Genomic DNA, 288,358 nt, shown 5'->3' with positions numbered 1-288,358 from the left:
AATGTGGGATTAAAATTGAAGAACAAACGTAAGAGTGCTGGATATAAGGACGTGAGCCAAAAGAAAAATATTAGAATGTTATAAAGCAGGCTGAAAAACGACCAATACCATACCATTCAAATAAGTTGTGGTGATACGAGCACTTGGACATGATATAGAATCAGAATCTGTAAGAAATATATAGAGAGGTACATACAGATCGATATAGAACAACATTCACAATCTAAGGGTATTTGTTCTAGATCAGCATGATTGCTCCATAGATCGAGTCCCCAATTTTATGAAAAAGTGCTGACTAAAGCGTTGTGAACATTCCATGAGCAGGGGAGAACCAGGACATTTTCAAATAAAGTACTTAACAGGTACGCGACAGAAAATTTTTGTGGGTTCAAATTGTAACTATATGTTGAAGGGAAAGAAAATGGTTGAAAACATACCGGTCAAGAAAGGGGAAGGGTGGTCACAACTTTTTGGTAACTGGATTGTATGACACTGCTTTCCAATGTCTTTTGTTACCCACGTATTTGGATGAACCATTGGTGAACCATACATGCTTCCTATCCTCAGGGGACAATGATTCAAATGGCGCACCCCATCTCACTGGTGAGTCTTTTACCTGTAATACCTCCTGCACCCTCTCCTCATCCTGTACAGGGGCTTTTGACACCTGTTCATGTAGGGCTGCAGTGCCTGCTGATCCTACTCGAGCCCTGTCTTGCATGTACCATTTCCAGCGTATGATACTAGCCTCTTGTGCATTTCCTATACAGTGAGATTTAGGTGAACGCATCACCCACTGCATAATTGGTATTTCAGGTCTCAGAATTACATTATGACCTAAGTGTGATTTGTTCAGTATCCACTAGAGCCCAATAAAAGGCCAAATGCTGTTTTTCAAAGGGAGTATAGCGCTTCCCAAAGTCAGATAGTTTTCTAGTCCAAAACCCCAGGGGCACCCTCATCCTCCCTTATTTTTGCCACTTACTCCAATTTGCATATTGTCCCTGAACAGTTACATGTAACTCAATGTCTCCCTCCTGCACTGGCCACAAGTCTAAAGCCTGTTGAATTATTTCATTTGTCAAATCAAAAGCATACTGCTGCTCTTCACCCCATTCAAACTCATGTTTTTTTCTTGTCACTTTGTACCAAAGAGATAAGATTTTACTCAGATGAGGGTCATGCTATTTCCAAAAATCAAACAATCCCATGAACCTCTGTGTCTCTTGCTTAGCGCAAGGAGTAGCAAACTCCAAACTCTCTTGTTTTACCTGTAACAACATCTCCCTATGTTCTGGATTCCAGTGAATTTCTAGAAATTGCACATTTTGTGATAGTCCCTATGTCTTGTCTGAATTAGATGTACACATCATACTCTGCAAAAGTTCTGTGAATAAATCGTTAACATCTTTAACTTCTTGCTGGGTGTAATCTTTTAAAGAATACATTTCAACTCCTGCCAAAAACTGTGGGCTTACCTGTATTTTTCGTCCAAATATTGGCTGCACACAAACTACGTTCTGCTCATGCAGCTCACAAAATGTGTCTGCAGGCCTGTCATTGCAGTCTGCGTGAAAAGGTGCACACACCCTTTCACCATAGATCACTGTAAGTCACCCCTATGGTAGGCCCTTACAGTCCAAAGGGCTGGGTGCAGGTTCCTGTGTGTGAGGGCACTCTTGCATGAGGAAAGGTGTCTCTATGAACCCCAGTTCCAACGCACTGGACTTCTTAAGTGCAGAGAAGCCATTTTACCTGTGTACTTGCCACAGGTCACTTCCTGTGGTCCAGCTATATAATGGTAACTCAGAACTTGGGCATGTTTGGTGTCAAACATGTTGGAATCATATCCCAATAGTAATGCCAGTATTGGTGGCATGATTCTATGCACTCTGGGGGTTCCTTAGAGGACCCCATCAGTATTGCTACTACCAGTCTTCCAGGGTTTTGTGAGCAGCCCACGCTGCTGCCACCCCTCAGGCAGGTTTCTGCTCTCCTGCTGCTTGACCAGCTCAGGCTGGAGAAGGCAGAACAAAGGATTTCCTCTGGGAGGGGGAGGCAATACCCTCTCCTTTGGAAATAGGTGTTACAAGGCTGGGGAGGGGTAGCTTTGAAGGGCACATTTGGTGCCCTTCTTGCATAAACCGGTTTGCACCAGTCCAGGGACCTTGCTCTCGCACAAAAGTGGACAAAGGAAAGGGGAGAGACCATTTCCCTGTCCATCACCACCCCCGGTGGCAACTTGGGTCTGCCATCTTGAAAACAAGATGTGCAGAGGCTCCTGTGAGCATCTGAGTGGCCAGGACAGGCAGGTGACGTCAGTGAGCCCCCTTACCTCCAAAAGGTGGTCACCATGCAACCAATATCCCTGGTAGGGCTATTTAGGGACTCCCTTGCGGGTGGGTCCTCAGATTCAGTGTGCAAGGCTCCACCAGGACTTCTCTGCATCGACCTCTTCTGCTCCTGGCCACAGGAACGTGTCAAGACCCCCCTAATCTGTAGTGCCCAGACTTCAGTGAGGAGAAGGAAAAGAGCAAGTTATCTGTATTTTCGCAAATGTCCACAATGGCAGAGACGTCGTCCCCATGTGAATCTGTTGTGTCGAGTTGTTTTACAGGTTTTGCAGCTAAAGAGGAATCCAAGATGGCCGTCAGGTTGTGCCGGCATCTGTTGTCGTTCTAGTGTTGCTCTGCCAAGCTCAAGAGTAGAATAGGAGTGCGCTGCTCGAGCGCTGCGCACTTTAACTGAGCCCTGACTGGAGTTTGGCAGCAGTATTGTGGAGCACTTATACCCTGAGGTAAAACGTGTTGATGAAGACATCATCGTTCAAGATTTGAAACAAGTTTTTAAGTAAGTTTTGAATGAATATTACAGTGTGACGACAGCAAGATGATTTGTAAGTGTTTCACAGAAAAAATAAGAAATGTGCTTAGAAATTTGGTGTAATCTTGAGGAGGGCAAGCCGAAAGCTTTAAAGCGAGTCAAGAAACTAAATTTGTGATATTTCAAGAGTTGGAGCAAATAGCAGAAGTCTGAAAAAAGATTTATTGGTTGTATTCCGAGGAGTGTACAGTATAAAGAATATTTTACAAATTTGTAAAGGATGTGCTCAAATGTTTTAATGAAAACTTGAATAGACAGTAATAAGATTTTCAGTTTTTCAAATGTAATGACAGACTCAATACTCTCTCTCTCTCTCTCTCTCTCTATATATATATATATATATATATATATATATATATATATATATATATATATATATATATATAGCAACACTATCTCACAAAAGGAAATTAAGGCAAGATATGAACTAATATTATTTGCCTACAGAGACAATATTTCAAGACCCAACATCAAACTGACTATATATATATCAAAAGGATATCAGTAGCCTTACAAGTAATTTTACCATAAATTCAATCGCATGTAAGTTGAGAGAAAGAAAGAGGCAAAATCCTCAGGAAATACAGGTAAAGAGTGTTAGGTTTAAAAGAAGAAAGACATTAATAATTGTTGAAAATTATAGTTGTTAAAGAAAGAATACGTGTCCCTAGTAACTGGGATTGTAATTTCTTTAGGTTTTACCTTAAGAACAATATAGAAGAGTCATGTAGTCCAAAATGAAAGAAGAAGCGAACCTGCTGAGGCAGTGTCTCTTGTCCCATTCCCCTTCCAGGGTGCTCTAAACGAGATTCTAATTTGTTGCAAGTAGCTTGGGTTGGGAATTGAGGATTAGTCTTCTGCTCCTGAGGGAATCGAATTAAGGTACTCTGACAGAACGGCAACTAAACACTTCAGGAACCGACAAGGCTGCAAATCCAGAGACAACCTTGCCTTGCAACATGGTTTCCCTGGCTGATTCCAGGAACTGCCACATTTCCATGGCTGTGCATCCTCTGGGGTTGGCAAGACTTCAGCTGCACCAAAAAACAAGAAGGGATGTCCCTTGGAGTGAAGGAGTCACTCCCCTGCATCTGCAGGCACCTAAAGCAATGACATCCACCTGCGTGGATCTGCCCTCCTCAGGAACTGCGTTGATTCTTCAACACAGGTGGTGGCCGGAGTGGTACTCTTAGTCCCTTCTGCCCTCTGTCTATTTTGGGAGACGGTGAGCCCTTGCCTCTCCTTGCAGGAAAGTACGCCTGAGCACCGCAACTCTTGCGGCAACCAAGGCTTGTTGACTCCTGCTCCAAAGGATCTTCAGGCTCCAAGTATCCCCGGCCTCCAGCACTTCATCCTTCCAAGGACAGTCTCCTCTCTGCTGCTCCAACGACGTGGGAGTCCTCTCCAGGTGTGCTGATTGGACCTCACTGAAACTTGCTATGCCTGCTGCCAGTGGGTTGAGGGGCTGTGACTGCTCCTGCTGGCTTTCCAAACTGCTGAGGGTCAGCCCGGACTCCCCTCCAAGGGTTGAGTTCCCTGGACCTTGCTGGCCCTCTTCAGCCTTGCAGCTCTTCTTTTGCTCCAACTTGCATTGGCCAAGGCTTGTTAGGGGTTCTCCTGACCACTGACCAACTGCAACCCGGCGACCGACATGTGACATCATCTTCACAGCTCCAAGGACCTCTCTGCAGCTCCTGGGCTCCAGAGCTGATGTCCCTCCCTGGTCAACACAAATCTTCATCAACAGAAGGGTGGGTAGTGCCTCCTGCCCCGTCTTGACACTCCATCATGGACTGGACTCTGTCTCCTTCTTTTGCAGGTCCTCTCCTTCCAGAATCCACCTTTGGGTTCCTCTGGTCTGGTCCTGTTCTTGCACAATCCATTTTCTAAGTCCTCCTGTTAGTCCTTGGGAAGACCAGGTTTGCCTCTGCTCTCTTGCTTGCTAAGGTACTCACCTCTTGGGACCGAGTTCTCCCAACTCCTCTCTAACTACTCCACATCACTGGGTGGGGGGTGCTTCACTTCACATTCCACTATGTTAGTATATGGTCTGGCCCTCCCCTAGTGCCCTAGCTGTTTTCTATAAGTCTTACCAATGCTTGTTGTTTCCTATAAGAGCGAGAGATAGAGAGAGAGAGAGAGAGAGAGAGAGAGAGAGAGAGAGAGAGAGAGAGAGAGAGAGAGAGAGAGAGAGAGTATGTGTGTGTGTGTGTGTGTGTGTGTGTGTGTGTGTGTGTGTGTGTGTGTGTGTGTGTGTGTGTGTGTGTGTGTGTGTGTGTGTGTGTGTGTGTGTGTGTATATTTAAATATATATAGTAATTGTATTTATATAGCGCTTACTACTCCTGACGAGGCGTTGAATCGTTTTTTGGTGAGTAGCACGCTACTCAGGAATCCAAGAGGAATTAGTGGTGGATTAGTATAGGAAAATAGGAGTACAGTATTATTAGGAGTTATTTTGAGCAGAGGATATGTGAGTTTGGTAGTTGTATTGACTAGAGTAATAGAGGGATAGAGACAGGAAGAATCCAGAAGTGTTAATTCGGAGTTTATAGCAATAGGATGAGGCTTGGGATGAGTAAAGGAGAGATGGAGGAGGGAAGAGTTTGTGGAAAGGGGTTAGGGAGATCATAGTAGCTGGAGGAGTTTTGGATGAGGCAAAGGTGAGATAAATGAGGGAGAATTTAGTAGGGTTGTTTGGGAGATCATGGAAGTAAACTGAGGTTTGGGGTGAGTTAGATGCAGTAGAGGAGGAAAGAGCTTCGGCAGGGTTATCTTGGAGGTGAAAGTAGTAGAATGGGTTTGGGATGTGTCAGAGTGGGGATGGAGGATAGATTGATAGAGACATAGGGTGATGGGGAGACAGAGTAAAGCTTACGAGAAAGTAATATGTATATTATTTTATTTATATACATTATTTTATTTTTTAGTTTTTTTAATGTATTTATTCATTTTATTAAATGTATTTATAGATTTAATTTTATTTATTTTCATTTATTTTTCTCTAGTACAGTAGGACTAGGGAAATAGACATTTAAATACATAACAAGGGAATATATGTGCAAGGAATATAATAACGGGTATAATAATATTAGAAGAAAAGTAGTATTGTATAAGCACAGACTTTCAAGATCTGTAATATTTGAAGATAATTATTAAGTGTAGTTTTCTATCATTCATTTATCTTTCCTCAATTTTTGAATAGCAAAATGCTTGCTGTTAAATAGTTAAAATAACATTTACTCATTGTGATATAAAAAAGAAAGCAGGGGTTCATATCTAATATAACAAATTATCTAGGAGCTATGTAATGACATATGAACATGTTAACCATAGAATAATATACACACACATTTTATATATATATATATATATATATATATATATATATATATAAACACGTATACACCCACACATACAAACATATATATTTAACCGTGAGTAAATATACCTTTGTTAAACAGGCTTAAAGAGTATCTGTATAATTTATTATTATGAAATAGTAACAATACATATTTCTTAAAGAACTATACATATCTAGAATATACACATAATCAGATTATAAATATTTATAAACACAGGCATATGCAGTCCATTGTTGTCTGAATATGGCGATTATGAAGGAAAGAGCCATCTCTTGAGTAGTCTTCTGAAGGCAAGCTAGTTATCCGTGGATCTTATATTTGGGGTAATGAATTCTGTAGTTTGGCTGCTTGAACAGACAAGGATGTACCACTGTAGGAAGTTGGCTCTGTATGTGCTATTTCAAAGTAAGGAATAGCATGCACAGAGTCCAAGGGTTCCCCTTAGAGGTAAAATAGTGGTAAAAAGAGATAATACTAATGCTCTATTTTGTGGTAGTGTGGTCGAGCAGTAGGCTTATCCAAGGAGTAGTGTTAAGCATTTGTTGTACATACACATAGACAATAAATGAGGTACACACACTCAGAGACAAATCCAGCCAATAGGTTTTGTTATAGAAAAATATCTTTTCTTAGTTTATTTTAAGAACCACAGGTTCAAATTCTACATGTAATATCTCATTCGAAAGGTATTGCAGGTAAGTACTTTAGGAGCTTTAAATCATAAAAATTGCATGTATACTTTACAAGTTATTGACAAATAGCTGTTTTAAAAGTGGACACAGTGCAATTTTCACAGTTCCTGGGGGAGGTAAGTTTTTGTTAGTTTTACCAGGTAAGTAAGACACTTACAGGGTTCAGTTCTTGGTCCAAGGTAGCCCACCGTTGGGGGTTCAGAGCAACCCCAAAGTCACCACACCAGCAGCTCAGGGCCGGTCAGGTGCAGAGTTTAAAGTGATGCCCAAAACACATAGGCTAGAATGGAGAGAAGGGGGTGCCCCGGTTCCGGTCTGCTTGCAGGTAAGTACCCGCGTCTTCGGAGGGCAGACCAGGGGGGTTTTGTAGGGCACCGGGGGGGACACAAGCCCACACAGGAATTTCACCCTCAGCAGCGCGGGGGCGGCCGGGTGCAGTGTAGAAACAAGCGTCGGGTTTGTAGTGTTAGTCTATGGGAGATCTCGGGATCTCTTCAGCGCTGCAGGCAGGCAAGGGGGGGGTTCCTCGGGGAAACCTCCACTTGGGCAAGGGAGAGGGACTCCTGGGGGTCACTTCTCCAACAAAAGTCCGGTCCTTCAGGTCCTGGGGGCTGCGGGTGCAGGGTCTCTCCCAGGCGTCGGGACTTAGGATTCAAAGAGTCGCGGTCAGGGGAAGCCTCGGGATTCCCTCTGCAGGCGGCGCTGTGGGGGCTCAGGGGGGACAGGTTTTTGTACTCACAGTATCAGAGTAGTCCTGGGGTCCCTCCTGAGGGGTTGGATCTCCACCAGCCGAGTCGGGGTCGCCGGGTGCCGTGTTGCAAGTCTCACGCTTCTTGCGGGGAGCTTGCAGGGTTCTTTCAAGGCTGCTGGAAACAAAGTTGCAGCCTTTCTTGGAGCAGGTCCGCTGTCCTCGGGAGTTTCTTGTCTTTTCGAAGCAGGGGCAGTCCTCAGAGGATGTCGAGGTCGCTGGTCCCTTTGGAAGGCGTCGCTGGAGCAGGATCTTTGGAAGGCAGGAGACAGGCCGGTGAGTTTCTGGAGCCAAGGCAGTAGTCGTCTTCTGGTCTTCCTCTGCAGGGGTTTTCAGCTAGGCAGTCCTTCTTCTTGTAGTTGCAGGAATCTAATTTTCTAGGGTTCAGGGTAGCCCTTAAATACTAAATTTAAGGGCGTGTTTAGGTCTGGGGGGTTAGTAGCCAATGGCTACTAGCCCTGAGGGTGGGTACACCCTCTTTGTGCCTCCTCCCAAGGGGAGGGAGTCACAATCCTAACCCTATTGGGGGAATCCTCCATCTGCAAGATGGAGGATTTCTAAAAGTTAGAGTCACCTCAGCTCAGGACACCTTAGGGGCTGTCCTGACTGGCCAGTGACTCCTCCTTGTTGCTTTCTTTGTTCCCTCCAGCCCTGCCGCCAAAAGTGGGGGCCGTGGCCGGAGGGGGCGGGCAACTCCACTAAGCTGGAGTGCCCTGCTGGGCTGTGACAAAGGGGTGAGCCTTTGAGGCTCACCGCCAGGTGTTACAGCTCCTGCCTGGGGGAGGTGTTAGCATCTCCACCCAGTGCAGGCTTTGTTACTGGCCTCAGAGTGACAAAGGCACTCTCCCCATGGGGCCAGCAACATGTCTCTGGTGTGGCAGGCTGCTGGAACTAGTCAGCCTACACAGACAGTCGGTTAAGTTTCAGGGGGCACCTCTAAGGTGCCCTCTGGGGTGTATTTTGCAATAAAATGTACACTGGCATCAGTGTGCATTTATTGTGCTGAGAAGTTTGATACCAAACTTCCCAGTTTTCAGTGTAGCCATTATGGTGCTGTGGAGTTCGTGTTTGACAGACTCCCAGACCATATACTCTTATGGCTACCCTGCACTTACAATGTCTAAGGTTTTGTTTAGACACTGTAGGGGTACCATGCTCATGCACTGGTACCCTCACCTATGGTATAGTGCACCCTGCCTTAGGGCTGTAAGGCCTGCTAGAGGGGTGTCTTACCTATACTGCATAGGCAGTGAGAGGCTGGCATGGCACCCTGAGGGGAGTGCCATGTCGACTTACTCGTTTTGTCCTCACTAGCACACACAAGCTGGCAAGCAGTGTGTCTGTGCTGAGTGAGAGGTCTCGAGGGTGGCATAAGACATGCTGCAGCCCTTAGAGACCTTCCTTGGCATCAGGGCCCTTGGTACTAGAAGTACCAGTTACAAGGGACTTATCTGAATGTCAGGGTGTGCCAATTGTGGATACAATGGTACATTTTAGGTGAAGGAACACTGGTGCTGGGGCCTGGTTAGCAGGGTCCCAGCACACTTCTCAGTCAAGTCAGCATCAGTATCAGGCAAAAAGTGGGGGGTAACTGCAACAGGGAGCCATTTCTTTACACAAGCCCCCCCCAGCCCACAGGCCAGGAGACTCAGCCCAAGCTGGGAGAGTCTTCCTAGTCTGTCAGGCGAGGAAGAGTAGGAGAAATAGGCTGGTTAGTTGCAGGGCCTACTCTGCCTTACATCCTTCTGTTCAGGTCATTCCCTTTGGGGAACTGACCTACTTCCACAGTGATAGGACCTAGTCTGAATTGTCTCTTGTCTGCCTCTTCAATGTCTCCACCCATTCTTTCTATTTTGGTCTTAGAGGTATCCACCTCTGCTAACCTTATCTTGGCCAGGGTTACCCCTAGCTTACCCAGAGAGGTTACCCAGAGCTGGAGTAACCCCACCATGACCAATAGGGTCAGGGGGCCTAACTTGCTATTTGGCATGGGGTCAGACCACCATGCTAAGGATAGTGCAGCCATAAAGGCTAACACCCAGCAGAGGCCACTGACAGCTGTCAGTGCCCAGAACCACACCTTTAGCTCTTCACCTAAAAGGGAAGGGGCTAAGTTATAGGCCTCTTTGGGTTCAGGTTGCCTGTCTGCTGTATTAGAGTGGGGGGTTACCACATCGTGTAGTAAACACCCTTCTTCCACTCTTTCTTCTGTTAGCTGAGGAGCCACCCACTCAGGTTTAACAGTTGCCTGACTAGCCAGGACTTCTTGTGGGTCAGGTTGGACTTTATCAGGGCCATTTTTGGAGTTCTCCCCTACTGGAGCAGAATCTCCTTGGCTTGCTGTAACCTTGGCTAAAGGTTGTCCACCCTTCCTACTCTGTTTTCTTTTCTTCTTCTTCTGGGGCCTGCTTGCATTTACTGCAGAGGCAGGACTTCCAGAATCCTTGGGAGAGGACTGGCACTGGACCAGTTCCTCTCTTGGGCTCTGACTAACCTCTGGGTAGTCATTTCCAAGGAGACAATCAAGGGGGAGGTCTGTACTGACTACTACCCTTCTCCAGTTAAGAGTGCCACCCACTTCTATGGGCACTAAAGCCACAGGCCTCTTAGTGACCCTGTCTAGGCTAACTCTTACCCTGGCAGTCTCACCTGGGATGTACTGGTTTGAGAGCACCAGCCTGTCATGCACAATAGTGTGACTGGCACAAGTGTCTCTCAGGGCAGTGGTTGGGATTCCATTCACCAGTAGGTGGTGGAAGTGTCTACTTCCCTCTGGAATCTCCAACTCACCTGTTGGGCCCTGTTTCCAGTTGAAGGCTATGAAGACCTCCTCATCTGAGGAGTCATCTCCCATGGCTACACTGGTTACCCCTGGAATTTTGTTCTGGGGTTTGTTTTTGGGACAAGAAGTGTCCTTGGTGTGGTGCCCAGACTGTTTACAGTTGTGGCACCATGCCTTAGTGGCATCCCAGTTCTTACCCTGGTACCCACCTTTGTTTTGGGTTGTGTCTTGGGGCCCACCCACCTGTTCTGGTTTTTGGGGGCCTACAGAGGACTCTTTTTCTTTGTTTCTAGTGTCACCCACTTTCTCCTGGGGAGTTTTTGTAACCCCTTTCTTTTGGTCACCCCCAGTGGAAGTTTTGGTTACCCTAGTCTTGACCCAGTGGTCTGCCTTCTTTCCCAATTCTTGGGGAGAAATTGGACCTAGGTCTACCAGATACTGATGCAACTTTTCATTGAAGCAGTTACTTAAAATGTGTTCTTTCATAAACAAATTATAAAGCCCAACATAGTCACACACTTCATTTCCAGTTAACCAACCATCTAGTGTTTTTACTGAGTAGTCTACAAAATCAACCCAGGTCTGGCTCGAGGATTTTTGAGCCCCCCTGAATCTAATTCTATACTCCTCAGTGGAGAATCCAAAGCCCTCAATCAGGGTACCCTTCATGAGGTCATAAGATTCTGCATCTTGTCCAGAGAGTGTGAGGAGTCTATCCCTACACTTTCCTGTGAACATTTCCCAAAGGAGAGCACCCCAGTGAGATCTGTTCACTTTTCTGGTTACACAAGCCCTCTCAAAAGCTGTGAACCATTTGGTGATGTCATCACCATCTTCATATTTAGTTACAATCCCTTTAGGGATTTTCAACATGTCAGGAGAATCTCTGACCCCATTTATGTTGCTGCCACCATTGATGGGTCCTAGGCCCATCTCTTGTCTTTCCCTCTCTATGGCTAGGATCTGTCTTTCCAAAGCCAATCTTTTGGCCATCCTGGCTAACTGGATGTCCTCTTCACTGGGGTTATCCTCAGTAATTTCAGAGGTGTTGGTCTCTCCTGTGAGGGAACCAGCATCTCTGACTATTATTTTTGGAGTCAGGGTTTGAGGGACCCTGTTCTCCCTAGATAGGACTGGTAGGGGGGAATTTTCCTCCAAGTCACTATCCTCTTCCTCTGAGTTGCCACCCTCAGAGGGGTTGGCCTTTTCAAACTCTGCCAAAAGCTCCTGGAGCTGTATTTTGGTAGGTTTGGGGCCCATTGTTATTTTCTTTATTTTACAGAGTGACCTTAGCTCCCTCATCTTAAGATGGAGGTAAGGTGTGGTGTCGAGTTCCACCACAGTCACATCTGTGCTAGACATTTTGCTTCTAAAAGTTGGAATACTTTTTAAGAATCTACAACTGGTTCTAGAATCTAATTCAAACTTTTAACAAACTTTTAAACTCTAAAAGAAATGCTAAACAGGATCTAACACAAGGCCCTAGCAGGTCTTTTAAGAATTTAGAAAACTTTTCAAATTGCAAAAATCAATTTCTAATGACAATTTTGGAATTTGTCGTGTGATCAGGTATTGGCTGAGTAGTCCAGCAAATGCAAAGTCTTGTATCCCACCGCTGCCACCAATGTAGGAAGTTGGCTCTGTATGTGCTATTTCAAAGTAAGGAATAGCATGCACAGAGTCCAAGGGTTCCCCTTAGAGGTAAAATAGTGGTAAAAAGAGATAATACTAATGCTCTATTTTGTGGTAGTGTGGTCGAGCAGTAGGCTTATCCAAGGAGTAGTGTTAAGCATTTGTTGTACATACACATAGACAATAAATGAGGTACACACACTCAGAGACAAATCCAGCCAATAGGTTTTCTTATAGAAAAATATATTTTCTTAGTTTATTTTAAGAACCACAGGTTCAAATTCTACATGTAATATCTCATTCGAAAGGTATTGCAGGTAAGTACTTTAGGAGCTTTAAATCATAAAAATTGCATGTATACTTTACAAGTTATTGACAAATAGCTGTTTTAAAAGTGGACACAGTGCAATTTTCACAGTTCCTGGGGAGGTAAGTTTTTGTTAGTTTTACCAGGTAAGTAAGACACTTACAGGGTTCAGTTCTTGGTCCAAGGTAGCCCACCGTTGGGGGTTCAGAGCAACCCCAAAGTCACCACACCAGCAGCTCAGGGCCGGTCAGGTGCAGAGTTTAAAGTGGTGCCCAAAACACATAGGCTAGAATGGAGAGAAGGGGGTGCCCCGGTCCCGGTCTGCTTGCAGGTAAGTACCCGCGTCTTCGGAGGGCAGACCAGGGGGGTTTTGTAGGGCACCGGGGGGGACACAAGCCCACACAGGAATTTCACCCTCAGCAGCGCGGGGGCGGCCGGGTGCAGTGTAGAAACAAGCGTCGGGTTTGTAATGTTAGTCTATGGGAGATCTCGGGATCTCTTCAGCGCTGCAGGCAGGCAAGGGGGGGGTTCCTCGGGGAAACCTCCACTTGGGCAAGGGAGAGGGACTCCTGGGGGTCACTTCTCCAACGAAAGTCCGGTCCTTCAGGTCCTGGGGGCTGCGGGTGCAGGGTCTCTCCCAGGCGTCGGGACTTAGGATTCAAAGAGTCGCGGTCAGGGGAAGCCTCGGGATTCCCTCTGCAGGCGGCACTGTGGGGGCTCAGGGGGGACAGGTTTTTGTACTCACAGTATCAGAGTAGTCCTGGGGTCCCTCCTGAGGGGTTGGATCTCCACCAGCCGAGTCGGGGTCGCCGGGTGCCGTGTTGCAAGTCTCACGCTTCTTGCGGGGAGCTTGCAGGGTTCTTTCAAGGCTGCTGGAAACAAAGTTGCAGCCTTTCTTGGAGCAGGTCCGCTGTCCTCGGGAGTTTCTTGTCTTTTCGAAGCAGGGGCAGTCCTCAGAGGATGTCGAGGTCGCTGGTCCCTTTGGAAGGCGTCGCTGGAGCAGGATCTTTGGAAGGCAGGAGACAGGCCGGTGAGTTTCTGGAGCCAAGGCAGTAGTCGTCTTCTGGTCTTCCTCTGCAGGGGTTTTCAGCTAGGCAGTCCTTCTTCTTGTAGTTGCAGGAATCTAATTTTCTAGGGTTCAGGGTAGCCCTTAAATACTAAATTTAAGGGCGTGTTTAGGTCTGGGGGGTTAGTAGCCAATGGCTACTAGCCCTGAGGGTGGGTACACCCTCTTTGTGCCTCCTCCCAAGGGGAGGGGGTCACAATCCTAACCCTATTGGGGGAATCCTCCATCTGCAAGATGGAGGATTTCTAAAAGTTAGAGTCACCTCAGCTCAGGACACCTTAGGGGCTGTCCTGACTGGCCAGTGACTCCTCCTTGTTGCTTTCTTTGTTCCCTCCAGCTCTGCCGCCAAAAGTGGGGGCCGTGGCCGGAGGGGGCGGGCAACTCCACTAAGCTGGAGTGCCCTGCTGGGCTGTGACAAAGGGGTGAGCCTTTGAGGCTCACCGCCAGGTGTTACAGCTCCTGCCTGGGGGAGGTGTTAGCATCTCCACCCAGTGCAGGCTTTGTTACTGGCCTCAGAGTGACAAAGGCACTCTCCCCATGGGGCCAGCAACATGTCTCTGGTGTGGCAGGCTGCTGGAACTAGTCAGCCTACACAGACAGTCGGTTAAGTTTCAGGGGGCACCTCTAAGGTGCCCTCTGGGGTGTATTTTGCAATAAAATGTACACTGGCATCAGTGTGCATTTATTGTGCTGAGAAGTTTGATACCAAACTTCCCAGTTTTCAGTGTAGCCATTATGGTGCTGTGGAGTTCGTGTTTGACAGACTCCCAGACCATATACTCTTATGGCTACCCTGCACTTACAATGTCTAAGGTTTTGTTTTGACACTGTAGGGGTACCATGCTCATGCACTGGTACCCTCACCTATGGTATAGTGCACCCTGCCTTAGGGCTGTAAGGCCTGCTAGAGGGGTGTCTTACCTATACTTGCATAGGCAGTGAGAGGCTGGCATGGCACCCTGAGGGGAGTGCCATGTCGACTTACTCGTTTTGTCCTCACTAGCACACACAAGCTGGCAAGCAGTGTGTCTGTGCTGAGTGAGAGGTCTCCAGGGTGGCATAAGACATGCTGCAGCCCTTAGAGACCTTCCTTGGCATCAGGGCCCTTGGTACTAGAAGCACCAGTTACAAGGGACTTATCTGAATGTCAGGGTGTGCCAATTGTGGATACAATGGTACATTTTAGGTGAAGGAACACTGGTGCTGGGGCCTGGTTAGCAGGGTCCCAGCACACTTCTCCGTCAAGTCAGCATCAGTATCAGGCAAAAAGTGGGGGGTAACTGCAACAGGGAGCCATTTCTTTACAACCACCTATTATCTTTTTCTTGTATGGTGGTATTTTAGGGGTGGGGGGCAATCTTGAGTGGAGGTTTCTTTGTTGAATGTATTTGGTTATTTTGTTTCTGATGAAAAGCGATCCTGTTCCATGTATAGCTTTGTGGGTAATACAAAGCAGCTTGAAGCTCTCAAGGAAGGGGGATGTGGGCTTGTGGCTTTGCATGTAATAGTAGCCTAGCAGCTGAGTTCGGAATACGTTGTAGTTTTTTCATAATAGATAGAGATGATCCATGGATATATATATATAGTATGTACTTGCCTCCAGTTGGGGGACTGCCTATAAGAAATCTAATTGAGTGCTACTGTAATAAAGAACCTTTATTTTTGTAACTCTGTGTGGTTCCTTTCAGGTGTGATAACTTACTGTGTGACTTCTGTGGTATTGCAAGTGCTTTACACTCCTCCTATATAAGTCTTTGCTGCTCATCCATAGCTACTTCTAGAGAGCCCTTGCTTCCTAGACACTGTCTTCATTCACTAATAGGGGATACCTGGACCTTATATAAGGTGATAACACCATAGGTGCTCACCACACACCAGGCCAGCCTCCTACATTGGTGGGACAGCGGTGGGATAAGACACTTTCAATTGCATTACCACTCTGTCACTAGGTACTTTACACACAAAAAAACATTTACTAATTGTAGGTACTCTATACACTTAGTGTTAGGGTTCTAGTCTCCTGAGTTTGGGTAAGCTAGAGTCTGACATAGCCTTGCTCCAAACTTTGCTGGGAGCCTAGTTTTGGAGTAGTTAGGGACTCCTACACCACTCTAGCTAGACATGTCATCAGCAGAGCACACCAAGAGTCTACAATGCTCGTAGCCAAGAGGAGGAAGAAGTAGAAGCTGACTCTCCAGTCCTATAAAGGGTAGACTTGGGTTACACTGGGGAAGGTCAGGAATAACCTGGGGAACACCACAGCCCTGTTGGGAGCATTGCGGGTACTGAGAAGGTTGGTCACGCCAATAGATTTGTTCAGAGAGTTCCCAAGAGGAGGAATAAATCCTCCGCTGTCCATTCACATTTCTCCTCAGTTGCTGAGGGGACCCACTACTCCACTTCAGGAGAAGATTCCCTAGACATGGAGCTGGGGTTGGAGGAAGCGAAGCTGAGGCTGCAGCAACAGCAGCTAGCCATGGATAGGGAAGCAGTGGAGAGGGAAAGGTAGGGTTTGGGGTTAACCCCCATGGTGGAAGCAGTTTCTATTTCAGGGACACCAGAGTTGAGGACGACTCTTGACTCTAGAAACTTGAACAAGGTAGTCCCACCTTACAAGGTGAGAGATATCTATAAGTGGTTCACTGCTTGGAGAGGGCCTGTAAGGTACAGAGGGTCGCCCAGAAGCAGTGGGCAGCAATTGTATGGCTCTCCTTCACTGACAAAGGTAGAGAGAGACTCCTCACTGTCAGAGAAGCGGATTGAGACAATTACACAAGTGTGAAAGGAGCGCTGTTAGATGGGGTTGGTCTGACTACTGAACAGTATATGATCAAGTTCTGAGAGACCAGGAAAGGGTTCTCCCAAGATTGGAAAGATATTATGGACTGTTCTGTGAAAGCTCTGGAAGCCTGGTTGCACGGGAGCATAGTGAGTGACTATCAGGGCTTGTATAACTTAATTCTAAGAGAGCACTCTTATCACCTCTCCCCAAGAATTGGGAAAGAAGGCAGACAAGTGGGTTCGCACCAGGGTGAGTAGGAAGGCTCACACAGGTGGTGACCACAAAAAGAAGGAAGCAGGTAAGTCTCAAGACAAGGGTGGTGACAACGATAAACACAAAGTCTTCGTCAGGCCCACAAAACTCCTCTGAGAGTGGGAACAAATCCTCTTCCAACTACAAAAAGCCTTGGTGCTATGTTTGCTGAAACAAAGGCCATTAGGCAGGTGTAGGAAGTTGGCTCTGTATGTGCTATTTCAAAGTAAGGAATAGCATGCACAGAGTCCAAGGGTTCCCCTTAGAGGTAAAATAGTGGTAAAAAGAGATAATACTAATGCTCTATTTTGTGGTAGTGTGGTCGAGCAGTAGGCTTATCCAAGGAGTAGTGTTAAGCATTTGTTGTACATACACATAGACAATAAATGAGGTACACACACTCAGGGACAAATCCAGCCAATAGGTTTTGTTATAGAAAAATATCTTTTCTTAGTTTATTTTAAGAACCACAGGTTCAAATTTAACATGTAATATCTTGTTTGAAAGGTATTGCAGGTAAGTACATTAGGAACTTTGAATCATTTCAATTGCATGTATACTTTTCAAGTTATTCACAAATAGCTATTTTAAAAGTGGACACAGTGCAATTTTCACAGTTCCTGGGGGAGGTAAGTTTTTGTTAGTTTTACCAGGTAAGTAAGACACTTACAGGGTTCAGTTCTTGGTCCAAGGTAGCCCACCGTTGGGGGTTCAGAGCAACCCCAAAGTTACCACACCAGCAGCTCAGGGCCGGTCAGGTGCAGAGTTCAAAGTGGTGCCCAAAACGCATAGGCTTCAATGGAGAGAAGGGGGTGCCCCGGTTCCAGTCTGCCAGCAGGTAAGTACCCGCGTCTTCGGAGGGCAGACCAGGGGGGTTTTGTAGGGCACCGGGGGGGACACAAGCCCACACAGAAATTTCACCCTAAGCGGCGCGGGGGCGGCCGGGTGCAGTGTTAGAACAAGCGTCGGGTTCGCAATGGAAGTCAATGAGAGATCAAGGGATCTCTTCAGCGCTGCAGGCAGGCAAGGGGGGGCTTCTTCGGGGAAACCTCCACTTGGGCAAGGGAGAGGGACTCCTGGGGGTCACTTCTGCAGTGAAAGTCCGGTCCTTCAGGTCCTGGGGGCTGCGGGTGCAGGGTCTTTTCCAGGCGTCGGGACTTAGGTTTCAGAGAGTCGCGGTCAGGGGATGCCTCGGGATTCCCTCTGCAGGCGGCGCTGTGGGGGCTCAGGGGGGACAGGTTTTGGTACTCACAGTCATAGAGTAGTCCGGGGGTCCTCCCTGAGGTGTTGGTTCTCCACCAGCCGAGTCGGGGTCGCCGGGTGCAGTGTTGCAAGTCTCACGCTTCTTGCGGGGAGATTGCAGGGTTCTTTAAAGCTGCTCCTTTGGATAAAGTTGCAGTCTTTTTGGAGCAGGTCCGCTGTCCTCAGGAGTTTCTTGTCGTCGTCAAAGCAGGGCAGTCCTCAGAGGATGCAGAGGTCGCTGGTCCCTTTGGAAGGCGTCGCTGGAGCAGAGTTCTTTGGAAGGCAGGAGACAGGCCGGTGAGTTTCTGGAGCCAAGGCAGTTGTTGTCTTCTGGTCTTCCTCTGCAGGGGTTTTCAGCTAGGCAGTCCTTCTTCTTGTTGTTGCAGGAATCTAATTTTCTAGGGTTCAGGGTAGCCCTTAAATACTAAATTTAAGGGCGTGTTTAGGTCTGGGGGGTTAGTAGCCAATGGCTACTAGCCCTGAGGGTGGGTACACCCTCTTTGTGCCTCCTCCCAAGGGGAGGGGGTCACAATCCTAACCCTATTGGGGGAATCCTCCATCTGCAAGATGGAGGATTTCTAAAAGTTAGAGTCACCTCAGCTCAGGACACCTTAGGGGCTGTCCTGACTGGCCAGTGACTCCTCCTTGTTATTCTCATTATTTCCTCCGGCCTTGCCGCCAAAAGTGGGGGCCGGGGCCGGAGGGGGCGGGCAACTCCACTAGCTGGAGTGTCCTGCGGTGCTGTGACATAGGGGTGAGCCTTTGAGGCTCACCGCCAGGTGTTACAGCTCCTGCCTGGGGGAGGTGTTAGCATCTCCACCCAGTGCAGGCTTTGTTACTGGCCTCAGAGTGACAAAGGCACTCTCCCCATGGGGCCAGCAACATGTCTCTAGTGTGGCAGGCTGCTGGAACTAGTCAGCCTACACAGACAGTCGGTTAAGTTTCAGGGGGCACCTCTAAGGTGCCCTCTGGGGTGTATTTTGCAATAAAATGTACACTGGCATCAGTGTGCATTTATTGTGCTGAGAAGTTTGATACCAAACTTCCCAGTTTTCAGTGTAGCCATTATGGTGCTGTGGAGTTCGTGCAAAACAGACTCCCAGACCATATACTCTTATGGCTACCCTGCACTTACAATGTCTAAGGTTTTGCTTAGACACTGTAGGGGCACAGTGCTCATGCACTGGTACCCTCACCTATGGTATAGTGCACCCTGCCTTAGGGCTGTAAGGCCTGCTAGAGGGGTGTCTTACCTATACTGCATAGGCAGTGAGAGGCTGGCATGGCACCCTGAGGGGAGTGCCATGTCGACTTACTCATTTTGTTCTCACTAGCACACACAAGCTGGTAAGCAGTGTGTCTGTGCTGGGTGAGGGGTCTCTAGGGTGGCATAATACATGCTGCAGCCCTTAGAGACCTTCCCTGGCATCCGGGCCCTGGGTACCAGAGGTACCAGTTACAAGGGACTTATCTGGATGCCAGGGTGTGCCAATTGTGGAATCAAAAGTACAGGTTAGGGAAAGAACACTGGTGCTGGGGCCTGGTTAGCAGGCCTCAGCACACTTTCAATTCAAAACATAGCATCAGCAAAGGCAAAAAGTCAGGGGGTAACCATGCCAAGGAGGCATTTCCTTACACAACCCCCCCCCCCCAAACGAAAGAGGATGAGACTAACCTTTCCCAAGAGAGTCTTCATTTTCTAAGTGGAAGAACCTGGAAAGGCCATCTGCATTGGCATGGGCAGTCCCAGGTCTGTGTTCCACTATAAAGTCCATTCCCTGTAGGGAGATGGACCACCTCAACAGTTTTGGATTTTCACCTTTCATTTGCATCAGCCATTTGAGAGGTCTGTGGTTAGTTTGAACCAGGAAGTGAGTCCCAAAGAGGTATGGTCTCAGCTTCTTCAGGGACCAAACCACAGCAAAGGCCTCCCTCTCAATGGCACTCCAACGCTGCTCCCTGGGGAGTAACCTCCTGCTAATGAAAGCAACAGGCTGGTCAAGGCCATCATCATTTGTTTGGGACAAAACTGCCCCTATCCCATGTTCAGAGGCATCTGTCTGCACAATGAACTGCTTAGAATAATCTGGAGCTTTTAGAACTGGTGCTGAGCACATTGCTTGTTTCAGGGTGTCAAAGGCCTGTTGGCATTCTACAGTCCAGTTCACTTTCTTGGGCATTTTCTTGGAGGTGAGTTCAGTGAGGGCTGTCACAATGGATCCATATCCCTTCACAAACCTCCTGTAATACCCAGTCAAGCCAAGGAATGCCCTGACTTGAGTCTGGGTTTTTGGAGCTACCCAGTCCAGAATAGTCTGGATCTTGGGTTGGAGTGGCTGAACTTGGCCTCCACCTACAAGGTGGCGCAAGTAAACCACAGTTCCCTGCCCTATCTGGCATTTGGATGCCTTGATAGAGAGGCCTGCAGATTGCAGAGCCTTCAAAACCTTCTTCAGGTGGACCAGGTGATCCTGCCAGGTGGAGCTAAAGACAGCAATATCATCAAGATAAGCTGTGCTAAAGGACTCCAAACCAGCAAGGACTTGATTCACCAACCTTTGGAAGGTGGCAGGGGCATTCTTTAAACCAAAGGGCATAACAGTAAACTGATAATGCCCATCAGGTGTGGAGAATGCTGTTTTCTCTTTTGCTCCAGGTGCCATTTTTATTTGCCAGTACCCTGCTGTCAAGTCAAAGGTACTTAAGAATTTGGCAGCACCTAATTTGTCTATGAGCTCATCAGCTCTAGGAATTGGATGGGCGTCTGTCTTGGTGACAGAGTTGAGCCCTCTGTAGTCCACACAAAACCTTATCTCTTTCTTTCCATCTTTGGTGTGAGGTTTGGGGACTAAGACCACTGGGCTAGCCCAGGGGCTGTCAGAGCGCTCAATTACTCCCAATTCCAGCATCTTGTGGACTTCCACCTTGATGCTTTCCTTAACATGGTCAGACTGTCTAAAAATTTTGTTTTTGACAGGCATGCTGTCTCCTGTGTCCACATCATGGGTACACAGGTGTGTCTGACCAGGGGTTAGGGAGAAGAGTTCAGGAAACTGTTGTAGGACTCTCCTACAATCAGCTTGCTGTTGGCCAGAGAGGGTGTCTGAGTAGATCACTCCATCTACTGAGCCATGTTTTGGGTCTGATGACAGAAGATCAGGGAGAGGTTCACTCTCTGCCTCCTGATCCTCATCTGTTACCATCAACAGATTTACATCAGCCCTGTCATGGAAGAGCTTAAGGCGGTTCACATGGATCACCCTCTTGGGGCTCCTGCTTGTGCCCAGGTCCACCAGGTAGGTGACCTGACTCTTCCTTTCTAGCACTGGGTAAGGGCCACTCCATTTGTCCTGAAGTGCCCTGGGAGCCACAGGCTCCAGAACCCAGACTTTCTGCCCTGGTTGGAACTCAACCATTGCAGCCTTTTGGTCATACCAAAACTTCTGGAGCTGTTGGCTGGCCTCAAGGTTTTTGCTTGCCTTTTCCATGTACTCTGCCATTCTAGAGCGAAGGCCAAGTACATAGTCCACTATGTCCTGTTTGGGCTCATGAAGAGGTCTCTCCCAGCCTTCTTTAACAAGAGCAAGTGGTCCCCTTACAGGGTGACCAAACAGAAGTTCAAAGGGTGAGAATCCTACTCCCTTCTGTGGCACCTCTCTGTAAGCGAAAAGCAGACATGGCAAGAGGACATCCCATCTCCTTTTGAGCTTTTCTGGGAGCCCCATGATCATGCCTTTTAATGTCTTGTTGAATCTCTCAACTAAGCCATTAGTTTGTGGATGGTATGGTGTAGTGAATTTGTAAGTCACTCCACACTCATTCCACATGTGTTTTAGGTATGCTGACATGAAGTTGGTACCTCTGTCAGACACCACCTCCTTAGGGAAACCCACTCTGGTAAAGATACCAATGAGGGCCTTGGCTACTGCAGGGGCAGTAGTCGACCTAAGGGGAATAGCTTCAGGATACCTAGTAGCATGATCCACTACTACTAGGATATACATATTTCCTGAGGCTGTGGGAGGTTCTAGTGGACCAACTATGTCCACACCCACTCTTTCAAAGGGGACCCCCACCACTGGAAGTGGAATGAGGGGGGCCTTTGGATGCCCACCTGTCTTACCACTGGCTTGACAGGTGGGGCAGGAGAGGCAAAACTCCTTAACCTTGTGGGACATATTGGGCCAGTAGAAGTGGTTGACTAACCTCTCCCACATCTTGGTTTGTCCCAAATGCCCAGCAAGGGGAATATCATGGGCTAAGGTCAGAATAAACTCTCTGAACGACTGAGGCACTACCACTCTCCTAGTGGCACCAGGTTTGGGGTCTCTGGCCTCAGTGTACAGGAGTCCATCTTCCCAATAGACCCTATGTGTTCCATTTTTCTTGCCCTTGGACTCTTCAGCAGCTTGCTGCCTAAGGCCTTCAAGAGAGGGACAGGTTTCTTGTCCCTTACACAGCTCCTCCCTTGAGGGTCCCCCTGGGCCTAAGAGCTCAACCTGATAAGGTTCAAGCTCCAAAGGCTCAGTTCCCTCAGAGGGCAGAACTTCTTCCTGAGAAGAGAGGTTCTCTTTTTCTGACTGTGTTGCAGTTGGTTTCCCAACTGACTTTCCTTTTCTCTTGGTAGGCTGGGCCTTTCTTCCAGACTCCAGCTCTACTTTTTCACCCTGTGCCTTGCATTGTGCTCTTGTTTTTACACACACCAGTTCAGGGATACCCAGCATGGCTGCATGGGTTTTTAGTTCTACCTCAGCCCATGCTGAGGACTCCAGGTCATTTCCAAGCAGACAGTCTACTGGGATGTTTGAGGAGACCACCACCTGTTTCAGGCCATTGACCCCTCCCCATTCTAAAGTTACCATTGCCATGGGATGTGCTTTAGTCTGATTGTCAGCGTTGGTGACTGTATAGGTTTTTCCAGTCAGGTATTGGCCAGGGGAAACCAGTTTCTCTGTCACCATGGTGACACTGGCACCTGTATCCCTCAGGCCCTCTACACTTGTCCCATTGATAAAGAGCTGCTGCCTGTATTTTTGCATGTTAGGCGGCCAGGCAGCTAGTGTGGCTAAATCCACCCCACCCTCAGAGACTAGAGTAGCTTCAGTGTGGACCCTGATTTGCTCTGGGCACACTGTTGATCCCACTTGGAGACTAGCCATTCCAGTGTTACCTGGATTGGAGTTTGGAGTGGAACCTTTCTTGGGACAGGCCTTGTCTCCAGTTTGGTGTCCAGGCTGATTACAGCTACGACACCAGGCCTTTTTGGGATCAAAGTTTTTACCCTTGCACCCAGGATTGGTTTGTGAAGAGGCTCTGGGCCCACCCTCCTGTGCAGGTTTTTGGGGGCCTGTAGAAGACTCTTTACTATTTTTATTTTTGGCTGTCTCACCACCCTTCCCCTGGGGAGGTTTTGTGACCCCTTTCTTTTGGTCACCCCCTGTGGAAGTTTTGGACACCCTAGTCTTGACCCAATGGTCCGCCTTCTTTCCCAATTCTTGGGGAGAAATTGGTCCTAGGTCCACCAGATGCTGATGCAGTTTGTCATTGAAACAATTACTTAACAGGTGTTCTTTCACAAATAAATTGTACAGCCCATCATAATTACTTACACCACTGCCTTGAATCCAACCATCTAGTGTTTTTACTGAGTAGTCTACAAAGTCAACCCAGGTCTGGCTCGAGGATTTTTGAGCCCCCCTGAATCTAATCCTATACTCCTCAGTGGAGAATCCAAAGCCCTCAATCAGGGTACCCTTCATGAGGTCATAAGATTCTGTATCTTTTCCAGAGAGTGTGAGGAGTCTATCCCTACACTTTCCTGTGAACATTTCCCAAAGGAGAGCACCCCAGTGAGATCTGTTCACTTTTCTGGTTACACAAGCCCTCTCAAAAGCTGTGAACCATTTGGTGATGTCATCACCATCTTCATATTTAGTTACAATCCCTTTAGGGATTTTCAACATGTCAGGAGAATCTCTGACCCTATTTATGTTGCTGCCACCATTGATGGGTCCTAGGCCCATCTCTTGCCTTTCCCTTTCTATGGCTAGGATCTGTCTTTCCAAAGCCAATCTTTTGGCCATCCTGGCTAGCTGGATGTCCTCTTCACTGGAGTTATCCTCAGTGATTTCAGAGTTGTTGGCCCCTCCTGTGAGGGGACCAGCATCTCTGACTATTATTTGTGGAGTCAGGGCTTGAGAGGCCCTGTTCTCCCTAAATAGGACTGGTAGGGGGGAATTTTCCTCCAAGTCACTATCTTCATCCTCTGTGTTGCCATCCTCAGAGGGGTTGGCCTTTTCAAACTCTGCCAACAGCTCCTGGAGCTGTAGTTTGGAAGGTCTGGGGCCCATTACTATTTTCTTTATTTTACAGAGTGACCTTAGCTCCCTCATCTTAAGATGGAGGTAAGGTGTGGTGTCGAGTTCCACCACATTCACATCTGTGCTAGACATTATGCTTCTAAAAGTTGGAATACTTTTTAAGAAACTAAACTGGTTCTAGAATCTAATTCAAACTTTTAACAAACTTTTAAACTCGAAAAGAAATGCTATCAGGGACTAACACAAGGCCCTAGCAGGACTTTTAAGAATTTAGAAAACTTTTCAAATTGCAAAAATCAATTTCTAATGACAATTTTGGAATTTGTCGTGTGATCAGGTATTGGCTGAGTAGTCCAGCAAATGCAAAGTCTTGTACCCCACCGCTGATCCACCAATGTAGGAAGTTGGCTCTGTATGTGCTATTTCAAAGTAAGGAATAGCATGCACAGAGTCCAAGGGTTCCCCTTAGAGGTAAAATAGTGGTAAAAAGAGATAATACTAATGCTCTATTTTGTGGTAGTGTGGTCGAGCAGTAGGCTTATCCAAGGAGTAGTGTTAAGCATTTGTTGTACATACACATAGACAATAAATGAGGTACACACACTCAGAGACAAATCCAGCCAATAGGTTTTGTTATAGAAAAATATATTTTCTTAGTTTATTTTAAGAACCACAGGTTCAAATTTAACATGTAATATCTTGTTTGAAAGGTATTGCAGGTAAGTACATTAGGAACTTTGAATCATTTCAATTGCATGTATACTTTTCAAGTTATTCACAAATAGCTATTTTAAAAGTGGACACAGTGCAATTTTCACAGTTCCTGGGGGAGGTAAGTTTTTGTTAGTTTTACCAGGTAAGTAAGACACTTACAGGGTTCAGTTCTTGGTCCAAGGTAGCCCACCGTTGGGGGTTCAGAGCAACCCCAAAGTTACCACACCAGCAGCTCAGGGCCGGTCAGGTGCAGAGTTCAAAGTGGTGCCCAAAACGCATAGGCTTCAATGGAGAAAAGGGGGTGCCCCGGTTCCAGTCTGCCAGCAGGTAAGTACCCGCGTCTTCGGAGGGCAGACCAGGGGGGTTTTGTAGGGCACCGGGGGGGACACAAGCCCACACAGAAATTTCACCCTCAGCGGCGCGGGGGCGGCCGGGTGCAGTGTTAGAACAAGCGTCGGGTTCGCAATGGAAGTCAATGAGAGATCAAGGGATCTCTTCAGCGCTGCAGGCAGGCAAGGGGGGGCTTCCTCGGGGAAACCTCCACTTGGGCAAGGGAGAGGGACTCCTGGGGGTCACTTCTGCAGTGAAAGTCCGGTCCTTCAGGTCCTGGGGGCTGCGGGTGCAGGGTCTTTTCCAGGCGTCGGGACTTAGGTTTCAGAGAGTCGCGGTCAGGGGAAGCCTCGGGATTCCCTCTGCAGGCAGCGCTGTGGGGGCTCAGGGGGGACAGGTTTTGGTACTCACAGTCGTAGAGTAGTCCGGGGGTCCTCCCTGAGGTGTTGGTTCTCCACCAGCCGAGTCGGGGTCGCCGGGTGCAGTGTTGCAAGTCTCACGCTTCTTGCGGGGAGATTGCAGGGTTCTTTAAAGCTGCTCCTTTGGATAAAGTTGCAGTCTTTTTGGAGCAGGTCCGCTGTCCTCTGGAGTTTCTTGTCGTCGTCGAAGCAGGGCAGTCCTCAGAGGATGCAGAGGTCGCTGGTCCCTTTGGAAGGCGTTGCTGGAGCAGAGTTCTTTGGAAGGCAGGAGACAGGCCGGTGAGTTTCTGGAGCCAAGGCAGTTGTTGTCTTCTGGTCTTCCTCTGCAGGGGTTTTCAGCTAGGCAGTCCTTCTTCTTGTTGTTGCAGGAATCTAATTTTCTAGGGTTCAGGGTAGCCCTTAAATACTAAATTTAAGGGCGTGTTTAGGTCTGGGGGGTTAGTAGCCAATGGCTACTAGCCCTGAGGGTGGGTACACCCTCTTTGTGCCTCCTCCCAAGGGGAGGGGGTCACAATCCTAACCCTATTGGGGGAATCCTCCATCTGCAAGATGGAGGATTTCTAAAAGTTAGAGTCACCTCAGCTCAGGACACCTTAGGGGCTGTCCTGACTGGCCAGTGACTCCTCCTTGTTATTCTCATTATTTCCTCCGGCCTTGCCGCCAAAAGTGGGGGCCGGGGCACGGGGGCGGGCAACTCCACTAGCTGGAGTGTCCTGCGGTGCTGTGACAAAGGGGTGAGCCTTTGAGGCTCACCGCCAGGTGTTACAGCTCCTGCCTGGGGGAGGTGTTAGCATCTCCACCCAGTGCAGGCTTTGTTACTGGCCTCAGAGTGACAAAGGCACTCTCCCCATGGGGCCAGCAACATGTCTCTAGTGTGGCAGGCTGCTGGAACTAGTCAGCCTACACAGACAGTCGGTTAAGTTTCAGGGGGCACCTCTAAGGTGCCCTCTGGGGTGTATTTTGCAATAAAATGTACACTGGCATCAGTGTGCATTTATTGTGCTGAGAAGTTTGATACCAAACTTCCCAGTTTTCAGTGTAGCCATTATGGTGCTGTGGAGTTCGTGCAAAACAGACTCCCAGACCATATACTCTTATGGCTACCCTGCACTTACAATGTCTAAGGTTTTGCTTAGACACTGTAGGGGCACAGTGCTCATGCACTGGTACCCTCACCTATGGTATAGTGCACCCTGCCTTAGGGCTGTAAGGCCTGCTAGAGGGGTGTCTTACCTATACTGCATAGGCAGTGAGAGGCTGGCATGGCACCCTGAGGGGAGTGCCATGTCGACTTACTCATTTTGTTCTCACTAGCACACACAAGCTGGTAAGCAGTGTGTCTGTGCTGGGTGAGGGGTCTCCAGGGTGGCATAATACATGCTGCAGCCCTTAGAGACCTTCCCTGGCATCCGGGCCCTGGGTACCAGAGGTACCAGTTACAAGGGACTTATCTGGATGCCAGGGTGTGCCAATTGTGGAATCAAGAGTACAGGTTAGGGAAAGAACACTGGTGCTGGGGCCTGGTTAGCAGGCCTCAGCACACTTTCAATTCAAAACATAGCATCAGCAAAGGCAAAAAGTCAGGGGGTAACCATGCCAAGGAGGCATTTCCTTACAGCAGGGGACAGCTCCTGTCCTAAGAAAAGCACCAAGCCTTCCACCACTATTAACTCCACTTCTATTCTGAGTGCCCCTAGCAACAGCAGTAGTGGTGGGACTACTAACAGTAGTCTGTGCAAGAGTGTAGCTGGGCTCACCTTAGGGCCTATAGTGGGGTCTGGGCCAATTAAAAAAACCACTGAGGCTGTGCCGGTATCTGATGGGGGAATTGATTTTGCCACCCTTGTTGCCTGTTCCCTTAACATGGGTAAGTACAGGCAGCATCCCCTAATCAATGGTGTTGATGCTAAGGTCTACAGTGACACAGGTGCTAGTGTCACTATGGGAACTGAAAACCTGGTGACCACTGAGCATCAGCTACTTGGTCACGTATACCAAGTGACTGATGCTCATAGTAACACTTTGTACCACCCTATGGCAGTTATTGATTTCAGCTGGGAGGAAGGGTTGGGTTACTGGCTCTACAAAAGTTGTGGTATCCTCAGACCTACCTGTAGAATGTTTACTTGCAAATGATTTGAAGACTTCAGCTTGGGCTGAAGTGGAATTGGAAACCCATTCCAATTGCTGGGCATCCCAGGGCATATCTTTGCCCTAACTAGCGCACAGGCAAAGAAGCAAAAAATGCAAGGAACCTTGGAGCCTGGAACAATAGCCCAAGAGATTCCTAAAACAAAGAGCAGAAGGGATAAAAAGGTACCCCCTGCTCCAGCCTCCGGTGAGGATTCAAATCCTGAGGGAGAAGAATCCACTCCTTGGGTGGAACCTACACCAGAAGACCTGCAAGCTGACACAGCTGAGCTCTTGGGTGCTGGGGGACCCACCAGGGAGGAGCTCAGTAGGGAACAATGGATTTGTCCCACACTGGAGGGCTTCAGGCAGCAAGCTGCAACACAAGAGGCAGGGGATGTCAGTGGCACCCATAAGGTGTACTGGGAAAACAGTCTCCTATATTCAGAGTCAAGGGATCCCAAACCTGGTGTCACCAGGAGGTTGGTAATCCCTCTGAAGTTTAGGGAGTTCCTGTTGACCTGGCACATGACATTCCCCTGGCAGGTCACTTGGGGCAAAGCAAGACTTGGGACAGGCTTGTCCCTCACTTTCACTGGCCCCACATGTCTGAAAACACAAATGAGTTGTGTAGCTCCTGTGTCACCTGCCAATCCAGTGGCATTCCAAAGGACCCCTTAATCCCCTGTGGTTGGGGTTCCCTTTGAGAAGGTTGGGGTGGACATTGTTGGCCCCTTGGACCCTCCAACAGCTTCTGGGAACAGATTCATACTGGTGGTAGTGGACCATGCCACCAAGTACCCAGAGACTATTCCTCTTAGGACCACTACAGCTCCTGTAGTGGCAAAATCCCTCCTTCAAGGGTGGGTTCTCCTAAAGAGGTGGTATCAGACAGGGGTGCAAACTTCATGTCTGCTTATCTGAAAGCCATGTGGAAGGAATGTGGTGTTACTTACAAGTTCACAACTCCTTACCACCTCCAAACAAATGGCTTCGTTGAGAGGTTTAATAAAACTCCCAAGGGTATGATAATGAGACTCTCTGAAAAACTCAGAAGGAGGTGGGATGTCCTGTTACCATGCCTCCTCTTTGCCTAAAGGAAGGTCCCTCAGACGGGTGTGGGCTAAGGCCCATTTGAACATCTGTTTGGGCACCCTGTTAGGGGTCCCCTAGCTCTTGTTAGAGAAGCCTGGAAGCAACCTCTCAAGTCTCCCAAACAAGACATTGTGGATTATGTGCTTGGCTTCAGATCAAGGATGGCTGAGTACATGAAGACGGCTACTAAAAACCTTCAGGACAGCCAAGAGTTGCAGAAACAATGGAATGACCAGAAGGCTGTCCTAACTGTCTACCAGCCAGGACAGAAAGTGTGGGTCTTGGAGCCTGCGACTCCCAGGGCACTCCAAGACAAGTGGAGTGGTCCCCACACCATTGTGTAGTTGAAACAAATGAAAGATGAAAATCCCAAACTTTTGAGGTGGTCCATATCCCTACCAGGAATGGACTATACAGTGAATCATAGACCTGGAAGTAACCACTCCAATGCAGATGGACTCTCCAGATATTTCCTTTTAGACAACAAAGACTCAACTGGACAGGTTTAGCCTTATTGTCCTCTGTTTGAAGGGGGGGGGCTATGTAGGAAAGTACCCTCTTTTTGGCATGGCTACAGCCCCTTTTTGCCTGCTGTCAGTGTGTTTTAACTGTGTTCACTGGGATCCTGCTAACCAGGATCCCAGTGACTGTGCTCTCTCCCTGTAACTTTGGTTGTTCCTCACTTAGTAAACACCCACATATGGCATACTCGTGCCCCCATTTAAGTCCCTAATATGGTACCAAGGGCATTGGGGCACCAGGGGTTCCCCATGGGATGGAGCATGTATTTTGCCACCCATGGTAGCCCATGCAAAATGTGCCTGCAGTGCCTGCCATTGCAGCCTGTGTTAATGTAGGAAAGTAGTCTCTTTCTAGCTTGGTTACCTCCACTTTTGGCCTGTTTGTCAGTGTGTTTCACTATGTTCCCTGGGATCCTGCTAACCAGGACCCCAGTGATTATGCTCTCTCGTTCTAACTTGGTTGCTAAAACCTTTTTTACCTCACATTTGGCATACTGGTACGTCCATAGTACATAGGTACCCAGGGCATTGGAGTACCAGGGGATCCCTATGGGCTGCAGCATGTATTATGCCACCCATAGGGAGCCCATGCAAAGTGTTCTGCAGACCTGACATTGCAGCCTGCACGAAAGGGTGCATGCACCCTTTCACTACCAGGTCACTGCACCAGGTCACTGTAAGTCACCCCTGTGGCAGGCCATCCTATCCCAGAGGGCAGGGATGGGAGGGCACCCCCGCACTAGCAGAGGTGCCTCCACAAACTCCAGCTCCATTTTCCTGGACTTCGTGAGTAGGGGGACGCCACTTTATGCGTGTACTGGACATAGGACACTACCCATGTCCAGCTACATAATGGTAACTTCGAACCTTGACATGTTTGGTATCAAGCATGTTGGAATCATACCCCAAAATCTTTGCAAGTATTGGTTGTATGATTCCATGCACTCTGGGGGCTCCTTAGAGGACCCCCAGCATTGCTGCCAACAGAGTTTTCTGGGCAGCCCCAGCTGCTGCCACCCCTCAGACAGGTTTCTGCCCCCCTCCTCCTGCTGCTTTATCTGCTCAAGTCCAGGAAGGCAGAACAAATGATTTTGTTTGAGAGAGGGGTGTTACACCCTCTCCCTTTCGAAATAGGTGTGACTGGCGGGGGGTAGCCTCCCCAAGCCACTGGTTTTGCTTTGAAGGGCACATTGGGTGCCCTCTGAGCATAAACCAGTCCACACCAGTTCATGGACCCCCCCAGTCCCTGCTCTGGTGCGAAACTGGACAATGGAAAGGGGAGTGACCACTCCCCTGCACATCACCAACCCGGGGGTGGTGCTCAGAGCTCCTCTAGAGGGTCCCTGGGTTCTGCCATCTTGTTTCTAAGGTTGGCAGGGAATTCTGGGAGAATCTGAGTGGCCAGGTAGGTGACATCAGAGCCCCCTCCTGATAGGTGCTTAACTGGCTAGGTGACCAGTTCCCCTTTAAGGGCTGTTTAGGGTCTTCCTCTGGGGTGTGTCCTCAGATTCGGCTTGCAAGATTCCAGGAGGACTCCTCTGCAACCTCTGCCTTGACTTCTGGACCCCGGATCCGCAACTGGACCCTCCAGGAACCAACAAGCTGCAGATCCACAAGGAAGACTTCTGCAACATTGCATCCAGCGTTCATGCCAGCTTTGCAACAGTTCCCTCGCGATGCATCCTCAGACGACTGCAACTCTTCAGTCTGCACAAGAAGAAGGAATCTCCCTTGGAGTGAAGGACTCACTCCCCTGCAACCGCAGGCACCTACAACAAGCGATGACCAGCTGCATGGATCCCCTCTCTTGTTGAGCTGCGTGGATCCTGCATCACTGGTGGTGGTCCGGAGTAGTCCTCTTGGTCCTCTCTACCAGCTGTCCAACTATGGTGGAGGTAAGCCTTTGCCTTCCCACGCAGGACAGTGCCCCCCGTGCATTGCGTCTCTCGAAGCTGCGAAGGCTTATTTGTGTCTCCCTCCTTCCTGCAAATCCTAGCCTCCTGCGTGGTTCTCCTGCGGCATGGGTTCCTCTTTTGTAGTGCTGTGTGGGTTCTTCCTTGCACCTTCTGTGTCCTCGTCCTGTGGGTGCTGCCCCTGCTCCTGCGGATTCTCTGTGACGCTGAGGGCTCCCTGTGGGTCCCTCTCCTGGGTTGAGTCCTCCTGGGCCTTGTTGATCCCTGGCAGCACCTCTTTTCCACCAACCGCAAGTTTGCCTTTGCCAAGGCTTGAAGGTGGAATTCCTGCGCCAACACCCGTCTGCAATCTTCATTCCACCATGGGACATCATCTGCATCCATCAGGAACTCTTGTCCAGCTTTGGGCTGCAGTGCTGATCTTTTCCACAATTGATCAACTCCTGCATCTTCAGTGTGGTGGCTAAGGGCTCCTGCATCCACTGGACTCTGTTGTGCCTTCTGGACTTGGTCCCCCCCACAGGTCTTTTTTCTTCAGGAATCCACTGCTGGTTTCCTTGCAGTCTTCTCTGGGTGCCTTCTTTTGCTTCTTCTCCTTCTGGGTGGTTTGGGGAAAATCCAGTGTTTTACTCCTGCATTGCCGGTCGCTGGGGGGGTGCTGTGTTACTTACCTTTGTGGTGTGATACCTCTAGCTCCCCTCTACACCGTTTACTTACCTAGGTGGGGGTACCTTGTTTGCATTCCATTTTTTTTTAGTATATTATTTTTACTCCCCTTTTGGTCACTATTGATTATTACTATTTGCACCGTTTTCTAACCTTTTCTATGCCTATTTCTGATAGCTAGTGTAAATATTTAGTGTATTACTTATCTCTTAACCCCTTCTGTGCCGCGGACGTAGTGGTTACGTCCCGCGGCACAGTGCTGCTGTGCCGAGGACGTAACCACTACGTCCTCGGCACACAGCCCAGAGGGAGCGCTCTCGCTCCCTCTGTGTGCTTCCCTCCCACCCCCCAAAGTCGGGGATGGAAGGGGAAGCCCTTCCCCTTCCACCCCCGACCCCCCCACCCCCCCATAATGACGTCAGCGCGCGATCGCGCGCTGACTTCATTATGGGGATATCGACGCACAGGAAGCCATTTGCTTCCTGTGCGGCGACGAGAGAAGAGGTGAGTTCCTCTTCCCGGTGGGTGGGGGGTTGGGGCTAAAGAGGCACCGGGGAAAAGGAAAGGCTTTTCCTTTTCCCCGGTATCTCTTTGAGCATTCCTGCTGCCCGATCGCATTGCGATCGGGCAGCAGGAATGCCCACTAGACACCAGGGATTTGTTTTTTTTGTTTTACTTCTGTGTTTCTGGCATGCGGGGAGCAGCCCCTTGGGCAAGGGTCGCTCCCCTTTTGGGGGCAATTACTTACGGCCATTTCTGCCCCCCTTGGGGGCAGATTGGCCTACTTTTTAGGCAGATCTGCCCCCAAGGGGGGCAGAAAACACTAGATCACCAGGGTTTTATATTTTTATGTGCATTTATGTGGAGGGGGGTGCCCCCTTGGGCAAGGGGCGCCCCCCCCAAGGGGGCAGAGAACTGTTGGCCTTTTCTGCCCCCCTTGGGGGCAGATCGGCCTATTTTTTTTAGGTCCATCTGCCCCCAAGGGGGGCAGAAGCCACTTAGGCACCAGGGATTGTGTGTGTAGTGGATGGGGGGGCGCCCCCTTGGGCAAGGGTCGCTCCCCTTTGGGGGGCATGTCTTTTAGGGCCATTTCTGCCCCCCTTGAGGGCAGATCAGCCTATTATTTTTAGGCTGATCTGCCCCAAGGGGGGCAGAAATCACTGGAACGCCAGGGATTTTTTTTTATGTGTTTATTTTTGTGGGGGGGCGTCCCCTTGGGCACGGGGCGCCCCCCCCCAAGGGAAGCATTGACCTGTTGGCCATTTCTGCCCCCCCTGGGGGCAGATGGGCCTATTTTTGTAGGCCCACCTGCCCCCAAGGGGGGCAGAAGCCACTTAGACACCAGGGATAGTGTGTGTGTGTGTGTGTGTTAGTGGATGGGGGGGGGCCTTGGGCAAGGGTCGCCCCCCCTCTTTGGGGCACATGTACCCAGGCCATTTCTGCACCCCTTGGAGACAGATCAGCCTATTATTTTTAGGCTGGTCTGCCCCCAAGGGGGGCAGAAACTACTAGAACGCCAGGGATTTTTTTAAATTTGTTTATTTTTGTGGGGGGGCGTCCCCTTGGGCACGGGGCGCCCCCCCAAGGGAAGCATTGACCTGTTGGCCATTTCTGCCCCCCCTGGGGGCAGATGGGCCTATTTTTGTAGGCCCACCTGCCCCCAAGGGGGGCAGAAGCCACTTAGACACCAGGGATAGTGTGTGTGTGTGTGTGTGTGTGTTAGTGGATGGGGGGGGCCTTGGGCAAGGGTCGCCCCCCACTTTGGGGCACATGTACCCAGGCCATTTCTGCACCCCTTGGAGACAGATCAGCCTATTATTTTTAGGCTGGTCTGCCCCCAAGGGGGGCAGAAACTACTAGAACGCCAGGGATTTTTTTTTATTTGTTTATTTTTGTGGGGGGGCGTCCCCTTGGTCACGGGGCGCCCCCCCAAGGGGGGCATTGACCTGTTGCCCATTTCTACACCCCCTGGGGGCAGATGGGCCTATTTTCTTAGGCCCACCGCCACTTAGACACCAGGGATAGTGTGTGTGTGTGTGTGTGTGTGTGTGTGTGTGTGTGTGTGTTAGTGGATGGGTGGGGCCTTGGGCAAGGGTCGCCCCCCACTTTGGGGGCACATGTACCCAGGCCATTTCTGCACCCCTTGGAGACAGATCAGCCTATTATTTTTAGGCTGGTATGCCCCCAAGGGGGGCAGAAACTACTAGAACGCCAGGGATTTTTTTAAATTTGTTTATTTATGTGGGGGGGCGTCCCCTTGGTCACGGGGCGCCCCCCCAAGGGGGGCATTGACCTGTTGCCCATTTCTACACCCCCTGGGGGCAGATGGGCCTATTTTCTTAGGCCCACCTGCCCCCAAGGGGGGCAGAAGCCACTTAGACACCAGGGATAGTGTGTGTGTGTGTGTGTGTGTGTGTGTGTGTGTGTGTGTGTGTGTGTGTGTGTGTGTGTGTGTGTGTGTGTGTGTGTGTGTGTGTGTGTGTGTGTGTGTGTGTGTGTGTGTGTGTGTGTGTGTGTGTGTGTGTGTGTGTGTGTGTGTGTGTGTGTGTGTGTGTGTGTGTGTGTGTGTGTGTGTGTGTGTGTGTGTGTGTGTGTGTGTGTGTGTGTGTGTGTGTGTGTGTGTGTGTGTGTGTGTGTGTGTGTGTGTGTGTGTGTGTGTGTGTGTGTGTGTGTGTGTGTGTGTGTGTGTGTGTGTGTGTGTGTGTGTGTGTGTGTGTGTGTGTGTGTGTGTTAGTGGATGGGTGGGGCCTTGGGCAAGGGCCGCCCCCCACTTTGGGGGCACATGTACCCAGGCCATTTCTGCACCCCTTGGAGACAGATCAGCCTATTATTTTTAGGCTGGTCTGCCCCCAAGGGGGGCAGAAACTACTAGAACGCCAGGGATTTTTTTTTATTTGTTTATTTTTGTGGGGGGGCGTCCCCTTGGTCACGGGGCGCCCCCCCAAGGGGGGCATTGACCTGTTGCCCATTTCTACACCCCCTGGGGGTAGATGGGCCTATTTTCTTAGGCCCACCTGCCCCCAAGGGGGGCAGAAGCCACTTAGACACCAGGGATAGTGTGTGTGTGTGTGTGTGTGTGTGTGTGTGTGTGTTAGTGGATGGGTGGGGCCTTGGGCAAGGGTCGCCCCCCACTTTGGGGGCACATGTACCCAGGCCATTTCTGCACCCCTTGGAGACAGATCAGCCTATTATTTTTAGGCTGGTCTGCCCCCAAGGGGGGCAGAAACTACTAGAACGCCAGGGATTTTTTTTTATTTGTTTATTTTTGTGGGGGGGCGTCACCTTGGTCACGGGGCGCCCCCCCAAGGGGGGCATTGACCTTTTGCCCATTTCTACACCCCCTGGGGGCAGATGGGCCTATTTTCTTAGGCCCACCTGCCCCCAAGGGGGGCAGAAGCCACTTAGACACCAGGGATAGTGTGTGTGTGTGTGTGTGTGTGTGTGTGTTAGTGGATGGGTGGGGCCTTGGGCAAGGGTCACCCCCCACTTTGGGGGCACATGTACCCAGGCCATTTCTGCACCCCTTGGAGACAGATCAGCCTATTATTTTTAGGCTGGTCTGCCCCCAAGGGGGGCAGAAACTACTAGAACGCCAGGGATTTTTTTTTATTTGTTTATTTTTGTGGGGGGTCGTCCCCTTGGTCACGGGGCGCCCCCCCAAGGGGGGCATTGACCTGTTGCCCATTTCTACACCCCCTGGGGGCAGATGGGCCTATTTTCTTAGGCCCACCTGCCCCCAAGGGGGGCAGAAGCCACTTAGGCACCAGGGATAGTGTTGTGTGTGTTTTTTTTTTTTTTTTTTGCTTTTTTTTTTTTTAGGGCTGTCCCCTTTGGCAAGGGTCGCTCTCCATGGGGACACACTACTAAAGGTATTTTCTGGCTTCCTTGGGGTAGACAGGTCTATTTTATTAGTAGGCCCATCTGCCCCATGGCAGAATCCACTTAGGCACCAATTTCTAAATGTTTGATGGTGGGGTGTTTGTCAACTGAAGAAGTCTTTGCATTTGTGATAAAAAATGTTTTCCTCCTTTTTGTTCTAGTTCAAAGCTTTTGCTTTATTTGCTGTGGCTCCTTGCGGTTTTGGCAGTGGTTGACCTGCAGTTTGCACAGTTGCATGTTTTAGGTAAGTAAAAACAATTTACTCCAAAGGAGTATTGTTGCCATGCATGAATGACATGTTTGTAGGGGGTGTACTAAATGCAGGATTGTGTGTGAAATTGTCCTTAGGTTTGTGCACAATGATATTTGTTTTGTCTTATTTCTAATTTGCCTTTCTTTCTTTATTTTTAGTGGGATATCATTGGTGATTGCTGTGTAGTTGCTGGTGAATCAAGCTTTTTCAGGCAAGTGAGCGGTATAGTTTTTGAGTTTATAACTCTTACTAACAAAGCTACACTTTGTCACTTGTCTTACACAGTGCTGGTTGTTGGTGGTGAATTTGTCCAGTTAATTTTAGCAGGAGATATCATGGCTAGCCGCAGGATGACCGCTCAGCAGGTGGTTGGTATGCTTTTTGAGTCACAGTCTGATCAGGACTATGAGACAGACTCTGCATCTGAGGCAGAGGAGGAAGTCAGAGATTCTGGCAGTGATGTTTCTCTTGGAGGGGAATCTTCTGATGATGAAGCCACACTCAGTGCAGATGAAGGGCCTGTTGTAGAGGAGGACATTGATGTGCCAATAGTGCAGCAACCTGGGGCTGAAAGGTTTCCCGTTATAAGACCTGATGTCTGGGTTGCCCCAAACATGCAGCAGCCAGAGTTGCCTGCCTTTACTGGTCTCCCGGGGTGTAACGCCAATACAGAGAACTTTATGCCTATCAATTTCTTTGAGTTATTCATGGATGATGTGTTTTTGGAAGAGATTGTTGAGCAGACTAATTTGTATGCGGAGCAGCATTTGAGGGACAACGCTGCTAGACTTAGGCCACACTCTAGAGCTGCCCAGTGGATTCCCACTAATTTGGAGGAGTTAAAAAAGTTTTGGGGTTTGACTTTTTTGATGGGGTTGATAAGGAAGCCGTCACTGGCTTCTTATTGGTCTACTAGTCCCTTGATGGCAACAGCTATATTTCCAGCGACCATGAGTCGTAATCGGTATTTGCTTCTTCTTAGGATGCTGCATTTTGTTGACAATGCATTAGCCTTGCCACGAGATCACCCAGATTCTGACCGTCTTTTTAAGATTAGGCCTGTCCTTGATCATTTTGTAGATCGGTTTTCGGAGGTCTATGTTCCAGGCAAAGAGTTAAGTGTGGACGAGTCTTTGGTCCTCTTCAAGGGTCGTTTGGTTTTTAGGCAGTACATTCCTAGCAAAAGGGCACGATATGGAATTAAATTGTATATGCTGTCTGAAAGTAGGACAGGATATGTGTATAGTTTCCGTGTGTACACTGGTAGGGATTCCAATATTGACCCCCCTGGTTGTCCTCCCACTTTTGGAGTTACTGAGAAAATTGTGTGGGATCTTGGTAGACGACTGTTCAACAAAGGTCACCATTTGTATGTAGATAACTTCTACACTGGTGTGCAATTGTTCAAGGAATTGTTTAGAGTGGACACAGTTGCTTGTGGCACAATCCGTTCTAACCGGAAAGGCTATCCAAGGGAGCTTGTCTGTAAAAAACGTGAGAGAGGACAGTGCTGTGCCTTGCGGAACGAGGAGCTGCTAGCTTTGAAATTTTCAAATAAGAGGGATGTCTACATGCTAAGTACCATCCATGATGAGAGTACTTCCCCTGTGACTGTTTGGGGCCAGGTTGCTGAAGTGCGCAAACCTGTGTGCATTTTAGATTATAATAAGCACATGGGAGGTGTAGATAGAGTTGACCAGAGGTTGGAACCTTATACTGCTATTCGTAAGTCTTACGTTTGGTATAAGAAGTTAGCACTTCACCTCTTCCACTTAGCAACCTTCAATGCTTTTATTGTGTTTAGGGATAGGTCTCCAGAGTCAAAGATGACATTTGTGAAATTTCAGGAGTCAGTGATAGAGCGCCTTATTGTGGTGGAACAGGCCAGAGTTCCTAGAGAAGCAGTGGTGGAGGATGTGGCTAGATTGAAAGATCGCCACTTTGCTGAGCACATTCCTCCCACACCCAAAAAAGACTTTCCAGCTAAGAAATGTAGAGTGTGTTTTCGAAGAGGTATCCGGAGGGAGTCTCGAATGTACTGCCCGGATTGTCCTTCAAAGCCTGGGCTGTGTGTCTGTGCTTGTTTTAAGAATTACCACACCCAGAAGAATTTCTGGGAACAACCATGAGTGTAAACTCATGTCTGTTTTGTATTTTCATGTGTTTAGTTTCATGGTTAGCATTTCTGTCATGTTCTTAGTTAGAGCTTTTGTGTTTGTAGTTTTGTAATTCTTTCTACTTAGTTAGGGGTTCCTCTGTTAAAAAAAAAAAAAAAAAAAAAATGATGCCATTGTGGGTGGAGTGGGGCTTGGCTGAGAGTGTACATATTGACTTGCTGTTGGCTACTGCAACACACTGCCAGCCAAACACCAGTCCACACACTCCCATCAGCTGGTGTGATTGTTGTATCAGGCACGTGGGCGTATGTAAGTGATGGGCCCTTGAGTGGCGCTGTCTGTCGATGTGAGTGTTGTAATGTGCTGGGCCCATGGCTGGCGGTGTGAATGGCCTTGTGTGTGTCATGTATGAAAGTTGTGTGAATGGACTGTAAAGCGGTTGGTGCCTTGTCGCGGCTTTACAGCTCACGAGCTGTGAGTCATTGGTTCAGTTTTTTGCCTTTCAGTTACTAACAGTGCATTTCATTTTTGTGAAAGCTCTTGTTAGTAAAATTTGATCCACTGAACCATCACTCAACCTCGTGCCAAATCCAACCAGTATGTGTGGTAAAAATGACAAAACCTGCTCCGCTGTAATCAGGCGTCGCAGCACACCTGTGACACGCTAGGTGCCTCAGGTGGGACCCCGATGACGAAGCATGCCACCAACTTGGTTGGTGGGTGAGGGGTCTTTTTCACATAACCTAACTGTGTTTCTTTTCAAAATTTTAGTGTTTGGCACATCACGGACGTATGTGGGCACATCAAAACGATATATTACAAAACTACCTGTGTTTGGGGGGGAGAGGGCACCTATGTTTTTGGTCCTGTGTGCGGCCTTCATCTAGGGAAACCTACCAAACCCAGACATTTTATAAAACTAGACACCCCAAGGAGTCCAGGGAGGTGTGGCTTGCGTGGATCCCCCAACATTTTCTTACCCAGACTCCTCTGTAAACCTCAATGTGCTTAAAAAAGCATATTTTCCTGACTTTTCTTCGTAGGATCACCACTCCAGCACAAAATTCCTACTCCCCAGTGTTCCCCTCAGCCTCCCAAGTAAAATGACACCTCACTTATGTGGGTCCCCAAAGCAGAGTCAGTCTAAAGATGTATAAAAGAATATGTCCTTATAAACTTGCTGTGCTATCCCCTCTATCTCTACAAGTTTTGGACCTTATTCTGTTGCAGGCACCTGGCCCACCCACACAAGTGAGGTATCATTTTTATCGGGAGACTTGGGGGAACGCTGGGTGGAAGGAAATTTGTGGCTCCACTCAGATTCCAGAACTTTCTGTCACCGAAATGTGTGGAGAATGTGTTTTTTTAGACAGAATTTGAGGTTTGCAAAGGATTCTGGGTAACATAACCTGGTCCGAGCCACACAAGTCACCCCATCTTGGATTCCACTAGGTCTCTAGTTTTCAGAAATGCACAGGTTTGGTAGGTTACCCTAGGTGCCGGCTGAGCTAGAGGCCAAAATCTACAGATAGGCACTGTTTTCAATGAAAAAATGTGATGTGTCCACGTTGCGCTTTGGGGCGTTTCCTGTCGCGGGCGCTAGGCCTACCCACACAAGTGAGGTATCATTTTTATCGGGAGACGTGGGGGAACGCTGGGTGGAAAGAAATTCGTGGCTCCTCTCAGATTCCAGAACTTTCTGCCACAGAAATGTGAGGAACATGTGTTTTTTTAGCCAAATTTTGAGGTTTGCAAAGGATTCTGGGTAACAGAACCTGGTCCGAGCCACACAAGTAACCCCATCTTGGATTCCCCTAGGTCTCTAGTTTTCAGAAATGCACAGGTTTGGTAGGTTTCCCTAGGTGGCGGCTGAGCTACAGGCCAAAATCTACAGGTAGGAACTTTGCAAAAAACACCTCTGTTTTCCTTCACCAATTTGGCTGTGTCCACGTTGCGCTTTGGGGCGTTTCCTGTCGCGGGCGCTAGGCCTACCCACACAAGTAAGGTATCATTTTTATCGGGAGACGTGGGGGAACGTTGGGTGGAAGGAAATTTGTGGCTCCTCTCAGATTCCAGAACTTTCTGCCACAGAAATGTGAGGAACATGTGTTTTTTTAGCCACATTTTGAGGTTTGCAAAGGATTCTGGGTAACAGAACCTGGTCCGAGCCACACAAGTCACCCCATCTTGGATTCCCCTAGGTCTCTAGTTTTCAGAAATGCACAGGTTTGGTAGGTTTTCCTAGGTGGCGGCTGAGCTACAGGCAAAATCTACAGGTAGGCACTTTGCAAAAAACACCTCTGTTTTCCTTCACCAATTTGGCTGTGTCCACGTTGCGCTTTGGGGCGTTTCCTGTCGCGGGCGCTAGGCCTACCCACACAAGTGAGGTATCATTTTTATCGGGAGACGTGGGGGAACGCTGGGTGGAAGGAAATTCGTGGCTCCTCTCAGATTCCAGAACTTTCTGCCACAGAAATGTGAGGAACATGTGTTTTTTTAGCCAAATTTTGAGGTTTGCAAAGGATTCTGGGTAACAGAACCTGGTCTGAGCCACACAAGTCACCCCATCTTGGATTCCCCTAGGTCTCTAGTTTTCAGAAATGCACAGGTTTGGTAGGTTTCCCTAGGTGGCGGCTGAGCTACAGGCCAAAATCTACAGGTAGGCACTTTGCAAAAAACACCTCTGTTTTCCTTCACCAATTTGGCTGTGTCCACGTTGCGCTTTGGGGCGTTTCTTGTCGCGGGCGCTAGGCCTACCCACACAAGTGAGGTATCATTTTTATCGGGAGACGTGGGGGAACGCTGGGTGGAAGGAAATTCGTGGCTCCTCTCAGATTCCAGAACTTTCTGCCACAGAAATGTGAGGAACATGTGTTTTTTTAGCCACATTTTGAGGTTTGCAAAGGATTCTGGGTAACAGAACCTGGTCCGAGCCACACAAGTCACCCCATCTTGGATTCCCCTAGGTCTCTAGTTTTCAGAAATGCACAGGTTTGGTAGGTTTCCCTAGGTGGCGGCTGAGCTACAGGCCAAAATCTACAGGTAGGCACTTTGCAAAAAACACCTCTGTTTTCCTTCACCAATTTGGCTGTGTCCACGTTGCGCTTTGGGGCGTTTCCTGTCGCGGGCGCTAGGCCTACCCACACAAGTGAGGTATCATTTTTATCGGGAGACGTGGGGGAACGCTGGGTGGAAGGAAATTTGTGGCTCCTCTCAGATTCCAGAACTTTCTGCCACAGAAATGTGAGGAACATGTGTTTTTTTAGCCACATTTTGAGGTTTGCAAAGGATTCTGGGTAACAGAACCTGGTCCGAGCCACACAAGTCACCCCATCTTGGATTCCCCTAGGTCTCTAGTTTTCAGAAATGCACAGGTTTGGTAGGTTTTCCTAGGTGGCGGCTGAGCTACAGGCCAAAATCTACAGGTAGGCACTTTGCAAAAAACACCTCTGTTTTCCTTCACCAATTTGGCTGTGTCCACGTTGCGCTTTGGGGCGTTTCCTGTCGCGGGCGCTAGGCCTACCCACACAAGTGAGGTATCATTTTTATCGGGAGACATGGGGGAACGCTGGGTGGAAGGAAATTCGTGGCTCCTCTCAGATTCCAGAACTTTCTGCCACAGAAATGTGAGGAACATGTGTTGTTTTAGCCAAATTTTGAGGTTTGCAAAGGATTCTGGGTAACAGAACCTGGTCCGAGCCACACAAGTCACCCCATCTTGGATTCCCCTAGGTCTCTAGTTTTCAGAAATGCACAGGTTTGGTAGGTTTCCCTAGGTGGCGGCTGAGCTACAGGCCAAAATCTACAGGTAGGCACTTTGCAAAAAACACCTCTGTTTTCCTTCACCAATTTGGCTGTGTCCACATTGCGCTTTGGGGCGTTTCTTGTCGCGGGCCCTAGGCCTACCCACACAAGTGAGGTATCATTTTTATCGGGAGACGTGGGGGAACGCTGGGTGGAAGGAAATTCGTGGCTCCTCTCAGATTCCAGAACTTTCTGCCACAGAAATGTGAGGAACATGTGTTTTTTTAGCCACATTTTGAGGTTTGCAAAGGATTCTGGGTAACAGAACCTGGTCCGAGCCACACAAGTCACCCCATCTTGGATTCCCCTAGGTCTCTAGTTTTCAGAAATGCACAGGTTTGGTAGGTTTCCCTAGGTGGCGGCTGAGCTACAGGCCAAAATCTACAGGTAGGCACTTTGCAAAAAACACCTCTGTTTTCCTTCACCAATTTGGCTGTGTCCACGTTGCGCTTTGGGGCGTTTCCTGTCGCGGGCGCTAGGCCTACCCACACAAGTGAGGTATCATTTTTATCGGGAGACGTGGGGGAACGCTGGGTGGAAGGAAATTTGTGGCTCCTCTCAGATTCCAGAACTTTCTGCCACAGAAATGTGAGGAACATGTGTTTTTTTAGCCACATTTTGAGGTTTGCAAAGGATTCTGGGTAACAGAACCTGGTCCGAGCCACACAAGTCACCCCATCTTGGATTCCCCTAGGTCTCTAGTTTTCAGAAATGCACAGGTTTGGTAGGTTTTCCTAGGTGGCGGCTGAGCTACAGGCCAAAATCTACAGGTAGGCACTTTGCAAAAAACACCTCTGTTTTCCTTCACCAATTTGGCTGTGTCCACGTTGCGCTTTGGGGCGTTTCCTGTCGCGGGCGCTAGGCCTACCCACACAAGTGAGGTATCATTTTTATCGGGAGACGTGGGGGAACGCTGGGTGGAAGGAAATTCGTGGCTCCTCTCAGATTCCAGAACTTTCTGCCACAGAAATGTGAGGAACATATGTTTTTTTAGCCAAATTTTGAGGTTTGCAAAGGATTCTGGGTAACAGAACCTGGTCCGAGCCACACAAGTCACCCCATCTTGGATTCCCCTAGGTCTCTAGTTTTCAGAAATGCACAGGTTTGGTAGGTTTCCCTAGGTGGCGGCTGAGCTACAGGCCAAAATCTACAGGTAGGCACTTTGCAAAAAACACCTCTGTTTTCCTTCACCAATTTGGCTGTGTCCACGTTGCGCTTTGGGGCGTTTCTTGTCGCGGGCGCTAGGCCTACCCACACAAGTGAGGTATCATTTTTATCGGGAGACGTGGGGGAACGCTGGGTGGAAGGAAATTCGTGGCTCCTCTCAGATTCCAGAACTTTCTGCCACAGAAATGTGAGGAACATGTGTTTTTTTAGCCACATTTTGAGGTTTGCAAAGGATTCTGGGTAACAGAACCTGGTCCGAGCCACACAAGTCACCCCATCTTGGATTCCCCTAGGTCTCTAATTTTCAGAAATGCACAGGTTTGGTAGGTTTCCCTAGGTGGCGGCTGAGCTACAGGCCAAAATCTACAGGTAGGCACTTTGCAAAAAACACCTCTGTTTTCCTTCACCAATTTGGCTGTGTCCACGTTGCGCTTTGGGGCGTTTCCTGTCGCGGGCGCTAGGCCTACCCACACAAGTGAGGTATCATTTTTATCGGGAGACGTGGGGAAACGCTGGGTGGAAGGAAATTCGTGGCTCCTCTCAGATTCCAGAACTTTCTGCCACAGAAATGTGAGGAACATGTGTTTTTTTAGCCAAATTTTGAGGTTTGCAAAGGATTCTGGGTAACAGAACCTGGTCCGAGCCACACAAGTCACCCCATCTTGGATTCCCCTAGGTCTCTAGTTTTCAGAAATGCACAGGTTTGGTAGGTTTCCCTAGGTGGCGGCTGAGGTACAGGCCAAAATCTACAGGTAGGCACTTTGCAAAAAACACCTCTGTTTTCCTTCACCAATTTGGCTGTGTCCACGTTGCGCTTTGGGGCGTTTCTTGTCGCGGGCGCTAGGCCTACCCACACAAGTGAGGTATCATTTTTATCGGGAGACGTGGGGGAACGCTGGGTGGAAGGAAATTCGTGGCTCCTCTCAGATTCCAGAACTTTCTGCCACAGAAATGTGAGGAACATGTGTTTTTTTAGCCACATTTTGAGGTTTGCAAAGGATTCTGGGTAACAGAACCTGGTCCGAGCCACACAAGTCACCCCATCTTGGATTCCCCTAGGTCTCTAATTTTCAGAAATGCACAGGTTTGGTAGGTTTCCCTAGGTGGCGGCTGAGCTACAGGCCAAAATCTACAGGTAGGCACTTTGCAAAAAACACCTCTGTTTTCCTTCACCAATTTGGCTGTGTCCACGTTGCGCTTTGGGGCGTTTCCTGTCGCGGGCGCTAGGCCTACCCACACAAGTGAGGTATCATTTTTATCGGGAGACGTGGGGAAACGCTGGGTGGAAGGAAATTTGTGGCTCCTCTCAGATTCCAGAACTTTCTGCCACAGAAATGTGAGGAACATGTGTTTTTTTAGCCAAATTTTGAGGTTTGCAAAGGATTCTGGGTAACAGAACCTGGTCCGAGCCACACAAGTCACCCCATCTTGGATTCCCCTAGGTCTCTAGTTTTCAGAAATGCACAGGTTTGGTAGGTTTCCCTAGGTGGCGGCTGAGGTACAGGCCAAAATCTACAGGTAGGCACTTTGCAAAAAACACCTCTGTTTTCCTTCACCAATTTGGCTGTGTCCACGTTGCGCTTTGGGGCGTTTCCTGTCGCGGGCGCTAGGCCTACCCACACAAGTGAGGTATCATTTTGATCGGGAGACGTGGGGGAACGCTGGGTGGAAGGAAATTCGTGGCTCCTCTCAGATTCCAGAACTTTCTGCCACAGAAATGTGAGGAACATGTGTTTTTTTTGCCAAATTTTGAGGTTTGCAAAGGATTCTGGGTAACAGAACCTGGTCCGAGCCACACAAGTCACCCCCATCTTGGATTCCCCTAGGTCTCTAGTTTTCAGAAATGCACAGGTTTGGTAGGTTTCCCTAGGTGGCGGCTGAGCTACAGGCCAAAATCTACAGGTAGGCACTTTGCAAAAAACACCTCTGTTTTCCTTCACCAATTTGGCTGTGTCCACGTTGCGCTTTGGGGCGTTTCCTGTCGCGGGCACTAGGCCTACCCACACAAGTGAGGTATCATTTTTATCGGGAGACGTGGGGGAACGCTGGGTGGAAGGAAATTCGTGGCTCCTCTCAGATTCCAGAACTTTCTGCCACAGAAATGTGAGGAACATGTGTTTTTTTAGCCACATTTTGAGGTTTGCAAAGGATTCTGGGTAACAGAACCTGGTCCGAGCCACACAAGTCACCCCATCTTGGATTCCCCTAGGTCTCTAGTTTTCAGAAATGCACAGGTTTGGTAGGTTTCCCTAGGTGGCGGCTGAGCTACAGGCCAAAATCTACAGGTAGGCACTTTGCAAAAAACACCTCTGTTTTCCTTCACCAATTTGGCTGTGTCCACGTTGCGCTTTGGGGCGTTTCATATCGCGGGCGCTAGGCCTACCCACACAAGTAAGGTATCATTTTTATCGGGAGACGTGGGGGAACGCTGGGTGGAAGGAAATTCGTGGCTCCTCTCAGATTCCAGAACTTTCTGCCACAGAAATGTGAGGAACATGTGTTTTTTTAGCCAAATTTTGAGGTTTGCAAAGGATTCTGGGTAACAGAACCTGGTCCGAGCCACACAAGTCACCCCATCTTGGATTCCCCTAGGTCTCTAGTTTTCAGAAATGCACAGGTTTGGTAGGTTTCCCTAGGTGGCGGCTGAGCTACAGGCCAAAATCTACAGGTAGGCACTTTGCAAAAAACACCTCTGTTTTCCTTCACCAATTTGGCTGTGTCCACGTTGCGCTTTGGGGCGTTTCCTGTCGCGGGCACTAGGCCTACCCACACAAGTGAGGTATCATTTTTATCAGGAGACGTGGGGGAACGCTGGGTGGAAGGAAATTCGTGGCTCCTCTCAGATTCCAGAACTTTCTGCCACAGAAATGTGAGGAACATGTGTTTTTTTAGCCACATTTTGAGGTTTGCAAAGGATTCTGGGTAACAGAACCTGGTCCGAGCCACACAAGTCACCCCATCTTGGATTCCCCTAGGTCTCTAGTTTTCAGAAATGCACAGGTTTGGTAGGTTTCCCTAGGTGGCGGCTGAGCTACAGGCCAAAATCTACAGGTAGGCACTTTGCAAAAAACACCTCTGTTTTCCTTCACCAATTTGGCTGTGTCCACGTTGCGCTTTGGGGCGTTTCATATCGCGGGCGCTAGGCCTACCCACACAAGTAAGGTATCATTTTTATCGGGAGACGTGGGGGAACGCTGGGTGGAAGGAAATTCGTGGCTCCTCTCAGATTCCAGAACTTTCTGCCACAGAAATGTGAGGAACATGTGTTTTTTTAGCCAAATTTTGAGGTTTGCAAAGGATTCTGGGTAACAGAACCTGGTCCGAGCCACACAAGTCACCCCATCTTGGATTCCCCTAGGTCTCTAGTTTTCAGAAATGCACAGGTTTGGTAGGTGTCCCTAGGTGGCGGCTGAGCTACAGGCCAAAATCTACAGGTAGGCACTTTGCAAAAAACACCTCTGTTTTCCTTCACCAATTTGGCTGTGTCCACGTTGCGCTTTGGGGCGTTTCCTGTCGCGGGCGCTAGGCCTACCCACACAAGTGAGGTATCATTTTGATCGGGAGACGTGGGGGAACGCTGGGTGGAAGGAAATTCGTGGCTCCTCTCAGATTCCAGAACTTTCTGCCACAGAAATGTGAGGAACATGTGTTTTTTTAGCCACATTTTGAGGTTTGCAAAGGATTCTGGGTAACAGAACCTGGTCCGAGCCACACAAGTCACCCCATCTTGGATTCCCCTAGGTCTCTAGTTTTCAGAAATGCACAGGTTTGGTAGGTTTCCTTAGGTGGCGGCTGAGCTACAGGCCAAAATCTACAGGTAGGCACTTTGCAAAAAACACCTCTGTTTTCCTTCACCAATTTGGCTGTGTCCACGTTGCGCTTTGGGGCCTTTCCTGTCGCGGGCGCTAGGCCTACCCACACAAGTGAGGTATCATTTTTATCGGGAGACATGGGGGAACGCTGGGTGGAAGGAAATTCGTGGCTCCTCTCAGATTCCAGAACTTTCTGCCACAGAAATGTGAGGAACATGTGTTTTTTTAGCCACATTTTGAGGTTTGCAAAGGATTCTGGGTAACAGAACCTGGTCCGAGCCACACAAGTCACCCCATCTTGGATTCCCCTAGGTCTCTAGTTTTCAGAAATGCACAGGTTTGGTAGGTTTCCCTAGGTGGCGGCTGAGCTACAGGCCAAAATCTACAGGTAGGCACTTTGCAAAAAACACCTCTGTTTTCCTTCACCAATTTGGCTGTGTCCACGTTGCGCTTTGGGGCCTTTCCTGTCGCGGGCGCTAGTCCTACCCACACAAGTGAGGTATCATTTTTATCGGGAGACGTGGGGGATCGCTGGGTGGAAGGAAATTCGTGGCTCCTCTCAGATTCCAGAACTTTCTGCCACAGAAATGTGAGGAACATGTGTTTTTTTAGCCAAATTTTGAGGTTTGCAAAGGATTCTGGGTAACAGAACCTGGTCCGGGCCACACAAGTCACCCCATCTTGGATTCCCCTAGGTCTCTAGTTTTCAGAAATGCACAGGTTTGGTAGGTTTCCCTAGGTGGCGGCTGAGGTACAGGCCAAAATCTACAGGTAGGCACTTTGCAAAAAAACACCTCTGTTTTCCTTCACCAATTTGGCTGTGTCCACGTTGCGCTTTGGGGCCTTTCCTGTCGCGGGCGCTAGTCCTACCCACACAAGTGAGGTATCATTTTTATCGGGAGACGTGGGGGAACGCTGGGTGGAAGGAAATTCGTGGCTCCTCTCAGATTCCAGAACTTTCTGCCACAGAAATGTGAGGAACATGTGTTTTTTTAGCCAAATTTTGAGGTTTGCAAAGGATTCTGGGTAACAGAACCTGGTCCGAGCCACACAAGTCACCCCATCTTGGATTCCCCTAGGTCTCTAGTTTTCAGAAATGCACAGGTTTGGTAGGTTTCCCTAGGTGGCGGCTGAGCTACAGGCCAAAATCTACAGGTAGGCACTTTGCAAAAAACACCTCTGTTTTCCTTCACCAATTTGGCTGTGTCCACGTTGCGCTTTGGGGCCTTTCCTGTCGCGGGCGCTAGTCCTACCCACACAAGTGAGGTATCATTTTTATCGGGAGACGTGGGGGAACGCTGGGTGGAAGGAAATTCGTGGCTCCTCTCAGATTCCAGAACTTTCTGTCACAGAAATGTGAGGAACATGTGTTTTTTTAGCCATATTTTGAGGTTTGCAAAGGATTCTGGGTAACAGAACCTGGTCCGGGCCACACAAGTCACCCCATCTTGGATTCCCCTAGGTCTCTAGTTTTCAGAAATGCACAGGTTTGGTAGGTTTCCCTAGGTGGCGGCTGAGCTACAGGCCAAAATCTACAGGTAGGCACTTTGCAAAAAACACCTCTGTTTTCCTTCACCAATTTGGCTGTGTCCACGTTGCGCTTTGGGGCGTTTCCAGTCGCGGGCGCTAGGCCTACCCACACAAGTGAGGTATCATTTTTATCGGGAGACATGGGGGAACGCTGGGTGGAAGGAAATTCGTGGCTCCTCTCAGATTCCAGAACTTTCTGCCACAGAAATGTGAGGAACATGTGTTTTTTTAGCCACATTTTGAGGTTTGCAAAGGATTCTGGGTAACAGAACCTGGTCCGAGCCACACAAGTCACCCCATCTTGGATTCCCCTAGGTCTCTAGTTTTCAGAAATGCACAGGTTTGGTAGGTTTCCTTAGGTGGCGGCTGAGCTACAGGCCAAAATCTACAGGTAGGCACTTTGCAAAAAACACCTCTGTTTTCCTTCACCAATTTGGCTGTGTCCACGTTGCGCTTTGGGGCCTTTCCTGTCGCGGGCGCTAGGCCTACCCACACAAGTGAGGTATCATTTTTATCGGGAGACATGGGGGAACGCTGGGTGGAAGGAAATTCGTGGCTCCTCTCAGATTCCAGAACTTTCTGCCACAGAAATGTGAGGAACATGTGTTTTTTTAGCCACATTTTGAGGTTTGCAAAGGATTCTGGGTAACAGAACCTGGTCCGAGCCACACAAGTCACCCCATCTTGGATTCCCCTAGGTCTCTAGTTTTCAGAAATGCACAGGTTTGGTAGGTTTCCCTAGGTGGCGGCTGAGCTACAGGCCAAAATCTACAGGTAGGCACTTTGCAAAAAACACCTCTGTTTTCCTTCACCAATTTGGCTGTGTCCACGTTGCGCTTTGGGGCCTTTCCTGTCGCGGGCGCTAGTCCTACCCACACAAGTGAGGTATCATTTTTATCGGGAGACGTGGGGGATCGCTGGGTGGAAGGAAATTCGTGGCTCCTCTCAGATTCCAGAACTTTCTGCCACAGAAATGTGAGGAACATGTGTTTTTTTAGCCAAATTTTGAGGTTTGCAAAGGATTCTGGGTAACAGAACCTGGTCCGGGCCACACAAGTCACCCCATCTTGGATTCCCCTAGGTCTCTAGTTTTCAGAAATGCACAGGTTTGGTAGGTTTCCCTAGGTGGCGGCTGAGGTACAGGCCAAAATCTACAGGTAGGCACTTTGCAAAAAACACCTCTGTTTTCCTTCACCAATTTGGCTGTGTCCACGTTGCGCTTTGGGGCCTTTCCTGTCGCGGGCGCTAGTCCTACCCACACAAGTGAGGTATCATTTTTATCGGGAGACGTGGGGGAACGCTGGGTGGAAGGAAATTCGTGGCTCCTCTCAGATTCCAGAACTTTCTGCCACAGAAATGTGAGGAACATGTGTTTTTTTAGCCAAATTTTGAGGTTTGCAAAGGATTCTGGGTAACAGAACCTGGTCCGAGCCACACAAGTCACCCCATCTTGGATTCCCCTAGGTCTCTAGTTTTCAGAAATGCACAGGTTTGGTAGGTTTCCCTAGGTGGCGGCTGAGCTACAGGCCAAAATCTACAGGTAGGCACTTTGCAAAAAACACCTCTGTTTTCCTTCACCAATTTGGCTGTGTCCACGTTGCGCTTTGGGGCCTTTCCTGTCGCGGGCGCTAGTCCTACCCACACAAGTGAGGTATCATTTTTATCGGGAGACGTGGGGGAACGCTGGGTGGAAGGAAATTCGTGGCTCCTCTCAGATTCCAGAACTTTCTGTCACAGAAATGTGAGGAACATGTGTTTTTTTAGCCATATTTTGAGGTTTGCAAAGGATTCTGGGTAACAGAACCTGGTCCGGGCCACACAAGTCACCCCATCTTGGATTCCCCTAGGTCTCTAGTTTTCAGAAATGCACAGGTTTGGTAGGTTTCCCTAGGTGGCGGCTGAGCTACAGGCCAAAATCTACAGGTAGGCACTTTGCAAAAAACACCTCTGTTTTCCTTCACCAATTTGGCTGTGTCCACGTTGCGCTTTGGGGCGTTTCCAGTCGCGGGCGCTAGGCCTACCCACACAAGTGAGGTATCATTTTTATCGGGAGACATGGGGGAACGCTGGGTGGAAGGAAATTCGTGGCTCCTCTCAGATTCCAGAACTTTCTGCCACAGAAATGTGAGGAACATGTGTTTTTTTAGCCACATTTTGAGGTTTGCAAAGGATTCTGGGTAACAGAACCTGGTCCGAGCCACACAAGTCACCCCATCTTGGATTCCCCTAGGTCTCTAGTTTTCAGAAATGCACAGGTTTGGTAGGTTTCCCTAGGTGGCGGCTGAGCTACAGGCCAAAATCTACAGGTAGGCACTTTGCAAAAAAACACCTCTGTTTTCCTTCACCAATTTGGCTGTGTCCACGTTGCGCTTTGGGGCCTTTCCTGTCGCGGGCGCTAGGCCTACCCACACAAGTGAGGTATCATTTTTATCGGGAGACGTGGGGGAACGCTGGGTGGAAGGAAATTTGTGGCTCCTCTCAGATTCCAGAACTTTCTGCCACAGAAATGTGAGGAACATGTGTTTTTTTAGCCAAATTTTGAGGTTTGCAAAGGATTCTGGGTAACAGAACCTGGTCCGAGCCACACAAGTCACCCCATCTTGGATTCCCCTAGGTCTCTAGTTTTCAGAAATGCACAGGTTTGGTAGGTTTCCCTATGTGGCGGCTGAGCTACAGGCCAAAATCTACAGGTAGGCACTTTGCAAAAAACACCTCTGTTTTCCTTCACCAATTTGGCTGTGTCCACGTTGCGCTTTGGGGCCTTTCCTGTCGCGGGCGCTAGGCCTACCCACACAAGTGAGGTATCATTTTTATCGGGAGACATGGGGGAACGCTGGGTGGAAGGAAATTCGTGGCTCCTCTCAGATTCCAGAACTTTCTGCCACAGAAATGTGAGGAACATGTGTTTTTTTAGCCACATTTTGAGGTTTGCAAAGGATTCTGGGTAACAGAACCTTGTCCGAGCCACACAAGTCACCCCATCTTGGATTCCGCTAGGTCTCTAGTTTTCAGAAATGCACAGGTTTGGTAGGTTTCCCTAGGTGGCGGCTGAGCTACAGGCCAAAATCTACAGGTAGGCACTTTGCAAAAAAAACACCTCTGTTTTCCTTCACCAATTTGGCTGTGTCCACGTTGCGCTTTGGGGCCTTTCCTGTCGCGGGCGCTAGGCCTACCCACACAAGTGAGGTATCATTTTTATCGGGAGACATGGGGGAACGCTGGGTGGAAGGAAATTCGTGGCTCCTCTCAGATTCCAGAACTTTCTGCCACAGAAATGTGAGGAACATGTGTTTTTTTAGCCAAATTTTGAGGTTTGCAAAGGATTCTGGGTAACAGAACCTGGTCCGAGCCACACAAGTCACCCCATCTTGGATTCCCCTAGGTCTCTAGTTTTCAGAAATGCACAGGTTTGGTAGGTTTCCCTAGGTGGCGGCTGAGCTACAGGCCAAAATCTACAGGTAGGCACTTTGCAAAAAACACCTCTGTTTTCCTTCACCAATTTGGCTGTGTCCACGTTGCGCTTTGGGGCCTTTCCTGTCGCGGGCGCTAGTCCTACCCACACAAGTGAGGTATCATTTTTATCGGGAGACGTGGGGGATCGCTGGGTGGAAGGAAATTCGTGGCTCCTCTCAGATTCCAGAACTTTCTGCCACAGAAATGTGAGGAACATGTGTTTTTTTAGCCAAATTTTGAGGTTTGCAAAGGATTCTGGGTAACAGAACCTGGTCCGGGCCACACAAGTCACCCCATCTTGGATTCCCCTAGGTCTCTAGTTTTCAGAAATGCACAGGTTTCGTAGGTTTCCCTAGGTGGCGGCTGAGGTACAGGCCAAAATCTACAGGTAGGCACTTTGCAAAAAACACCTCTGTTTTCCTTCACCAATTTGGCTGTGTCCACGTTGCGCTTTGGGGCCTTTCCTGTCGCGGGCGCTAGTCCTACCCACACAAGTGAGGTATCATTTTTATCGGGAGACATGGGGGAACGCTGGGTGGAAGGAAATTCGTGGCTCCTCTCAGATTCCAGAACTTTCTGCCACAGAAATGTGAGGAACATGTGTTTTTTTAGCCAAATTTTGAGGTTTGCAAAGGATTCTGGGTAACAGAACCTGGTCCGAGCCACACAAGTCACCCCATCTTGGATTCCCCTAGGTCTCTAGTTTTCAGAAATGCACAGGTTTGGTAGGTTTCCCTATGTGGCGGCTGAGCTACAGGCCAAAATCTACAGGTAGGCACTTTGCAAAAAACACCTCTGTTTTCCTTCACCAATTTGGCTGTGTCCACGTTGCGCTTTGGGGCCTTTCCTGTCGCGGGCGATAGGCCTACCCACACAAGTGAGGTATCATTTTTATCGGGAGACGTGGGGGAACGCTGGGTGGAAGGAAATTCGTGGCTCCTCTCAGATTCCAGAACTTTCTGCCACAGAAATGTGAGGAACATGTGTTTTTTTAGCCACATTTTGAGGTTTGCAAAGGATTCTGGGTAACAGAACCTGGTCCGAGCCACACAAGTCACCCCATCTTGGATTCCCCTAGGTCTCTAGTTTTCAGAAATGCACAGGTTTGGTAGGTTTCCCTAGGTGGCGGCTGAGCTACAGGCCAAAATCCACAGGTAGGCACTTTGCAAAAAACACCTCTGTTTTCCTTCACCAATTTGGCTGTGTCCACGTTGCGCTTTGGGGCGTTTCATATCGCGGGCGCTAGGCCTACCCACACAAGTAAGGTATCATTTTTATCGGGAGACGTGGGGGAACGCTGGGTGGAAGGAAATTCGTGGCTCCTCTCAGATTCCAGAACTTTCTGCCACAGAAATGTGAGGAACATGTGTTTTTTTAGCCAAATTTTGAGGTTTGCAAAGGATTCTGGGTAACAGAACCTGGTCCGAGCCACACAAGTCACCCCATCTTGGATTCCCCTAGGTCTCTAGTTTTCAGAAATGCACAGGTTTGGTAGGTGTCCCTAGGTGGCGGCTGAGCTACAGGCCAAAATCTACAGGTAGGCACTTTGCAAAAAACACCTCTGTTTTCCTTCACCAATTTGGCTGTGTCCACATTGCGCTTTGGGGCGTTTCCTGTCGCGGGCGCTAGGCCTACCCACACAAGTGAGGTATCATTTTGATCGGGAGACGTGGGGGAACGCTGGGTGGAAGGAAATTCGTGGCTCCTCTCAGATTCCAGAACTTTCTGCCACAGAAATGTGAGGAACATGTGTTTTTTTTAGCCACATTTTGAGGTTTGCAAAGGATTCTGGGTAACAGAACCTGGTCCGAGCCACACAAGTCACCCCATCTTGGATTCCCCTAGGTCTCTAGTTTTCAGAAATGCACAGGTTTGGTAGGTTTCCTTAGGTGGCGGCTGAGCTACAGGCCAAAATCTACAGGTAGGCACTTTGCAAAAAACACCTCTGTTTTCCTTCACCAATTTGGCTGTGTCCACGTTGCGCTTTGGGGCCTTTCCTGTCGCGGGCGCTAGGCCTACCCACACAAGTGAGGTATCATTTTTATCGGGAGACGTGGGGGAACGCTGGGTGGAAGGAAATTCGTGGCTCCTCTCAGATTCCAGAACTTTCTGCCACAGAAATGTGAGGAACATGTGTTTTTGTAGCCAAATTTTGAGGTTTGCAAAGGATTCTGGGTAACAGAACCTGGTCCGAGCCACACAAGTCACCCCATCTTGGATTCCCCTAGGTCTCTAGTTTTCAGAAATGCACAGGTTTGGTAGGTTTCCCTAGGTGGCGGCTGAGCTACAGGCCAAAATCTACAGGTAGGCACTTTGCAAAAAACACCTCTGTTTTCCTTCACCAATTTGGCTGTGTCCACGTTGCGCTTTGGGGCCTTTCCTGTCGCGGGCGCTAGTCCTACCCACACAAGTGAGGTATCATTTTTATCGGGAGACGTGGGGGAACGCTGGGTGGAAGGAAATTCGTGGCTCCTCTCAGATTCCAGAACTTTCTGCCACAGAAATGTGAGGAACATGTGTTTTTTTAGCCATATTTTGAGGTTTGCAAAGGATTCTGGGTAACAGAACCTGGTCCGGGCCACACAAGTCACCCCATCTTGGATTCCCCTAGGTCTCTAGTTTTCAGAAATGCACAGGTTTGGTAGGTTTCCCTAGGTGGCGGCTGAGCTACAGGCCAAAATCTACAGGTAGGCACTTTGCAAAAAACACCTCTGTTTTCCTTCACCAATTTGGCTGTGTCCACGTTGCGCTTTGGGGCGTTTCCAGTCGCGGGCGCTAGGCCTACCCACACAAGTGAGGTATCATTTTTATCGGGAGACATGGGGGAACGCTGGGTGGAAGGAAATTCGTGGCTCCTCTCAGATTCCAGAACTTTCTGCCACAGAAATGTGAGGAACATGTGTTTTTTTAGCCACATTTTGAGGTTTGCAAAGGATTCTGGGTAACAGAACCTGGTCCGAGCCACACAAGTCACCCCATCTTGGATTCCCCTAGGTCTCTAGTTTTCAGAAATGCACAGGTTTGGTAGGTTTCCCTATGTGGCGGCTGAGCTACAGGCCAAAATCTACAGGTAGGCACTTTGCAAAAAACACCTCTGTTTTCCTTCACCAATTTGGCTGTGTCCACGTTGCGCTTTGGGGCCTTTCCTGTCGCGGGCGCTAGGCCTACCCACACAAGTGAGGTATCATTTTTATCGGGAGACATGGGGGAACGCTGGGTGGAAGGAAATTCGTGGCTCCTCTCAGATTCCAGAACTTTCTGCCACAGAAATGTGAGGAACATGTGTTTTTTTAGCCACATTTTGAGGTTTGCAAAGGATTCTGGGTAACAGAACCTTGTCCGAGCCACACAAGTCACCCCATCTTGGATTCCGCTAGGTCTCTAGTTTTCAGAAATGCACAGGTTTGGTAGGTTTCCCTAGGTGGCGGCTGAGCTACAGGCCAAAATCTACAGGTAGGCACTTTGCAAAAAAAACACCTCTGTTTTCCTTCACCAATTTGGCTGTGTCCACGTTGCGCTTTGGGGCCTTTCCTGTCGCGGGCGCTAGGCCTACCCACACAAGTGAGGTATCATTTTTATCGGGAGACATGGGGGAACGCTGGGTGGAAGGAAATTCGTGGCTCCTCTCAGATTCCAGAACTTTCTGCCACAGAAATGTGAGGAACATGTGTTTTTTTAGCCAAATTTTGAGGTTTGCAAAGGATTCTGGGTAACAGAACCTGGTCCGAGCCACACAAGTCACCCCATCTTGGATTCCCCTAGGTCTCTAGTTTTCAGAAATGCACAGGTTTGGTAGGTTTCCCTAGGTGGCGGCTGAGCTACAGGCCAAAATCTACAGGTAGGCACTTTGCAAAAAACACCTCTGTTTTCCTTCACCAATTTGGCTGTGTCCACGTTGCGCTTTGGGGCCTTTCCTGTCGCGGGCGCTAGTCCTACCCACACAAGTGAGGTATCATTTTTATCGGGAGACGTGGGGGATCGCTGGGTGGAAGGAAATTCGTGGCTCCTCTCAGATTCCAGAACTTTCTGCCACAGAAATGTGAGGAACATGTGTTTTTTTAGCCAAATTTTGAGGTTTGCAAAGGATTCTGGGTAACAGAACCTGGTCCGGGCCACACAAGTCACCCCATCTTGGATTCCCCTAGGTCTCTAGTTTTCAGAAATGCACAGGTTTCGTAGGTTTCCCTAGGTGGCGGCTGAGGTACAGGCCAAAATCTACAGGTAGGCACTTTGCAAAAAACACCTCTGTTTTCCTTCACCAATTTGGCTGTGTCCACGTTGCGCTTTGGGGCCTTTCCTGTCGCGGGCGCTAGTCCTACCCACACAAGTGAGGTATCATTTTTATCGGGAGACATGGGGGAACGCTGGGTGGAAGGAAATTCGTGGCTCCTCTCAGATTCCAGAACTTTCTGCCACAGAAATGTGAGGAACATGTGTTTTTTTAGCCAAATTTTGAGGTTTGCAAAGGATTCTGGGTAACAGAACCTGGTCCGAGCCACACAAGTCACCCCATCTTGGATTCCCCTAGGTCTCTAGTTTTCAGAAATGCACAGGTTTGGTAGGTTTCCCTATGTGGCGGCTGAGCTACAGGCCAAAATCTACAGGTAGGCACTTTGCAAAAAACACCTCTGTTTTCCTTCACCAATTTGGCTGTGTCCACGTTGCGCTTTGGGGCCTTTCCTGTCGCGGGCGATAGGCCTACCCACACAAGTGAGGTATCATTTTTATCGGGAGACGTGGGGGAACGCTGGGTGGAAGGAAATTCGTGGCTCCTCTCAGATTCCAGAACTTTCTGCCACAGAAATGTGAGGAACATGTGTTTTTTTAGCCACATTTTGAGGTTTGCAAAGGATTCTGGGTAACAGAACCTGGTCCGAGCCACACAAGTCACCCCATCTTGGATTCCCCTAGGTCTCTAGTTTTCAGAAATGCACAGGTTTGGTAGGTTTCCCTAGGTGGCGGCTGAGCTACAGGCCAAAATCCACAGGTAGGCACTTTGCAAAAAACACCTCTGTTTTCCTTCACCAATTTGGCTGTGTCCACGTTGCGCTTTGGGGCGTTTCATATCGCGGGCGCTAGGCCTACCCACACAAGTAAGGTATCATTTTTATCGGGAGACGTGGGGGAACGCTGGGTGGAAGGAAATTCGTGGCTCCTCTCAGATTCCAGAACTTTCTGCCACAGAAATGTGAGGAACATGTGTTTTTTTAGCCAAATTTTGAGGTTTGCAAAGGATTCTGGGTAACAGAACCTGGTCCGAGCCACACAAGTCACCCCATCTTGGATTCCCCTAGGTCTCTAGTTTTCAGAAATGCACAGGTTTGGTAGGTGTCCCTAGGTGGCGGCTGAGCTACAGGCCAAAATCTACAGGTAGGCACTTTGCAAAAAACACCTCTGTTTTCCTTCACCAATTTGGCTGTGTCCACATTGCGCTTTGGGGCGTTTCCTGTCGCGGGCGCTAGGCCTACCCACACAAGTGAGGTATCATTTTGATCGGGAGACGTGGGGGAACGCTGGGTGGAAGGAAATTCGTGGCTCCTCTCAGATTCCAGAACTTTCTGCCACAGAAATGTGAGGAACATGTGTTTTTTTTAGCCACATTTTGAGGTTTGCAATGGATTCTGGGTAACAGAACCTGGTCCGAGCCACACAAGTCACCCCATCTTGGATTCCCCTAGGTCTCTAGTTTTCAGAAATGCACAGGTTTGGTAGGTTTCCTTAGGTGGCGGCTGAGCTACAGGCCAAAATCTACAGGTAGGCACTTTGCAAAAAACACCTCTGTTTTCCTTCACCAATTTGGCTGTGTCCACGTTGCGCTTTGGGGCCTTTCCTGTCGCGGGCGCTAGGCCTACCCACACAAGTGAGGTATCATTTTTATCGGGAGACGTGGGGGAACGCTGGGTGGAAGGAAATTCGTGGCTCCTCTCAGATTCCAGAACTTTCTGCCACAGAAATGTGAGGAACATGTGTTTTTGTAGCCAAATTTTGAGGTTTGCAAAGGATTCTGGGTAACAGAACCTGGTCCGAGCCACACAAGTCACCCCATCTTGGATTCCCCTAGGTCTCTAGTTTTCAGAAATGCACAGGTTTGGTAGGTTTCCCTAGGTGGCGGCTGAGCTACAGGCCAAAATCTACAGGTAGGCACTTTGCAAAAAACACCTCTGTTTTCCTTCACCAATTTGGCTGTGTCCACGTTGCGCTTTGGGGCCTTTCCTGTCGCGGGCGCTAGTCCTACCCACACAAGTGAGGTATCATTTTTATCGGGAGACGTGGGGGAACGCTGGGTGGAAGGAAATTCGTGGCTCCTCTCAGATTCCAGAACTTTCTGCCACAGAAATGTGAGGAACATGTGTTTTTTTAGCCATATTTTGAGGTTTGCAAAGGATTCTGGGTAACAGAACCTGGTCCGGGCCACACAAGTCACCCCATCTTGGATTCCCCTAGGTCTCTAGTTTTCAGAAATGCACAGGTTTGGTAGGTTTCCCTAGGTGGCGGCTGAGCTACAGGCCAAAATCTACAGGTAGGCACTTTGCAAAAAACACCTCTGTTTTCCTTCACCAATTTGGCTGTGTCCACGTTGCGCTTTGGGGCGTTTCCAGTCGCGGGCGCTAGGCCTACCCACACAAGTGAGGTATCATTTTTATCGGGAGACATGGGGGAACGCTGGGTGGAAGGAAATTCGTGGCTCCTCTCAGATTCCAGAACTTTCTGCCACAGAAATGTGAGGAACATGTGTTTTTTTAGCCACATTTTGAGGTTTGCAAAGGATTCTGGGTAACAGAACCTGGTCCGAGCCACACAAGTCACCCCATCTTGGATTCCCCTAGGTCTCTAGTTTTCAGAAATGCACAGGTTTGGTAGGTTTCCCTATGTGGCGGCTGAGCTACAGGCCAAAATCTACAGGTAGGCACTTTGCAAAAAACACCTCTGTTTTCCTTCACCAATTTGGCTGTGTCCACGTTGCGCTTTGGGGCCTTTCCTGTCGCGGGCGCTAGGCCTACCCACACAAGTGAGGTATCATTTTTATCGGGAGACATGGGGGAACGCTGGGTGGAAGGAAATTCGTGGCTCCTCTCAGATTCCAGAACTTTCTGCCACAGAAATGTGAGGAACATGTGTTTTTTTAGCCACATTTTGAGGTTTGCAAAGGATTCTGGGTAACAGAACCTTGTCCGAGCCACACAAGTCACCCCATCTTGGATTCCGCTAGGTCTCTAGTTTTCAGAAATGCACAGGTTTGGTAGGTTTCCCTAGGTGGCGGCTGAGCTACAGGCCAAAATCTACAGGTAGGCACTTTGCAAAAAAAACACCTCTGTTTTCCTTCACCAATTTGGCTGTGTCCACGTTGCGCTTTGGGGCCTTTCCTGTCGCGGGCGCTAGGCCTACCCACACAAGTGAGGTATCATTTTTATCGGGAGACATGGGGGAACGCTGGGTGGAAGGAAATTCGTGGCTCCTCTCAGATTCCAGAACTTTCTGCCACAGAAATGTGAGGAACATGTGTTTTTTTAGCCAAATTTTGAGGTTTGCAAAGGATTCTGGGTAACAGAACCTGGTCCGAGCCACACAAGTCACCCCATCTTGGATTCCCCTAGGTCTCTAGTTTTCAGAAATGCACAGGTTTGGTAGGTTTCCCTAGGTGGCGGCTGAGCTACAGGCCAAAATCTACAGGTAGGCACTTTGCAAAAAACACCTCTGTTTTCCTTCACCAATTTGGCTGTGTCCACGTTGCGCTTTGGGGCCTTTCCTGTCGCGGGCGCTAGTCCTACCCACACAAGTGAGGTATCATTTTTATCGGGAGACGTGGGGGATCGCTGGGTGGAAGGAAATTCGTGGCTCCTCTCAGATTCCAGAACTTTCTGCCACAGAAATGTGAGGAACATGTGTTTTTTTAGCCAAATTTTGAGGTTTGCAAAGGATTCTGGGTAACAGAACCTGGTCCGGGCCACACAAGTCACCCTATCTTGGATTCCCCTAGGTCTCTAGTTTTCAGAAATGCACAGGTTTCGTAGGTTTCCCTAGGTGGCGGCTGAGGTACAGGCCAAAATCTACAGGTAGGCACTTTGCAAAAAACACCTCTGTTTTCCTTCACCAATTTGGCTGTGTCCACGTTGCGCTTTGGGGCCTTTCCTGTCGCGGGCGCTAGTCCTACCCACACAAGTGAGGTATCATTTTTATCGGGAGACATGGGGGAACGCTGGGTGGAAGGAAATTCGTGGCTCCTCTCAGATTCCAGAACTTTCTGCCACAGAAATGTGAGGAACATGTGTTTTTTTAGCCAAATTTTGAGGTTTGCAAAGGATTCTGGGTAACAGAACCTGGTCCGAGCCACACAAGTCACCCCATCTTGGATTCCCCTAGGTCTCTAGTTTTCAGAAATGCACAGGTTTGGTAGGTTTCCCTATGTGGCGGCTGAGCTACAGGCCAAAATCTACAGGTAGGCACTTTGCAAAAAACACCTCTGTTTTCCTTCACCAATTTGGCTGTGTCCACGTTGCGCTTTGGGGCCTTTCCTGTCGCGGGCGATAGGCCTACCCACACAAGTGAGGTATCATTTTTATCGGGAGACGTGGGGGAACGCTGGGTGGAAGGAAATTCGTGGCTCCTCTCAGATTCCAGAACTTTCTGCCACAGAAATGTGAGGAACATGTGTTTTTTTAGCCACATTTTGAGGTTTGCAAAGGATTCTGGGTAACAGAACCTGGTCCGAGCCACACAAGTCACCCCATCTTGGATTCCCCTAGGTCTCTAGTTTTCAGAAATGCACAGGTTTGGTAGGTTTCCCTAGGTGGCGGCTGAGCTACAGGCCAAAATCTACAGATAGGCACTTTGCAAAAAACACCTCTGTTTTCTGTGATGTGTCCACGTTGTGTTTTGGGGCATATCCTGTCGCGGGCGCTATGCCTACCCACACAAGTGAGGTATCATTTTTATCGGGAGACTTGGGGGAACATAGAATAGCAAAACAAGTGTTATTGCCCCTTGTCTTTCTCTACATTTTTTCCTTCCAAATGTAAGACAGTGTGTAAAAAAGACGTCTATTTGAGAAATGCCCTGTAATTCACATGCTAGTATGGGCACCCCGGAATTCAGAGATGTGCAAATAACCACTGCTTCTCAACACCTTATCTTGTGCCCATTTTGGAAATACAAAGGTTTTCTTGATAGCTATTTCTTACTCTTTATATTTCAGCAAATGAATTGCTGTATACCCGGCATAGATTGAAAACCCACTGCAGGGTGCAGGTCATTTATTGGCTCTGGGTAGCTAGAGTTCTTGATGAACCTATAAGCCCTATATATCCCCGCAACCAGAAGAGTCCAGCAGACGTAACGGTATATTGCTTTAGAAAATCTGACATTGCTGGAAAAAGTTACAGAGTAAAACGTAGAGAAAAAATTATGTTATTTTCACCTCAATTTCAATATTTTTCTTTTTCAGTTGTTATTTTCTGTAGGAAACCCTTGTAGGATCTACACAAATGACCCCTTGCTGAATTCAGATTTTTGTCTACTTTTCAAAAAGGTTGCGGTTTCTGGGATCCAGCGTTGGTTTCATGCCCATTTCTGTCACTGACTGGAAGGAGGCTGAAAGCACAAAAAATCGTAAAAATGGGGTATGTCCCAGTAAAATGCCAAAATTGTGTTGAAAAATTGGGTTTTCTGATTCAAGGCTGCCTGTTCCTGAAAGCTGGGAAGCTGGTGATTTTATCACCGCAAACCCTTTGTTGATGCCCTTTTCAGGGAAAAAACCACAAGCCTTCTTCTGCAGCCCATTTTCCCAATTTTTTTGAAAAAAACGAAATTTTCACTGTTTTTTGGCTAATTTCTTGGCCTCCTTCTGGGGAACCCACAAAGTCTGGGTACCTCTAGAATCCCTAGGATGTTGGAAAAAAAGGACGCAAATTTGGCGTGGGTAGCTTATGTGAACAAAAAGTTATGAGGGCCTAAGCGCGAACTGCTCCAAATAGCCAAAAAAAGGCTCGGCACAGGAGGGGGAAAAGGCCTGGCAGCGAAGGGGTTAAGGGTGGGTCACCTGCCTAGTATTTAGATAAGCCTTGGCTGCTCATCCACAGCTAACTCTAGAGAGCCTGGCTTCTAGATACTGTCCACACTTCACTAAGAGGGGATACCTCGACCTGGTATAAGGTGTACGTACCATAGGTACCCACCACACAGCAGGCTAGCTTCCTACAGTGAAAAGGTGCATGCACCCTTTCACTACAAGTCACTGCACCAGGTCACTGTAAGTCACGCCTATGGCAGGCCCTCCTAGCCCAGACAGCAGAGTGCAAGTACCCTGCATGAACAGAGGTGCACCTACGAATTCCAGCACCATTTTCCTGGACTTCATGAGAGCAGCGAAGCCATTTTACCCATGTACTGGACACTACCTGTGTCCAGCTACATAATGGTAACTCCGAGCCTGGGCATGTTTGGTATCCAATATGTCAGAATCATACCCCAATACTGCTGCCAGTATTGGTTGTATGATTCCATGCACTGAGGGCTTCTTAGAGGACCCCCAGCTTTGCTCTTACCAGTTTGCAGGGTTTTCCGGGGTGCCAGAACAGCTCAAGCCCAGGAAAGCAGAACAAAGGATTTCCTTTGGGAAAGGGAGGCAACACCCTCTCCCTTTGGAAATAGGTGTTACATGGCTTGGGAGGGGTAGCCTCCCCCATGCAACCAGTATGCTTTGAAGGGCACATTTGGTGCCCACCTTGCATAAACCGGTTTGCAGTAGTCCAGGGACCCCAGGTCCCTGCTCTGGCACGAAACTGGACAATGGAAAGGGGAGTGACTACTCCCCTGTCCATCACCACCCCAGGGGTGGTGCCCAGAACTCCTCCATGTGGCCACTTGATTTTGCCATCTTGAACCCAAGATGGGCAGTGGACCTTGGAAGCAGCTGAGTGGCCAGGCCAGGTATGACACGTCACAGCCCCCTCCTGACAGATTGAATACCCTGCTAGGTGACCAATTCGCTTCCTGGGCTATTTAAGGTCTCCCTCTTGGGTGGATCCTTAGATTCAATGTGCAAGATTCCAGAAGGACTTCTCTGCATCGTTTACTTCATCTTCTGGCCACCTGGACTGGACCCTCCAGGAACCAGAAATCTGCAACTCCAGCGACCACTGCGCTATGCAACATTGTTTCTCCGGCTCCATTCAGCAACTGCAACATTTCCCTGGTTGTGCATCCTCTGAGGGCTTTGAGTCTTCAGCCTGCAAAAGAAGCAAGAGGGAAATTCCCTTGGAGTGAAGTTCCCTGCAGCCGCAGGCACCAACTGCAATGACGACCGTCTGCGTGGATCTCCCTCCTGCAAAACTGCATGGATCCTGCAACAGAGGTGGTGGTCTGGAATGGTCCCCTTGGTCCCCTCAACCAGCAAGGATGGTAAGTTCCTGCCTTTCCTTGTAGGACAGTACTCCTGTGCAATGCGACTTTTGCAGCTACCAAGGCTTGTTGACTCTTCTTCCAAGAGATCTTCTGGCTTTGTGTAGCCCTGGCCTCCAGCACTCTTTCCTGCAAAGCACAGTCTCCTACCTGCTGCTCCAGTGACGCAAGACTCTTATCCATGTGTGCTGAGTGGGCCTCACTGCGACTCCTGTGCCTGCTGCCTGGGAGTTGCCTGTGGGGGCTGCAACCTCAACGTCCAACTCTCCCCTCCTTGGGTTCAGTCCCCCAGGCCTTCCTGGTCCCCAGCAGCTCTGCAACTCTTCTTTTGCAACTCTTGCCTTTGCCAAGGCTTATTGGTATTTTTCCACACCACTAACTGATTGCAACTCTCCTTCCGATGTGGGACATCGACTATCACTTCTGGAACTCATCTGTGCTGCATAGCTGAATCCTGGTCTTCACTGTTGACGTGGTCCTGCATCTCCAGAAGGGTGTGTAGTGGCTCTTGCGCCAACCAGACACGCCAACTGGAACAGAAATTGGTCCCCTTCATTTGCAGGTCCTCTTCTGTCAGGATCCATCTTGTATTTTTTCCAGTCTTGTAGTCCTTATATAAAGTTTACCTGTGGGTTGGGGGAAAACCAGGTACTTACCTCTTCTCTCCTGGTCGCTGGGGGGCACTCTGGTACTTACCTTTTGGGGTTCCTAGATCCTCCAGCTTCCCTCTACAGATTCTACTTCCTTGTGTTGGGAACTGACTTTCGCATTTCACTTACTTAGATTATGGTTTGGTCTTCCCCTAGGGTCTCCAGTATCTTCTCTTATTTCACTGTTTTCCATTGCTTCCTATGCCGATTCCTAACTTCTAAGGTGTATATAATAGTGTTTTAATTAACCTGCTAGTAGAGTATTGCCTATACAGTATTTTAGTACTTGTATTACCATATTAAATTACCTTTGTTTTTGTAACACTATGGTTCTTTCATGTGTGTAAGTGCTGTGTGACAACAGTGGTATTGCATAAGCTTTTCACGTCTCCTGGATAAGTCTTGGCTGCTCATCCACAGCTGCCTCTAAAGAGCCTGGCTTCCTAGACACTGCCTATATGTCACTAATAGAGGATACCTGGACCTGGTATAAGGTGATCACACCAAAGGTGCTCATCACACACACAGGCCAGCTTCCTACAGAGTGGGTCGAAGTCCTCTTACTAATCCCACAAGAAACCTCGGTGCTACATCTGTAGACAGAAAGGCCATAGGGCAGGTGACAGCACCTGTCCTAAAAAAGAGCACCAAGCCTACTTCCACTTCTACCTCTATCAGTAGCAACAATAGTGGTAGCAGTAGTCAGTCCAGAAGTGTAGCTGGGCCCACCTTGGGGACTCTGGTGGGCATTGGGCTAGTCAGGGAGACCACTGAGTCAGTTTTGTCTCAGAGGGTGGCCTTGACCTTGCCATCCTAGCTGCTTGCCCCCTTAATATGGATTAGTTCAGGCATCATCCCTTAATAAATGGTGTTGAGGCTGAACCCTACAGGGACACAGGTACTAGTATCACAATGGAGACTGAAAAACTGGTGTCATCTGAACAACACCTACTTTGTCACATGTACCAAGTGACTGATGCTCAACACTCAGTGCCACCCCATGGCAGTTGTTGACTTAAGCTGGGGAGGGGAATTGGGTTACTGGCCCAAAGAAAGTTGTAGTGCCCACTGATCTACCTGTAGAGTGTCTGTCAGTAACGATTTGGAGATTTTAGCATGGGCAGAAGTGGAATTGGAGGCCTATGCAGCAATGCTGGGCATCCCTGTGCATATCTTAGCTTCAACCAGGCACAGGCTAAAAGCCACAGAGAGATAAAGGAGCAGCTCAGCCTGGAACAATGGCCCAGGAAGCCCCTAAAAAGAGAGGCGGGCAAGGTAAGACATTATCCTCTTCAAACTTTCATTGAGGATCCCACTCCTGAGGGAGACGAACCTTCCCCCTGGTTGGAACCTACACCAGAGGAGCTTAAAGCAGATAACAGCTGAGTTCTTAGGTGCAGGAGGACCCACTCGGGAGGAACTTAGTTTAGAACACCAATCAGGTCCTGTTGTAGTTGGACTCTCGCTCCTAGGAGAGACTGCTGGTTTAGGGATGACAGCAGTTTTGTTTGCAGGCGACTAAGCCAGTCCTACAACAAGTCATAACTGTCAGCCCAACCCTCCCAGCTCACAAGCAGTACCAAACCAAAACCCAATCTGTAAAAGGTGATATCTGGCAGCCTTACACATGGACTCTGAAGCAAGAAGTCTTAGTCACACAGACAATAAAGGAGACGCAGGAGAGTTTTCAATATATTTTTAAAAATTCTGCAATCTACAATAAAATGCATGAGCTGCAATGATTAGGATAATGCATATCGAAAGAAGCATGATTGTAAAGATGAGTCATGAATACAAAGACCCCCCACATATTGAAATAAACAAGAAATGTAAAACCCATAGTATAAAGAACCTAATCCCTAACGAGCGCTAGGTGTGAAACCTAATCTGCCAGTACCATGTCCATGAGAAGCATCCCCCAAACCCTTGTTACCTTTGAATGAGGTCTCTAGGTCAGACTCTGTGGTGACACGAAGGCTAGGTCTGCATCAAGGCGACGTGCAGCATAGATGGCGTCAATAACATCTGGTAGGAATCCCTCTGATAACCTTGAATGTGTGAGATGTATACAGATCTTGTAGGACCATTGACACAGTCCCAAACAATAGATAAGGGGGCAGGCTTGTGGCAGCAATAATGTAAACAATTCCCACCAAAAGTACATTAAGCTCCTGTCTCACATAAGTGGGAAAGGGACATGATGTGAATACCTATGTACATCACTTATTTTTGACGCAGATAGTGATAACTTCACTGAGTAGCACTGATAACGTGAATAAAAACAATGCTCTAACACTAAACAAAGGCAGCCATCTTAAAATAAATAATAAAATAAATAGGCTAAGACAGAGCGAGCACAGTAGGTTAAAAGTCACTAGGTGACGGGGGCACAGGCCTGCAAGCCAGAAGGCTAAGCTAAACTCCTGAGACCCATTAAAACTAAACAGGATCCACTAGAGTCCTACTCTGGAAAGTGAGACAGCAAGCTGCAGCTCAGGAAACAGGGGATGTCAGTGGGACCCATAGGGTTTACTGAGAAAACTGCTGGATACTAGCAGATTAAATTATCAGAGGATGCCAAAACAGCATTCTCAACACCTAGTGGGCATTATCAATTCACAGTGATGCCCTTTGGTTTGAAGAATGCCCCTGCAACATTTCAAAGGTTGGTGAACAAAGTTCTTCAAGGGCTGGAAAGCTTTAGTGTAGCTTATCTTGATAACATAGCTGGTTTTAGTTCCACCTCGGAGGCTCAACTGGTCAATCTTGGAAATGTAATGGAGGCTCTGCAAAAAACAAGTCTCACTATCAAGGCATTAAAATGCCAGATAGGGCAGGGTAAATTGGTTTATTTGGGCCACATGGCAGGTGGAGGCCAAATTCAGCTACTCCAGGGCAAAATCCAAACAATCGTGGACTGGGCTGCCCCTACCACTCAGACCCAAGTCAGAGCCTTCTTAGGCCTGACTAGGTACTACAAGAGGTTCATCAAGAGCTATGACTCCATTGTAGCATCCTTAGATGGCCTCATATCCAAAAGGATGCCAAAGAAAGTTATCTGGACAGCTAGCTGCTAGAAGGTCTTTGATAATCTCAAACAGGCCATGTGCTCTTCTCCCATACTAAGAAGCCCAGATTACTCCAAACAATTAATTGTACAAACAGATGCTTTGAGGTAGGAATAGGGGCAGTACTTTTCCAACTAAATGATGGCCAGGATCAAGCAGTTGCTTTTATAGGCAGAAGGTTGAACCCCAGAGAAAAGTGTTGGTCAGCCATTCTGAGTGGCCAGGTCAGGCAGGTGATGTCAGTGACCTCCTCTGACAGGTGGTCACCGTGCAAAGTGACCAATCACCCTGGTAGGGCTATTTGGGGACTCCCTTGCAGATGAGTCCTCAGATTTGGCATGCAAGACTCCACCAGGAGTCCTCTGCATCTACCTCCACTGCTCCTGCTTACTGGAACCACAACTGAACACTTCAGGAACCGACAAGACTGCAACTCCAGAGATGACCTCACCTTGCAAAACCTTTTTTTCCGGCTCCTTCCAGCAACTGCAACATTTCCACGGCTGTGCATCCTCTGGGTTCGGCAAGACTTCAGCTGCATCAGGAAGAAAGAAGTAATCGCCCTTGGAGTGAAGGAGTCACTTCCCTGCATTTGCAGGCACCTACTGCAACAACATTCGGCTGCGTGGATCTGCCCTCTAACTGCATGGATCCTGCAACACAGGTGGTGGTCCGGAGTGGTCCCCTTGGTCCTCTCTGCCCTCTGTCCATTTTGGGAGACGGTGAGCCCCTGTCTCGCCTTGCAGGACAATACTCCTGTGCACTGCAACTCTTGTAGCAACCAAGGCTTGTGGACTCCTGCACCAGGGGATCTTCAGGCTCCAAGTAGCCCTGGCTTCCAGCACTTTATCCTTCTAAGGGCAGTCTCCTCTGTTGCTCCAGCGACGTGGGACTCCTCTCCAGGTGTGCTAATAGGACTTCACTGCAACTTACTGTGCTTGCTGCCAAAGGGTTGCCTATTGGGGCTGCAACTGCTGGCTCTCCTGACTGCTGAGGGTCAACCCGGACACCCCTCCAGGGTAGGGTCCCCTGGACCTTGTTGGTCCTCTTCAGCCTTGCAACTCTTCTTTTGCTCCAGATTGCATTGGCCAAGTCTTGTTGGTGGGTCACCTGACCATTGACCGACTGCAACCTGGCGACCGACGTGGGACATCTGCACAGCTCCAAGGACTTCTCTGCAGCTCCTAGGCTCCACAACTGATCCTTCTCCCCCATCGATCAGGAGCTTCATCCACAGAAGGGTGGGTAGTGGTTCCTGCCCCATCTGGACACTCCATCATGGACTGGACTCTGTCCCTTTCTTTTGCAGGTCCTCTTCTTCCAGAATCCACCTTTGGGTTCTTATAGTCTGGTCCTGTCCTGTTCTTGCACAATTTATTTGCTAAGTCCTCCTGTAAGCACCTGGGAAGACCAAGTACTTACCTCTGATCTCCTGGTCGCTGGGGATCGCTAAGGTACTCACCTCGTGGGGTCATGAGTTTTCCCAGCTGCCGTCTAACTACTCCACATCCTTAGGTGAGGGCTTCACTTCACATTCCACTATTTTAGTATATGGCCTGGTTCTCCCCTAGGGCCCTATCTATTTTCTATAGTTCTATCCACTTCTTGTTTCCTATGCTAATTCCTAGTTATTACATGCTTTGCATAAGTCCACCATCTAAAGTTGGGCTCAGAGCGTTAAGGTGTTTTTCTTCAGAGAAGGGTTTTGAGTCACAGGATCGAGTGCCTCCTGTCGGCGAAGCTGAGCATGGGCATAGAGTGCTTTGTTAGATTGTTTTCCTACAGGAGGATGAAGTAAAGAGTGTGTAGGTGTTTACCTGATATATAGTAAAGAAAATGAGATGTCCATGCAATGTATATACATATTTACAATATATAGTACTACAACAGCCACAGGCTTCCAGGAAGGAGGGAGGGCATGCATGAATCTATAGCACTACATGCCACAAACAGATGTCTACTGGGTAAGTAACATTTTCTGTTTGATGGCATGTGTAGCTGTAGATACACATGCTTTGCATAGACTATAAAGTAGGCCCCTCCCAAACATAAGCGGTGGCTAGCATTTTGGAGTAGTTTGAAATAATGTTCTAAGCACTGCCTGTAAGGAAATGGCTCCCTGTTGCAGTTACCCCCCACTTTTTGCCTGATGCTGATGCTGACTTGACTGAGAAGTGTGCTGGGACCCTGCTAACCAGGCCCCAGCACCAGTGTTCTTTCACCTAAAATGTACCATTGTCTCCACAATTGGCACAACCCTGGCACCCAGGTAAGTCCCTTGTAACTGGTACCCCTGGTACCAAGGGCCCTGATGCCAGGGAAGGTCTCTAAGGGATGCAGCATGTCTTGTGCCACCCTGGGGACCCCTCACTCAGCACAGACACACTGCTTGCCAGCTTGTGTGTGCTAGTGAGCACAAAACGAGTAAGTCGACATGGCACTCCCCTCAGGGTGCCATGCCAACCTCACACTGCCTATGCAGTATAGATAAGTCACCCCTCTAGCAGGCCTTACAGCCCTAAGGCAGGGTGCACTATACCATAGGTGAGGGCACAAGTGCATGAGCACTGTGCCCCTACAGTGTCTAAGCCAAACCTTAGACATTGTAAGTGCAGGGTAGCCATAAGAGTATATGGTCTGGGAGTCTGTCATGCACGAACTCCACAGCACCATAATAGCTACAGTGAAAACTGGGAAGTTTGGTATCAAACTTCTCAGCACAATAAATGCACACTGATGCCAGTGTACATTTTATTGTAACATACACCCCAGAGGGCACCTTAGAGGTGCCCCCTGAAACCTTAACCGACTATCCGTGTAGGCTGACTAGTTCTAGCAGCCTGCCACACACCAGTCATGTTGCTGGCCACATGGGGGGAGTGCCTTTGTCACTCTGTGGCTAGTAACAAAGCCTCTACTGGGTGGAGATGCTTATCACCTCCGCCTGCAGGAACTGTAACACCTGGCGGTGAGCCTCAAAGGCTCTCCCCCTTTGTTACAGCACCCCAGGGCACTCCAGCTAGTGGAGTTGCCCGCCCCCTCCGGCCACGGCCCCACTTTTGGCGGCAAGGCCGGAGGAGATAATGAGAAAAACAAGGAGTCACTGGCCAGTCAGGACAGCCCCTAAGGTGTCCTGAGCTGAGGTGACTGACTTTTAGAAATCCTCCATCTTCCAGATGGAGGATTCCCCCAATAGGGATAGGAATGTGCCCCCCTCCCCTCGGGAGGAGGCACAAAGAGGGTGTACCCATCCTCAGGGCTAGTAGCCATTGGCTACTAACCCCCCCAGACCTAAACACGCCCTTAAATTTAGTATTTAAGGGCTCCCCAGAACCTAGGAACTCAGATTCCTGCAACCTAAGAAGAAGAGGACTGCTAAGCTGAAAAACCCTGCAGAGAAGACGGAGACACCAACTGCTTTGGCCCCAGCTCTACCGGCCTGTCTCCCCACTTCTAAAGACACTGCTCCAGCGACGCTCTCCCCAGGGACCAGCGACCTCTGAATCCCCAGAGGACTGCCCTGCATCTAGAAGGACCAAGAACTCCAGAGGACAGCGGCCCTGTTCACCAAAGACTGCAACTTTGAAACAAAGAAGCAACTTTGAAACAACTTGCGTTTCCCGCCGGAAACGTGAGACTTGACACTCTGCACCTGACGCCCCCGGCTCGACTTGTGGAGAACAATCACTTCAGGGAGGACTCCCTGACAACTGCGAGACCGTGAGTAGCCAGAGTTGCCCCCCCTGAGCCCCCACAGCGACGCCTGCAGAGGGAATCCCGAGGCTCCCCCTGACCGCGACTGCCTGCTTCTCGGATCCCGACGCCTGGTAAAGACTCTGCACCCGCAGCCCCCAGGACCTGAAGGATCCGGACTCCAGTGCAGGAGTGACCCCCAGGAGGCCCTCTCCCTTGCCCAGGTTGTGGCTACCCAGAGGAGCCCCCCCTTTGCCTGCATCGCTGAAGTGACCCCTTGGTCTCCCATTGATTTCAATTACAAACCTGATGCGTGTTTGCACTGCACCCGGCCGCCCCGTGCTGCTGAGGGTGTACTTTCTGTGTGGACTTGTGTCCCCCCCGGTGCCCTACAAACCCCCCCTGGTCTGCCCTCCGAAGACGCGGGTACTTACCTGCTGGCAGACTGGAACCAGGGCACCCCCTTCTCCATTGCAGCCTATGCGTTTTGGGCACCACTTTGACCTCTGCACCTGACCGGCCCTGACCTGCTGGTGTGGTAACTTTGGGGTTGCTCTGAACCCCCAACGGTGGGCTACCTTGGACCCAAACTTGAACCCCGTAGGTGGTTTACTTACCTGCAAAAACTAAAACTCTTACTCCCCCCCAGGAACTGTTGAAAATTGCAGTGTCTAGTTTTAAAATAGCTATATGTGATTTATGTGAAAAGTGTATATGCTATTTTGCTAATTCAAAGTTCCTAAAGTACCTACCTGCAATACCTTTCATATTAAGTATTACATGTAAATCTTGAACCTGTGGTTCTTAAAATAAACTAAGAAAATATATTTTTCTATACAAAAACCAATTGGCCTGGAATTGTCTTTGAGTGTGTGTTCCTCATTTATTGCTTGTGTATGTACAACAAATGCTTAACACTACTCCTTTAATAAGCCTACTGCTCGACCACACTACCACAAAATAGAGCATTAGAATTATCTCTTTTTGCCACTATCTTACCTCTAAGGGGAACCCTTGGACTCTGTGCATACTATTCCTTACTTTGAAATAGTGCATACAGAGCCAACTTCCTACAGTAGGTATATGGAACTACGCATCCTTGAGGTCTAGTGTTGTCATGTAGTCTTGTTGTTTGAGCAATGGGATCACGTCTTGCAGTGTCACCATGTGAAAGTGATCTGATTTGATGTATATGTTTAATGTTCTGAGATCTAGTATAGGTCTTAGAGTTTTGTCTTTTTTGGGTATGAGAAAGTACAGGGAGTAAACTCCTGTTCCTTTCTGATGAATTGGTACTAGCTCTATTGCATCTTTTTGCAACAATGCTTGGACCTCCAGTTGTAAGAGATCCATGTGTTGTTTGGACATGTGCGTTTTCGGTGGCACATTTGGATGGAACTGAAGAAATTCTATGCAATAACCATGCTGGATAATGGCTAGGACCCACATGTCTTATTTCTCCCCAGTTGTTGTAGAAATTGGTTAGTCTCCCCCCCTCCCCCCACTGGTGTCCTGTGTTGGGGATTTGTGACGTTGAAGTCACTGTTTATTTTGTGGAGTTTTGGGGCTCTGGAACTTCCCTCTACTCTTTGGGAACTGTCCTCCTCTGTATTGGCCCTGAAAAACTTCCCCGCTGATATTGACTTTGATAAGTGGGTCTTGTTTGTGAGGGTTCTGTGCTCTGTCCCTGAAACCCCCATCGAAAATGTGATTTCTGAAATGTGCCTCTGCTCTGTGGGGAGTAGAGTGCGCCCATGGCTTTGGCCGTATCTGTGTCCTTTTTAAGTTTCTCTATGGCATTTCGTCCCAATGAGACCTATCATATCTCGCCAGCAATGCCTGTGAGTTGGCAATGCGCCATTGGTTGGCTGCCTGTGCCACAACCCTTTTCCCTGCTGCGAACTTGGGACTTTCTTTGTCTGGAGGTGGGGCATCTCCTGAGGTGTGTGAGTTCACCCTTATACGAGCTGCCCCTACTACCACTGAGTCTGGTGTTAATTGCTGCGTGATATACACAGGGTCTGTTGGTGGCGCTTTGTACTTTTTCTCCACCCTTGGAGTTATGGCCCTGCCCTTCACAGGCTCCTGAAACACTTGTTTGGAGTGTTTGAGCATCCCTGGTAACATAGGGAGACTCTGGTACTGGCTGTGTGTGGACGACAGTGTATTAAAGAGAAAGTCATCCTCTATAGGTTCTGCGTGCAGGGTAACATTATGAAACGCAGCTGCTCTTGACACCACCTGTGTGTAGGCAGTGCTGTCCTCAGGTGGTGACGGTCTCGCTGGATAACAATCAGGAGTTATCTGATACAGGTGCATCATAAAGATCCCATGCGTCAGGATCATCCTGACTCATCCCTGTGTGAGTTGGGGACTGCATCATTGGTGGAGTGGTTACTGGTGATAATTGTGGTGAGCGTGGTGGAGATGGTGGCGGAGTCACTTGTCTTGCCACCTTTGCCTGTGGCTGCTTGTCTTTCTCTTGGAAGGCAAGTTTTCTTTTCATTCGTATTGGAGGGAGAGTACTGATCTTCCCTGTGTCCTTTTGAATGTGGAGCTTTCTTTGAGTGTAATCTGGCTTCCCTGCTTCTAGTTCCTGTCCGAATCTGTGTCCTTGCATCTGTGAGGACAGGCCCTGTTCCTCGGTGTAGGAACTCGATTTCGGTTACGAGGCCGGATGTTTCGGTATGGAAACTTTTTCGGCAGTCTTTTTCGGCTCCGAAGACACTTTTTTAATTTTCGGCGTACTGATCTCTCGATGCCGACTCATTTCGGTGCCGCCCTCTCGGTGTCGAGATTGCTCTGACCCGGTGTAGAGTCTGCTCTGTGCCGGTATCTCGACCGGAGTCGGATGACTTCGACACATGCATGCCCTTTTTCGGTGCCGATGGTCGGTCACCTATTTTTTGGGTTAAGCCATGGCCTGCTGGCGGTGGCGTCCCCTGGGCTTTAGCGGTTTTTCCATGAGTTCTGTGTTGTGACGTCTTACTCACGGTTTTTGGCGTCTGATCGGGATCGACCTCGTCCGAGTCCGAATCCGCGATGGAGAAGGTTTCTTCCTCTTCCTCAAAGTGTCGTCCTGTCGGCGCCGACGCCATTTGCAGTCTTCTTGCTCTTCGGTCTCTTAACGTCTTCCTCAACCGAAACGCTCGACATGCCTCACAGGTATCCTCTGTGTTCTGGAGACAAACACAAATTACAGACCAGATGCTGATCTGTATAAGGATACTTGTTGTGACATTCGGGGCAGAAGCGGAATGGGGTCCGTTCCATTAGCCTTGAAGACGCACGTGGTCGGGCTGCCCAGGCCCCGCCAGGGAATCGAAAACCCCGAAGGGCCACCGGAGCTATTAAAATTCGGTGTCAATCTGTTGTAACTAACCCGATACCGAACGCAAACAATACTGTCTAATTTTCCGAGATTTTAACTAACTTTCTGGACCGAAACACGGAGTGAAAAGGAACACGTCCGAACCCGATGGCGGAAAGAAAACAATCTAAGATGGAGTCAACGCCCATGCGCAATGGAGCCGAAAGGGGAGGAGTCCCTCGATCTCGTGACTCGAAAAAGACTTCGAAGAAAAACAACTTGTAACACTCCGAGCCCAACACTAGATGGCGGGATGTGCACAGCATGTGTATCTGCAGCTACATATGCCATCGAACATATATATATATTTTCACCATTTGCCTTGCTGCGTGCATCTTCAAAGCACTGTACATACTCTAACCGACAAGTTTCAACCATAGCTTTCAGGCAGCAATAAAACAGTTAAGCTAACTCTTGCGATGATGTTTCTGCTAGAGAAGGATCAGGCTTGTCTAGTGGCAGTTTTGATGCCATAAAGTAACGCAGGTCAAATCTGTATTTTATGTGAAAGCCAAGTGGATTAGTGAAGCCAGCCATTACCTGTGCTATAATACAAATGAAATGTATGTGTGTGGGGGGTGGGGGAGGGGGGCTATGGAGAGATGAAGGGCACCTTTGCTGGGTGGTAGTGATGGAATCCGAAGAGGTGGTCGTGGGAGCACCAATAATGATTATCTGACTGGGCACCACAGGCGCTAAAGACTGACAATGGGTATTGTGAAGCAATGTATCTTTAAGTGTCTTGAGAGAACGTGTGTATTGAGGGAAGAAGTGAAGGTAAGGTGACTGACCTTTGCTGTTGCACAAATCACACACCCACCAGCAATTTTGTGACTGTCTACGTAGGCTGGTGTTTTAGAGGGACAGTTTAGCTAGTATCTGAGATGGTGTCTCGGATGACTGCTGCTCAAGCCCTAACTCTGGTTATGGAGGACAGCTCTGATGTAGGATCAGATACTGAGACAGCATCTGAAGGGTAGGACAATGGATCAGACAGTGATTTTTTCAGTCAGAGGAGTCCCACAACTCCTCTTCCAGTGATTGAGGGAGGTGATGAGGACAGTCATACTATCCCTTCACAAGCAGTCTAGTGCAGCGGGACAATAGCAGGTTAGCCCAACCCAGAGAGAAGGTGCATGCGGCAGCAAGCACAGAGTGCGCTCTTGGGAGCTCCCCAATTTAATTTCAGCCCCAAATTCCACCGCCCAAATCGTATTGTGGAGACAAAATTATCTATCACAAAACAACCTGGTTTTGTAAGGCAGGCACCTGTGTTTTTGGTCCTGGGCTCGGCGGCCATACAGGGAAACCTACAAAACTCAACCATTTCTGAAAACTAGACACCCAGGGGGAGTCCGTGGAGGTGTGGACTCTCCAAAGTTCTCTAACCCAGAATACCCTGCAGAGGTGAAATGTTGAATAAAAACTATTTTGTCTTGCATTTCTGTCACACAAACTACAGGAATATGCAGGGATTCACAAAATGCCTGCCACCCGGCGTTTCGCCACATGTCCTGATAAAAATGCTACCCACCCCACTCGAGTGCCTGTATCAGGAATGATCACCCCAGGGTCAACAGTTGCCCTCATGTAAGGACTAACATTGACCGTTGTGTGATCTGTTCTTGTCATGGGCACTGGGCCTACCCACAAGTGAGGTACCATTTTTATCAGGAGACTGGAGACTGCTGGGTGGAAGGCAGTTTGTGGCTCCCCTCAGATTCCAGAACTTTCCATCAAAATGTGCAGCAAATGTGTTTTTTTTTTTGGCCAAATTGAGGTTTGAAAAGAATTCTGGGTGGCAGAACCTGGCGAGAGCCCCACATTCTGGATTCCCCTAGGTGTCTACTTTCCAGAAATGTATAGGTTTGGTATGTTTCCCTAGGTACCGGCTGAGCTACAGCCCAAAATCCACAGCTATGCACACATCACATTTTTCAACAGAAAAATGTTGTGTGTGTCCATGTTGCATTTTGGGGCATTGCCTGTCTCGGGCACTAGGCCCATCCACACAAGTGAGGTACCATTTCTATCAGGACGCTTTGGGGGGGGACACATAGAACAAGTGTTATTGCCAATTGTCTTTCTCTACATGTCTGCCTTCCAAATGTAAGGCAGTGTGTAAGAAAAGTCATTTTGAGACATGCCCTGTAATTCACATGCTAGTGTGAGGACCCCCCCAAATTTAGAGATGTGCAAATACCCACTATTTCTAAACTCCTTATCTTGTGCCCATTTTGGAAATACATAGGTTTCCTTGATACCTATTTTTCACTCTATATTTTACCAAATGAATTGTATACCCGGTGTACAATGAAAACCCATTGCAAGGTCCAGCTCATTTATTGGCTCGGAGTAGCTTGGGTTCTTGATGAACCTACAAAAGACCTATATATCCCGCAGCCAGGAGGGACCAGCAAACATAACCGTATATTGCTTTCAAAAATCTATCAGTTGGAAAAAGTTATGGAAGAAAACAATCAGAAAGGGCTGTTTTTTCAACTCGATTTCAATACTGTTTTATTTCAACTGTTACTTTCTGTAGGAAATTCTTGAAGGTTCTACACAAATGACCCCTTGCTGAATTCAGAATTTTGTCTACTTTTCAGAAACATTTAGCTGTCCAGGATCCACCATTGGTTCCACACCAATTTGTCACTAACTGGAAGGAGGCTGAAAGCACAAAATAAAAAATTTCGTTTTCTGATGCCTGTTCCTGAAAGCTGGGAATATGGTGATTTTAGTACCCCAAACGCCTTGCAGATGCCATTTGCAGGGGAAAAAACATGTGCGGTCTTCTGCAGCACTTTTGTCCTATTTTTTTGAAAAAAACAAATTTTAGCTTTATCTTGGCAAATTTCTTGGTCTCCTCCAGGGGAACCCACAAACTCTGGGTACCTTTACAATCCCCAGAATGTAGAGAACAAAAGGATGCAAATTTGGCGTGGATAGCTTGTGCACAAAACGTTATTGGGAGGCAGCAGCTATGGGGTTAAGGTGCTGTACAGGGGCTAAAGGAACCCTAGGTGGAATAATCCTTTTAAGACCTACTATAAAAGCCTTAACAGGAATCATAACAGGAAAGTATGTTGTCTATTTTGGAGGTAAGCAGCTATTGCTGTTAAAATGCATCCCAATAGAGGAATGTGCCAAATTTGTTTTTTTTAAGTGTAACAAACAATATCCTGTACTGAAGCTTTACGTGGATCAATATTTTTGGGTTTACAATAGAGGACAAAACGCTTTAATTTAGCTTCATAACATTGAACAGTTGTGGGTTTGCATGCTTCTTTAGAATATTCTCATATTCAGATGGAAGTTGTAAATAGCCAAACTGACTTCAAGAGCCAAATCGACAGGTTGAGTATGCTGGGATTTGGATGTCTTATTTGGCCACTGAGTTAATAAATCTGGTCTGTTTGGCAGTTTTTGATGTGTTACTACGGACAGGTCCAATAATGTGTACCAATGTTGACGTGCCCATGTGGGAGCTGATAATCATGGTGAGTGAGGTTTGTTTCATTCTTTTTTTTTATTTTTATTTTTTAAATCAGAAATGGAATTAGTGAGAGGTGGCAAAACGGAACATATCCCTGACCAATTGATCCATAGAGCATTGCCCTTTGATTGAGGGGTGTGGGTACCTGGACGCGAAGCTTGGCATTTTGCATTTTATTTTTTGGCAAAAAGACCTATGTCTGGGGTTCCCCAGATTTGGAAGTATTGTTAAATCACTTGCGGGTGAATTTCCCCATTTGTGGACTTGTTGCTGCGTCCAGCTTAAGAGGTCCGCTAGCTGATTGCGTATCCCCGAAAGATACTCTGCCAATAATTTAATCGGATTCTGAATTGCCCATTTCCAAATTGTTTGTGCTAAGAGGGACAGTTGAGATGAGTCTTTCCCTCTCCCTGACCGGTTTTTGCAAATAATACATTGTGGCCATATTGTCTGCCCTTATTAACACTATCTTGTGTGTGATTTGTGCCTGAAAAGCTTTGAGTGCTAGGAATACTGCTAGTAATTCCAAGTAGTTTAAATGATAATTCTCTTGAATTGAGCCCATTCCCCTTGTATAGTGAGGTTATTGAGGTGGGTTCCCCAATCTGTCATTGATGCATCTGTTGTAATCGCTGTCTGAGGCACAGGGTCCTGAAATTGCCGCCCTTTTGATAGGTTTGTGTAATTCCACCATTGCAGAGAGCAGCGAGTCTGGCAGTCCAACAACACTAGTTCCTGAATCGGACCCTGTGCCTGAGACCACATGTAAGGAAATGCCTCCTTGGCATGGTTACCCCCTGACTTTTTGCCTTTGCTGATGCTATGTTTTGAATTGAAAGTGTGCTGAGGCCTGCTAACCAGGCCCCAGCACCAGTGTTCTTTCCCTAACCTGTACTTTTGTTTTCACAATTGGCACACCCTGGCATCCAGGTAAGTCCCTTGCAACTGGTACCCCTGGTACCAAGGGCCCTGATGCCAGGGAAGGTCTCTAAGGGCTGCAGCATATCTTATGCCACCCTGGGGACCCCTCACTCAGCACAGACACACTGCTTGCCAGCTTGTGTGTGCTGGTGAGGACAAAACGAGTAAGTCGACATGGCACTCCCCTCAGGGTGCCATGCCAACCTCACACTGCCTATGCAGTATAGATAAGTCACCCCTCTAGCAGGCCTTACAGCCCTAAGGCAGGGTGCACTATACCATAGGTGAGGCACCAGTGCATGAGCACTGTGCCCCTCCAGTGTCTAAGCAAAACCTTAGACATTGTAAGCGCAGGGTAGCCATAAGAGTATATGGTCTGGGAGTCTGTCAAACACGGACTCCACAGCACCATAATGGCTACACTGAAAATTGGGAAGTTTGGTATCAAACTTCTCAGCACAATAAATGCACACTGATGCCAGTGTACATTTTATTGTAAAATACACCCCAGAGGGCACCTTAGAGGTGCCCCCTGAAACCTTAACCAACTACCCGTGTAGGCTGACTGGTTTTAGCAGCCTGCCACACTCGAGACATGTTGCTGGCCACATGGGGAGAGTGCCTTTGTCACTCTGTGGCTAGTAAAGCCTGCACTGGGTGGAGATGCTATCACCTCCCCCAGGCAGGAGCTGTAACACCTGGCGGTGAGCCAGAAAGGCTTACCCCCTTTGTTCCAGCACCACAGGGCACTCCAGCTAGTGGAGTTGCCCCCCCCCTCCGGCCACGGCCTCACTTTTGGCGGCAAGGCCGGAGGAAATAATGAGAATAACAAGGAGGAGTCACTGGCCAGTCAGGACAGCCCCTAAGGTGTCCTGAGCTGAGGTGACTAACTTTTAGAAATCCTCCATCTTGCAGATGGAGGATTCCCCCAATAGAGATAGGAATGCGACTCCCTCCCCTTGGGAGGAGGCACACAGAGGGTGTACCCACCTTCAGGGCTAGTAGCCATTGGCTACTAACCCCCCAGACCTAAACACGCCCTTAAATTTAGTATTTAAGGGCTCCCCTGAACCTAGGAACTCAGATTCCTGCAACCTAAAGAAGAGGACTGCTGAGCTGAAAAACCCTGCAGAGAAGACGGAGACACCAACTGCCTTGGCCCCAGCTCTACCGGCCTGTCTCCCTCCTTCGGAAGAAAACTGCTCCAGCGACGCTTTCCCCAGGACCAGCGACCTCTGAATCCTCAGAGGACTGACCTGCTCTAAAAAGACCAAGAAACTCCCGAGAACAGCGGCCCTGTTCAAACAAAGACTGCAACTTTGTTTCCAGAGGAGCAGCTTTAAAGACCCCTGCAAATCCCCGCCAGAAGCGTGAGACTTGCAACACTGCACCCGGCGACCCCAACTCGACTGGTGAAGAAACAACGATACAGGGAGGAGCCCCAGGCGACTCCAAGACTGTGAGTAACCAAAGTTGTCCCCCCTGAGCCCCCACAGCGACGCCTGCAGAGGGAATCCAGAGGCTCCCCCTGACCGCGACTCCAAGATCCCGACGCCTGGAAAAGACCCTGCACCCGCAGCCCCCAGGACCTGAAGGATCGGAACTCCAGTGCAGGAGTGACCCCCAGGACGCCCTCTCCCTTGCCCAGGTGGTGGCTACCCCGAGGAGGCCCCTCCCCCCCCCTTGCCTGCCTGCACCACTGAAGAGACCCCTTGGTCTCCCATTGATTCCTATTACAAACCCGACGCTTGTTTGCACACTGCACCCGGCCACCCCCGGCGCTGCTGAGGGTGTACTTTCTGTGTGGACTTGTGTGTCCCCCGGTGCCCTACAAAACCCCCCTGGTCTGCCCTCCGAAGACGCGGGTACTTACCTGCTGGCAGACTGGAACCAGGGCACCCCCTTCTCCATTGAAGCCTATGTGTTTTGGGCACCACTTTGAACTCTGCACCTGACCGGCCCTGAGCTGCTGGTGTGGTGACTTTGGGGTTGCTCTGAACCCCCAATGGTGGGCTACCTTGGACCCCAATTTGAACCCCGTAGGTGGTTTACTTACCTGCAAAAACTAACAATAACTTACCTCCCCTAGGAACTGTGAAAATTGCACTGTGTCCACTTTTAAAATAGCTATATGTGTTTTATGTAAAAATTATATATGCTATAGTGATTATTCAAAGTTCCTAAAGTACTTACCTGGAATACCTTTCAAATGAGATATTACATGTAGAATTTGAACCTGTGGTTCTTAAAATAAACTAAGAAAATATATTTTTCTATACAAAAACCTATTGGCCTGGAATTGTCCGAGTGTGTTCCTCATTTATTGGCTGTGTGTATGTACAACAAATGCTTAACACTACTCCTTTGATAAGCCTACTGCTCGACCACACTACCACAAAATAGAGCATTAGTATTCTCTTTTTGCCACTATCTTACCTCTAAGGGGAACCCTTGGACTCTGTGCATACTATTCCTTACTTTGAAATAGTGCATACAGAGCCAACTTCCTACACCAGTGTTAAGAAAGACTGCTGTAGTAGTCACATGTGTAGTCTTGCATTGGGTACTATTGCTATGCATAAAGCCATCATTTTTAATAGTTATCACCAACTTTACTGTACTAGTGTGGTTATATTGTAGTTGAGATGAGTGTGAAATGCTTGAATCCTCACTGGGTTTGGGTGTTCAGAATTGCTCCCAGATACAAATGTACCTGTGATGGCTGTAGGTGAGATTTGTGGTAATGGATCATAAATCCTAGATTGTGTAGGATGTCTATGGTATATTGAGTATGTTGACAAATCTGAATTGTACTGGCTTTTATAAGCCAGCCGCCCAGATATGGGAAGACATGTATGTGTTGTTTTCTGAGGAATGCTGCAGCCACCGCTAAGCATTTGGTGAAAATCCTTGGTTCAGTTACCCCGAATGGTAGCACCTTCAATTGTAGTGCTTTCCTGCTGCAACAAATCTTAGATACTTTCGATGTGCTGGATATATGGGAATGTGGAAATAAGCATCCTTGCTGTCTAATGCGGTCATGTAATCCTGTTTTTGTAGTAGCGGATGTCTTGTAGAGTGACCATCTGAAAGTGCTCTGAAAGGATGCACAGATTGAGGGGTCTGAGATCTAAAATTGGTCTCAAAGTACCATCTTTCTTTGGTATGAGGAAGTATAGTGAACATACTCTAGATCCAGGTTGGGATATTGGCACTCTATGGCTACTATGAGTAGTAGTGATTGTACCTCCTGAATAATAATGTGAGATGTTCCTGATTAAGTCTGTGACCGAGGGGGATCAGCAGCACATCTAATTGCATTAATAGAAATAGCCTGTCCTTCTGCCACTATTTGTTGCTCCCCTTTTTGATGTTCCTGTGGAAGATATTGTAACTGGTACCAATAAGCCCCATCATACCTTGCTAGGAGTGCTTGTGAATTTGCAATCCTTCAGTGGTAACTCTTACCTGCTGAATCAAATGTTCACCTCTTTGTATAGAGAACAAGCATCTCCTGTAAACTGACAGTTAAATCATCCTTATGCAGTGATGTAGATGAAGCCCCTGGAGACATCTGTGTTGAATGTGTAGGTGATGGTGGGGCAGGAAGAAGAAAATGTGGTGAAGGCTGAGATTGTTGAGTCTCCTTTGGTTTTTCCTTCTAAGGACTTTGAAAGGTGGAGGCCCAGAGTCTAAAGTCTCTTGAAAAGTAAGTTTTCTTTAAATTGTTGGAGGAGAGGCTATGATACATCCTGTTTCTTTGTGAATATGAAGTTTGCTGTTTAGTGTCCATAACCTCCAAAATAGGTTGAATCTCCGATGACTCAGTAGCTGGAGAGTGTTTACTACAGACAGCTTTTGATTCTGAAGGTTTGGATACGGAATACTTGGCTGGGACCAAAAATGTCAGCTCCAAAAGTGCTAATTTTTTCTGCTCTGAGGTGAAAAAGTCTGATTTTCGGCTTGGTATCAGAACAGATTTGGCAGGTTGTTTGGTATATGCCGAATCCACTTTCATCTCTTGTTTCAGTGCTGGACCCAAGGGTTGTTCATCCGAAGGTAGTTTTCGGGTCAGACCAGGGCCCGAAGATCAATGCAGGAGTCTTAAATAGTCTGTTTGGTGTGACAGGGCTGGTGTACTCCCGTACTGCACCAGTTGGATGGATTGGCTGTCGACATCGGAATCTGGATCCGAATCTGCAATTGAGACAGCTTTACGTTGTCCTTCTTACACGTGTTCATTTCCAAAGATGTCTGGTGTGTGTTCTGATGACTTTTACACCATCCCCATTTGACCTGCCCTTCGGTCCCGAAGTGACCTTCTGAATCGAAACGATCTAAAAGCGTTGCAGTTTTCTTCAGTGTTCTAGAGATTGCATACCAAGGGTTGATCAGTGTAGGGAAATTTGGGGTGACAGGACAGAACCGAAATGGAGTCCGTTCCATCAGCCTAACATTGTGTGACAGTGTCGAAGTAGGCCACGAAAGGGTGAGGTTGCCCCTAAGGGCCTGTAATCAACCCAGACAACTGCAATTGGCTTGATTATAAGAGAGGGAAAATGCGATTGAAACGATAGACGTTCATAGAAAAGTAACAGGAAAGTTCAGAAGATACCGAGATGTACCAGAGCAAGGGAGCACGTCCAAACCCAACAGCGTAAAGAAAACAATCTAACAAAGGACTTTATGCCCATGCACAGTATCACCAAGGAGTCGCTCAATCCCATGACTTGAAAGCCTTATTTGAAGAACAACTATTAACACTCCGAGCCCAACACTAGATGGTAGACTTATGCAAAGCATGTGTATCTACAGCTACACATGCCATTGACTATATCAGGGACTGCCTATAAGTAATCTAGTTCAGTGCTACTGTCAAAGTACCTTTATTTTTATAAAACTGGTTCAATTCAGATGTGACTGATGTGGTACTGCAAGTGCTTTACACTCCTAGATAAGTCTTGGCAGCTCATCCACAGCTACCTCTAGAGAGACCTGGCTCCCCAGACACGGTCTTCATTTACTAATAGGGGGTTACCAGGACCTGGTATAAGATGACAACACCATAGGTGTCTACCACACCACAAGCCAGCTTACTACAGACTGCACCAAATGTCCCCATCAAAGCAGTCCAGTGGCATGGGGAGGCTACCCCTCCCCAGCAACACCTATTTCCAAAGGAGAGGCAGTTGCAGCCGTCGCCCACTGTAAATCCTTTTTTCTACTGTCCCATGCTTAAGCTGGTCAAGCAGGAGGACGACAGAATCGAACCTGGGGGCTACGGAAGTGTGGGCTGCCTGCAGACCCCAAGAGACTGGTAGGAGCAGAACTGGAGATCCTCGAAGGAAACCCCAGGGTTTGCAAAACATGCGAATCTACAGCGACTGATGCCACGAACAGATGTACACTGGGTAAGTGACATTTTCAGTTCGATGGCATCTGTCGCTGTAGATACGCATGTTTTGCATAGACTAGTAAGCAGTTATCTCCCCAAAGCGGTGGCTCAGCCTGTAGGAGTGGGAGTAGTCTGAAAGAATGTTCTTAATACGGCTTGACCTACTGTGGCTTGTTGTGCGGATAACACGTCTACACGGTAGTGCTTGGTGAATGTGTGAGGCGTAGACCATGTGGCTGCCTTACATATTTCTTGCATTGGGATGTTTCCTAGAAAGGCCATGGTAGCACCTTTCTTTCTGGTTGAGTGTGCCCTTGGTGTAATGGGCAGTTGTCGTTTAGCTTTAAGATTGCAGATTTGGATGCATTTAACTATCCATCTGGCTATACCTAGTTTTGATATTGGGTTTCCTGCATGAGGTTTTTGGAATGCAATAAATAGCTGTTTAGTTTTCCTGATGCTCTTTGTTCTGTCAATGTAATACATTAATGCTCTTTTGACATCTAAAGTATGTAGTGCCCTCTCAGCTACGGAATCTGGCTGTGGGAAGAACACTGGAAGTTCCACTGTTTGATTTAGATGGAACGGTGAAATAACCTTTGGCAAAAATTTAGGATTAGTCCTTAGGACGACCTTATTTTTGTGTAGTTGTATAAAAGGTTCTTGTATTGTAAACGCCTGAATCTCGCTTACTCTTCTTAGAGAGGTAATGGCGATGAGAAATGCAACCTTCCATGTTAGGAACTGTATTTCGCAGGAGTGCATGGGTTCAAAAGGTGGACCCATAAGTCTAGTTAAGACAACATTTAGGTTCCATGAAGGAACAGGTGGTGTTCTTGGTGGAATAATTCTTTTAAGGCCCTCCATGAATGCTTTAATGACTGGTATCCTATATAGGGAAGTTGAATAGGTAGGCTGCAGGTATGCAGATATTGCTGCAAGGTGTATTTTAATGGAAGAGAAAGCTAGGTTAGATTTTTGTAAGTGAAGCAAGTAACCCACTACATGTTTTGGGGTTGCGTGTAATGGTTGGATTTGATTAATATGGCAGTAGCAAACAAACCTCTTCCATTTACTGGCATAGCAGTGCCTGGTGGATGGCCTTCTGGCTTGCTTTATGACTTCCATACATTCTTGGGTAAGTTGTAAGTGTCCGAATTCTAGGATTTCAGCAGCCAGATTGCTAGATTCAGCGACGCTGGATCTGGGTGTCTGATCTTTTTGTTGTGTTGTGTTAACAGATCCGGCCTGTTGGGCAGTTTGATGTGGGGGTACTACTGATGGGTCTAGCAGCGTTGTGTACCAGGGTTGCCTTGCCCAAGTTGGTGCTATTAATATGAGTTTGAGTTTGTTTTGACGGAGTTTGTTTACCAGATAAGGAAGGAGAGGGAGAGGAGGAAAAGCGTAGGCAAATATCCCTGAGCAGTTCATCCATAGGGCATTGCCGTGGGACTGCCTGTGTGGGTATCTGGATGCGAAGTTTTGGCATTTTGCGTTCTCTTTTGTCGCAAACAAGTCTATTTGAGGTGTTGCCCAGAGCGTGAAGTAAGTGTTCAGAATTTGGGGGTGAATTTCCCATTCGTGGACCGGTTGGTGATCTCGAGAGAGATTGTCTGCGAGTTGATTCTGAATCCCTGGGATAAATTGTGCTATTAGGCGAATTTTGTTGTGAAATGCCCAACGCCATATCTTTTGTGCCAGCAGGCTCAATTGCGTTGAGTGCGTTCCCCCTTGTTTGTTTAGATAATACATTGTTGTCATGTTGTCTGTTTTGACGAGAATGTATTTGTGAACTATTATTGGTTGAAAAGCCTTTAGTGCTTGAAAAACTGCTAGCAGTTCTAGGTGATTGATATGCAGTTTTGTTTGATGTACGTTCCATTGTCCTTGTATGCTGGGTTGATCGAGGTGTGCTCCCCACCCTGTCATGGAAGCATCTGTTATTACGTATTGTGGCACTGGGTCTTGGAAAGGCCGCCCTTTGTTTAAATTTATATTGTTCCACCATAGAAGCGAGCGGTAAGTTTGGCGGTCTATTAACACCAGATCTATAAGGTGACCCTGTGCTTGTGACCACTGTGATGCTAGGCACTGTTGTAAGGGCCTCATGTGCAGTCTTGCGTTTGGGACAATGGCTATGCATGAAGACATCATGCCTATGAGTTGTAATATCATCTTTGCTTGTATTCTTTGTGTTGGATACATGCGTTGTATGATGTTGAAATTTTGAATTCTTTGTGGACTTTGAGTGGCCACTCCTATTGTTGTGTTTATTATGGCTCCTAGGTATTGTTGTACCTTGCATGGCAGAATGTTGGATTTTGCGAAGTTGACTGTGAACCCTAGTTTGTAGAGGGTTTGTATGATTTGATTTGTGTGGTGTGAGCACGTTATTAACGAATGGGTCTTGATTAGCCAGTCGTCTAGATACGGGAATACATGTATTTGCTGCCTTCTGATGTGTGCAGCGACTACTGCTAGACATTTGGTAAAGACTCTTGGTGCGGTTGTTAAACCGAAAGGCAGTACCTTGAATTGGTAGTGTATTCCTTTGAATACAAACCTTAGGTATTTACTGTGCGATGGATGTATTGGTATATGGAAATACGCGTCTTTGAGGTCTAATGTGGTCATGTAGTCGTGTAGTTTCAGCAATGGTAACACTTCTTGTAGTGTGACCATGTGAAAGTGGTCTGATTTGATGTATGTGTTTAGTATTCTTAGATCTAGGATTGGTCTTAGCGTTTTGTCCTTCTTTGGTATTAAGAAGTACAGTGAATAAACTCTTGTGTTTATTTGTGTGTTTGGTACTAACTCGATTGCATTCTTTTGCAATAGTGCTTGAACTTCTATCTCCAGGAGCTCGGAATGATGTTTTGATAAATTTTGTGCTCTCGGTGGTATGTTTGGAGGGAATTGTAGAAATTCTATGCAATAACCATTTTGGATAATTGCTAGAACCCAAGTGTCTGTAGTGATTTCCTCCCATGCTTTGTAATAATGACCTATTCTTCCCCCCACTGGTGTTGTGTGGAGGGGGTGAGTGACATGTGAGTCACTGCTTAGTTGTAGGGGTTTTGGGGCTTTGAAATTTTCCCCTATTTCTAGGGAAATGCCCTCCTCTATATTGGCCCCGAAAGCCTCCCCTGTACTGTCCCTGGTAACTGGATGTTGTTGCCTGTGAGGTACTGGCTTGTGTGGCCTGACCCCGAAACCCCCCGCTAAAGGGTGTTTTGCGGAAGATGCTGTAATTTCCTCTGCTCTGCGGGGAGTAGAGTGCGCCCATGGCTTTAGCAGTGTCCGTGTCTTTTTTAAGTTTCTCAATGGCCGTGTCCACTTCTGGACCGAACAGTTCTTTTTCGTTGAATGGCATATTGAGAACTGCCTGCTGAATCTCTGGTTTAAACCCAGACGTTCGTAGCCATGCATGCCTTCTGATGGTCACAGATGTATTTATTGTTCTTGCAGCTGTCTGCTGCATCCATGGAGGAGCGTATCTGGTTGTTTGAAATGTTCTGTCCTTCCTCAACCACTTGCTTTGCCCTCTTTTGTAGGTCTTTGGGTAGATGTTCAATGAGATGTTGCATCTCATCCCAATGGGCTCTGTCATAGCGCGCAAGTAGTGCCTGAGAGTTAGCGATGCGCCACTGGTTTGCAGCTTGTGCTGCGACTCTTTCCAGCTGCATCGAACTTGCGGCTTTCCTTATCTGGGGGTGGTGCATCCCCAGATGTGTGGGAGTTGGCCCTTTTCCTAGCTGCTCCTACAACGACAGAATCTGGTGGCAGCTGTGTAGTGATGAAAATAGGGTCTGTAGGAGGCGCTTTATACTTTTTTCCCACCCTTGGTGTGATTGCCCTACTTTTGACCGGCTCCTTAAAGATGTCTTTTGCGTGCCGAAGCATACCAGGGAGCATAGGCAGGCTTTGGTAGGAGCTGTGGGTGGCGGAGAGGGTGTTGAATAGAAAGTCATCCTCGACTTGTTCTGAGTGGAGGCTTACATTGTGGAATTGTGCTGCTCTAGCCACCACCTGAGAATATGCAGTACGGTCTTCTGGTGGTGATGGCTTTGTAGGGTATGCCTCCGGACTGTTATCTGACACAGGGGCGTCGTATAAGTCCCATGCGTCCTGATCCTGGTCACCTTGGCTCATTGTGGTGTGAGCCGGGGAATGTGATGGAGTTTGTGCTGGTGAGACGTGAATTATAGGTGGAGGAGAGGGTGGCGGAGTAACCTTTTTCACCATTTTTGTTTGTGGTGTTTGGTCAGTTTGAAATTCCAGTCTTCTCTTTCTCCTAATAGGGGGAAGGGTGCTTATCTTTCCTGTCCCCTGCTGTATAATGAAAATGTCACTTACCCAGTGTACATCTGTTCGTGGCATCAGTCGCTGTAGATTCGCATGTTTTGCAATAGCTCGCCATCTGGTGTTGGGCCGGAGTGTTACAAGTTGTTTTTCTTCGAAGAAGTATTTCGAGTCACGGGACCGAGTGACTCCTCCTTTTGTCTCCATTGCGCATGGGCGTCGACTCCATCTTCGATTGTTTTTCCCCCGCAGAGGGTGAGGTAGGAGTTGAATTGTAGTAATAGTGCCCATGCAATGGAGTGACTAAGTATGTACCTATTTAAGGTTGAGATGATACATATACAAATAGTTGAAGGTAACTTCCAAACTGCTACAGGCTCCCGGGGAGGCGGGTGGGCACATGCGAATCTACAGCGACTGATGCCACGAACAGATGTACACTGGGTAAGTGACATTTTCAGTTCGATGGCATCGGTCGCTGTAGATACGCATGTTTTGCATAGACTAGTAAGCAGTTATCTCCCCAAAAGCGGTGGCTCAGCCTGTAGGAGTGGAAGTAGTTTGAAATAATGTTCTTAATACGGCTTGACCTACTGTGGCTTGTTGTGCGGATAACACATCTACACAGTAGTGCTTGGTGAATGTGTGAGGCGTAGACCATGTGGCTGCCTTACATATTTCTTGCATTGGGATGTTTCCTAGAAAGGCCATGGTAGCACCCTTCTTTCTGGTTGAGTGTGCCCTTGGTGTAATGGGCAGCTGTCGTTTAGCTTTAAGGTAGCAGATTTGGATGCATTTAACTATCCATCTGGCTATACCTTGTTTTGATATTGGGTTTCCTGCATGAGGTTTTTGAAATGCAATAAATAGTTGTTTAGTCTTTCTGATGTTCTTTGTTCTGTCAATGTAATACATTAATGCTCTTTTGACATCTAATGTATGTAGTGCCCTTTCAGCTACGGTATCTGGCTGTGGAAAGAACACTGGAAGTTCCACTGTTTGATTTAGATGGAACGGTGAAATAACCTTTGGCAAAAATTTAGGATTAGTCCTTAGGACGACCTTATTCTTGTGTAGTTGTATAAAAGGTTCTCGTATTGTAAACGCCTGAATCTCGCTTACTCTTCTTAGGGAAGTAATGGCGATGAGAAATGCAACCTTCCAGGTTAGGAACTGTATTTCGCAGGAGTGCATGGGTTCAAAAGGTGGACCCATAAGTCTAGTTAGAACAACATTTAGGTTCCATGAAGGAACAGGTGGTGTTCTTGGTGGTATAATTCTCCTAAGGCCCTCCATGAATGCTTTAATGACTGGTATCTTATATAGGGAAGTTGAATAGGTAGTCTGCAGGTATTGCTGCAAGGTGTATTTTAATGGAAGAGAAAGCCAGGTTAGATTTTTGTAAGTGAAGCAAGTAGCCCACTACATGTTCTGGAGTTGTGTGTAAAGGTTGTATTTGATTAATATGGCAGTAGCAAACAAACCTCTTCCATTTACTTGCATAGCAGTGCCTGGTGGATGGCCTTCTGGCTTGCTTTATGACTTCCATACATTCTTGGGTAAGTTGTAAGTGCCCGAATTCTAGGATCTCAGGAGCCAGATTGCTAGATTCAGCGATGCTGGATCTGGGTGTCTGATCTTTTGGTTGTGTTGTGTCAACAGATCTGGCCTGTTGGGCAATTTGATGTAGGGTACTACTGATAGGTCTAGCAGCGTTGTGTACCAGGGTTGCCTTGCCCAAGTTGGTGCTATCAATATGAGTTTGTTTTGACTGAGTTTGTTTACCAGGTAAGGAAGGAGAGGGAGAGGAGGAAAAGCGTAAGCAAATATCCCTGACCAGTTCATCCATAGGGCATTGCCGTGGGACTGCCTGTGTGGGTATCTGGATGCGAAGTTTTGGCATTTTGCGTTCTCTTTTGTCGCAAACAAGTCTATTTGAGGTGTTCCCCAGAGTTTGAAATAGTTGTTCAGAATTTGGGGGTGAATTTCCCATTCGTGGACCTGTTGGTGATCTCGAGAGAGGTTGTCTGCGAATTGATTTTGGATCCCTGGTATAAATTGTGCTATTAGGCGAATTTGGTTGTGAATTGCCCAACGCCAAATTTTTTGTGCTAGCAGGCTTAACTGCGTGGAGTGTGTCCCCCCTTGCTTGTTTAGATAATACATTATTGTCATGTTGTCTGTCTTGACGAGAATGTATTTGTGAACTATTATTGGTTGGAAAGCTTTTAGTGCTTGAAAAACTGCTAGTAGTTCTAGGTGATTTATATGCAGTTTTGTTTTGATGTACGTTCCATTGTCCTTGTATGCTATGTTGATCGAGGTGTGCTCCCCACCCTGTCATGGAAGCATCTGTTATTACGTATTGTGGCACTGGGTCTTGGAAAGGCCGCCCCTTGTTTAAATTTATGTTGTTCCACCACAGAAGCGAGAGGTAAGTTTGGCGGTCTAGCAACACCAGATCTAGAAGATGACCCTGTGCTTGAGACCACTGTGATGCTAGGCACTGTTGTAAGGGCCTCATGTGCAGTCTTGCGTTTGGGACAATGGCTATGCATGAAGACATCATGCCTAGGAGTTGTAATATCTTTGCTTGTATCTTTTGTGTTGGATACATGCGTTGTATGATGGTGTTGAAATTTTGAATTCTTTGGGGACTTGGAGTGGCTACTCCTTTTGTTGTGTCTATTATGGCTCCTAGGTATTGTTGTACCTTGCACGGCAGAATGTTGGATTTCGTGAAGTTGACGGTGAACCCTAGTTTGAAGAGGGTTTGTATGATCTGATTTGTGTGATTTGAGCACTCTATTAACGAATGGGCTTGGATTAGCCAGTCGTCTAGATATGGGAACACATGTATTTGCTGCCTTCGGATGTGTGCAGCGACTACCGCTAGACATTTGGTAAAGACTCTTGGTGCGGTTGTTAATCCGAAAGGCAGTACCTTGAATTGGTAATGTATTCCTTTGAATACAAACCTTAGGTATTTCCTGTGCGATGGGTGTATTGGTATATGGAAATACGCGTCCTTGAGGTCTAAAGTTGACATGTAGTCGTGTAGTTTTAGCAATGGTAATACTTCTTGTAGTGTGACCATGTGAAAGTGGTCTGATTTGATGAATGTGTTCACTATTCTGAGGTCTAGGATTGGTCTCAGCGTTTTGTCCTTCTTTGGTATCAGAAAGTACAGTGAGTAAACTCCTGTGTTTATTTGTGTGTTTGGCACTAATTCGATTGCATTCTTTTGCAATAGTGCCTGCACTTCTATCTCCAGGAGATTGGAATGATGTCTTGTCAAATTTTGTGCTTTTGGTGGTATGTTTGGAGGGAATTGTAGAAATTCTATGCAATAACCATGTTGGATAATTGCTAGAACCCAAGTGTCTGTAGTGATTTCCTCCCATGCTTTGTAATAATGACTTATTCTTCCCCCCACTGGTGTTGTGTGGAGGGGGTGAGTGACATGTGAGTCACTGCTTAGTAGTAGGGGTTTTGGGGCTTTGAAATTTTCCTCTATTCCTAGGGAATTGCCCTCCTCTATATTGTCCCCGAAAACCTCCTCTGTACTGTCCCTGGTAACTGGACGGTGTTGCCTGTGAGGTGCTGGCTTGTGTGCTTTGACCCCGAAACCCCCCTCTAAAGGGTGTTTTACGGAATGTGCTGTAATTCCCTCTGCTCTGCGGGGAGTAGAGTGCGCCCATGGCTTTAGCAGTGTCTGTGTCTTTTTTGAGTTTCTCAATCGCTGTGTCCACTTCTGGACCGAACAGTTCTTTTTCGTTAAAAGGCATATTGAGAACTGCTTGCTGAATCTCTGGTTTAAATCCAGACGTTCGGAGCCATGCATGCCTTCTGATAGTTACGGATGTATTAATTGTCCGTGCAGCTGTATCTGCAGCGTCCATGGAGGAGCGGATTTGGTTGTTGGAAATGGTCTGTCCTTCCTCAACCACTTGTTTTGCCCTATTTTGTAGGTCCTTGGGCAGATGGTCAATGAGATGTTGCATCTCATCCCAATGGGCTCTGTCATAGCGCGCAAGTAGTGCCTGGGAGTTAGCGATGCGCCACTGGTTTGCAGCTTGTGCTGCGACTCTTACCAGCTGCATCGAACTTGCGGCTTTCTTTATCTGGGGGTGGTGCATCTCCAGATGTGTGGGAGTTGGCCCTTTTCCTAGCTGCTCCTACAACGACAGAGTCTGGTGGCAGCTGTGTAGTGATGAAAGCCGGGTCTGTAGGAGGCGCCTTATACTTTTTTTCCACTCTTGGTGTGATTGCCCTACTTTTGACCGGCTCCTTAAAGATTTCTTTTGCGTGCCGGAGCATACCAGGGAGCATAGGCAGGCTTTGGTAGGAGCTGTGGGTGGAGGAGAGTGTTGAATAAAAAGTCATCCTCGACCTGTTCTGAGTGGAGGCTTACATTGTGAAATTGTGCTGCTCTAGCCACCACTTGAGAATACGCAGTGCTGTCCTCTGGTGGAGATGGCTTCGTAGGGTATGCCTCCGGACTGTTATCCGACACTGGGGCGTCGTATAGGTCCCATGCGTCTTGATCTTGGTCACCCTGGCTCATGGTGGTGTGAGCTGGGGAATGTGATGGAGTTTGTGCTGGTGAGACGTTAATCACAGGTGGAGGAGAGGGTGGTGGGGTAACTTTTTTCACCACTTTTGTTTGTGGTGTTTGTTCAGTTTGGAACTCCAATCTTCTCTTTCTTCTAATGGGGGAAGGGTGCTTATTTTTCCTGTCCCCTGCTGTATGAAAATACGCTTTTGCGTATGGTCTACATCCGTTGAGTGTAGTTCTTCCCCAAACCTATGCTTTTGCGAGGTTAGCGAGTGCTCTTCTGTATAAGAGCCTGAAACTGGGTCGGTTGCAGTTTGTTTCGGCACCGAAACCCTGTCTGCATCTTTTTTCGGCTCCGAGGTGACTTTTTCTTTTTCGGGGCCGAAACCTCTCGGCGTCGAGCTTCTTCGGTGCCGCTGTCTCGGCGTCGAGCCGTGTCTACACCGGTATCTCGGTGTCGATGCTTGTCTCCAGCACTTTCTCGGTCCCGAGAAGGCTGCGTGCCGGTGTCTCGACCGGAGTCGGACGATCTCGGCACTGTTTGGGCCTTTTTCGGTGCAGACGGTCGGTCACCGAATTTATGGGTCGAGCCATGGCCTGATGGCAGTGGCGTCCCCTGGGCCTTGTAAATCTTCTTTTGAGTGGTTTTCGACGTCCTACTCACGGTTTGTGTATCGTCGAATCCTTCGGAGTCCGATTCTTGGATCGAAAAGGATCCCTCCTCTTCTTGTTCCTCGAACTCCCGGTGGGCTGTCGGCGCGGACGCCATCTGAAGTCTTCTGGCTCGACGGTCTCGGAGAGTTTTTCGGGACCGGAACGCACGACCAGCCTCGCAGGTGTCTTCGCTGTGCTCAGGTGACAGGCACAGGTTGCAGACCAAGTGTTGGTCTGTATAGGGGTATTTATTGTGGCATTTGGGACAGAAACGGAACGGGGTCCGTTCTATCGGCGTTCTTCTGCACGCGGTCGGGCCGACCAGGCCCCGACGGGGGATCGAAAAAATTACCCCGAAGGGCACCGGAGCTCTTCGATCTTAGACGCGGTGTTGAATCTAACTACGCCGACCCTGAACGCAACAATACCGACGAAAATCTTCTGAAATTAGCTATTTTTCCGTTCCGAAACTCGGAGCGACAGGAACACGTCCGAACCCGATGGCGGAAAAAAAACAATCGAAGATGGAGTCGACGCCCATGCGCAATGGAGACAAAAGGAGGAGTCACTCGGTCCCGTGACTCGAAAGACTTCTTCGAAGAAAAACAACTTGTAACACTCCGGCCCAACACCAGATGGCGAGCTATTGCAAAACATGCATATCTACAGCGACAGATGCCATCGAACAAATACGTTTCTGCGTATGGTCTACATCGGTGGATTGCAGGTCTTCCTCAAACCTATGCTTTCGCATTTGGGAGGTCATTGATTGCTCTTCTGTATAAGAGCCTGAAACTGGGTCGGTTGCAGGTTGTTTTGGCACCGAAACCCTGTCTGCATCTTTTTTCGGCTCCGAGGTGACTTTTTTCTTTTTCGGAGTCGAAACATCTCGGCGTCGATCTTAGTCGGTGCCGCTGTCTCGGCGTCGAGCCGTGTCTACACCGCTATCTCGGTGTCGATGTATGTCTCCAGCACTTTCTCGGTCCCGAGAAGGCTGCGTGCCGGTGTCTCGACCGGAGTCGGACGGTCTCTGCACTGTTTGGGCCTTTTTCGGTGCCGACGGTCGGTCACCGAATTTATGGGTGGAGCCATGGCCTGGTGGCAGTGGCGTCCCCTGGGCCTTGACAATCTTCTTATGAGTGGTTTTCGACGTCTTACTCACGGTTCGTGGATCGTCGAATTCCTCGGAGTCCGATTCGTGTATCGAAAAGGTTTCTTCCTCTTCTTGTATCTCGAACTCTCGGTGGGCTGTCGGCGTGGACGCCATTTGAAGTCTTCTGGCTCGACGGTCTCGGAGTGTTTTTCGGGACCGGAACGCACGACAGGCCTCGCAAGTGTCTTCACTGTGCTCAGGTGACAGGCACAGGTTACAGACCAAGTGTTGGTCTGTATAGGGGTATTTGTTGTGGCATTTGGGACAGAAACGGAACGGGGTCCGTTCCATCGGCATTCTTCTACACGCGGTCGGGCCGAGCAGGCCCCGACGGGGGATCGAAAACTACCCCGAAGGGCTCCGGAGCTCTTCGATCTTCGATGCGGTGTTGATTCTAACTACGCCGATCCCGAACGCAACAATACCGACGAAAATCTTCTGAAATTTAGCTGTTTTTCCGTTCCGAAACTCGGAGCGACAGGAACACGTCCGAACCCGATGGCGGAAAAAAAACAATCGAAGATGGAGTCGACGCCCATGCGCAATGGAGACAAAAGGAGGAGTCACTCGGTCCCGTGACTCGAAAGACTTCTTCGAAGAAAAACAACTTGTAACACTCCGACCCAACACCAGATGGCGAGCTATGCAAAACATGCGTATCTACAGCGACAGATGCCATCGAACATATATTTTCTTAGTTTATTTTAAGAACCACAGGTTCAAATTCTACATGTAATACTTTGCATGAAAGGTATTGCAGGTAAGTACTTTAGGAACTTTGAATAATCACAATAGCATATATACTTTTCAAAAAAAACATATAGCTATTTTAAAACTAGACAGTGCAATTTTCAACAGTTCCTGGGGGAGGTAAGTATTTGTTAGTTTTTGCAGGTAAGTTAACCACCTACGGGGTTCAAGTTTGGGTCCAAGGTAGCCCACCGTTGGGGGTTCAGTGCAACCCCAAAGTTACCACACCAGCAGCTCAGGTGCAGAGTTCAAAGTGGTGCCCAAAACGCATAGGCTTCAATGGAGAAGGGGGTGCCCCGGTTCCAGTCTGCCAGCAGGTAAGTACCCGTGTCATCGGAGGGCAGACCAGGGGGGTTTCGTAGGGCACCGGGGGGGGAGGGAGTTAGCACAGGAGGTACACCCTCCGCAGCACGGGGGCGGCCGGGTGCAGTGTGCAAACACGTCGGGTTTGTAATAGGAATCAATGGGAGACCAAGGGGTCTCTTCAGCGCTGCAGGCAGGCAAGGGGGGGTGGGCTCCTCGGGGTAGCCACCACCTGGGCAAGGGAGAGTGCCTCCTGGGGGTCACTCCTGCACTGGAGTTCCGATCCTTCAGGTCCTGGGGGCTGCGGGTGCAGGGTCTTTACCAGGCGTCGGGATCTTAGAGTCAGGCAGTCGCGGTCAGGGGGAGCCTCGGGATTCCCTCTGCAGGCGTCGCTGTGGGGGCTCAGGGAGGACAACTTTGGTTACTCACAGTCTTGGAGTCGCCGGAAGGTCCTCCCTGAAGTGTTTCTCCACCAGTCGAGTCGGGGTCACCGGGTGCAGGGTTGCAAGTCTCACGCTTCTGGCAGGAAACGCTGTTGCCTTTAAGTTGCTCCTTTAGAAACAAAGTTGCAGTCTTGGGTGAACAGGGCCGCTGTTCTCAGGAGTTTCTTGGTCCTTTTAGAGCAGGGCAGTCCTCTGAGGATTATTCAGAGGTCGCTGGTCCTGGGGAAAGTGTCGCTGGAGCAGTTTTCTTCCGAAGGGGGGGGAGACAGGCCGGTAGAGCTGGGGCCAAGGCAGTTGGTGTCTTCGTCTTCTCTGCAGGGTTTTTCAGCTCAGCAGTCCTCTTCTTTAGGTTGCAGGAATCTGAGTTCCTAGGTTCTGGGGAGCCCCTAAATACTGAATTTAGGGGTGTGTTTAGGTCTGGGAGGGCAGTAGCCAATGGCTACTGTCCTTTAGGGTGGCTACACCCTCTTTGTGCCTCCTCCCTGAGGGGAGGGGGGGCACATCCCTAATCCTATTGGGGGAATCCTCCATCTGTAAGATGGAGGATTTCTAAAAGTCAGTCACTTCAGCTCAGGACACCTTAGAGGCTGTCCTGACTGGCCAGTGACTCCTTGTTTTTCTTATTATCTCTCCTAGACTTGCCGCCAAAAGTGGGGGCTGTGTCCAGGGGGCGGGCATCTCCACTAGCTGGAGTGCCCTTGGGCATTGTAACACGAAGCCTGAGCCTTTGAGGCTCACTGCTAGGTGTTACACTTCCTGCAGGGGGGGAGGTGTGAAGCACCTCCACCCAGAGCAGGCTTTTGTTTCTGTCCTCAGAGAGCACAAAGGCCCTCACCACATGGGGTAAGAAACTCGCGTCTCAGCAGCAGGCTGGCACAGACCAGTCAGTCCTGCACTGAACAATTGGGTAATATACAGGGGGTATCTCTAAGATGCCCCCTGTGTGCATTTTTTAATAAATCCAACACTGGCATCAGTGTGGGTTTATTATTCTGAGAAGTTTGGTACCAAACTTCCCAGTATTCAGTGTAGCCATTATGGAGCTGTGGAGTTCGTTTTTGGACAGACTCCCAGACCATATTCTCTTACGGCTACCCTGCACTTACAATGTCTAAGGTTTTGCTTAGACACTGTAGGGGCATAGAGCTCATGCACCTATGCCCTCACCTGTGGTATAGTGCACCCTGCCTTAGGGCTGTAAGGCCTGTTAGAGGGGTGACTTACCTATGCCATAGGCAGTGTGAGGTTGGTATGGCACCCTGAGGGGAGTGCCATGTCAACTTAGTCATTTTCTCCCCACCAGCACACACAAGCTGGCAAGCAGTGTGTCTGTGCTGAGTGAGGGGTCCCTAGGGTGGCATAAGACATGCTGCAGCCCTTAGAAACCTTCCCTGGCATCAGGGCCCTTGGTACCAGGGGTACCAGTTACAAGGGACTTAACTGGGTGCCAGGGTTGTGCCAATTGTGGAGACAATGGTACATTTTAGGTGAAAGAACACTAGTGCTGGGGCCTGGTTAGCAGAGTCCCAGCACACTTCTCAGTCAAGTCAGCATCAGTATCAGGCAAAAAAGTGGGGGGTAACTGTAACAGGGAGCCATTTCTTTACAAATATGAAAATGTTACTGCTAAATACCAAACTAAAAGCAACAAACTAAAAAAAGAAAAAAACAGCCATAAACTAGGGTTAATACAGCCCATTAGGTTTGCAGACTCCGAGCAACATGAACTTAAGAGTTAAAATGTGAAACGCCAAATGAAAACAAGATCATATATACAAATGGTAATTTACCAGTTTTATTGTTTCCCCTACAAAGTTCAAAAACAAGTTAAATAGGCACTGTACAGAAGCTCAAAGAAAACAAAAAATGACAATATGCAAGTACTTCATAGCGGCTTCAAACATTTAGACTAGACAGGCATTCATCTTCAGAAAAATGCAAGAATGAATTCTAAAATGTACGCAGTTTATTCAAAAGCTTGTTATCACAAACCCATTAAGATCTGTTTACAAGTAGCGATCTAAAGGCTGAAGAGATTAAGTGTGGTTACCAAAATACATCTGCCTACAACACTGCATTAAGTATCAAAACAAAATCTTGATCTCAATGGTGTAGAGAGCAGGGCTAGACTTGTCAACGATACAAAACCAGAGATAGTACAACATAACCATTAAAATGCCTCTGAAACAAAGAGGAAAAATGATCATCATGTTAAAATATTAAAAAAGCAAAAACAAAAAAGGCAAAGCAGGATTTCCATTCAATTCCTGATGCAGGCATGGAGAGGTGACTAGATTCCAATAAATTATCTTGAAACCCAAGCACAGCTTCTGCTTAGCCTTTTAAAATCTTCGTTGAAGCCCACTCTTAAATGAAGGTTTGAATCCTGAGCCACCTGCTCGCTGCAGTGAGTTTGCAACTTGTACAACTCTATTAATCGAAGTGCTAAAAGGAAGAAAAAAAAGCACACAAATGTTATGAAACTTACTGTAGCACGCACATATGAAATATGTCATCCCTATTTACCAAGCACAAATCTTTATGTTGAATACTGACCAAGTGCTGGATCTAAAACATTTGTTATCAATGTGACTTGCACTCAATTACACACGACCATGTTCAAGAATGACTAATGCACAATCATGAATAGGAGTAGTAAGGAGTGTCTAAATAAGGCACTTCTAAACTAGGCATCCAAAGTTTGTGCTTTCGCATATTTTCAAATTCATTACATGCAGTAACATTCTAACTTACATGTAACAATAGTTTTGATACTTGAGGCGGTTCTAGGTTTCACATGCTATGCATCATTCACCCAGAGTGGCTGGATTTGCAAACATTTCTTTTAAATTAATGTTTTCTACAGGGGTCTACCATGAGCGAAGTATGTAGAATCATAAATCTCCAAAAATGTCTGTATGTGAAAACATTTTACTCTTTCTGCAATGTGTGAATTTTGTACTTGCCATACTAGCTTAAATATACTGCTTATTTGCACCACAGGAACAGTCAAGTGAATCACGAAAAGCCATGGAAGCAGGGTGAGAAAATGGTAGCAGCAAATAAAATGTAAAGTACCTGTCCCACTGCTGCTTTCTGCTGTGACTGAGTATCTACACAGTGGTGTTTTGTAGACTTGTGCATCCAGTTTAGAGGAGTCTAATTTGGCTAAGGTCAATACAAGTCTTAAATGTATTACTAGACCTTATAGCTGCCTTTAAGTCTACACAAGGCAGGCTACTCATGGCAATATATAGGCCTTTGAGGAAAGATTCTAAAATAGTTTACCACTGTCTGATTAGGATGGATGCAAAGATAAGAAATTACACCTTAACAGCTAAGGCATTTTGCATCCCCACAGGAATCATTCTTGCAATTACCTTATTCCCGCTCCTATCAAAACTCACAACAAATCAGACATCCAGTCTCAATGCACCAAAGCTTTAAGGCTCATCTCCAAAACTCACTGAAAGATTGCAGTTCCTCCCCCTCCTAAATAGTGGCTCAGCAGGGCAGGGCAGTTCCTCCCCCTCCAAAAATAGTGGCTCGGCAGGGCATCTCCACCCATTTTTAATATACCTTTAGGACAGAAGACTAAGTCCCCCAGTCCTATAATGGCTGCCACCAACATTTTTCTGATGTTTCTGGCAGCCAACCAGAGCACTTGCTATGGCAGCAGTGAGATGGCCTGAGGGAAATAAAGCTTCCTGGGTCAATCAGAATGTTCTGAATGTCGTAGTCCTCCCCGCAGAAAAGATCATATCTAACATTGGAAGACTAAGGGACAATCAGGTCACTGTATCCATGGTTTACAGGAAGGAAAAATCCCTAAGGCGAGTTAGCCAATAGCCATTTAGGGGATGTAACCGAAAAAACTGACATTCCCATTTAAAAGGATTCAGGAAATATGGGGAAGTAAAGCTTCTAAAATTAGTAACAGAACATTTAGTGTGCATGTTTTAAAACTCCTGTGCTTTTTAAGCTGAAGGCAGCACCATATTTCAAAGGGGGATTAGAACACTTGAGTCCAACAATGATCTTGGTTATTCAGCTGCTGACAGTTGCCATTACAAGAATGCAGACTTATTCAGTTTTCTGGCATTGACAGGGTACTTCCTAATGGCAGACGATATACTAGGGAGAAAATACTAAGAATGGAGTCAAGGTACATTATAGAGCTGGGACCTAAACATCCAAATGGACTCAATAGTAATGAACTATATTATATAAATATTTATAGTGGTAGATATTTATAAATGTTAACATTTTAATATGATAATTTGTTACTATCCCTTGCATTTGATTACAAAAACTGCATTGTATCTGCAACTCATGTTCTGACAAGCTGCATGGCTAAGAGGTAAAAGGGTTATACATATAAGATTTGCCACGTCTAATTGTAGAGGAAAGCTGATATACATGCGCATGGGCTCTGTTAATGTGCATATTAACCCACTGGGGCAATATTACGTCCGTAGTAAGATTTTTCAGCTTAAAAGATATGCCCGTTGGTAATACACATCTTCCATCTTGAACGAGGTAGATAGTTAAGACCAGTCCCATTTATATGTGTATATTATGCTGTTGAGGCAATGGGCCAACACCACAGGCCGCAAGTCAAGATATGTGCACTAATGAATTAAAAACAATGTATTTTGAATTGAAATTTAGATATCAGCATAGGATTTGTAAATTTAAGACCAACTAGTGAAAATCCCTTGACATTGTGATGTTTAATGATGCTCTTTTTTTTTCTTTTTTTTTTTAAAATGGAAAATGGGCTCTGCATCCTCAGTTTTACAAACGTTTGGGGGAGCAAAACCAGTCACATTTTAATGATGAAATAGATTGGAATTCCTGGAGTGCCTGTATCTTTTTGTTTGGGCAAGACTGACACATTAACAGGACTGAGTGTTGCCACGCACTGGAGTAACAAAGTGTAAGAGACCACCACTACAGGATTCTCTTGGATATTGATATATATTTTTAATAAATGTTACTGAATCTTAAACCCTAGAAGTTCACAAAAAAAAAAAAAAAAAAAAAAAAAAAAAAGGTTATAGGGACGTTCTAGTTGGGAAATAGATTAAAAACCTAGAAATTCACTATTAAAAAAAAAAAAAAACAGAACATAGGTTACAGAGACGTTGGTTGGGTTCAGACTTTACAGGCATCTAACTAACAGCTCAATTTCTATGGTTATTTCAAGTAACTCATGCCTTCACCATGCACATTCTCATCAATTTTACTGCATATGTTAGTGAGCTTATCAATGGAGTCAAAGATGTCACGATTAATGTAATCTCTTGGGTAATTAGTAGAGCATGGCGATAGCGCAAGTTATAGTCACTTGAGCTACAACAGCTGAATTTCTATGGTTTTTTGCGTGTAAAATCTGAACCTAACTATAAGGTCTCTGTAACCTTTGGTTTGTTTAATGAATTCCAAAGGTTTAAATAAATTCTATTCCTTAACTGTAACATCCCTGAAACTTTTGTTTTTTCAGTGAAATTCTAGGGGTTTTAACGTTAAGTAAGAAGTACTTTGCAATGCATTATTTGGCGCGGGGGGGAGGAGTGTTTCAGACAGGGCCTGGCTCCCTAATATCCTTACATCTTGCAGTACCCTCAGAGAATCCTTAGTTTTCAACTTAGATTCCATCAAGCTGGCTTTCAGATAAAGGCACACTTTTGGCATGAATTCAGAATGTTTGCATTCTAGTTACTCAATAGAACAGTGTAAGCTGCGGGTCACAAGGGACTTAACTGGCGTGCTGGTGCTGAAAGTGCATGTTTGTCTGCATGTCAGAATGTTCTAATGAAAGAGCAATATTTGATAATTCACTAAAACCCTGCTAATTTTTATTTCTACAGCACAAACCATAATTTCTATGACAAAATGAAGCCCCTCATTTTGGTCCTTTCTAAATAAAAAAAAGTTAAGTTTGATTCAAGCGAGATGGATTCAGGTGTCACACACTTGTCAGAAATAAGACTTAGTGCTCTAGTTCTTTAAAACTAGAAGGCTGCATTAGAACACCAGGAAAGCAACTGAAAGGCTGCGCCTCTTGGAAGTGCATATTTTACTGTGAATGCCTGACTCCATTCTCGTATGGCTCAGGAAGATAGTGTGAATTTATAGAAAATATGCTGTCATTTTTGCTTCTGGTGCACCATCCATAATCTCTATGGGAAAATCATGAGAAAACCGTTCTATCGAACATGATTCATGAAATTCTAGCAGTGTTAAATCACATTAAAACAAAACACACCTCCTAAAATGAGTATGGTACCATCAACAAATGATTTATATTGTATCTAAAATAGACTATCACCCTCCATACGTTCTCCTTTGTGTCCCTTCACTAAAATGTATTTCAATGGGGAACTATCATGTATATTGGTCCCAAGACGGCTGCCATTACTTCCTGGTTGAAGTGCTGACCATCAATCAGATCTCACCATGAGATGTGAGTTTAGACTTCACCCAGATATACAAATTTGTTTTTCTTTAAATCTCAAACTACTGAACGGAGTTGCACCGCGCTTTCTGAGCCAAGAGCTACCTTTCTGCCTAATTTGGTGCACTTCCTTCCAGCAGTTCCGGCTGCAGTCATTTTCCCATGTTAATTTCCTATGGATTTTGAGCGTAAGTTTTGTAACACACAACCCCCCTTGCCCCTTTCTCCCCTCAGGCCCAGCTTGACAGCAGCTGATGCAAGTGTTGAATTTTTTGGGAAGATTGTGAAGATTCATCAACGGGCACCAAAGATGTAGGCAAATGAAAATGTCACTTACCCAGTGTACATCTGTTCGTGGCATCAGTCGCAGTAGATTCGCATGTTCTGCAATAGCTCGCCATCTGGTGTTGGGCCGGAGTGTTACAAGTTGTTTTTCTTCGAAGAAGTCTTTCGAGTCACGGGACCGAGTGACTCCTCCTTTTGTCTCCATTGCGCATGGGCGTTGACTCTATCCTCGATTGTTTTTCCCCGCAGAGGGTGAGGTAGGAGTTGAATTGTAGTAATAGTGCCCATGCAATGGAGTGACTAAGTATGCACCTATTTAAGGTTGAGATGATACATATATAAATAATTGAAGGTAACTTCCAAACTGCTACAGGCTCCCGGGGAGGCGGGTGGGCACATGCGAATCTACTGCGACTGATGCCACGAACAGATGTACACTGGGTAAGTGACATTTTCAGTTCGATGGCATCTGTCGCTGTAGATACGCATGTTCTGCATAGACTAGTAAGCAGTTATTTCCCCAAAAGCGGTGGATCAGCCTGTAGGAGTGGAAGTAGTTTGAAATAATGTCCTTAATACGGCTTGACCTACGGTGGCTTGTTGTGCGGATAACACGTCTACACAGTAGTGCTTGGTGAATGTGTGAGGCGTAGACCATGTGGCTGCCTTACATATTTCTTGCATTGGGATGTTTCCTAGAAAGGCCATGGTAGCACCTTTCTTTCTGGTTGAGTGTGCCCTTGGTGTAATGGGCAGCTGTCGTTTAGCTTTAAGGTAGCAGATTTGGATGCATTTAACTATCCATCTGGCTATACCTTGTTTTGAAATTGGGTTTCCTGCGTGAGGTTTTTGAAATGCAATAAAGAGTTGTTTAGTCTTTCTGATGTTTTTTGTTCTGTCAATGTAATACATTAATGCTCTTTTGACATCTAATGTATGTAGTGCCCTTTCAGCTACGGTATCTGGCTGTGGAAAGAACACTGGAAGTTCCACTGTTTGATTTAGATGGAACGGTGAAATAACCTTTGGCAAAAATTTAGGATTGGTTCTTAGGACGACTTTATTTTTGTGTAGTTGTATAAAAGGTTCCTGTATAGTAAACGCCTGAATCTCGCTTACTCTTCTTAGGGAAGTAATGGCGATGAGAAATGCCACCTTCCAGGTTAGGAACTGTATGTCGCAGGAGTGCATGGGTTCAAAAGGTGGACCCATAAGTCTAGTTAGGACAACATTTAGGTTCCATGAAGGAACAGGTGGTGTTCTTGGTGGTATAATTCTCCTAAGGCCCTCCATGAATGCTTTAATGACTGGTATCCTATATAGGGAAGTTGAATAGGTAGTTTGCAGGTATGCAGATATTGCTGCAAGGTGAATCTTAATGGAAGAGAAAGCTAGGTTAGATTTTTGTAAGTGAAGCAAGTAACCCACTACCTGTTCTGGAGTTGTGTGTAATGGTTGTATTTGATTAATATGGCAGTAGCAAACAAACCTCTTCCATTTACTTGCATAGCAGTGCCTGGTGGATGGCCTTCTGGCTTGTTTTATGACTTCCATACATTCTTGGGTAAGTTGTAAGTGCCCGAATTCTAAGATTTCAGGAGCCAGATTGCTAGATTCAGCGATGCTGGATCTGGGTGTCTGATCTTTTGGTTGTGCTGTGTCAACAGATCTGGCCTGTTGGGCAATTTGATGCAGGGTACCACTGATAGGTCTAGCAGCGTTGTGTACTAGGGTTGCGTTGCCCAAGTTGGTGCTATCAATATGAGTTTGAGTTTGCTTTGACTGAGTTTGTTTACCAGGTAAGGAAGGAGAGGGAGAGGAGGAAAAGCGTAAGCAAATATCCCTGACCAGTTCATCCATAGGGCATTGCCTTGGGATTGTTTGTGTGGGTATCTGGATGCGAAGTTTTGGCATTTTGCGTTCTCCCTTGTCGCAAACAAGTCTATCTGAGGTGTTCCCCAGAGTTTGAAATAAGTGTTCAGAATTTGGGGGTGAATTTCCCATTCGTGGACCTGTTGGTGATCTCGAGAGAGATTGTCTGCGAGTTGATTTTGTATCCCTGGTATAAACTGTGCAATTAGGCGAATTTGGTTGTGAATTGCCCAATGCCAAATTTTTTGTGCTAGCAGGCTTAACTGCGTGGAGTGCGTCCCCCCCTGCTTGTTTAGATAATACATTGTTGTCATGTTGTCTGTTTTGACGAGAATGTATTTGTGAACTATTATTGGTTGGAAAGCTTTTAGTGCTTGAAAAACTGCTAGAAGTTCTAGGTGATTGATATGCAGTTTTGTTTGATGTACGTTCCATTGTCCTTGTATGCTGTGTTGATCGAGGTGTGCTCCCCACCCTGTCATGGAAGCATCTGTTGTTATTACGTATTGTGGCACTGGGTCTTGGAAAGGCCGCCCCTTGTTTAAATTTATGTTGTTCCACCACAGAAGCGAGAGGTAAGTTTGGCGGTCTATTAACACCAGATCTAGAAGGTGACCCTGTGCTTGAGACCACTGTGATGCTAGGCATTGTTGTAAGGGCCTCATGTGCAGTCTTGCGTTTGGGACAATGGCTATGCATGATGACATCATGCCTAGGAGTTGTAATACCATCTTTGCTTGTATCTTTTGTGTTGGATACATGCGTTGTATGATGGTGTTGAAATTTTGAATTCTTTGTGGACTTGGAGTGGCTACTCCTTTTGATGTGTCTATTATGGCTCCCAGGTATTGTTGTACCTTGCGTGGCAGAATTTTGGATTTTGTGAAATTGACGGTGAACCCTAGTTTGAAGAGGGTTTGTATGATATGATTTGTGTGATTTGAGCACTCTATTAACGAATGGGCCTTGATTAGCCAGTCGTCTAGATATGGGAACACATGTATCTGCTGCCTTCTTATGTGTGCTGCGACTACCGCTAGACATTTGGTAAAGACTCTTGGTGCGGTTGTTAATCCGAAAGGCAGTACCTTGAATTGGTAATGTATTCCTTTGAATACAAACCTTAGGTATTTCCTGTGCGATGGGTGTATTGGTATATGGAAATAAGCATCCTTGAGGTCTAAAGTTGCCATGTAGTCGTGCAGCTTTAGCAATGGCAATACTTCTTGTAGTGTGACCATGTGGAAGTGGTCTGATTTGATGAAAGTGTTCACTACTCTGAGGTCTAGGATTGGTCTCAGTGTTTTGTCCTTCTTTGGTATCAGAAAGTACAGTGAGTAAACTCCTGTGTTTATTTGTGTGTTTGGCACTAATTCGATTGCATTCTTTTGCAATAGTGCCTGCACTTCTATCTCCAGGAGATTGGAATGGTGTGTTGTTAAATTTTGTGCTTTTGGTGGTATGTTTGGAGGGAACTGTAGAAATTCTATGCAATAACCATGTTGGATAATTGCTAGAACCCAAGTGTCTGTAGTGATTTTCTCCCATGCTCTGTAATAATGACCTATTCGTCCCCCCACTGGTGTTGTGTGGAGGGGGTGAGTGACATGTGAGTCACTGTTTAGTAGTAGGGGTTTTGGGGCTTTGGAATCTTCCTCTATTTCTAGGGAATTGCCCTCCTCTATATTGTCCCCGAAAACCTCCTCTATACTGTCCTTGGTAACTGGACGGTGTGGCTTGTGAGGTGCTGGCTTGTGTGCTTTGACCCCGAAACCCCCCTCGAAAGGGCGTTTTACGGAATGAGCTGTAATTCCCTCTGCTCTGCGGGGAGTAGAGTGCGCCCATGGCTTTGGCAGTGTCCGTATCTTTTTTGAGTTTCTCAATCGCTGTGTCCACTTCTGGACCGAACAGTTCTTTTTCATTAAAAGGCATATTGAGAACTGCTTGTTGAATCTCTGGTTTAAATCCAGACGTTCGGAGCCATGCATGCCTTCTGATAGTTACAGATGTATTAATTGTCCGTGCAGCTGTATCTGCAGCGTCCATGGAGGAGCGGATCTGGTTGTTGGAGATGGCCTGTCCCTCCTCAACCACTTGTTTTGCCCTATTTTGTAAGTCCTTGGGCAGATGTTCAATGAGATGTTGCATCTCGTCCCAGTGGGCTCTGTCATAGCGCGCAAGTAGTGCCTGGGAGTTCGCGATGCGCCACTGGTTTGCAGCTTGTGCTGCGACTCTTTTACCAGCTGCATCAAACTTGCGGCTTTCTTTATCTGGGGGTGGTGCATCTCCAGATGTGTGAGAGTTGGCCCTTTTCCTAGCTGCTCCTACAACGACAGAGTCTGGTGGCAGCTGTGTAGTGATGAAAACCGGGTCCGTAGGAGGCGGCTTATACTTTTTTTCTACCCTTGGTGTGATTGCCCTACTTTTAACCGGCTCCTTAAAGATGTCTTTTGCGTGGCGGAGCATACCAGGGAGCATAGGCAGGCTTTGGTATGAGCTGTGGGTGGAGGAGAGTGTGTTGAATAAGAAATCATCCTCGACCTGTTCTGAGTGGAGGCTTACGTGGTGAAATTGTGCTGCTCTAGCCACCACTTGAGAGTACGCGGTGCTGTCTTCTGGTGGAGATGGCTTCGCAGGGTATGCCTCCGGACTGTTATCTGACACTGGGGCGTCGTATAGGTCCCATGCGTCCTGATCTTGGTCACCCTGGCTCATGGTGGTGTGAGCTGGGGAGTGTGATGGAGTTTGTGCTGGTGAAACGTCAATCACGGGCGGAGGTGAGGGTGGTGGTGTAACTCTTTTCACCACTTTTGGTTTTGGTGTTTGTTCCGTCTGGAACTCCAACCTCCTCTTTCTCCTAATGGGGGGAAGGGTGCTTATTTTTCCTGTCCCCTGCTGAATGAAGATACGCTTTTGCGTATGGTCCACATCAGTTGCTTGTAGCTCTTCCTCAAACCTATGCTTCTGCATTTGGGAGGTTAGCGAGTGCTCTTCTGTATAAGAGCCTGAAGCTGGGTCGCTTGCAGTTTGTTTCGGCATCGAAACTTTGTCTGCGTGTTTTTTCGGCTCCGAGGTGACTTTTTTCCTTTTCGGGGCCGAAACCTCTCGGCGTCGATCTGTTTCTGTGCCGCTGTCTCGGCGTCGAGCCGTGTCCACACCGGCATCACGGTGTCGAGGCTTGTCTCCAGCACTTTCTCGGTCCCGAGAAGGCTGCGTGCCGGTGTCTCGACCGGAGTCGGACGATCTCGGCACTGTTTGGGCCTTTTTCGGTGCCGATGGTCGGTCACCGAATTTATGGGTCGAGCCATGGCCTGGTGGCAGTGGCGTCCCCTGGGCCTTGTAAATGTTTCTCTGTGTGGTTTTCGACGTCTTACTCACGGTTTGTGTATCGTCGAATCCTTCGGAGTCGGAGTCTTGGATCGAGAAGGTACCTTCCTCTTCCTGTTCCTCGAACTCCCGTTGGGCTGTCGGTGCGGACGCCATCTGAAGTCTTCTGGCTCGACGGTCTCGGAGTGTTTTTCGGGACCGGAACGCACGACAGGCCTCGCAGGTGTCTTCGCTGTGCTCAGGTGACAGGCACAGGTTGCAGACCAAGTGTTGGTCTGTGTAGGGGTATTTATTGTGGCATTTGGGGCAGAAACGAAACGGGGTCCGTTCCATCGGCGTTCTTCAGCACGCGGTCGGGCCGACCAGGCCCCGACGGAGGATCGAAAAAACTACCCCGAAGGGCACCGGAGCTCTTCGATCTTCGATGCGGTGTTGAATGTAAGTACGCCGATCCCGAACGCAACAATACCGACGAAAATCTTCCGAAATTAGCTAATTTTCCGTTCCGAAACTCGGAGCGACAGGAACACGTCCGAACCCGATGGCGGAAAAAAAACAATCGAGGATAGAGTCGACGCCCATGCGCAATGGAGACAAAAGGAGGAGTCACTCGGTCCCGTGACTCGAAAGACTTCTTCGAAGAAAAACAACTTGTAACACTCCGGCCCAACACCAGATGGCGAGCTATTGCAGAACATGCGTATCTACAGCGACAGATGCCATCGAACATATGTTTTCTAGGTCCTAACTATAACTACCTAGCGGTGACCCCCATTTGGGGAAATATATACACACTCACTGTAAGAAAATGGCTCCCTGTTGCAGTTACCACCCCACTTTGTGCCTGATATTGAGGCTGACTTGACTAAGAAGTGTGCTGGGACCCTGCTAACCAGGCACCAGCGTTTTTTCCACTACAGATGTATTATTGTTCCCACAATTGGCACACCAGTGGTACCAAGGGCCCTGTGACCAGGGAAGGTCCCTAAGGGCTGCAGCATGTGTTGTGCCACCTTAAGGGACCCCTCACCTAACACATGCACACTGCCATTGCAGATTTGTGTTAGTGGGGAGAAAAAGGCAAAGTCGACAAGGCATCCCCTCAGGATGCCATGCACACCAAATACTGCCTGTGGCATAGTTAAGTCACCCCTCTAGCAGGCCTTACAGCCCTAAGGCAGGGTGCACTATACCACAGTTGAGAGCAGTGCTGCATGAGCAATATGCCTCTACAGTGTTTAAGTCTATTCTTATACTTTATATGGCCACACTGTACTTATGTACATGGTCTGGGAGTTTGTCAAAACTAACTCTACAGCTCCATAATGGCTACACTGAATACTGGGAAGTTTGGTATCCAACTTCTCAGAATAATAAACCCACACTGATGCCTGTGCTGGATTAAAAAATGCACTCAGAGGGCATCTTAGAAGATGCCCCTTGTATTTTACCCAATCCTTCAGTGCAGGACTGACTGGTGTGTGCCAGCCAGCCACTACGATGAGTTTCCGACCCCCTGGGGTGAGGTGCCATGAGGATTTTGCCAGTGTCTTTGTGGATTTGTATTCTGGCCTGTTTCTCATCAAAATCCTCCATTTTTGTCAATTCCTCAACAAATCTTTGGCTTTCTTTTAATTGCTTTGAAAGTCCATGCTCCTCAGTGTATGAATGCTTTTTCGGCTCCGAAGGGCCTGGAGTACTTGTTGGCCTGGGCTCTGAAAGTGACTTTCAGGGTTTGGACTTGATGGGTCGGTGCCTTATTTCAGAGCCTGTGCCTCGGCTCGAGTTCGAAGGCTTTGTTGTTGGTGTGGCCTTTTTCAGTGCCGAAGATGTTGCTTGGTCACCGGTAGCTTTTTTACGGGTGGAGCCATGGCCTTCTGGCAGTGGCGTCCCCGAGGCCTTGTATTTGGGCTTGGATTGGATCAGGGCAAGCGTACTCACGTGCTGACCTGCTGTTATTGGTCAGTCGATGTCGAACTCTTGTTCGGAATCGGACCCCTGAACAGGTATGGCGGTGTGGATCCTCTCTTTTGCATTGAAGCGTTTGGTGCTTCTGGACGCCATTTCTAATCTTCGTGCTCTTCGGTCTCTTGAAGTCTTTTTCGAGCGGAAGGATCTACAGGCCTCGCAGGTATCCTCTCGATGATATGGAGATAAACAGGTTACAAACCAAGTGTTGACCCATGTAGGGATACTAGCGTGGCACTGAGGGCTGAATCTAAACAGGGTCCGGTCCATGAGGCTTTCACAATACTTTTGGTCGGGCCGACCAGGCCCAAGTTGGGCGCGGGTGCCCCGAAGGGCAAGTAGAGATCTGTATCCGCCGGTACAGAGGTGTCTATGATGGATGATACGTGATCGAAAACAATACCGACAAATTTAGAGGGTTTGTAATATTTTTCCGACTCGAACAACCGGAGTGAAGAGAAACACGTCTGAACCTGATGGAAAGAAAACAATCTAAGATGGAGTCGATGCCCATGCGAAAAGGAGGAGTCACACGGTCCAGTGACTCGAAAAGACTTCTTCGAAGAAAAACTTGTAACACTCCGGGCCCAACACCAGGTGCCAGGACCTGTGCATAGCATGTGTATCTGCAGCTACACATGCCATCGAACATAGATATACCCCTTCCCCCCCCCCCCCCCCCACACCCCCACACACACAGTGCTGGTACACGGCACAAGTGCAGTCCTATTTTAAAATCTCTCACCCCACCCTACACATGTACAGCTCAGCACAAAGTCTAAGTGACCAAATTTTTATGTATTCAGTATTTTAGAAGAAGCAAACAGAAAAAAAAAATAGTCACTAAATAGAAAAATTAACCATAGATATATATTTTTTTAAAATTAAGGGAATGAAGAGCAGTGTTCGCAAACAGGCTGCAACGCAGAGCATACAACAGTGGCACTGTGCCCTTAAGGGTCTCAGTACACCCTGATTCATAGCATCCCTACAGGCGATTGGTCTGATCATTTCAATGTGAAAGATTGTGTGTGAAAGGCCGAATAAAACCATGCCTTCGTTCCTGGGGAGGATGGAGTGATGCTTATGACGGAGGATTTCATGGGAAAAGAACAAGGAATACAGATATTTTCCTTCTCTTCCCCAATCATCCCACAAAAGATGAAGAAAGAAAAATGTTCCAATCACCCTAAGAGGTTCTTCAGGGAAGCTGGCCCTACTTTAGTATGTGCCCTGGAGTCCAAATCAGACAGTAATATCTAGTGACTGTGTAAAAATCCCTAAGTGGTAGCTTTACAAATCTCAGAAATGAAAATGTCACTTACCCAGTGTACATCTGTTCGTGGCATCAGTCGCTGAGATTCACATGGTATGCATTAGCTCGCCATCTGGTGTTGGGTCGGAGTGTTACAAGTTGTTTTTCTTCGAAGAAGTGTTTGAGTCACTGGACCGAGTGGCTCCTCCTTCTGTGCTCATTGCGCATGGGCGTCGACTCCATCTTCGATTGTTTTCCCCGCAGAGGGTGAGGTAGGAGTTGTACTATAGTAATAGTGCCCGCGCAATGAAGTGTGTAAGTATGTACCTATTAAAGGTTTAAATAATATATATACAAATGTACAAAATTGAAGGTAACTTCTGAACTGCTACAGGCTTCCGGGAAGGTGGGTGGGCCCATGTGAATCTCAGCGACTGATGCCACGAACAGATGTACACTGGGTAAGTGACATTTTCAGTTCGATGGCATCTGTCGCTGTAGATACACATGGTATGCATAGACTAGTAAGCAGTTATTCCCCCATAAGCGGTGGATTAGCCTGTAGGAGTAGAAGTTGTCTGAAATAGAGTTCTTAATACAGCTTGACCTACTGCGGCTTGTTGTGCGGATAGCACATCTATACAGTAGTGTTTGGTGAATGTCTGAGGCGTAGACCATGTGGCTGCCTTACAAATTTCATGCATTGGGATGTTTCCTAAAAAGGCCATTGAAGCACCTTTTTTCCTGGTTGAATGTGCCCTGGGAGTAATGGTGTAAGGAAATGCCTCCTTGGCATGGTTGCCCCCTGACTTTTTGCCTTTGCTGATGCTATGTTTACAATTGAAAGTGTGCTGAGGCCTGCTAACCAGGCCCCAGCACCAGTGTTCTTTCCCTAACCTGTACTTTTGTATCCACAATTGGCAGACCCTGGCATCCAGATAAGTCCCTTGTAACTGGTACTTCTAGTACCAAGGGCCCTGATGCCAAGGAAGGTCTCTAAGGGATGCAGCATGTCTTATGCCACCCTGGAGACCTCTCACTCAGCACAGACACACTGCTTGCCAGCTTGTGTGTGCTAGTGAGGACAAAACGAGTAAGTCGACATGGCACTCCCCTCAGGGTGCCATGCCAGCCTCTCACTGCCTATGCAGTATAGGTAAGACACCCCTCTAGCAGGCCTTACAGCCCTAAGGCAGGGTGCACTATACCATAGGTGAGGGTACCAGTGCATGAGCATGGTACCCCTACAGTGTCTAAACAAAACCCTAGACATTGTAAGTGCAGGGTAGCCATAAGAGTATATGGTCTGGGAGTCTGTCAACCACGAACTCCACAGCACCATAATGGCTACACTGAAAACTGGGAAGTTTGGTATCAAACTTCTCAGCACAATAAATGCACACTGATGCCAGTGTACATTTTATTGTAAAATACACCACAGAGGGCACCTTAGAGGTGCCCCCTGAAACTTAACCGACTATCTGTGTAGGCTGACTAGTTTTAGCAGCCTGCCACAAACCGAGACATGTTGCTGGCCCCATGGGGAGAGTGCCTTTGTCACTCTGAGGCCAGTAACAAAGCCTGCACTGGGTGGAGATGCTAACACCTCTCCCAGGCAGGAATTGTCACACCTGGCGGTGAGCCTCAAAGGCTCACCTCCTTTGTGCCAACCCAGCAGGACACTCCAGCTAGTGGAGTTGCCCGCCCCCTCCGGCCAGGCCCCACTTTTGGCGGCAAGGCCGGAGAAAATAATGAGAATAACAAGGAGGAGTCACTGGCCAGTCAGGACAGCCCCTAAGGTGTCCTGAGCTGAGGTGACTCTAACTTTTAGAAATCCTCCATCTTGCAGATGGAGGATTCCCCCAATAGGGTTAGGATTGTGACCCCCTCCCCTTGGGAGGAGGCACAAAGAGGGTGTACCCACCCTCAGGGCTAGTAGCCATTGGCTACTAACCCCCCAGACCTAAACACGCCCTTAAATTTAGTATTTAAGGGCTACCCTGAACCCTAGGAAGTTAGATTCCTGCAACTACAAGAAGAAGGACTGCCCAGCTGAAAACCCCTGCAGCGGAAGACCAGAAGACGACAACTGCCTTGGCTCCAGAAACTCACCGGCCTGTCTCCTGCCTTCCAAAGATCCTGCTCCAGCGACGCCTTCCAAAGGGACCAGCGACCTCGACATCCTCTGAGGACTGCCCCTGCTTCGAAAAGACAAGAAACTCCCGAGGACAGCGGACCTGATCCAAGAAAAGCTGCAACTTTGTTTCCAGCAGCTTTAAAGAACCCTGCAAGCTCCCCGCAAGAAGCGTGAGACTTGCAACACTGCACCCGGCGACCCCGACTCGGCTGGTGGAGATCCGACACCTCAGGAGGGACCCCAGGACTACTCTGATACTGTGAGTACCAAAACCTGTCCCCCCTGAGCCCCCACAGCGCCGCCTGCAGAGGGAATCCCGAGGCTTCCCCTGACCGCGACTCTTTGAATCTAAAGTCCCGACGCCTGGGAGAGACCCTGCACCCGCAGCCCCCAGGACCTGAAGGACCGGACTTTCACTGGAGGAGTGACCCCCAGGAGTCCCTCTCCCTTGCCCAAGTGGAGGTTTCCCCGAGGAACCCCCCCCTTGCCTGCCTGCAGCGCTGAAGAGATCCCTAGATCTCCCATTGACTTCCATTACAAACCCGACGCCTGTTTCTACACTGCACCCGGCCGCCCCCGCGCCGCTGAGGGTGAAATTTCTGTGTGGACTTGTGTCCCCCCCGGTGCCCTACAAAACCCCCCTGGTCTGCCCTCCGAAGACGCGGGTACTTACCTGCAAGCAGACCGGAACCGGGGCACCCCCTTCTCTCCATTCTAGCCTATGCGTTTTGGGCACCACTTTGAACTCTGCACCTGACCGGCCCTGAGCTGCTGGTGTGGTGACTTTGGGGTTGCTCTGAACCCCCAACGGTGGGCTACCTTGGACCAAGAACTGAACCCTGTAAGTGTCTTACTTACCTGGTAAAACTAATCAAAACTTACCTCCCCTAGGAACTGTGAAAATTGCACTAAGTGTCCACTTTTAAAACAGCTATTTGTCAATAACTTGAAAAGTATACATGCAATTTTGATGATTTGAAGTTCCTAAAGTACTTACCTGCAATACCTTTCGAATGAGCTATTACATGTAGAATTTGAACCTGTGGTTCTTAAAATAAACTAAGAAAAGATATTTTTCTATATAAAAACCTATTGGCTGGATTTGTCTCTGAGTGTGTGTACCTCATTTATTGTCTTGTGTATGTACAACAAATGCTTAACACTACTCCTTGGATAAGCCTACTGCTCGACCACACTACCACAAAATAGAGCATTAGTATTATCTATTTTTACCACTATTTTACCTCTAAGGGGAACCCTTGGACTCTGTGCATGCTATTCCTTACTTTGAAATAGCACATACAGAGCCAACTTCCTACATTGGTGGATCAGCGGTGGGGTACAAGACTTTGCATTTGCTGGACTACTCAGCCAATACCTGATCACACGACAAATTCCAAAATTGTCATTAGAAATTGATTTTTGCAATTTGAAAAGTTTTCTAAATTCTTAAAAGACCTGCTAGGGCCTTGTGTTAGATCCTGCTTAGCATTTCTTTTAGAGTTTAAAAGTTTGTAAAAGTTTGAATTAGATTCTAGAACCAGTTTTAGTTTCTTAAAAAGTATTCCAACTTTTAGAAGCATAATGTCTAGCACAGATGTGAATGTGGTGGAACTCGACACCACACCTTACCTCCATCTACAGATGAGAGAGCTAAGGTCACTCTGTAAACTAAAGAAAATAGCAATGGGCCCCAAACCTACCAAAGTACAGCTCCAGGAGCTTTTGGCAGAGTTTGAAAAGGCCAACCCCTCTGAGGATGGCAACTCAGAGGATGAAGATAGTGACTTGGAGGGAAATTCCCCCCCTCCAGTCCTACTTAGGGAGAGCAGGGCTTCTCAAGCCCTGACTCCACAAATAATAGTCAGAGATGCTGGTTCCCTCACAGGAGGGACCAACAACTCTGAAATCACTGAGGATAACTCCAGTGAAGAGGACATCCAGTTAGCCAGGATGGCCAAAAGATTGGCTTTGGAAAGACAGATCCTAGCCATAGAGAGGGAAAGACAAGAGATGGGCCTAGGACCCATCAATGGTGGCAGCAATATAAATAGGGTCAGAGATTCTCCTGACATGTTGAAAATCCCCAAAGGGATTGTAACTAAATATGAAGATGGTGATGACATCACCAAATGGTTCACAGCTTTTGAGAGGGCTTGTGTAACCAGAAAAGTGAACAAATCTCACTGGGGTGCTCTCCTTTGGGAAATGTTCACAGGAAAGTGTAGGGATAGACTCCTCACACTCTCTGGACAAGATGCAGAATCTTATGACCTCATGAAGGGTACCCTGATTGAGGGCTTTGGATTCTCCACTGAGGAGTACAGGATTAGGTTCAGGGGGGCTCAAAAATCCTCGAGCCAGACCTGGGTTGACTTTGTTGACTACTCAGTGAAAACACTAGATGGTTGGATTCAAGGCAGTGGTGTAAGTAATTATGATGGGCTGTACAATTTATTTGTGAAAGAACACCTGTTAAGTAATTGTTTCAATGATAAACTGCATCAGCATCTGGTAGACCTAGGACCAATTTCTCCCCAAGAATTGGGAAAGAAGGCGGACCATTGGGTCAAGACAAGGGTGTCCAAGACTTCAACAGGGGGTGACCAAAAGAAAGGGGTCACAAAGACTCCCCAGCAGAAGGGTGATGAGACAACCAAAACTAAAAATAGTAAAGAGTCTTCTACAGGCCCCCAAAAACCTGCACAGGAGGGTGGGCCCAGAGCCTCTTCACAAAACAATGGGTACAAGGGTAAAAACTTTGATCCCAAAAAGGCCTGGTGTCATAGCTGTAAACAGCATGGACACCAAACTGGAGACAAGGCCTGTCCCAAGAAAGGTTCCACTCCAAACTCCCATCCAGGTAACACTGGTATGGCTAGTCTCCAAGTGGGATCAACAGTGTGCCCAGAGCAGATCAGGGTCCACACTGAAGCTACTCTAGTTTCTGAGGGTGGGGTGGATTTAGCCACACTAGCTGTCTGGCCGCCTAACATGCAAAAATACAGACAGCAACTCTTAATTAATGGGACTAGAATAGAGGGCCTGAGGGATACAGGTGCCAGTGTCACCATGGTGACAGAGAAACTGGTTTCCCCTGGCCAATACCTGACTGGAAAAACTTACACAGTCACCAACGCTGACAATCAGAGAAAAGTACATCCCATGGCAATGGTTACTTTAGAATGGGGAGGGGTCAATGGCCTGAAACAGGTGGTGGTCTCCTCAAATATCCCAGTGGACTGTCTGCTTGGAAATGACCTGGAGTCCTCAGCATGGGCTGAGGTAGAACTAAAAACCCATGCAGCAATGCTGGGTATCCCTGAACTGGTGTGTGTGAAAACAAGAGCACAGTGCAAGGCACAGGGTGAAAAAGTAGAGCTGGAGTCTGGAAAAATGGCCCAGCCTACCAAGAGAACAGGAAAGTCAGTTGGGAAACCAACTGCAACACAGCCAAAGAAAGGGAACCTCTCTTCTCAGGAAGAAGTTCTGCCCTCTGAGGGAACTGAGCCTTTGGAGCTTGAACCTTATCAGGTTGAGCTCTTAGGCCCAGGGGGACCCTCAAGGGAAGAGCTGTGTAAGGGACAAGAAACCTGTCCCTCTCTTGAAGGCCTTAGGCAGCAAGCTGCTGAAGAGTCCAAAGGCAAGAAAAATGGAACACATAGGGTCTATTGGGAAGATGGGCTCCTGTACACTGAGGCCAGAGACCCCAAACCTGGTGCCACTAGGAGAGTGGTAGTGCCTCAGCTGTTCAGAGAGTTCATCCTAACATTGGCCCATGACATTCCCCTTGCTGGACATTTGGGACAAACCAAGACGTGGGAGAGGTTAGTCAACCACTTCTACTGGCCCAATATGTCCAACATGGTTAAGGAGTTTTGCCTCTCCTGCCCCACCTGTCAAGCCAGTGGTAAGACAGGTGGGCATCCAAAGGCCCCCCTCATTCCACTTCCAGTGGTGGGGGTGCCCTTTGAAAGAGTGGGTGTGGACATAGTTGGTCCACTGGAACCTCCCACAGCCTCAGGAAATATGTATATCCTGGTAGTAGTGGATCATGCTACCAGGTATCCTGAAGCTATTCCCCTTAGGTCGACTACTGCCCCTGCAGTAGCCAAGGCCCTCATTGGTATCTTTACCAGAGTGGGTTTCCCTAAGGAGGTGGTGTCTGACAGAGGTACCAACTTCATGTCAGCATACCTAAAGCACATGTGGAATGAGTGTGGAGTGACTTATAAATTCACTACACCTTACCATCCACAAACTAATGGCTTAGTTGAGAGATTCAACAAGACATTAAAAGGCATGATCATGGGGCTCCCAGAAAAACTCAAAAGGAGATGGGATGTCCTCCTGCCATGTCTGCTTTTCGCTTACAGGGAGGTACCACAGAAGGGAGTAGGGTTCTCACCCTTTGAACTTCTGTTTGGTCATCCTGTAAGGGGACCACTTGCCCTTGTTAAAGAAGGCTGGGAGAGACCTCTCCATGAGCCTAAACGGGACATAGTGGACTATGTACTTGGCCTTCGCTCTAGAATGGCAGAGTACATGGAAAAGGCAACCAAAAACCTTGAGGCCAGCCAACAGCTCCAGAAGTTTTGGTATGACCAAAAGGCTGCACTGGTTGAGTTCCAACCAGGGCAGAAAGTCTGGGTTCTGGAGCCTGTGGCTCCCAGAGCACTCCAGGACAAATGGAGTGGCCCTCACCCAGTACTAGAGAGGAAGAGTCAGGTCACCTACTTGGTGGACCTGGGCACAAGCAGGAGCCCCAAAAGGGTGATCCATGTAAACCGCCTTAAGCTCTTCCACGACAGGGCTGATGTCAATCTGTTGATGGTAACAGATGAGGATCAGGAGGCAGAGAGTGAACCTCTCCCTGATCTTCTGTCATCAGACCCAAAAGATGGTACAGTAGATGGAGTGATCTACTCAGACACCCTCTCTGGCCAACAGCAAGCTGATTGTAGGAGAGTCCTACAACAGTTTCCTGAACTCTTCTCCTTAACCCCTGGTCAGACACACCTGTGTACCCATGATGTGGACACAGGAGACAGCATGCCTGTCAAGAACAAAATCTTTAGACAGTCTGACCATGTTAAGGAAAGCATCAAGGTGGAAGTCCACAAGATGCTGGAATTGGGAGTCATTGAGCGCTCTGACAGCCCCTGGGCTAGCCCAGTGGTCTTAGTCCCCAAACCTCACACCACAGATGGAAAGAAAGAGATGAGGTTTTGTGTGGACTACAGAGGGCTCAATTCTGTCACCAAGACAGATGCTCATCCAATTCCAAGAGCTGATGAGCTCATTGATAAATTAGGTGCTGCCAAATTTCTAAGTACCTTTGACTTGACAGCAGGGTACTGGCAAATAAAAATGGCACCTGGAGCAAAAGAAAAGACAGCATTCTCCACACCTGATGGGCATTATCAGTTTACTGTTATGCCCTTTGGTTTAAAGAATGCCCCTGCCACCTTCCAAAGGTTGGTGAATCAAGTCCTTGCTGGCTTGGAGTCCTTTAGCACAGCTTATCTTGATGATATTGCTGTCTTTAGCTCCACCTGGCAGGATCACCTGGTCCACCTGAGGAAGGTTTTGAAGGCCCTGCAATCTGCAGGCCTCTCTATCAAGGCATCCAAATGCCAGATAGGGCAGGGAACTGTGGTTTACTTGGGACACCTTGTAGGTGGAGGCCAAGTTCAGCCACTCCAACCCAAGATCCAGACTATTCTGGACTGGGTAGCTCCAAAAACCCAGACTCAAGTCAGGGCATTCCTTGGCTTGACTGGGTATTACAGGAGGTTTGTGAAGGGATATGGATCCATTGTGACAGCCCTCACTGAACTCACCTCCAAGAAAATGCCCAAGAAAGTAAACTGGACTGTGGACTGCCAACAGGCCTTTGACACCCTGAAACAGGCAATGTGCTCAGCACCAGTTCTCAAAGCTCCAGATTATTCTAAGCAGTTCATTGTGCAGACTGATGCCTCTGAACATGGGATAGGGGCAGTTTTGTCCCAAACAAATGATGATGGCCTTGACCAGCCTGTTGCTTTCATTAGCAGGAGGTTACTCCCCAGGGAGCAGCGTTGGAGTGCCATTGAGAGGGAGGCCTTTGCTGTGGTTTGGTCCCTGAAGAAGCTGAGACCATACCTCTTTGGGACTCACTTCCTAGTTCAAACTGACCACAGACCTCTCAAATGGCTGATGCAAATGAAAGGTGAAAATCCTAAACTGTTGAGGTGGTCCATCTCCCTACAGGGAATGGACTTTATAGTGGAACACAGACCTGGGACTGCCCATGCCAATGCAGATGGCCTTTCCAGGTTCTTCCACTTAGAAAATGAAGACTCTCTTGGGAAAGGTTAGTCTCATCCTCTTTCGTTTGGGGGGGGGTTGTGTAAGGAAATGCCTCCTTGGCATGGTTGCCCCCTGACTTTTTGCCTTTGCTGATGCTATGTTTACAATTGAAAGTGTGCTGAGGCCTGCTAACCAGGCCCCAGCACCAGTGTTCTTTCCCTAACCTGTACTTTTGTATCCACAATTGGCAGACCCTGGCATCCAGATAAGTCCCTTGTAACTGGTACTTCTAGTACCAAGGGCCCTGATGCCAAGGAAGGTCTCTAAGGGATGCAGCATGTCTTATGCCACCCTGGAGACCTCTCACTCAGCACAGACACACTGCTTGCCAGCTTGTGTGTGCTAGTGAGGACAAAACGAGTAAGTCGACATGGCACTCCCCTCAGGGTGCCATGCCAGCCTCTCACTGCCTATGCAGTATAGGTAAGACACCCCTCTAGCAGGCCTTACAGCCCTAAGGCAGGGTGCACTATACCATAGGTGAGGGTACCAGTGCATGAGCATGGTACCCCTACAGTGTCTAAACAAAACCCTAGACATTGTAAGTGCAGGGTAGCCATAAGAGTATATGGTCTGGGAGTCTGTCAACCACGAACTCCACAGCACCATAATGGCTACACTGAAAACTGGGAAGTTTGGTATCAAACTTCTCAGCACAATAAATGCACACTGATGCCAGTGTACATTTTATTGTAAAATACACCACAGAGGGCACCTTAGAGGTGCCCCCTGAAACTTAACCGACTATCTGTGTAGGCTGACTAGTTTTAGCAGCCTGCCACAAACCGAGACATGTTGCTGGCCCCATGGGGAGAGTGCCTTTGTCACTCTGAGGCCAGTAACAAAGCCTGCACTGGGTGGAGATGCTAACACCTCTCCCAGGCAGGAATTGTCACACCTGGCGGTGAGCCTCAAAGGCTCACCTCCTTTGTGCCAACCCAGCAGGACACTCCAGCTAGTGGAGTTGCCCGCCCCCTCCGGCCAGGCCCCACTTTTGGCGGCAAGGCCGGAGAAAATAATGAGAATAACAAGGAGGAGTCACTGGCCAGTCAGGACAGCCCCTAAGGTGTCCTGAGCTGAGGTGACTCTAACTTTTAGAAATCCTCCATCTTGCAGATGGAGGATTCCCCCAATAGGGTTAGGATTGTGACCCCCTCCCCTTGGGAGGAGGCACAAAGAGGGTGTACCCACCCTCAGGGCTAGTAGCCATTGGCTACTAACCCCCCAGACCTAAACACGCCCTTAAATTTAGTATTTAAGGGCTACCCTGAACCCTAGGAAGTTAGATTCCTGCAACTACAAGAAGAAGGACTGCCCAGCTGAAAACCCCTGCAGCGGAAGACCAGAAGACGACAACTGCCTTGGCTCCAGAAACTCACCGGCCTGTCTCCTGCCTTCCAAAGATCCTGCTCCAGCGACGCCTTCCAAAGGGACCAGCGACCTCGACATCCTCTGAGGACTGCCCCTGCTTCGAAAAGACAAGAAACTCCCGAGGACAGCGGACCTGCTCCAAGAAAAGCTGCAACTTTGTTTCCAGCAGCTTTAAAGAACCCTGCAAGCTCCCCGCAAGAAGCGTGAGACTTGCAACACTGCACCCGGCGACCCCGACTCGGCTGGTGGAGATCCGACACCTCAGGAGGGACCCCAGGACTACTCTGATACTGTGAGTACCAAAACCTGTCCCCCCTGAGCCCCCACAGCGCCGCCTGCAGAGGGAATCCCGAGGCTTCCCCTGACCGCGACTCTTTGAATCTAAAGTCCCGACGCCTGGGAGAGACCCTGCACCCGCAGCCCCCAGGACCTGAAGGACCGGACTTTCACTGGAGGAGTGACCCCCAGGAGTCCCTCTCCCTTGCCCAAGTGGAGGTTTCCCCGAGGAACCCCCCCCTTGCCTGCCTGCAGCGCTGAAGAGATCCCTAGATCTCCCATTGACTTCCATTACAAACCCGACGCCTGTTTCTACACTGCACCCGGCCGCCCCCGCGCCGCTGAGGGTGAAATTTCTGTGTGGACTTGTGTCCCCCCCGGTGCCCTACAAAACCCCCCTGGTCTGCCCTCCGAAGACGCGGGTACTTACCTGCAAGCAGACCGGAACCGGGGCACCCCCTTCTCTCCATTCTAGCCTATGCGTTTTGGGCACCACTTTGAACTCTGCACCTGACCGGCCCTGAGCTGCTGGTGTGGTGACTTTGGGGTTGCTCTGAACCCCCAACGGTGGGCTACCTTGGACCAAGAACTGAACCCTGTAAGTGTCTTACTTACCTGGTAAAACTAATCAAAACTTACCTCCCCTAGGAACTGTGAAAATTGCACTAAGTGTCCACTTTTAAAACAGCTATTTGTCAATAACTTGAAAAGTATACATGCAATTTTGATGATTTGAAGTTCCTAAAGTACTTACCTGCAATACCTTTCGAATGAGCTATTACATGTAGAATTTGAACCTGTGGTTCTTAAAATAAACTAAGAAAAGATATTTTTCTATATAAAAACCTATTGGCTGGATTTGTCTCTGAGTGTGTGTACCTCATTTATTGTCTTGTGTATGTACAACAAATGCTTAACACTACTCCTTGGATAAGCCTACTGCTCGACCACACTACCACAAAATAGAGCATTAGTATTATCTATTTTTACCACTATTTTACCTCTAAGGGGAACCCTTGGACTCTGTGCATGCTATTCCTTACTTTGAAATAGCACATACAGAGCCAACTTCCTACAAATGGGCAGTTGTCTTTTTGCTTTAAGGTAGCAGATTTGGATGCATTTAACAATCCATCTGGCTATACCTTGTTTTGATATTGGGTTACCTGCATGAGGTTTTTGGAATGCAATAAATAGCTGTTTAGTCTTTCTGATGTTCTTTGTTCTGTCAATGTAGTACATTAATGCTCTTTTGACATCTAATGTATGTAGTGCTCTTTCAGCCACAGAATCTGGCTGTGGGAAAAAAACAGGTAGTTCTACCGTTTGATTTAGATGGAACGGTGAAATAACTTTTGGTAAAAATTTTGGATTAGGTCGTAGGACGACCTTATTTTTATGTATTTGTATAAAAGGTTCCTGTGTTGTGAACGCTTGAATTTCACTTACTCTTCTCAGAGATGTAATGGCGATGAGAAAGGCAACTTTCCAGGTTAGGAATTGTATTCCGCAAGAGTGCATGGGTTCGAAAGGTGGGCCCATGAGTCTTGTTAGGACCACGTTTAGGTTCCATGAAGGAACAGGTGGTGTTCTTGGTGGTATAATTCTTTTAAGACCTTCTATGAATGCTTTGATGACTGGTATCCTATACAAGGAAGTTGAATAGGTAGTCTGCAGGTATGCAGATATTGCTGCAAGGTGTATTTTAATAGAAGAGAAGGCTAGCCTTGCTTTTTGTAAATGGAGCAAGTAATTTATTATATGTTTTGGAGTTGCGTCTAGTGGTTGTATCTGATTATGATGGCAGTAACAAACAAATCTTTTCCACTTACTTGCGTAGCAGTGTCTAGTGGATGGCCTTCTGGCCTGCTTTATGACCTCCATACACTCTTGGCTAAGTTGTAAGTGTCCGAATTCTAGGATTTCAGGAGCCAGATTGCTAGATTCAGCGATGCTGGATCTGGGTGTCTGATCTGTTGGTTGTGTTGTGTTAACAGATCTGGTTTGATCGGCAGTTTGATGTGGGGTACTACAGAAAGATCTAGCAGTGTTGTGTACCAGGGTTGTCTTGCCCACGTTGGTGCTATTAAAATGAGTTTGAGTTTGTTTTGACTCCATTTGTTCACTAGATAAGGGAGGAGAGGGAGAGGAGGAAAAGCGTAAGCAAATATTCCTGACCAGTTCATCCATAGGGCATTGCCTTGGGATTGCTTGTGTGGGTATCTGGACGCGAAGTTTTGGCATTTTGCGTTCTCTTTTGTTGCAAATAAGTCTATCTGAGGTGTTCCCCAGAGTGTGAAGTAGGTGTTCAGAATTTGTGGGTGGATTTCCCATTCGTGGACTTGTTGGTGATCTCGAGAGAGATTGTCTGCCAGTTGATTCTGGATCCCTGGAATAAACTGTGCTATGAGGCGAATTTGATGGTGGATTGCCCACTTCCATATGTTTTGAGCTAATAAGCTTAACTGCGTTGAATGTGTTCCTCCTTGTTTGTTTAGATAATACATCGTTGTCATGTTGTCTGTTTTGACAAGGATGTATTTGTGGGTTATGATTGGTTGGAAAGCTTTTAGTGCTTGAAAAACTGCTAATAATTCTAGATGATTTATATGCAGTTTTGTTTGATGTATGTTCCATTGTCCTCTTATGGTGTGTTGATTGAGATGTGCTCCCCACCCTGTCATGGAAGCATCTGTTGTTATTACGTACTGTGGCACTGGGTCTTGGAAAGGCCGCCCTTTGTTTAAATTTATACTGTTCCACCATAGAAGCGAGAGGTAAGTTTGGCGGTCTATTAACACCAGATCTAGAAGGTGACCCTGTGCTTGAGACCACTGTGAGGCTAGGCATTGTTGTAAGGGCCTCATGTGCAGTCTTGCGTTTGGGACAATGGCTATGCATGAGGACATCATGCCTAGGAGCTGTAGTATTGTTCTTGCTTGTATTGTTTGATTTGGAGACATGTGTTGAATGACTGTTGAAATTGTGAATTCTTTGTGGAGTTGGCGTTGCTACTCCTTTTGTCGTGTCTATTATGGCCCCTAGATATTGCTGTACTTTGCTTGGCTGAATGTTGGATTTTGCAAAGTTGACGGTGAACCCTAGTTTGTAGAGGGTTTGTATAACTTGATTTGTGTGGTTTGAGCATTGTGTGAGCGAACTGGTTTTGATTAGCCAGTCGTCTAGATACGGGAATACATGTATTTGCTGCCTTCTGATGTGTGCAGCGACTACTGCTAGGCATTTTGTGAATACCCTTGGAGCGGTTGTTAAACCGAAAGGCAATACTTTGAATTGGTAATGTATTCCTTTGAATACAAACCTTAAATATTTTCTGTGTGATTGATGTATTGGTATATGGAAATATGCGTCTTTGAGGTCTAGGGTTGTCATGTAGTTGTGTTTTTTGAGCAATGGTAACACTTCTTGTAGTGTGACCATGTGAAAGTGGTCTGATTTGATGAATGTGTTTACTACTTTAAGGTCCAGAATTGGTCTCAGTGTTTTGTCCTTTTTTGGTATCAAGAAGTACAGTGAATAAACTCCTGTGTTTATTTGTGTGCTTGGTACTAATTCTATTGCATTTTTTTGCAGTAATGCTTGAACTTCTATCTCTAGAAGCTGTGAATGGTGTTTTGATAAATTTTGTGATTTTGGTGGTATGTCTGGAGGGAATTGCAGGAATTCTATGCAATAACCATGTTGGATAATTGCTAGGACCCATGTGTCTGTAGTTATTTCATCCCATGCTTCGTAATATTGACCTATCCTTCCCCCCACTGGTGTTGTGTGTGTGTGTGTGTGTGGGGGGGGGGGGGGGGGGGGGGGGGGAATGGGGGTGAGTGACGTGTGAGTCACTGCTTGTTGGTAGTGGTTTTGGGGCTTTGAAATCTTCCTCTATTCCTAGGGAATTGCCCTCCTCTATACTGGCCCCGAAAGCCTCCCCTGTACTGTCCCTGGTAGGTGGACGGTGCGGACTGTGAGGTACTGGCTTGTGTGGCCTGACCCCGAAACCCTCCTCTAAAAGGTGTTTTGCGGAAGGTGGTATAAGATCCTCTGCTCTGCGGGGAGTAGAGTGCGCCCATGGCCTTGGCAGTGTCAGTGTCCTTTTTGAGCTTTTCTATGGCGGTGTCGACCTCCGGACCGAACAGCATTTTTTCGTTTACTGGCATGTTAAGTACTGCCTGCTGAATTTCCGGCTTGAATCCAGACGTTCTGAGCCATGCGTGCCTACGGATGGTAACCGACGTATTAATGGTCCTTGCGGCTGTGTCTGCTGCATCCATAGAGGAGCGTATTTGATTGTTGGAAATGTTTTGACCTTCTTCAACAACCTGTTTTGCTCTTTTTTGTAGATCTTTTGGGAGATGTTCAATGAGATGCTGCATCTCATCCCAGTGGGCTCTGTCGTATCGCGCTAGCAGCGCTTGTGAGTTTGCGATGCGCCACTGGTTTGCTGCCTGGACAGCGACCCTCTTCCCGGCTGCATCAAACTTTCTGCTTTCTTTATCTGGGGGAGGTGCATCCCCAGAAGTGTGTGAATTTGCCCGTTTTCTGGCAGCCCCTACCACCACAGAATCTGGTGGCAGCTGAGAGGTGATGAATACAGGGTCTGTAGGAGGCGCCTTATATTTTTTGTCCACTCTAGGCGTTACTGCCCTGCTTTTGACTGGCTCTTTGAAGATCTCCTTTGCATGGCGAAGCATGCCTGGGAGCATAGGCAGGCTCTGGTAGGAGCTGTGGGTGGAGGAGAGGGTGTTAAATAAAAAGTCATCCTCTACTTGTTCAGAGTGTAGTTCCACATTATGGAACTGAGCTGCTCTAGCCACCACTTGTGAATAGGCTGTGCTGTCCTCAGGTGGTGATGGCCTAGTTGGGTATGTGTCTGGGCTGTTATCAGACACTGGTGCATCGTACAAGTCCCACGCGTCCTGATCTTGGTCATCGTGGCTCATGGCGGTGTGAGCTGGCGAATGTGACGGGGTGTAAGTTGGTGAAGCCGGAGTTACAGGTGGAGGCGAGGGAGGAGGTGTTACCGTCTTTTCTGTTTGTTGCTGAGGAGCCTCTTGTGCTACAAACTGAAGTGTTCTCTTTCTTTTGACAGGTGGAAGGGTACTGATCTTCCCTGTCCCCTGCTGAATAAAGATACGCTTCTGCGTGTGATCCACTTCAGTGGATTGCAGTTCCTGTTCGAATCTGTGTCTTTTCATTTGTGAAGACATAGAAAGTTCTTCAGTATAGGAGCCTGAAACTGGGTCTGTTGGTGCTTTTTTCGGCTCCGAAAACCCTGTTGTTTGTTTTTTCGGCTCCGAGGTAACCTTCCTCTTCTTTTGTGCCGAAAAATCTTGGCCTCTATGATCTTCGGCGCCACTGTCTCGGCGTCGATCCGTGTCGACACCGAACTCTCGGTGTCGATGCTTCTCTTTAGCACTCTCTCGGTCCCGAGGAGGCTGCGTGCCGGTGTCTCGACCGGAGTCGGACGATCTCGACACTGAATGGGCCTTTTTCGGTGCAGATTGTTGGTCACCCCATGGCCGGTTGGCAGTGGCGTCCCCTGGGCCTTTTTGCCTTTTTTAATTTCTGATCTCAACGTCTTACTCACTGTTTTTGGATGGTCGAGTTCGTCGGAGTCTGAATCCTGGATGGAAAAGGATTCCTCCTGTTCCTCTTCTGTCTCGAACTGTCGATGCTCTTTTGGCGTGGACGCCATCTGCAGTCTTCTCGCTCGACGGTCGCGCAGAGTTTTTCGGGACCGGAACGCCCGACAGGCCTCACAGGATTCTTCGCTGTGCTCGGGTGACAGGCACAGGTTACAGACCGAGTGTTGGTCCGTATAAGGATATTTGTTGTGGCATTCAGGGCAGAATCGAAACGGGGTCCGTTCCATCGGCGTTGTTCTCCACGCAGTCGGGCCGACTAGGCCCCGACGGTGTGCCGAAATCTACCCCGAAGGGCACCGAAGCGCTTCGATGTTCAATGCGTTGTCGTATGTGTTTATCTCGAACCGGATCGCAACGATACCGTCGAAAATCTTCCGTTTTCAGCTATCTTTCCGTTCCGAAACTCGGAGCGACAGGAACACGTCCGAACCCGATGGCGGTAAGAAAACAATCGAAGATGGAGTCGACGCCCATGCGCAATGAGCACAGAAGGAGGAGCCACTCGTTCCAGTGACTCGAAAACACTTCTTCGAAGAAAAACAACTTGTAACACTCCGACCCAACACCAGATGGCGAGCTAATGCATACCATGTGTATCTACAGCGACAGATGCCATCGAACATATATTTTTCTATAACAAAAACCTATTGGCCTGGAATTGTTTCTGAGTGTGTGTTCCTCATTTATTGCCTGTGTGTATGTACAACAAATGCTTAACACTACTTCTTTGATAAGCCTACTGCTCGACCACACTACCACAAAATAGAGCATTAGTATTATCTCTTTTTGCCACTATCTTACCTCTAAGGGGAACCCTTGGACTCTGTGCATACTATTCCTTACTTTGAAATAGTGCATACAGAGCCAACTTCCTACACCAAACTTCCCAGATTTCAGTGTAGCCATTATGGTGCTGTGGAGTTCGTGTCTGACAGACTCCCAGACTGTAAGGAAATGCCTCCTTGGCATGGTTGCCCCCTGACTTTTTGCCTTTGCTGATGCTATGTTTACAATTGAAAGTGTGCTGAGGCCTGCTAACCAGGCCCCAGCACCAGTGTTCTTTCCCTAACCTGTACTTTTGTATCCACAATTGGCAGACCCTGGCATCCAGATAAGTCCCTTGTAACTGGTACTTCTAGTACCAAGGGCCCTGATGCCAAGGAAGGTCTCTAAGGGCTGCAGCATGTCTTATGCCACCCTGGAGACCTCTCACTCAGCACAGACACACTGCTTGCCAGCTTGTGTGTGCTAGTGAGGACAAAACGAGTAAGTCGACATGGCACTCCCCTCAGGGTGCCATGCCAGCCTCTCACTGCCTATGCAGTATAGGTAAGACACCCCTCTAGCAGGCCTTACAGCCCTAAGGCAGGGTGCACTATACCATAGGTGAGGGTACCAGTGCATGAGCATGGTACCCCTACAGTGTCTAAATAAAACCTTAGACATTGTAAGTGCAGGGTAGCCATAAGAGTATATGGTCTGGGAGTCTGTCAAACACGAACTCCACAGCACCATAATGGCTACACTGAAAACTGGGAAGTTTGGTATCAAACTTCTCAGCACAATAAATGCACACTGATGCCAGTGTACATTATATTGTAAAATACACCACAGAGGGCACCTTAGAGGTGCCCCCTGAAACTTAACCGACTATCTGTGTAGGCTGACTAGTTTTAGCAGCCTGCCACAAACCGAGACATGTTGCTGGCCCCATGGGGAGAGTGCCTTTGTCACTCTGAGGCCAGTAACAAAGCCTGCACTGGGTGGAGATGCTAACACCTCTCCCAGGCAGGAATTGTCACACCTGGCGGTGAGCCTCAAAGGCTCACCTCCTTTGTGCCAACCCAGCAGGACACTCCAGCTAGTGGAGTTGCCCGCCCCCTCCGGCCAGGCCCCACTTTTGGCGGCAAGGCCGGAGAAAATAATGAGAATAACAAGGAGGAGTCACTGGCCAGTCAGGACAGCCCCTAAGGTGTCCTGAGCTGAGGTGACTAACTTTTAGAAATCCTCCATCTTGCAGATGGAGGATTCCCCCAATAGGGTTAGGATTGTGACCCCCTCCCCTTGGGAGGAGGCACAAAGAGGGTGTACCCACCCTCAGGGCTAGTAGCCATTGGCTACTAACCCCCCAGACCTAAACACGCCCTTAAATTTAGTATTTAAGGGCTACCCTGAACCCTAGAAAATTAGATTCCTGCAACTACAAGAAGAAGGACTGCCTAGCTGAAAACCCCTGCAGCGGAAGACCAGAAGACGACAACTGCCTTGGCTCCAGAAACTCACCGGCCTGTCTCCTGCCTTCCAAAGATCCTGCTCCAGCGACGCCTTCCAAAGGGACCAGCGACCTCGACATCCTCTGAGGACTGCCCCTGCTTCAAAAAGACAAGAAACTCCCGAGGACAGCGGACCTGCTCCAAGAAAAGCTGCAACTTTGTTTCCAGCAGCTTTAAAGAACCCTGCAAGCTCCCCGCAAGAAGCGTGAGACTTGCAACACTGCACCCGGCGACCCCGACTCGGCTGGTGGAGATCCGACACCTCAGGAGGGACCCCAGGACTACTCTGATACTGTGAGTACCAAAACCTGCCCCCCCTGAGCCCCCACAGCGCCGCCTGCAGAGGGAATCCCGAGGCTTCCCCTGACCGCGACTCTTTGAACCTAAAATCCCGACGCCTGGGAGAGACCCTGCACCCGCAGCCCCCAGGACCTGAAGGACCGGACTTTCACTGGAGAAGTGACCCCCAGGAGTCCCTCTCCCTTGCCCAAGTGGAGGTTTCCCCGAGGAATCCCCCCCTTGCCTGCCTGCAGCGCTAAAGAGATCCCGAGATCTCTCATAGACTAACATTGAAAACCCGACGCTTGTTTCTACACTGCACCCGGCCGCCCCCGCGCTGCTGAGGGTGAAATTTCTGTGTGGACTTGTGTCCCCCGCGGTGCCCTACAAAACCCCCCCTGGTCTGCCCTCCGAAGACGCGGGTACTTACCTGCAAGCAGACTGGAACCGGGGCACCCCCTTCTCTCCATTCTAGCCTATGTGTTTTGGGCACCACTTTGAACTCTGCACCTGACCGGCCCTGAGCTGCTGGTGTGGTGACTTTGGGGTTGCTCTGAACCCCCAACGGTGGGCTACCTTGGACCAAGAACTGAACCCTGTAAGTGTCTTACTTACCTGGTAAAACTAACAAAAACTTACCTCCCCTAGGAACTGTGAAAATTGCACTAAGTGTCCACTTTTAAAACAGCTATTTGTGAATAACTTGAAAAGTATACATGCAATTTTGATGATTTGAAGTTCCTAAAGTACTTACCTGCAATACCTTTCGAATGAGATATTACATGTAGAATTTGAACCTGTGGTTCTTAAAATAAACTAAGAAAAGATATTTTTCTATATAAAAACCTATTGGCTGGATTTGTCTCTGAGTGTGTGTACCTCATTTATTGTCTATGTGTATGTACAACAAATGCTTAACACTACTCCTTGGATAAGCCTACTGCTCGACCACACTACCACAAAATAGAGCATTAGTATTATCTATTTTTACCACTATTTTACCTCTAAGGGGAACCCTTGGACTCTGTGCATGCTATTCCTTACTTTGAAATAGCACATACAGAGCCAACTTCCTACATTGGTGGATCAGCGGTGGGGTACAAGACTTTGCATTTGCTGGACTACTCAGCCAATACCTGATCACACGACAAATTCCAAAATTGTCATTAGAAATTGATTTTTGCAATTTGAAAAGTTTTCTAAATTCTTAAAAGACCTGCTAGGGCCTTGTGTTAGATCCTGTTTAGCATTTCTTTTAGAGTTTAAAAGTTTGTTAAAAGTTTGAATTAGATTCTAGAACCAGTTTTAGTTTCTTAAAAAGTATTCCAACTTTTAGAAGCATAATGTCTAGCACAGATGTGAATGTAGTGGAACTCGACACCACACCTTACCTCCATCTACAGATGAGAGAGCTAAGGTCACTCTGTAAACTAAAGAAAATAGCAATGGGCCCCAAACCTACCAAAGTACAGCTCCAGGAGCTTTTGGCAGAGTTTGAAAAGGCCAACCCCTCTGAGGATGGCAACTCAGAGGATGAAGATAGTGACTTGGAGGGAAATTCCCCCCCTCCAGTCCTACTTAGGGAGAGCAGGGCTTCTCAAGCCCTGACTCCACAAATAATAGTCAGAGATGCTGGTTCCCTCACAGGAGGGACCAACAACTCTGAAATCACTGAGGATAGCCCCAGTGAAGAGGACATCCAGTTAGCCAGGATGGCCAAAAGATTGGCTTTGGAAAGACAGATCCTAGCCATAGAGAGGGAAAGACAAGAGATGGGCCTAGGACCCATCAATGGTGGCAGCAACATAAATAGGGTCAGAGACTCTCCTGACATGTTGAAAATCCCCAAAGGGATTGTAACTAAATATGAAGATGGTGATGACATCACCAAATGGTTCACAGCTTTTGAGAGGGCTTGTGTAACCAGAAAAGTGAACAGATCTCACTGGGGTGCTCTCCTTTGGGAAATGTTCACAGGAAAGTGTAGGGATAGACTCCTCACACTCTCTGGACAAGATGCAGAATCTTATGACCTCATGAAGGGTACCCTGATTGAGGGCTTTGGATTCTCCACTGAGGAGTACAGGATTAGGTTCAGGGGGGCTCAAAAATCCTCGAGCCAGACCTGGGTTGACTTTGTTGACTACTCAGTGAAAACACTAGATGGTTGGATTCAAGGCAGTGGTGTAAGTAATTATGATGGGCTGTACAATTTATTTGTGAAAGAACACCTGTTAAGTAATTGTTTCAATGATAAACTGCATCAGCATCTGGTAGACCTAGGACCAATTTCTCCCCAAGAATTGGGAAAGAAGGCGGACCATTGGGTCAAGACAAGGGTGTCCAAGACTTCAACAGGGGGTGACCAAAAGAAAGGGGTCACAAAGACTCCCCAGCAGAAGGGTGATGAGACAACCAAAACTAAAAATAGTAAAGAGTCTTCTACAGGCCCCCAAAAACCTGCACAGGAGGGTGGGCCCAGAGCCTCTTCACAAAACAATGGGTACAAGGGTAAAAACTTTGATCCCAAAAAGGCCTGGTGTCATAGCTGTAAACAGCATGGACACCAAACTGGAGACAAGGCCTGTCCCAAGAAAGGTTCCACTCCAAACTCCCATCCAGGTAACACTGGTATGGCCAGTCTCCAAGTGGGATCAACAGTGTGCCCAGAGCAAATCAGGGTCCACACTGAAGCTACTCTAGTTTCTGAGGGTGGGGTGGATTTAGCCACACTAGCTGTCTGGCCGCCTAACATGCAAAAATACAGACAGCAACTCTTAATTAATGGGACTAGAATAGAGGGCCTGAGGGATACAGGTGCCAGTGTCACCATGGTGACAGAGAAACTGGTTTCCCCTGGCCAATACCTGACTGGAAAAACTTACACAGTCACCAACGCTGACAATCAGAGAAAAGTACATCCCATGGCAATGGTTACTTTAGAATGGGGAGGGGTCAATGGCCTGAAACAGGTGGTGGTCTCCTCAAATATCCCAGTGGACTGTCTGCTTGGAAATGACCTGGAGTCCTCAGCATGGGCTGAGGTAGAGCTAAAAACCCATGCAGCAATGCTGGGTATCCCTGAACTGGTGTGTGTGAAAACAAGAGCACAATGCAAGGCACAGGGTGAACAAGTAGAGCTGGAGTCTGGAAGAATGGCCCAGCCTACCAAGAGAACAGGAAAGTCAGTTGGGAAACCAACTGCAACCCAGCAAAAGAAAGGGAACCTCTCTTCTCAGGAAGAAGTTCTGCCCTCTGAGGGAACTGAGCCTTTGGAGCTTGAACCTTATCAGGTTGAGCTCTTAGGCCCAGGGGGACCCTCAAGGGAGGAGCTGTGTAAGGGACAAGAAACCTGTCCCTCTCTTGAAGGCCTTAGGCAGCAAGCTGCTGAAGAGTCCAAAGGCAAGAAAAATGGAACGCATAGGGTCTATTGGGAAGATGGACTCCTGTACACTGAGGCCAGAGACCCCAAACCTGGTGCCACTAGGAGAGTGGTAGTGCCTCAGCTGTTCAGGAAGTTCATCCTAACATTGGCCCATGACATTCCCCTTGCTGGACATTTGGGACAAACCAAGACGTGGGAGAGGTTAGTCAACCACTTCTACTGGCCCAATATGTCCAACATGGTTAAGGAGTTTTGCCTCTCCTGCCCCACCTGTCAAGCCAGTGGTAAGACAGGTGGGCATCCCAAGGCCCCCCTCATTCCACTTCCAGTGGTGGGGGTGCCCTTTGAAAGAGTGGGTGTGGACATAGTTGGTCCACTAGAACCTCCCACAGCCTCAGGAAATATGTATATCCTGGTAGTAGTGGATCATGCTACCAGGTATCCTGAAGCTATTCCCCTTAGGTCGACTACTGCCCCTGCAGTAGCCAAGGCCCTCATTGGTATCTTTACCAGAGTGGGTTTCCCTAAGGAGGTGGTGTCTGACAGAGGTACCAACTTCATGTCAGCATACCTAAAGCACATGTGGAATGAGTGTGGAGTGACTTATAAATTCACTACACCATACCATCCACAAACTAATGGCTTGGTTGAGAGATTCAACAAGACATTAAAAGGCATGATCATGGGGCTCCCAGAAAAGCTCAAAAGGAGATGGGATGTCCTCTTGCCATGTCTGCTTTTCGCTTACAGAGAGGTGCCACAGAAGGGAGTAGGATTCTCACCCTTTGAACTTCTGTTTGGTCATCCTGTAAGGGGACCACTTGCCCTTGTTAAAGAAGGCTGGGAGAGACCTCTCCATGAGCCTAAACAGGACATAGTGGACTATGTACTTGGCCTTCGCTCTAGAATGGCAGAGTACATGGAAAAGGCAACCAAAAACCTTGAGGCCAGCCAACAGCTCCAGAAGTTTTGGTATGACCAAAAGGCTGCACTGGTTGAGTTCCAACCAGGGCAGAAAGTCTGGGTTCTGGAGCCTGTGGCTCCCAGGGCACTCCAGGACAAATGGAGTGGCCCTTACCCAGTACTAGAGAGGAAGAGTCAGGTCACCTACTTGGTGGACCTGGGCACAAGCAGGAGCCCCAAGAGGGTGATCCATGTAAACCGCCTTAAGCTCTTCCATGACAGGGCTGATGTGAATCTGTTGATGGTAACAGATGAGGATCAGGAGGCAGAGAGTGAACCTCTCCCTGATCTTCTGTCATCAGACCCAAAAGATGGCACAGTAGATGGAGTGATCTACTCAGACACCCTCTCTGGCCAACAGCAGGCTGATTGTAGGAGAGTCCTACAACAGTTTCCTGAGCTTTTCTCCCTAACCCCTGGTCAGACACACCTGTGTACCCATGATGTGGACACAGGAGACAGCATGCCTGTCAAGAACAAAATCTTCAGACAGTCTGACCATGTTAAGGAAAGCATCAAGGTGGAAGTCCACAAGATGCTGGAATTGGGAGTAATTGAGCGCTCTGACAGCCCCTGGGCTAGCCCAGTGGTCTTAGTCCACAAACCTCACACCAAAGATGGAAAGAAAGAGATGAGGTTTTGTGTGGACTACAGAGGGCTCAATTCTGTCACCAAGACAGATGCCCATCCAATTCCAAGAGCTGATGAGCTCATTGATAAATTAGGTGCTGCCAAATTTCTAAGTACCTTTGACTTGACAGCAGGGTACTGGCAAATAAAAATGGCACCTGGAGCAAAAGAAAAGACAGCATTCTCCACACCTGATGGGCATTATCAGTTTACTGTTATGCCCTTTGGTTTAAAGAATGCCCCTGCCACCTTCCAAAGGTTGGTGAATCAAGTCCTTGCTGGCTTGGAGTCCTTTAGCACAGCTTATCTTGATGATATTGCTGTCTTTAGCTCCACCTGGCAGGATCACCTGGTCCACCTGGGGAAGGTTTTGAAGGCTCTGCAATCTGCAGGCCTCTCTATCAAGGCATCCAAATGCCAGATAGGGCAGGGAACTGTGGTTTACTTGGGACACCTTGTAGGTGGAGGCCAAGTTCAGCCACTCCAACCCAAGATCCAGACTATTCTGGACTGGGTAGCTCCAAAAACCCAGACTCAAGTCAGGGCATTCCTTGGCTTGACTGGGTATTACAGGAGGTTTGTGAAGGGATATGGATCCATTGTGACAGCCCTCACTGAACTCACCTCCAAGAAAATGCCCAAGAAAGTGAACTGGACTGTGGAATGCCAACAGGCCTTTGACACCCTGAAACAGGCAATGTGCTCAGCACCAGTTCTCAAAGCTCCAGATTATTCTAAGCAGTTCATTGTGCAGACTGATGCCTCTGAACATGGGATAGGGGCAGTTTTGTCCCAAACAAATGATGATGGCCTTGACCAGCCTGTTGCTTTCATTAGCAGGAGGTTACTCCCCAGGGAGCAGCGTTGGAGTGCCATTGAGAGGGAGGCCTTTGCTGTGGTTTGGTCCCTGAAGAAGCTGAGACCATACCTCTTTGGGACTCACTTCCTAGTTCAAACTGACCACAGACCTCTCAAATGGCTGATGCAAATGAAAGGTGAAAATCCTAAACTGTTGAGGTGGTCCATCTCCCTACAGGGAATGGACTTTATAGTGGAACACAGACCTGGGACTGCCCATGCCAATGCAGATGGCCTTTCCAGGTTCTTCCACTTAGAAAATGAAGACTCTCTTGGGAAAGGTTAGTCTCATCCTCTTTCGTTTGGGGGGGGGGTTGTGTAAGGAAATGCCTCCTTGGCATGGTTGCCCCCTGACTTTTTGCCTTTGCTGATGCTATGTTTACAATTGAAAGTGTGCTGAGGCCTGCTAACCAGGCCCCAGCACCAGTGTTCTTTCCCTAACCTGTACTTTTGTATCCACAATTGGCAGACCCTGGCATCCAGATAAGTCCCTTGTAACTGGTACTTCTAGTACCAAGGGCCCTGATGCCAAGGAAGGTCTCTAAGGGCTGCAGCATGTCTTATGCCACCCTGGAGACCTCTCACTCAGCACAGACACACTGCTTGCCAGCTTGTGTGTGCTAGTGAGGACAAAACGAGTAAGTCGACATGGCACTCCCCTCAGGGTGCCATGCCAGCCTCTCACTGCCTATGCAGTATAGGTAAGACACCCCTCTAGCAGGCCTTACAGCCCTAAGGCAGGGTGCACTATACCATAGGTGAGGGTACCAGTGCATGAGCATGGTACCCCTACAGTGTCTAAATAAAACCTTAGACATTGTAAGTGCAGGGTAGCCATAAGAGTATATGGTCTGGGAGTCTGTCAAACACGAACTCCACAGCACCATAATGGCTACACTGAAAACTGGGAAGTTTGGTATCAAACTTCTCAGCACAATAAATGCACACTGATGCCAGTGTACATTTTATTGTAAAATACACCACAGAGGGCACCTTAGAGGTGCCCCCTGAAACTTAACCGACTATCTGTGTAGGCTGACTAGTTTTAGCAGCCTGCCACAAACCGAGACATGTTGCTGGCCCCATGGGGAGAGTGCCTTTGTCACTCTGAGGCCAGTAACAAAGCCTGCACTGGGTGGAGATGCTAACACCTCTCCCAGGCAGGAATTGTCACACCTGGCGGTGAGCCTCAAAGGCTCACCTCCTTTGTGCCAACCCAGCAGGACACTCCAGCTAGTGGAGTTGCCCGCCCCCTCCGGCCAGGCCCCACTTTTGGCGGCAAGGCCGGAGAAAATAATGAGAATAACAAGGAGGAGTCACTGGCCAGTCAGGACAGCCCCTAAGGTGTCCTGAGCTGAGGTGACTAACTTTTAGAAATCCTCCATCTTGCAGATGGAGGATTCCCCCAATAGGGTTAGGATTGTGACCCCCTCCCCTTGGGAGGAGGCACAAAGAGGGTGTACCCACCCTCAGGGCTAGTAGCCATTGGCTACTAACCCCCCAGACCTAAACACGCCCTTAAATTTAGTATTTAAGGGCTACCCTGAACCCTAGAAAATTAGATTCCTGCAACTACAAGAAGAAGGACTGCCCAGCTGAAAACCCCTGCAGCGGAAGACCAGAAGACGACAACTGCCTTGGCTCCAGAAACTCACCGGCCTGTCTCCTGCCTTCCAAAGATCCTGCTCCAGCGACGCCTTCCAAAGGGACCAGCGACCTCGACATCCTCTGAGGACTGCCCCTGCTTCAAAAAGACAAGAAACTCCCGAGGACAGCGGACCTGCTCCAAGAAAAGCTGCAACTTTGTTTCCAGCAGCTTTAAAGAACCCTGCAAGCTCCCCGCAAGAAGCGTGAGACTTGCAACACTGCACCCGGCGACCCCGACTCGGCTGGTGGAGATCCGACACCTCAGGAGGGACCCCAGGACTACTCTGATACTGTGAGTACCAAAACCTGCCCCCCCTAAGCCCCCACAGCGCCGCCTGCAGAGGGAATCCCGAGGCTTCCCCTGACCGCGACTCTTTGAACCTAAAATCCCGACGCCTGGGAGAGACCCTGCACCCGCAGCCCCCAGGACCTGAAGGACCGGACTTTCACTGGAGAAGTGACCCCCAGGAGTCCCTCTCCCTTGCCCAAGTGGAGGTTTCCCCGAGGAATCCCCCCCTTGCCTGCCTGCAGCGCTAAAGAGATCCCGAGATCTCTCATAGACTAACATTGAAAACCCGACGCTTGTTTCTACACTGCACCCGGCCGCCCCCGCGCTGCTGAGGGTGAAATTTCTGTGTGGACTTGTGTCCCCCGCGGTGCCCTACAAAACCCCCCCTGGTCTGCCCTCCGAAGACGCGGGTACTTACCTGCAAGCAGACTGGAACCGGGGCACCCCCTTCTCTCCATTCTAGCCTATGTGTTTTGGGCACCACTTTGAACTCTGCACCTGACCGGCCCTGAGCTGCTGGTGTGGTGACTTTGGGGTTGCTCTGAACCCCCAACGGTGGGCTACCTTGGACCAAGAACTGAACCCTGTAAGTGTCTTACTTACCTGGTAAAACTAACAAAAACTTACCTCCCCTAGGAACTGTGAAAATTGCACTAAGTGTCCACTTTTAAAACAGCTATTTGTGAATAACTTGAAAAGTATACATGCAATTTTGATGATTTGAAGTTCCTAAAGTACTTACCTGCAATACCTTTCGAATGAGATATTACATGTAGAATTTGAACCTGTGGTTCTTAAAATAAACTAAGAAAAGATATTTTTCTATATAAAAACCTATTGGCTGGATTTGTCTCTGAGTGTGTGTACCTCATTTATTGTCTATGTGTATGTACAACAAATGCTTAACACTACTCCTTGGATAAGCCTACTGCTCGACCACACTACCACAAAATAGAGCATTAGTATTATCTATTTTTACCACTATTTTACCTCTAAGGGGAACCCTTGGACTCTGTGCATGCTATTCCTTACTTTGAAATAGCACATACAGAGCCAACTTCCTACACAGACCATATACTCTTATGGCTACCCTGCACTTACAAGGTCTAAGGTTTTGCTTAGACACTGTAGGGTAGGGGCACAGTGCTCATGCACTGGTGCCCTCACCTATGGTATAGTGCACCCTGCCTTAGGGCTGTAAGGCCTGGTAGAGGGGTGACTTATCTATACTGCATAGGCAGTGTGAGGTTGGCATGGCACCCTGAGGGGAGTGCCATGTCGACTTACTTGTTTTGTCCTCACCAGTACACACAAGCTGGCAAGCAGTGTGTCTGTGCTGAGTGAGGGGTCCCCAGGGTGGCACAAGATATGCTGCAGCCCTTAGAGACAGTCCCTGGAATCAGGGCCCTTGGTACCAGGGGTACCAGTTACAAGGGACTTACCTGGATGCCAGGGTGTGCCAATTGTGAAACAAAAGTACAGGTTAGGGAAAGAACACTGGTGCTGGGGCCTGGTTAGCAGGCCTCAGCACACTTTCAATTCAAAACATAGCATCAGCAAAGGCAAAAAGTCAGGGGGTAACCATGCCAAGGAGGCATTTCCTTACAGTAGTCTACTCTAGAAGTATGGCTGCCTGTAGTAACACCCATAAGAAAAAAAAAAAAAAAAAAAAAAAAAAAAAAAAAAAAAACAGTTTGGCCATTGTTTTCCCCCCTTCTGTCCCTGTCGCAATTCCATACAAAAGAGCAGCACCTTTTCAGCATGATTACCATTTGCCCTTCAAAGGTGGCTTGCACTTTGAAGCTTGCCTTCAGGAAAACACCCACTCCGACGGCAGGCCTCTATTACCTGTCCTGAGAGCCATTGACATCTCCCCAGGTGATACCAAACATAGGTTTGGAGTTACCAATACGAAGCTGGACATATGTAGTGACATATGTACTGACTTCTGTCCAGTACACATGTAAAATGGTGACCCCGCACACACCCTGCCCTCTGGGCTGGGGGGCCTGCCATAGGGGTGACTTAGTGACCTGGTGCAGTGACCTGTAGTGAAAAAAGGTGCATGCACCCTTTCTCACAGGCTGCAATGGCAGACCTGCAGAAAACTGCATGGGCTCCCAATGGGTGGCATGATAAATTCTGCAGCCCATGGGGGATCCTCTGGTACCTTAATGGCTTGGGTTCTTGGGGATCATTCTAGGGGCTTTCATGGAGGCTCCAGTATGCCAAATGTGGCTAAGTAGCTCAGTTACCAAGTTAGAAGGGAGAGAGCATAAATCACTGGGATCCTGGTTAGCAGGATCCCAGTGAACAGTCACACTGACAACAGGCAGAAAAATGAGGGTACCATGCCAAGAAAGAGGGAACTTTCCTACAGATGTGTTGTCAATTTCTTAAATTGTTTTGGCACTGTTTAAATGCTATACACTAGTTCCTCCACCAGTCTGGTGTTTTTTTTTGAATTGCCCACTTGCTTAATTCCTGTGCTGTGACAATGGGTAGGATTTTGTACCCTTAATGTTAGAGTTAGTTTAGGTAGTTGTGCTGTCCCTTTGGATCAGCACTGTCTTTCCCGTTGTGTGCTTTGCAGGCCTTCAATGCAACAACCATGGCCTTGAGTTTTAATAGGTGTGTGTGCCTATTTGGCTCCAAAGGGCCCCATTTGCAAATTTCCCATGTGCCCTCCCCAGTCAGTGAGGATACATTCATAGTGATGGTCACTACTGAGGCTGGCAGCTTGAAAGGTCTGCCCACCGAAATATGTTGCACATTCCACCACCTTATTTCCTTCTAAATCCTCTGAAAACTCACAATCCTACCCGGTTCCTGTGGTGTGACCATATGCCGTTCAGACACTCCTGGATTGGGCAGGTAAGCTGTTTGGCCTGTGGTACGAGCAGAATGCATGAAGTCAGTTTCATTGTTTGTCCGTCACTTCTGGTATAGGCAGGTTTGATTTGCTGGTGCCTCGATTCTGGATAGGCCCTGGCTGTTCTCAGGTTCAGTCTCTCTCCCAGGAACATTTGTTCCAGTTCTGGGTGTGGTGATGACTTCTAGGGTCACTGGGAAACCCAGCATATACAGTGTCCCCATCACAGTATTTTCTGTTAATATATGCACATTACTTTCCAGTCTAGGCATGGTTAAAGTTAAGTTTAGACTTGTATGCCTTGCCTCCCGAGACGCGTAGCTTCTGCCGCCAAGCATTTTGTGAACACTTAAGTGTTGATTTTATGCCGAACAGCAGCACCGGGGGGCTGCTCAGTTAACTTGTCGATGAAAAATCTGAGGTGCGGTCGTTGATTCACTGGGATGTGTAGGTAGGTGCCCTTCATATCTATTGCGGCCATGTAGTTTCCTTTCATTATAAGTGGAATGACTTATTGCAATGTTCTAATTCTGAAGATTAAAGTTCCAATGAACTTTAAATAACAGAGCTCCAGGACTGGCCAATATGATGGATCTTGTTTTGAACAAGGAATAAGATGAGGAAGGAAAATGTCACTTACCCAGTGTACATCTGTTTGTGGCATTAGTCGCTGCAGATTCACATGCTGTGCACATCCCACCATCTGGTGTTGGGCTCGGAGTGTTACAAGTTGTTTTTCTTCGAAGAAGTCTTTGAGTCACGAGACCGAAGGACTCCTCCCATTTCGACTCCATTGCGCATGGGCGTCTACTCCATCTTAGATTGTTTCCCCCGCAGAGGGTGAGGTAGGAGTTGTGTATGCTAGTAATAGTGCCCATGCAATGGAGTGAATGCGTATGTACATAATAAAGTTTCAAGTAATCTATTTACAAATGTACAAATGTTTAAGATATACTTCTAAACGGCTACAGGCTCCCGGGGAGGCGGGTGGGCGCATGTGAATCTGCAGCGACTAATGCCACAAACAGATGTACACTGGGTAAGTGACATTTTCCGTTCGATGGCATGTGTAGCTGCAGATACACATGCTGTGCATAGACTAGTAAGCAGTTATCTCCCCAAAAGCGGTGGTTCAGCCTGTAGGAGTTGAAGTAGTTTGGAATAATGTTCTTAGTACAGCTTGACCTACTGTTGCTTGTTGTGCAGTTAGCACATCTACACAGTAGTGCTTGGTAAATGTATGAGGCGTAGACCATGTCGCTGCCTTACATATTTCGTTCATTGGAATATTTCCTAGAAAGGCCATGGTAGCACCTTTCTTTCTGGTTGAGTGTGCCTTTGGTGTAATAGGCAGTTCTCTTTTAGCTTTAAGATAGCAGGTTTGAATGCACCTAACTATCCATCTAGCAATGCCTTGTTTTGAAATTGGATTTCCTGTATGAGGTTTTTGAAAGGCGATAAATAGTTGTCTTTCGAATTAGTTTTGTTCTGTCAATGTAGTACATTAGTGCTCTTTTGATGTCTAATGTATGTAGTGCTCTTTCAGCTACAGAATCTGGCTGTGGGAAGAACACTGGTAATTCTACCGTTTGATTCAAGTGGAACGGTGAGATTACTTTCAGTAAAAATTTGGGATTTGTTTGTAGAAAAACTTTATTTTTGTGTATTTGAATAAATGGTTCTTGAATGGTAAACGCTTGAATTTCACTCACTCTTCTTAGAGATGTGATGCAACTTTCCACGTTAAGTATTGCATTTCACAAGAGTGCATGGGCTCAAAAGGTGGGCCCATGAGTCGTGTTAAGACAATGTTGAGGTTCCATGAAGGAACTGGTGGCGTTCTTGGTGGTATAATTCTCTTTAGGCCTTCCATAAACGCTTTTATGACTGGTATCCTAAATAATGAAGTTGAGTGCGTAATTTGCAGGTAAGCTGAAATTGCAGCAAGATGTATTTTTATGGAAGAGAAAGCTAGTTTTGCTTTTTGCAGATGTAGTAAGTATCCTACTATATCTTTTGTAGATGCGTGTAAGGGTTGAATTTGATTATTATGGCAGTAATAGACAAATCTTTTCCATTTATTTGCATAGCAGTGTCTAGTGGTAGGCTTTCTAGCCTGTTTTAGGACCTCCATACATTCTTGTGTGAGGTGTAAGTGTCCGAATTCTAGGATTTCAGGAGCCAAATTGCTAGATTCAGCATGCTGGATTTGGATGCCTGATCGGTTGTTTGTGTTGTGTTAACAGATCTGGTCTGTATGGTAGTTTGACATGAGGTACTACTGACAGGTCTAGTAGTGTGGTGTACCAAGGTTGCCTTGCCCATGTTGGTGCTATTAGTATGAGTTTGTTTTGACTCAACTTGTTTACTAGATATGGAAGGAGTGGGAGAGGGGGAAAAGCGTAAGCAAATATCCCTGACCAGTTCATCCATAGCGCATTGCCCTGAGACGGATGTTGTGGGTACCTGTATGCGAAGTTTTGGCATTTTGAGTTTTCCTTCGTTGCAAATAGATCTATTTGTGGTGTTCCCCAAATTTGGAAGTAAGTGTTCAGTATTTGGGGGTGAATCACCTATTCGTGGATCTGTTGGTGATCCCGTGAGATTGTCTGCTAACTGATTCTGAATTCCTGGAATAAATTGTGCTATTAGGCGAATGTGGTTGTGAATCGCCCAATGCCATATTTTCTGTGTTAGGAGACACAACTGTGTTGAGTGTGTCCCTCCTTGTTTGTTTAGGTAGTACATTGTTGTAATGTTGTCTGTTTTGACAAGAATGTATTTGTGGGTTATCATGGGTTGAAATGCTTTCAGCGCTAGAAATACTGCTAACAGTTCTAGGTGATTTATGTGTAACTGTTTTTGCTGTATGTTCCATTGTCCTTGGATGCTGTGTTGATTGAGGTGTGCTCCCCACCCTGTCATGGAAGCATCTGTTATCACGTATTGTGGCACTGGGTCTTGGAAAGGCCGCCCTTGGTTTAAATTTATACTGTTCCACCATTGAAGCGAGATGTATGTTTGGCGGTCTATCAACACCAGATCTAGAAGCTGACCCTGTGCTTGTGACCATTGTGATGCTAGGCACTGTTGTAAGGGCCGCATGTGTAACCTTGCATTTGGGACAATGGCTATGCATGAGGACATCATGCCTAGTAGTTTCAGTATTATTTTGACTTGTACTTTGTTTTGGATACAAGGTTTGTATTACATTGTGAAATGTTTGTACTCTTTGTGGACTTGGAGTAGCAATCCCTTTTGCTGTGTTGATTGTTGCTCCCAAGTATTGCTGTGTTTGGCACGGCTGCAGGTGTGACTTTGGTTAGTTGATTGAGAAACCTAGTTTGTGTAGGGTTTCTATGACATATTTTGTGTGTTGTGAACACCGTTTTAGCGTATTGGTTTTGATTAACCAATCGTCTAGGTATGGGAACACATGTATTTGCTGCCTTCTGATATGTGCAGCTACTACTGCCAGGCATTTTGTAAAAACCCTTGGCGCAGTTGTTATTCCGAATGGCAACACTTTGAATTGGTAATGTATCCCTTGGAATACAAACCTTAGGTACTTTCGGTGTGAAGGATGTATTGGTATATGGAAATATGCATCCTTTAGGTCTAGTGTTGTCATGTAGTCTTGTTTGAGCAGTGGGATTACGTCTTGTAGAGTAACCATGTGAAAATGGTCTGATTTGATGTAGGTATTTAATGTTCTGAGATCTAGTATCGGTCTCAGGCTCTTGTCCTTTTTGGGTATCAGGAAGTACAGTGAGTAAACTCCTGTGTTTAATTGATCTTTTGGTACTAATTCTATTGCTTCTTTCTGTAGCAATGCCTGAACTTCTAGTCCTAGAAGATCTATATGTTGTTTTGACATATTGTGTGTTTTCGGTGGGACGTTTGGAGGGAATTTGAGAAATTCTATGCAATAACCATGCTGGATAATTGCTAAGACCCAAGTGTCTGTTATTTCCTCCCAATGTGTGTAAAACTTGTTTAGTCTCCCCCCACAGGTGTTGTGTTGGGGATTTGTGACCTTGAAGTCACTGTTTGTTTTGAGGAGTTTTGGGACTTTGGAACTTTCCTCTGTTTCTTTGAAACTGTCCTCCTCTATATTGTCCCCGAAAACCTCCCCGCTGATACTGGCTCTGGTAAGTGGGCTTTGTGAGGTTGTGGCTTCTGTGGTTTGCCCTCGAAACCCCCCTCGAAATTGTGTTTTTCGAAATCTGCCTCTGCGGGGAGTAGAGCGCACCCATGGCTTTGGCCATGTCAGTGTCTTTTTTAAGTTTTTCAATTGCAGTGTCCACCTCCGGCCCAAACAACTGCTGTCCGTTGAATGGCATATTCAGCACAGCTTGCTGTATCTCTGGTTTAAATCTGGATGTATGCAGCCATGCATGCCTCCTTATCGTTACTGCTGTGTTGACAGTTCTAGCAGCTGTGTCTGCAGCATCCATTGCTGATCAAATTTTATTATTGGAGATATTTTGTCCCTCTTCGACCACTTGCTGCGCTCTTTTTTGAAACTCCTTTGGCAAGTGTTGAATAAGGTGTTGCATCTCGTCCCAATGGGCCCTATCATATCTGGCTAGCAAAGCTTGCGAATTTGCAATACGCCACTGGTTTGCTGCCTGTGCTGCCACCCTTTTGCCTGCTGCGTCGAATTTTCTACTCTCTTTATCTGGAAGTGGCGCGTCTCCTGAAGTATGAGAGTTGGCTCTTTTGCGCGCTGCTCCAACTACAACAGAGTCTGGTGATAGCTGTTGTGTGATGTACACTGGGTCTGTTGGTGGCGGTTTATATTTTTTATCTACTCTTGGAGTAATGGCCGCCTTTGCGTGTGATCTGGCTCTATTGTCTGTAATTCTTCTTCAAAGCTGTGTGTCTTCATTTGAGAGGACAGTCCTTGTTCCGCTGAATAGGAACTAATTTTCGGTTCGGATGCCAGATGTTTCGGCACCGAAACTTTTTCTGCTGCTTTTTTCGGCTCCAACAAAATCTTTTTGCTTTTCGACGTAGTGCCCTCTCGGTGCCGACCAATTTCGGTGCCGCTGTCTCGGGCCAGAGATTGCTGCGTGCCTGTATCTCGACCGGAGTCGGATGACTTAGACACCAGCTCGCCCTTTTTCGGTGCCGATGGACGGTCACCTACTTTTCGGGTTAAGCCATGGCCTGTTGGCGGTGGCGTCCCCTGGGCTTTGGCAGTCTTTTCGTGAGTTTTTTTGTTTCGACGTCTTACTCACAGTTTTCGGCGTTTCTTCGGGATAGACCTCCTCCGAGTCCGAATCCTGGATGGAGAATGTTTCTTCCTCCTCCTCGAAACACCCTTGTCCTGTCGGCGGCGACGCCATTTGCAGTCTTCTTGCTCTTCGGTCCCCGAGTGTCTTCCTCGACCGAAACGCTCGACAGGCCTCACAAGTATCCTCCCTGTGTTCTGGTGACAAACAAGTTACAGACAAGGTGTTGATCTGTATATGGATACTTGTTATGGCATTTTGGACAGAAGCGGAATGGGGTCCGTTCCATCAGCCTTGAAGAGACACATGGCCGGGCCGACCAGGCCCCGACGGGAATCGAAAAACCCCGACGGGCCACCGGAGCTCTTCTCAATTCGGTGTTGATCTGTTGTAACTAACCCGATACCGAACGCAAACAATACCGACGATGTTTCCGAGATTCTAACTAACTTTCTGACCCGAAACACGGAGCGAAAATGAACACGTCCGAACCCGATGGCGGAAAAAAAAAACAATCTAAAATGGAGTCGACGCCCATGCGCAATGGAGTCGAAATGGGAGGAGTCCCTCGGTCTTGTGACTCGAAAAGACTTCTTCGAAGAAAAACAACTTGTAACACTCCGAGCCCAACACCAGATGGCGGGATGTGCACAGCATGTGTATCTGCAGCTACACATGCCATCGAACACCCACTTTCTATCTTTTGGGGAACTGTTTTGATTTTTTTGTTTTTTTAAAAGATCTTTTAATTCCTGGAGCACAAGTTCTTTTTGTTTGTGAAGTTTTCCTTGGCGCAGCGAAGGTCTTTTGTTGAATTTGGCACACGATAGCCATGTTTTATTATATTGAATATCCATCTGCCCGAGGCGATGGACCGTTTCAGGAGGAATCCCCTCCTCTTCATCCCCTCTCTCCTGGTTCTCTGTGTTTAGGGTACATATACGTGGAAATCACTCAGATCTTCTCTGGGAGGTCTTGAAGGGTTTGGGCAAAACCTGCGCTGAGGTTGGATGGTGAAACCCTTGTTGCTTAGAGGCATGCTCAGTGTTGGAAGGCCTCCCTCCACTAAGTGGAGTTTTAGTTGGCGTTCTTCCCTGCTTGAAGAACCCAATGAACTGCAGTGCTCCTGTTGCTGTCACTGTCTTTTTTGCTTTCCTTATTTGTTGGAGTGTCAACTTCCAGGGCGAAGAGGGTATACCTGTGAAGGGCATATTGATGCAGGAGGCTTTTACCTCACTCTTGGAGCCTGAAACTCTCAAGCAATCCTGCCTCCTGTGGATTTTACTGGTGCACATTTGCCTGTGTCCGCTGCATCAAGGGCAGACTTAAGACGTGCTGGTGATTGTCTTGCCTCCCTGTATGACCATCATGACTCTTCTTTTACTCCTCAAGATGCTGCTGCAGGAAACCCTTTATCTCATCCCACTGTTTGTCGTATGTAAGAAAATGCCTCCTTGGCATGGTTACCCCCTGACTTTTTGCCTTTGCTGATGCTATGTTTTGATTTGAAAGTGTGCGGAGGCCTGCTAACCAGGCCCCAGCACCAGTGTTCTTTCCCTAACCTGTACTTTTGCTTACACAATTGGCACACCCTGGCATCCAGGTAAGTCCCTTGTAACTGGTAACCCTGGTACCAAGGGCCCTGATTCCAGGGAAGGTCTCTAAGGGCTGCAGCATGTCTTATGCCACCCTTGAGACCCCTCACTCAGCACAGACACTGCTTGCCAGCTTGTTTGTGCTGGTGAGGACAAAACGAGTAAGTCGACATGGCACTCCCCTCAGGGTGCCATGCCAACCTCACACTGCCTATGCAGTATAGATAAGTCACCCCTCTAGCAGGCCTTACATCCCTAAGGCAGGGTGCACTATACCATAGGTGATGGCACCAGTGCATGAGCACTGTACACCTAGTGTCTAAGCAAAACCTTAGACATTGTAAGTGCAGGGTAGCCAAAAGAGTATATGGTCTGGGAGTCTGTCAAACACGAACTCCACAGCACCATAATGGCTACACTGAAAACTGGGAAGTTTGGTATCAAACTTCTCAGCACAATAAATGCACACTGATGCCAGTGTACATTTTATTGTAACATACACCCCAGAGGGCACCTTAGAGGTGCCCCCTGAAACCTTAACCAACTACCCGTGTAGGCTGACTGGTTTTAGAAGCCTGCCACACTCGAGACATGTTGCTGGCCACATGGGGAGAGTGCCTTTGTCACTCTGGCTAGTAACAAAACCTGCACTGGGTGGAGATGCTTATCACCTCCCCCTTGCAGGAGCTGTAACACCTGGCGGTGAGCCTCAAAGGCTCACCCCCTTTGTTACAGCACCACAAGACATTCCAGCTAGTGGAGTTGCTCGCCCCCTCCGGCCACGGCCCCACTTTTGGCGGCAAGGCCAGAGGAGATAATGAGAAAAACAAGGAGTCACTGGCCAGTCAGGACAGCCCCTAAGGCAACTCGAGCTGAAGTGACTGACTTTTAGGAATCCTCCATCTTGCAGATGGAGGATCCCCCCCCCCAATAGGGAAAGGAATGTGACCCCCCTCCCCTTGGGAGGAGGCACAAAGAGGGTGTAGCCACACTCCGGGCTAGTAGCCATTGGCTACTGCCCTCCCTGACCTAAACACACCCCTGAATTCTGTATTTAGGGGCTCCCCTGAACCTAGGAACTCAGATTCCTGCAACCTAAGAAGAAGGGGACTGCTAAGCTGAAAAACCCTGCAGAGAAGACAGACACCAACTGCTTTGGCCCCAGCTCTACCGGCCTGTCTCCCTCCCTTCTAAAGACACTGCTCCAGCGACGCTTTCCCCAGGACCAGCGACCTCTGAATCCTCAGAGGACTGCCCTGCTCTAGAAGGACCAAGAAACTCCCGAGGACAGCGGCTCTGTTCATCCAAGACTGCAACTTTGTTTCCAAAGAAGCAACTTCAAGACAACTGCGTTTCCCGCCGGAAGCGTGAGACTTGCTACTCTGCACCCGACGCCCCCGGCTCGACTTGTGGAGAAACACTTCAGGGAGGACTCCCCGGCGACTACGAGACTGAGTAGCCAGAGTTGCGCCCCCCCCCCCCCCCCGAGCCCCCACAGCGACGCGCCTGCAGAGGGAATCCCGAGGCTCCCCATGACCGCGACTGCCTGCTTCCCAGATCCCGATGCCTGGTAAAGACTCTGCACCCGCAGCCCCCAGGACCTGAAAGATCAGAACTCCAGTGCAGGAGTGACCCCCAGGAGGCCCTCTCACTTGCCAGGTGGTGGCTACCCCGAGCCCCCCCCCCCCACCTGCATCGCTGAAGAGACCCCTTGGTCTCCCATTGATTTACATTGGAAACCCGACATGTTTGCACACTGTACTCGGCCGCCCCCGTGCTGCTGAGGGTGTACTTTGTGCTAACTTGTGTCCCCCCCCCCGTGCCCTACAAAACCCCCCTGGTCTACCCTCCGAATACACGGGTACTTACCTGCTGGCAGACTGGAACCGGGGCACCCCCTTCTCCATTGAAGCATATGCGTTTTGGGCACCACTTTGAACTCTGCACCTGACCGGCCCTGAGCTGCTGGTGTGGTAACTTTGGGGTTGCTCTGAACCCCCCAACAGTGGGCTACCTTGGACCCAAACTTGAACCCCGTAGGTGGTTTACTTACCTACAAAAACTAACAAATACTTCCTCCCCCAGGAACTGTTGAAAATTGCACTGTGTCTAGTTTTAAAATAGCTATATGTGATTTATTTGAAAAGTATATAAGCTAGCTATTGTGATTATTCAAAGTTCCTAAAGTACTTACCTGCAATACCTTTCATTTAAAGTATTACATGTAAAATATGAACCTGTGGTTCTTAAAATGAACCAAGAAAATATATTTTTCTATACAAAAACCTATTGGCCTGGAATTGTCTGAGTGTGTGTTCCTCATTTATTGCCTGTGTGTGTACAACAAATGCTTAACACTACTCCTTTGATAAGCCTACTGCTCGACCACACTACCAAAAAAATAGAGCATTAGTATTCTCTTTTTGCCACTATCTTACCTCTAAGGGGAACCCTTGGACTCTGTGCATACTATTCCTTACTTTGAAATAGTGCATACAGAGCCAACTTCCTACATCGTAGTTTAGGGCGCTGAAACTAGCAACCAGCCATTGAGCTGCTGCCAACTTCTCCATCTCTTCCCCCTACCCCACCCACCAGTTTAAATTTTCTTACTCTCCCAGATGGGGACCTGTCATTGTGGGGGCCTTACCTTTGCCCTGCTCTTGCTACAATGATGGAGTCTGCAGCTGCATTCACATTGATGTAGGTGAATTCCTCAACCTGTGGAACCACAGAATTGGATGAGTATGGCTCTGGAAAGACATCTCTGGTCAAATATGCTTAGCAGCACTGGGAGCTAAAAGATTTTGCAAGGGCAACAGTGTTTCCAATAGGAAACAGAAGGTGTAGATGTCCGCTGTTCCCTTGAAGAGCACACTGTAGAGTGATAGGTTATCTATGCATTAGGGTTTTAAGAGGTAGGTAATAACACCTCCCTTTGGAAATTCAGCACTGAGGTCTTGCTGTTCCGGCCCATTGAGCAAGACCGATTCTTAGACCTCATAGATGAAAAACGACTGTTGCTCTTTTTGTGGTTTCAGTGTTGAGAGGCTCGATCTCTGCCCGTTTGGCTTCTCTCACCTTTGGCACCAAAGGTTTTGGTGGAATGCAAAACCGCTTGAGCAACTAAGCAATTTTCCCTTTGAAGTGCTGCCATTTTTGCCACAAGCGGACACCTCTCCTGCTAGAGTTCAAGCACCTGTTCGATCATGGTCCTCAGCATGAGCTTTTCTGGAGTCGCCGGCTCCTTGGCCTTTATCTCCTTTGCCTTTGAGCACCTCCTTGCATTGATGGGTATTTGGAAGACCTGTCCCATCGGTGTCCTTGCTCTTGGGATGCTTACAGCTGTAGGCAGTCTTCAAGAACTTGATAGGCAGAGTCTTTCGGCTGTTTAGTTACCTCTTGCTGCTTCTTACAGTCCGATTCCCTTGCCACTCTCCACCTGGCCTAAAGCCTCTTGAAGTCAATGAGTCCTTCCTCAGTGTCCAACTCTCCACTGTCAGCTTAATGTCTGACGCTTCCCTCATCCTTGTCACAGGACATCTGAGGCAGGCTGTTTATTCTAGGTGTCAACCATAGCATAGCGCACCCAGAGTTCTCTGCCTTGCCTTCAGTGTCTTGGGATGAAATTACGTGCAGGCCTAGCAGTTCAAGTGTACAGTCCATCGAGAGCCACATCTGTTAGATGGGTACAAAACTTAGATTTGCACAGGTAAAACAGACACTTGTCACCTTAGTCAAGGTCGGCACAGACATCAACCAATTGCCTATGATGGATACATTTACCTGAGGTGCCAACAAGCTGGAGGGCATTCGTGCTAGAGCAGTTTTTCCCAACCTGTGGGTCATGAGATGATTTTTGGTAAGTCGCAAAGGTCCATGCAATAAAGGCCTTTAAATGCTGCATTTATCTTGTCACATTTGTTGTGCTTCAAAGAGGTCAAATGTCAGGCTGTCTTAAGATAGATTGCTGCTTTTTTTTAAAAAACATATAGGGATTGATGTTTACAAACTCCTCACTTTGCAGTCAGTGAAAGTAAAGTGAGTTGTGACAACCTTGCTGTGGTATGGGAACTGAAATAAACGGCTGTAGGATCTAAGTTGTAAAAAAAATAACCGTAAATGAACTGTACACATTCAGCAGTTAGGAAAGCAAAAATGAAGCACTTCTGCAAATCACCAAATGTAGCGGACGTTTATTAGTAAAGCTAGGTGCAAATTTAGTGGTTATTTCAATGCAAAATGGGCTGAAAGTGCACTACCATGCAAGCACTCGACCCTTTACCCCAGGTGTTCTGCCTTCTTAAAGGTCAGAGAACAGAAAACCTATACCCGAAAGTCACAGCTTTAAAGATGTGATGATGGTTGGCAGTCTTCAAAAGGTATACAGGAGCTCAAAGATATGCTCTATAAAATTAAAAAATATATTCAAGGAAAGACTAGTAATGTATCAACAAATATATACTGATATGGTAAAGAATTACACAAGGATATAAAGTTCAGCTGCTGAATGACTTTCGTTGAGGCCAGGCATACCAAAGCTGTGGATTCCACTCAACGTTTTATCATCCCTTTTATCTACACTCAAATCAAGTTCATGGAGGGCTTAATGAAAAGGTTTAAATTCCACTTAATGCTCAACGAAAATGTAAACACTAGGATGATAACAATTACAGCCATGTCTTGAAATGCTGAATATGTAATTACCATCAGTGCTTTAAATGGGCAGGTACTGTCCATTACGGAGTGCCTGCACTTCTTCAATTTGAAGGGGAGAGTACATGCACCTCACCGCGCTGCTGCAATGCATTACAATGGATGAGTACCGTCACCTCTCAGAAGCAAACGTGTACTCTGAGTCCCTGCACTTCTTCCTTCCCATTTAAAGCACTGGTTACCACAATCTTAAGGTCATTCTTATCAGGTTTGCTGAGCTTAAGGAAATGAAACTACTTTACCTGGCATGTTGTGGCATTACACCACCACGGCCATCTCCCATTCTCCTTGCATCAGGAAAAACAGCCTGTACTGTTGGTGCATGCCATTCCTTTCTTGGCCCAACAACTTCCCGAGTATGGCGCTCAACAACATGTCTAGCATCAAAATGCTGTGAAGACAAAATGCAATTATTGCTCATTCCCAGCTCAAAAATACCCACAAAACACCACCAGGTACTGTATTTCAAGCATTCACACTCAACTCTATGCCACTGTGGGTATGCTTTGAAAAGACTTGTCAGCATAGTTAATACGACAATACACGTAAAATTTAACATTGATAAAAGTTGGTAAAAATGCAACAAAGCAATAGTGCACAATCACAATTCCGCCAACAGGTACAAATGCATAAATTGTGTCGAGAATGTTGGCTCACCATAAACTGTACCGAAAGAGGCTGATTTGGACTATAGTGCATATGACAAAAGCTAGGACAGTTACACAAGCTATGTTATGAACAAGCAAGTAAACTTGGCTGAATAGGGCTTTCCCTGTGAGGGGCATGTTTATTATGGAAGCCTGTACATCCAGTTTGAACCCTGATACACCCAAAGCCAGACAGGCCTCCTTAGGGTTGTTCCTGTACACATCTGCTGACTGTTTCTGCCTCATCTAGTGCAGACTTGAGGCAGGTGTTTACAATATTCTTTCCTTCCTGTATGACTGCCTTGGCCCTTTTGCTAGGTAGGTGTTGCATGAGACAATATCTTCTCCCATTGTTGGTGCCAGTAGCAATTCATCAACAGGCTGGAACTGACTATCCTCCACTGGGTAGCAGCCTCTCTCCAGCTCCCCGCCCACTAAGTCAAGCAGCTTGTTTTCATTTTCAGGTGGTGACTTGATACGAGGGGAGTTGTCACTCTTCCTTGCAGTCACTGCAATAGTCTGCAGGAACATTTAAAAAAAAAAAAAAAAATTTTAGATCCTTAATGGAAGGTTTGTATTTCTTCTCCACTTTAGGTGTGACCACCAAATTCAGTGGCCGGTTCTCTGAAGGCCTCCTTTCCCTAATTAAGGATGCTAGGCAGTATGGGCAGTTACAAATTCCCCTTCTGGGCCAGCATCAAGGTCTCTAGGAGGAAGAATACTCCCTCTTCCTCTAGTTAGACCCCATAGGTCATTGCCACCACTCTTTAGGAGGTTGTTGTAAAGAGATGGGTCATTAGGAGGCAATAGCCTCGAAGGGTATTTCTATTCACCACCTTCGGGTGGTTCTGCATCGAGGTCCTGCCATGTGTCTTTGACATGGCCAGAATCATTGAAGGCCGGCACAGACTCCACCTCCTCAAGTTCATAAAACTCCTCCTGGGGTTCCGTAGTTGCCAGTGCCTCCATGTCTGATCGGTGACTGAGGCCAAAGATGACCAAAGGCTTTGAAAGGATGCGAAATTCCCTTAAGGAGTCAAACTCTTCTCTGTATGAGGGTGGCCCTTTCGGCCTTAAGCCTCCTCTTCACTACATTGAGCGCCTTTTGTCAGGCATAGGTGTTTGCTTTTTTCAGCACAGACTGTCACCCTTCTAACATTGTCTTCTATCTCATGAGTGGAGGTTTGCATTGAGATTTTCAATGGTGCCTTTGGCCCTTATATATATCCTTTGTTTGGGATCCGTGTGGCTCTCTTGGCTTTAGCCGACCTTCAGATGACAAAATATTTTCTGCACAGAGGCTGCTTTGTGAACCTTAGGGTCAGAGGACTTGGTGTCCGTGCCCTTCAGTGGTTTTACCTTTAGTCCTTTCACCTTTTTCAGCACCTGTGTCTTTTTGGGGTGGGTCTCGAAGATTAATGTACGAATCTCCTCCTAGTGCAGTTTGTCTCCTTGTTGCTTTAGAGTCAGAGGTGCCAGTGATTCCTGCATCTGTGTACTGGCTGTGGTATACCGTCCCAGCCCTCAGTCAACGTCATACCTTGTGTTTTTGGTATGAATTCTGTTCAGGCCTCAGTTTTCATTCATGTTGTCCTTCAGCAGGCAAAGATTGGAGGGCCCTTGTAGGGGGCTCTTTGCAAACTTGATTGCAATGGGCCAATTTAAAAAAGTGTTTTTTCTTCATGACCCTAGTGTAAGGAAATGCCTCCTTGGCATGGTTACCCCCTGACTTTTTGCCTTTGCTGATGCTATGTTTTGAATTGAAAGTGTGCTGAGGCCTGCTAACCAGGCCCCAGCACCAGTGTTCTTTCCCTAACCTGTACTTTTGATTCCACAATTGGCACACCCTGGCATCCAGATAAGTCCCTTGTAAGTGGTACCCCTGGTACCAAGGGCCCGGATGCCAAGGAAGGTCTCTAAGGGCTGCAGCATGTCTTATGCCATCCTGGAGACCCCTCACTCAGCACAGACACACTGCTTGCCAGCTTGTGTGTGCTGGTGAGAACAAAACGAGTAAGTCGACATGGCACTCCCCTCAGGGTGCCATGCCAGCCTCTCACTGCCTATGCAGGTATAGATAAGTCACCCCTCTAGTAGGCCTTACAGCCCTAAGGCAGGGTGCAATATACCATAGGTGAGGGCACCAGTGCATGAGCACTGTGCCCCTACAGTGTCTAAGCAATACCTTAGACATTGTAAGTGCAGGGTAGCCATAAGAGTATATGGTCTGGGAGTCTGTTTTACACGAACTCCACAGCACCATAATGGCTACACTGAAAACTGGGAAGTTTGGTATCAAACTTCTCAGCACAATAAATGCACACTGATGCCAGTGTACATTTTATTGTAAACTACACCCCAGAGGGCAACTTAGAGGTGCCCCCTGAAACCTTAACCGACTATCTGTGTAGGCTGACTGGTTCCAGCAGCCTACCACACTAGAGACAGGTTGCTGGCCCCATGGGGAGAGTGCCTTTGTCACTCTGAGGCCAGTAACAAAGCCTGCACTGGGTGGAGATGCTAACACCTCCCCCAGGCAGGAGCTGTAACACCTGGCGGTGAGCCTCAAAGGCTCACCCCTTTGTCACAGCACCGCAGGACACTCCAGCTTAGTGGAGTTGCCCGCCCCCTCCGGCCACGGCCCCCACTTTTGGCGGCAAGGCTGGAGGAAACAAAGAAAACAGCAAGGAGGAGTCACTGGCCAGTCAGGACAGCCCCTAAGGTGTCCTGAGCTGAAGTGACTAACTTTTAGAAATCCTCCATCTTGCAGATGGAGGATTCCCCCAATAGGATTAGGGATGTGACGCCCTCCCCTTGGGAGGAGGCACAAAGAGGGTGTACCCACCCTCAGGGCTAGTAGCCATTGGCTACTAACCCCCCAGACCTAAACACGCCCTTAAATTTAGTATTTAAGGGCTCCCCTGAACCTAAGAATTTAGATTCCTGCAACTTACCTGAAGGACTGCTGAGCTGAAAAACCCCTGCAGAGGAAGAACAGAAGACACCAACTGCTTTGGCTCCAGACTTACCGGCCTGTCTCCTGCCTTCCAAAGAAACCTGCTCCAGCGACGCTTTCCAAGGGACCAGCGACCTCTGAATCCTCTGAGGACTGCCCAGCTTCAAGAAAGACTAGAAACTCCCGAGGACAGCGGCACTGCTCCAAGAGAACTGCAACTTTGTTACAAGGAGCAGATTTAAAGACCCCTGCAACTCCCCGCAAGAAGCGTGAGACTTGCAACACTGCACCCGGCGACCCCGACTCGACTGGTGAAGAACCACCAACTCAGGGAGGACCCTCCGGCGACTCTACGACTGAGTAACCAAAGTTGTCCCCCCTGAGCCCCCACAGCGACGCCTGCAGAGGGAATCCCCAGGCTCCCCCTGACTGAGACTGTCTGAACTCCATTTCCCGACGGCTGGAAAAGACCCTGCACCCGCAGCCCCCAGCCCCTAAAGAAACGGAACTTCTGTGCAGGAGTGACCCCCAGGAGGCCCTCTCCCTTGCCCAGGTGGTGGCTACACCGAGGAGCCCCCCCCTTGCCTGCATCGCTGAAGAGACCCCTTGATCTCCCATTGAAAACTAAAGGAAACCCGACGCTTGTTTGCACACTGCACCCGGCCGCCCCCACGCTGCTGAGGGTGTACTTTCTGTGTGGACTTGTGTCCCCCCCCGGTGCCCTACAAAACTCCCCTGGTCTGTCCTCCGAAGACGCGGGTACTTACCTGCTGGCAGACTGGAACCGGGGCACCCACTTCTCTCCATTATAGCCTATGTGTTTTGGGCACCTCTTTTGACCTTTGCACCGGACCAGCCCTGAGCTGCTGGTGTGATAACTTTGTGGTTGCTCTGAACCCCCAACGGTGGGCTACCTTGGACCAAAAACTGAAACCTGTAAGTGACTTACTTACCTGTTAAAACTAACATTACTTTACCTCCCCCAGGAACTGTGAAAATTGCACAAAGTGTCCACTTTTAAAACAGCTTATTGTGTTTTATGTGAAAAGTATACATGCTAATGAAATGATTCAAAGTTCCTAAAGTACTTACCTGCAATACCTTTCAAATGAGATATTACATGTAGAATTTGAACCTGTGGTTCTTAAAATAAACTAAGAAAATATATTTTTCTATAACAAAACCTATTGGCTGGATTTGTCTGAGTGTGTGTTCCTCATTTATTGCCTGTGTGTATGTACAACAAATTCTTAACACTACTCCTTTGATAAGCCTACTGCTCGACCACACTACCACAAAATAGAGCATTAGTATTCTCTTTTTGCCACTATCTTACCTCTAAGGGGAACCCTTGGACTCTGTGCATGCTATTCCTTACTTTGAAATAGCACATACAGAGCCAACTTCCTACATTGGTGGATCAGCGGTGGGATACAAGACTTTGCATTTGCTGGACTACTCCGCCAATACCTGATCACACGACAAATTCCAAAAATTGTCATTAGAAATTCATTTTTGCAATTTCAAATTTTTCTAAATTCTTTAAAGTCCTGCTAGGGCCTTGTGTTAGTCCTGGTTAGCATTTCTTTTAGAGTTTAAAAGTTTGATAAAAGTTTGAATTAGAACCTAGAACTAGTTTTAGATTCTTAAAAAGTATTCCAACTTTTAGAAGCATAATGTCTAGTACAGATATGAATGTGGTGGAACTCGACACCACAGCTTACCTCCATCTTAAGATGAGGGAGCTAAGGTCACTCTGTAAAGTAAAGAAAATAGCAATGGGCTCCAGACCTTCCAAACTACAGCTCCAGGAGCTGTTGGCAGAGTTTGAAAGAGCCAACCCCTCTGAGGATGGCAACTCAGAGGATGATGAGTGACTTGGAGGGTGATTCCCCCCCACCAGTCCTATCTAGGGAGAACAGGGCCTCTCAAGCCCTGACTCCACAAATAATAGTCAGAGATGCTGGTTCCCTCACAGGAGGGACCAACCTCTCTGAAATCACTGAGGATAACTCCAGTGAAGAGGACATCCAGTTAGCCAGGATGGCCAAAAGATTGGCTTTGGAAAGACAGATCCTAGCCATAGAGAGGGAAAGACAAGAGATGGGCCTAGGACCCATCAATGGTGGCAGCAACATAAATAGGGTCAGAGATTCTCCTGACATGTTGAAAATCCCTAAAGGGATTGTAACTAAATATGAAGATGGTGATGACATCACCAAATGGTTCACAGCTTTTGAGAGGGCTAGTGTAACTAGAAAAGTGAACAAATCTCACTGGGGTGCTCTCCTTTGGGAAATGTTCACAGGAAAGTGTAGGGATAGACTCCTCACACTCTCTGGACAAGATGCAGAATCTTATGACCTCATGAAGGGTACCCTGATTGAGGGCTTTGGATTCTCCACTGAGGAGTATAGGATTAGATTCAGGGGGGCTCAAAAATCCTCGAGCCAGACCTGGGTTGACTTTGTAGACTACTCAGTAAAAACACTAGATGGTTGGATTCAAGGCAGTGGTGTAAGTGATTATGATGGGCTGTACAATTTATTTGTGAAAGAACACCTGTTAAGTAATTGTTTCAATGATAAACTGCATCAGCATCTGGTAGACCTAGGACCAATTTCTCCCCAAGAATTGGGAAAGAAGGCGGACCATTGGGTCAAGACTAGGGTGTCCAAAACTTCCACAGGGGGTGACCAAAAGAAAGGGGTCACAAAACCTCCCCAGGGGAAGGGTGGTGAGACAGCCAAAAACAAAAATAGTAAAGAGTCTTCTACAGGCCCCCAAAAACCTGCACAGGAGGGTGGGCCCAGAGCCTCTTCACAAAACAATTCTGGGTACAAGGGTAAAAACTTTGATCCCAAAAAGGCCTGGTGTTGTAGCTGTAGTCAGTCTGGACACCAAACTGGACACCAGGCCTGTCCCAAGAAAGATACCACTTCTAACTCCCATCCAGCTAAAACTGGAATGGCCAGTCTCCAAGTGGGATCAACAGTGTGCCCAGAGCAAATCAGGTGTCACACTGAAGCTACATTAGTCTCTGAGGGTGGGGTGGATTTAGGCACACTGGCTGCCTGGCCCCCTAACATGCAAAAATACAGGCAGCAGCTCTTAATTAATGGGACAAGTGTAGAGGGCCTGAGGGATACAGGTGCCAGTGTCACCATGGTGACAGAGAAACTGGTTTCCCCTGGCCAATACCTGGCTGGACAAACTTATCCAGTCACCAACGCTGACAATCAGACTAAAGTGCATCCCATGGCTATGGTAACTTTAGAGTGGGGAGGGGTCAATGGCTTGAAACATGTGGTGGTCTCCTCCAATATCCCAGTAGACTGTTTGCTTGGAAATGACCTGGAGTCCTCAGCATGGGCCGAGGTAGAACTGAAAACCCATGCAGCCATGCTGGGTATCCCTGAACTGGTGTGTCAAGACAAGGGCCCAGTGCAAGGCACAGGGTGAAAAAGTAGCGCTGGAGTCTGGAAAAAGGGCCCAGCCTACCAAGAGGAAAGGAAAGTCAGCTGGGAAACCAACTGCAACACAGCAAGAAAAAGAGAACCTCTCTTCTCAGGAAGAAGTTCTGCCCTCTGAGGGAACTGAGCCTATGGAGCTTGAACCTTACCAGGTTGAGCTCTTAGGCCCAGGGGGACCCTCAAGGGAAGAGTTGTGTAAGGGACAAGAAACCTGTCCCTCTCTTGAAGGCCTTAGGCAGCAAGCTGCTGAAGAGTCCAAGGGCAAGAAAAATGGAACACACAGGGTCTATTGGGAAGATGGACTCCTGTACACTGAGGCAAGAGATCCCAAACCTGGTGCCACTAGGAGAGTGGTAGTGCCTCAGGGTTTCAGAGAGTTTATTCCGACCTTAGCCCATGATATTCCCCTTGCTGGGCATTTGGGACAAACCAAGACGTGGGAGAGGTTAGTCAACCACTTCTACTGGCCCAATATGTCCCAGAAGGTTAAGGAGTTTTGCCTCTCCTGCCCCACCTGTCAAGCCAGTAGTAAGACAGGTGGGCATCCAAAGGCCCCCCTCATTCCACTTCCAGTGGTGGGGGTCCCCTTTGAAAGAGTGGGTGTGGACATAGTTGGTCCACTAGAACCTCCCACAGCCTCAGGAAATATGTACATCCTAGTAGTAGTGGATCATGCTACTAGGTATCCTGAAGCTATTCCCCTTAGGTCAACTACTGCCCCTGCAGTAGCCAAGGCCCTCATTGGTATCTTTACCAGAGTGGGTTTCCCTAAGGAGGTGGTGTCTGAGAGGTACCAACTTCATGTCAGCATACCTAAAACACATGTGGAATGAGTGTGGGGTGACTTATAAGTTCACTACACCATATCATCCACAAACTAATGGCCTTGTTGAGATTCAACAAGACATTAAAGGGCATGATCATGGGGCTCCCAGAGAAACTCAAAAGGAGATGGGATGTCCTCCTGCCATGTCTGCTTTTCGCTTACAGAGAGGTGCCTCAGAAGGGAGTAGGATTCTCACCCTTTGAACTTCTGTTTGGCCACCCTGTAAGGGGACCACTTGCTCTTGTTAAAGAAGGCTGGGAGAGACCTCTTCATGAGCCTAAACAAGACATAGTGGACTATATGCTTGGCCTTCGCTCAAGGATGGCAGAGTACATGGAAAAGGCAAGTAAAAACCTTGAGGCCAGCCAACAACTCCAGAAGTTGTGGTATGACCAAAAGGCTGCACTGGTTGAATTTCAACCAGGGCAGAAAGTCTGGGTTCTGGAGCCTGTGGCTCCCAGGGCACTTCAGGACAAATGGAGTGGCCCTTACCCAGTACTAGAGAGGAAGAGTCAGGTCACCTACCTGGTGGACCTGGGCACAAGCAGGAGCCCCAAGAGGGTGATCCATGTGAACCGCCTTAAGCTCTTCCATGACAGGGCTGATGTCAATCTGTTGATGGTAACAGATGAGGATCAGGAGGCAGAGAGTGAACCTCTCCCTGATCTCCTCTCATCAGACCCTAAAGATGGCTCAGTGGATGGAGTGATCTACTCAGACACCCTCTCTAGCCAACAGCAGTCTGACTGTAGGAAGGTCCTGCAGCAGTTTGCTGAACTCTTTTCCCTAACCCCTGGTCAGACACACCTGTGTACCCATGATGTGGACACAGGAGACAGCATGCCTGTCAAAAACAAAATATTTAAACAGTCTGACCAAGTTAAGGAAAGCATCAAGGTGGAAGTCCACAAGATGCTGGAATTGGGAGTAATTGAGTACTCTGACAGCCCCTGGGCTAGCCCAGTGGTCTTAGTCCCCAAACCTCACACAAAAGAAGGAAAGAGAGATGAGGTTTTGTGTGGACTACAGAGGTCTCAACTCTGTCACCAAGACAGATGCTCACCCCATTCCTAGAGCTGATGAGCTAATAGACAAACTAGGGGCTGCCAAATTATTAAGTACCTTTGACTTAACAGCAGGGTACTGGCAAATCAAAATGGCCCCTGGAGCAAAAGAAAAGACAGCATTCTCCACACCTGATGGGCATTATCAGTTCACTGTTATGCCCTTTGGTTTAAAGAATGCCCCTACCACCTTCCAAAGGTTGGTGAATCAAGTCCTTGCTGGGTTGTAATCCTTTAGTGCAGCTTATCTTGATGATATTGCTGTCTTCAGCTCCACCTGGCAGGATCACCTGGTCCACCTGAAGGGTTTGAAAGCCCTGCAATCTGCAGGCCTCTCTATCAAGGCATCCAAATGCCAGATAGGGCAGGGAACTGGGATTTACTTGGGACACCTTGTAAGAGGAGGCCAAGTTCAGCCACTCCAGCCTAAGATCCAGACTATTCTGGACTGGGCAGCTCCAAAAACCCAGACTCAAGTCAGGGCATTCCTTGGCTTGACTGGGTACTATAGGAGGTTTGTGAAGGGATATGGATCCATTGTGACAGCCCTCACAGAGCTCACCTCCTAGAAAATGCCCAAGAAAGTAAACTGGACTGTAGAATGCCAACAGGCCTTTGACACCCTGAAGCAAGCTATGTGCACAGCACCAGTTCTAAAAGCTCCAGATTACTCCAAGCAATTCATTGTGCAAACAGATGCCTCTGAACATGGCATAGGGGCAGTTTTGTCCCAAACAAATGATGATGGCCTTGACCAGCCTGTTGCTTTCATTAGCAGGAGGTTACTCCCTAGGGAGCAGCGGTGGAGTGCCATTGAGAGGGAGGCCTTTGCTGTGGTTTGGTCCCTGAAGAAGTTGAGACCATACCTCTTTGGTACTCACTTCCTAGTTCAAACTGACCAGACCTCTCAGATGGCTGATGCAAATGAAAGGTGAAAATCCAAAACTGTTGAGGTGGTCCATCTCCCTACAGGGAATGGACTTTATAGTGGAACGCAGACCTGGGACTGCCCATGCCAATGCAGATGGCCTTTCCAGGTTCTTCCACTTAGAAAATGAAGACTCTCTTGGGAAAGGTTAGTCTCATCCTCTTTCGTTTGGGGGGGGGGGTTGTGTAAGGAAATGCCTCCTTGGCATGGTTACCCCCTGACTTTTTGCCTTTGCTGATGCTATGTTTTGAATTGAAAGTGTGCTGAGGCCTGCTAACCAGGCCCCAGCACCAGTGTTCTTTCCCTAACCTGTACTTTTGATTCCACAATTGGCACACCCTGGCATCCAGATAAGTCCCTTGTAAGTGGTACCCCTGGTACCAAGGGCCCTGATGCCAAGGAAGGTCTCTAAGGGCTGCAGCATGTCTTATGCCACCCTGGAGACCCCTCACTCAGCACAGACACACTGCTTGCCAGCTTGTGTGTGCTGGTGAGAACAAAACGAGTAAGTCGACATGGCACTCCCCTCAGGGTGCCATGCCAGCCTCTCACTGCCTATGCAGATATAGATAAGTCACCCCTCTAGTAGGCCTTACAGCCCTAAGGCAGGGTGCACTATACCATAGGTGAGGGCACCAGTGCATGAGCACTGTGCCCCTACAGTGTCTAAGCAATACCTTAGACATTGTAAGTGCAGGGTAGCCATAAGAGTATATGGGCTGGGAGTCTGTTTTACACGAACTCCACAGCACAATAATGGCTACACTGAAAACTGGGAAGTTTGGTATCAAAGGCTCACCCCTTTGTCACAGCACCGCAGGACACTCCAGCTAGTGGAGTTGCCCGCCCCCTCCGGCCACGGCCCCCACTTTTGGCGGCAAGGCCGGAGGAAACAAAGAAAACAAGGAATGCACTATTTCAAAGTAAGGAATAGTATGCACAGAGTCCAAGGGTTCCCCTTAGAGGTAAGATAGTGGCAAAAAGAGATAATACTAATGCTCTATTTTGTGGTAGTGTGGTCGAGCAGTAAGCTTATCAAAGGAGTAGGGTTAAGCATTTGTTGTACATACACACAGGCAATAAATGAGAAACACACTCAGAGACAATTCCAGGCGAATAGGTTTTTGTATAGAAAAATATCTTTTCTTAGTTTATTTTAGGAACCACATGTTCAAATTCTACATGTAATATCTCATTTGAAAGGTATTGCAGGTAAGTACTGTATGAACTTTGAATAATCACAATAGCATATATACTTTTTACATAAAACACATATAGCTGTTTAAAAATGGACAGTGCAATTTTCACAGTTCCTGGGGGAGGTAAAGTATTGTTATTTTTAGCAGGTAAGTAAGTCACTTACAGATCTCAGGTTTGGGTCCAAGGTAGCCCACCGTTGGGGGTTCAGAGCAACCCCAAAGTTACCACACCAGCAGCTCAGGGCCGGGCAGGTGCAGAGGTCAAAGAGGTGCCCAAAACACATAGGCTCCAATGGAGAGAAGGGGGTGCCCCGGTTCCGGTCTGCCAGCAGGTAAGTACCCGCGTCTTCGGAGGGCAGACCAGGGGGGTTTTGTAGGGCACCGGGGGGGGGGGGGGTAAACGACACAAGTCAGCACAAAAAGTACACCCTCAGCAGCGCGGGGGCGGCCGGGTGCAGTGTGCAAACACGCGTCGGGTTTTCAATGATGTTCAATGAGAGACCAAGGGATCTCTTCAGCGGTGCAGGCAGGCAAGGGGGGGGCTCCTCAGGGTAGCCACCACCTGGGCACGGGAGAGGGCCTCCTGGGGGTCACTCCTGCACAGAAGTTCCATTCCTTCAGGTGCTGGGGGCTGCGGGTGCAGGGTCTTTTCCAGCCGTCGGGACTTTAGGTTCAGGCAGTCGCAGTCAGGGGGAGCCTTGGGATTCCCTCTGCAGGCGTTGCTGTGGGGGCTCAGGGGGGACAACTTTGGTTACTCACAGTCTTGGAGTCGCCGGAGGGTCCTCCCTGAGGTGCTGTTTCTCCACCAGTCGAGTCGGGGTCGCCGGGTGCAGTGTTGCAAGTCTCACGCTTCTTGCGGGGATTTGCAGGGGTCTTTAAATCTGCTCCTCTGTAACAAAGTTGCAGTTCTTTTGGAGCAGTGCCGCTGTCCTCGGGAGTTTCTGGTCTTCCTTGAAGCAGGGCAGTCCTCGGAGGATTCAGGGGTCGCTGGTCCTTTGGAAAGCGTCGCTGGAGCAGGTTTCTTTGGAAGGCAGGAGACCGGCCGGTAAGACTGGGGCCAAAGCAGTTGGTGTCTTCTGTTCTTCTGCAGGGGTTTTTCAGCTCAGCAGTCCTCTTCTTGTAGTTTCAGGAATCTAAATTCTTAGGTTCAGGGGAGCCCTTAAATACTAAATTTAAGGGCGTGTTTAGGTCTGGGGGTTAGTAGCCAATGGCTACTAGTCCTGAGGGTGGGTACACCCTCTTTGTGCCTCCTCCCAAGGGGAGGGGGGTCACATTCCTATCCCTATTGGGGGAGTCCTCCTTCTACAAGATGGAGGATTTCTAAAAGTCAGAGTCACCTCAGGACACCTTAGGGGCTGTCCTGACTGGCCAGTGACGACTCCTTGTTTTTCCTCATTATCTCTCCTGGACTTGCCGCCAAAAGTGGGGGCTGGGTCCAGGGGGCGGGCATCTCCACTAGCTGGAGTGCCCTGGGGCATTGTAACACGAAGCTTGAGCCTTTGAAGCTCACTGCTAGGTGTTACAGTTCCTGCAGGGGGGAGGTGTGAAGCACCTCCACCCAGAGCAGGCTTTGTTTCTGTCCTCGGAGAGCACAAAGGCTCTCACCGCATGAGGTCAGACACTCGTCTCTCAGCAGCAGGCTGGCACAGACCAGTCAGTCCTGCACTGAACAATTGGGTAAAATACAGGGGGCATCTCTAAGAGGCCCTCTGTGTGCATTTTTTAATAAATCCAACACTGGCATCAGTGTGGGTTTATTATTCTGAGACGTTTAATACCAAACTTCCCAGTATTCCGTGTAGCCATTATGGAGCTGTGGAGTTCGTTTTTGACAGACTCCCAGCCCATATATTCTTATGGCTACCCTGCACTTACAATGTCTAAGGTTTTGCTTAGACACTGTAGGGGCATAGTGCTCATGCACATATGCCCTCACCTGTGGTATAGTGCACCCTGCCTTAGGGCTGTAAGGCCTACTAGAGGGGTGACTTCTCTATACTGCATAGGCAGTGTGAGGTTGGCATGGCACCCTGAGGGGAGTGCCATGTCGACTTACTCGTTTTGTTCTCATCAGCACACACAAGCTGGCAAGCAGGGTGTCTGTGCTGAGTGAGGGGTCCCCAGGGTGGCATAAGATGCTGCAGCCCTTAGAGACCTTCCCTGGCATCAGGGCCCTTTGTACCAGGGGTACCAGTTACAAGGGACTTACCTGGATGCCAGGGTGTGCCAATTGTGGAATCAAAAGTACATTTTAGGTGAAAGAACACTGGTGCTGGGGCCTGGTTAGCAGGGTCCAGCACACTTCTCAGTCAAGTCAGCATCAGTATCAGGCAAAAAGTGGGGGGTAACTGCAACAGGGAGCCATTTCTTTACATGGACCTAAAGGGGTTGGTAGGTTTATTACACTGAGGTTGCTCAAACACTCCATATAGTACACCCAATTTGAAAACACTCCTTTGGAATTTGTACTACTGCAGAGGTTACTGCAGTTTCAGAACAGTTTCAAAGTACGGCGGCGGGGGGGGGGGGGGGGGGGACCTTTCACTGCTGTTGCATTAGTGTTTACAGCTCTTCTCTGAATCCCATTTTACAATGCTTCCACATCTGTCCCTCTCAATCACCACAGCAGGCACATGCTGGCACAACCATGGATTGCAAGACTAGGGTTTTCTCTCAGCACAGCTACCAAATCCCAGCCTACTGACACCAGACAGGGACCTGTTAAAAGTGCTTTATGATTAAGTCCTACCATGTGAGTGCTCCTACAGAGATTACATTGCAACAGTTTAATAGTTAATACAAAAAAAAAAAAACTCACCTGTAAAAGCTGCTAAATCCCCTACACCTCTAGGAAAACAAACGCTGTATGTCAACAATGAGATGAGAAACAATTTGTTTATTCCTAACCATTATTTTGCTGCTGGAATCTCCTGTGCGGTGCATTATTCCAACATTCAGTGGTTGGATCCAGAGGATTCCCTTTTTTACTGGCAGTCGATAAGGAGTTACCCTGTAACAAAGTAGTTATTTACCTGGAGGAGTAGCTTTGTAGCACGAAGAGTGGACTCACTCTGCCCTCTAGTGGTTGGGTCCGGCATTATCTGTCCTCCGAGTGGGTGTCGACCATTTGGTGATAATTCACTCCTTGATGTTTTCAGATTCTTCTATCGGGTTTCCTGATAGGTGTAGCTTCCTCTTGGGTCTCTTGTAAAGTGCAGTGGAGGCAAAAGGGTCGCATGTGACTTCAGAAAGACTTTGAAGGGAGATGGGTTCTGGTTGCAGTAACCCCAGTTCTCAATTTTAGTGTTTCTGGTGGGGGGCACTAGCACTTTTTTTTTTTTTTTTGAGGGCCAGCACTTATTTTTCTGCATGAGGCATGTACTTCAAGCAAAAAACATGGGAAAGACGGAGGAAGAAAGAAATTGAAGCGTTACAAAGGGAGAAAGAAAGCTGCAAGAGCGAGCTGAAGAGGCAGGGAGTGGTTGTAAATGGATTAAAGAGGCACAAGATGCTCTAGGATTACGCTGCCTCAGTATGCTGTGCTCACACATTTAACTGCAGGAGCTGCGTGTTTTAAAGGAGAGCTTTGGGCACCAGCACGTTTTTATTTGAAAATTACGCACAGAGCACCCACACGTCCGGTGGGAGGTGTAGTAGAGAATTAGTTTGTGTCTGCAAACACGTCAGTGCCCTTCAATCCTACTTGTCCTTTCTTGCACGTGTATTTAATAATACTTGGTAAAGACATGTACTGAGGACTATACTGCAGCCTAGCAGATGTTGGTGATCGTAACATTGGTCAAGAACACCCTCTTTGTGGAGGTTTCCCTTGGGCTCCTGCCATTGTGTAGCATCTCTGCAGTGTCCAGTTTATCCATCTTGCTATGGTTTCCTTTGTAACTGCTAAACCTTTGGTTGTTAGGGTGAATGAACTAAAGAGCTGGTTATTGTTCCGGGTTGGTTTAGTTTCTTTATGTAACAGATCACAGCACTCCTAGTGTTCTGCCTAGGACTTTGGTTGCTTTAAGAACCCTGAAAGTTTAAATGTTTGGTTAACATCTAAAGTCGATACCACAATGGGCAGGAAGGTGGTGTTAGTGCTCATCAGTATCCGGTCCTTGTGGATTTGGACGTAATGTCAGTGCTTGTAGTTCACTCAAGCTGAATAGTGATGTCATGGCTACCAGGAAGTTATGCCTGTAAGCACCAGGTTAAGGTTCTATATGGGTGTGGATGATTTACTTGGCAGCTCTCGTCTTATCGCTCCCTCTAGAAACAATCTGACAACTGTTTGGGGGGGGGTGGGGGGGGGACTATTTGCCATCACCTGTTTAAGCTACAATGGCTGTTAAGTGCACCTTCAGTGGGGCGTAGGCTTGCCCTCATTGTAACAGGTGCACAAAGAACCTTAGGACTACAGCATCCTCTGCCCACCCTGTTTTTTTTGTTTTGTTTTGGGGGAAGGGGGGGGGGGGGGGGGTTTGATGGCATCACTTGCTTTTTGGTAGTCTCGCTTCTTTTCCTATTTGGTGTCCGAACCTCTGTCTTCTAGATGTCCAGGAGGAAAACTTTCCCTCCTGCATGGCTAAAATGTCCTGTGTTGGTAGCTGCATCACACGTCCCAATGCCAGCTCCACTAGGTCAACGAACCATGCCCGCCTATCCCACTGCAGCGCTGTCTGCTTAGTCTGTGCCTCCACCCCTGGCAGGGGAAAGGCTATGTAAGATGTTCCTCTGTAATATACACTACTGTATTTTTGTGTAAGGCTGTATAGTGCATGAGCTTGTCCCTCCCTCCCCATTGTTTTAATGTAGTCTCCTTTCCTGTGTAGTGGGATGACCTCCTGCAGTATTGACATCTGAAACTTTTTTTCGGTACATTAATGCATTGAGATTCAGGTTGGGCATTAAAGTAAAGTCTGCTTTTGGCACTAGGAAGTTGCTTGAGTAAGCCTCTTGGCCTTTTTCTGAAAGCGCATCTTTTCTATAGCCTTCTCAAAGGTCTGTTACCTTTTTTTACAAGTATCATGAACTTGTTGTTTTGAGGTCTTGCCTTTGGTTTGATGTTAGGCAGTCATCTGAAGAGAGCTGTACAATATTCGAGTTGGATTATTGTAAGGAAATGCCTCCTTGGCATGGTTACCCCCTGACTTTTTGCCTTTGCTGATGCTATGTTTTGAATTGAAAGTGTGCTAAGGCCTGCTAACCAGGCCCCAGCACCAGTGTTCTTTCCCTAACCTGTACTTTTGTATCCACAATTGGCACACCCTGGCATCCAGATAAGTCCCTTGTAAATGGTACCCCTGGTACCAAGGGCCCTGATGCCAAGGAAGGTCTCTAAGGGCTGCAGCATATCTTATGCCACCCTGGAGACCCCTCACTCAGCACAGACACCCTGCTTGCCAGCTTGTGTGTGCTGGTGAGAACAAAACGAGTAAGTCGACATGGCACTCCCCTCAGGGTGCCATGTCAGCCTCTCACTGCCTATGCAGATATAGATAAGTCACCCCTCTAGCAGGCCTTACAGCCCCAAGGCAGGGTGCACTATACCATAGGTGAGGGCACCAGTGCATGAGCACTGTGCCCCTACAGTGTCTAAGCAATCCCTTAGACATTGTAAGTGCAGGGTAGCCATAAGAGTATATGGTCTGGGAGTCTGTCAGACACGAACTCCACAGCACCATAATGGCTACACTGAAAACTGGGAAGTTTGGTATCAAACTTCTCAGCACAATAAATGCACACTGATGCCAGTGTACATTTTATTGTAAAATACACCCCAGAGGGCACCTTAGAGGTGCCCCCTGAAACCTTAACCAACTATCTGTGTAGGCTGACTGGTTCCAGCAGCCTGCCACACTAGAGACATGTTGCAGGCCCCCTGGGGAGAGTGCCTTTGTCACTCTGAGGCCAGTAACAAAGCCTGCACTGGGTGGAGATGCTAACACCTCCCCCAGGCAGGAGCTGTCACACCTGGCGGTGAGCCTCAAAGGCTCACCCCTTTGTGCCAGCACCGCAGGACACTCCAGCTAGTGGAGTTGCCCGCCCCCACTTTTGGCGGCAAGGCCAGAGAAAATAATGAGAAAAACAAGGAGTCACTGGCCAGTCAGGACAGCCCCTAAGGTGTCCTGAGCTGAAGTGACTCCAACTTTTAGAAATCCTCCATTTTGCAGATGGAGGATTCCCCCAATAGGATTAGGGATGTGACCCCCTCCCCTTGGGAGGAGGCACAAAGAGGGTGTACTCACCCTCAGGGCTAGTAGCCATTGGCTACTAACCCCCCAGACCTAAACACGCCCTTAAATTTAGTATTTAAGGGCTCCCCTGAACCTAAGAATTTAGATTCCTGCAACTTACCGAAGTAGACTGCTGAGCTGAAAACCCCTGCAGAAGAAGAAAGAAGACACCAACTGCTTTGGCCCCAGTCCTACCGGCCTGTCTCCTGCCTTCTAAAGAACCCTGCTCCAGCGACGCTTTCTCCAGGACCAGCGACCTCTGAATCCTCAGAGGACTGTCCTGCTTCCAAGAGACCAAGAAACTCCCGAGGACAGCGGCACTGCTCCAAAAGAACTGCGCCTTTGTTTCAAGGAGCAGATTTAAAGATCCCTGCAACTCCCCGCAAGACTTGCAACACTGCACCCGGCGACCCCGACTCGACTGGTGGAGAACCAACACCTCAGGGAGGACCCTCCAGCGACTCAGAGTCCGTGAGTAACCAAAGTTGTCCCCCCTGAGCCCCCACAGCGACGCCTTCAGAGGGAATCCCGAGGCTCCCCCGGACCGCGACTGCCTGAACTCCATTTGCCGACGGCTGGAAAAGACCCTGCACCCGCAGCCCCCAGCACCTAAAGGAACGGAACTCCTGTGCAGGAGTGACCCCCAGGAAGCCCTCTGCCTTGCCCAGGTGGTGGCTACCTTGAGGAGCCCCCCCCTTGCCTGCCTACAACGCTGAAGAGATCCCTTGATCTCTCATAAGAAACCATTGAAAACCCGACGCTTGTTTCTACACTGCACCCAGCCGCCCCAGTGCCGCTGAGGGTGTACTTTTGGTGTGAACTTGTGTCCCCCCCGGTGCCCTACAAAACCCCCCTGGTCTGCCCTCCGAAGACACGGGTACTTACCTGCTGGCAGACCGGAACCGGGGCACCCCCTTCTCTCCATTGAAGCCTATGCGTTTTGGGCACCTCTGACTTCTGCACCTGACCGGCCCTGAGCTGCTGGTGTGGTAACTTTGGGGTTGCTCTGAACCCCCAACGGTGGGCTACCTTGGACCCAAACCTGAGACTTGTAAGTGATTTACTTACCTGACAAAACTAACAAAAACTTACCTCCCCAGGAACTGTGAAAATTGCACTAAGTGTCCACTTTTAAAACAGCTTATTGTATACTTTTTACATAAAAAACATGCTAATGTAATGATTCAAAGTTCCTAAAGTACTTACCTGCAATACCTTTCAAATGAGATATTACATGTAGAATTTGAACCTGTGGTTCTTAAAATAAACTAAGAAAAGATTTTTCTATTACAAAACCTATTGGCTGGATTTGTCTCTGAGTGTGTGTTCCTCATTTATTGCCTGTGTGTATGTACAACAAATGCTTAACACTACTCCTTTGATAAGCCTACTGCTCGACCACACTACCACAAAATAGAGCATTAGTATTCTCTTTTTGCCACTATCTTACCTCTAAGGGGAACCCTTGGACTCTGTGCATACTATTCCTTACTTTGAAATAGTGCATACAGAGCCAACTTCCTACAATTATGTTGAGCATTCACTTGTTGGTGAGTGTAAGGAAATGCCTCCTTGGCATGGTTGCCCCCTGACTTTTTGCCTTTGCTGATGCTATGTTTACAATTGAAAGTGTGCTGAGGCCTGCTAACCAGGCCCCAGCACCAGTGTTCTTTCCCTAACCTGTACTTTTGTATCCACAATTGGCAGACCCTGGCATCCAGATAAGTCCCTTGTAACTGGTACTTCTAGTACCAAGGGCCCTGATGCCAAGGAAGGTCTCTAAGGGCTGCAGCATGTCTTATGCCACCCTGGAGACCTCTCACTCAGCACAGACACACTGCTTGCCAGCTTGTGTGTGCTAGTGAGGACAAAACGAGTAAGTCGACATGGCACTCCCCTCAGGGTGCCATGCCAACCTCTCACTGCCTATGCAGTATAGGTAAGCCACCCCTCTAGCAGGCCTTACAGCCCTAAGGCAGGGTGCACTATACCATAGGTGAGGATACCAGTGCATGAGCATGGTACCCCCACAGTGTCTAAACAAAACCTTAGACATTGTAAGTGCAGGGTAGCCATAAGAGTATATGGTCTGGGAGTTTGTCAAACACGAACTCCACAGCACCATAATGGCTACACTGAAAACTGGGAAGTTTGGTATCAAACTTCTCAGCACAATAAATGCACACTGATGCCAGTGTACATTTTATTGTAAAATACACCACAGAGGGCACCTTAGAGGTGCCCCCTGAAACTTAACCGACTATCCACCCAGAAACAAGCGTCGGGTTCGCAATGTTAGTCTATGAGAGATCTCGGGATCTCCTCAGCGCTGCAGGCAGGCAAGGGGGGGGATTCCTCGGGGAAACCTCCACTTGGACAAGGGAGAGGGACTCCTGGGGGTCACTTCTCCAGTGAAAGTCCGGTCCTTCAGGTCCTGGGGGCTGCGGGTGCAGGGTCTCTCCCAGGCGTCGGGACTTTAGGTTCAAAGAGTCGCGGTCAGGGGAAGCCTCGGGATTCCCTCTGCAGGCGGCGCTGTGGGGGCTCAGGGGGGACAGGTTTTGGTACTCACAGTATCAGAGTAGTCCTGGGGTCCCGCCTGAGGTGTCGGATCTCCACCAGCCGAGTCGGGGTCGCCGGGTGCAGTGTTGCAAGTCTCACGCTTCTTGCGGGGAGCTTGCAGGGTTCTTTAAAGCTGCTGGAAACAGAGTCGCAGCTTTTCTTGGAGAAGGTCCGCTGTCCTCGGGAGTTTCTTGTCTTTTCGAAGCAGGGGCAGTCCTCAGAGGATGTCGAGGTCGCTGGTCCCTTTGGAAGGCGTTGCTGGAGCAGGATCTTTGGAAGGCAGGAGACAGGCCGGTGAGTTTCTGGAGCCAAGGCAGTTGTCGTCTTCTGGTCTTCCGCTGCAGGGGTTTTCAGCTGGGCAGTCCTTCTTCTTGTAGTTGCAGGAATCTAATTTTCTAGGGTTCAGGGTAGCCCTTAAATACTAAATTTAAGGGCGTGTTTAGGTCTGGGGGGTTAGTAGCCAATGGCTACTAGCCCTGAGGGTGGGTACACCCTCTTTGTGCCTCCTCCCAAGGGGAGGGGGTCACAATCCTAACCCTATTGGGGGAATCCTCCATCTGCAAGATGGAGGATTTCTAAAAGTTAGAGTCACTTCAGCTCAGGACACCTTAGGGGCTGTCCTGACTGGCCAGTGACTCCTCCTTGTTTTTCTCATTATCTTCTCCGGCCTTGCCGCCAAAAGTGGGGCCTGGCCGGAGGGGGCGGGCAACTCCACTAGCTGGAGTGTCCTGCTGGGTTGGCACAAAGGAGGTGAGCCTTTGAGGCTCACCGCCAGGTGTGACAATTCCTGCCTGGGGGAGGTGTTAGCATCTCCACCCAGGGCAGGCTTTGTTACTGGCCTCAGAGTGACAAAGGCACTCTCCCCATGGGGCCAGCAACATGTCTCGGTTTGTGGCAGGCTGCTAAAACTAGTCAGCCTACACAGATAGTCGGTTAAGTTTCAGGGGGCACCTCTAAGGTGCCCTCTGGGGTGTATTTTACAATAAAATGTACACTGGCATCAGTGTGCATTTATTGTGCTGAGAAGTTTGATACCAAACTTCCCAGTTTTCAGTGTAGCCATTATGGTGCTGTGGAGTTCGTGTTTGACAAACTCCCAGACCATATACTCTTATGGCTACCCTGCACTTACAATGTCTAAGGTTTTGTTTAGACACTGTAGGGGTACCATGCTCATGCACTGGTACCCTCACCTATGGTATAGTGCACCCTGCCTTAGGGCTGTAAGGCCTGCTAGAGGGGTGTCTTACCTATACTGCATAGGCAGTGAGAGGCTGGCATGGCACCCTGAGGGGAGTGCCATGTCGACTTACTCGTTTTGTCCTCACTAGCACACACAAGCTGGCAAGCAGTGTGTCTGTGCTGGGTGAGAGGTCTCCAGGGTGGCATAAGACATGCTGCAGCCCTTAGAGACCTTCCTTGGCATCAGGGCCCTTGGTACTAGGAGTACCAGTTACAAGGGACTTATCTGGATGCCAGGGTCTGCCAATTGTGGATACAAAAGTACAGGTTAGGGAAAGAACACTGGTGCTGGGGCCTGGTTAGCAGGCCTCAGCACACTTTCAATTGTAAACATAGCATCAGCAAAGGCAAAAAGTCAGGGGGCAACCATGCCAAGGAGGCATTTCCTTACATCTATCATAAATTTACTTTTGAAAAGCATTGCTTTTGAACAAATCACCTTTTATGTACACAGCAATTTTTTGAAAAGGTAACTCATTTCAGTTAATACAGCCTATAGATGAGGATATACAAATATGCTAATGTTAGCAATGATTCAGAAATCTCTAAAGCCTTCTAGGACCTCCCACAGAGCCAAAACTATTTTTTTACGACAATCAATTAAGATTTGGAGGTGGAATTTGAACTGCCAAAGAACAAAAGCAGGCAAATGGGAAAGCATCTTACCTGATTACCGCTTCCGCGATCTATCACTATTACACCTCGTTCCACATCTCTGCTCCCAAATGCTGATGCACTGCTACGGCTAATGGGAATAGACCTCATGTTGCTTGCATTAACATCCCTTCCTGAACGCTCAGTCCTCTCGCCTCTATTAAGTACACAAATAAAATAAAAAGTGAATATATGAACAAAATCACACAGACCTATTTCACACACTTGATCACATAGCTGAAGTCTATTGGTGGCTGTGTGTGTTCATTTTCTGTTGTCTTATTTTTAACTCCGACATAAACCAAATATATAAACAAGCCTAAAGTGCATGTGGTTTCTTCATGGTATACACAGCACTTTGAAGAGCAGGCATTCACACGAAACATACACCAGAAGCCTAACTCCTTTACCTGAGGTCTCGCTTTTCTACAGCAATGCCAGCTTCAGTCTTCCAACTTTTTCCACGCTGCTGAGATGAGCCTGTCTCCCTAGGATGTCTTCCATGAATATCTGCACTGTTTATTCTATTGTCGCTTCTCGTCACAACAGGCCGATCAAGCACCACTGCTCTCCTTTCATCTTTGTCTCTCACTTCTCTTCTGTCAGTGTCACGAATATCATTTCTCTGAGGTGCACCATCGTTCCTTCTTGAATCTGTGAAGGCTTTGTTATATCGCTCAAAACTAGCCTCTCTTCGGACACTTGAAAGTGTTTTCTTGGACTCATTTTGAGCAACAAAACGTTCATGCCTGTTCGGATTCAAAAATAGTACAATAAAGGAAATGTATTAATACAGCATTCATTCCTAAGCTTAAACTATTGTAGAGATGTGTTAAGAAAAGCTACTTGTCTTAAGTGCTCCTTCTGTACCGGCAGCTTTCATAGAGTGACCCGCGTTATAACACTGACTGGACAAGATGGCTATAGGAAGGTGGCTCTGTGTATATACTACTACAAAGTAAGAAATAGTGTGCACAGAGTCCAAGGGTTCCCCTTAGAGGTAATATAGTGGCAAAATTAGATAATTCTAATGCTCTATTTTGTGGTAGTGTGATCGAGCAGTAGGCTTATCAGAGGGTAGTGTTAAGCAATAGATTTTTATATAGAAAACTATATTTTCTTAGTTTAAGAACCACAGGTTCAAGATTTGAAGTAAACACATAAAATGCAAGGTACTTCACACAGGTAAGTTAGGAACTTTGAATAAAAGCAATATCATATACAGTCTTTGTTAAAATGGCAATAAGCTATTTTCAAAGTGGACAGTGCAAAAATCAACAGTTCCTGGGTAAGTAAAGATTAGTTTGTGAGGTAAGTAAAACACTTACAAGTCTCAGTTCCCAGTCAGGTGCAGAGGTCAAAGAGGTGCCCAAAACACATCAGCGCCTATGGGGGACAGGGGTGCTCTGGTTCCAGTCTGCCAGCAGGTAAGTACCCGCGTCCTCGGGGGGGGATGTTTGCCCTCTGGGTTTAGGTTACAATAAATTGCACACTGGCATCAGTGTGGATTTATTGTGCTGAGAAGTTTGATACCAAACGTGACAGTTTTCAGTGTAGCCATTATGGAACTGTGGAGTTCGTGTTTGACAAACTCCCAGACCATATACTCTATATGGCTACCCTCCACTTACAATGTCTAAGGTTAAGGTATTGCTTAGACACTGTAGGGTTATAGTGGTCATGAACATATGCTCTCACCTGCGTTATGGTGCACCCTGTCTTAGGGCTGTAAGGCCTGCTAGAGGGGTGACTTACCTATGCCACAGGCAGTGCGAGGTTGGCATGGCACTCTGAGGGGAGTGCCATGTTGACTTAGTCATTTTCTCCCCACCAGCACACACAAGCTGTGAGGCAGTGTGCATGTGCTGAGTGAGGGGTCCCCAGGGTGGCATAAGGCATGCTGCAGCCCTTAGAGACCTTCCCTGGCATCAGGGCCCTTGGTACCATTTACAAGGGACTTATCTGAGTGCCAGGGCTGTGCCAATTGTGGAAGCAAAGGTACAGTTTAGGGAAAGAACACTGGTGCTGGGGCCTGGTAAGCAGGGTCCCAGCAAACTTTGAATCATAACTTACCATCAGCAAAAGGCAAAACGTTAGCGGGTAAGCATGCCAAGGAGGCATTTCCTTACAATGGCGAAAACCCATTAGCTGTGCTCCGGGACCACCTCCCCATTCTCCTTCATACAGACCAAGACAGACCTGGGGGGCCTGGATGTTTCTGTATTCTGGCCTGGATGTTTCTGTATGCTGGCCTGGATGTTTCTGTATGCTGGCCTGGATGTTCCTGTTTGCTGGCCTGAGTTTTACAGTGCTGAGTGTAAAAAAGTGCCCCTTTTTGACACGTCACCCCCACTTTTTGCTCACTGATGTTGCTTGGTAGTTGTAGGAAGTTGGCTCTGTATGTGCTATTTCAAAGTAAGGAATAGCATGCACAGAGTCCAAGGGTTCCCCTTAGAGGTAAAATAGTGGTAAAAAGAGATAATACTAATGCTCCATTTTGTGGTAGTGTGGTCGAGCAGTAGGCTTATCCAAGGAGTAGTGTTAAGCATCTGTTGTACATACACAGACAATAAATGAGGTACACACACTCAGAGACAAATCCAGCCAATAGGTTTTGTATAGAAAAATATCTTTTCTTAGTTTATTTTAAGAACCACAGGTTCAAATTTAACATGTAATATCTTGTTTGAAAGGTATTGCAGGTAAGTACATTAGGAACTTTGAATCATATCAATTGCATGTATACTTTTCAAGTTATTCACAAATAGCTACTTTGAAAGTGGACACTTAGTGCAATTTTCACAGTTCCTGGGGGAGGTAAGTTTTTGTTAGTTTTACCAGGTAAGTAAGACACTTACAGGGTTCAGTTCTTGGTCCAAGGTAGCCCACCGTTGGGGGTTCAGAGCAACCCCAAAGTCACCACACCAGCAGCTCAGGGCCGGTCAGGTGCAGAGTTCAAAGTGGTGCCCAAAACGCATAGGCTTCAATGGAGAGAAGGGGGTGCCCCGGTTCCAGTCTGCCAGCAGGTAAGTACCCGCGTCTTCGGAGGGCAGACCAGGGGGGTTTTGTAGGGCACCGCGGGGGACACAAGCCCACACAGAAATTTCACCCTCAGCGGCGCGGGGGCGGCCGGGTGCAGTGTTAGAACAAGCGTCGGGTTCGCAATGTAAGTCAATGAGAGATCAAGGGATCTCTTCAGCGCTGCAGGCAGGCAAGGGGGGGGCTTCCTCGGGGAAACCTCCACTTGGGCAAGGGAGAGGGACTTCTGGGGGTCACTTCTGCAGTGAAAGTCCGGTCCTTCAGGTCCTGGGGACTGCGGGTGCAGGGTCTTTTCCAGGCGTCGGGACTTAGGTTTCAGAGAGTCGCGGTCAGGAGAAGCCTCGGGATTCCCTCTGCAGGCGGCGCTGTGGGGGCTCAGGGGGGACAGTTTTTGGTACTCACAGTCGTAGAGTAGTCCGGGGCTCCTCCCTGAGGTGTTGGTTCTCCACCAGCCGAGTCGGGGTCGCCGGGTGCAGTGTTGCAAGTCTCACGCTTCTTGCGGGGAGTTGCAGGGTTCTTTAAAGCTGCTTCTTGAAACAAAGTTGCAGTCTTTTTGGAGCAGGTCCGCTGTCCTCGGGAGTTTCTTGTCGTCGTCGAAGCAGGGCAGTCCTCAGAGGATGCAGAGGTCGCTGGTCCCTTTGGAAGGCGTCGCTGGAGCAGAGTTCTTTGGAAGGCAGGAGACAGGCCGGTGAGTTTCTGGAGCCAAGGCAGTTGTTGTCTTCTGGTCTTCCTCTGCAGGGGTTTTCAGCTAGGCAGTCGTTGTTGCAGGAATCTAATTTTCTAGGGTTCAGGGTAGCCCTTAAATACTAAATTTAAGGGCGTGTTTAGGTCTGGGGGGTTAGTAGCCAATGGCTACTAGCCCTGAGGGTGAGTACACCCTCTTTGTGCCTCCTCCCAAGGGGAGGGGGTCACATCCCTAACCCTATTGGGGGAATCCTCCATCTGCAAGATGGAGGATTTCTAAAAGTTAGAGTCACCTCAGCTCAGGACACCTTAGGGGCTGTCCTGACTGGCCAGTGACTCCTCCTTGTTATTCTCATTATTTTCTCCGGCCTTGCCGCCAAAAGTGGGGGCCGGGCCGGAGGGGGCGGGCAACTCCACTAACTGGAGTGTCCTGCGGTGCTGTGACAAAGGGGTGAGCCTTTGAGGCTCACCGCCAGGTGTTACAGCTCCTGCCTGGGGGAGGTGTTAGCATCTCCACCCAGTGCAGGCTTTGTTACTGGCCTCAGAGTGACAAAGGCACTCTCCCCATGGGGCCAGCAACATGTCTCTAGTGTGGCAGGCTGCTGGAACTAGTCAGCCTACACAGATAGTCGGTTAAGTTTCAGGGGGCACCTCTAAGGTGCCCTCTGGGGTGTATTTTGCAATAAAATGTACACTGGCATCAGTGTGCATTTATTGTGCTGAGAAGTTTGATACCAAACTTCCCAGTTTTCAGTGTAGCCATTATGGTGCTGTGGAGTTCGTGTAAAACAGACTCCCAGACCATATACTCTTATGGCTACCCTGCACTTACAATGTCTAAGGTTTTGCTTAGACACTGTAGGGGTACAGTGCTCATGCACTTGTACCCTCACCTATGGTATAGTGCACCCTGCCTTAGGGCTGTAAGGCCTGCTAGAGGGGTGTCTTACCTATACTGCATAGGCAGTGAGAGGCTGGCATGGCACCCTGAGGGGAGTGCCATGTCGACTTACTCGTTTTGTCCTCCCTAGCACACACAAGCTGGCAAGCAGTGTGTCTGTGCTGAGTGAGAGGTCTCCAGGGTGGCATAAGACATGCTGCAGCCCTTAGAGACCTTCCTTGGCATCAGGGCCCTTGGTACTAGAAGTACCAATTACAAGAGACTTATCTGGATGCCAGGGTCTGCCAATTGTGGATACAAAAGTACAGGTTAGGGAAAGAACACTGGTGCTGGGGCCTGGTTAGCAGGCCTCAGCACACTTTCAATTGTAAACATAGCATCAGCAAAGGCAAAAAGTCAGGGGGCAACCATGCCAAGGAGGCATTTCCTTACAGTAGTGCACTGGAACCCTGCTAACCAGGCACCAGTGTTCTTTTCCCTAAAAGAAGACATGTTCAATAGCAACCCAACTGGAAAGGACTTTAGCATCCCTTTAAGTTGCTAGTAAATGGTACCCCTGATATACAGGACATGGGCGTAGGAAAGTGCTCTTTTTGGCATGGTTATCCCCACTTTTTGCCTGCTATCCGTATGTTTGGACTGTTTTCACTGGGATCCTGATAAGCAGGACCCCAGTGATTGTGCTTTCCCTCTAAATTTGGTTACTTAGGACTCTGCACACCCCACAATTGGTAAACTGGTGCCACAATACAAGTCCCTAATATATGCCACTTAGGTACCCAGGACATTGGGGCACCAGTGGTTCCACACGGGCTGCAGCATGTATTAAGTCACCCATAGGAGCAGATGCAAAATGTAACTCCAGGCCTGCCATTACAGCCTGCGTGAAAAGGTGCATACACCCTTTCACTACAGGTCACAGCACCAGATCACTAAGTCACCCCTATGGTAGGCCTACTAGCCCGGGGGGGAAGGTACCTGTATCTCAGGGCACCAGTGCATGAGTAGAGGTGCCCCTACGATCTCCAGCTCCATTTTCCTGGACTTCTTAAGTGCGGGGAAGCCATTTTATCCGTGTACTGGACACAGTTCACTACCTGTGTCCTTCTACGTAAAGGTAAATCTGAACCGGAGCATGTGTAGTATCAAACATGTTGGAATCCTACCCCAATACTGTTACCAGCTTAATTTCGAAAGGTAACAGATTAAGCTATGCACAGAACACCCCACAATGTGTTTAAGAAGCTTGAATTTTGGTTGATTACTCCGAGCTTTACGTAACATGTTTTTTGTGATTCAAAACGAGCTAGCAGATCGGCTCAGCAGTATTCAAATGACCACAAATCGGGAACATTTCAGTAAGTCCTCATGTGGTTTCCTTTACTGCCCAAAGTGCTTTGTGAAGAATTGGAAAGCAAATCTTATCTTGGCAAAGTACTGCAAGACTGTCGTGACCAGTCAAGGCCCCGGTCCACCTTCTGCGGTTGCTCCCCTGACAGATTCTTTGCAGTTCAAAGCGTTCTCAAGAATGGAATTAGTATGAGGATCTCCAGGGAGCCACTTGGTGTCATCGCCAGGCCCTGCAACCAAAGAAAGCCCCTGTTCTGCAATGTTCATGTGGAGGATGGCAGAGGTTCTTTATTTCCAGCTCCATATTCAGAATTAAAGACCAGTTTCTTAATTGGGGTGCTTCAGCCTTGAGAGATCAATTTTTATCCTTTAATTCCCTTTAATGAGGCACTTACAGAAATGTTTTTGGGGGATCTGGTCAAAACCCTATTCAGGCCCTCCAGTCAGGTTGCCAGGGACTTTCAGTATTTCCACAGGGTCCAGACAGTACAGTCACCAAATATGGTGTAAATATGTTCAGTGTTCAGGCTGCAATTGTGTTAAAAATGTGGGCAATCCAAGTCCAGATTTGGCATTCCACACTCACTAGGTTGGGGAGGCAGGATTACCCAGGCCACACCACTGAAGGACTGAGAAACTGGGCATGTTGGGGTTGCAGGCTGACAAATGTAAATGTAATGTAAATTACAATTAGCACTTGTATAGCGCACTACTCACCCGTTAGGGTCTCAAGGCGCTGTACTCATACCGCTATGGAACCCCTCCTGGCTTTTCCCTGTGAGGCACCCACTCCTGAGCACCCCCGGGGTGAAGCCAGGCATCCAAGCGCTGTTGGGGCCGTTGTGGAGATTAAGCAAGCTATTGCCCAGAGTTGAAGAGTGGGACCCATGAATTAGATTAGGCACCGAGGCAAGAATTATCTGGTCAAGGGGAATTGAGCCCAAGACCTGCTGAAGCGGGACTTGAACCCTGGTCTTGAGCCAGATCTCTGCTTCAGGGTCTGCCGCTCTAACCATTGAGCCACACTTCTCCACTAACAAATAAGATCTTATTGACATTTCTAGGGTGGTGGAACTCTGGATAGGTGGAAACTGATTGCTAATTCCCCTGTTCTGCTCCTCACTTATGGAGTCACTGGGAGGCTGATCTGGGAGACCTGAAAGATGTGGATTGGTCAGAGGTGGTTGCCTCCCCCCTAATCAGGTAGCGATTCAAGCACAATTTAGATCAGTGCAACTCAAAATATTACTGAGTGTACTTATCCTGTGACACCATGCTCAAGATGTGTAGGAGCCCTGATCCGGCAGGTCATTGACAGTGGGCGAGTGGTGTATTTTTCCACATTGTATGGGATTGGCCAGTGGTCCAGGCGTTTTGGGGATCAATAACGGTCAGTCGTGGGTACTTTGGGCCCTCCCCCAAGTGGTGTCTCCTCAATGAGTGGGAGGCTACAGATTTGGGGTGCATGGACCAGACATGGGTCACCCTAGGCATAGGCTGTTTGTACCCCTACAGTGTCTAAACAAAACCCTAGACATTGTAAGTGCAGGGTAGCCATAAGAGTATATGGTCTGGGAGTCTGTCAACCACGAACTCCACAGCACCATAATGGCTACACTGAAAACTGGGAAGTTTGGTATCAAACTTCTCAGCACAATAAATGCACACTGATGCCAGTGTACATTTTATTGTAAAATACACCACAGAGGGCACCTTAGAGGTGCCCCCTGAAACTTAACCGACTATCTGTGTAGGCTGACTAGTTTTAGCAGCCTGCCACAAACCGAGACATGTTGCTGGCCCCATGGGGAGAGTGCCTTTGTCACTCTGAGGCCAGTAACAAAGCCTGCCCTGGGTGGAGATGCTAACACCTCTCCCAGGCAGGAATTGTCACACCTGGCGGTGAGCCTCAAAGGCTCACCTCCTTTGTGCCAACCCAGCAGGACACTCCAGCTAGTGGAGTTGCCCGCCCCCTCCGGCCAGGCCCCACTTTTGGCGGCAAGGCCGGAGAAAATAATGAGAACAACAAGGAGGAGTCACTGGCCAGTCAGGACAGCCCCTAAGGTGTCCTGAGCTGAAGTGACTCTAACTTTTAGAAATCCTCCATCTTGCAGATGGAGGATTCCCCCAATAGGGTTAGGATTGTGACCCCCTCCCCTTGGGAGGAGGCACAAAGAGGGTGTACCCACCCTCAGGGCTAGTAGCCATTGGCTACTAACCCCCCAGACCTAAACACGCCCTTAAATTTAGTATTTAAGGGCTACCCTGAACCCTAGAAAATTAGATTCCTGCAACTACAAGAAGAAGGACTGCCTAGCTGAAAAACCCCTGCAGAGGAAGACCAGAAGACAACAACTGCCTTGGCTCCAGAAACTCACCGGCCTGTCTCCTGCCTTCCAAAGAACTCTGCTCCAGCGACGCCTTCCGAAGGGACCAGCGACCTCGACATCCTCTGAGGACTGCCCCTGCTTCGAAAAGACAAGAAACTCCCGAGGACAGCGGACCTGCTCCAAGAAAAGCTGCAACTTTGTTTCCAGCAGCTTTAAAGAACCCTGCAAGCTCCCCGCAAGAAGCGTGAGACTTGCAACACTGCACCCGGCGACCCCGACTCGGCTGGTGGAGATCCGACACCTCAGGAGGGACCCCAGGACTACTCTGATACTGTGAGTACCAAAACCTGTCCCCCCTGAGCCCCCACAGCGCCGCCTGCAGAGGGAATCCCGAGGCTTCCCCTGACCGCGACTCTTTGAATCTAAAGTCCCGACGCCTGGGAGAGACCCTGCACCCGCAGCCCCCAGGACCTGAAGGACCGGACTTTCACTGGAGGAGTGACCCCCAGGAGTCCCTCTCCCTTGCCCAAGTGGAGGTTTCCCCGAGGAACCCCCCCCTTGCCTGCCTGCAGCGCTGAAGAGATCCCTAGATCTCCCATTGACTTCCATTACAAACCCGACGCCTGTTTCTACACTGCACCCGGCCGCCCCCGCGCCGCTGAGGGTGAAATTTCTGTGTGGACTTGTGTCCCCCCCGGTGCCCTACAAAACCCCCCTGGTCTGCCCTCCGAAGACGCGGGTACTTACCTGCAAGCAGACCGGAACCGGGGCACCCCCTTCTCTCCATTCTAGCCTATGCGTTTTGGGCACCACTTTGAACTCTGCACCTGACCGGCCTTGAGCTGCTGGTGTGGTGACTTTGGGGTTGCTCTGAACCCCCAACGGTGGGCTACCTTGGACCAAGAACTGAACCCTGTAAGTGTCTTACTTACCTGGTAAAACTAATCAAAACTTACCTCCCCTAGGAACTGTGAAAATTGCACTAAGTGTCCACTTTTAAAACAGCTATTTGTCAATAACTTGAAAAGTATACATGCAATTTTGATGATTTGAAGTTCCTAAAGTACTTACCTGCAATACCTTTCGAATGAGCTATTACATGTAGAATTTGAACCTGTGGTTCTTAAAATAAACTAAGAAAAGATATTTTTCTATATAAAAACCTATTGGCTGGATTTGTCTCTGAGTGTGTGTACCTCATTTATTGTCTTGTGTATGTACAACAAATGCTTAACACTACTCCTTGGATAAGCCTACTGCTCGACCACACTACCACAAAATAGAGCATTAGTATTATCTATTTTTACCACTATTTTACCTCTAAGGGGAACCCTTGGACTCTGTGCATGCTATTCCTTACTTTGAAATAGCACATACAGAGCCAACTTCCTACATTGGTGGATCAGCGGTGGGGTACAAGACTTTGCATTTGCTGGACTACTCAGCCAATACCTGATCACACGACAAATTCCAAAATTGTCATTAGAGATTGATTTTTGCAATTTGAAAAGTTTTCTAAATTCTTAAAAGACCTGCTAGGGCCTTGTGTTAGATCCTGCTTAGCATTTCTTTTAGAGTTTAAAAGTTTGTAAAAGTTTGAATTAGATTCTAGAACCAGTTTTAGTTTCTTAAAAAGTATTCCAACTTTTAGAAGCATAATGTCTAGCACAGATGTGAATGTGGTGGAACTCGACACCACACCTTACCTCCATCTACAGATGAGAGAGCTAAGGTCACTCTGTAAACTAAAGAAAATAGCAATGGGCCCCAAACCTACCAAAGTACAGCTCCAGGAGCTTTTGGCAGAGTTTGAAAAGGCCAACCCCTCTGAGGATGGCAACTCAGAGGATGAAGATAGTGACTTGGAGGGAAATTCCCCCCCTCCAGTCCTACTTAGGGAGAGCAGGGCTTCTCAAGCCCTGACTCCACAAATAATAGTCAGAGATGCTGGTTCCCTCACAGGAGGGACCAACAACTCTGAAATCACTGAGGATAACTCCAGTGAAGAGGACATCCAGTTAGCCAGGATGGCCAAAAGATTGGCTTTGGAAAGACAGATCCTAGCCATAGAGAGGGAAAGACAAGAGATGGGCCTAGGACCCATCAATGGTGGCAGCAATATAAATAGGGTCAGAGATTCTCCTGACATGTTGAAAATCCCCAAAGGGATTGTAACTAAATATGAAGATGGTGATGACATCACCAAATGGTTCACAGCTTTTGAGAGGGCTTGTGTAACCAGAAAAGTGAACAAATCTCACTGGGGTGCTCTCCTTTGGGAAATGTTCACAGGAAAGTGTAGGGATAGACTCCTCACACTCTCTGGACAAGATGCAGAATCTTATGACCTCATGAAGGGTACCCTGATTGAGGGCTTTGGATTCTCCACTGAGGAGTACAGGATTAGGTTCAGGGGGGCTCAAAAATCCTCGAGCCAGACCTGGGTTGACTTTGTTGACTACTCAGTGAAAACACTAGATGGTTGGATTCAAGGCAGTGGTGTAAGTAATTATGATGGGCTGTACAATTTATTTGTGAAAGAACACCTGTTAAGTAATTGTTTCAATGATAAACTGCATCAGCATCTGGTAGACCTAGGACCAATTTCTCCCCAAGAATTGGGAAAGAAGGCGGACCATTGGGTCAAGACAAGGGTGTCCAAGACTTCAACAGGGGGTGACCAAAAGAAAGGGGTCACAAAGACTCCCCAGCAGAAGGGTGATGAGACAACCAAAACTAAAAATAGTAAAGAGTCTTCTACAGGCCCCCAAAAACCTGCACAGGAGGGTGGGCCCAGAGCCTCTTCACAAAACAATGGGTACAAGGGTAAAAACTTTGATCCCAAAAAGGCCTGGTGTCATAGCTGTAAACAGCATGGACACCAAACTGGAGACAAGGCCTGTCCCAAGAAAGGTTCCACTCCAAACTCCCATCCAGGTAACACTGGTATGGCTAGTCTCCAAGTGGGATCAACAGTGTGCCCAGAGCAGATCAGGGTCCACACTGAAGCTACTCTAGTTTCTGAGGGTGGGGTGGATTTAGCCACACTAGCTGTCTGGCCGCCTAACATGCAAAAATACAGACAGCAACTCTTAATTAATGGGACTAGAATAGAGGGCCTGAGGGATACAGGTGCCAGTGTCACCATGGTGACAGAGAAACTGGTTTCCCCTGGCCAATACCTGACTGGAAAAACTTACACAGTCACCAACGCTGACAATCAGAGAAAAGTACATCCCATGGCAATGGTTACTTTAGAATGGGGAGGGGTCAATGGCCTGAAACAGGTGGTGGTCTCCTCAAATATCCCAGTGGACTGTCTGCTTGGAAATGACCTGGAGTCCTCAGCATGGGCTGAGGTAGAACTAAAAACCCATGCAGCAATGCTGGGTATCCCTGAACTGGTGTGTGTGAAAACAAGAGCACAGTGCAAGGCACAGGGTGAAAAAGTAGAGCTGGAGTCTGGAAAAATGGCCCAGCCTACCAAGAGAACAGGAAAGTCAGTTGGGAAACCAACTGCAACACAGCCAAAGAAAGGGAACCTCTCTTCTCAGGAAGAAGTTCTGCCCTCTGAGGGAACTGAGCCTTTGGAGCTTGAACCTTATCAGGTTGAGCTCTTAGGCCCAGGGGGACCCTCAAGGGAAGAGCTGTGTAAGGGACAAGAAACCTGTCCCTCTCTTGAAGGCCTTAGGCAGCAAGCTGCTGAAGAGTCCAAAGGCAAGAAAAATGGAACACATAGGGTCTATTGGGAAGATGGGCTCCTGTACACTGAGGCCAGAGACCCCAAACCTGGTGCCACTAGGAGAGTGGTAGTGCCTCAGCTGTTCAGAGAGTTCATCCTAACATTGGCCCATGACATTCCCCTTGCTGGACATTTGGGACAAACCAAGACGTGGGAGAGGTTAGTCAACCACTTCTACTGGCCCAATATGTCCAACATGGTTAAGGAGTTTTGCCTCTCCTGCCCCACCTGTCAAGCCAGTGGTAAGACAGGTGGGCATCCAAAGGCCCCCCTCATTCCACTTCCAGTGGTGGGGGTGCCCTTTGAAAGAGTGGGTGTGGACATAGTTGGTCCACTGGAACCTCCCACAGCCTCAGGAAATATGTATATCCTGGTAGTAGTGGATCATGCTACCAGGTATCCTGAAGCTATTCCCCTTAGGTCGACTACTGCCCCTGCAGTAGCCAAGGCCCTCATTGGTATCTTTACCAGAGTGGGTTTCCCTAAGGAGGTGGTGTCTGACAGAGGTACCAACTTCATGTCAGCATACCTAAAGCACATGTGGAATGAGTGTGGAGTGACTTATAAATTCACTACACCATACCATCCACAAACTAATGGCTTGGTTGAGAGATTCAACAAGACATTAAAGGGCATGATCATGGGGCTCCCAGAAAAACTCAAAAGGAGATGGGATGTCCTCCTGCCATGTCTGCTTTTCGCTTACAGGGAGGTACCACAGAAGGGAGTAGGGTTCTCACCCTTTGAACTTCTGTTTGGTCATCCTGTAAGGGGACCACTTGCCCTGGTTAAAGAAGGCTGGGAGAGACCTCTCCATGAGCCTAAACAGGACATAGTGGACTATGTACTTGGCCTTCGCTCTAGAATGGCAGAGTACATGGAAAAGGCAACCAAAAACCTTGAGGCCAGCCAACAACTCCAGAAGTTTTGGTATGACCAAAAGGCTGCACTGGTTGAGTTCCAACCAGGGCAGAAAGTCTGGGTTCTGGAGCCTGTGGCTCCCAGGGCACTCCAGGACAAATGGAGTGGCCCTTACCCAGTGCTAGAGAGGAAGAGTCAGGTCACCTACCTGGTGGACCTGGGCACAAGCAGGAGCCCCAAGAGGGTGATCCATGTGAACCGCCTTAAGCTCTTCCATGACAGGGCTGATGTGAATCTGTTAATAGTAACAGATGAGGATCAGGAGGCAGAGAGTGAACCTCTCCCTGATCTTCTGTCATCAGACCCAAAAGATGGCACAGTAGATGGAGTGATCTACTCAGACACCCTCTCTGGCCAACAGCAGGCTGATTGTAGGAGAGTCCTACAACAGTTTCCTGAGCTTTTCTCCCTAACCCCTGGTCAGACACACCTGTGTACCCATGATGTGGACACAGGAGACAGCATGCCTGTCAAGAACAAAATCTTTAGACAGTCTGACCATGTTAAGGAAAGCATCAAGGTGGAAGTCCACAAGATGCTAGAATTGGGAGTAATTGAGCGCTCTGACAGCCCCTGGGCTAGCCCAGTGGTCTTAGTCCCCAAACCTCACACCACAGATGGAAAGAAAGAGATGAGGTTTTGTGTGGACTACAGAGGGCTCAATTCTGTCACCAAGACAGATGCTCATCCAATTCCAAGAGCTGATGAGCTCATTGATAAATTAGGTGCTGCCAAATTTCTAAGTACCTTTGACTTGACAGCAGGGTACTGGCAAATAAAAATGGCACCTGGAGCAAAAGAAAAGACAGCATTCTCCACACCTGATGGGCATTATCAGTTTACGGTTATGCCCTTTGGTTTAAAGAATGCCCCTGCCACCTTCCAAAGGTTGGTGAATCAAGTCCTTGCTGGCTTGGAGTCCTTTAGCACAGCTTATCTTGATGATATTGCTGTCTTTAGCTCCACCTGGCAGGATCACCTGGTCCACCTGAGGAAGGTTTTGAAGGCCCTGCAATCTGCAGGCCTCTCTATCAAGGCATCCAAATGCCAGATAGGGCAGGGAACTGTGGTTTACTTGGGACACCTTGTAGGTGGAGGCCAAGTTCAGCCACTCCAACCCAAGATCCAGACTATTCTGGACTGGGTAGCTCCAAAAACCCAGACTCAAGTCAGGGCATTCCTTGGCTTGACTGGGTATTACAGGAGGTTTGTGAAGGGATATGGATCCATTGTGACAGCCCTCACTGAACTCACCTCCAAGAAAATGCCCAAGAAAGTAAACTGGACTGTGGACTGCCAACAGGCCTTTGACACCCTGAAACAGGCAATGTGCTCAGCACCAGTTCTCAAAGCTCCAGATTATTCTAAGCAGTTCATTGTGCAGACTGATGCCTCTGAACATGGGATAGGGGCAGTTTTGTCCCAAACAAATGATGATGGCCTTGACCAGCCTGTTGCTTTCATTAGCAGGAGGTTACTCCCCAGGGAGCAGCGTTGGAGTGCCATTGAGAGGGAGGCCTTTGCTGTGGTTTGGTCCCTGAAGAAGCTGAGACCATACCTCTTTGGGACTCACTTCCTAGTTCAAACTGACCACAGACCTCTCAAATGGCTGATGCAAATGAAAGGTGAAAATCCTAAACTGTTGAGGTGGTCCATCTCCCTACAGGGAATGGACTTTATAGTGGAACACAGACCTGGGACTGCCCATGCCAATGCAGATGGCCTTTCCAGGTTCTTCCACTTAGAAAATGAAGACTCTCTTGGGAAAGGTTAGTCTCATCCTCTTTCGTTTGGGGGGGGGTTGTGTAAGGAAATGCCTCCTTGGCATGGTTGCCCCCTGACTTTTTGCCTTTGCTGATGCTATGTTTACAATTGAAAGTGTGCTGAGGCCTGCTAACCAGGCCCCAGCACCAGTGTTCTTTCCCTAACCTGTACTTTTGTATCCACAATTGGCAGACCCTGGCATCCAGATAAGTCCCTTGTAACTGGTACTTCTAGTACCAAGGGCCCTGATGCCAAGGAAGGTCTCTAAGGGATGCAGCATGTCTTATGCCACCCTGGAGACCTCTCACTCAGCACAGACACACTGCTTGCCAGCTTGTGTGTGCTAGTGAGGACAAAACGAGTAAGTCGACATGGCACTCCCCTCAGGGTGCCATGCCAGCCTCTCACTGCCTATGCAGTATAGGTAAGACACCCCTCTAGCAGGCCTTACAGCCCTAAGGCAGGGTGCACTATACCATAGGTGAGGGTACCAGTGCATGAGCATGGTACCCCTACAGTGTCTAAACAAAACCCTAGACATTGTAAGTGCAGGGTAGCCATAAGAGTATATGGTCTGGGAGTCTGTCAACCACGAACTCCACAGCACCATAATGGCTACACTGAAAACTGGGAAGTTTGGTATCAAACTTCTCAGCACAATAAATGCACACTGATGCCAGTGTACATTTTATTGTAAAATACACCACAGAGGGCACCTTAGAGGTGCCCCCTGAAACTTAACCGACTATCTGTGTAGGCTGACTAGTTTTAGCAGCCTGCCACAAACCGAGACATGTTGCTGGCCCCATGGGGAGAGTGCCTTTGTCACTCTGAGGCCAGTAACAAAGCCTGCCCTGGGTGGAGATGCTAACACCTCTCCCAGGCAGGAATTGTCACACCTGGCGGTGAGCCTCAAAGGCTCACCTCCTTTGTGCCAACCCAGCAGGACACTCCAGCTAGTGGAGTTGCCCGCCCCCTCCGGCCAGGCCCCACTTTTGGCGGCAAGGCCGGAGAAAATAATGAGAATAACAAGGAGGAGTCACTGGCCAGTCAGGACAGCCCCTAAGGTGTCCTGAGCTGAAGTGACTCTAACTTTTAGAAATCCTCCATCTTGCAGATGGAGGATTCCCCCAATAGGGTTAGGATTGTGACCCCCTCCCCTTGGGAGGAGGCACAAAGAGGGTGTACCCACCCTCAGGGCTAGTAGCCATTGGCTACTAACCCCCCAGACCTAAACACGCCCTTAAATTTAGTATTTAAGGGCTACCCTGAACCCTAGAAAATTAGATTCCTGCAACTACAAGAAGAAGGACTGCCTAGCTGAAAAACCCCTGCAGAGGAAGACCAGAAGACAACAACTGCCTTGGCTCCAGAAACTCACCGGCCTGTCTCCTGCCTTCCAAAGAACTCTGCTCCAGCGACGCCTTCCGAAGGGACCAGCGACCTCGACATCCTCTGAGGACTGCCCCTGCTTCGAAAAGACAAGAAACTCCCGAGGACAGCGGACCTGCTCCAAGAAAAGCTGCAACTTTGTTTCCAGCAGCTTTAAAGAACCCTGCAAGCTCCCCGCAAGAAGCGTGAGACTTGCAACACTGCACCCGGCGACCCCGACTCGGCTGGTGGAGATCCGACACCTCAGGAGGGACCCCAGGACTACTCTGATACTGTGAGTACCAAAACCTGTCCCCCCTGAGCCCCCACAGCGCCGCCTGCAGAGGGAATCCCGAGGCTTCCCCTGACCGCGACTCTTTGAATCTAAAGTCCCGACGCCTGGGAGAGACCCTGCACCCGCAGCCCCCAGGACCTGAAGGACCGGACTTTCACTGGAGGAGTGACCCCCAGGAGTCCCTCTCCCTTGCCCAAGTGGAGGTTTCCCCGAGGAACCCCCCCCTTGCCTGCCTGCAGCGCTGAAGAGATCCCTAGATCTCCCATTGACTTCCATTACAAACCCGACGCCTGTTTCTACACTGCACCCGGCCGCCCCCGCGCCGCTGAGGGTGAAATTTCTGTGTGGACTTGTGTCCCCCCCGGTGCCCTACAAAACCCCCCTGGTCTGCCCTCCGAAGACGCGGGTACTTACCTGCAAGCAGACCGGAACCGGGGCACCCCCTTCTCTCCATTCTAGCCTATGCGTTTTGGGCACCACTTTGAACTCTGCACCTGACCGGCCTTGAGCTGCTGGTGTGGTGACTTTGGGGTTGCTCTGAACCCCCAACGGTGGGCTACCTTGGACCAAGAACTGAACCCTGTAAGTGTCTTACTTACCTGGTAAAACTAATCAAAACTTACCTCCCCTAGGAACTGTGAAAATTGCACTAAGTGTCCACTTTTAAAACAGCTATTTGTCAATAACTTGAAAAGTATACATGCAATTTTGATGATTTGAAGTTCCTAAAGTACTTACCTGCAATACCTTTCGAATGAGCTATTACATGTAGAATTTGAACCTGTGGTTCTTAAAATAAACTAAGAAAAGATATTTTTCTATATAAAAACCTATTGGCTGGATTTGTCTCTGAGTGTGTGTACCTCATTTATTGTCTTGTGTATGTACAACAAATGCTTAACACTACTCCTTGGATAAGCCTACTGCTCGACCACACTACCACAAAATAGAGCATTAGTATTATCTATTTTTACCACTATTTTACCTCTAAGGGGAACCCTTGGACTCTGTGCATGCTATTCCTTACTTTGAAATAGCACATACAGAGCCAACTTCCTACAACTAACAAATAAGATCTTATTGACATTTCTAGGGTGGTGGAACTCTGGATAGGTGGAAACTGATTGCTAATTCCCCTGTTCTGCTCCTCACTTATGGAGTCACTGGGAGGCTGATCTGGGAGACCTGAAAGATGTGGATTGGTCAGAGGTGGTTGCCTCCCCCCTAATCAGGTAGCGATTCAAGCACAATTTAGATCAGTGCAACTCAAAATATTACTGAGTGTACTTATCCTGTGACACCATGCTCAAGATGTGTAGGAGCCCTGATCCGGCAGGTCATTGACAGTGGGCGAGTGGTGTATTTTTCCACATTGTATGGGATTGGCCAGTGGTCCAGGCGTTTTGGGGATCAATAACGGTCAGTCGTGGGTACTTTGGGCCCTCCCCCAAGTGGTGTCTCCTCAATGAGTGGGAGGCTACAGATTTGGGGTGCATGGACCAGACATGGGTCACCCTAGGCATAGGCTGTTTGTGGGTAGCAACGCCTGTACAGCTTCTTAGGGACTGGCAACGAGACGTGGACTGGTATGTTGGCGGAGAAAGTAGTGCATGTGAGCAGAGGATGTCCTGGCAATGGGGGAAGATCTGGAGCAAGTGGAATGTTAATAGGGGCAGTCCATGCACTGCCCGCACAATGATGTCCTCTGCTCAAGCACCTACAGTGTCCTTGCACATTATGTATGTTCAGAGGGAAGAGGGTGGGGATGCTGGAATCAGCTTTGCCTGGGACCGACTCACAATATGTATGTTGGATATATTTGCGCTACTAACTGGTAGCAGTTTTGGTATCTTGATATTCTTTCTTTTTACTATGTGCCCAATAAAGTTTTTAAATATTTGGGCAATCCCAACTGACATAGCATTGGGATGAAGTGTTTAGTGTGACACCCACCCCCCCACCACTAAACAGCTCCCCTTTTGACCACTCACCCTAAAACTTAAAGCAGCTAAACAAATTAGCGTTTGAGTTTTGAAAAGTATGAAGATTCGTCAAATGGCGCCAAAGTAATTAGCAAAACAAAACAGTGTAGGGGGAAAGTTGGTGCTAACTAACTACTGACTGGCTATTGCCAGTAGGATATACAATGTCACTTACCCAGTGTACATCTGTTCGTGGCATGTACTGCTACAGATTCACATGATGTGCATATATTGCCATCTAGTATTGGGCTCTGAGTGTTACAAGTTGTTTCTCTTCAAAGAAGCTTTTATTGAATCACAAGATCGAGTGACTCCTCTCGGTGATAATCGATGCCCATGCGCACTCCTTTGTTCAGATTGTTTTCGGGCAGGGGGACATAAGAGAATATCCTTGACCAGTTGAACCAGACAGCACTGTCCTTGGGCTGAGGATGTGGGTGCCTGGATGCAAAGTTTGGGCATTTTGCGTTTGCTTGTTGCAAAAAGGTACATGTCTGGTGTTCCATGTTGAAGTACCTGTGGGTGAATCTCCCACTTGTGTATTTGTTGCTCTGCCTGCTTAGTAGGTCTGCTAACTGGTGGTGTAGCCCTGGGATTGATTCTGAGGAGGGCCCAAAGATCTTTGTATTTCAACACCATTTAGAGTCTTCTTGCTCTCACATCGCGCAGTGTCTTTTTTTTTTTTTCGACCAACAGGCTTCACAATCTTCCTCTGGATGTTCAGGAGAAAGACAAAGATTACATACCACGTGCTGGCCAGTGTAAAGGAATTTTGCGTGGAATCGGAATGGAGTCCGAGCCATCAGGCTATGGTGTGGTAGGCCTGAACAGGCACAAGAGGGGCGCAAGCACCCAAAAGGGCGTTTTCTTGATCCAGACGGTACAATACGATTGCTGATTTAACGTGTTCGAAACAATACAGACAGTAGAATAAATTGAATATAAAGTTTCCGAATCGGAAAGATGAGGAAATGCGTCCAAGCCCGATGGCGGAAAGAAAACAAAGGAGTCGAAGCCCATGCACACTATCACTGGGAGGAGTCATCATTCGATCCTGGGACTCAGACTTCTGCGAAGAAAAACAACTTCTAACACTCAGAGCCCAACACTAGATGGCAGGATATGCACAGCATGTGTATCTGCAGCTACACATGCCAACAAGGTACTTGAGGGTTATGAAGCTGTGGCATCCGTGCAATACATAGGTGCATCAACAAATACCTTGCATGCTATTCTTTCCACATAAATTAGAGAATAAAACAAAATGGTCATTTGACCTTCCCTTTGCTCTTTCTATTTACATTCCTTAAAAAAAATAAAAATAAAAATCAAAGTCTGTTAAACATGTCCTATCACCAGTGAATCAAACAGTATTATATACTAGCTCTGAAGTTCAAGGAATTAATAAAATATTGTTCCAGTCAGGGGAGGAAGATAAAGGATTATACCAGTCAGTTATTAACACTGACCTTAAGACAGTCCATTAATTTGTCTGGCTATTTCAAGTAACAGGGGAGCTGGGTCTCTTAAGTTTTCGTTCGAGGGCCACAGTGTCTTGCATTAGTTATTTTTTTGTAGCGCCTCTTAAAGCACAATTAAGGTCTCATTCGCATCAGAGTAATTTCTATATTGAGCTAAACCATACATGTTTTGATTTCCACTAATGAAATTAATTTTCAATTGACCCCATTCATTACCCTCTCTACCTAGTTGGGCTTAAAAAATATTCTGTGTGGAGATGACAGTCTAATAAAAAATGTTTGAGATGCCTCTTTTTCCTCACAGTTGCTCAGCTACTGTTGAGTGAAATGTGCTGAAGATTCATCTGGCTTATCTGCAAAGCATCGAGGCTGCCTAGTTTGGTTAGAGGTGGAGCTGGCATCAGTATTACAGCCATTCACTGGTACGTGAATCTGGGCACCATGGCGATGGTCACTACCTGTTAGTATTCTAGAATTGTTAGAATGTGGATATACATAATTTGCAAATAAAAGCAAACGTTTCCCCCCCCTCACCCCCTCCACCCCAAAAATACAAAACTGCATGGTGGAGCCCTATTAGGGTGGCATTAGGCTAGAAAAGACTAATAAAAAGATGAGTCACTTTATACAACTCCTGGTGTCTATAGAGCCTTATGGGCGATTCATAGCAAAGACTCAGCTCACAAACTTTACCTAAGTAAGGGGCACAGCTTGAGATCATCCCTTCCTTTATAAAGTCTTGCACTGACAGTATATGATTCTTGGTAGGGTCTCTACGCTCTGGAACTACCTACCAGACAAATAAGGAACCTTCACAAACACCAGAGTTCCACACAGTTGTAAGGTCCTGGTTGGTACCAAACATGTCAGACATTATGGATATGGTACACATCTACAATCGCAACCTTTTCTCACTTGACGTTATTATGCAACCCCCCCATACGTCCAAACACTACGTTTGCAGGGACACATGAAACAATTCCTGACTCATGCATGACCATGCCCATAAATGCCAAAATATCAATCTTAGTCATTAAAAAAAAAAAAATAGTCTTACTCCATCACCGAGACGGCAATTCAGGGACACAGAAATTATGACACTATATTGATACTACCGTACAACTGAAATGAGAGAATAAACATGTATTCACCTTTCAAAAGAGGCTGGCACAGAGGATGCATCTGGATATCTGCCCCTCTCTCCTCTGTGATCAAAGTCACTAAATCTATTTTGCTGACTGCTGAAGTCAGAGCTGCGGCTGAAGCGGGAATCTGTATCAAGGGCTACTTTCTTGTTTTCACTCCAGAATGGATCCTCACGCCTTTAAAAATAACATAATGAGACGTTTAGAAGCTGAAATGTCAACAAATAGGGCAGGTAGGATTTATTTTAACAATGGTTTTGCAGACTGCCTTCTACAATAAAGTTCATAACTATCGTTCTGCAACACTGGCATCTTTCATACATTCACATATTTGAAATAACCAAGCATGCTGGGAATCCTCGATAGTAAACAGTGAAAGGCAGCATCCTAGTCTATCCTTCTAATTATCAACCAATATCCAATGGCACACATTCCTAAAAAAGAAAGTTCCAGTTAAAGCACTTAGGAAGCTGTGATTGTTATATTGTTTGCAAAGAACATGTTACCATCTCTTCTCTGCTGTGAATGCTGCCATAAATACAGTTCACCACTCTTACTACAGAGACTCGTGCACGCTACCTTATTCGCCACTGAAGATATTAGGTCTTGATGTTCCTCTTTCCAGCCAGTGTCCCATAATGTTCCATCACCCCCACTGCCCAGAGAGCTTATTTGGAACGAATTTTCTCACATTTTCAGCTGTTATTACACCAATAGAAAGATATATCTAAATTTTGATAATAGACTACACCAGTAGACAAATTTCTGCAAGCAGTGGGCCAACCTCAAGGTAAACGCTTTGAAACAAAAAGGTTTCTCACCTTTATGAGTAGTACTGGATCTTGAAGATTTTTCAGAATTCACATGCCATGCCCTATTCTGGCAGAGTGGCTGGGTCCTGAATACTTCCTAGTCTATTTTTTTATGTGGGCATAGTCTGGTATTTGGTGTAAAGTCTGTCAAATTGTGCCCTGCGTGGTCTCCATCTTCAGATTTTTTCCACCATTGGGTCTGAAATCGACAGATGAACCTCTGCAGACTGAAGACTTTCAAGGTAAGTAGAAAGGTTGTCAAATAAAAACTAAAGGGAAGGATAGTAAAGACAGGAGAAAATTGAAACCCACCAGAGAAGTAACCAAAGGTCACCAGAAAAGTGCGTGGACTGCGTAAAGCATCGACCAAACAGTTGGAGAAAGCACTGAAGGGATGGGAGGAATCTAAGATATGCTGCAGCCCTTAGAGACCTTCCCTGGCATCAGGGCCCTTGGTACTAGGGGTACCAGTTACAAGGGACTTACCTGGATGCCAGGGTGTGCCAATTGTGAATACAAAAGTACAGGTTAGGGAAAGAACACTGGTGCTGGGGCCTGGTTAGCAGGCCTCAGCACACTTTCAATTCAAAACATAGCATCAGCAAAGGCAAAAAGTCAGGGGGTAACCATGCCAAGGAGGCATTTCCTTACAGACATGGAAGATTTTGGTGCAGAGACTGGTGTTTTGAGCTGGTACGGAGGCGGAAGGATTATGTTTTGGCTTTGCTGCAGAGCCTGAAGGAAGGGGATTCAATAAGAGTTTTTCTATGCCTGCAGTGGCAGCTTGATAGCCTTTGCTTCTGTATTGTGGGCTTCCTCGCTGTTGGTTGACCCACAGGAATGTCCTGCATCTCAAGCAGGATGTCAGCATCTGAGCTCAAATCTTGACTGGAGAATGCCTCCTCCTCAGCAGCTGAAGCCTCCTGGAGTTCCTGCTCTTGTCTGACATGGTGTGTTGGATACAAAGGATGTCTGCCGTCTCCTCAAAACTTTGCTGCTGCATCTCAGTGACAAGCTCTCCAATCGCAGAGTCTTTTTGCCTACTGGAAAGACCGGCAAGCTTCACAGTGTTCTCGATGCTGCAGCGATAGTCAAAGGTTGCAAACCTCATGGAGATCGGTCCTCAGAAATTTCGAGTGACACTTCGGACAGAAACAGAAGGGTGTCTGGAGAAAAAAAAAAAAACTGGTGGCCCAACTGGCACAGTCTCGTGGGCTGTGACCAAGACAAGTCAATTAAAATAGTTTTCTTCAGGCCCGGAACGCAAGGTTAAAGTACTGCGTTCAATAACAATACCAAGAGATTGGAGGTTTCCTGATTAGAAAAAAAGCCCTAATATGGGCTCAAACCGGAGAACACTGAAAACACAATCGGACAAGACAGCTGAAGAAAATCTAATGATGGGTCGATGCCCTGCGCATTACCAGCAAAAGGAGTCACTATACCTTGTGACTCGAAAGACTTTTCGAACAGAAACAACTTGAAACCTTCTGGATCCAACATTAGATGGCAGGAGTATGCAGAGCATGTGTATCTACAGCCACACATGCCAAACATTGTTACCTAGAGCACATCACAACTACATTAAGCCTTTCTAATCTCAAAGCTAACAGACCATTTGTCCTCCATCATCATGTATGGTAACAGGCACCATTTTACAACTCAAGTCAAGGTAGAGATGATTTTCAGCCAAACTTCAGATAAGGTTTAAGCATGAATAAATTAAAAATCCAGGGCTGCGAATGACAACTGTGTAATGCTGCAAGTTTGTCTTTGAAATTGTCATTCAGAGTTAAAACCCCACCCACCCCCAAATTGCAAAGTAAACACCTCAGCCAGTCTGAGTAATAGTATACTCCACTGAAAACAGCCTAAATCCAATCTGAATCTTAAAAATGTTTAATAGGTAGGCAAGCATCTGCACTGTCAAGCCAGACCTAAAACCGAATACCAAAACGATAAAAATATGCGAGACATACCTGTGATCTACATCACGAGGACGTTTTAAAGAATTTCTCTTTGCCTGCTCAAAACGGAGCTGTTCTTGCTGACGGCGAAGTTCTGCACGTTCACGAGCTATACGCTCTGCTTCTTTGCGTCGTTCCTTCAGGAAATTAACAGTTATCAGATTCTTCAAAGCCGAAACATATCTTTTTAATGCTTTGGTATTTATAACAAAACAGGCCTCTTTCCTGGTGATAACTGCAACAGTGAATACACTTAACAAAATGCTGGGCAAAATGAATTAAACTCCAGCTTCTATAGTTGGATAGCACTACACATTTCAAAAACTCACGTATGTCCAGTTGGTGCCAATTGATAACATTAACTCAAACATGCAAACAGTGAGGTCAACAGCCTCAGTAAACCATGCAATTGTAATTATCTATCGTGGTGCACCAGTTGCCAAGCTCAAGTCACCACTCCATACACAGGTGGCTAGACAATTTAGATTAGGTACATTCCTTCATTCTCTGTACCAGAACAATACAGGTCATGCAGTCTTAATGTGTATGAGCAGAATAACTTCTTAAAACCTGCTTCACAACCTCTCAGCCATTTTCACCTTTGGTTTCTCTAAATCCTAGTCTGATTAGACCAAGCAGCCGGAGAATAGTAATCCTGCAAACCACAATGAATTTATGTTAAGTGTCTGCAGCATAGTCGTTGTCCGTTGTAGTCACCATCTCCATCTTACTTACGTACCTCTACATTCTGTGCAAACTTCTTAAGGCAAAGCTGTTCAAGATCTAACCTCATTGCAGTCTTACCTGTTCTGTTTGTACGATGTTGCAGTCTAACCGCTTTATTTCGTTTTTAGGTTAGGTTGCAGAATTGTGTGTGCTGCACACTCCTTTAGTATTGGGGACTTCAAGTCCTAAGCACCAAGGAGTGTTGAAATGTAACTCTTGCCAAGTGTGTGGCATTGCAATATAAAGGTGCCTGACCAGTTGACAAGGCATGCTATTCTGGGGAGACCTTTCCTGCAGCTGACAGCCAAATAGTTGTGCTTTTTTGTGCATTCCCACAAGAGAATAAGGACAGCAATGAGCCCAAGGCGGAGACCGGACAGGACTCAGAAGTAAGAGCGAGTATGCTCTACTTTTGACTTTGTGGTCCCAGAGACATGGGACAGGCAAGTGCAGTCACTATTGTATTATTTTGGTTTCAATTCCCTGTGCTGATGACGGGGGATAGACTTTAGTTGGTTAACATGTTTGGCTGCATAATCACAAGAACATGGAGTTCAGAGTTCTTAACCTTCAGAGAATTGAACGGCTAAAGCCGGACTCAACTATCATTGTAGAAAGGCTCCTAAGTGACAATTTTTAAGATACTGAGGAAGACTACTTCCAGGCTATTCTACTCAGATTTACAGACTTTGTGATATGTAATCACATACAATAGTGTAATAATCCTCTGTTACAAACTATGCCCATTTATGAAAGGACTTTAAATTGAAGTAATATTTTCCAGGAGGTATAACGTCTAATCATGCTTTCTTCAAAAAGCAGAGCGAGAGGGGAAAAAGCATAAAAAGCAGTTAACCAGTGGAAAAGAGGAAGGTATAAGGACATACTTTCCTGGTAGATCATGGGGGCAAGCAATTTTTTTTAATTTTTTTTTAATTACCTGTCAAAATCCTTTCTTACACCAAAAAAAATAAAATAAAAACGGAAGTACTAACTGGGCATTCCATTTACTATAGAATATGTTTACTGCATTCAAGGACTCATCCTCTCCCACTACTGAAATAAGGTTGAACTACTCAAAGCGGTCTTTAGTGAGTCAAGTGCTAAAAAAACCTCAACCAATTGAAATGCATTTGTACGAAGGCCCTAGGACATTAGCGGTTAACTACAGTAGCCCAACCACTTGTATCTATTTAACATTGTGAGGACCAATCCCATTAGAGGGTACGTGTTCCTAATCCCTTTAAATGTAAAAAATATCTAGCACATTGGTGATATCTGCGACTTGGCTAATTATATTTACTGTTCAAAACTAAAACAAAGCGTGGAAAACTGCTTTTATACGCATACTGTCTTCATAAAAAAAATTTACAAAATTTGTTGAGATTGGTTTCTCTGAACCCATAAATGGTACAATGAAATTAAATAGGAAATTCATACCTGTTCAATACGAATACGTTCACGCTCTAAGCGCTCTCGTTCCATTCGTTCCCGCTCCAATTTCTGTCTTTCTATCTCTAGCCTTTCTCTCTCTCTCTGCAAGTGAGCATGGATTTCTTGCTCTCGCATTATTCGCTCACGTCGCTCTCGCTCAGCCATCTCTCTACGCCTGTTAAAATAAATATTCAGACGAAACAAATTAATACAACAAAGCTCCTATGATGAAGAAACTTCAAATTACAACACAAATGTGATTTTAGTCTGTTAGCGCTAAGCAGAAGACACCTAATTACACGGTTAGGGAGCAGCAGTCAGCTTGAAATAAAATGTAGCAAAAGGGATAAGAAAATGAGTTACTTACCTGTAACTGCAGTTTTCCAGCATTGGTATCTTTCATAGATTCACATGCTTGAATCCTACCCAGTCGAAGTGGGAGTCCCACGGTATCATAGAAAGCAGTATGCAACAACCATATCTGCTACTATGACAGTAGGTCTTAAATTCACTAGCCTATACATTTTGAGACTGTAAGGGGAAGAGGGTGGGTCGCATGTGAATCTATGAAAGATATCAATACTGGATAACTGCAGTTGCAGGTAAGTAACTTATTTTTTTATCCTGTATTGGATAGTTCAGATTCACATGCTTGAATCAGACAAAACAGTATTTAATTAGATAGTAATATTTGCAGCATGTATTAGAAATACATCCTCTATTACAACAGAGGCTCACCTTACTGGAACAAATGACGCATGACTGCTTGTCCCACAGCTGCATAGTTTCTATGTGAGGAGTGGAGGCAGTAATGCCCTCCTGCCAGATGTGGTCTATGACAGGTACTGACCTGACAGATTACAGTGCCTGATCCTTGAAATCATAAGAAGCAATCAGAGCGCTTTCACTGTGATGGGTAGGTGAAATCTTTCTGCTGCCTTTTTCATAAATGTTGGTGGGAGAACTGATGTGCCCCCTCATCTCCGTGACAATCGTTGACGAGATGGGAACCTGAATTACAGCAGTCGTCACCACTGTAGATAGTCTTGCCGACGATATAGTAGTGACCATGGTCGATGTTGCCGTTGAGTGATTTAATCTATGGGGTTTTGAAAGGAGATTTTGTTCCTGTGTCGTTGACTTATCTGGTAGTCAGTTTCTTTCTCTGGCTTACATGAATTTGCAGGAGCAGATGAAGTTTCTTCTGTAGAGGAGTGCTTGTTTCACTTTTTTCTTAAATTCCCTCGTCTGGTGAGGAGTTGAGGGATTTTCTACTCTCCTGAGAAGTGCCTCGAGAGATCTGGCTACATTGTGACTTAAGTGAAAAGTCACAATCTTCCTCTGCCAGTGTGCCTTCTCCATCTAAGTTTTTGTTGGAAAAGCGTGACTGATTTTGAATTCTTTTGCCTTATGGGTAGGATAAAGCAAGTTTGAGGTCTTCAACTCCTGAACTCCACAGCTGGTCTTGTACTTTCCCCTTGAACCCAGCTCTTCATCCACAAAGGGGTGGGCAGTGGCTCCTGCACCCACTCCATAATGGAATGGACTGTCCCCTTTTTCAGGTCCTTTCTTTCAGAATTCAGTTTTGGTTTCTTCTAGTCTGGTCCTGTTCTTGCACAATTCATTTTCCAAGTCCTCTTGTTAGTCCTTGGGAAAATGAGCTACTTACTGTAGGAAGTTGGCTCTGTATGCACTATTTCAAAGTAAGGAATAGTATGCACAGAGTCCAAGGGTTCCCCTTAGAGGTAAGATAGTGGCAAAAAGAGAATACTAATGCTCTATTTTGTGGTAGTGTGGTCGAGCAGTAGGCTTATCCAAGGAGTAGTGTTAAGCATTTGTTGTACACACACAGGCAATAAATGAGGAACACACACTCCGAGACAATTCCAGGCCAATAGGTTTTTGTATAGAAAATGAAAATGTCACTTACCCAGTGTACATCTGTTCGTGGCATCAGTCGCAGTAGATTCGCATGTTTTGCAATAGCTCGCCATCTGGTGTTGGGCCGGAGTGTTACAAGTTGTTTTTCTTCGAAGAAGTCTTTCGAGTCACGGGACCGAGTGACTCCTCCTTTTGTCTCCATTGCGCATGGGCGTCGACTCCATCTTCGATTGTTTTTCCACGCAGAGGGTGAGGTAGGAGTTGAATTGTAGTAATAGTGCCCATGCAATGGAGTGACTAAGTATGCACCTATTTAAGGTTGAGATGATACATATATAAATAGTTGAAGGTAACTTCCAAACTGCTACAGGCTCCCGGGGAGGCGGTGGGCACATGCGAATCTACTGCGACTGATGCCACGAACAGATGTACACTGGGTAAGTGACATTTTCAGTTCGATGGCATCTGTCGCTGTAGATACGCATGTTTTGCATAGACTAGTAAGCAGTTATCTGCCCAAAAGCGGTGGATCAGCCTGTAGGAGTGGAAGTAGTCTGAAATAATGTTCTTAATACGGCTTGACCTACTGTGGCTTGTTGTGCGGATAACACGTCTACACAGTAGTGCTTGGTGAATGTGTGAGGCGTAGACCATGTGGCTGCCTTACATATTTCTTGCATTGGGATGTTTCCTAGAAAGGCCATGGTAGCACCTTTCTTTCTGGTTGAGTGTGCCCTTGGTGTAATGGGCAGCTGTCGTTTAGCTTTAAGGTAGCAGATTTGGATGCATTTAACTATCCATCTGGCTATACCTTGTTTTGATATTGGGTTTCCTGCATGAGGTTTTTGAAATGCAATAAATAGTTGTTTAGTCTTTGATGTTTTTTGTTCTGTCAATGTAATACATCAATGCTCTTTTGACATCTAATGTATGCAGTGCCCTTTCAGCTACGGTATCTGGCTGTGGAAAGAACACTGGAAGTTCCACTGTTTGATTTAGATGGAACGGTGAAATAACCTTTGGCAAAAATTTAGGATTGGTCCTTAGGACGACCTTATTCTTGTGTAGTTGTATAAAAGGTTCCTGTATTGTAAACGCCTGAATCTCGCTTACTCTTCTTAGGGAAGTAATGGCGATGAGAAATGCCACCTTCCAGGTTAGGAACTGTATTTCGCAGGAGTGCATGGGTTCAAAAGGTGGACCCATAAGTCTAGTTAGGACAACATTTAGGTTCCATGAAGGAACAGGTGGTGTTCTTGGTGGTATAATTCTCCTAAGGCCCTCCATGAATGCTTTAATGACTGGTATCTTATATAGGGAAGTTGAATAGGTAGTCTGCAGGTATGCAGATATTGCTGCAAGGTGTATTTTAATGGAAGAGAAAGCCAGGTTAGATTTTTGTAAGTGAAGCAAGTAACCCACTACATGTTCTGGAGTTGTGTGTAATGGTTGTATTTGATTAATATGGCAGTAGCAAACAAACCTCTTCCATTTACTTGCATAGCAGTGCCTGGTGGATGGCCTTCTGGCTTGTTTTATGACTTCCATACATTCTTGGGTAAGTTGTAAGTGCCCGAATTCTAGGATTTCAGGAGCCAGATTGCTAGATTCAGCGATGCTGGATCTGGGTGTCTGATCTTTTGGTTGTGCTGTGTCAACAGATCTGGCCTGTTGGGCAATTTGATGCAGGGTACTACTGATAGGTCTAGCAGCATTGTGTACCAGGGTTGCCTTGCCCAAGTTGGTGCTATTAATATGAGTTTGAGTTTGTTTTAACTGAGTTTGTTTACCAGGTAAGGAAGGAGAGGGAGAGGAGGAAAAGCGTAAGCAAATATCCCTGACCAGTTCATCCATAGGGCATTGCCTTGGGACTGTTTGTGTGGGTATCTGGATGCGAAGTTTTGGCATTTTGCGTTCTCCTTTGTCGCAAACAAGTCTATCTGAGGTGTTCCCCAGAGTTTGAAATAAGTGTTCAGAATTTGGGGGTGAATTTCCCATTCGTGGACCTGTTGGTGATCTCGAGAGAGATTGTCTGCGAGTTGATTTTGGATCCCTGGTATAAATTGTGCTATTAGGCGAATTTGGTTGTGAATTGCCCAACGCCAAATCTTTTGTGCTAGCAGGCTTAACTGCGTGGAGTGCGTCCCCCCTTGCTTGTTTAGATAATACATTGTTGTCATGTTGTCTGTTTTGACGAGAATGTATTTGTGAACTATTATTGGTTGGAAAGCTTTTAGTGCTTGAAAAACTGCTAGAAGTTCTAGGTGATTTATATGCAGTTTTGTTTGATGTACGTTCCATTGTCCTTGTATGCTGTGTTGATCGAGGTGTGCTCCCCACCCTGTCATGGAAGCATCTGTTATTACGTATTGTGGCACTGGGTCTTGGAAAGGCCGCCCTTTGTTTAAATTTATGTTGTTCCACCACAGAAGCGAGAGGTAAGTTTGGCGGTCTATTAACACCAGATCTAGAAGGTGACCCTGTGCTTGTGACCATTGTGATGCTAGGCACTGTTGTAAGGGCCTCATGTGCAGTCTTGCGTTTGGGACAATGGCTATGCATGAAGACATCATGCCTAGGAGTTGTAGTACCATCTTTGCTTGTATCCTTTGTGTTGGATACATGCGTTGTATGATGGTGTTGAAATTTTTAATTCTTTGGGGACTTGGAGTGGCTACTCCTTTTGATGTGTCTATTATGGCTCCCAGGTATTGTTGTACCTTGCGCGGCAGAATTTTGGATTTTGTGAAATTGACGGTGAACCCTAGTTTGAAGAGGGTTTGTATGATATGATGTGTGATTTGAGCACTGTATTAACGAATGGGCCTTGATTAGCCAGTCGTCTAGATATGGGAACACATGTATTTGCTGCCTTCTTATGTGTGCAGCGACTACTGCTAGACATTTGGTAAAGACTCTTGGTGCGGTTGTTAATCCGAAAGGCAGTACCTTGAATTGGTAATGTATTCCCTTGAATACAAACCTTAGGTATTTCCTGTGCGATGGTTGTATTGGTATATGGAAATAAGCACCCTTGAGGTCTAAAGTTGCCATGTAGTCGTGTAGTTTCAGCAATGGCAATACTTCTTGTAGTGTGACCATGTGAAAGTGGTCTGATTTGATGAATGTGTTCACTATTCTGAGGTCTAGGATTGGTCTCAGCGTTTTGTCCTTCTTTGGTATCAGAAAGTACAGTGAGTAAACTCCTGTGTTTATTTGTGTGTTTGGCACTAATTCGATTGCATTCTTTTGCAATAGTGCCTGCACTTCTATCTCCAGGAGATTGGAATGGTGCGTTGTCAAATTTTGTGCTTTTGGTGGTATGTTTGGAGGGAATTGTAGAAATTCTATGCAATAACCATGTTGGATAATTGCTAGAACCCAAGTGTCTGTAGTGATTTCCTCCCATGCTTTGTAATAATGACTTATTCTTCCCCCCACTGGTGTTGTGTGGCGGGGGTGAGTGACATGTGAGTCACTGTTTAGTAGTAGGGGTTTTGGGGCTCTGAAATCTTCCTCTATTCCTAGGGAATTGCCCTCCTCTATATTGTCCCCGAAAACCTCCTCTATACTGTCCCTGGTAACTGGACGGTGTTGCTTGTGAGGTGCTGGCTTGTGTGCTCTGACCCCGAAACCCCCCTCGAAAGGGTGTTTTACGGAATGTGCTGTAATTGCCTCTGCTCTGCGGGGAGTAGAGTGCGCCCATGGCTTTAGCAATGTCCGTATCTTTTTTGAGTTTCTCAATCGCTGTGTCCACTTCTGGACCGAACAGTTCTTTTTCGTTAAAAGGCATATTGAGAACTGCTTGTTGAATCTCTGGTTTAAATCCAGACGTTCAGAGCCATGCATGCCTTCTGATAGTTAGATGTATTAATTGTCCGTGCAGCTGTATCTGCAGCGTCCATGGAGGAGCGGATCTGGTTGTTGGAAATGGTCTGTCCCTCCTCAACCACTTGTTTTGCCCTATTTTGTAAGTCCTTGGGCAGATGTTCAATGAGATGTTGCATCTCGTCCCAGTGGGCTCGGTCATAGCGCGCAAGTAGTGCCTGGGAGTTCGCGATGCGCCACTGGTTTGCAGCTTGTGCTGCGACTCTTACCAGCTGCATCGAACTTGCGGCTTTCTTTATCTGGGGGTGGTGCATCTCCAGATGTGTGGGAGTTGGCCCTTTTTCTAGCTGCTCCTACAACGACAGAGTCTGGTGGCAGCTGTGTAGTGATGAAAACCGGGTCTGTAGGAAGCCTTATACTTTTTTTCCACCCTTGGTGTGATAGCCCTACTTTTGACCGGCTCCTTAAAGATTTGTTTTGCGTGCCGGAGCATACCAGGGAGCATAGGCAGGCTTTGGTATGAGCTGTGGGTGGAGGAGAGTGTGTTGAATAAAAAATCATCCTCGACCTGTTCCGAGTGGAGGCTTACGTTGTGAAATTGTGCTGCTCTAGCCACCACTTGAGAATACGCGGTGCTGTCCTCTGGTGGAGATGGCTTCGTAGGGTATGCCTCCGGACTGTTATCCGACACTGGGGCGTCGTATAGGTCCCATGCGTCTTGATCTTGGTCACCCTGGCTTATGGTGGTGTGAGCTGGGGAGTGTGATGGAGTTTGTGCTGGTGAGACGTTAATCACGGGCGGAGGAGAGGGTGGTGGGGTAACTCTTTTCACCACTTTTGGTTGTGGTGTCTGTTCAGTTTGGAACTCCAACCTTCTCTTTCTTCTAATGGGGGGAAGGGTGCTTATTTTTCCTGTCCCCTGCTGTATGAAAATACGCTTTTGCGTATGGTCCACATCAGTTGATTGTAGCTCTTCCTCAAACCTATGCTTTTGCATTTGGGAGGTTAGCGAGTGCTCTTCTGTATAAGAGCCTGAAGCTGGGTCGCTTGCAGTTTGTTTCGGCACCGAAACCCTGTCTGCGTGTTTTTCCGGCTCCGAGGTGACTTTTTTCTTTTTCGGGGCCGAAACCTCTCGGCGTCGATCTTCTTCGGTGCCGCTGTCTCGGCGTCGAGCCGTGTCCACACCGGCATCTCGGTGTCGAGGCTGGTCTCCAGCACTTTCTCGGTCCCGAGAAGGCTGCGTGCCGGTGTCTCAACCGGAGTCGGACGATCTCGGCACTGTTTGGGCCTTTTTCGGTGCCGACGGTCGGTCACCGAATTTATGGGTGGAGCCATGGCCTGGGCCTTGTAAATCTTCCTCTGTGTGGTTTGACGTCTTACTCACGGTTTGTGTATCGTCGAATCCTTCGGAGTCTGAGTCTTGGATCGAGAAGGTACCTTCCTCTTCTTGTTCCTCGAACTCTCGGTGGGCTGTCGGCGCGGACGCCATCTGAAGTCTTCTGGCTCGACGGTCTGAGTGTTTTTCGGGACCGGAACGCACGACAGGCCTCGCAGGTGTCTTCACTGTGCTCAGGTGACAGGCACAGGTTACAGACCAAGTGTTGGTCTGTATAGGGGTATTTATTGTGGCATTTGGGGCAGAAACGGAACGGGGTCCGTTCCATCGGCGTTCTTCAGCACGCGGTCGGGCCGACCAGGCCCCGACGGGGGATCGAAAAACTACCCCGAAGGGCACTGGAGCTCTTCGATCTTCGATGCGGTGTTGAATCTAACTACGCCGATCCCGAACGCAACAATACCGACGAATATCTTCCGAAATTAGCTATCTTTCCGTTCCGAAACTCAGAGCGACAGGAACACGTCCGAACCGGATGGCGGAAAAAAAACAAATCGAAGATGGAGTCGACGCCCATGCGCAATGGAGACAAAAGGAGGAGTCACTCGGTCCCGTGACTCGAAAGACTTCTTCGAAGAAAAACAACTTGTAACACTCCGGCCCAACACCAGATGGCGAGCTATTGCAAAACATGCGTATCTACAGCGACAGATGCCATCGAACATATCTTTTCTTAGTTTATTTTAAGAACCACAGGTTCAAATTCTACATGTAATACTTCAAATGAAAGGTATTGCAGGTAAGTACTTTAGGAACTTTGAATAATCACAATAGCATATATACTTTTCAAATAAAACACACATAGCTATTTTAAAACTAGACACTTAGTGCAATTTTCACAGTTCCTATGGGAGGTAAGTAATTGTTAGTTCTTGCAGGTAAGTAAACCACCTACGGGGTTTAAGTTTGGGTCCAAGGTAGCCCACCGTTGGGGATTCAGAGCAACCCCAAAGTTACCACACCAGCAGCTCAGGACCGGTCAGGTGCAGAGTTCAAAGTGGTGCCCAAAACACATAGGCTTCAATGGAGAAGGGGGTGCCCCGGTTCCAGTCTGCCAGCAGGTAAGTACCCACGTCTTCGGAGGGCAGACCAGGGGGGTTTTGTAGGGCACGGGGGGGGACACCAGAAGTTAGCACAGAAAGTACACCCTCTGCACACTGCACCCGGCCGCCCCCGTGCTGCTAACACGTCAGGTTTTCAATTGGAATCAATGGGAGACCAAGGGGTAGCCACCACCTGGGCAAGGGAGAGGGCCTCCTGGGGGTCACTCCTGCACTGGAGTTCCGATCCTTCAGGTCCTGGGGGCTGCGGGTGCAGGGTCTTTTCCAGGCGTCGGGATCTGAGAGTCAGGCAGTCGCGGTCAGGGGGAGCCTCGGGATTCCCTCTGCAGGCATCGCTGTGGGGGCTCAGGGGGGACAACTTTGGTTACTCACAGTCTCGGAGTTGCCGGGGAGTCCTCCCTGAAGTGTTGTTTCTCCACAAGTCGAGCCGGAGGCGTCGGGTGCAGAGTTGCAAGTCTCACGCTTCTGGCGGGAAACTCTGTTGTCTTGAAGTTGCTTCTTTGGAAACAAAGTTGCAGTCTTTGGTGAACAGGGTCGCTGTTCTCTGGAGTTTCTTGGTCCTTTTAGAGCAGGGCAGTCCTCTGAGGCTTCAGAGGTCGCTGGTCCTGGGGAAAGCGTCGCTGGAGCACTTTTCTTCCGAAGGGGGGAGACAGGCCGGTAGAGCTGGGGCCAAAGCAGTTGGTGTCTCCGTCTTCTCTGCAGGGTTTTTCAGCTCAGCAGTCTTCTTAGGTTGCAGGAATCTGAGTTCCTAGGTTCAGGGGAGCCCCTAAATACAGAATTTAGGGGTGTGTTTAGGTCAGGAAGGGCAGTAGCCAATGGCTACTAGCCCTGAGGGTGGCTACACCCTCTTTGTGCCTACTCCCAAGGGGAGGGTGTCACATTCCTATCCCTATTAGGGGGATCCTTCATCTGCAAGATGGAGGATTTCTAAAAAGTCAGTCACTTCAGCTCAGGTTGCCTTAGGGGCTGTCCTGACTGGCCAGTGACGACTCCTTGTTTTTCTCATTATCTCCTCCGGCCTTGCCGCCAAAAGTGGGCCCGTGGCCGGAGGGGGCGGGCAACTCCACTAGTTGGAATGCCCTGTGGTGCAGTAACAAAGGGGGTGAGCCTTTGAGGCTCACCGCCAGGTGTTACAGCTCCTGCAAGGGGGAGGTGATAAGCATCTCCACCCAGTGCAGGCTTTGTTACTAGCCACAGAGTGACAAAGGCACTCTCTCCATGTGGCCAGCAACATGTCTCGAGTGTGGCAGGCTGCTAAAACCAGTCAGCCTACACGGGTAGTTGGTTAAGGTTTCAGGGGGCACCTCTAAGGTGCCCTCTGGGGTGTATTTTACAATAAAATGTACACTGGCATCAGTGTGCATTTATTGTGCTGAGAAGTTTGATACCAAACTTCCCAGTTTTCAGTGGAGCCATTATGGTGCTGTGGAGTTCGTGTAAAACAGACTCCCAGACCATATACTCTTATGGCTACCCTGCACTTACAATGTCTAAGGTTTTGCTTAGACACTGTAGGGGCACAGTGCTCATGCAATGGTGCCCTCACCTATGGTATAGAGCACCCTGCCTTAGGGCTGTAAGGCCTACTAGAGGGGTGACTTATCTATACTGCATAGGCAGTGTGAGGTTGGCATGGCACCCTGAGGGGAGTGCCATGTCGACTTACTCGTTTTGTCCTCACCAGCACACACAAGCTGGCAAGCAGTGTGTGTGCTGAGTGAGGGGTCCCCAGGGTGGCATAAGATATGCTGCAGCCCTTAGAGACCTTCCCTGGCATCAGGGCCCTTGGTACCAGGGGTACCAGTTACAAGGGACTTACCTGGATGCCAGGGTGTGCCAATTGTGAAAACAAAAGTACAGGTTAGGGAAAGAACACTGGTGCTGGGGCCTGGTTAGCAGGCATCAGCACACTCAAATCAAAACATAGCATCAGCAAAGGCAAAAAGTTAGGGGGTAACCATGCCAAGGAGGCATTTCCTTACACTTACCTTGGCTATCCTGGTCACTGGAAAGGGGGGGGGGGGGGGGGGGGGGGGGTGGTTGTCACACTTAAGTGTTCACCTTTGGGGGTACCTAGTTCTTCCAGCTTCTCTCTAAACTCCATATCCTTGGATAGGGGACTTCACAATCAACTATTTTAGTATATGGTTTGGCCCTCCTCTAGGGTCCTATTTTTTCCACTAATCCTTGTCAATGCTCGTTTTCTTCTTCTGCCAATTCCTAATCACTACTGTATATAGTGTGTACTTACCTTCAGTTGGGGGACTTACCTAATCTAGAGTACCTTTTTGTTGTAACACTGTGGTTCCGTTCATGTGTGAAAAGTTGCTACATGACTATTGTAGTTTTGCATAAGCTTGGCATGTCTCCTTGATGTGTCTTGGCTGCTTATCCACAGCTAGCTCTAGAGAGCCCCATCTTCCTAGACACTGCCTACATTCACTAATCGGGGTTGCCTGGACTTGGTACAAGGTGCCAACACCATAGGTGTCCATCATAGGTGTCCATCACACAGCAGGCCAGCTTCCTACAGACAGCATGTGCAATATGATTTCAAGCATGTCTTCAGGGGCAACAGTGTCTAGACACTGCCTACATTCACTAATCGGGGTTGCCTGGACTTGGTACAAGGTGCCAACACCATAGGTGACCATCACACAGCAGGCCAGCTTCCAACAGACAGCATGTGCAATATGATTTCAAGCATGTCTTCATGGCAATGGCAGTTGATTTACAAAACCAAAAAAAGGCTTTGTAGCGTACTGAAATATGTAGGAGCAGAGCTCCAGATGTGTTAAAGGGTGTAGGAAGAACAAACATCAGCTGGCACCTATATGCAGCACGCTCTCATATCCATAGGCTTGGAAAAAGATACAATTGGGGGGGGGGGGGGGGGGGGTTGATGGCACAAACTGCTTCTGTGGAGGAGTTATTTCAAAGGTTTTCAGAACCAGGATGTTGCCTGGAGAGAAGTACAATTTTCCTCATTGGTATTTGACAACTTGAAATGCCATAAATTAAGCTCCCACACAAGTTAAGAGGGCTCAGACAAAAAAGAAAAGTCTGCATTTTGAAACATACCTTCTCAGTTCTACAGCACGGCGAAGTCTATCAACACGGTCCAAGTGTTCTCTGATGCGATATGCCTTGATCCTTTCAAATGGCATGATCATTTTTTTACCTTGGTACTCATACTTCATTTTGCTTGGAAACGCCTTATTCCTAATCGGCTCCTAAGGAGAAATAAGGTATAATTAAAAAGGAAAATGTCACTTACCCAGTGTACATCTGTTCGTGGCATTAGTCGCTGCAGATTCACATGCTGTGCACATCCCGCCATCTGGTGTTGGGCTCGGAGTGTTACAAGTTGTTTTTCTTCGAAGAAGTCTTTGAGTCACGAGATCGAGGGACTCCTCCCATTTCGGCTCCATTGCGCATGGGCGTCGACTCCATCTTAGATTGTTTTCCCCCGCAGAGGGTGAGGTAGGAGTTGTATATGCTAGTAATAGTGCCCATGCAATGGAGTGAATACGTATGTACATAATGTAGTTTAAAGTAATATATATATTTACAAATACAGATGTTCAAGATCAACTTCTAAACGGCTACAGGCTCCCGGGGAGGCGGGTGGGCGCATGTGAATCTGCAGCGACTAATGCCACGAACAGATGTACACTGGGCAAGTGACATTTTCCGTTCGGTGGCATGTGTAGCTGCAGATACACAAGCTGTGCATAGACTAGTAAGCAGTTATCTCCCCAAAAGCGGTAGTTCAGCCTGTAGGAGTTGAAGTTGTCTGAAAGCATGTTCGTAGTACTGCTTGGCCTACTGTGGCTTGCTGTGTTGTTAGCACATCTACACAGTAGTGTTTGGTAAATGTATGAGGCGTAGACCATGTAGCTGCCTTACATATTTCGGTCATTGGAATATTTCCTAGAAAGGCCATGGTAGCACCTTTCTTTCTAGTTGTGTGCCTTTGGTGTAATAGGCAGTTCTCTTTTTGCTTTAAGATAACAGGTTTGAATGCACTTAACTATCCATCTAGCAATGCCTTGCTTAGAAATTGGATTTCCTGTATGAGGTTTTTGGAAAGCAATAAATAATTGTTTTGCGTATTAGTTTTGTTCTGTCAATGTAGTACATTAACGCTCTTTTGATGTCTAATGTATGTAGTGCTCTTTCAGCTACGGAGTCTGGCTGTTGGAAGAACACTGGTAATTCTACTGTTTGATTTAAGTGGAACGGTGATATGACTTTTGGTAAAAATTTAGGATTTGTTCGTAGAACTACTTTACGCTAGTGTATCTGAATAAATGGTTCTTGTATGGTAAATGCTTGAATCTCACTTACTCTTCTTAAAGATGTGATGGCAATTAAAAATGCAACTTTCCATGTTAAGTATTGCATTTCACAAAAGTGCATGGGCTCAAAAGGTGGACCCATGAGTCGTGTTAAGACAATGTTGAGGTTCCATGAAGGAACTGGTGGTGTTCTTGGTGGTATAAGTCTCTTTAGACCTTCCATAAATGCTTTTATGACTGGTATTCTAAATAGAGAAGTTGAGTGCGTAATTTGGAGGTAAGCTGAAATTGCTGTAAGATGTATTTTAATGGAAGAAAAAGCTAGCTTTGATTTTTGCAAATGTAGTAAGTATCCTACGATGACTTTGGCAGATGTGTAAGGGTTGAATTTGATTATTATGGCAGTAATAAACAAATCTTTTCCACTTATTTGCATAGCAATGTCTAGTGGTAGGTTTCCTAGCTTGTTTTATGACCTCCATACATTCCTGTGTAAGGTCTAAATGTCAGAACTCTATGACTTCAGGAGCCAGATTGCTAGATTCAGCGATGCTGGATTTGGGTGTCTGATCTGTTTGTGTTGCGTTAACAGATCTGGTATGTTTGGTAGTTTGACATGAGGCACTACTGAGAGGTCTAGTAGTGTTGTGTACCAAGGTTGCCTTGCCCATGTTGTTGCTATTAGTATAAGTTTGAGTTTGTTTTGACTCAGCTTGTTTACTAGATATGGAAGGAGTGGGAGAGGGGGAAAAGCGTAAGCAAATATCCCTGACCAACTCATCCATAACGCATTGCCCTGAGACTGATCTTGTGGGTACCTGGATGCGAAGTTTTGGCATTTTGCGTTTTCCTTTGTTGCAAATAGATCTATTTGTGGTGTTCCCCAACTCTGGAAGTAAGTATTCAGTATTTGGGGGTGAATCTCCCATTCGTGGATCTGTTGGTGATCCTGAGAAAGATTGTCTGCTAGCTGGTTCTGAATTCCTGGAATAAATTGTGCTATTAGGCGAATATGGTTGTGAATCACCCAATGCCATATTTTCTGTGCCAGGAGACACAACTGTGTTGAGTGTGTGCCTCCCTGTTTGTTTAGATAATACATCGTTGTCATGTTATCTGTTTTGACAAGAATGTGTTTGTAGCTTATTATGGGTTGAAATGTTTTCAGCGCTAGAAATACTGCCAATAGTTCTAAGTGATTTATGTGAAACTGTTTTTGGTGAGTGTCCCATTGTCCTTGGATGCTGTATTGATTGAGGTGTGCTCCCCATCCTATCATGGAGGCATCTGTTATTACATATTGTGGCACTGGGTCTTGGAAAGGCCACCCTTGGTTTAAATTTATACTGTTCCACCATTGAAGCGAGGTGTATGTTTGGCGGTCTACCAACACCAGATCTAGAATTTGACCCTGTGACCACTGTGATGCTATGCACTGTTGTAAGGGCCGCATGTGCAACCTTGCGTTTGGGACAATGGCTATGCATGAGGACATCATGCCTAAGAGTTTCATCACCACTTTGACTTGTATTTTGTGATTTGGATACATGGCCTGTATTACATTGTGAAATGCCTGAACTCTTTGTGGACTTGGAGTAGCAATCCCTTTTGCTGTGTTGATTGTCGCCCCTAAGTATTGCTGTGTTTGACACGGCAGAAGGTGTGACTGTGTAATTGATTGTGAAACCTAGTTTGTGGAGGGTTTCTATGACATACTCTGTGTTGTGAACACTTTTCTAGCGTGTTGGTTTTGATTAACCAATCGTCTAGGTACGGGAACACAGGTATTTGCTGCCTTCTGATATGTGCAGCTACGACTGCTAGGCACTTTGTAAAAACTCTTGGCGCAGTTGTTATTCCGAATGGCAACACCTTGAATTGGTAATGTATCCCTTGGAATACAAACCTGAAGTACTTTCTGTGTGAAGGATGTATCGGTATATGGAAATATGCATCCTTTAGGTCTAGTGTTGTCATGTAGTCTTGTTTGAGTAGTGGGATTAAGTCTTGTAATGTCACCATGTGAAAGTGATCTGATTTGATGTAGGTATTTAATGTTCAGAGATCTAATAGAGGTCTCAGAGTCTTGTCTTTTTTGGGTATGAGAAAGTACAGAGAGTAAACTCCTGTTCCTTTCTGGTACTAATTCTATTGCTTCTTTTAGTAGTAATGCCTGAACTTCTAGTCCTAGAAGATTTATATGTTCTTTTGACAGTGTGTTTTCGGTGGTACGTTTGGAGTGAATTTGAGAAATTCTATGCAATAACCATGCTGGATAATGGCCAGTACCCAGGTGTCTGTTATCTCCTCCCAATGTTTGTAAAATAGTCTTAGTCTCCCCCCCCCCTCACAGGTGTTATGTGTTGGGGATGTGTGACTTGGAAGTCACTGTTTGTTTTGAGGTATTGGCTTTGATAAGTGCGCCTTGCTTGTGAGGTTGTGGCCTCTGTAGGTTGACCTCGAAACCCTCCCCTAAATGGTGTCTTGAGAAATGTGCCTCTGCTTTGTGGGGAGTAGAGTGCGCCCATGGCTTTTGCAGTATCAGTATCTTTTTGGAGTTTTTCAATAGCAGTGTCGACTTCCGGCCTAAACAACTGCTGTTCATTAAAGGGCATATTCAGCACGGCTTGTATTTCCGGCTTGAATCCTGACGTACGCAACCATGCGTGTCTCCTTATTGTTATTGCAGTATTTACTGTTCTTGCAGCTGTATCTGCTGCGTCCATTGATGACCGTATCGGATTATTGGAGATACTTTGTCCTTCTACCACTTGTTGTGCCCTTTTCTGGAACTCTTTGGGTAAGTGTTCTATGAAATGCTGCATTTCGTCCCAATGAGCTCTATCGTATCTTGCCAAAAGTGCTTGTGAATTGGCAATATGCCATTGGTTTGCTGCTTGTGCTGCAACTCTTTTACCCGCAGCATCGAATTTGCGACTCTCCTTGTCTGGAGGTGGTGCATCTCCCGAGGTATGAGAGTTTGCTCTCTTGCGAGCTGCCCCAAACACAGAATCTGGTGTTAATTGCTGCGTAATATAAACAGGGTCTGTTGGTGGTGGCTTTTACTTTTTTTCCACCCTTGGAGTTATGGCTCTGCCTTTAACAGGATCCTGAAATATTTGTTTTGAATGTTTTAGCATTCCCGGGAGCATAGGTAAGCTTTGGTATTGGCTATGAGTGGAGGAGAGTGTATTAAATAAAAAGTCATCCTCAATTGGTTCTGAATGCAAGGTGACGTTATGAAACGCAGCTGCCCTTGAGACCACCTGCATGTAGGATGTACTGTCTTCAGGTGGCGACGGCCTTGTAGGGTAACAGTCTGAGCTGTTATCTGATACAGGAGCATCATAAAGGTCCCATGCATCAGGATCATCTTGACTCATTGTAGTATGAGTCGGGGATTGCATCAGTGGTGGAGTGGCTACCGGTGATGTGTGCATTGATGGTGGTGGAGTTGTTTGTCTTGCCACCTTTGCCTGTGGCTGCTTGTCCTTTTCTTGAAAGGCAAGTCTTCTTTTCATCTTAATTGGGGGAAGAGTGCTTATCTTCCCTGTGTCTTTTTGAATGTGGAGCCTTCTTTGAGTGTAGTCTGGCTCAACATATTAAAGTTCCTCTCCGAACTTATGTCCTTGCATCTGGGAGGACAATCCTTGTTCCTCTGTCTAGGAACCTGTTTTCGGTTCCGAGGCTGGATGTTTCGGAATCGAAATTTTTTCGGTCGCCTTTTTGGGCTCCGAGGCAACCTTCTTTATTTTCGGCGTCGTGGTGTCTCGGTGCCGAACCATTACGGTGCCACTGTCTCGGTGCCGCTGTCTCAGGCCCGAGATAGCTGTGTGGCGGTATCTCGACCGGAGTCGGATGACTTCGCCACATGCATGCCCTTTTTCGGTGCAGATGATCTGTCACCTATTTTTTGGGTTAAGCCATGGCCTGTTGGCGGTGGCGTCCCCTGGGCTTTTGTTGTCTTCTCGTGAGTTTTATGTTTCGACTTCTTACTCACGGTTTTCGGCGTTTTCTTCGGGATCGAGCTCGTCTGAGTCCGATTCATGGATGGAGAAGCTTTCCTCTTCAAAACACCCTTGTCCTGTTGGCGTCGACGCCATCTGCAGTCTTCTTGCTCTTCGGTCTCTTAATGTCTTCCACGACCGAAACGCTCGACAGGCTTCATAGGTATCCTCCTTGTGCTCTGGAGACAGACAAGTTACAGACCAGATGCTGATCTGTATATGGATACTTGTTATGACATTTTGGGCAGAAGCGGAATGGGGTCCGTTCCATCAACCTTGAAGAAACACGTGGCCGGGCCGACCAGGCCCCGACGGGGGGGGAATCAAAAACCCCGAAGGGCCACCGGAGCTCTTCAAAAGTCGGTGTCGATCTGTTATAACTAACCCGATACCAAACGCAAACAATACCGACGATTTTTTCGAGATTCTAACTAACTTTCCGACCCGAAACACGGAGCGAAAAGGAACACGTCCGAACCCAATGGCAGAAAAAAAACAATCTAAGATGGAGTCGACGCCCATGTGCAATGGAGCCGAAATGGGAGGAGTCCCTCGATCTCGTGACTCGAAAAGACTTCTTCGAAGAACAACAACTTGTAACACTCCGAGCCCAACACCAGATGGCGGGATGTGCACAGCATGTGTACCTGCAGCTACACATGCCACCGAAAATAAATATATATATATATATTTTAAAATGATGCACCTAAGAGAAGTATTTTAAGTACATTGGAGAAATATAACATGTAGTTCTCTGGTGCACCTGGTCCTTAGGAAAAAGGATGTTAAATTGTGGCATTTGCACCAACTTGTAGTAAAACCAGAAACTGCTACATACATTTAATGGATCATTTTTACTTTAACAATGGCTAATCAAGACTGAGCCAACTGGCTATTTCCTACTAGGTCAACTCTCAGGAAACAAGTTACATCAACATAACTACAGCTTGTCTATTTTACAGATTCACCTGCTTAAATTACTCTGTCATTGAGATGAGTCGACAGCACATTACAATGGCAGTAAAATGCACCAACGTGTCTGTAGGAAAATGCTACTGTAGGCATTGTCACCCCCCACTTTTTGCCTAGTGATGAGGCCAGCTTTGATAGGAAGTGCGCTGGGACCCTGCTAACCAGACCCAGCACCAGTGTTCTTTCCCTAAAACTGTACCTTTGGTTCCACAATTGGCACAGCCCTGGTACACAGTTGAGTCGCCTGAAAAAGGTACCCCTGGTACCAAAGGCCCTGTGGCCAGGGAAGGTCCCTACGGGCTGTGTAAGGAAATGCCTCCTTGGCATGGATACCCCCTGACTTTTTGCCTTTGCTGATGCTATGTTTTGATTTGAAAGTGTGCTGAGGCCTGCTAACCAGGACCCAGCACCAGTGTTCTTCCCTAACCTGTACTTTTGTTTACACAATTGGCACACCCTGGCATCCAGGTAAGTCGCTTGTAACTGGTACCCCTGGTAACAAGGGCCCTGATGCCAGGGAAGGTCTCTAAGGGCTGCAGCATATCTTATGCCACCCTGGGGAACCCTCACTCAGCACAGACACTGCTTGCCAGCTTGTGTGTGCTGGTGAGGACAAAACGAGTAAGTCGACATGGCACTCCCCTCAGGGTGCCATGCCAACCTCACACTGCCTATGCAGTATAGATAAGTCACCCCTCTAGCAGGCCTTACAGCCCTAAGGGAGGGTGCACTATACCATAGGTGAGGGCACCAATGCAAGAGCACTGTGCCCCTACAGTGTCTAAGCAAAACCTTAGACATTATAAGTGCAGGGTAGCCATAAGAGTATATGGTCTGGGAGTCTGTCAAACACGAACTCCACAGCACCATAATGGCTACACTGAAAACTGGGAAGTTTGGTATCAAACTTCTCAGCACAATAAATGCACACTGATGCCAGTGTACATTTTATTGTAACATACACCCCAGAGGGCACCTTAGAGGTGCCCCCTGAAGCCTTAACCAACTACCCGTGTAGGCTGACTGGTTTTAGCAGCCTGCCACACTCCAGACATGTTGCTGGCCACATGGGGAGAGTGCCTTTGTCACTCTGTGGCTAGTAACAAAGCCTGCACTGGGTGGAGATGCTTATCACCTCCCCCTTGCAAGAGCTGTAACACCTGGCGGCGAGCCTCAAAGGCTCACCCCCCTTTGTTACAGCACCACAGGGCATTCCAGCTAGTGGAGTTGCCCGCCCCCTCTGGCCACGGCCCCACTTTTGGCGGCAAGGCCAGAGGAGATAATGAGAAAAACAAGGAGGAGTCACTGGCCAGTCAGGACAGCCCCTAAGGCAACCTGAGCTGAAGTGACTGACTTAGGAATCCTCCATCTTGCAGATGGGATGAGGCACAAAGAGGGTGTAGCCACCCTCAGGGCTAGTAGCCATTGGCTACTGCCCTCCCTGACCTAAACACACCCCTAAATTCTGTATTTAGGGGCTCCCCTGAACCTAGGAACTCAGATTCCTGCAACCTAAGAAGAAGAGGACTGCTAAGCTGAAAAACCCTGCAGAGAAGACGGAGACACCAACTGCTTTGGCCCCAGCTCTACCGGCCTGTCTCCCCACTTCTAAAGACACTGCTCCAGCGACGCTTTCCCCAGGACCAGCGACCCCTGAATCCTCAGAGGACTTCCCTGCTCTAGAAGGACCAAGAAACTCCAGAGGACAGCGGCTCGGTTCACCCAAGACTGCAACTTTGTTTCCAAAGAAGCAACTTCAAGACAACTGCGTTTCGCGCCGGAAGCGTGAGACTTGCTGCTCTGCACCCGACGCCCCCGGCTCGACTTGTGGAGAAACACTTCAGGGAGGACTCCCCGGCGACTGCAAGACCGTGAGTAGCCAGAGTTGCCCCCCCCTGAGCCCCCACAGTGACACCTGCAGAGGGAATCCCGAGGCTCCCCCCGACCACGACTGCCTGACTCCCAGATCCCGACGCCTGGCAAAGACTCTGCACCTGCAGCCCCCAGGACCTGAAAGATCGGAACTCCAGTGCAGGAGCGACCCGCAGGAGGCTCTCTCCCTTGCCCAAGTGGTGGCTACCCCGAGCAGCCCCCCCCCTTTGCCTGCATCGCTGAAGAGACCCCTTGGTCTCCCATTGATTTCCATTGGAAACCCGACGTGTGTTTGCACACTGCACCCGGCCGCCCCCGTGCTGCTGAGGGTGTACTTTGTGCTAACTTGTGCCCCCCCCCCCCGGTGCCCTACAAAACCCCCCTGGTCTGCCCTCCGAAGACGCGGGTACTTACCTGCTGGCAGACTGGAACCGGGGCACCCCATTCTCCATTGAAGCCTATGCGTTTTGGGCACCACTTTGACCTCTGCACCTGACCGCCCATGAGCTGCTGGTGTGGTAACTTTGGGGTTGCTCTGAACACCCAACCGTGGGCTACTTTGGACCCAAACTTGAACCCCGTAGGTGGTTTACTTACCTGCAAGAACTAACAAACTCTTACTCCCTCTAGGAACTGTGAAAATTGCACGGTCTAGTTTTAAAATAGCTATGTGTGATTTATTTGAAGACTGTGTATGCTATTTTGATTATTCAAAGTTCCTGAAGTACCTACCTGCAATACCTTTCATTTGAAGTATTACATGTAAAATTTGAACCTGTGGTTCTTAAAATAAACTAAGAAAAAAAATGTTTCTATACAAAAACCTATTGGCCTGGAATTGTCGAGTGTGTTCCTCATTTATTGCCTGTATGTGTACAACAAATGCTTAACACTACTCCTTTGATAAGCCTACTGTTCGACCACACTACCACAGAATAGAGCATTAGTATTATCTCTTTTTGCCACTATCCTATCTCTAAGGGGAACCCTTGGACTCTGTGCATACTATTCCTTACTTTGAAATAGTGCATACGTCAACTTCCTACACCAACAAAATAGGAGAGATGAAAGCAGTTACTCTAAAAGAACATTTTCTCCGCTGAGCAAAAACCTCAAATTTATGTCTAAAGTCACCACGGACTTATTTGACGGAGCCAGTCTTTCTGAACTTTTTTTATATTAATCCCTCCATGTCAGCGGAGAGGTCATAACTCACTAGATCAGCACAGGTAGGTCAAGTTCTACATTGACATACAACCTAATATCGTCTGTCCAGCTGTTTATGTCCTTTAGGCATCCAGGAAGAAGCCTAGTCCCTGCCTAAACAGGAAATCACACGTTGGTCATTAGCCTGGGTCACCTTTTGCTCCAGCAAGGCCAAACCTCTGACAGGGAAGATTGAGGACACTTTCTACAGGACCATAGAAGATACTGCAGTATTCTACGATTGTGTGCCCTTAAAATATATCTTTCGTGCAGTTACCTGGAAGAGCAGGAACAAGTTAAAGTACTACTGCCTAAATGTTAACGCAGCAGCTTACTAAGGGGGGGGCAAGAAGACCTCTAAAACCTGTTTAACAAAGGTGAGCCTGCTGCCCATATTATGTATTTATTATTGGATTCAAGCATGTGGATATATGAAACAGCCAGGGCTAGGTAAGTAATTACTCACTTTTATCATTAGTTCTCTAGCGATGGTAGCTTTCATACAGTCCCGTGTGATAATCCCTCTCCCAGCCCGGAGAGCAGTTTACTATGTACTCTGCCCACCTTGTGGTATAAAATCTGAGGTATGGTGGCCTACAGGCGGAGTAGAGGGCTTAGCACATCTCATTAGCTAAAGTTCTGATAATTAAAGGTATAAGCCTCATCCTCACCTGAAACACTTTACTGCTTAGGACTCAAAGGATGGTGCAAACAAGACTGTTTAGTCAGATCATGGGGAAATTAATGTCTAGCATCATTCTTTGTTTCCACAGCACTTGCAGCTCAGGCACTTCAAACTAAAAGTGATTTAGCAACAAGTTGATGCAAATATTTACATATCACATCTATATGCTTAACTGAATAGCTTTAATTATAGAAGGAATGTGGCTTTACCAATATTATTGACAGGACCAAGTTACTCGTACCTAACTGCTAACCCTTCACATTTTATGTGAACCACCACCACCACCACCGTCTAGACTGCATGTTGCTTTTGTAAAAGGTTTCTCATCAAAATGTTATTGCTGCTTACAAAATACCAGCCCGACTGTACAACTGTTTGAAGAACTACCACAATCAAACAAGAAGTAGTTTACACTGGACTGTAATTACAATAATGTGTTTTTTTGCACTAAGTATGAGGATGGTGAACGTGAAATGTTGAAAGCAGATATCAAAAACCTATCATCAATCTTAAAAGTACACTTTTAATGAGTATGAAATGTCGGCTTTATTCAAAATATACATCTTAAATGTCAACCTGGGTATACCCAACAAAGGGCCAAAAGTACACAGGTTTAAAAATAAAAGCGTTAATGTCCTGCACTCTGAACAGTACACATAGCCTAATGAAAAATTTAGTTACTTGGTGAATTCATACCATGTAACCATGTGTCCTTCACAAATTTCCTCAAAAGCCACCTTAACCCTCTATAAAAGTAAGTGCAGTACAATCAAATCTACTCCAAGACCAGGCCATGTTTTATGCCAAATAAATCTAACTGCCTCATTTAAAGGAACTAACCCGTTCAAACCGTCGTCTTGTTGGTCTTCTCGCTGGCTTCTCTCTTCTTGTTTGGTCTATAATTACCAACTCTTCAGGAGTCAGCGTATCTGAAAAAGAAAGGTACTTTGCTACTTAATGGAAAATATGGCACCAGACTAAACTGTAATAGTATAATGATTGTTCCAGGTCAGAAGTCTCTACTCAGTTTTCCTAACTGGTTTAGAATCTTCTGCTGCATTAGGCAGGGTTGGGACTTTTTTTTTTTTTTTTTTAAACAGCTAATTTCCAAATAGATAGTCCAACGTCATTGAAGGCACATGCTAATGGAGGATTGTGAGTGGTTCTAAAGATGGGACAAGCAAGTGCCAATATCTGAGTCCATTATGAAGCAGATACTACAGCCACTTAACTAAAGATATAGCATCTGTCAAAAATAAAAGAACATCAGTGCCGGAATGAACACACTTAGTGACTGATGCACTCATGGAATGTTTTAAACAAGCCTGAAAAGTGCCCCCATGCCTCGCCTTACCCATTTTTGTAAAGTTTATTTTGAGTCACATGGACATTAAAGTTGCATGAAGCTGTGAACAGCGAATTTAAGATGACTAATACAGAAATATTTTTTGGGCAAGGCAGTCAGCTTGCATCAAAGTCCATGAACGTAAGAAATTAACATCTTCTAACAGACATAATAGTGATGGGTAACAGCTTAAATAAATCCCCAGTTAATCGTCCGATGATTACAACAGACTGCATAATCCTGCCTGGAGTGGCAGTGGACATAAAAGCAATCGGCCTTTGTTTTGCAGGATCAAAAGTAGCCCCAGGACATGCCCAGACCGTTAAGGCCACAACAATGAAGTACAGCACAAGTCTGGATTCAAAGCAAACACATGACTCACGTCTGAGCATATCATCAAAACTCAGGAAATCTCACTGAGAAATGCGATGGTGGAATCTCTTAACTGATCTCAACCGCTTTTAATCACTTGAGCTGATCTTATGGTGGGACAGGACGATGGCTGACTTGCATCTAGCAAAAAACACAAAAGTCGGTCTTTCTCTTGGTGGTATTCATTAAAACCTGCTTCTTAAATCTTTAGTTGGTCTTACACCAGCTAGCTTTCCGGAACACTTGAAACAATTTAGTACCATGTAAGTTTAGGCATAATCTTTCAGATAAGGTGTGCTGTCAGGAAGCAATAAGGGAGCTGCAAGTTTTACGTAAAAGAATGAATACATTCTCATTTCAGTCCTATGGAAATCAAAATAAAGGTTAGGCCAAACAGCAAATTGAAGTGGTTACTACACCCATTATATTTCACATACTTCTTCGCTTTCTGTCTTCGCTCTTTGACCTCTCTTCAGTGGTAGCACTAGATGTTCCTTCTTTTTCTTCAATAGTATCAGTTTTCTTTTCTTTGCTTTCTTTTTCAGATTTATCAGACTTAATATCCTCTTTTTTGGCTGAAGTTTGATCTCTTAAAAAAAAAAAAAAGTAAATAAATAAAGCGTTCACCTCCTAAGATTAATGCACATGAAAGCATCTGGAATAAATGCAGAAGAACAATTACCCATCAGTCTTATCGTTGGGCTTCTTGTCACTGCTCGTAGTCCCTTTGTCAGAGCGGGCAGGCTTCTTTTCAGCCCCAGGGGGCTTCTTTTCAACCTTGTCGCCCCCAGCAGCCTTCTTTTCAGCCCCAGGGGGCTTCTTTGCAACCTTGTCACCCCCAGCAGCCTTCTTTTCAGTCCCAGAAGTCTTCTTTTCAGCCTTGTCGCCCCCAGCAGCCTTATCAGCCCCAGAAATCTTCTTTTCCACCTTGTCGCCCCCAGCAGCCTTCTTGTCGCCCCCAGCAGCCTTCTTGTCGCCCCCAGCAGCCTTCTTGTCGCCCCCAGCAGCCTTCTTGTCGCCCCCAGCAGCCTTGTCTCTTACAAATCTGCTTGAACCCATCCTTTCATCAACTTCTTTTTTTATATTTCGGAAAGTGTCATTTTTCAACTGTCGAAAGAAAAAAAATGGTTATATAAAGGAAAGAAAAAAACAAAAAAAAAATGGAAAAAACAAAAAACAAGCCTGTACTTTTTTTCTTTTTTCAAGTAAACTTGCCTTTTCAACTGAAATCTGTTGACCATGCAATTCTGTGTGATGAAGATGAGAGATGCACCTAGGTACATCTCCACTGGACAACATGGTAACTATTCCATAACATTTTGCTCCAGGGCTTCTCGCACTTGTAACTATCTTAGCAATAAGAACCTGCAAAAAAAATGAATGAAAATTTAACATGCTTAGAAACATTCAGAAAATCCGAATGACACATAGAAGCTTACAGCCCTCTACAACAATGCAATACAACAGCTAAAGCCAACAAATGAGAGCAGATTATCTTTGCCAACAGCTCCATATGCTCTTTACTTTTTATGTTCTCACAGCAAACAATTCTCAGAAAACACATTTGAGGCCTTTTCTCTGGTGGTATTGGTACTAGCCTTATCCTGGGGTGGGCGGAGAAGCGAATTACATTTGTGTGCCACGCCTATCAACACTAGTGCACTGAAATAAGATAGGAATGTTGTTCACCCTGTAAACATCTGTTTGAGGCATGCAGTCCTGTAGATTCACATGCTTTGCCTACTCCTGCCATCTACTTTTGGGTCTGGATGTGTGCACGTTCTTCTTTAAAGTAGTATTTTCAGTCACAAGGCACAGTGACTCCTCTTGGTGATAATGCGCATAGGTATCAACTCCATTGTTCAATAGTTTTCCCGCAGGTGGGCGAGAATCAAGTGTGAAGTAAGTACGTAAAGAGACACCCATGTGTAAGCTAAGTAACTGCAACAGCAACAGGTGATGGGCAGGAGGGTGGGCGCATCTGAATCCTCAGCACTGCTTGCCATGAACAGATGCTTACAGGGTAACATTCAGTTCAAGGCATGTGTGGCTGTTTTGCATGGACCGTAAAGCAGTCCTCCTCAAAAACTGGCTAAACCGTAGGTGTTGCAGTTGTTATGAAAAGTGTATGTAGCCTTTTGAATGCCATCTAGGTGGGTGCATCAGACAGCAGCAAAGCAGCCAAATGAAGGAGTGGGTTGGGGGGGGGGGGGGGGGGGGGGGGGGAAATTAAAGCGTCTGCATCCGCTCATCCGGTGATCTTGGGCAAATCAGTTTAAATTGATATTAGCTTCTGTAATGCAAGTGGTGCTCCTAGCACATTAAATTAAAATTAACGCAATTAATATGAATAGGTTTGTAACTGGTGCTTATTGGGAGCAAGGAGGAAAGTAAGTGAACTGCAGAGCCCACCCCACGTTTTGCATTCCATCTAGGCAGGCACTGAAGTACTAGATAGCAGCAAAGAAGCCAAATTGAGGAGTGGGTGAAAGGGAGAAGGGAGCACCCGTATGACCAGAGCTGCAGAACCGGAGAACCAGGTCTTAGCGTCATCTCAATGACCCAGATGATCCTCTGCAAATCACTTTAAGTAGAAATAATTAAAATAATGTGAATTTGTGTAATGCAACTGGTGCTCATGTAAATAAATACAATGCCTTCGGCTCCAGTCATGGTCATGGCTATTTAATACAAGAAAAAAGTGAGCAGTGGGAGTAGGAGAGTAGTAGTACCTCAATCACGTCAGGAGCAGAGGACGGGCACAAAATTAACTTGAATTAATGTGTGCCTGGTCCCTGCTCAACTGAAGTGACCGGAAATTAAGTTACAACTGCACTGGCCAATTAAGGAGGCTGTAAAGAAGACTGACTGGAAGCCAACCAATAGTAAGCAGTGAGTTCTCCAAGCCCCGTTTTGTATACAGTGTCGGGCTAGTGCATACACTGACAGGTTCAACCCTAATGAGGGTAATTGGGGGAATGGGCTAAAGTCTCAGCACTCAAATGTTTAATGCAGAATATCTTTCCTCACAAAGCGAGTACAGAGTCTGATCTTGTGTTATTTCAGTTATAATCTTAAATCTTGCCTGGAGTCCAAAACCACCCATTTTATGCTCAATCTGTCAGATGGCTTCTTCAACTGATCTGAACCACTGTGGGGTCCGAGTGTTTAGGCTCAAGGCCTCCCCTAGCAACCCCCCCAACCCCCCTCCCCCACAGAGCAGGTGTTAGCATTTATTATTCAATGGTGGTTGCTACATTTTTAGGGGGTAATTTTCTATTAAGTCTTTAGGAGTCAAAACACCTCTGTAGCTTGTATGTTACATCAGTAGGTTTGGCAAACATATATGTTGGTCTGCTGGAACAACTGTCCTCCCGTGACTTTCACCTTTATGTGAAGAGGATTTTATTCCAGGATCAGCGGCCAAGGGGTCCTCCCAGCAGAAAGGAGGCCTAGACAATATAATCTGTCACAGGAAAGCCATATCACTCACGACAGATGCAGATCTATCCAGAGTATACCTCCAACTCCCGCTTGACCTAGACTGCCAGTGCCAAGGTCTTCAAACCACAGAAAGGTTCACACCACAAACTCAAGACGTCATCCAAGCCACAGTGAATACAACAGCTGCAGTTCACCTCCGAGGCTGAAGACAGATGGAGACCTCACCAGCCAAAGGACATACTCAGCCCTCTACTTCATCAGGGGATCAGCTGGGCTCCTCTGGCGAGGCAGACCTCAGGTGTTCTAGCCAGCCTTCTCTGATCCACTATCTCTGCCCTCCAAAAATCGTTCAGGCAATACATGTGAGAAGCTTTTTGGCTTGAGGTATCTGCATAAGCAAGCCCTTCTACTTTGCATCTTAAACAATTCTGCAAGTTTACAAACTGCCCTCGCAGGACGTTTTTCATGACATTCTGACAGGTGCTGGGGAACACACACACACCCTTGTAACTGCAATGATCCAGCCATTTGTAACCATTCAACTCTTCCTGGAGAAGACACATTAGTACACAGTTTAGAAAGAACATAATGTGTGACAGGTTTGAAGAGGTGAATCATGTCACTGTCCATCTTCTGCACCTGCCTCCGCAAGATTTGAAGTCTGCATTCTTTTAGGACAAAATATTTTTCTGATCTTGTACCTAGGACTGCTCCCAGAAACTGAATGAGTGGATGCTGTGAGAAACATTCACCAATTTCCAGAGAAAGACTCAACAGTGGAAGCATGCGGAAACATTCCCTGCTGAGTTTTAATGTCTTCAGCTACCAATTCTCCAGGTAAGGGAGAGGATGACTACATTGAGCATTGCTCTGGCTAGTACGGCTATTTCTCTGTACTTGGATGGGGCACCAGTCACAGGGACCACTGGGGGTTCAGAAACAGTTACCTGTCTGATGCAGATTCTCGGGGTCTTTCCTCAATTTTTTATTTTGTACCACGGTCCAGCCAAGAAGTGGTACTGGAGATGAAGTTGGTGAAGGCGCTGTGAATGCTGGAGCGATGGGGTGAGTATTCAAAGTAATAAAAATCAAAGTGGAAACATGTAGTATGACACGTTTGTGTGTTGGCTTCAAAAAAGTGGTGTTGAGTGTTTTGTTTCATACTGTGTAGGAAGCTGGCTCTTTATATACTATATAAAAATGAGATCTAGTGTGCAGAGTCCAGAGCTCCCCAGAAGCTAAAGTAGATAATACTAATGCTCTTGGAGTGTGGTCGAGCAGTTAGGCTTACCAAAGGGTAGTGCAAAGCATTTGTTGTACACAGGAAACAAATGAAGCACAACCCATGACTAACTCCTTGCCAATTGTTTTTATATATAAAAAATATATTTTGTTACTAAAACCAAACTATTGTAGGCAAATACTTTTGCAAATAGCGAGTATATGCATCAAGACCACTTAGCTTCAATTCAGCAAGTTAAACTATACAGCAATAAATCCGTGGGGGGGTTCAAGTTAACCCCACACACCCACCACTAGCAACACAGGCCACTCTGGTCCAGAGGTCAAAATAGCTGCAAGATTTAAAATGGGCTCCTATGGAGACTGGGGGTACTCTGAACCGGATCTGCCTGCAGTTTAGTACCCACGTCCTCGGAGGGCATTTTTCAATAAATACAACACTAGCATTAGTGTTGTTTTAATGTGCTGAGAAGTTTGATACAAAACTCCCAGCCCATGTACTCAGTACAGCCACACTGCACTTACAATGTCTAAGAAAGTGCTCCTGCAGAGTTATGCCCTCATCTGTGGTATACTGCACTCTGCCATAGGACAGTAAGGCCTCCTAGAGGGGTGATTTACCTATGCCACAGGGCATGGCAACTTGAGGGGTGCCATGTCGACTGTCTTTCTCCCCACCAACACACAAACTGCAATGGCTATGTGCATGTGCTTGGTGAGGGGTCCCCTAGGGTGCCATAATACATGCTGCAGCCCTTGGGGAGCTTCCCTGGCCACAGAGCCCCTGGTTCTATGGGTACTTTTTTTTTTTTTTTTACACAGAGGACTTAACTGTGTACCAGGGGTGTGTCAATTGTGGGAACAAAAGCTACAGTTCTGGGAAAGAACACTGGTGGAAGGCCTTGTTAGCAGGATCCCAACAGTCAAGCCAGCATCAATATCAGGCAAAAAGTGAAACTTCCCTACACACTGGCAGAAATATTTCTCTGTAATATTGTTTGGTTCCTGAAGTAGCAATGTGGATGGCCACTCATGCCTTCATTATAGAATATTAATGTTTGAAGTTTACCACGGCATTCCCAACTCGGCAACTGGCAATGATTTAAGCATGTGATTCTATGAGACAGAAGGCAAGAGAACTCGAATTCCGTAACCAAGAATCCTATTGTTTTGCACTTAAGCACACACACAAAAAAAAAAAAAAAAAAAAAAAACAAGATGTTAATTGGCCTATAAACATTTTCAAGCTTCAAATTTCGAAAGTACAACAAAAATTACCTTGCCATATTTCGCAAAGAGAGTTTTGAGATCAGCTGCTTTAGTGTTTTTAGATAGTCCGCTGACCCAAAGGTTTCTGGTAGAGATTCCACTTGAACCAAGAGCACTTCCTGAAATAACAGGTTTTCCACATTTTAATGTCTATTTAACAAAAGTAAGGCTCATAGCATGAGCTATAACGGTGAGCAATCAGTATTAAATACAGTTTTAACCATCAAGGTACAAATGGCTGCTTAAGGAGTTATATCAAGGGGGCATAATAACGATAGAACAACCAGTTTTCTCTTCGATCAGGTCTATTGAATTACTTTCAAACAGGCCACAACTCTGGTTTCCAAGTTATCCTTGTAACCAATAAATGGCCACTGGAGCCATGAAACAAAAATCCCAAAACAAAACTAAGTCCAACTCCGATATTACATAACAAAGGCAGTCAATAAAACATATCTGTTCATGTTACAACTTTCAAAGAAATTACATTAGAATACTGTAAAACTGTCAACCTTAACTGAACCTGCACGGAAATTAAACTTTTCCTTTGATGCATACGGTTATTAAAACAGAAACCATTATGCAAGGAAAAGTTACTCACCAGTTACACCTGATCATCATATTTAACACTTACAGAACAAGTTACTTACCTTCAGTAACATCTTATCTGGTAGATACAGATTCTAGTTGCAGATCACTTACCTTCGAATTTACTCCTGCTGTCAGTCTGGATCTGGAGATTTTTCTCAAGCAGTACTCAGGCGTGCCATCAGGTGGTGTCGGTCGGCTCAATCTCGTGCGTGCATGTTAGATATGACATCCTAGGACCTATACAGGCATCACCCTAGCACACTGAAGTCATGAAGAACACTGACCACTAGTGTGTCAAAGCTAGGCCCTGAAAGTGAAGTCCCTGTCCCTAGAAATCAGTTTGCAGGTAGAATGGGTGGGTCAGTAAGGAATCTGCAACTAGAATATGTCTACTAGATAAGGTGTTACCGAAGGTAAGTAAATGGTTCATCAAATAGAAGCCTTCTAGTTGCAGATTCCCTACCTTAGAAAAGATACCCAAACAATACTATCCCCAGAGGAGGGCCGGCAAACCAAGATCATACTAGGAAGTCCTGCAGGACTGAACAAGCAAAATACCTGTCCCTTCAGAGCAGACTATCCAGGCAGTAGTGTTTAGTGAACGTACTCAGAGAAGCCCACGTGGCTGCCTGACATATGCAGGACTGGAACGCAGTGGATGTAGCTGTTGCTCTAGTGTAGTGAGGACACAAACCCTATGAGGGTTGCTTTTCAGCCAATGCGTAGCACATTCTAATGCAGAGAACCACCCATCTAGAGATGGTTTGCTTCTGCACTGCGCAACCTTTCTTGGCAACCACATACCCAACAAAGACTTGATCATCCACCGGGAATTCTTTAGTACAATCAAGGTATGAACACCAAATCTCTTATTGGGTCTAGGCAGTGGAGTCGCTCTTCCTTAGATAAGGGGGTGGGTGTGTGCAAAAAGTAGGCAAGGTGATGGATAGGTTAACAAAAGGGTGTGACCTTTTATGGCAAAAAATGAAGCCCTGATGTGATGCACCACTGTCAGGATAGATGGAAAGGTAGGGTGGCTTAGATGACTGTGCCTGCAGCTCACTCACCCTGAAGGCAGATTTAATGGCCACAAGGAAGGCTGTTTTTAACGTCAGAAGCCTGAGAGGATACTCCTGGAGCTGCTCAATAGGAGCAAACATTAAGAATGTCAGAATCAAATTAAAAACCCATTGGCGCATCATGAATTGTGATGAAGGAAACATATGGGTAAGACACTTAAGGAACCTACTAGCTATAGGAGACTTGAGCGAAGAGGGTTGCTGAGGTAATCTCAGAAATGTAGAGATAGACCGATAACCTTTGAGGGTGCACACAGCACTGCTAGGCCAAAGAATGTATAAACAGGAGGACCTGGTTGGGGGATGGTGGGGGGGACCAAACCTGTCTGCATCATGCCACAACTATGTTCCATCAACAGGCATTTAACGTTTTGGGGGTGGGGGTGCCTAGTTGCCAAGATATTGGTAACTACTTTGGGCCGAAGGTCAAAACCTGTCAACTGCTGCTGCTCAATTTCCATTCAAGAAGGCAGAGACTGGGCAGGTTAGAGTGCATAATTGTACCCTGGTGCTGCAACATAACACCCTACATCCAGGTGTAGTCTGATCAGAGGATCGATGGTCATGATCAAGATCTCTGAATAATACATTCTTCATACCGAGCCACAAGGATTACTTGGGCCTGGTTGTTCTTGATCTTTTTGAAAACCCTGGGCAGAAAGGTGTACAGGCGGCCTGAGCTCCAGTCAAGACAAAGCATCACAGAGTGCTGCCTTGGAAACTCCAATGTGCAATACTGCCGTCATTGCGTGTCTCTGCAGAAGGCTAACCCAAGGTTCTACCCACTACCTCTCATCTCCACCTCTCCCATGTGGCCGCCCCATTCCAGGAGTGACATCAGTCACTACTGTCAGATCTGGTTGGGGAAGGGAGAGGGGTCTGACCCACCTGCAGTTAAAAAGCCACCAATGCAGATCCTGCGCAAGATCTGGACCCACTAGAACACTAGAACAGGAGAATAAGCCCGAAACTACTGTGACCAGAACAGCTCCGATGAAAGGGAGAGTGAGGGGGGAGTCAGGTGTGATCGGAATGTTTATACTGAACACCAGAGAATTCACGTGGTCCAATGTAGTCTGGAGGTGGGAGGCAACAGCCTGGAGCAAGCCCACCTTCAACAGCCTGGGGTCCAGATTGGGTGGGGGAAGAAACAGATGTCAGTGTGCTAGTGTGTGGTGCCCATATATATCTAGTGTGCATACCGCCAACAATGGATGTTGAGCCTGTGGGGAGTGGGGCTGGGGAGACAAACCCCTGATCTGCGCAGATGAGCTGCAACCATCACCTTGGTGAATACCAGAGGGTCACTGGTAAGGCCAAAGGGCTGCACGGAAAACTGAAAAAGCTTGCGGCCTACTGCGAATTGCACACATCTGGGCAGGCAGGACAAGACTATGGAAATAGGTGTCCTGCAAGTTCAATGCTACCTTCCAGTCTCCTGGGTCCAGGGCAGTTACAACCAGAGCGAGCATTTTGAACTTCTCCTTCCTGAGGAAGAGACTGGACTGAAGGTCTACAATAGGGTGGAGGATGTTGCCCTTTTTGGGCACCAGACAGTAGTGGCAGTAACAACCACAACCTTCTTCTAGTACAAGGACCCTCTATGGCTCACTTTGCCAAGAGGGCTGTTACCACCCTGAAGAAAAGTGCCAAGTGATCCTCCATCATCTTATCATAGGATGGTGGCATGGAGGCAGTTTGGTGGACTGGCTAGACTGCTGGCTCACTGAGCCATGACGACATTAGATCCCATGTCCCCAGCCAGAGGATGGGCAGCATGCGCAGCACGGTGGCTGAAGGGGAAAGGCTTGTCTGGGCACCCCTTATATAGTCACCTTAAACTCCTTTAAAGTGCCTGTAGGAAGCTGGCTTGGTGTGTGGTGGGTACCCAAGGTACTTACACCTTGTACCAGGTCCAGGTATCCCCTATTAGTGTCGTGTAGGCAGTGTCTAGAAGCCAGGCTCTTTAGGAGGTAGCTGCAGATGAGCAGCAAAGGCTTATCCAGGAGACATGCAAAGCTCATGCAATATCACTTTAGTCACACTGCACTCACATGAAATAAAGCACTCAGTACAAGCTACTTTATTTTACTGCAAGGAAACCAGCAGTGGATTCCTAAAGAAAGACCTGTGAGAAGGCACAACCAAGTCCAGTGGGGGCAGGAGCCACTACCCACCACACTGAAGATGCAGGGGTTGGTCGACTGTGAAGAAAATAAGTCAGCACTGCAGCCCTGAAGCCAGAGAAGAGTTCTTGATGGATGCAGATGACGTCCCATGCAGGAAGGAGAAGTGCAGTAGCGTTTCGGTGCAGGAATTCAACCAAGCCTTCGCAAAGGCAAATGTTGCAGTTGGTGAAAAGTGGAGCTGCCCGGGACCAGCGAGGTCCAGGAGGACTCAACCCAGGAAGGAGAGTCAGAGGAGACCCTCAGCGACAGAGCCGAGGAGCAAAGGAGAACCCACAGAAGTCCCACAGGAAGGGAACAGAGGAGTCGCAGAAGAGCGCATGCAGCACAACTGAAGGGTCCCATGCCGCAGGAGAACCACTCAGAGGGTTATGCGTCACAGGAAGGAGTGCTGGGGGGCTGGAGCTACATGTAGCCTGAAGATCCCTTGGGGGAGACACAAACAAGCCTTGGCAACTGCAAGAAACACTGTGCACAGGGGTACTGTCCTGTGTGGGAAGGCAAGGACTTACCTCTACCAAAGTTGGACAGCTGGCAGAGGGGACCAAGAGGACTACTCCGGACTACCACTTGTAACGCAGGATTCATGCAGCCAGTTGTCGTTGCAGTTGGTGCCTGCGGACGCAGCAGAGTGACTCCTCTCCAAGGCAGATTGCAGCCCCCAGAGGATGGGAAATGTTGCAGAAGCTGGAAGGAGACGCGGAAACAGTGGTGCAAGAAGAGTCTTCTTCATGCATGCAGATTGTCGGTCCCTGGAGGGTCCAGTCGTGGATCTAGTGGCTAGAAGTCAAAGTGGAGGTTGCAGAGGAGTCCTGCCGGAATCCTGCAAGCTCAATCTGAGGACCCACCCAAGAGGGACCCTAAATATCCCTGAAAGGAGGATTGGTCACAGTCAGGGGGCTTTGACGTCACCTGCCTGGCCACTCAGATGCTCCTAGAGGTCCCTGCTAACCTTGGATTAAAGATGGCAGAACCCAGGGACCCTCAGTAGGAAGGTCCCTTTCCACACCGGAGCAGGGACTGGAGGTTACTGGACCAATGTAGACTGGGTTATGCATGGAGGGCACCAAATGTGCCCCTTCAAAGCATACTAATGCTACCCTTCCCAAGCCATGTAACACCCACCCCTCAAACCCCCCCAAAAAACCCTCCCCACCACTTTTTGTGGGAAACAGACTGGCAACTCCACTGACTGATTAATGTGAAATGGTTCAACTACTTTAGGTAGTAATTTAGGGTTTGTCCTAAGGACTATTTTATGTACTTGGATAAACGGTTCCTCTAAAGTGAACGCCTGTATTTTACTGACTTAGATAAGTTATAGTTACCAAAAAAGCAACCTTCCATGAAAGAAATTGCAAGGAACAGGAGAGCATGGGTTCAAACTGTAGACCCATTAGTCTGCTAAGTACAATGTTAAGGTTCTATACAGGAGCTGGAGGAACTCTGGGTGGAATAACTCTTAAGCTCTTCCACATAAATGTCTTAATAGCAGGAATGCTAATGAAAATGTCACTTACCCAGTGTACATCTGTTCGTGGCATCCGTCGCTGAGATTCACATGGTATGCATGAGCTCGCCATCTGGTGTTGGGTCGGAGTGTTACAAGTTGTTTTTCTTCGAAGAAGTGTTTTCGAGTCACGGGACCGAGTGACTCCTCCTTCTGTGCTCATTGCGCATGGGCGTCGACTCCATCTTCGATTGTTTTCCCCGCAGAGGGTGAGGTAGGAGTTGTACTATAGTAATAGTGCCCGCGCAATGAAAAATGTAAGTATGTACCTATTAAAGGATTAAATAATATAAAAACAAATTGAAGGTAACTTCTGAACTGCTACAGGCTTCTGGGGAGGTGGGTGGGTCCATGTGAATCTCAGCGACGGATGCCACGAACAGATGTACACTGGGTAAGTGACATTTTCAGTTCGATGGCATCTGTCGCTGTAGATACACATGGTATGCATAGACTAGTAAGCAGTTAGTTCCCCAAAAGCGGTGGTTTAGCCTGTAGGAGTAGAAGTTGTCTGAAATAGAGTTCTTAATACAGCTTGACCTACTGTAGCTTGTTGTGCGGATAGCACATCTATACAGTAGTGTTTGGTGAATGTGTGAGGCGTAGACCAAGTGGCTGCCTTACATATTTCCTGCATTGGGATGTTTCCTAAAAAGGCCATTGAGGCACCTTTTTTCCTTGTTGAATGTGCCCTGGGTGTAATGGGCAGTTGTCTTTTTGCTTTAAGGTAGCAGATTTGGATGCATTTAACTATCCATCTGGCTATACCTTGTTTTGATATTGGGTTACCTGCATGAGGTTTTTGGAATGCAATAAATAGCTGTTTAGTTTTTCTGATGTTTTTTGTTCTGTCAATGTAGTACATTAATGCTCTTTTGACATCTAATGTATGTAGTGCTCTTTCAGCCACAGAATCTGGCTGTGGGAAAAAAACTGGTAGTTCTACCGTTTGATTTAGATGGAATGGTGAAATAACTTTGGGTAAAAATTTTGGATTAGGTCGTAGGACGACCTTATTTTTATGTATTTGTATAAAAGGCTCTTGTGTTGTGAACGCTTGAATTTCACTTACTCTTCTTAGAGATGTAATGGCGATGAGAAAGGCAACTTTCCAGGTTAGGAATTGTATTCCGCAAGAGTGCATGGGTTCGAAAGGTGGGCCCATGAGTCTTGTTAGAACCACGTTAAGGTTCCATGAAGGAACAGGTGGTGTTCTTGGTGGAATAATTCTTTTAAGGCCCTCCATGAATGCTTTAATGACTGGTATCCTATATAGGGAAGTTGAATATGTAGTTTGCAAGTATGCAGATATTGCTGCAAGGTGTATTTTAATGGAAGAGAAAGCTAGGTTAGATTTTTGTAAGTGAAGCAAGTAACCCACTACATGTTTTGGGGTTGCGTGTAATGGTTGGATTTGATTAATATGGCAGTAGCAAACAAACCTCTTCCATTTACTGGCATAGCAGTGCCTGGTGGATGGCCTTCTGGCTTGCCTTATGACTTCCATACATTCTTGGGTAAGTTGTAAGTGTCCGAATTCTAGGATTTCAGGAGCCAGATTGCTAGATTCAGCGATGCTGGATCTGGGTGTCTGATCGTTTGGTTGTGTTGTGTTAACAGATCCGGCCTGTTGGGCAGTTTGATGTGGGGTACTACTGATAGGTCTAGCAGCGTTGTGTACCAGGGTTGCCTTGCCCAAGTTGGTGCTATTAATATGAGTTTGAGTTTGTTTACCAGATAAGGAAGGAGAGGGAGAGGAGGAAAAGCGTAGGCAAATATCCCTGACCAGTTGATCCATAAGGCATTGCCGTGGGATTGCTTGTGTGGGTATCTGGACGCGAAGTTTTGGCATTTTGCGTTCTCTTTTGTTGCAAACAAGTCTATTTGTGGTGTTCCCCAGAGTGTGAAGTAGGTGTTCAGAATCTGTGGGTGGATTTCCCATTCGTGGACTTGCTGGTGATCGAGAGAGATTGTCTGCGATTTGATTCTGAATTCCTGGGATAAATTGTGCTATTAGGCGAATTTGGTTGTGAATTGCCCAACGCCATATTTTTTTGAGCTAACAAGCTTAACTGCGTTGAATGTGTTCCTCCTTGTTTGTTTAGATAATACATCGTTGTCATGTTGTCTGTTTTGACAAGGATGTATTTGTGGGTTATGATTGGTTGGAAAGCTTTTAGTGCTTGAAAAACTGCTAATAATTCTAGATGATTTATATGCAGTTTTGTTTGATGTATGTTCCATTGTCCTCTTATGTTGTGTTGATTGAGATGTGCTCCCCACCCTGTCATGGAAGCATCTGTTATTACGTACTGTGGCACTGGGTCTTGGAAAGGCCGCCCTATGTTTAAATTTATACTGTTCCACCATAGAAGCGAGAGGTAAGTTTGGCGGTCTAGCAACACCAGATCTAGAAGGTGACCCTGTGCTTGAGACCACTGAGGCTAGGCACTGTTGTAAGGGTCTCATGTGCAGTCTTGCGTTTGGGACAATGGCTGTGCATGAGGACATCATGCCTAGGAGCTGTAGTATTGTTCTTGCTTGTATTGTTTGGTTTGGAGACATGTGTTGAATGACCCTGTTGAAATTGTGGATCCTTTGTGGAGTTGGCGTTGCTACTCCTTTTGTTGTGTCTATTATGGCTCCTAGATATTGCTGTACTTTGCTTGGCTGAATGTTGGATTTTGCAAAGTTGACGGTGAACCCTAGTTTGTAGAGGGTTTGTATGACTTGATTTGTGTGGTTTGAGCATTGTGTGAGCGAACCGGTTTTGATGAGCCAGTCGTCTAGATACGGGAACACATGTATTTGCTGCCTTCTGATGTGTGCAGCGACTACTGCTAGGCATTTTGTGAATACTCTTGGAGCGGTTGTTAAACCAAAAGGCAATACTTTGAATTGGTAGTGTATTCCTTTGAATACAAACCTTAGTTATTTCCTGTGCGATGGATGTATTGGTATATGGAAATACGCGTCTTTGAGGTCTAATGTTGTCATGTAGTCGTGTAGTTTCAGCAATGGTAACACTTCTTGTAGTGTGACCATGTGAAAGTGGTCTGATTTGATGTATGTGTTTAGTATTCTTAGGTCTAGGATTGGTCTTAGCGTTTTGTCCTTCTTTGGTATTAAGAAGTACAGTGAATAAACTCCTGTGTTTATTTGTGTGTTTGGTACTAACTCGATTGCATTCTTTTGCAATAGTGCTTGAACTTCTATCTCCAGGAGCTCGGAATGATGTTTTGATAAATTTTGTGCTCTCGGTGGTATGTTTGGAGGGAATTGTAGAAATTCTATGCAATAACCATTTTGGATAATTGCTAGAACCCAAGTGTCTGTAGTGATCTCCTCCCATGCTTTCTAATAATGACCTATTCTTCCCCCCCCACTGGTGTTGTGTGGAGGGGGTGAGTGACATGTGAGTCACTGCTTAGTTGTAGGGGTTTTGGGGCTTTGAAATTTTCCCCTATTCCTAGGGAATTGCCCTCCTCTATATTGGCCCCGAAAGCCTCCCCTGTACTGTCCCTGGTAACTGGATGTTGTTGCCTGTGAGGTACTGGCTTGTGTGGCTTGACCCCGAAACCCCCCTCTAAAGGGTGTTTTGCGGAAGGTGCTGTAATTTCCTCTGCTCTGCGGGGAGTAGAGTGCGCCCATGGCTTTAGCAGTGTCCGTGTCTTTTTTAAGTTTCTCAATCGCCGTGTCCACTTCTGGACCGAACAGTTCTTTTTCGTTGAATGGCATATTGAGAACTGCCTGCTGAATCTCTGGTTTAAACCCAGACGTTCGTAGCCATGCATGCCTTCTGATGGTCACAGATGTATTTATTGTTCTTGCAGCTGTGTCTGCTGCATCCATGGAGGAGCGTATCTGGTTGTTTGAAATGTTCTGTCCTTCATCAACCACTTGCTTTGCCCTCTTTTGTAGGTCTTTGGGTAGATGTTCAATGAGATGTTGCATCTCATCCCAATGGGCTCTGTCATAGCGCGCAAGTAGTGCCTGAGAGTTAGCGATGCGCCACTGGTTTGCAGCTTGTGCTGCGACTCTTTCCAGCTGCATCGAACTTGCGGCTTTCCTTATCTGGGGGTGGTGCGTCCCCAGATGTGTGGGAGTTGGCCCTTTTCCTAGCTGCTCCTACAACGACAGAATCTGGTGGCAGCTGTGTAGTGATGAAAATAGGGTCTGTAGGAGGCGCTTTATACTTTTTTTCCACCCTTGGTGTGATTGCCCTACTTTTGACCGGCTCCTTAAAGATGTCTTTTGCGTGCCGAAGCATACCAGGGAGCATAGGCAGGCTTTGGTAGGAGCTGTGGGTGGCGGAGAGGGTGTTGAATAGAAAGTCATCCTCGACTTGTTCTGAGTGGAGGCTTACATTGTGGAATTGTGCTGCTCTAGCCACCACCTGAGAATATGCAGTACTGTCTTCTGGTGGTGATGGCTTTGTAGGGTATGCCTCCGGACTGTTATCTGACACAGGGGCGTCGTATAAGTCCCATGCGTCCTGATCCTGGTCACCTTGGCTCATGGTGGTGTGAGCCGGGGAATGTGATGGAGTTTGTGCTGGTGAGACGTGAATTATAGGTGGAGGAGAGGGTGGCGGAGTAACCTTTTTCACCATTTTTGTTTGTGGTGTTTGGTCAGTTTGAAATTCCAATCTTCTCTTTCTCCTAATAGGGGGAAGGGTGCTTATCTTTCCGGTCCCCTGCTGTATAAAAATACGTTTCTGCGTATGGTCTACATCGGTGGATTGCAGGTCTTCCTCAAACCTATGCTTTCGCATTTGGGAGGTCATTGATTGCTCTTCTGTATAAGAGCCTGAAACTGGGTCGGTTGCAGGTTGTTTTGGCACCGAAACCCTGTCTGCATCTTTTTTCGGCTCCGAGGTGACTTTTTTCTTTTTCGGAGTCGAAACATCTCGGCGTCGATCTTCGTCGGTGCCGCTGTCTCGGCGTCGAGCCGTGTCTACACCGCTATCTCGGTGTCTATGTATGTCTCCAGCACTTTCTCGGTCCCGAGAAGGCTGCGTGCCGGTGTCTCGACCGGAGTCGGACGGTCTCGGCACTGTTTGGGCCTTTTTCGGTGCCGACGGTCTGTCACCGAATTTATGGGTGGAGCCATGGCCTGGTGGCAGTGGCGTCCCCTGGGCCTTGACAATCTTCTTATGAGTGGTTTTCGACGTCTTACTCGCGGTTCGTCGAATTCCTCGGAGTCCGATTCGTGTATCGAAAAGGTTTCTTCCTCTTCTTGTATCTCGAACTCTCGGTGGGCTGTCGGCGTGGACGCCATTTGAAGTCTTCTGGCTCGACGGTCTCGGAGTGTTTTTCGGGACCGGAACGCACGACAGGCCTCGCAAGTGTCTTCACTGTGCTCAGGTGACAGGCACAGGTTACAGACCAAGTGTTGGTCTGTATAGGGGTATTTGTTGTGGCATTTGGGACAGAAACGGAACGGGGTCCGTTCCATCGGCGTTCTTCTACACGCGGTCGGGCCGAGCAGGCCCCGACGGGGGATCGAAAACTACCCCGAAGGGCTCCGGAGCTCTTCGATGCGGTGTTGATTCTAACTGCGCCGATCCCGAACGCAACAATACCGACGAAAATCTTCCGAAATTTAGCTGTTTTTCCGTTCCGAAACTCGGAGCGACAGGAACACGTCCGAACCCGATGGCAGAAAAAAAACAATCGAAGATGGAGTCGACGCCCATGCGCAATGGAGACAAAAGGAGGAGTCACTCGGTCCCGTGACTCGAAAGACTTCTTCGAAGAAAAACAACTTGTAACACTCCGACCCAACACCAGATGGCGAGCTATGCAAAACATGCGTATCTACAGCGACAGATGCCATCGAACCACAAGATTCCCCGACTAATTCACCCATAGAGCATTACACTTGGACTGAGGGTGTGGGTATCTTGATGCAAAGTTTTGAAATTTTGAGTTTCCTGTGCGGCGAAGAGATCTATTTCTGGTGTTCCCAATGGATGAACGTATTGGGGAAGTACTTGTGGGTGAATTTCCCATTCGTGGACTTGTTGCTGCGTCCTGCTGAATAGGTCCGCTAGCTGGTTATCCATTCTTGGAACATATTCTGCCAGTATTGAAAGGTATTGTGAATCACCCACTTCCAAATTGTCTGAGATAGAAGGGACTATTTCAGGCAGTGTCTCCACTTTTTGGAGCACTCTGTCACGCAGCCTGCAGTGGCAGTCTGACTTTATGCTGGAGTGTCATAAGCTGTGCTGCAGCTCCTGGGGGACCCTCTTTTGGTAACCTGCCTTTGGTACCAGTGGCACCATACACTAGGGTCTTGTAGAGGTGCTATAAGGGCCTGGGATCAACTGCCCAAGCGTCTTGTTTTGGGGGAGGGACACTGGGACCTGGTTAGCAGGACCTCAGTGCACGTCAGTCAAGGATGAATATTTAAAAAAAAAAAAAAAGCGGAGGGCTTCTGCAACTACAACTCAGTTACCTACACCTGTAACCTGAGAAGAGAGCCAGGATAAAACTAACTAATCCGGATTACGTATCTTGGATTCACAATTCAGAGAGGTTCTCCATTTCCTAAGTTGACAGCATGGCATTCACAAGGAAAAATGTTTATCAGCCAATATTACGCTCAAATTTTATATAACACTCCATAACATTTGCATTCAGGAGGCATGGCTAATTTATATAATTAAAAATATTAGATATTCCAGATTTAAGAGATAAAATAAGACTGAAACGTACCTCTGTCATTCTTTGATGTCCTGTTTTCTTTTGAATCCTTAGAACTACAAAAGGGTAAAGCAGTCAGAGTAATTGAATATACATTAAGTAGAGCATATCAAGTGTTAAGACAAAATAAAGTTCTGACTAGCTGTATTTAACTAAATTATCTAACTGAATCTCAAGCTTGTTATTCTTTAAGATGCCAAAAGAGCTAGTTTGGCAACTCTATTCAGCGGAGAAGGCACCGTTCTTCACATTTCAAGACTGGGCCTTGATTACATGGTTTTCCTAGAGCATTCTCTTTACCATCACCACAATGTTTAAAGAAAAAATAAAAACCATTAAAATAAGGCACCAATGTAAAGCTTCAACCTGGACACTTCACATATAAGAAGTTCTTGAATTTTCCTAATGTAACTTAGGGTGCACAGTAAAAGGCAGGTTCATAAGGTAAATTCCTGTTCTTGACGCTAACCCCTTAATGTAGAGTGATCTTATTGAATGCTGGTACTCTGTATCGTAAAGAACGGACATAGAAAAACAAACCTCTTTGCTTGACCTGAGACCCCAGTAGAGGAGGTCTTCTTCCCAGAATCCTTTTCTTTGTCTCCAGATTCTGCTTTCCTGGATGAACCTTCTCTGGCTTCCTTCTTTACTGAACCACCTTTTGCGCCTGCATCCTTCTTCTTGACGTCTTTAAGGCTCTGTGTCACACCAGCATCCTTTTTTCCCCCCAGGCTCTCCTTCGCAGCCGCACCTGGTTCTTCTCTGGCCTTGTTTGCTTCCGAATCTGCAATTTTCACATGTTTACCTGTTTCTAGGAGGTCATCGCCATCACAATCCAGTGTGATAGCATCTTCTGCCTGGATTGTGACGGATAGGTTATCATCCTCTGCTTCAGTCACAGATTTGCTCGTTTCCATGTCTTCGTGAGCAGCAGGCTCAGTGTCATCCACGCTTTCTTCTGAAGGAACAGGTTTAGATACTTCTTGTGTACCATCACCAGAACCTGCTATATCTAAGAGGATGTAACAGGAACAAACATGGCAAAACAATAATTTTAAACATTTCAAACGCTTGCATATGACCTAGAAAGCAAAGTTAATTAGCAGGGATGGATGGTTAGAAAACCTCTAGAAGCATATACATTCTAACAATCCACATAACTAGGGTGACACTCCTCAAGGAAAGTCATGCTTATGGTACTGCATGAAAATAACTGCTGCACACACATCTGTCCATGTTTAAGATATCCAATTTATCAGACGTTTTTCATCCACTGCATCAATTATGATTGTTCCACTGCCACAGTACACTTCAGTTACTTGAACGTATATTCTGTGTTTCATCGGCTAGAGAGCAAGGGGTAGTAAGTGTAGAACAGGTGATTTTGCAAAACACTACTTAAGGGTTCAGATCCATCATCCGCTGGCAGGCATGGAGTATGCAAAGCTGTTTTTGAGGATCCATTCAGCTTGAGGTAAGTCACCCATACCCATGTATGGTTTAACAGCAAACCAGTCAGTCCAAGCAGCAGTATCCAAGCTGGTGAAGGAATGTCGAGGCCCCTCCCACCCCCATCCAGTAGTGATCTAGTCATGCTTCAACTGAGTTGAACAGATGTCCCAAGCTACTTTCTGATTTGGCTCCTTCAAGAGGTGTTCCAATTAAATATATCCTCTCCCATTCCCAAACTGATAACATTCAAGTTACTGTAATTTCTTGAAGTGCTCCATGCTCACGTCCGTAGCTGAACATGATGTTCATCTAATCACAAGATATAGCATTTTCTTACATGACAGCAGCATTACTTGGCATACTGTGGGATGTCAATACCGCAAAGCAGGATGTTCTCATTTGCTTTCTCAAAAAGCCCATCCATTCTTCGTGGTCCATTTGAGCCATGAACTAACATTTGATGAAATGTTTCTCAGTAGCCTGCATAGTCATACTGCCCAACTGAAGTATGATCCATTTTCTTCAATATCCCATAGAGGTTTCTGTTCAAATGAGCCAAGATCAATTCACTTGCCAGTTACAAAAAGAAGTCTTTAGTTGACCTTTGCTATCCTATCGAGTCATGATCCAACATTGGTGTCAATTCATCAGTCATTTTGGTTTAGCAGAAAAGACCAGTTATCTTAGCTTCAGATTTAGCCACAACGATGCTCCATTTGTTCAGCTGGAAGAATACATTTCAAATGCAGGCACTGATTGTCTTCCAGTGGCTATTTTAAAAAAAGCACATTCAAGATTCACATTCTGAAAAGTAATCTTTCCAGTTTTTGTACTCTTGCCTGATGTTTGACTAAGTTCTTTCTTTGGAAAACTACATTTAACTAGATCTACACAGAAGTGGCCAACCAAGACCAAAAAGTACATTCGAACGTTTACAGAACTTAGGTGGGGCTTGAACAAAATGCAAGGCAAGCCAGTGGACAAACAGAATCCCACCCTTGCGGATCAAATACACCAGCTATCTAATCTATTCATTTTACAAACTTTAACTCAAAAAAGATTATAACATTTAAACTCCAAATCTAGCTTACCTTTATCATCATCATCATCATCATCATCAGCTTCCTACAAAAAAAAAAAAAAAATGGTGTTAACATAGATAAAATGTATTTATTAAAACAAGTTACAATAGTTTGTAAATAGGACAGAGCTCTTCATGCAGCGTACACTGCACAGCACACCAGACTGCAGCCCATTTAACCATTTCAAAGCCATAGTCCTTATAGGTTTGGGAAAGACACCCAGATTTCAATCTAAGTGAATTGCTATGCAAAGAAATTGTGTGGAACATCATAAAGGAAGCAAAGAGTGATGACTGGGGCATAATAAAGAATGTAGCACAAGCTATAAAAACAGACAACTGAGGCGGCCAGCAGCTCACAAAAATTTAACAATAGACATACACAGTAGCTCTGTGCAGAAAAGCTATCCAAGTCACTCCACCACATGATGAATTTTAACATAAATGAAGCAAACTTGTGTGCATGCTTACTTTTAGAAAGAAAAAAAAAAAACCTGTCATGAGACTGCAACTCCACAAGTATCAAAGCACAGAATGAAAACAGAGGGACTGAATCCTTGACATCAGCAACCACAAACAGTAGCTAAATACACATGAATTTGGAAGTGAGGGGGCAGTTCTTACATATGTTTAGAAACTTAACATTTAAAACATGAAGAAGATCCAATACTTTCAAGGTGGATGTATTTTTCTCACTGTTGGTATTGGCCTAAGAAGGAAATGTTACTTATCTGTAATCCTAGTTCCCCAGTCATGGGTCAACTCTTAATCCATAAACAGTATACCTCAGCACATGTTCTGGATCCCTGGAATTGAAGAAAAAAAAAAAGTCCTATGGATGTTTTTTTAAAGTAAAGCCGATTAGCTAAATTGGCTTTACTTAAAAAAAAAAAAAAAACACTCCTTAGAAGTACTATGCTACGCTTTTTAGAAATCCTAAATCTGTAGGAAATGGTGGTCTCTAATAGGCTGAGTACAACAGTGTAGGAAGTTGGCTCTGTATGCACTATTTCAAAGTAAGGAATAGTATGCACAGAGTCCAAGGGTTCCCCTTAGAGGTAAGATAGTGGCAAAAAGAGATAATACTAATGCTCTATTTTGTGGTAGTGTGGTCGAGCAGTAGGCTTATCAAAGGAGTAGTGTTAAGCATTTGTTGTACATACACACAGGCAATAAATGAGGAACACACACTCCGAGCCAAATCCAGGCCAATAGGTTTTTGTATAGAAAAATATATTTTCTTAGTTTATTTTAAAAACCACAGGTTCAAATTCTACATGTAATATCTCATTTGAAAGGTATTGCAGGTAAGTACTTTAGGAACTTTGAATAATCACAATAGCATATATACTTTTTACATAAAACACATATAGCTATTTTAAAAGTGGACACAGTGCAATTTTCAACAGTTCATGGGGGAGGTAAGTTATTGTTAGTTTTTGCAGGTAAGTAAACCACCTACGGGGTTCAAATTGGGGTCCAAGGTAGCCCACCGTTGGGGGTTCAGAGCAACCCCAAAGTCACCAAACCAGCAGCTCAGGGCCGGTCAGGTGCAGAGTTCAAAGTGGTGCCCAAAACATAGGCTTCAATGGAGAAGGGGGTTCCCCGGTTCCAGTCTGCCAGCAGGTAAGTACTCCTCGGGGTAGCCACCACCTGGGCAAGGGAGAGGGCCTCCTGGGGGTCACTCCTGCACTGGAGTTCCGATCCTTCAGGTCCTGGGGGCTGCGGGTGCAGGGTCTTTTCCAGGCGTCGGGATTTTGGATTCAGACAGTCGCGGTCAGGGGGAGCCTAGGGATTCCCTCTGCAGGCGTCGCTGTGGGGGCTCAGGGGGGACAACTTTGGTTACTCACAGTCTCGGAGTGGCCGGAGGTCCTCCCTGTAGCGTTGTTTCTCCACCAGTCGAGACGAGGTCGCCGGGTGCAGTGTTGCAAGTCTCACGCTTCTTGTGGGGATTGCAGGGGTCTTTAAATCTGCTCCTCTGGAAACAAAGTTGCAGTCTTTGTTGAACAGGGCCGCTGTTCTCGGGAGTTTCTTGGTCTTTTGGAAGCAGGGCAGTCCTCTGAGGATTCAGAGGTCGCTGGTCCTGGGGAAAGCGTCGCTGGAGCAGTTTTCTTCTGAAGGAGGGAGACAGGCCGGTAGGGCTGGGGCCAAATCAGTTGTTGTCTCCGTCTTCTCTGCAGGGGTTTTTCAGCTCAGCAGTCCTCTTCGTAAGTTGCAGGAATCTATTTCCTAGGTTCAGGGGAGCCCCGAAATACAGGATTTAGGGGTGTGTTTAGGTCAGGGAGGGCAGTGGCCAATGGCTACTAGCCCTGAGGGTGGCTACATCCTCTTTGTGCCTCCTCCCAAGGGGAGGGGTTCACATTCCTATCCCTATTGGGGGAATCCTCCATCTGCAAGATGGAGGATTTCTAAAAGTTAGAGTCACTTCAGCTCAGGACACCTTAGGGGCTGTCCTGACTGGCCAGTGACGACTCCTTGTTGTTCTCATTTTCTCCGGCCTTGCCGCCAAAAGTGGGGGCCGTGGTCGGAGGGGGCGGGCAACTCCACTAGCTGGAGTGTCCTGTGGTGCTGGAACAAAGGGGTGAGCCTTTGAGGCTCACCGCCAGGTGTTACAGCTCCTGCCTGGGGGAGGTGATAGCATCTCCACCCAGTGCAGGCTTTGTTACTGGCCTCAGAAGACAAAGGCACTCTCCCCATGGGGCCAGCAACATGTCTCTAGTGTGGCAGGCTGCTGGAACCAGTGAGCCTACACAGATAGTTGGATACAGTTTCAGGGGGCACCTCTAAGGTGTCCTCTGGGGTGCGTTCCACAATAAAATGTACACTGGCATCAGTGTGCATTTATTGTGCTGAGAAGTTGGATACCAAACTTCCCAGTTTTCAGTGTAGCCATTATGGTGCTGTGGAGTTCGTGTTTGACAGACTCCGACCATATACTCTTATGGCTACCCTGCACTTACAATGTCTAAGGTATTGCTTAGACACTAGGGGCACAGTGCTCATGCACTGGTGCCCTCACCTATGGTATAGTGCACCCTGCCTTAGGGCTGTAAGGCCTGCTAGAGGGGTGTCTTACCTATGCTGCATAGGCAGTGAGAGGCTGGCATGGCACCCTGAGGGGAGTGCCATGTCGACTTACTCATTTTGTTCTCACTAGCAAACACAAGCTGGTAAGCAGTGTGTCTGTGCTGAGTGAGGGGTCTCCAGGGTGGCATAAGACATGCTGCAGCCCTTAAAGACCTTCCCTGGCATCAGGGCCCTTGGTACCAGAGGTACCAGTTACAAGGGACTTACCTGGATGCCAGGGTGTGCCAATTGTGGATACAAAAGTACAGGTTAGGGAAAGAACACTGGTGCTGGGGCCTGGTTAGCAGGCCTCAGCACACTTTCAATTCAAAACATAGCATCAGCAAAGGCAAAAAGTCAGGGGGTAACCATGCCAAGGAGGCATTTCCTTACAGTATTGGACAACAATATCCTGGTGAATATTTACGGGGCTGGAGTTCTATACATGGCAGCGTACGGAGCAGGAGTGTGGGGTCATGCAAAAAAGTACACCGTAGCAAATACAGGAATAGTTTATTAAAACGTTTGTTATGTTTACCCACATCTAGTTGTGGGTCTGGAGGATGTGTTGCAGTTGAGTCCCCTTGTCTTATGGCGCAGTATCTGGTCCAAGGAATAAACTATTTTTACTAAACAACTTATCCTGGACTGTTTAAAATTGGAAAATGCCTTGTGTATTCCTTGGCTTGCCTATGACGACTATTCTGTATTTAAACGATCTATAAATGCGGACTCTGAGGAGGTGTCGTCACTCCCCAAAGACAATCAAGGATACGATCTTTCAATATAGGTTGGACGGAAGGAAAACCACTGAAATGACAAAATCCTTCTCTATGAACAAGTAGAGAAGGATACCTATCAGGTGTCATTAATATGCAGCACTGGTTTGTCTTGACCAGATTGAGAATAGTGCACCATTTCGCATTCCCTAGAATGAGATTGTGTCCCCATGAGCTGGATAGCTGCCCCTGTGATGGGGCTAGTAAACAAAGCAGTTATTCTGTACATTTTATGAGCACCTTAGGTTTGCCTACCTCAAACCTCTTTTTATTGAATATAGTATATCTGGTGGCGCTTGACATTCTACTAAATTTATTTAAATAATCCTTGTGTGTTACAGGGTAGCACAATATATCCTAAATGCCATACAGGTTAGGAATAGACTTACTTTTTAGCTCTGTAAAATTTGGATGTGTGTAATTGTCGCTATGAACTTGGCTGGGTCTGTCTTGAATGTTTTATATATTTATTTTAATTATGTTTTTTTATATTTGAACTGTGAATTAGAATGAGGTGGTGTCAAATGTTTTAAAATAAATATTTCTATATACTTTTACAGCTATTCTGTATTTCCTGAATAAAGTTTTCAAATCGAAATCAAATCAACTACACTGCACTAAATGTCTAAGAATGGACTTAAGACACTGTATGGGTATACTGCTCTTGCAGCTATGCCCTCACCTGTGGTATAGTGCACCCTGCCTTAGAGCTCTAAGGCCTGCTAGAGGGGTGAGTTACCTATGCCACAGGCAGTGTTTTGCAGGCATGGGCTCGGGGGTCACCATGTCGACTTTGCTTTTGGCTCCTCGACCCAACACCCAATCTGCATGTGTTTGATGAGGGTCCTTTAGGGTGGTATACTATATGAAGCAGCCCTGAAAGACCCTCTCTGGCCACAGAGCCCTTGGTACCTTTTACAAGGGACTTAACTGTGTGCCAATTGTGGAAGCAATAGTAAAGTTTTAGGGAAAGAACAGGTGATGAGGCCTGGTTAGCAGGATCCCAACACACACACACACACAGTCAAGTTAGCATCAAACATTAGGCAAAAAGTGTGTGTGTGTATATATAAAGTGAGGGATATCACTAGGGACGACTAATTTAACTCCAAGCAAGGTCGCCCAGTCTCCTACTGTGTGGCAAACTGAGGAGTTATGGTGTTTTGTCTAGACTGGTACTGTGAGTAATATGAACAGCCTATTCTTCCTCAGATTTTGGAAACTCTTCTAAATATGTGCATCCTGTGTGTTTTTTTCTGTGTCATTGGACTTTTCAAAAGGGTCAACAATCTAACACTCAGATTCTGAAAAATGAAATGTTTGCCCAAGCTTAACTAAATTCAGAAATCCTCAACTATGCGTATCTGCATAAGAATGTATTAGTACAGAGATGTCTCTTGGCAGTGTAAGCTACAAAAGGAGGACTTTAAACAGATGTAAGCATTTGTTTCACTCCAGTATAACAATCTCCATTCCTTATTTCAGGGAACTATACTAGCTATTGACTTACTGCAGATGCGTTTATCTGCGAAGCAGTTGTATTTGCTATCTTCTACTGGGCTTCTCCAACTCCCTAGAGGCCACCTCTGCCCCACCAAATGTCTACTGTGGTTCACTTCTGCAGGGTAGGGTCTCAAGGCGAGGCTCTCTCTCAAACTTTGGTGCTGCTGCCTTAAAAGAAACTCTTTGTACCATTAGGACAGATTTTTCCTTTCTGAAGGATGTGTTTTTAGAACACTTCTTCCCAACCCTCCTCTATATGTACCTCACAAGTATTTAAGACTTGATTAGTGCATGATACACTGGTTACATTAAAATATCATCCAGTGCGGATGGCCTCCTTCCCATTTTGCTGAACATTTTCAACCTGACTATGTAACCATCTCCTAAACCACTAAGGTTTTTGCAACTAAGGAACTGAAGTGGCATAACCTGTTCACCAGTTCCCACTTTGTAGGGATAAAGAATGCAAAGCTTGAAGGAATTCCTTCTTCCTTTGAGCTAATGCTGCTATAACAGGGCCGACATCAAATGCCTTTTATTGCACCTCAACATTGCCTATTGGACTGTTTCTTGTATTTAAGTTGTAGGCTTCCTTCTCATTAGCCTTTTCAGATTCTGATCTTTTAGGAGTTAAGTTGGATAACTTGCTGCATACCAAAAGGTGTCCATGTTTCGAAATGGAGGGCTTTGTGTGGTCAAGTAACAATGATTTAGACGTCAACTGATCGCACTGACATGGCATGCGGTGAAGCCTGCTCAGGGAAGCTACATCTAAGGCACTAGGCTTTTTTACTAGATGGCAGAATAACGCAGTGTACTGCAAAACTTTGTTATGCAAACTGAGCACATTAGAATTATGGTACAAACAGTAATTATTAACTAGGACACCCATACTGTTCACTAACCACCAACAGAAGACACAATGAAAAGGCCTACCAATCACTAAAGTACATTTGTCATTCCATCACACTCAACTTCAAAACCAATGCCAACACTGACAAATTACTTGTAATTCCAGTTCTCCACGGGCACTCAATTCGCGAGCATTACAGTATCTATGCTTGAGTTCCTGGAACACCTTTAAGTTCAGATTTTTTTTTTCTTTTCTTTAAAATGAGGCATTGCTTTTAATCACCAACTAAAAATAAGGGACAAGAAATGGGGCAGCTAGGTGTTACATACAAGGGTACATTTCGACTACCATATTATGGGATGTCAAATCTTTGAATGAGCTGCAGAGGATAAATATGTAAGTTCCTGTTCATAATAATGAACACAATGTAAATGAGTTCAACTACTTTGTTGGTTTCACGGGAAGTGGAATGGTAATGAATATGAAGATGCCCGTAATAAGACTACTAGTGTCACAACTAAATTTCCTTCATCGTGCTCTCTGCTAAATTAATCAAAACAGTCCCATAGTACAACAAGTTGATCACCACTGGGGGAGAATTAACCAGAAGACTGAGAAAATAAATAACCAATAACGTTAGCAGGTTTTACATAAGTGTGGCCTGTCAGGGATTCAGACCTGGAGTCATAATCCCTAATGTTTGGCATGGGTGTGAACTAACCTTTAGGTGGCACTTTTTCCAAACACACTTTGGTCACATATGAAAACATTGGCATGCGCTGGGGTAACAGCCCAAGATCAGGTGGGGGCACACTAGCACTTCCATTTGCACAGGGAGGCTTAATTGCACCAGATTTTCATTTTTATTATTTGTGTGCCCAAGTCTTAGTAGAGCATGATGATGAACACCCCCATTCTACTCAAAGCCATCTGCCACACAGATGTTTCCAATACCATTTGCTGCACCACGAGGGGCTGGCAGGCTCTTGGAGTGCAAGTGAAAAAGGTACCTATACATGCCTCTCCACTTCGCTACTGTTCCACCCAGACATACCAGTCACAAAAAGAGGATAGAGCACTAGGTTGAAAACTATGGGTGATGCTTACCCTGGAGAGAATTTTGTAGCTCTGGCCCAACACATGCAGTGATGCACCACGTTTTTGACCTTCCCATTCTATTGCCTTCGGGCAGCCATGAGAGCTATATTCCCCAACCTCTTGCGCCTCCCCACCCACCCACACAAAATGAACACTGCAAACATTCATTAGCAGTATGCAGAGGATCCTATTACTAAACGGTACTGTGTGGCACAAAAGGAGGCCAACAGCCTCGAGACGGTGCTCAAACATTGGAATGCAATACCAGATTTGCCATTAGATCTGGCACACTGGGTTTGCTGTTGCACACTGACTAATTTGCGTATTATTCACTTTAAGTATTTACAGCAATTGTATTATACACCTATTAAACTGTTTAAACATGGTCGGAAGAAGAGTGCAACCTGTTTGCAATGAGAAGTACTGGTAGCGGATTTCATACATCTAGCAATTCTGGGCACAAGCTGCAAACGTCCTGGCGGACATGATAATTGAACCAGAAGGGTGCACCTCCCAGATGTGCACGCTTGGACTAGTCAAAGATTTACAACCAGTAAACAGTAAGCTGGGGTGGTGGGTCTGCTATAGGTAAAAAGGAGAGTCACCATACATTAGAGAAAAAGAGCTGCACCCACAAAAACAGTGGCTTAAAGATACAGTATATTGTAGAGAATGAGAACTAATTTCCCAAGAATTACTGATGCCCTCAAGACCGAAGAATATTCTTAACACCCTCACGGCCTACCCATTGACAGTTCCCAATGCGTCCTAAGGGGTCGAGTTGCATAGGCGATCTATGACAATACTGTGAAAGGAAGGTTTGTACTATTGATGACGGCACTGCACAGTTAATGTAATCTCTCACTGTATGCAGCAAGCAATCATTGGCATTGTGTTAATGCATTTATCGTATATGATGAAAAACAAATTTAAAGAAGCGATGGTGCTATCCTTCTGAGGCACAACTACGAATATCTTAACCGATCCAATCATGTGAGGTGTAAACACGTCACATGGCCTTCTAATGGTTGGAAAACAGCCACATAAGGTTTTCATCTTTCCTAAGGATCTGCATATTTCTGTGTGAGCTCGCAGTCTCACCTAAAGGGCATCTCCTAACTCATGTTGCAATTTTCTATGTTATGAATTTCCATATAACCACAGATCCATCCCCAAGACTTTAGTATTTTGGGAAAACTACTAGTTAATGAGACAGTACTGCAGCTTCGTTAACAAAGGAATAGAACCACCCCCCCCGGCCCCTCATGAAAAAGGACAATTTTTTTTTTCCTTTTATAAAAATAGGACAGAAACTCTATGACTGACTGAACAGAATTAAATTCCAACCGTAATTAAAACAAAATGTTACCGTAACACTATTTTCTTCATTCGTGGATACAACAGATCAAAGGTATGTCAAAAACAAAATCTGCCAGCGAGTAGTATACTAAAGCAGATACAGCAATGTGGTGTTTCAAAGTTAAAGAACGAACCATGATATAAATATTTTGCATACAGCAGAGCAACCAGAGAAAATAAAAAGTGAACAAACTTGATAAACTTTTCCAAAGGTTGCAAACAAAATTTCAGGCAGATAGTTAATATTTACATTGACTGAGAGTGGTGCAGTCAGACATACTTCACGAATTGAATTGAGCAGCAGGGTCTCAAGAAGGTTTGTTTTTCGGAATTTGTGTTTCCAAGTTATTCCACAGTGCTCTATCCACCATGGTTTAATTTAGAAAAGCTTGAGCGGTGTTAGGCAGACCTAGAAGGTGTGGACAAAGTTTGTTGGTAGAATTCCAACTGGACTATCTGCTTAATGCACTCTACTAACAGCTATTAGAAGCAAATCTGGATCATTTGCATGGCCAAGAGATTGGAATCCTAGGAAGCTGTGACTAAGTCTGATTATATGGAACATCTTTATGTCGGTAACAAACTCTCCCTATACTGGTGAGGAAGTTATTATGAAGTAACAGTATTTTTTTTTTTTACTGTATATCAGATCGAATATCCAAATAATGAATGCTGGAAGTAGTCCAAATCAGGCTAAGTACTGATTGGATTCTAAACTGTGCCATAATAGTAGAGGATTTTGAGGTCGTCCACAAACCGTACCAATGCTATTGGTTCTTGAGTGTGCATACTGACTTCAAACTCTGGTGTTGTATTTAGCTTCAAGCAGAGTAAATGGCCTGGGTTCAGAAGACTACATTTTATATATTTGTGAAGCAACTAGGACGTGTTTCTGTAGTTTTCCAACCACGAGCGGCAGATCATGTGCATGTAGTCAGCCTATTTTAGTAATCAGGACCAAGTTAAGAATCTGTGAGAGTCAAGGTTTAAACGATTGGATTTGCTCTGCAAGTGTATCACTGTGTGACCTAGAATTAAATGGACCCCAGTGATTTTATGATCATTCCAAAACATTCGTAGTAGTGGAACAATGGCCAAAACTAAACAGGAGGGGAGAACGAACAGCCCTGGTGCAGGTCTTGACTTAGATGCATGTAAACAGATAGGTTACCTGCTACTTAAAACCTGGCTGAAGGTTCTTTGCGCTCCATAACCATCTGAGTAACACACACCCAGGGCAAATCAATGTAACACAGAAAGGTCCACTACACTTTCTCAAATAATTTTTCGAACTTGACACCATTGCTAGAACTGGTGTCTGAATTCTCATAGCCTTCTTAATAGAATGATAAAATAGCATGTTTTATTTTTTTGCTAGCCTTTAGGAAGCCTAGTAAAATGAAGTTATGTCTGATCTTATTGAGGCACATCAACAGTATTCTAGAGCAAGTATTGCAATCAAGACAATCGGGGAAACTAACCGATATTTTTTTGGTGTATTAAGGGTTCCATTATCTTGCTTCCTCAACAGTGCAGTTATCATACCCACTGTGGAATGACAGTTCAAATACAAGCTCATAACATGATTTGAAGATCTAACTATTTAAACAGAGGAACATCATCCTTGCCTAAGGGAATAATATAGATTGCTTTCTAGTCCCCCCCGCCCCCTTTAGATTAGCCTAGATACATCCTGATCAGTTGTACACGTCCAAGGATAAAGGTAACGTAAACAAAATAACATTTGAAAGCGAGTTACTATTTCATTAGCTTTAAAAGTGTAAAATATATTGGGTCCCATTTCATAGAAGCAATAGGGACTTTTTTTTTTGCTTGCATGTTAAATAAGAGGCAAGACTATATGGTTTAGTTTATACATTCCTTTTGCTTGCCTATTGGTTATTTAAGTGTTAGCCCTCTCAATCAGGATCCCTTTATAGTTGTACTTCCACTTTCCAAAGATCTAATGTCACTAAACATATAAATGGGTATTTAGCATTTTCAGCTGTTAGAGCTCCTTCGCCAACAAAAGGAAGTTTAAAGTTGTAATTTCTCAAAACCCATAAAGATGACCTTTGAGGAATTCAGAAGGATATGCGGGAAATGAAAGGAGCAGAAGGTTTTAAAAAAAATATATTCTATAAAGCAATTTAACTATGTTGCGATGTTGCACACGTTGAGCTGGGTTAATGATCAACTATAACTAAATGAACGATATGATCCAGACGGACTTCCTCTATGGAAGCACAGGCCGAAAACAACATGCAACTTACATCCGCAGTAAGGAAGCTCTCATCTACCGTTTCATTTACTTCTTTCAGGTCGTCAGTTTCATTTTCCTGAAGTAAAAAAAAACAGCTTATTCAAAGATTGAAGTTGAGAGAATCGGCAGGGCAAATATTTAAACCACTAGCAGATCAGATACCACCACGCTCCAAAGCATTGCTGATCCACCAGGAAGTGATATGGGTGCATCTGAGCAAAGATTTATTCACGAGAGTATAATAGAGGCACCAGATTAATGTGGAAAGAAAAACTTTCCTCTAGTGCCTATCTGATCTGGACTCCTAGCCCTGGACTGCAGCAGGGCCTGAACCACGCTTCATCTCCTGGCTGCCAAATCAATCTCAAGCCAGACACAATTGAAGCACAAGGAGAAAAAAAAAATATATAATAATAAATAATAATCAAAGCTCAGTATAGATTAGAGGAAAATATTTAAAATACTGCTAGGACAAACTGATCGTTTTCTTCAAAGGAGTATTTGTGTAAAGCAGTCAAGACAGATCAGAGAGGTAGCCTTAGCAATGGATACAGAGGGCCAATTAAGACATTTTGCTGTACCCCAGGAGACATACCTATATTCTACTCCACAATGTGCCTGGCCAGTGCAGACTACAGAACAGATTTTGTTGTAAAAAGAACAAATCAAAGAGGTTTGCAGGCATACCCTTCTCTGATGAAGATACTAGGAGTCATACTTCCATGTTTATGGTTGCTGTGATAGTACAGCACCTCATGAGGCATCTAGTTACACAAGGTAATGTGAAACACATGAAGGAATACTTAGAATTGTAATCTGTCTATCCTTAGTTAGATCAGTTTGTTAAAATTCCCTTTAAAAACATTTGTTCACATAATTTGACTAGGTCTCACCTATTTATTCAGTGTGGGTAGCCTAGACAAGAAAACTCCTGCAGATAAACATTAAGCCTTCACAACAGGAAGCCGATTTTTTCTCCTCATCTCCTTTCTATATAGGTGCAAAGGTCAAATCAGTGGCACTCTATTCAAGACCAGGAAAATAGCTAACGCGTCTGAAGAACCGCTGAAGAAAAATGTTTTAAATGCACGCTTCCACGACAATCTAGAGAACTCTAAAGAAGAGGATCTTAATCAAAAGTGGTAATCAAAGGAGTACCATCACATTGGACTCAGTACGAAAGGGGGCAAAGTTTAAGAGGCAACAACAAGTGGGCGACAAAGCCTCTCCATAATGGCTATAAATCACGGATTAGAGTGATGGGGTGAGTTACAGTCAGTACTCACATACTAATTCAAAGTTCTCCACGAGCCTCATATGGCAGGAGGATCATTCAAATTAGGCATACGACAAGAATCTACCACAACCATTACATGAAGGGAATCAAGACTTACAAAATAAGTATTAATTATGCAGGGCAAAAGCGTGAGTAACAAATGTATGAGTTAATAAGATTCCAAGACAAAGAAGACTGAGAAATGGGGTTCCTTGTTCATGCTGGAGAAATATGCATCTGGTACAAACGTTTTAACTTTGCACACAGTTCACTTTAATAGTATTGATTTCACCAATTATTCAACTCACATCAGCCGATTACTCTAAGATCTAAGTGGAGTATATCCAATGTCACTGGCAATTTTGCTCATCAGGAGACTGAGACCTAGTGACAGACATGAATAAACTGCTTTGGAATGTAAACTAGTTTTATAGATTGACAGCAGATGCTGCACTAATGTGTACTCTGCAAAACTTGCAATTAAAAAAAAAAGTTTTTTTTGCACTGCTTCCTTCAATCTCTAAAACTACTCACACCTACTAAACAAGGACAAACAGTCTGACAGCAAAGCAGCATATTTCAGGTTTCCACGTGCACACTACCTACTAGATACATCACAAATTTCTCTAGAGGCAGTAACATTTGGACTGACCCCACACAATCTCACTTGACAGTCAAAAAGTCGCAAACAATGTTTTTATACGAGTGGTTGGGGTGGGTGAAAAGATGTGCTTGAACAATGGTCTGTGGGATACTCAAACTCACTGTAAGACCTTTTCAAAGCTTTAATGACCAACACGATAGGGTTCCAGATGTGCCTGGGTCACCTAAAGTTTAGTAAAATACCTGTAGTTCCGGTTCATCAGAAGAATCCTCATTAACTTCCTGATCCTCTTCATTGTCAGCAGATTCTTCAAGATCCTTTATTTCATCACTGCCTTCCTGATCACTTGTGTCTTGACTCTCCAATTCATCTTCCTTTTAGTGTTAGAAACATTTGGGAATGTTGATGTGACATCATATCTCATTTAAGTTAAATCCTATACACTTTGCAACACAGTTATTGTAAATGCAAACTTTTCCTACACCACCACCATTACCCAATTCATAACCTGGAAATTAGGCTCATGGAGAAAAAAAAGTGTGCGGAAGTGTCCACGTGAAAGAAAACAGTTTGATAGGTGTATAAAAAGGGGGCACTAGGTAAATCTATAACGAAGATTCTATATCTTAGGATAGCCAAATCAAACTGCTGTACTACCTTCAAGAAAGGACAGAAAGCCAACATAGTGACCACAAAGAAGGAAAGCCTGCTGATTTTTCACTTTCAAATTTTGGGATCTGTGCTACAGTGTGAAGAACGGATAATGAAGGTTTACCAAAATCAGTATACTTTAACAAAAGTCGTTTCAGCATATAACTAGATCATAGTGATTCGAGAGTGTAAAGCTTATAGAAAATGTATAGGCTTCAAAAGCTGCAAGCAACAATCTGAGAGCAACATGTTTAAAATAAAAACAAGTGAAAAATACAACGTAATCCTAGTTTTCCAAATCCATAATGAGTATTCTCTCTGAATTCACAAACTGAAAATATTCATACAGCAAAGCAACTTAGAACAAAACAATTACACTGAACATGCCAGCAGAAATAACCTGGACGAGAACTGTGCATTTATACAGCACAAACTGAGCAGTTTGTTTCTCATTGTCAGAGAGGACCTGAGACTTTTAAATCTATGGTCTTGGTTCCCCAGGGAAAAAAGGCTATGATGTTTTGAATTCTATGCAAGGCCTACAGTTGCACATTTCTTTCTCCACTTTATTACTCCGGAATCTCATATCAATATAATCATTACATGAATTACTTTACCCCATAGTACACCCAATTACCTGCTTGTCAACCATTGAAGAGGCATGGTTCCTTCTGTTCACCTTATTTCTGCACTACTCCAGCAGCAGGATAAGCACCTTTTTGTATTTGATGTGCTTTGAGTGAATACTGGCATCATCTAATTGCTTCTTTTTAATTGTGATAACTGCTTTTTAGTGTGACTGCAGTTTGTTCGTTTTCAGGCTAACCGCAGGCTCCGACTCGTGGCAAGCCCAGTCAGTGTGCCAGCATCTAAGTGGCGCAGTCCTCTGAATTCTGGAGGATGTGATGGGAATGTATAAACTGCCAAATTTGCCAACAGTCAGCAGGTTTCACATAGAATTATTTGTGTTTCCAGTCTAGTAAGCTGCAATAAGATCTCTAGTCTTCTCAGAGGAACATTCACTCCTTTTAGATCAGGAGGTGTTATATCTGGAAGCCAAACTTGCCATCATCAAAACTTCATTACATCCCAGGACTTGTAAGCAACCTTTCTCTCATGGAGGACAAAAACTTCCGCCTGGTAATAAACCTAGAATATTTAAAAATTGTGATTTATGTAGACTAGGAGATCAGATGTTATTCTTTATTATCAAAGATGCCTACCATCGACAAACGTCATTGCTGGTATCCAGAATTCATTTAGAAACAAGTTAATCTCCCGGTTAGTAAGCCTTTCTACAGCCCTTTTGTGTTCACACGGTTCTGAGGGGTAGCTGAATACCTACGCACTCAACCCATCCGACTCAGTCCAGCGCAATGATATTCGCTCATCATGGACTCACAGGAGGATGTCCAGAGAACTCAACTGAATGTCATGGTCTTCTTGGTCCAGAGACAGCGGTTTGCCATAGAGGAGAAATCCTGAACGATTCCCTGACGAAAGGAGACCATCGTGGGCTAATAGACTAAAGGAAGACCTCTCAGCCTACCCAACAAGAACACAATGCTGTGCGCTTCGTAAGATGGACAAATCTCTAGGCAGTGAAATACATAAATCACTTGCTCAAAAGGTATTAACAGATTGCAAAAGTTTTTCAGCAGCTCTGCCTTCAACATCAAGTGGCGGTGGTTAGGTAAAAACTGCTCAGCAAATACAACAGTGCTGATTGAATACCTATGGGTCCATGCTAGTCTTAAAAATGTATGGCGTTCCAAACTACTGAACAATAGGCTGGTGTGACTTGTCTGAATTGCTCTTTGCCTCACCTCTTGATCACTGATTACCCAGATATTTCAGATGGTGGCTGGTTCTAGAAGAGACTGGGATGGACTGCTCTCTCTAGGACTCGAGTCTGGAGCAGGGTTATACTTTCCCTCCATTTGCAGTGAGTATGCAGGCCTCAGCCAAAATCGGAGGTCAGGAGGCAGATAGTCACGGAGCGTCAATCTACAGCTCAGGGGTGGAATCCAGTAGCCCTGGGACTTTTCCTGGGATTCTCCAACCAGCCTACCAAACTATCATCACATCCTAAAGAATTCAGATGGATTTCCTCATCTAGCATTAACAGGGAAACCTGAACCTCAAGGCATCAAAAATAACAGGAGACAATGGAGGCTGCTGGGACATTTGGAACACACTCAACTTATCTACAGGTCATGGTCAAAGGACATGATACAGATCAATATGGAAAAGATGGCTGGGTTGGTGTATGCGCAACGACATTTGAATACTGTAAGGGCAGACATTATGCAGATATGTGGGACATTTATCCATTGAAGGCATGCAGTTAGAACAACCTTTGGTTAGTAAGCGTCTCAGAAATACTTTCCCTACCTCGGATACCCACATATTCCAAATTAAACACGTTTCTTACCAGCCTCCGAATACCTACTTAAACAAGAAAGTGTTGAGTAAACTAGTAATATTCTTGGATTCGACTTTATGTACCAGAGTTTTAGATGTCAAGGCACTGGATATTATCGTGCAAATGTAAACTCCTGAAAGGGTTACCTTTAAAGTATGTAGAAAACCAAAAACACACCAGGTTGATTTCTTATCCAGTGATTAAGGATAACGCCACATTGTGCACAGCTGTATGCCTGAAAGTCTGAGATCACAACAGAAGAAATTAAGCCACCAGGACACCTTCTAATAGCTCCCCCTAAACCTTAAGGTGTTTCTTCTCCCACTATAGCCAAGGGTGCTAGTTTATGCATGAAGCAGGGATACACCCACATGCATGTGGCAAAGTGGCGTCATGGCATCAAGGGCGTTCACATTCAGGGCGAGATTAGAGGACTCAACGTGGCAGATTGATCATCAGATTCCACTTTTAAGAGGTTTTACTTCAAACCCGCTGTGGATCTAATCTCTTTGGTGGTAAGCAAGATTTAAACATTCATAATCCTAGCCTCCGGTCCAGGTTGAATTCTTTTAAGGACAGGAGTAAAGCACTGTTGTATCCAATCAGCATTTCCATTGCTAGAATGCCTCCCCCTCTCCCCACCCCAACCACCATCCTAGATGATTAGAAGAAATGTTATGTCTTACAGTTTACATCAGCCTTTGGATAGTCATTAAGAAAGAAGAATCAATAATAAATACTTCTGGTTAACGTTCCTTTGTAATGATGGTTTTCAAAGCAATATTTATAATTAGAGTATGCTTGATTCCTAACGTCTGTACAGTTAGTGACTGAGGTATGCTCTCTACTAAACACAAGACAGAATGAACGTAAGGACTCTGCTGTGGCAATGCCTGACACAAAGAAAAGAGGAAAGGAAGGAACCACACCTCTGAGGGGTGATAAAACTGATGATTAGCTCAAACTGTTTCTTCCCAAAGACTGTTGGAAAGCGTAATTCATGTTATGGTTCTACAGCTATATTGAGCCAAAGGAGTTCTAAAATGAAGAAACACATAACCCTTACCTGTGTGTCCTTAACAGAATTCAAACTTCCCTTTGTGATTGCTAGGACATTTTTCATTCAGAGAGAAGAAACCAGTTACTCACCTGTAATAATAGTTTAAAGGCATAACCTTTACACGTCTCAAATTAATCACAGAAGTAGTAATAGGCAGCCAGAACTATCTTACTAGACAGTAATTATTCACTCTGATTAAGTAAGGATCACACTGGAAGATAATACTTTTTTCTTGGCATACTGCGACTCACACCCTTTCAAAATCTAGAGCATTTTCCACTCAAACACACGAAAGGGCCTATAATAAGTACTGGTTTCCATCAGGATGGTCATGCAGTCATCTAGAAGATCATCCAGTGGCAGGCAATCATGCTTAGGTCAGAAATGACATCCTCAAAAGAGGAGCTGATCTGCACACAAGGCTCCTGTGTGGAAACATCTTAAGTTGGACACTATATTGTTAACACCATTAAGGCCATCTAGAACAATAAGCATTTTTCCTTGCACTTGTTCAAATCTGTAAATCATCTTTGGAAGTAATGGAATTGTTGAAAGGGTCTAGAAAAAAAGAAAAAAAAAAAAACTTGAACACCAAGTAAGAAACTTCCCTTTGACTGAGGCTCAAAAACATGGTAGCAGTGTCATGGCATTTCTTATTTTCTTCTGCATCAAGACTGGCGCCTTGATTGTCCAAAAGAAAAAGATAGACTAGTAATTTAGAACCACTACTGGATTCTAGGGTGTCTGCCAAGTTTGTCAGGGGTCTGGCAGCCAGGGATATAGACCACTAGCCCATTTTGATGACTAGATGGACGTTTACCAATTCTTAACTAGATGTGGTGTAACCAACCCTAGAGATCATATCCCATCACTGGGCAACAAAACCTCAACCAGAGATTAGTCTGATCCAAAATGAGCTGATGAAAAGGACTCCTTACAAACATCTGTTGCTCCACTAGGGAAGGGCTTTGGAATGGAGGGTTGACCAGAAGGATATCCTCCCACTCCCCTTGGCTCTAGATTTGTTGTTACCAGGTTTCTCGAAGCCACCTCATGGGAAGTCTAGCATATGGAACCAGACAGATGCACAATGCCATCAACCGCATGAGAGGGGAGACTGGCAGACAATGTCAAGAAGTGGAAATACGACGTTGAGGGAGGGGGAGCTACTGTGTATTTTGCTTCTATGACTGTTCCAAAGCATGCATGGAGTGGTTTGCACAGGAAACAGACCATTGGTATGTACCAACATGGAAAAGATGCAGTAGGTTTATCATTACTTGAAACATCTATTTGATTAATTTAACAGTTTTTAGATACAAGATCAGAAGCAGCTGGTGGCTTAAAGCTCCGAGCAGGAAGTCCGATTACAGATCAAACAAAAGATTTCTTCAGCAGACAGCCTACATCTCCTGTGCTGGTCAATCGAAAAGGTAAGGTTGCTACACACTGGAAGCTACAAACTATTTTCTTTCATAATTTACCATGCAGATTGGCTGTGTTCAATCCCATCCTTACTCTCCATGCTTACCAACACAGGCTGAATAGCAGTCATTAGTTTGTGTTCAGTAGGGCTTTTCCAGCTGAACCCAAAGGTTGCTGGTTTGCACTGCTTAGCTTCTGTTCAAGAAAAGTGCTTCTATTACTTCTACAATTGCCTCTTCCAGTAGAACATATGAATCTATTGGGGATGACCAATGGTATAGAATCTGCATTTATACTGCATCTTTGGAAAATTATTTTTAATCAAACCTCAGATTTGAGCATTGGGATCATACTACATCTGAAATTACAAAACCGTTTGGGATCTGTAGTGTAAAGATCCTGGGAAAGTTACATTTTGTTTTACTAGCCTGTAAAGTGACATGTAAGGCGCAACCTGGAAGAGTAAGCTCATGACGCCATGACAGTAGCCCACTGAACAACATTTTGATACACTAATAAAGCACATTACTCTCTAAGGGTGGGTTTTCGGTGAATAGAGGTTTCTTACGGGACTGATGGTCTGAAAACTGTAGTATTTTATTTGTACTCCGACAGTCACCACCTGCAACCCTGAGCAGGATTTTATTGTAGACATTTTGGTTCAGAAATCAAAGTCCTAAATCTGGCCATCAAAAGACAGTATTCAGCAGTGAAGGAGTCTAAAAGCCTTTTGTCCTAATAGACCACCTGGTTGATCCGCCACTGTCCCCTTTAAATAAAGTCCAAAGAGACAGAGGCACCCTCTCCTCAAAACACAGAGAACAGTCCCGATGTGTGGAAAAGTTGCACTGATTTCAAAACTGTTTGAACCACCTTTCTACTTCTAAGCAATCACATGCTCCAAACCATTTTACAGATAAGGCGGTCCAAAAAGGGAACATTCTTCAGGTAGCACAATACCCAAACATGTTACACTAAAAAGCATTCAAAAGGCACCACATTACCTTTGCAGATGCATCATCTTCCATAGTTGCATCACAATCTTCATCCAGTTTTTTACCTACAATCAAATGTAACTCTTAAATGTGTACAAGAAATCAAAACAATTGAAAAACCATTTTAAAAAGTGATATCACGATGTTTATAAACTCTTATTCCGAAAATGCAGTGCAAGTTATATTAAGATACAATTGTCATTCCAGAGTAGGTGGGTGTAATAACACGAGAATGGGAAAGGCTTTAGTGGATTTAACCAGTTGTTTTGTTGTGCAAAAGTTTAGTGTCCGGGGCCCAGAAAAAAAAAGAGCTTGGAGTGCCCAGACAGCTTACAGAAGTAATGGACAGTGGCATGGCTCCACAGCTGAGTGAAATCAGCTTTCAGCACTGAAGGGCTGGTACCATGCAAAATCAGAGCACCCAGGAACTAAATGAGGCACAATTAAGGAGAATCTGGCATATCCAGGAAAGAATGTGTGACCAATGGGAAAAAGGAGGTATAAACAGTGATAGGAGTGTGTAAAGAAATGGCTCCCTGTTGCAGTTACCCCCCACTTTTTGCCTGATACTGATGCTGACTTGACTGAGAAGTGTGCTGGGACCCTCTAACCAGGCCCCAGCACCAGTGTTCTTTCACCTAAAATGTACCGTTGTCTCCACAATTGGCACAAGCCTGGCACCCAGGTAAGTCCCTTGTAACTGGTAAGCCTGGTACCAAGGGCCCTGATGCCAGGGAAGGTCTCTAAGGGCTGTAGCATGTCTAATGCCACCCTAGGGAACCCTCATTCAGCACAGACACACTGCTTGCCAGCTTGTGTGTGCTGGTGGGGAGAAAATGACTAAGTCGACATGGCACTCCTCTCAGGGTGCCATGCCAACCTCACACTGCCTGTGGCATAGGTAAGTCACCCCTCTAGCAGGCCTTACAGCCCTAAGGCAGGGTGCACTATACCACAGGTGAGGGCATAGGTGCATGAGCTCTATGCCCCTACAGTGTCTAAGCAAAACCTTAGACATTGTAAGTGCAGGGTAGCCATAAGAGTATATGGTCTGGGAGTGTCAAAAACGAACTCCACAGCTCCATAATGGCTACACTGAATACTGGGAAGTTTAGTATCAAACTTCTCAGAATAATAACACACTGATGCCAGTGTTGGATTTATTAAAAAATGCACACAGAGGGCATCTTAGAGATGCCCCCTGTATTTTACCCAATTGATTCAGTGCAGGACTGACTGGTCTGTGCCAGCCTGCTGCTGAGAAACGAGTTTCTGACCCCATGTGGTGAGAGCCTTTGTGCTCTGAGGACAGAAACAAAGGCTGCTCTGGGTGGAGGTGCTTCACACCTCCACCCTGCAGGAACTGTAACACGTAGCAGTGAGCCTCAAAGGCTCAGGCTTCGTGTTACAATGCCCCAGGGCACTCCAGCTAGTGGAGATGCCCGCCCCCTGGACCCAGCCCCCACTTTTGGCAGCAAGTCCAGGACAGATAATGAGAAAAACAAGGAGGAGTCACTGGCCAGTCAGGACAGCCCCTAAGGTGTCCTGAGCTGAGGTGACTGAATACGATTGGGGATGTGCCCCCCTCCCCTCAGGGAGGAGGCACAAAGAGGGTGTAGCCACCCTCAAGGACAGTAGCCATTGGCTACTGCCCTCCCAGACCTAAACACACCCCTAAATTCAGTATTTAGGGGCTCCCCAGAACCAAGGAACGCAGATTCCTGCAACCTAAGAAGAGGACTGCTAAGCTGAAAAACCCTGCAGAGAAGACTGAGACACCAACTGCTTTGGCCCCAGCTCTACCGGCCTGTCTCCCCACTTCTAAAGACACTGCTCCAGCGACGCTTTCCCCAGGGACCAGCGACCCCTGAAGCCTCAGAGGACTGCCCTGCATCTAGAAGGACCAAGAACTCCCGAGGACAGAGGCTCTGTTCACCCAAGACTGCAACTTTGTAACAAAGGAGCAACTTTAAAACAACTTGCGTTTCCCGCCGGAAGCGTGAGACTTGACACTCTGCACCCGACGACGCTGGCTCGAATTGTGGAGAAACAACACTTCAGGGAGGACTCCCCGGCGACTGCAAGACCGCGAGTAGCCAGAGTTGTCCCCCCTGACCGAGACTGCCTGACTCCCGGATCCCTACGCCTGGTAAAGACTCTGCACCCGCAGCCCCCAGGTCCTGAAAGACCGGAACTCCAGTGCAGGAGTGACCCCCAGGAGGCCCTCTCCCTTGCCCAGGTGGTGGCTACCCCGAGGAGCGTCTCAAGACATCAGCTGCAAAATGTTTATCTGAATAAATGAAATCCTTGTGAACTATCTGCCTCTATTTGACCCCTCCCTTAAATTCACGTAGAGCATGTTATCAACTAGGACTACCAAAAATCAAAATGTTGGAATGTGGCAGTATTTAAAGTGTGGCAAAACCACAAAATAAAATGGACAGACTGAGTATTACAACTATCACTCCCGGTCACAGATATGGGGTTAATCATTATTTTGCTCACCATGTCACCCCAGTTTGGACCCAGCCATATACAAATCAGTCTTGACCGTGCTCCCCATGCAAACAGTTCAGCCCGAACTGCCAAACCAGGTCCTTCCTGGACCAGAAACAAGTATCCTGGGACCAGTTTTGGGGTATCACCCATCAGCTAGGCTAGCTTGAATCCAGTGGTGCAGCGAGCAAGGGACCCACGTCTGGACATACCCTTCACAGGTCCCAATCGTCTTCTTTCTGATATTAGTCTTGCAGACCATTTGACAGTTCTACTGGGTTTGCATGCAACACAGAGGGTGTGCTTCAAAGGCAGGAGTTAAAAACAATTCTTATGTATTCCACGTCCGATTGCTGAACTCTCAGCTTTGACCTACCAGACTACTGAGGTTGTTGTGGGTGCTGGGACTGCCACAAACGTGATTTCGGTGTTGGGTGTGGGAGGATACTAGGATTAACATAGTACACTTACCCACCTCTCACATTCCAAGTTTAGTGTGGCAAAAGCTTCTCCCATTTAGAAGCTAAATGTGAGGGTGGTGGGTTTAGCCCCAGAGGCTTTACTGCATTTAGTCCCTAGGAGTCATTAGCTGCCACTAGATGTGGGAACTTCCACCCCCTAAACAACTAACCTGATTTAGTACAGGCAGTTTTAAAGGTCTCTCACTAACAGTCAGCCATCAGCCTTTTACTCAAGTGCAAGAAGCAAGCAGCATACCATAGTAATTTCCATGAACTGCCAAACCAGGTGTTTATAACAAGGCTGAAACAAGCACCTCTTCATTCACCTACACCTGCAAATAATTCCATTAGTCAGGGCCCGCAAAGTCCACTCGCACAGGCTAGTCTTATTTGATCAGGTCGCGCTACTTAGAATACTTAATCGTCCATTCTGGCCAGATGGCGGTGCAATAAAAGATGCCTTTAAATCTTGTACTTATGTCACATTTGCTCTGTGTTCACAGACAAAGGACAAACGCCAATTTTTCTTACAATTAATTTTCCTTCTGATTGTAGACTTCCAAGACTTTGTAGGGTGAAGTATGTGACCTGCTGCTTAGAATGTAAAATACCACACAACATTTAGATGGCAAATTCAACTGGGCAAACATTTCAAAATATATTTCAGTAGTTGTGAAAGCCCTTGTTGTATTTGTGTGATGACAAATTAATAGGATGAACACAAATCAGAACACCTTACATGTTCACGTGCCAAGGATATGTTTTCCCAAGTTTCACAGATGCTGCAAGTTAGCGGAGAGGTTTTTGGACATTCCTTGGAAAGTTACTGTGTGTCGATGACAATATGTTACCACATCATGGTTTAGTAATATATTATTATAATAATTGAGTGTTTAAACAAACTGAGAAACACTTCTGTCCTGATGGCAATGTTGTTAGTAAACTAAAAGAAGTCCTAGGTTATGTGGGCTAGACCTTATGGGTATGTGGGCTAGATTCTTGTGATGCATGCAGCAAACTTCAGTCTACTTAAACAAAAGAGGTTTTTTGGTACTGCAAAAATGCTGAACTCATATTTGAAGACGCAATCATGGAGAATTAAGAAAAAGGCGACTAAATTATTTGCCTAGGATCACACGAGATCCGTTTACGGGTCAAGTACATTAGTTAGGTCGAGATTATTTAAATTACTCGACCTGCAGGTCTAGTAACACGTATGATTTTGAGAGCCATGTTGATGAAGTTCATGGACGCTGATGGCTTGCATCACTGAGAATAGCGAAGATGAGAAAGGAATGGCTGAGCATCTCCAGCTCCAAGGTGGGCTCATGACAGACAGGCAAAAAGGAGGCCAAGCCTCCAGCAGGATGGGTACTACTCAACTATGGGAAAAATGGTGAATGGACACATTTTAATGGTACTTAACATTGATAATTTACAGTTTGATATCTTGCACAAACCCAAAGTAGCTATTTAAACTGTTTTTTTTATAATGATGTACGATTCACATCTGAAGTCAGCTGTAAAGCTTTCATCAGATGCTCTATTCTCTAAACAAACAAACCATACTCATGACCCTTAATTCATCTGAAGACATGGGCCTCAGTTTCTTGCCTCAGGGTTTCAACGTCCAACGTCTTACCTTTGACTTTAGTAGTTTTCTTGGTAGGAGTATCAGCAGTAGCAACTACTTCAATATTATCAGGATCACCTCCTTCGTCTTCAACAGCCTAAACAAAATTTTAAGTTATTAAACACTGCCCATATTTTACAGTACACTGAAACTACTGGAGTGCGTTTGTACTTTAATTGCACTGGTTTATGAATTGACAGGGGTGTCGTAGCACTCAGACAAACTGAAAGGGACCACCGGGTTTGAGGGAGGGAGCATCAGATGAGGGTGGGAGGGTTAAAGGACCAACAGAGATACTGCTTAAAGACTGGGCCAGTAAAGAGCGGGGACTGAAAAAAAAAAAATTACAATTAAAAAAACAGGATGGGATGGAGAAACAAAGGATGAGGTGGGGGGGGGGGACAAAATAGAGTAAGGGTTACTTGGGGGACAGAAGTAATAACTAGGGAGATAGCTTGAAAACAAACATTCCTGGAGTACCTAATTAAACAAAAAATTATAAGCCACAGGCATCTCCATGGGCACCATCCATTCTGCGTCCGTTAACATAACATAATTCTTTTTTTTGGTATGCAACTGAGTGCATGCAAGCTAGGTGCACATCACGAGGCGCACGGGTCTGGCAGGATCAGCAGGCAATTCAACATCAGGAGGGGCACCCTAACCAGTTCAAGGCCAGAGTGGGAACACTTTGTGCCCCAGGAATATCATGACAACTGTATCACCAAATGTATGCCTGAACCCTGAGCACCATCACTCATTACTCTTGCTACGGGTAGACTTGTAAACTAGCATCAACATTCCTGAAAATATCAACAGAAATGGTGGTTCGTCCGCGCCAAAATATGAAGTGAACGATTACAGTAATTTTATAAATAAATTAGGTGAAGTTTAAAACAAAACAATGAATATAAGTGAATTTCGTGCCTTCATATTTAGTCTGGCCAGTCAGGTTTCTCTGGCTCTGTGCTTGTCTTCAGTGAATACCACCCCTCCATCCATATTAAGATTCTTTGTTAGGCCTCCTATAGCCTTTTTAAGCCCACATATTACAAATGCTTGAAGAATCATACACAAAACTACCTCCCATCAGCCATGCAGGAGGCCTTACTAGTCGCCTACCCAAACAAAGTATATACCTCCAAAGTGGAGTCATGTCCACCTTGCGATGTAAAGATTCTGCCCATGCTGCTAGCAAAGAGATTCATGCGCCATTTGATTCTGTGGTAGGATCTTATATTTTGCAATTTAACAGATTCCCCCTTCTACAACAAATGCAGATCCCCTACACCAACCTCCACAGCACTTATTAAACTAGAGCAAACAAGGCTTCCCACTATATCCACTCGTTTGTCTTTTTATTGGAGCCATAAGCTACACATCAAGGTCTGTGATACTATCTCTTCAAGCAAACATGACTTCATACAGCGATAAGAGTCAAATCTTAATTACATTTTGAGGGAAATTATATTCTGGGTCACTATAAATTCGCCCAAGTCTGTTATTTGTCCTTTTATGCACAAATTTGCATTATAAGTCCCCCCTCAAGGGTAGGCTTTTAGGCTACTCCCCAAATTAAGACCAGGTGGCTTTTCTGCAATCACTTTCCATCCCCCAGCAACAAATGACTTATTAGGTGGGGACTTAATTGCGTCAATGTGAACAGGGATCACTCCACTGCCCCTGGGGGATTGACACAAGACAGCAGAGGGCTTCAGTGACTGGCTGGACCTACGGAAATTGACAACAAAAAAACGGAGACTGCAACATTGACATGAGATTATCCCTACTACTCATTTATCAGCCCCACACTAGACTAGACATATTTGCTTGTTCCAACAGACTCAGCCAATATGGGATGCAATCAGAGTATCTGTGCCGCATACTTTCGGACCCCAGGCCCCTCTTGCTAGGGTTCTGGCCAGAAGAGGAATACCCACCCATCCCCACGTGGTGACAATCTGGTCACCAGAGGAAGCTAGCTTTCAGGACTCACTGAGGGAACTAATAACTGAACACAACAATGGCACTGCTTCCTCTGGCCTAGTTGAGAAGGAAGCCTCAATGTCATGGTTCTGGGGTTGAGGGAGGTTGGAACCCCACTATATTTTCCTAGGACAATTAATTCAGAGTTTCTCAAATATTATGAGCAGCTATATAGAACCCAGAAGCTCAACTGCTAGAGGCACAGGCAGCTTTCCTACGAAGACTGCAGCTGAGAGATACAAGAGGCCTACAGGGGAAACCTGGGCCCCCAATGGCCCACCTGCTGAGTTTTATTCCTTGCTCAGCCCCAAAGCTGGAGCTGCTCTACGTGGACTCCTGAAAGTACAGAGCATTGCTGGCATCCACCTGTGATGCAGTAGTTTCCCTGCACGTCAAAACTAAGACCCAGGGCACCCCCCCCCCACCATCAGCATCTTCTTGGGGTCCCTTAGATTATCCAGAATGGCCAGTATCTTGGTGTCTAAGATGGTCATGCTGCCACCAATGTTATATTTCATTCTCAATTTTCCAGTTGGTGTACCCCTCTCTTGGTTCCAATTGTTAGACTTGTCACTCCAGGACCTGGCTTGGGATGAAGATTGCAGTCTTCTTGGAGGTCTTGAGACGCCCACCTGATTTCTTTTTTTTGGGGGGGGGGGGGGGGGGGGGGGGAGAGAATATGATTGGGGGCACAAGACTTAAGCTCCAGTGGATCACACAGTGGTACTAGCTCACCACTACTGGCTAGGCTGCCCTGCGACATCGATCAACAAACCTGGTGTGGTGTGTTGCTGATACCTATGTGATGCGGGAAACGTGTGCGGAGGACTGCTGTGACGCCCCTTTATACACCTGCCCTACACCTCTAGTTGGTCTCCCACATGGTGACCCACTTACCTTTTTCACAACTGGGCAGCTGTCTACATGGACAGCTGCCTGACAGATAACAGCCGAAGACTTTCTAATGGGAGTACTAAACGGAGGAAGTGGCGAACCAATATGACCACCCCTCCTCCACACTCTCCCCTCACCGATATTCACCCCCACGCCTCCCTCAGTGGCACACTGGGGGTTCTGTCTGTTGGGACTGCTTCCTAGGCCCTGAAAAGGCAGGCCTGGTTCCAGATTCTTTAGTATGGCTGTAGTACTGGCTAGGAGACGGCCTGCAATGGCAAGGAAATAGACTTTGGGACCGGTGATGGCCATGTGGACCAAAGAAGTCACTGTGTTGGCCACAGCTAAGGAGAAGACCCCTACCCGTGAGGATTCTAGAGATATGGCGGTATTTGATAGCGGATGTGTGGACTGAGAAACTAGAGTCCTGGGATGGGGGACGAAAGACTGGTAAGATAGAAGCCTACCTGGGGAAGACAACAGCGACCCATTTGGAGACATGCAACAGGTCAGGTGGGTATTGTTTATAAACACTGTCTCTAAATGCGGTTACATTTTTAGACTATATCCCCTTTGGTATCGCATGGGATGTTCCTATATCTACATTTCACATTTATGTATCAAAAGTACCCTATTATGCGAGCCATGTTTCTGCTTTGAATTTTGTTCTCTTGCCTTTAACTGCCTCTGTATCAATGCACAGAATGCTTTAAACACAAATAAAAATTACTAAGAAAAAAAATATATATGTGTATACACATACCGTCAAACGGCTCAAGAATTCAGATACTTATGAAGCTCCAGCTATCTATGTCAGTCACCACTGTTCTAATTGCACTATGTAAATGTAAATACTCCCACAAATGCAGCATCTTCTAAATATTCCCATTACACTTTCATAGGAAATCGTCACTTCACTATGCTCATTGATAAGGCTGATTTAGAAGAAACACAGCCACGTCTAAAAGTGGGACAGACTGACTCGGCCACATGACATCAGAAGGTTCACTTTTCCCCCCAGACATGATGCTGTATTTCTACTGTTTACAGGAGCATTATTCTTTTTTCTGGTACCACCTGCAACCTTATGGGCAGGGTACATCTAGCAGTACAGATGGACAATGCTGCTCAGGCTCTCCTTCATAAGATTTAATGCCAACCATCACATAAGCACTTGTCAGAAAAACAGTCTAATCATTGCAAGGTGCAGGCTTGACAAATTGGGTCATAGAAGGGGACGTAACACCATGTATTAACCATCCATACCTTTAGCAATATACCCTGGAAAGCTTTTAACTAGCTCACCAAAGGCAGAAGTGCAGCTAAATAAACTGAACATTAATAATGGGGCTTAAAGACAAATTAACCGTTCAAGACTGCACATAATTTGTTGTCTTTCTATAACACCACCTCAGAGCAAAATTCAGAGCCATCACGACCTGCTTCACACAGTAACAGTCCTTTTAGATAATGAAAACACTGATTCACATAGGATGAGGGCGATTGTATACGCTGCAGTGCAACAGGATGCGCCTATATGCATATCGAAATCCAAAAGCAAGTTGGAAAGTATGTTACAAACCATATTATCACACAAAAACCTGCAATATTGCTGCGCTCACTGTTTTGCCCATTAGGAGTAGTAGGCTTCCACTGATGCACTTGCGATACCTTCATGCACTTTATCAGACAACACTGCCCGTTATTATGATGGGTACAAGAAGTCAACAAAACGCACAGGAAACTACTGACACTGGCCCATTTGTAAGCAAAAAGACCTAAACACTGGGGCAAGGCACCAGCTAAAGAAATAGGATTGACAGACTTCGTATTGTGTATTGTAATGAGAACACGTAACCACGCCAGTTTGCAGCAGCCTACCTCCAGAGACATGACGGCGCACTGTGCAATTATTGTACTAATTTGTAACGATAGAAACCATTGTTCCTTCCCCCAACCCACCAAGCTTCTGCAAGTACTGGAGAAGGGCACAAGGGATTTACAACAGCTTTGTTTACATTAAACCCAGTGGAGCACCAATCTATTCTCACTCAATAAGCAACTAAAAAACACATCCCAGACATGCCACAGGCCTTAAGAACTTTGGAATGGGAGCCTGCACAAACTTCACCACGAATGAGCTGGCAAGCAACTTCTCCCAAGAGGAAAGGGTACACCTGGCTATGCCACCACTTTGTCTTCTACAGCTTAAGCAGAAAGGTCAGTATAAACTAACTTCACCTCAGCTTTAAAGCGAAGCCTAGAGTCACAGTTTACGTAAACCAGGAGACTCCAGGGACATGCTTGTCATGTTCACGATGATTCCAAATGAAAATGTAGTGCACATCGCTCTCTAGTCTTTAAGGTGCTATTTATATGTAATTCACTTACCTGGGCAGAGCTACATTCTGTCCATAGCAGACACCGTATGTGTCTAGTGCAATAAAAAGTCTGGGTTATATACAATTAGTGCCAGAGAGGAGGCTAGCTAGTAACTACTCTATTCCAGTATACTCAGGGCTACTAGAACTGTGCACAATTATGGATTTGCCACATATCCTATAACGTGGTGTATAATCTGCAGATTCAGGCACAATTAGGTGGGAATAAGGCTGAAGCAGACGTGGCAGTTTCCCAATGCAGCCTTTCGCTCAGAACTACACAGCTGTTTAGTATTTCTCCCTTGATGTGGGAACAGTAGACTCAGGCCATCCTCTGGAAAGCTTTTAAAGCATATATCCTGAGGATGCATCTCTGAACACACTGGAATGTTGAGAAATGTTAGGTCACAGCTGTCAAGACTTGGGGTAGACCTGCGGACTCTGGACCGTGAAGACACTCAGCATAGACATTCCCCCTCCACTGAGGGACTGCAGTATTCACGCCCGACTTCCAAAAACTTGGTGAGGGGGAACGTCTCGGCCGCATGTTGGCACGGCTTTTACATCTGAATCGTTCACACGATCATGTTGTCCAGTAACGATCCTCCACTGGAGACCTCCTCACCGCTATCATTACAGAGCTATTGCACTACTAAAGACATCTTTATTTACCTCAGACAGCCGAGAGGCACTCACATCAAAGAGTGATGGTATGGCTCACTACTGGACAACAGCAATATCTTAATGAACCAATTGCATCCGATGAAGTGATCCAAGTTATTGACTTGCTGGGAGTAAAGCTCCTGCTTCAGGGGGTCTTACAGGAGCATTCTATAAGGACCATAAACCACTCCTAGTGCCCCATCTTCTTACTTTATATAATGAATCTCTCGAACATGGCCATCTTTAACCGAGTCTTCGTGAGGCCGTTATCACACTTGGACCCTGGCTCTTGCTCTTCCCATCGACCTCTTTCCTTACTCAATTTCGATAACAAAACCTTAGCTTAAGTCATAGCCACCTGCTCGTCCCTGTTAATGGAACATCTTATCACCAGCCCAATCTTGATTTGTGCCTCACAGGTCCACCTTCTTGAATTTACACACACTTCTCACTGTCTCAATAGACTATCTACTTCCATTCCTGGAGCAGCTGTATTAATAGACGCAGAAAAGGTGTTCAATTAGCTGGGGTGGTCCTTCTTGAGTGGTTCTGAATAAACTTATTTTCCCTTACAAGTTAATATCTTGGATATTGTTCCTCTACTCGGATCCTATGGCCCGCTTGCAGGTAAACTGCTCCCTCCCTTATACGTCTTAACTATGGTCCCACCATTGATAAGCTCTCCACACAGATGAATACTTTGATTAAACTCCACTTACTATAGCGGGTCATATGGCCATTTTAAAAAATAGTAGTCCTCATGTGCCTTCTCCATCTTACACATCTCTATAGCTTTGATACAGCGTGTGTGTCACACTGCAGTTTGTTTTACGTATCAGTGGTGTGGAATTTAATAAAATATGTAATTGTCCATGGGACAGGTTGCTTCTTAAATCTACTTGTCCCTTTGGTGCCATGTAGTGTGGCAACAAATTATGGCAGCAATCTCATTATGTAAGAGCTCTGATTACAGCCTCAGATTATGCCAGGACTATTTCCATAGTAGGCCTTGAATACTTGCAGTTTCAATCCCTACTCAAGCAATTTCCTTATTTTGACACCTTCCCGCAGATCTACATACTGTGGGTGGAGCAAACAGTAAGAAATAGTTAAAGGGGTGGAATGCCTTTGAGTCCGCAAACCTACTAACTTGCACGTTTTAAGGATTTTCACCAGCTCTTCTCTATTATTTTCCTATAATGGGTAAGCCTGGAAATGTAATCCTGACAATAGAAGTTCTTCCAGCGTTAAGGAAAAAAGTGGTTGGAGGGAAAGTGAACTTGTAAATGCTTAATAGATTCTCATGAGCAAATCTACACATGCATATTTTCTTGTGCTAAAACAGTCCATAAATTTTCTAGGAGTAAGATTTCCTGGTCTACAGTTGTGAATTAATGAAACCCACCAATTCAAAGACATTCCATGGGTGGACTTTTGTGACTTAAGAATTGAGTCCCTAATTATGTCTGGCGTTAAAGACGTTTTGTTTCTATTAACTTTCTTTATCTGTAGGCTGGCTTTACTGTGAGTGATCGCATTCTGCCTCTTCCACAAGGAGCATATTGGCACACAAAGTAGTTTTGTTTAGTACCGGGAACTACCCTGGTAATCAGTGGCGTAGCAAAAACTTGAGCCCCCCCCACCCCACAAAGAACATGAGTGGGCTCACTGACAACCCTGCATTCGCTGGGAAATCATGACTTCCCCTTTAAGCGCAGGTTTTTGGGGTCCCGACCCCCTATACTATTACCTCACCGCACAATGTCATTACACACACTTGGTACCACCTTGAGGCCTGGATACCCCATCTTAGACCTGGGAAAAACCAGACAGGTGGACTCCCCTTGTCCTCCATTCTTCTGGAGGGACTCCCCTTGAACCCATCTGAGACTCTTCCACATGTTTGGCTTGGCGGAAACTGATGCCATGAAGCAGCATCCTCTATTCTTCCAATCTCCCCCCCACCACCACCACCACCACCACCAATTGACAGCCCTTGGCTACTCATCACTCAGGAGAAATTGGTACAGCAATTCCTTACTGGTCATGAAGTATATACTATGGGAGATATCTTCCCGGACAGACATGTACTCACTCACTCCGACGATGTCAGATTTCAGAGCGCATCTCACTCAAATGGACCACTCCTTACTCAATCGCTACATACACCACAGCATTACCTTCTACTCCCCGCCAGACCTCTCTGCTCAACAGGGACTGGCCTCCATATCCTGGATACGGAAGTCCTCAGCTGGAGGAAGATCCTTTGCCTATCGTGCAGCAGAGCGCTGGAACACCCCGCCTCTTACCTCAGGCAGTCACCATCGCTACCTCAATTTAGTAAGGGCCTTAAGACCTGGCTCTTCAACTGATTCACAGATGACCAAACTGCCACAGCGCTTCTAGACCCTTACGGGAAAGTAGCTGTGCTTTATAAAAGCAAACTGAACTGTACTGCTCCTGCGTCAACCATACCCAGATACAACCAATAAGGAACGAGCAGCCTGCGACATGGCTTGGTTCTGTTGTTGCTCCCAGGCTAAGTTCATTTAAATGCATAATAAGCACAAACTCTTACATTTTAAATTCCTACACCGTGCATATGATGCCTAAACTTGTGCATACTGACCCTGGCGCTCCTCTCAGTGCCCTAAAGGTCAGGTGATAGATGCAGATTTCACTCAACTCACCTGGATGTGCCCTACAATCCATCAAAATTGGACTACGGTCTTTTCTCCTCTCTACCATGATAAAGTTAACGCTAGAACCCACTTCATTACAGGCCTTATTGGGGTACACTCAAGACTTTTCAAAGGACAACTCTTCACACCCATTGCTTTACTCCTAGCCAAACATGAAATTGCATTACACTAGGGCAACAAAAATGTACCTAGCAGCTGAATGGATAAAAGGTTTATCTAACTGAGAAAATATCAGTGATGACTATGCACAGCTACAACTGCCCGCATCTCCTCCCAAAAGATATCTGGTCACTTTTTCAGCATTATGTCCTTTACATGGAACCAAAAACCTCAGATTAAATAGTCCATTGATACGTCCATATGCCAGACAGATGTTGATACAATGTGACTAACTGATGTCTCTATTGTATGAATCGGACATGTCTGCATATCTTAAATGCTCCCCCCTGTTCACTTTCACCCTGAACACTGTTCTGTTTTTTTTTATTATTTGTTTTATTATGCAAAATTTTAAATAAATGTTTTTTTTAAAAATTCTAGTGTGACAGGATGAAAAAGTTAATCATGGTAACGTGTTCCTGTGCACTAGAAGGCCCTTTACAAAGGTTGCCTGGTTGTCTTTCACTTGCTTATTGCTGTATGAGTGTTAAATCGTTACTGAATACCGTAGCATGCGTTTGTTGCATGTTGTGCCAATTATAGATGGCAAATAATCATAAAATGACAATTTAAGTAGTTTTTCCATGCCACCAAAGGTGAGCAATTGTTAATACGGACAATGAAATTTACTGATAAGGACCACTATGTCCCTCATCATTACTTGAGGGATACTAAAGCTCAACTGGTCTTCCCCTACCCAGACGAGGCGTCAAAGTGCTTTTCAGCAAATAGTACGCTACTCCAGAAACCAAAGGACTACCGTAGGGAAATAACAGTACAGTATTAGTATATGGAGGGAGGAGTTAATTTCAGCAGAGAACATGCAAGTGGATAGCAGGAAAAATCCAGAAGTGTTAATTGGGAGATCATAGTGGTAAGATGAGGTTTGGGGTGAGTAAAGGAGAGGTGATGGATGGAAGAATCTGTAGAAAGGGATTAGGGAGACCATAGTAGTAAAATGGGGTTTGGGATAAGTCAAAGGGGAGATAAAGGAGGGAGAACTTAGGGTTGTTTGGGAGATTACAGTCAAACTGGGGTATGGAGATGAGCCAGGAGGGAATAGTCTGGTAAGGGTTATTTAGGAGATCATAGTAGTAAAATGGGTTAGGGATAAAAGTCGAGATAGAGGATAGATTGATGGAGATATAGGGTGATGGGTAGAGAGTAAAGCTTTCTAGAGTAAAATGTCTTTTTCCACTTGTACAGTCGGATTAGAGTATTAAGTGTACAGATAAATGATTATATAATCAAGGTGATGAATATATTGAGGTTTAACGGGTCATAAATACAGGCTTTCTAGAGTTAAGGTATTTGAAGCCAATGTGTAATTTTATAACATTTTATTTTTCTCTCGATATTTCAAAAGTGAAAAGTGTGTAGATACATCTTAGACAAACTGTGGATAAAGGGTACACTGAAATGCTCTGGGAGGCTCCAATGAGGGAGAAGGCAACTTCTCCAGAGGAGATTCCATATTATGACATACTGTGCACACAATCTCTGGCAATAAAGCAGTTTCAATACATTTTACCCCTGATTTTATGAGATAATTTCAATCTACTCTTCCCTAGAAATAGGTCCAGATGTGATGTCATACTACATCTGAATTGACATTTCAACCTCTACTACCACCACCTTCTGATGGCAACAAAGACAGCCCTTGCTGCACGCATGGAATCCAACACAACCGAGGAACTTTTTAACGACCCGACTGCCAACAAAAACAGCACACCCTCACAGGATCTGTGCAACAATCTTGCCCACTTCTTCCAAGACAAGATCTCAACCATTTACAGAAACTACAAACCCCAACCCACACTTATGGATTACCTTGATAGACACACCACCATGGTAACCAACACTGACCACCTGGAATATCCCCTCCATGCAGGAATCACCTCTACCATGAAATCCATTTACTTAAGAGCTCCCACAGACTCATGCCCACACATCTTCACCCTTGGATACCAAAAGGATGTCAGGAACTCACTACCTTGCTCAACACCTCTATCGCCACCAGAACATTTCCCAACACCTGGAAACACACTGAAGTCAGACCACTACCCAATAACACCCTCTGCTGACCCCGAGAACTACACACCAATCTCACTGCTCCCAATTCCCAACGAAGGTACTGGAAAAGAGCATCAACAAGCAAATCATGACATACCTGGAACAGAACCAATCCATCATCCACAGCACCAAAACTGCCCCTTCTCAACCAAGAAGAAACAGCAGCTTTGATCCTCCTCTACCTCTCGGCAGCCTTCAACACTGTATCCTACCACATGCCGATCAAAAGACTTCACCACATCGGCATCAAAGGGGGTGCACTCAGATGGATCACCTTTTTTTTTTATCACCAAAAAAACCCAGAGGAGACCACCTGCAGCGTACCCCAGGGCTCAGACCCAAGCTCCTCAAAGCATATGACCCAGATGACCAACATAGTCAGATCCCACTGTTGCAACATAATTTCCTATGCAGACACCCAACTCATCCTCTTACTCACCGACAACCCCTTCAACACCATTCCTAACTTCCACGGACATATGGCAAGCATTGTTGACTGGATGAATAACTGCCTCCAGCTGAACATAGACAAGATGGAAGTACTAGTCTTTGGCAATAGCAGCAACACATGAACGACTCCTGGTGGCCATCAGACCCAGGACCAGCAGCCATTCCCTCAGACAATGCCTGAAACCTCAGAGTTATCATTGCAACAAGCTCACAATTAAATCACACATCAATGCCGTTTCGAGCATGCTACGCATGATCTGTGAGTAGCTACCCCTACAAACGAGACGCACAACACGGGCCCTGATCACAAGCCAGCAACACACTACGTAGGATTCACCCCACATCAGACACCTCCTACGGGACCATACAGAACACTGCAGCCAGACTCATCCACAGCATTCCTGACAAACCCCACGACACCTCACCTCAACATACAGAAGAGATGGGGATTCAAGCTGCTGACCCACGCACAGAAGGCTCTACACAACCAATGGCCTGCATACATTAACCACTGCGCTACACCACAACCCAATCAACTTATCAATTCTCTTACAGATCATTTTCACACTGTCACTGCAAAGCCATTACTCCCCCGCGCAGATGTGATATTGAATGACACCCACCTGCCAATAGATTCAGATATGCCAACCCCCAATTTGAATAACTGTATTACTTGTTTCCCCAGTGTAGGGCCGTAAACAAAAACAGAAAGGAAGATGTCTCAGCTGGCAACCAAGACAACAAGCACAACATACGATAGTCACATCTAACTTGTGTTCCAGCACCAATATAACAAATGTGCACATGGTGCATAAACAATTACTAGCAGTGCTCACAAGAATAAGCATTTATTTATTATTTCAGATTACAAACGTTTTATTTCCACAACAAACCGCAAGGGCAACGATTAAAAAGCAATAAAAATATAAATTATAAAACACCTCAAGTCACTTCATTATAAGCTTATCTTCAAGGAAAACCATGTTAAAAAAAAAGGGGGGGGGGGGAGGCATTGCAGACTTATAAAAACTTGGAAGGACTTATTTTCTCAGAGACTACTGCAGCAATATTTCTACTTTATTCAGTTCCTTGACTGCCGCCTCCATGAACTTTAAGAACCGCCGGCATCTGGGCCTTGCCATCATTCAGACCAAACCTGACGTCATTGGTTCTAGAGGTTGGACTCAGCCAACATTACCTTAGTGCTTGCAGTTTCCCACAAATACACGGCAGAGCATGATTCAGGGGATAAGCGGCATAATCTACTTAGGCTATCCATCCTGAAGCTCAATCTGCTGCTGTATCTTTCAGAGTCTTAACCTTATAAGCTGCATTGCTGCTCCCCATATTTACCATTATATGTAAAACAATCATTGGCAAGGGGAGTCATACAAATTAGCTACCAATTTACCGTGCAACTTCTTCACAAGGTCTTTCAAGTCCAAATCTGCGATTATGATTTTAGATTTCTTCAACAAAAGGCTTGAAGGGAGATTTGCTCCCTAAATATCATGTGACTGATTTATTAATTTGTTTTAAATCGATATGTTATTAGTGCCTTGATGAATTCTCGTATGTAAACGGTTGCCACGTATTCCATGAAAAACAAGGTTTGCATTAATTTACAACTACTAACTTTGTCAAAGGAGTTATGCCTGGACAGGTTAGATTCTTTAAGCACAAGTCAGAATTTGGGCTGAGGTATCTTGGGCTTGCACGTGAGCCGCAGGTGGTCATGCCATCTAGCCAAACCACTTAGGACATTCGTAGGAAGAAACACTAGTCTTTCTTTGTTCAAAAACTATGAGCATTTTTATTTATTTTTCAACCGAAAACTGTGACCTTAGTTTCAGACAGATCAATCTGAAAGTTTTTTATTACACAATAACTGGCTACAGTGTCCAAAGATATCTGCAAACCAAAGGCCGCCTGACCCAACAAGACATATTTGCATTTTAGTACCCTTGCTGAATTAAGTACAAGTGTAATGTCGGTTAGGTATAGATCAAATAGGAGAAGGGCTACAAATGCAGTCAGGTTTTAATCCTTTACTAGCAGGAATCTTATTTGACGTGGCCTACGCTGTTACCTTACTTTTAAACAAGATGGGTTTAATGTGACGTTTAACAGGGGCGGCGGGGTGGCAATTTGGCTCTGACTACAAGCTGTTGTAAAACTCAATGAATCGGCGTACTGGCATAAATAATGCTTCACCTGAAATTCGATCAAACACCAAACTGTAAAAGATGTGAAAAAGTTCCCAATGAACAGATTCTTCTCGAAGCCTTGGATAGCCTGTCCCCCAAAGCATCGTAATTGACATTAATACCAATACAGAGCTGAATCGCAATTGTCCCAGTAGAATTCCTACACCAACAATGCCAAAGACCTTCTGCAGCCTTACTGGAGACCTAGACTTCACGATAGGATGGCACTGAGTCCAATTATTTTCAGTACAAATATTACTTACATCATTTCAATGTAAGCAAACAATGCAAGTGGGATCTCTTAATACTCTCCTTAGAAGGAATCAGATACGTGTGAGTTATGGAGGTGGCTGTTATATGCAGCAAAATGTAGCTTAAGAGAAACGCTTTGGTTAAAGGCTCTAAAAAACGAGTATAATAAAATTCCTGCACCATGTCTCATTCACAATCCTAAAACCGCTAGTTCAAAGCCATCTTTTTGAAGAACGCTCACAACTGATCATGCCAATTATCCGTTTACACAACCATCGCTAGTAAGCAGTCAAGAAAGTCGCTGCCCCGTAGCATCTGTCTTGAGTGAACACGGCAGCGTCTCAGAAGAAGAACTCCGTTTCACCGCACTAGCAACGGCCAGCAAGAAGGCACAGCCACTTTACTGCACACCGCTAGGCCGATGCGTAATCAGCCTACTGAAAAATCAAGACACTGGGGTCTCCGCCGCCGATTATGCCGTGGGCACCGCCTCCGATGAGAAAGTCTACGCACCCAACATGGCGGCCGAGGGAGGGAGATAGAGGTTCCCATTGAGGAGCAGCGCCATCACACGCGGAGGCGATCATGCCCGAGAGGCCATGAGGATGCGAGAGATGCAACAAAACTACCACTATCAAGCGGAACCGAAAGGAGATCCAGATTACAGCCCAACTCACGCACATAAAACGCACCACGGGGATGGACACGTAGCCTGCAACTCTCACAAACACCCATATGGTCCCGCTATTCGAGGAGATCGCGCGGCCTCGCCCCTCGTGAACCGCGATTAAGGACCTTGCCGGACCTCACCTGTTTCAGGCGAGAGATGAGTACGGTCTTGACTCCCGTGATATCGAGTCCGCGACGCTTGAGCTCGGACTTAAGGTCGATGACGCGCAGCTCGGTGATCTTCTTACCCTCGGAGACAGCAGCCGCCATTTTGCAGATGCGCGGGCAGGAGAGAACGGAGGAAGGCAGCGGCTGAAGAGCGCGAGTATGAAAAACAGCGGCTTCTCAACGCGCGTGCGCCTATTACGTAGCCAACCAGCTGGAAGCAGACTGGAAAAGTGAAATGGAGTGGGCGGTATAGGAGAATAACGTAGCAGTTGACGTCAAAAGATCAGAGTACGTATGCGTCCGAGTAAGTCTTTCTCCCCGGCCATTTTAGAACCAGGAAAGGACGACAGAAGATGGCATGTTGCATTCGTATAGCGCTGACTATATTTATTTACCCTTGCTAAGCGCTCAAATCACCTTTATACATATGTATTTCTAGAGTACGGACGTTACCTGACGATATTAGAAAGCTTTACAAAAAAGGAAATATTACATAAGATGAATGGATATATAACATAAGGAGTATGATTATAATTACAAGAGACGTAGTTACATTAGGTGATCTGGTAATACTAATAAAGTTTTAGTTAGCAGCCACCTGGAGTCGAATGTTTGTTGGGATCTATTGAAATCGAGGAAGAACGAGAAGTATTATATGACTGGCAACATTTTAGAGGAGGCATGTGGGCGAATAAAAATAATAATAATAGGGAGAATGCATTTCATTGACTTATTTTGAAACAAAGCATGAGAGAGATAAGTTAAAGCCATTTTTTGGCTTAAAAAATCGGGCTTTTGAAGCCTGAATCGGGCCTGTTGGCATGTATATGCCTTGCAGTCATTGATTGGAACTGGAGATGAGGGGTTAACTAAAATTTATTTGAAAGAGAAAGGCTTTTAGTTTAGTTTAAAAGGCAGCTTCAAAGTGGTGGTCCGTAAGTGTGGAGGTAAGGAGTTCCATATTCTGGTCATGCTTCCTGAGAAGGATTTTGCCATAAGCTGTTTTTTAGGGTCGAGCTTGCGATAGCATGCACTAGCACGTCCGTATCGCTTGCGAGACGCTGTAGTAGTTAAAAAAGGGTTCAAAGCCCTGTCCATGTCACCTTAGTGTCTTTCATTGGTTCGTAGGCTTGCCTTTTAAAATCTGCTTACTTTCATTAGTGGAAGGCATAATTGCGTCACGCCTTTTCCAGTGGTTAGCAACCAAATACTGAAAACATACGAGGCTCGCTGTTTTCCGTCCGGTTTGTGGACTACTTTTTCTCTTTTTACGCAGCGCGATCTCGCTTGGCAGAAATCAAGCGCTTTGCATGACATCGACCCTGAGACCATTTCTGTTTCCATTTCCATTTTTTAGCAGCGCAATCGCACTTGTTTTTTCCATTTAAGGGGGCAAGAAAAGTTCGGTTTACAACTGCTAATAGCTCTAACTTGGAGAAATGCAGGACCCGTTGCATTGCAAATGCTTGTTTTCAAATGTTGGGGGTTCCAATAGCAGTGGTTCGGCATTCCCTGATGTCGAGTGCCCCTGGATTGAGTTTGTCAGTTTGAGTTTGTCAGCCGGGAGTGGATGTGTGTAGGGCTCTGTGAGTGATGGAAACTGTCTTGTATATGGCCCTGGCTTCAATGAACAGCCAGTGCAGAGTGGTCTGTATTGGTGAAATATGGTTATTCCTTTTGGCTCCATAGACGAAGCAAGCTGCAGAGTGTAGGAATGATTTAAGGTGTTTTGAGGAGAACATTCAAGAGAGAATTAAGTCATCTATTCTGAATGGCACCAGGTATTGCACAATAATTTTTAGACCATGGACAGGAATATAAGCACATTCCTCTGAGAAGACACAGTTGATAGCGTGCTTTTCTGGACATAGTGTCAATTTGAGATTGTAGGTTTAGCCTTTTATCTAGGATTATTCTGAGGGATTTGGCACTGTCAACAAGGATGAGTTTGGTGTTGAGGATGTTTAGTATATCCATCCAGGATTGTACCGTCAGTGGTGATTTTGACAGGATGAGGAGGAATTCGGTTTTCAAAGCATTCAATTTTAAGTGTTGCGAATTCAGCCTTCAGCAGCATTTGGTTTGTTGGCAAGGTGCAGGATGTCATTGGGAGAGGAGACCTTTAAGTACAGTTGACTGTCATCAGCATATTGATGATGGAAGATACCTAATTTTCTCAGTAAGACTCCAAGAGACTTGATACACAGATTGAATAGGGTCGGAGTTAGGATTCATCCTTGAGAGACCCCTTTAGCTACAGTTCATCGGTGTTGAGAAACAGTCATCGATTTTTACCCTCTGTGACCTGCTGTTGAAGAATGATTCAAACCATCTAACTTCTCTCTCTCAATTGACATTTGATTTCTAACAGTGTTGAGAAACATACTGTGATTTATTAAATCAATGGCTGCCAATAGGCCCAGAAGACTCAGGATGGTTGCTTGCCACATGCAATAATGAATGTCTCACTCAAGTTCCAAAGTCGAATTGTCAGTGTTCATGCTTTCAAGTTCTGATTTGATCTTCAAATTCTTTCATGTCCCATTTTAATCTTTGGATATTTGAATTTTATGTAATATTTTAATTTCCAGCCAGGTATGAAAGTAGAATATGCTAAGGCTGTTATTCTTCCTGTCATCAGTATATGCTGCATGTGGTCCAAGTGAGTGTCCATCACTGTCAGCAATAACAGTATCTAGCAGCTTAAGCTTTAACCAGTACATGTAGAGAACTGTTGTAATTTGATGGACTCAGGATACAGGTACAATTAAAGAGTTTCTTGGAATCAGGTAAACACGTCTACTCTTCTCGCAGTCAACTGTACTCTAAACCCCCTCTCCCACATTCCATAGATTCCCACTGGCTTCTACATTCCACTGCATCCCACATTCCATAAAGCGATCTCCTCCAATAACATTAACTGAATATAACACATTTCCCCCCTTGACAAAACAAATAAAATATAATATAAACTATCTTAAGAAAAAGCAGGGGTATACTTTTTTCCCTTTTACACGAACTCAGCCAATCGTGAAGATCTTTGCCTAGTGCGGCCTTCGAATTTCACTCGTGTGGCTATGGAATCCTCTCGCACACCCTCAACCATGCTACACTGCATACTACTGTCCCTGCCTCCAAAAGGTTCATTATCTTCACTCTCAACAAACGTACTTCTTGCCCCATGCTCATTCACACCCTCATGAGTGGGTTCCAGCAACCTCTCCGACAATAAATGTCCCGACACAGTAAGATCTCCGCACACCACATCATCATCATGCTCAGGAGAGCACCTGGCTAGTCTATCAAAATTCCAAACTCTGCCATCTTGTGTTATCACTCTCTTATTAAACACCTTTACAACTTTCATGGCTTTTCCAAACCTTGGTAAACCCTTCCTTACCAGCCCGGGTTTCCTCACCCTAACCCAATCACCTACACTACATTTTTACTCTCTCACTTTCCACTTGCTATCATACGACACCGTACTCTTATCTTGTTTTTACTCTCACACGATCCTTGATTTCCTCAAGATCCAACCCATCAGATCCTTTGACACATTTCTTTTGAAACCACCAAGGAGAAAGTTTGGACACTGGATCTCTACCTCTTAATAATCTAAACGGACTAACACCAGTGGTGCTATGAGGAGTGATACGGTAATACCATAACTTTTCTCTCACTTTCTCCTACCAAGATCCTCCAAAACTCTGTGCCCAATTAATGCACTCCTTTAGAACACGATTAAACCTCTCAACCTGACCATTCTCTTGTGGTTCATATAACGAAGTGGTTACATACTTGATGTTGCAGTGTTTAAGAATACTCTGCATCCCCTTCAACACCAACTGAACACCCTTATCCGATTCAAGAATCTCAGGATATCCTTCCTCAGCAAATACTTCTTGTAAAAACTCAATGACCACAGACGTGGTGACCTGTGATATCAACTTGACTTCTGGCCACTTGGAATGATAATCCACTAATACTATAGCAAACCTCGCCTCATGTGGCAAAAACGAGAAAGGACCTGAAATATCCAATCCCAATTTTTGCCACGGAGAATCGGGCCACGGAACAGGACGCAAAGGTGCTGGTACCGTCATCATCATTTTCTCAGCATTTACGCATACACCACACTCCCTAACTGTGCTCTCTGCCATTTTATCCATGCCTGGCCACCAAAAGGAGGAGCGGATCAGCCTTTTCATGGATGACATCCCCGGATGTCCCGCATGAGCCAATTTTAAAATTATGGATTGCATGCCTCTATGGGTAATACACTTTCCTTTCTTAAATACCAGCCCATTTTCAATCTCCAACTCATCTCTCACTTTAAAGAACTGAGTCACTTCTTCTAGGAGTCTTTCTTTTTTTGGCCTACCCGACCTCACGTGAGTCTTGACTTCCTGCAACATTAAATCCTCCTGATCCTTTTCAAACCATTCTTTCTCCTTAATAGCATTAAATTCATCTGCAATGAACTCAGACACAACAGATACTATGTCCGAATCACCCGATGAATCTCCACCTAAGTTGCTTTCAACCTCCTGAGGAAGTCATGATAGACAATCGGCCACAGAATTACTTTTTCCAGGCACATATTCCACTTGGAAGGAGTACTCCTGCAGTCTCGAGACTAACCTTGCAATACGGGCTGTAGCATTCCATCCACCACCTGGAGACAGAATGCCCACCAAAGGTTTGTGATCCTTGCGAAGCACAAATCGTGAACCCCATATATAGTGCTCAATAGCCCAAACACATGCCACCAACTCCTTCTCGATGACCGCATACCTCCTCTCTGCGTCCTTCAAAGTGCGAGAGGCAAACGCAACATTCCACTTGTCTCTGCCACGTCTTTGAGACAATACACCCCCCACACCATACATACTGGCATCCACTGTGACAACGCATTGAGTTCTGATATCAAAAGGCTTATGGGTAGGTGCACATGCAATTTCCGTTTTGATAGATTCAAATGCACACTCCTGCCTTTCAGACCAAACAAACTCCACATTTTTCCAGGTTAGCTCTCTTAGAGGCTCCATTTTAGTTGCAAAATTTTCAATGAATTTGCTATAGTAGTCACATAACCCAGCAAAAGACAAAAGTTTTTCACGATTATCTGGCATTGGTGCATCAGTAATGGCTTTAACCAAAGAGCTTTTTGGTACAACACCATTACCAGAGACGGTATGTACCAGGTAATCAACAGATTCAGCAAAGAAACTACACTTCTTGAACTTCAAGGTTAGCCCATTCCTATTGAACACATCACATACTTTAACTAGATGGTCTTTGTGTTCCTCCTCATTTTTGGAATAGACCAACACATCATCTTGAAAACATTTAACAAATTTGTCCATATCTTTGAACATTATGAACATAGCTCTCTGAAAAACAGATGCCACCGGCGCTAATCCAAAGTGCATACGTTTAAACTGGTATAGTCCTTGTTGAGTAATAAATGCGGTGAGGTGACGGGAATCTTCCGTGAGTTCAATCTGGTGATACGCCGACCTCAAATCTAACGTAGAGAAAATCTTTGCTCCATCGAGCATGCTTACCACTTCATTAATGTTGGGTAAAGGATGGCAGTTGACTATAATACTAGCATTCAATGCCCTCAAGTCCACACACAGTCTGATTTATCCGATTTACGAGCTAAGACGATGGGTGAAACCCACTCAGAGGATTCCACCTCTTCACTAGCACCATCGTTAACCATTTCCTCCAAAATACCCTTCAGCTCCTCACGCACACCAATGGGAACATTCATTAATTTTTGTACCATCAGTCTAGCATTCTCTTTCAGTCTAATCTTATGGCTGTAATTTTCCAACTCACCCAAAGTTTCAGAAAACACATGTGGGAATTTGGAAGAAATCCAATTTGTCTTATCACCTTCCCCCACCAACATCACAGGTTCAATAGCTCTAGGATTCAAAATTATCCCTAATTCTGCTTGGTCTCTCCACCCCAAAACATTGACCCCTTTTTCAGCTACATACATTTTGATTCCAGCAGTACGTTGTTTAAAACCCACAATAGTTTTCATGTACCCCACAACATTGATCGCTGTACCATCAAATCCTTCTGCCATAATATCTGATGGAGCCAAGTCTGGTACACTCCAAATAAATTTAAATTTCTCAACAAAATAATCACGTGTGATGATTGTCCAAGGGGAACCAGAATCAGCCATGAGTTCTAGTTCCTGACCTTCAATAAGTACAGTACACTTGGGCTGTTTCAACTCTGTAAAGAACTGGCTCCCTGTTGGAGTTACCCCCCACTGTTTCCCTGATACTGATGCTGACTTGACTGAGAAGTGTGCTGGGACCCTGCTAACCAGGCCCCAGCACCAGTGTTCTTTCACCTAAAATGTACAGTTGTCTCCACAATTGGCACAACCCTGGCACCCAGGTAAGCCCCTTGTAACTGGTACCCCTGGTACCAAGGGCCCTGATGCCAGGGAAGGTCTCTAAGGGCTGCAGCATGTCTTATGCCACCCTAGGGACCCCTCACTCAGCACAGACACACTGCTTGCCAGCTTGTGTGTGCTGGTGGGGAGAAAATGACTAAGTCGACATGGCACTCCCCTCAGGGTGCCATGCCAACCTCACACTGCCTGTGGCATAGGTAAGTCACCCCTCTAGCAGGCCTTACAGCCCTAAGGCAGGGTGCACTATACCACAGGTGAAGGCATAGGTGCATCAGCACTGTGCCCCTACAGTGTCTAAGCAAAACCTTAGACATTGTAAGTGCAGGGTAGCCATAAGAGTATATGGTCTGGGAGTCTGTCAAAAACGAACTCCACAGCTCCATAATGGCTACACTGAATACTGGGA

At 46.7% G+C, this 288,358-nt stretch overlaps 1 protein-coding gene across 7 annotated transcripts; it reads right to left on the bottom strand.

Annotated features, from left to right (window-relative positions):
• Window positions 1–97,800: 97,800 nt before the first annotated feature.
• On the bottom strand, window positions 97,801–281,705 carry SLTM (SAFB like transcription modulator). Of its 7 annotated transcripts, none has more exons than XM_069222082.1 (21): window positions 281,481–281,704; window positions 266,913–267,000; window positions 262,323–262,378; window positions 256,000–256,131; window positions 253,888–253,953; window positions 242,967–243,000; window positions 240,964–241,435; window positions 240,436–240,479; window positions 228,357–228,466; window positions 223,608–223,757; window positions 223,075–223,499; window positions 222,830–222,981; window positions 221,516–221,604; window positions 210,714–210,865; window positions 199,473–199,641; window positions 197,319–197,443; window positions 194,534–194,704; window positions 173,933–174,271; window positions 173,535–173,679; window positions 151,981–152,129; window positions 97,801–98,474 (listed from the first exon to the last, which is right to left on the bottom strand). In XM_069222082.1, the coding sequence occupies exons 1-21, from the start codon at window positions 281,607–281,609 to the stop codon at window positions 98,372–98,374; spliced, it is 3,300 nt and encodes a 1,099-aa protein (XP_069078183.1). In that variant the 5' UTR covers window positions 281,610–281,704; the 3' UTR covers window positions 97,801–98,371. The 7 variants fall into 7 exon arrangements, with proteins under 7 accessions (XP_069078183.1, XP_069078186.1, XP_069078184.1 ...); XM_069222085.1 differs by having other exon boundaries at window positions 281,588–281,703; XM_069222083.1 differs by lacking the exon at window positions 253,888–253,953 and having other exon boundaries at window positions 281,481–281,703.
• Window positions 281,706–288,358: the final 6,653 nt, after the last annotated feature.

This window comes from Pleurodeles waltl, chromosome 3_1 (genome assembly GCF_031143425.1).
Source record: "Pleurodeles waltl isolate 20211129_DDA chromosome 3_1, aPleWal1.hap1.20221129, whole genome shotgun sequence".
Lineage (NCBI taxonomy): Eukaryota > Metazoa > Chordata > Amphibia > Caudata > Salamandridae > Pleurodeles > Pleurodeles waltl.
The sequence above is the reverse complement of the archived record's forward strand: the minus strand, read 5'-3'. Positions and strand labels throughout refer to the sequence as shown.

What these genes read in the sequence shown, in the direction of transcription:
- SLTM (XM_069222082.1), bottom strand. Translation starts at nt 281,609, where the DNA reads ATGGCGGCTGCTGTCTCCGAGGGTAAGAAGATCACCGAGCTGCGCGTC. An exon ending in AAGATGATGCATCTGCAAAG is followed by an intron (nt 256,132 to 262,322) that starts GTAATGTGGTGC and finishes TAACACTAAAAG; the next exon opens with GAAGATGAATTGGAGAGTCA. An exon ending in GTAATGCCACAACATGCCAG is followed by an intron (nt 98,475 to 151,980) that starts GTAAAGTAGTTT and finishes TCTTCCTTTTAG; the next exon opens with CACTTCGATTAATAGAGTTG.